This window comes from Trachurus trachurus (assembly GCF_905171665.1).
Source record: "Trachurus trachurus genome assembly, chromosome: 24".
NCBI lineage: Eukaryota > Metazoa > Chordata > Actinopteri > Carangiformes > Carangidae > Trachurus > Trachurus trachurus.
Window position 1 is genome coordinate 17,345,543 of NC_139910.1, and position 256,420 is coordinate 17,601,962.

General features: G+C 41.6%; 2 protein-coding genes and 2 long non-coding RNA genes across 5 annotated transcripts; 3 read left to right on the forward strand and 1 right to left on the reverse strand.

The window, feature by feature from the left end:
- Positions 1-32,459: 32,459 nt before the first annotated feature.
- On the reverse strand, positions 32,460-181,543 carry nbas (NBAS subunit of NRZ tethering complex). 2 transcript variants are annotated; one of them, XM_084000648.1, is made up of 53 exons: positions 181,333-181,543; positions 180,711-180,762; positions 180,126-180,162; positions 177,875-177,952; positions 177,139-177,186; positions 175,268-175,311; positions 171,263-171,396; positions 169,779-169,912; positions 166,248-166,346; positions 164,271-164,409; positions 164,110-164,175; positions 163,880-164,008; positions 163,370-163,433; positions 162,664-162,857; positions 160,607-160,882; positions 155,290-155,415; positions 154,800-154,951; positions 154,506-154,637; positions 148,778-148,856; positions 146,524-146,628; positions 145,873-146,009; positions 142,180-142,266; positions 140,769-140,922; positions 136,237-136,422; positions 134,401-134,574; positions 133,869-134,002; positions 130,674-130,736; positions 128,866-128,988; positions 128,661-128,763; positions 128,406-128,483; positions 128,111-128,265; positions 123,430-123,542; positions 121,151-121,264; positions 117,552-117,665; positions 115,751-115,908; positions 113,457-113,540; positions 111,686-111,862; positions 110,860-110,973; positions 109,554-109,677; positions 104,381-104,457; positions 103,096-103,233; positions 94,364-94,587; positions 94,019-94,129; positions 87,351-87,601; positions 82,632-82,972; positions 80,542-80,766; positions 76,938-77,140; positions 73,009-73,098; positions 71,683-71,866; positions 51,644-51,783; positions 46,851-46,998; positions 45,673-45,807; positions 32,460-33,590 (listed from the first exon to the last, which is right to left on the reverse strand). In XM_084000648.1, the coding sequence occupies exons 1-53, from the start codon at positions 181,423-181,425 to the stop codon at positions 33,315-33,317; spliced, it is 7,116 nt and encodes a 2,371-aa protein (XP_083856774.1). In that variant the 5' UTR covers positions 181,426-181,543; the 3' UTR covers positions 32,460-33,314. The 2 variants fall into 2 exon arrangements, with proteins under 2 accessions (XP_083856774.1, XP_083856773.1); XM_084000647.1 differs by having other exon boundaries at positions 163,880-164,011.
- Positions 181,544-181,739: 196 nt separating this feature from the next.
- ddx1 (DEAD (Asp-Glu-Ala-Asp) box helicase 1) lies at positions 181,740-189,834 on the forward strand. The gene is made up of 26 exons (XM_084000472.1): positions 181,740-181,781; positions 181,903-181,954; positions 182,098-182,161; positions 182,247-182,276; positions 182,410-182,506; positions 182,735-182,782; positions 182,923-183,006; positions 183,155-183,238; positions 183,327-183,403; positions 183,495-183,567; positions 183,675-183,751; positions 183,841-183,955; positions 184,185-184,323; positions 184,583-184,643; positions 184,816-184,914; positions 185,071-185,160; positions 185,540-185,728; positions 185,881-185,932; positions 186,104-186,250; positions 186,369-186,460; positions 186,548-186,620; positions 186,761-186,833; positions 187,168-187,210; positions 187,313-187,408; positions 187,699-187,819; positions 189,007-189,834. The coding sequence occupies exons 1-26, from the start codon at positions 181,766-181,768 to the stop codon at positions 189,135-189,137; spliced, it is 2,223 nt and encodes a 740-aa protein (XP_083856598.1). The 5' UTR covers positions 181,740-181,765; the 3' UTR covers positions 189,138-189,834.
- A 33,505-nt stretch (positions 189,835-223,339) lies between these two features.
- On the forward strand, positions 223,340-231,497 carry LOC311007213. Its single transcript, XR_014596408.1, has 4 exons — positions 223,340-223,414; positions 226,938-227,030; positions 227,543-227,655; positions 230,785-231,497. It is a non-coding gene; the product is annotated as an uncharacterized lncRNA (long non-coding RNA).
- Positions 231,498-238,919: 7,422 nt separating this feature from the next.
- On the forward strand, positions 238,920-249,186 carry LOC311007215. Its single transcript, XR_014596410.1, has 3 exons — positions 238,920-238,997; positions 242,800-242,912; positions 247,987-249,186. It is a non-coding gene; the product is annotated as an uncharacterized lncRNA (long non-coding RNA).
- Positions 249,187-256,420: the final 7,234 nt, after the last annotated feature.

Below are 256,420 nucleotides of genomic sequence, written 5' to 3' on the forward strand. Positions count from 1 at the left end.
TGACATGTGAATGTTTTGTATTTGATGCAGATCAGCATGGTGAGTAATTTTCAGTTGTTCACTGTCCTATAATGCTGTTGTGCCACTTGTAGCGTTCACAAAGGCTACCAGCAGCTTGTTTAGGCTGTTAGCCTGTCCCTGCTAACATAACAACAGCTCATAACATAAACTGAAAGTTGGTTACCATTGCTACAGATTCCAACGATGTGTGATTTTTTTTGCGTCTTAAAGTCTTTTGTTTTATGCCAGTGTAGCCGATGTCAATCTGGCCCTCTGCGTTGTGTTTTTCGGTACAGACTGCCCCAGGTGGGGTTTGAACCCTGGTCTCCTGCAGACATAACCAGACTCTATTTACAGCTAAGCAGATGCTACGAGGCTTGACACTACAAGTTTTGTCACCAGAAGAGAAGAGTACAACTTTTAAATGCCTAGAGTATATGGAGGAGAGAAGGAAAAACATATTACTGAAAGAAATGATGAAAGCTACAATACAGCAATCATGGGCTTTTGTAGACTCGTAGTCTGACTGAAAGAAGTGTCACGGGTAAAATTTAATTTAAATTAGGACTTGATCTTTGATTAGACTTTGACTGAGTCACGGATCATCACCCACCCTTTTCGATGACTTCATGTCCTTGATGACTTGATAATTCTAGGGATGGCAAAACAAACTATTCTGGCTTTAATTAAAAAATCAAGAAATAACTTCCCATACTTTGTGAGCAGCTATGCTAAAGAAGTTGGTCACCTGGCAGAGAAGGCGAAGGGTGAAGTCCATCACCTGCAGGTCTGTCATAATCACACCTAAATATTTAAATATTAAAGTCAGTGGTTCACAAGTTCAACCTCCTTGTTTGCTGCATTGCTGCTAAACACATAATTATTTAAATGATAGTCGAGATTGCTACCTTAATCTAACTGCGGCGTGTTTAAAAGTCACTGTTGATTACCAGAGGGAATGTTTTAGCAAACTTTTCTTCTTAGACTCATGTAAACAGTGATTCATCACTGATTATGAGAACTTCATGTTGACTCATATGCGTGACTGAAATTTGCACATTTTTTGAATATTTGCCCACCCGCTGTGCACTGACTCTATCTTCAACTAGTATTTAATTGAAATTTTAAAAAGTGGCATGTTATCATTTCAATTATGGCTAAATGATATGCAAAAAAAAAAAGCCTAGCACAATTGCAATATCAGTTACAATTTCGGTTAAAATGGTATCATGTTCACAGGGGGAAAAAAACTATAAGATGTGATTAAAATGTGAAAAATGCAGCCCCTGCAATTTTGATAATATTTTTGATTCATTTTTCAGTCCTATTTTGAAAACAAAGAAAGTTTTCAGGAGCATACGAAAAGTACAAAGGATTTACTGACCTGTTAAAAAACAAAGTGTTACAAACAAAGCCCATCTCTCACTCACAGCTTGGACTTGCCCTTGCAAAAAGCCAGAGAACAGGGAGATAAACTGAAACGGTGCCACCTGCAGATACGTCCGTTCAAAGGTTAAACGTTTGCAGCCTCAGCTACATTTGTAGCATCTGCCATGGCTCATCAGTATGGAGGGCACGCTGTTATTATGTTGCACTACATGGGGTCTCTGCTCTTTTAACTCTCCCTCTGTCTCCTCCTGTCTACATAGTGTCATTAGTGTTGATGGGGCGGCAGGAATTGACTCAGCAGGGGGAATATGATTTGACATTCCTGGTGGGAGAATTGGACAGAACTATATTTAACTGCTATAACCAGTTGACCTGCCCTTGACCACCATTGCTCTGATGAATTTGCCAAATGACCCCGTGTCAGAAAGATTGCTTGCACTGGACAACGCCTGTGTGGATAGCTGAAAAGTGTGTAGCCATATACTGGACTCTGTCAACCCACGTTGAGTAAATACAGGTTGAAAACAAATAGCAAAAGGATTGTTTGCAACCATCTGGCAGTGGCAGTTTTTTTTTATAGCACCAGACGCAACTCATATCGTCCTGACGGGATTCCAGCCAGCCAGCCAGCCCTTCAATGGTGTGTGGTGAAGCATAGATAAAACCTTATTCTAATGCCCAAGAAGGAGAGATGGAGAGAGAAAAAGAGGAGAGAAGAGGAGGAGAGGGAGTAAAATATTGATGAGAAATGTGAGGCACAAAAATAGAGCGGTTCTGCATCTCTAATGAAGGGCAAAGGACGCACACAGACAAAGCAGGGTATAACATTAAAGCAGACGAGTAAATCACACACACAATCATGGGCACATGCACCCGCACTTTGGCATTTTTGTGCAAAACCATGATTCAGCACAAAAAAATCCCATCCACTTCCCAGAAGAGCTTTTCAACAGTCTAAAATAGTAACTGGCTATCTTCCAAATCTTTGTACTGTAATATATTCTGTGTAGCTATCAAAAAAAAAGTACCCTCTTTCATTATCTACAACTGGAGGTCAACTCCATACACAAGTGACAATAGACAAGACGGGCAACAAAAGACACACATTCAGAGTTTATCAAGACCTCGGAGGTCTCTATAGAACCAAAAGAAACACAGTGGAACCAAAGAAAAACTGTGAACCATGTTACAGACATGGGAGAAAACACAAACACAAAAAGGCAGGCTACAGTAAGTAGCTGCGGTCAACTTGCGTTCGACACACATACAGTACTTATCCGTCAGCACTTGCTCATCTAACATCAACAGCTGCTCTGTGAGTTGCAGTTAATATAAGACCCAGCTGGCCTTTAAACTTACTTAAGTAAGAGTTTGAATTAAATTAAATTAATTAAATCAGATATCGAAAGAAAAAAGAAAATTGAAAAAAAGAAGAAGAAGAAAAAGTTTTATTAGTTTTCAATATTTCTCATCCCAGTGATGCCCACAGCAGCTCTCAACCTTCAGTTCTTTAAGAGTAATTAATTTGTTTTGCAAAGGAATTACACTAACAGCTGACAAGTGTACAACTGATTAGGGTTTCCCCTGGAGGTGCGGTGCAGAGATCACGCTAGCAGGCAATTACCAGTAAATTTAAACCCTCAGAGACATAATATCATCAGCAGAGAAAAAGTGCATGCCACTACCCTCCCCACCCTCCAACGTATACAATGTCTGGGTTTAAATGCAATACCTGAAACTAATTATTATTGTTTTGTGTGTTTTTTAATGCGTTGTTAACTTTACTTTCTTCCCTTTGGTATGCCCTTTGGTATGCTCTGGAATCAGAGATTTTTCATAATAAAAGAGGCTGGTAAAATAACTTTCAGTAAAAGTAGGCATTTCAGCTTAAATATTGAATTAACTGTGAAAAATTAAGTCAAGGAAATTGTTAAAGTTACACACAGTAATGATTCAACATGCAGCAGCTTATATTCATACACTTTGTGACCTGCGATGATCCACCTGTCTCTTCAGGAACAAAAACACACAAGCCCACACATAGCATTTTCCTGAATGAATGTCTGAGAAAGCAATAAGTCACAGAAAGTCACTAGAGCTCACACACTTTAACACACAGACGCACACGCACACACACACACACTGTGGAGTAAAATCCCCATTCAGCCCTGGCCAATTGCAGTTAATTGCTTCTGCGAATGACTGATTGGGTCTGATTTTTACCGCAGCAGGATCTTAGAGGAAGAAAGGATGAAGGAAGGGGAGAGAGATAAAAACAAAAACACCAGCCTGTCACAGAGGGGCAATAAACAGGTTGATTAACTCCTAACCATTGCCAGACTTTGCCCTAGTGTGTCTGTCTGTGTGTGTGTGTGTGTGTGTGTGTGTGTGTGTCAGTCTATCAAAGTGGACCATCTCGTTCTGGGACAAGGCTCAGATTCAGTCTGACTCTTTGGTTCTTTGATGGACCCAGCTTTGTGTTGTTTGAATTCTGCAGTCAGTCACTGAATTGGGGCTGAACACAAGAGAGATGCTCAGCAGGAAGCCGTGCTCAACCCACCACATTCACTTACTCATGCAAAACAGGTGGGGCCAGAAGTTTGGCAGCTACTCACATGGCTAGTTTCTGAACTACTGAGCTGTTTTCTTTGACGAATTTGGCACTAAACCTTTATTAGAATACATGGAAGAACTGAGTAGATTTTGGTGGTCAAAGGTCAAGGTTGTGGCCACCTCAGTTTTGGCTTTGTTTATCTCTGCCATGCCTTCTTCGAATTTGGTAGACGCAAGGAAAAACAGATTAGGATTTAGTGGCTAAAGGCCAACTTGATATCATACTTATGAACACCTTAAGAACTGAGGGTTATGGTTAGGGTAGGGATTAGGGTTATGGGGGTCTGTTCCCATTTGGCGAAATGTCAACTTTTTTGGTGATCAAATGGTCAGAGTCAGTGTGAGCCTTTACTGTAAAACTGTTTTTTTGCTGTAAGTAGAGATTTCTCATGGTAATTATGGCAAAATTTCACAGAAAGCATTAAAACTACCAATGTGTCTGGATAAACCAAGCTATGTTACCGTAGCATACAACAGGTGAGAAAGTGTCTTAGATTACTATCTCTCATCAAATGAGGCAACACTATGGTGACTGACCCTTTGGCCTACTGCAACATTTATATTTTCAGTATTAACCATTAAAATATTTAACTGTTAGGATTAGGGTAAGTCACAGGAAATGTCACACGTCTTTGTCTGTCATTCAAGAAAAATGCTTCTCTAAAACAAGGCAGTGGTCATTTGGTAATATTTTGACAGTGGCTCAGTTTGAAATACTGCAGGGAAAAAAGGACTCAAAGGAAGAGCAGCCGTGGAGAGCTGTTAGATAAAGGGCTGCAGGCGACAACTCCTCAAACAAGTAACCAACTCCTTTCACTGTGTCCTGCTGTTTGCAGACTTATCCCATGTGTGGCATAGGCTACAGTAAAATCGTATCGCAGCTGCTCTGATGGAGAATTATCACCTAATTTCTTCACTAAACCAACATAACAGTAGTTTGCTTTGCTGCAGTGTGTTACATTTTCTTTTAACAACAATAATAACTACATACTGTACAATGCCACTTTAAATTGCCATTCAGTCCAAGTTCTGCCTGAAATACTATCCTGATTTAAGTGTAAAAGAATAGGTAACACAGAGCTGGATATTACAGATACCATTTAAAACATACTATGTAAATAATAATCCATGAAATAGAAAAATCAACCCATGCGCCAATGTTTGCCCTTGACAACAAAATTGCTTTAGATACAAACATCTATCTGTGAGAAATTCTCACCGCTATTGTGTTGCCACTATGTTGTTGATCTCTGCATTGTAAAATTCTTCCAGGATCATTTACTGCAAGCATGACTTTTTTTTTCTTTTCTTTTTTCCAATTTCAACCTCTGACTGGCTTGTTGAACTCACTTGTGATAGATCCTGGAATGATAGGAAGACTGGTTACCTTAGCAACCTAGCACCTTTTGGTTCCTTTATATCACTGTGAGAAAATGTTGGAAACGGAGAGTGAACGAGCGGCAACGCAGATCAGCTGACAGGCGAGCAGACAGACAGTGAAAACAGGCAGGTATACAGACAGACAGACCGTGCACTTGTATCCCAATTAGTGTACAGAGAAGCTGTACACTAAGTCTCCTTGAAAACCATAAAAATGATGCAATATATCGTAAAACATAAAGAAAGAGAGAGAGAAAATATTTGGCCTGAAAAGAAAGAATTGAAGAACAGCACTTAGAGCGCAGAAGACATGAAAGCACAAATACCAGTAAATGTTAATACAGATAAATACATTGAAAGACACCACGAATCAGGTGAGCAAAGAATGAACACACACACACTCATAGAAATGTACAGATCCAAAAGAAAGCATAGACATAAGCAATGTTCACTGTTTTGCCAACAGTTTTGCAGAGCATCACACACATGCATGTAGATGATGAATGTGGAGTCTCTTGTATGGAGGTGACACTAGGAGAAATATCAATCTTATTCAGTAAGGCATCTATCAGTCTCTCTGTCTCTTCTTCACTCTGGGTTTTTTCAGTAAAGTTTACACTTAATAATCTCAAAACAATGTGAGCTTTAAATTCAGGAGGGGTTTCCTTTAATTTAAATATTCAATCTGTAATGATGCGTTCAAAACTTTAACAGACTCTTTGGGAGTTGTTTCTAACAAGCACTGTCAAACCTACAGTAATAATGATGTGCTGTTACTGTAATCCTTCTCTTTGCTTACTGTGCTGAATCATGAGAGCAGTGTTATGAGGAAACATTTTGAATTTGACAGCAAAGATGAAAAAGAAAACTGGCATACTAAGGACATATTGCTGACTTCTGTAAAATTTTACCATAACGTTAGCTTGTCAGGTTACAGTAGCTCCTCGCCCAGTGGGGGGGCAGTGGTGGTAAGTACTCAGGAGGGAGCCGGGGGCAGGGGGCAGGGGGCACAGTGACTGAAGTGGATGAGAGAAAATGGTTTCATCATGTCTTTAAACCACAATAACACAAAACATGTTTTGGCGTCATCAAGGTAACGTGATGTCACACAGTGCTTGGGACTGTGACAGAAGCTGTGTCTCAATTCAGGGACACTGTGGACTAAGGAAACGGCAAAACAAGGATCTTCTGGGAGTAACCCGAGGGACAAGTTTATTCTGTAGTTGTGATTAATTGTGATTGATTACAAGTTGTCATTTTTTTTCAAACTTCATCCAGTGAAAAAACCTCACAAGTGAGCAAAAACATGCAAATACAAAATATGGACTACAGCAGCAAAGAGTCAAGTCAAGTCAACTTATTTCGAAACGGGCAATTTGTGTTGCAGCATAAAAGACACAACAGACACCTGAACAATAAGCTCAAGAGCACAACAACTATTACAGGTCGAACATCAAAGCCACAATAAAAATCCATACAAAAGAAACACATTCTTGTGCTAGTCACATTGCAATGACAACAGTCCTGCAATCTTGATCACTAAAAAAACGACCAATGAATCAAATCTAAAATACTTCAACATAGGAACATAGATTGCCAACCAGTGACATTATCAACATTATCCACAGTGAAATGCAACACCTAGGAAAAGCCACAAATGCACAAACAAGTAAATAAAAGAGTGCAAGTGTGTGTATGTCTACCTCCTTTTCCCTGCATTAATGAGAGTGATGGCTGTGGGAGTGAATGAGTGTTTGTATCTGTTGGTCTTAAAGCAGAAGTAAGTGATATATTTGTGTTAATATAAGTCTTAAATAGTTATATCTTCCGACAGCAATCACTTACATAGAGTGTTTGGACCGAAACACGGGTCTGTCAGTCACTCTGCTCTGCTCTGAGCCGAGGAGAAAACATTTATCGTATCCTACAGTTTTTATCCAATGAGGAGAGAGAACGGCATGCAGGGCTGTGTGTGCAGCCAAGGGACGCCGTGAATGTGGTGACGTAGGGACGAGGACTGTTATGGTGCGTTCAAGGAAACTCGTAACTCGTGACCTGTGAAGTCATACCAGTTCGATCTGGTACGAGTTCACGGGTCGGAAGTTACGAGTGGCCGTTATAGTGACTTTCACAGGTAAAACAGGTCGGAAAAACACGAGTGGGTTGCCTGGAACGCTACAAAGTCGTAAGTTGTGACTTGAAGCTGTAATTTACGGTTTCAAAAGCCTGCCTGGAACGCAGCATTAGCCAAAACGACCGGATCGCTTACTTCTGCTTTAACTGAGGGGAGGAACTGAAACTCCTGATGAAGAGAGTGGTTTGCCACCACCTGACTACTACTATACAAAACAGACAGGTTACTCTGCTGGACACCAATGACTTTACTGCTGATGTTCACTATTTTTAACGGAGTATTTTTGTATTCAGTGTTCAAACGGCCAAAACAACACATGAAATGAATGTAGGATTTATAAAAGCGGAACAAGCAGAAGTTACTGATTCCAAAGCCCTTTAACCATATTAGGAGACGCCAACACAAACACATGTCTGTGTTTGGTCCAAAATAAAAGGAACAACTTTTTGTATTCTCTTCCCTATACCAACACAAACGGACTCTTCCTCTCTCTTCTACACACATGAGCACAAACATACATACAGTACACACACATTTACTGAATACCCAGTGGAAGAGTCCTGTCCAGCATGGCTCCCTATGCTGCTATAAATCAGACAGCTTTCACAGACTCACCGCCTGGCAAACAACTGATAGGAAAAGAAAAAGGAGCTGGGCCCAAAAGAGCAAAAGCAACATTAGATGGGGTCTAATGAAACAACAGATACAAGAGAAGAAGAAGAAGAAAGGAGGGAAAGGGCACCAATGGAGAGCTGATAACAGATAAGTGTGCAGGGCAGGACAATTTTAGAATTTGCATCCATTTCCCTCACGGCTCTCACAGTTCAGATTACCACGCTGTCTGTAGTTTTACACCAGAATATTACATGTGCTCATGTGAAGAAAATTATGCACTTGTACACTCCTTGTGAGTGTAATCATACTTTCTTTGCTTCCTCTTGATTGAAAAGGATGCTCAAGCCATAGTAATGAATATTGATCCCCTCCAGGAAATTCTCTTTTCAGTGGAGATTCAGTGCTTTGCTCAAGGACTCTTTAGTGGAGCCGGGTGTCTACCAGAACCCAGGTCCTTGGTTTGAAGGATGGTCTCCCTACTCATTACACCATACCCCCGCCCCGCTGCCTATATCATATCGTCACATTTCAGAGGGGTCACTCCTCTTTTGCCTCCGGCGATGACTGCGGTGCATGTTTTACAGACTGTGCTATCGTGATGGGAGTGCTGCATTCAGGCTCTGCAGGGGTGCTCCCCTTGAGCTGCCAGAGCTGGAGCTGCTCTGATTTGGCAGATTTGTATTAAATCAAGGTCTAACTACGAGGGCAGCTTTTAATTCTGTACAATAATGAATTCATTATATGTGGTTATTAATTTCAAAAAATCTAAACTGCAAGGCTGCAGTGCATTGAAATCCTTCCTAAATCTCCCTAAAGCTCCAACGCAGTACACTTGCCGGTATAACAGATCACATTTAGTCTCTCAGCTCTCCTGACATAGTGACTTCAAAGCCTTTCCTTGGAGGAGAGCTAACAGTATAATTAAATCTAGACAGACGATAGGAGAGCAAACGCCTGCTAAATGGCCATCTTATCTCCCCTGGCCTGACAAACTGTCAACCTTCTCCTCCATTTGTACATAATAGGATGGTGGAGGCAATGACAACACAATGATAGGTAACTGTGTGGAGGTGGATGTGGAAATTGTCAGAAGCGACAGTGAGGTGAGACAGATGGATGAAGTCCTGGTTTGTTTAAATCAGAACTTGAGAGACAGAGAACACGAAGGAACACTTTCTCTAAACACATTTCAAAACTCAGCCCACCTGGTTAACAGAGGACATCTTCACCAGAAAAAATAACCAGATTGATCAAAGATCTTGCAGCGAGACAGTATTAACATGTACTGTATCTTCACTCCAGAATCCAGCCTTTTTGGAGATTCCCTAAAAGCATGTATCAATTCAGTGTCGATTTTTTCATTTGGTACCTGTTCCGCAAACAACGGAGCAAAAATGTTTCTAAAACTGAAGCAGCAAAAGTGTTCACACATCAACCAATTTGGCTGTCTGTGTTTGCAGGAGCAAAGTGTCAAAATTCATCCTTCAGTGTTGTAACCAAACGAGACGACTGAGAGACACTGTATTGTGGGTAATGACTTAATGGACGAAACAATCCATCCTGTTAAAATCTCCCTTCAACACACACATCACCTTCAGAATCACGCATTGTAAGAGCCGATGTGTTAAACAGACTCTGACAGTGTTTTTTGTCAGTGTCAATAAGCGTGGTGTGAAATTACATAACACTTGACATTAACACTTTAGTAAAACTGAACTTTTAGAAAGCCACATTAGCTTTACGGGATAACAATCAAGATTTCTGAGCACCCAGTAATGTCAGAGGAAAACCAACACTTATTAACAGTGGGGAATTTAAGACACAGTGTGTATATATACCAGCAGTGTTAATTTAGCATTAAAGATTTACAGTAGCTGAGTGTGTGTGTGTGTGTACGTGCTGCTTTACAGCAAGTGGTCACCACTCGCTATAAAGCAGAATATGGTATTAACAATATGTGAATGTGCAGTAAAATCTCTCATACACACATAGAGCCCTGCGCAAAAACACACTCCTGCGCGCACGTTCTTGAGACCTTGGTTAATTATTCACATTGGTCAATAATGAGCTACAAATCAATTTTTAATTGTGTTTGTCTCCTGTATTAATCAGAGAATTGATTCCGAGCACGTCTCCGGTGCCTAGACCGGACTCGTTGAGGCAAAAGAGCTTCGGGGATGAGAAAAGATGGAGAGAGGAAGGAGGACAACAGCTGCTGCAGAGAAAAAGAGAAGGAGGAGAAGAAGGGGAATAATGCAGCACACTGAGACAAAACATGATGGTTTACTCGCTACCTGAAAAACCCAAGGGATTTTTTTTTTGGCAGGTGTGTATGCTGTCACCTCTGATTCTATCACATTGGCAGGTATGAGGAAGTACGTGTCTGTGTGTGTGCGTGTGTGCAACTGTATTTTGAGGGGTTGTCCTGCTCCATTTCAGTCAACACGCTGATAGAGTGATGAAAAAATGCTGACCTACCTACTGTACACACACACGCACGCACACACACTTCCTTCTCCAATCTTCTCTCCTTGTGGTCTTTCTAATTCTACCTCCACTCTTACACACATTTTTTTCATCTGCCATCAAAAGCCTACAAAAGAATCATTTATTCTTCTAACTCATCATATAATCTCTCCTACCATCAGAGAGATGAATTATGTGTGCCTGCCTCGCTCAGTGAGAGCTCATTTTGCCATTGCTGGCAGAACTGAAAGAAACAAACACACATAAAGCATGTAAAATTCAAAAGCAACGTATTAAACTTTAGCAAAACTTCACAGAGCCAAACCAAACCACCGGGGAGCCTGATTGGAAATGTCAAGCGGCTTTTAAGGCACAAAGACAAGCCATTAAAAGAGTTGGCGTGACATTGTGTTTTAATATTCCATCTAGCATGCACCTTTGGAAATGTCATCGCTGCATTTGAGCTTGGTGTGATGGAAAGGCACTTGCTTGATTACAGTCATCATCCTTTCAGCCAGCCAAGACTTGAGAATACATTTAGCGAAAATCCACTTAAAAACGTACACACACCCACACACAAACACATGCAGGGTTTTTAGATGTATACTGCTTAATCACATATTCACACATATCAGTGCAGTAACGGAAATGGAAACATGGCACCCGCTGAAAATATTACACACCTGTTGTTCTTGTTGTTGCTTTTGATTCGTCTGATTTCTCCCCATTTTCTCTCTCTCGCTCACACACACGTATGCTTGACAGTCCAAACAGCAGCCTTTGGTTTCAAAGATTAAAGGGACTTTCACTGGCTTTCAATCATGCAGACAAACCCATGTGGTGGGTTTCTCAATAGCAGAAAGGTAATACGGTCCCTCTGTGTACAGATTGTGCCACCTTTGCCATAAAGTGACAATAGAATTACAGTTTATTTGCATTTTGAACTCTTATGTTCCCCACTCAAGTGAAATTACTGCACAAAACATGAGACAATCTGGGTTGGTTTTATACTTAGTTACTATGCCGATGAGATGGGAGGAGTAAATTGACAGAAAGCTTTTACATTATTGTGTCCATCGCGGTGCTGTCTGTGTATGAAGTCAGACGTGGGATCAATCAGGCTGTAATCAGACAAATAATTGAATGCAGTCCTTTTTAGTGCTCACAGATAAGTGTGTCATCATTAGTCATTAGTGGGCTTTTTATTGACGAGTGCAGTTTTGGAAAGGGCCTCACCACAAGAACAATGTGTTTTGTTGAGGGGATGAATTAACAAGATCACAAACCGCCACAGATGTCGACTTAATTAGTCACCGAAGAGCTGCATTAATCTGGCTGAACTCAATTAGAGTTTTCAAACTTAATCAAAACCATATTTGCCTCTAAAACCATAACAAGTCAGAGTCCGACTTTATTTTTTATTTTTTTCCAGTAGTCCTATCTCTTTTCCTGAGACAGCACATTGTCATTTTTCACCGGGATTGAATTGGATTTGTGAAAATACTGTAGGTGGGAAAATTTTGTTTTGATCCCCTCATGTTTGAATCATCTCAGGTTAACACCTTTTGATTGGCTGTGACTCCCTGTGGAACGGAGGCCGTGGCCCCAAACCAATCAGGCGAGCAGGCTACGTTGGAGCCCATTGATTGACAGCCAGTGAAGATTAAGTTTGAGATGTGAACATGCATTGATTTGCAGTGGGGTGTGTTATAATGCCATGTGTTAACATGAGCGTGGGCAAACAGAGAGATCGTTGGTTATTAATCAGCAGCACCGCTGGCTGAGATAGACCACACATATTTATCTTTGCAGTTACAGGGTACATCAGGTTTCTAGTTCATTTACAGTATGTTATTGCTAAATAGAACAATTTTATTGGTATTTGTGATGTAGACAGTGATTCATAAAAGTAGATGCAATATATAGACAAGATAACACTGCAATAATTGGAATTAGTTTAAAAGCAAAAGAGGACATGATGATTAAGTAAAATGGTGCTTTTTTATATTTATATTAAAATGCTGTAGCCTATACTGCATTTTGTTTTCTCCTCAGTGTTGCAGCAGTGGACTGCATTTCAATAGCATACAGAACAATGTCACAGTTCAAGTCCATAAAAACATTCATTTTATTTATTCATGGATTGTGGTATCTAACAGATATTGACTAACTGTCCTCATTTGACTTCATTTGTCACTCCAGAGCTGGTGTTACTGTATTTTGCATTTGTATACGTTTTTTTATATCTGAGACTTGTAATACTTGTGCCTTCATACTCCAAGGTGTGTTTGTAATACAGGAAATGGACCAATCAGTGTCCTGTGAGAGAGGAACATCCAGCAGCTAGAGGTGTGTCTTTGGTTGTGACAGCAGGAGCCATACTGTTTATTAACTGTCCTGGCTGCTTCCACAGAGTTTAGCATAGATGCTACTATAACATCAGTGATACAAGAACTAGAGAGTCATTTTTCTTTAAAAGAAGAGCAGAGAAATCACTGAAGGTCTCTCATGGGTAAGACATTTTCTCTCTTTGGCTTCGGTCAGAGTTTGATTTAGTAGTGGTTGCCATGGTACTGTAGAGAAAATAAATGGAAATAATGCCGAATCTCTCTGGGTGATTGACAGATGCTAAGCATTTTTCTTTTAAATGCCTGATCTTCTTCCAGACAGTTTCTGACTAGGCCCTGGTGTGTCAGGTTAAGGCTTCTTTACACCTTGGTCAGAACATCCAGTGAAAACGTGTTAGTATCTTCAGGGCAAAAAGCGCACAGTGATTCGCTTGATGGACAGTCCAAACAGTAGCTGTTGGTCTCAAAGATTAAAGGGACTAGCACAGGCTTTCAACCAGAGACACTCAAGTGGTGTGTTTCCCAAAAGTAAAGAGGTACTATAACAGTACCTTTGTGTGCAGACTGTGCCTTTGGTGCTCATACAACCGCCTTTGCTCCATAAATTGACAATAAAATTACTGTTTACTTGCTTTTGGCATCTTATTTTTCCCAGTCAGTGAAGTTACTGCTCAAAACACGAGACGATCTGGGATGTTTTTCCATTTAGTTACTATGGCGATGAGATGGGATGAGTAAATTGACAGAAAGCTTTTACATTACTGTATCCATTGCGGTGCTGTTTGTGTATGAGGACAGGCATAGGCTCAATCAGGCTGTAATCAGACAATTAATCCTCATTGTCCTCAGTGATTGCAAACAGAGACAGAGTTAAGAACAAGAGACTTTCAGTTTAATGCATACACTGCAGGTAGGTGTGTCATCCATTAGTGAGCTTTTTATTGATTATTGGGGTATTGGAAAGGGCCTCGCCACTAGAATAATGTCTGTTGTTGCAGGGATGAATTAACAAGTACACAAACCGCCACAGATGTCGACTTAATTAGACACTGGAGAGCTGCATTAATCTGGCTGAACTCAATTAGAGTTTTCAAACTTAATCGACACCATATTTTCCTCTGAAACCAGAACAAGTCATTGTTTATCTTTATTTATTTTCCAATAGTCTTTTCTTTTTTCCTGAAATTGAATTTGATTTGTGAAAAAAGGTGGGATTTTTGTTTTTGTTTTGATCCCCTCATGTTTGAATTGTTTCAGGTCAACACCCTTTGATTGCTGTTGCACTCTAGGGTGTGTAATTACACTGTGACATCACTGCTGGGTGCACAAGTTACAGGTGCAATAGGGCGTACCTCTGACTACACCCAACCATTCAGCCCATCTGTGATGCTGCGTGTGGTTGGAGCTGTGACACAGGGAGGCAGTGACACATTGTTTCAAGTCTGGCGTTAAGTTGCTCTTTGAATTCACACTGTTTTATGTACCACAGTAGATCTCGCTTGGAAGGACAATCACTGTTTGAACTTCACCTCACATTTTAGAGAGGAGATGATCTGACATTTACTGTAGGGTCCATTACAGGATGTGTTTTCTTTTCATTTTGATCGTTAAAACAATCCATATCAATAGTGATTCTAAAGTTGACACCTGAATTTATGAGGCATGAGGACGTACATTTTTGGTGATAAATCTCTATAAATTATAGGTTCATTTTGAAACAGTACTCATTTTTGCACATGTACAGTATGTTGAAAGAGTAATTTGTTGCCATTAATCTTGTTTATAGTGGCTGTGAAAAGATAATGAAAAAAAGATGGTAAAAACAAAAAATCATTATTTTTGTTTTGTGTCAAAATTGTATTCTTAGGTGTAGCAAAAATTATTAGAATTCTTCAGTTTGATTCTGTGATATAAAGTGGGTATTTTCCAAAGTTGCAATCATCAAAATATGAAATTTGGGTAATTTTACTTTACAGGCCCCATTCCCCTGATGCTTTTCCAATAACTTCTTAAAACAGCTGGCTAATTATCTGTAAATTACAAGCATATTTGCAAGAAAGGCCAACACAGTTTGGTACTAATTACAAAGGAAATGGAGGAAGTGTTGTTTTCTGCATTATTAAGCACACATGTTACCAACTTTGGATGTGGTCTTTTAGATGGTATCCTGGGTTAGGGACAAAAAAAACTTCAGGTTGGAGAACTTGTTTCTGATGACATCACTCTGTTGACAGACTTCAGCAAGAAAGTTGTAAAGTTTTATCAAAACTAATGGAAACAATGGCCGATAGTATCAGGATAACGCTGTAGAAACAGTATAAAATCCAGTTTACATAATGCTGAGACAATGATATTGCAGCCTAACTGCAGTTCAGTCACGTTGAGTAGTAATCAGCACTATGACCCAACTAACAAGGAGACAATATTGTTTTGCTGCCTGATCTCTAAAGCTCATTGCACTGACAGATGGATATCTTTGGGTAATTAAGATGATAAAAACATCCACAGATATGCACAAAACACACGCGCACACACACACACACACATACAAAGAGAAAAAGCAGATTGACATAATGTGACAAAAGCGTGATTGAGACAGGCTGCTAAATATGGAAGAGAACAAAAAAAGTAAAGGAAGTTATCTTAGGTAACATGAGGTAACACGAAGTTACAGTATTGGATACACACAAACACACATACACAAGCACTAACGCCTTGTTTTTCCTCTTTTCCCATACTCAAACACATCTGTATCTACATTGACATTCGCATAGGGACGAATACACACTCATCACGTCCACACGCACATGCACACACACACACATACACGCATAACTTCTTTCTTTTCTTAATTAGCCTAAAGCCCTGATGTCTGGTTTCAGCTCTTCTTCTCAGTGTGGTGCCAACGCTTCTGTTAGTTAAGATTTCAGCTCAACATCCTCCACTGCTCTCATCTCTCCCTCACCCTCCCTCTCGCTCATTCTCTGTCTCATCTTTCTCTCTCTTTTTTTTTTTTTTGCACACGCACACACTCACACACTGCTGCTCATTCAGCAGTCGTTTCTCTCTCTTACACACACACACACACACACTCACATGCACACGCATCCCTCTCACTATGCCTGCATCTCCATTGCAGTTCTCGCCATATTCCTTTCTTAATTTATCACTTCTGCTCGTCTTGCTCTGGATCATCCTCCCACTCTGCATTTACCAGGACTGTTATCTCATCTCTGTTTTGTTTTGTTGTGTTGTGTTTTTCCCCTTACTCTTCTCCTTTCATTGCCCTCTTTACACTCCCTTCTTTTTTTTATCTGCCATTTCAAAGGAATTCAAAGGCTTCACTGCCTGCCATTGTGATTGTTGCCTCACTGGTTTTCAGTCCATCACTCCTTTCGTCCCCCCTCCTCCCCCCCTTACCCTTCCTCGCCTTGTGAAAGTGAGAGAATCACTCACTGGAGCAAGCTTGATGACATCTATCCATTGGCAGTGTGACATCCGTTCTCTGTGTGACGCATCAACGAACCCCCGGAGGACGTCACAGCCTCCGAAAAGAGCATCCAATAAGCAACGCCACCTTTTACCCCTGCAAACAGAAGGTCACACACACACACACACACACACACACACACACACACACACACACACACACACACACACACACACACACACACACACACACACACACACACACACACACACACACACACACACACACACATAACAACAACAAGACATGTCACTCTCTCTCTCTCTCCCTGTCTCTTCTCTCTCTATATATATGTATATGTATGTAAACGTGTATGTTTGTATGTACTATATGTATGTATGTATGTGTAAAAGTATGTGTATATGTATGTACATACTGTATAGCTGTATAGGTCCTGTATAGGTTATGTGTGTACATATATATGTCTATGTATTCTTTTGGACCAAATGCCTACCCCACACATGGAAGTGTGTGTGTGTGTGTGTGTGTGTGTGTGTGTGTGTGTGTGTGTGTGTGTGTGTGTGTGTGTGTGTGTGTGTGTGTGTGTGTGTGTGTGTGTGTGTGTGTCAGAGCGTTGCCATGGTTACGGCGATCCTTGCTGTTAATCACAAGGCCGGCAGGACATCTGCAGACCGAGTAGCAGGTAGCCTAGGTTGATGGGTGAGTGTTTGTGTGTGAGTTGGGGGTGTGAAGGGCGAGAGAGAGAGAGAGAGAGAGAGAGAGAGAGAGAGAGAGAGAGAGAGAGAGGCAAAAGGGATAAGTAGGAAGGAGGTGGGGGGAGAAAGAGAAAAAAAGATGTCAGTGAACGCAACCTGGTCCTCTGGAGTGCCCAATTCTCTCACTATTTTAACACTCTGATGTTGTTTACCCCGGCAGCAGCCCTTATCATCATCAAAGCCTGTAAGTGACACTCTCCAAACGAAACTGTTCAGCGACCCCCCCACCACCACCACCACCACCACTCCCCTACTCTTCCTCTTCCTCCTCCTCCACTATCACCATGGTAACTGATTGCCTCATTCTCCTCTGGCTTGACTACTTCAGAAATACAAACACCTGTTGTTCCTGTTCTCGCTGCTGTTGTGGGTTAGCGTTGAATTGTCTGTCATTTTGTTGGGCTGTTTAGAAAAGTTTTGCTCTACAGTTGTGGGTGTATATATTTGATGATCATAGAGTCCATAGAAACACAGATTATTTATTACCTTTATGGAAATTAACCCTTTAAAGACCCTTAAAATCAACTGATGGGTTTCAGATGGACATGAAATGAATAAATAAATGAGCAAATTTACTCTTATGGGAGGGACTCAGCTGGGGAAGGGTAATTTCTACCCATCAAATAGTTTAGAAACATATTTTATTAAAATATGATGACAATTTGGGGGTTTCTTGCACTGCGACCAATTCATTTACATCATCTTGATGAAGCACATTGGCTGAGTTAGTCACAAGCGCTTAACATTTTCCCTATTACAGGTACCTATGAGTTTGGGGGGAAAGTGTTTTATGCCTGACAGTATCAACATGTTCTAGTCCATACTGGTGACATGTGATGTCTACATTGACTGAAATGTTCAGACCCAAGGCTACTTGTTTTTATGACTGCATAATGTGATGTGGACTGGAATTATTCTTGTTGCCTTGTGCATATTATTACACACACACAGAGGCACACTCCCCTCAGATTTCTTTGCAAATGTTGGGATCTCCTCAATCAAGCACTGCTGAGCCAAACTGAGTTTATACTGTAAGAATTAACATTGGAGTGTCACAGTGGGAATGAAGAAAAAAAAATCACCATAAGATCCACTTAATAACTCCTCTGGAGCTTTTGACTGCATCACACACGCTTCCTCAGTTGTCATCATATGAAACAAATCTTCATTTGTGTCTTGTACGTTTCTCCACTTGCCAGTTTCAGTGTTGTGGCTGATCGATGTAGCCTTCATAAACAGCATAATAGGCCGGGAGCCAGGTCCACCCCTCAGGATGTTTTTTGCTACCTTTTTTTCACTATTATTTCTTGTTATCCCATACATTGGGCCATCACAAGTTGATAACCTCCACCCCCAGCAAGGGGCCGTTTGGCCCCAGGGGCCAAAAAACCCCCTTTTGGGGAAAAGCTTCTGGCGAAATGATGTAATGGCATATATTAGGGTACAGCAACTGCATACATGGTCAGATAACTCTGAAATTTTGCATGGTGTATCCTGACACATAGGGGAAACTATCAGAATAATATTCTGGGGCTTACTGCCTTTCTATTTTCAAATATCACCCTCAGTTTATCCCAAAAGACAAAAAAATGTGTTTCCGCCTGACAAATTGTCATCAAATGTGATCATTTTCAAGCATTTTATTATACATATCACTGCCTTAGATGGATATGAAAAACTTCCCACATTTGTAAGACTCAATTTAAGCCCAAGATGACCTTTCTATCTAGAAGATTACACCTGCTATGACCAAAGTCTTCCAGTGTCCTACCTCAAAATCAGAGAAAACGGAACTTTCAGCATTAGCATTCCAAATGGGATTAAGCATGATTTCTTGCACATAAACTGTATCTTAAACAAGATTGGAGACTTTAGTTATAGGCTACTACTATACTATCTTAAGTTAATTACATGAAAAGTGAATAATGTTACACCCCCAGGTGGACCAGGGTATCAGGGTACAATATAAAAATAAATGCTAACCGATTTACACACACCAACACACTTACCAACCAACACACTTGAACCAAACAACTAGTCTATGGGCCAGACCAGATTTTGGTACCACTCAGGGGGGCAAAATCTAGAAACATTTTTTGAAAAGGTACATGTCTATAGATTATATTTTGGTATGATAACCCATCCTAAGTGGCAGCTTTATGACAGTTATCAGCTCATAAAGTTATCAACCCCCTGCAATAAATAGGCCTCTAAACGCAGGGGGCATATCTTGTTTTGTGCTCATTTTCAGATCTTTACTCATGTTATGAGGGCATGTTTGGTAGCATTTTAAAGTGTATAATCCTAGCTTTCATTTAGACCTAGTTTTGAGCCTATCTAAAAAAAAATATAAAGGTCACATGGTCAAAGGTCAATCTATCTCAACAACTATTTTTCCACTATTTTCGCCTAAACTGTAGTCTTTTTTATAGCACTGTGAAATGTAGGAACAGCACTGACACAAATAACAAAAACTGAAATACTCACAGGACTGTAACAATTCAGGAAATGTATAATCTTCCCATAATTTCCTACTATAAGGGATGATTGTGGCCCTTAAAGTGGAACATGGGCCCAGGCGAGAATTGTCAATAACTGCTTATTCCTCTGTATTTCTCAAAGAGTTTTTATGTTTTCTATATATCTTTGCCCCAATTATCATCATAATCATGATTATAGTCCAGAGTTAAGGCAACTTCTTCATCCTCCTCCACCCTCTGATTTGTGCATGTTTGCATATTTCTGCATCTACTCCTCCCAATATTTTGCACGTTCTGGCAGAAACGCCCATATTTGCATATTCATTAAGGCAAACACGCTAAATGGATTGCACGTGCAATTTTGACCGTTTGAGTGATGCAATCCTCGGTGCACCCGATTAGTAGATCAGCTTCAGCATGTGTTTGCGCGTGTAATCAAGTTTGCACGCACAAACATGTTTTTATACACACAAACCTTTAGTAGATCCGACCCATAGTCAGAAGTTAGTGCTTATACAGTAGCTCTGTACACTGAACATAGGAGTGGTTAAGAGCTTTTCACAGTGATTGACCACAAGTCATTGACCATTGGGGGGGCACACAGGGTGGCCAATCAGATTTTAGGTCGGGCAGGTGCCCCTCCATGCCACCATGGCAGACCCGCCCCTGGGTGAGGCAGGGGAAGTCTGGAAGCCTACAGGTCTTTGTATGTGGTTGAAGGGTCTGACGACGCTGAGTCCAGGCCAAATTTACCCCCAGGGGACAGTAAAGTATATAGTATCTATCTTACTATCTATCAACCAGGAGTTGTTGAAGGTCAACCAGTGTGGTTGTGTTGGTTACTGTAGCATGTACAGCAACTCCCAAGCTGATCCCACAAGAGTTCAATGGGCTCTTTGCACAACTCCACTACTTCCTGAACTTAATGCTGCTCCTTCATTTCCTGTCTTACATTATTGGATTCATCCAGGTGTGTCTGACCATTGTGACTCCTCAGACACACCTGGATTAATCAGTTTGTCCAATAATGTAAGACAGGAAATGAAGGAGCAGCATTAAGTTCAGGAAGTAGTGGAGTTGTGCAAAGAGCCCATTGGGTTGAGGTCTGGACGCCAATCAGGTACCAGTCATACACCTGTGACTGACACACACATGGCATCACTTGGAGCTCAGTACAAGAGTGAATACCCACAGGAGGATATTGCAGGGGATTTTGGCGTTTTTGGGGGGCGCTACCCACTCATCCTGACATCCCAACTCTTCTTAAAGAATTAACCTCAACCTGCGTGCTTGATCCCATCCCAACTGTCTCTCCATCATCACTCCTCTCATCACTTCAGTTATCAACACCTCCCTCACCTCAGGCTTTGTCCCTCCTTCAATGAAGCTGTTGTCACCCCCATCCTGAAGAAACCTGGCCTCAGTCCCAACATCATGAACAATTTCAATTTCAAACCCATCTCAGCTAACAACCTATTTGAACCATTTCAATTTGGATTCCATAGACAACATACAGGCAGCTCTTAAATCACCAATGACATCCTCCTCGCCTCAGACTCCGACCACCTCACCATCCTCATCCTTCTCGACCTCACTGCAGCCTTCGACACCATCAGTCACTCCATCCTCCTCTCCAATCTTTCCTCCACCCTAAACATCACTGGAACTGCACTCTCTTGAATTCCTCCCCAGGTGTCCCAAGGTGTCCCCCAGAGTTCAGGGCTTGGTCCCCTCCTCTTCATCCTGTACTTGCTAACATCACCCATCGTCAAGGTCTCCAGTTTCACTGTTGCGCCAATGACATCCAGCTTTACATTTCTACAAAATCCATCACTACTACCAGCCACACCACTCTCATCTCCTGCCTCAATAATATTAAATCATGGATGCAACACAACTTTCTGAAACTTAACTATGACAAATCAGATATTCTTCATTGATCCCAAATCTCTCACTAAATCTACGGCCAACTTCACCCTTTCCATTGTCAACATCAAAACCTTCACTGGCTTCCTGTTTCTTAACGTACTGTATACAGTTTAAAATCCTTCTTCTCACATTGAAAGCACTCCATAACCTGACCTCCTCGACCCCCACTCTCCTAACAGTGATACTCTTTCGATGCCAACCTCCTGTACTACCCCCCATGACCAAGTGTAGCCAATGTCAATCTGGCCCTCTGCGTTGTGTTTCTCGGTACAGACTGCCCCAGGTGGGGTTCGCATCCTGGTCTCCTGCACGGCAGGCGACGATGCAAACCGTTTTACAGAGAGCTCAATGAGCACTTGGCAGTTGGGTCTGTGGGAGGAAGCCGGAGTACCCGGAGAGAACCCACGCATGCACGGGGAGAACATGCAAACTCCACACAGAAGGGCCGCAGCTGGCCGGCGGGTTCGAACCCAGAACCCTCTTGCTGTGAGGCGACAGTGCTAACCACTGCACTACCGTGCCGCTATATAACTCATTTATCAATTATTATTTAAAGAGCTAGGACACTCAAACCTACAAAGCTACATACTTTGGACTGATGATGATGATGATTAGGGTAAAGATGTAAAGAGAGTGCACGAAAATGTGCAAACTGCAAACATGCACAAATCAGAGGGTGGAGGAGGATGAAGAAGTTGCCTTAACTCTGGACTATAATCATGATTATGATGATAATTGGGGCAAAGATATATAGAAAACATAAAAACTCTTTGAGAAATACAGAGGAATAAGCAGTTATTGACAATTCTCGCCTGGGCCCATGTTCCACTTTAAGGGCCACAATCATCCCTTATAGTAGGAAATTATGGGAAGATTATACATTTCCTGAATTGTTACAGTCCTGTGAGTATTTCAGTTTTTGTTATTTGTGTCAGTGCTGTTCCTACATTTCACAGTGCTATAAAAAAGACTACAGTTTAGGCGAAAATAGTGGAAAAATAGTTGTTGAGATAGATTGACCTTTGACCATGTGACCTTTATATTTTTTTTTAGATAGGCTCAAAACTAGGTCTAAATGAAAGCTAGGATTATACACTTTAAAATGCTACCAAACATGCCCTCATAACATGAGTAAAGATCTGAAAATGAGCACAAAACAAGATATGCCCCCTGCGTTTAGAGGCCTATTTATTGCAGGGGGTTGATAACTTTATGAGCTGATAACTGTCATAAAGCTGCCACTTAGGATGGGTTATCATACCAAAATATAATCTATAGACATGTACCTTTTCAAAAAATGTTTCTAGATTTTGCCCCCGAGTGGTACCAAAATCTGGTCTGGCCCATAGACTAGTTGTTTGGTTCAAGTGTGTTGGTTGGTAAGTGTGTTGGTGTGTGTAAATCGGTTAGCATTTATTTTTATATTGTACCCTGATACCCTGGTCCACCTGGGGGTGTAACATTATTCACTTTTCATGTAATTAACTTAAGATAGTATAGTAGTAGCCTATAACTAAAGTCTCCAATCTTGTTTAAGATACAGTTTATGTGCAAGAAATCATGCTTAATCCCATTTGGAATGCTAATGCTGAAAGTTCCGTTTTCTCTGATTTTGAGGTAGGACACTGGAAGACTTTGGTCATAGCAGGTGTAATCTTCTAGATAGAAAGGTCATCTTGGGCTTAAATTGAGTCTTACAAATGTGGGAAGTTTTTCATATCCATCTAAGGCAGTGATATGTATAATAAAATGCTTGAAAATGATCACATTTGATGACAATTTGTCAGGCGGAAACACATTTTTTTGTCTTTTGGGATAAACTGAGGGTGATATTTGAAAATAGAAAGGCAGTAAGCCCCAGAATATTATTCTGATAGTTTCCCCTATGTGTCAGGATACACCATGCAAAATTTCAGAGTTATCTGACCATGTATGCAGTTGCTGTACCCTAATATATGCCATTACATCATTTCGCCAGAAGCTTTTCCCCAAAAGGGGGTTTTTTGGCCCCTGGGGCCAAACGGCCCCTTGCTGGGGGTGGAGGTTATCAACTTGTGATGGCCCAATGTATGGGATAACAAGAAATAATAGTGAAAAAAAGGTAGCAAAAAACATCCTGAGGGGTGGACCTGGCTCCCGGCCTATAAAGAATATCCAACTAACATGCTGAATATATCAGGGATGTCACCAGCACCAAGTCAATGCTGTTATTCTAAAAATGTGATGGTGGTTGTTATTCTACGGTAGTGTAGGTACCATAGATGTCAGAAACACTCTTCTGGGGGCTGACGAGGGCGGAATAATAACCCTACAAGCATCCTGGTCTGGCATCAAACCTGATGAGAGGAAGAGGGTATGCAGAGCAAACAATTACAACAACAACATAGAGAATGGCAGCGACAAGTTCAAATGCAGTGACAGTTCTGTCACAACCTGTAGAAAATAAAAAACATTGCCTTGGCAGGTGTACGGAGATACTTTGCATTTGTTGTGTTGTGTTCTGTTTATGCTTTAGTATCAAATTTGGTATTTATAATCACTGGATATCAATGGCATTGGTAGCAACGACCACATCTTGTATCATGACTTTCTGAGTATTTATAGATCAGTGACACTATGAGACCTCACAGACCCAAGATTCTCAAAGAGCAAATAGATGAAAAACACACAACCGTATACCGCCTTCTCTAAAGGTTTTTTGTAATCATCCTGCCTACACTCAGGTAGGAAGCAAAGGTCCTGTAAACTCCACCTTTCACTGCGTGCGTGGTGTGTGTTTAGATGCTGCGGGTTGGTGGTGTTAGGCTGAGTCGACATGTAGCCGAGCTCGAACATTGGAAGCAGAGAAGATAACAGTCTGTGTCAAAGCAGGTAATTTGCTACATTCAGCCGAGGAGATAGACATCAATGAATCTCTGATTGCAGGAGAAGAGATACTAAATGCCGCAGACACACACACACACACACACACACACACACACACACACACACACACACACACACACACACAGACACACAAATAAATACTCACATAGAGAAGTGAGACAATTGATATTCAGCACACATGTGGCTGTCGTGTACACGTACAAGCACAATACATGCACGCACACACAGGTAGCTGTATGCTCCCTGAACCACTCACCCACACACACACACACCCACACACGCACACACACACACACACACACACACACACACACACACACACACACACACACACACACACACACACACACACACACACACACACACACACACACACACACACACACACACACACACACACACACACACGCTGCTGATGAAACTTTTACTCCACTGAGTGTGAAGTATTACCCAGACTCTCACCATTGCTCCATTCCTCCCTAATTCCACACATTTCTCAGCAGGACTGAAATATATAATATACACTGCATTCACACTCCTTCAGCTTTTTTCCACTTTTACTTATGTTGCAGCCACATGATAAAAGTATTATCTCATCATTTCATACTCAATATCCCATAATGACCACCACACAATGACTGAATTTGAGATTTTCTTGTGCAAATTTGAAAATAATACAAACATTAAATTGACAGACCTTTTACTCAGTAGTCAGTTGGAGCACCTTGGGCACGACTTTTAGAGCTCACTCGACAATATAGATATACAACTACTCATATTGTTTTGGCAGCTCGGCTCAGTTCCTCTCTCCCTCTCTCTCTCTCTCTCTCTCCTTCCAGCTCCTGTGTTGCTTCTTGCCTCAGCTCTGTCCTCAGACGTGCACAAACAATCCTCCAGTCACTCTGGATCCCCGGTTTTGCACTCCATCCCACACTGCGCTGTCCCGGCTCACAAACCAGCCTTCCACCTCCTCTCCAGCTCTCCCTTTTTATTTGCTAAACAACCGAACAACCTGTCAGTTTGAGAAACATACGGCGGTTAGTAACAGCTTGGAGGATGTGAATATGCGTGTGCCCGTAAAAGAGGATGGGGTGTGGATCCCAGTGTGTGAAATAAAATCCATTACTGTAATTTTTCCAATCTTTGGTGTAATGAAACAAGTGTTGTGGAAACATTTGGTGGTGCGTATACATTTTTCTCAAGTGCACAGACTTTTTTCTGATGCCACAATCTCAAGCTCTTTTTATAAAGCAAAGTAAGGCAGCTTTCGTTTCTCTCATTATTCTAACAGTAGTATTCACAAAGGCAGCACAGAACTGCTTCTATAGATTCAATGTGCAAACATAGCATATTGATCTATTATTAAATGTTACAATCCATCAGACTTTTTACTAGCTTTGGGAGTTAAATTCATTGTGTCTCCAATGCAAATCAACTTGTTTCATCAATTTGTTGAATGACATGTCATTTTCCTTTTTAGCCGCGGCCTCATTCTGCCACGGTTCAACATACGAGAGGAGCTGCTGGCAAAATGTTTCACTTGTTTTCACACTACAGATGTCAAGTTTCCAGTGATTTAAACATTATCACTGAGACAGAGACCCTTTCAATGCAGGTCATTTGTTACAGAGAGACTGTTATTGGGTTCGGTGATAGAGATGGATGACACGTCTCCACTTCCTCCCACTGTACAAAAATGAAGCCAAAATATTGTGGAAATATGAACTGCCATCTTGCTCTGTTGGTGTCATTTGAAGTCAGTGACTGTGCAGTAGAGTAAAGCCACGGTATCGAAGTCCCGACCATATAACCAGTCACCACAGTCGTGAGTCAATCAAAGCTGTCAAACATACACTCCAGATTTAAAGCATTGAAATAACTAATCAAAAAACACTTGAACATACTTCAGTATGATACGATCTGCCTAAAATGACAGAGACAGACTGATTTCATGAATGTTGATGACTGACTGTGTAGCTGAGTGATGATATTTCCAGCACAGTCACTGGAGTAGGCTACTGAGATCCACTCTGGTCTCCCCAGCTGGAGTATATCCAACACACTGAGCCTCGCCTCCATGGCAAATAAACTACTTTCATTACATGCATCATTATTACTGGAGGAGGCAGAGGAGTAACTAAACATAAGACACAATGAGCAGACAGAGCAGGAGAGAGGGAGGTAGAGAGAGAAGTCCTCAGTAATGAAGCTTTGTAACAACCACTATGACCAATTCCACACATCAAACAGAGGGAGTTAGAAACATAAACCTCCATCTAATAAAAGGATGATACAGTACTGTATGTAGTGGAGTTGGAAGTAGTAAAGCTAAACCTTTCCGGTCCGAGGCTTTGGGAAGTGTGAGAGAAGAGATAGTAAGATAAATAGTCCATCTCTAATGATCTGATTAATTTTATAAGTACAGCTGAACTCACATGCGATCTTTGTCTTTGAAGACGTGTTTGCTAATTTTGAGAGACAACATTGCAGTTATAAAATTAGGATCTGACCATAGACGGTCGAGCTATGTACAAGGTTTCTAGTCTTGTTCAGTTTACTCCATGTCCCATCTGCTAGAGAAGGCATTTGTAATTTTATTGAATTCACCAAACCCTTTCTCACCAATAGTTGATAATAACCATCTTTAAGTAATCATTTAGCGATGGTCATTAGCAAACCCCACAAAAAAGGGACAAACACAATCTAAATCCAACAAATATGATTTGCAGGTAGTCAACAAAGGCTTCAACAAATCTCCAAGAAAATGCAAGCATTAGCTAACTAGCCCTCAACAACAAAAACAGAGGCAACAATGTCATACAGTATGCAACAGCAATTTTTCAACAACTATATTGGCAACACTTACATAAAAGCCAAAAGAGGATTCCCAACATATGAAAGTAAGTTTGACTGACTGCCAACTAATGCTAAGCTAAGCGAAAAGCCTCAGTCTTGGACTGGCAATCAGCTCATTAAAAGTGTGCAGAAACATAAGGAAAGGTGCTGAATGCTATGGCTGACGAGGTCAGGCAAAACTATGTTGTTGTTGTTAGTTTGGGTTTTCTGGTCTAAAAAGGGAAGCAAATCTAGCAGTTGTCTGTTCAACTGAAATCCTCCCATATGATGCATGTCCTGCAGCACTACCTTCCACCAACCCTCTATTAATCTTTCTTCTCTCTTTCTTAGCACTTTGTTTTTTGACCTTCAGTAATTTCCCATCTCTATTGCTGCTCTGCTGCAGATCTACAGTTTTCTCCTTCGAAAGCTGCCTCACTCCTGTCTGAAAGAAGGGCATGAAGGCTTCTGCATGTGTATTTCAGTGTATTACAAGGATAGAGGTTGGTAGACAGACAGTCATTCTGTAGAGGGTAAGGTTGCAGGTCAGACAGACAAGACAGGATGGATGAAAATTATAGAGGCAAAGGAAACAAACATGGCTTTGGAGAATGAATGATTTCCCAGGATTCAGTCTGTTGACAAGTTAAAAGGCATGTGAGGGATTTCCTGGAATGCAAACACTATTTTTTCTTTACTCCCCTTTCTCTCCTTTCATGTTTCCTTTCTCTTCCTCTCACACTGCAGACTCCACAGAGGACTCGTAGGCACAAGTTAAATGCCTTGTTTCAAAGAGATAACCTCCACTCAGCAGAGGAGAGAGTTTGCAAGATCCCGTCTCATTCAGTGCCCCCCTGGGGGGACACAAATTCTCTTTTCTCCTCAACCCCCCTCTCTCTCTCACCTTCTGGATGGATTGTGGCTCATACTGCCTGCACAGAGAGTTTTGTCTGACAGATAAAAAAAAAAAAGGATGCTGACACATGACAGGTTGCGACACTGTGTTTACCAAATACCAGCCGTAAGGGAGGTAGACCATAATATTTCCCACAGTTGCTTGCAGTCTGTCCGTGCACATGAGCACAAACAGAGTTGGAGACTGGATAAATTTCTACTAAATCACATGAAAAGAAAAGTAACACGTTCATTAAAAGACCATCTCAATATTTAAGACTATTAGAAAGTCAGCTGGTGTAAAGAAGACCTTGCCATTTCCATCATAAAGTGTAATTATGATTCCTCCTTCTGTAGCAACAGTGACAATCAATGGCAAGAGTAAAATGAAAAGTGTAAAAAAAAAAAAAAAAATGTAAAGATGTTAATATCTATCCACACAATCTGAGTGTGTGTGGTTCTTGTAAGGCAGTAGCCTACTCTATGTGAATGAGGGATAGGTTAGTAAAGAGGTCTGACTTGAATGCTCAATCAAGATGAAAGTCAATAAAAGTGAAATTATATGTCAGGTAATTATGAGAGGGTGGTGCAAGCTGAAAGGGAACTTGAAGGCTGAGATCTATGCCGACAGGAGCCCTTTTATCCTCAGCATGGCTTTGTCAGCATTGACTTTTTAGGAGTTCTTAAAAGTATGAATATTATGATAATGGAGTTTCTGCAGAAGAAAAATCACAAGAGAATAACTGAGAGAGGATGAGAAATATGTTAAAGGTCTTTGCTGATTAGACCTCACTATCATCAATAATCAGTAACATCATCATCATCAGTCATGTGAGTCGATAGAATCAAGAATCTCTGGTGGTCCCGAAAACCTTAAGACCATTGCTTCAGTGAAAATATCAATGCGTGACCTGGAGTGAAATTTCTCATGAGCCTGTTACCTTGAGCCCATCGGACGTCAATCTGTGATGAAATCTGGCAGTGCAGGGATGGAAGTGGGCCAGCTGGACACTGAAATGATAGAGAGAGCGAAGAGGAGAAGGCAAAAGAGCAAAGACAAAATCCATACCTCAAGATGACTAATGCCTGGCTAATAGACGTCATAGTGAAATGTTATCCGTATAAAATATGAAATATTGTTTTTCTTTTTTTTAACGGACAGCAGGAAACAAATTGGAACACACCACTGACATATAATCCCCTTGATTTGATTGCTGATATATAATAATGAACATGTTAGCAAACAGTTACCACACCCAGTAGATGCAAAGCAATCATTGGTTTGGAGTTGTGTATCATGGCCACATGCTGAATGCCAGCTACATGTAAATGTCCCTTCTCCTTTTAGCTCTGTCATGGCGCCCCTACTAGCTAATCTGAATGTAATTTATTATGAATATTGGGTGTTTCTGAAAAATGTAATAACTGACCGAGTTAATATGGTGCTGCAGCTAAATAGCTTACCCCATTTTTTTTTTTTTTGCTAGCTCTAACAGAAAAAATAAAAATAAAAACACTGACACAGTCAATTTAAAACCATAGATAGTATTAGCTTTAAAGAGCAGGGTGTTTGTGTTTGAAAGAAAGTGTCAAAACTTTTCACATTTAAGTGTTTACTTTGCTAAAAAAAATTTAATAAAAAAAAGAATAAAAAAAAAAAGATTAGATCTGCTGCTGAGAATTAGCATGCAGCGGCTGTGTGGATGGCCACTGAGAAGCTGCTTGGTATTGCAAGTGTGTGTGTGTTTTAAGCAAACAAGCACAAGAATGCTCCCTGGGGTTTATGGGGATCAACGCTGCTAATCAAGACAGGTCAAAACACCTCGCTAGTGAAAACACCGCAGTGCTAATCCACTTGGTCCTCGCCCTCCCTCGTCCCTCTGCTTTTTCCCCCTTCTTTTTTCTACATATTCTAATCTCTCTGTTTATCAATATGTGCACTTGAAGTTGTTTTAATGTTCTACCAGCCTCCCTCGTCTAGATTTCTGCATATTTTCTTTCTTCCAAGCTACGTTAATGGCTCTTCTCAGTGTCTTTGGATAATTCCTTGATGGCAAGTAGCTTTGGCTGAACATTAACCTTAAAGTTAGTTCAAACATAGTCTCAGATACCTGAGATTGCTGCAGAGCAGAAACCCAAACGGTGTGTGTGTGTGTGTGTGTGTGTGTGTGTGTGTGTGTGTGTGTGTGTGTGTGTGTGTGTGTGTGTGTGTGTGTGTGTGTGTGTGTGCCTAGTGGCGCTGATTTGATCAACCTAATGACTGCAGGATTTACCACTTGAGGACTGATTACAACAGGGTCTCATGTAATCGTGTTAGTTGAGCACAATGAGTTGATTTCATGCTGGCCAGGACAAAAAGTGGACTAATGCTGTAGCTCGAGGGTATGTGAACAAACCTGACTGATTGAATTCTTGCAGCAGGCTCAATAGAACTTGTCTCTGACACAAGGAAATGAACATAAGTGTACTTTCACGTCTGGAAATCGCACTCATCTTTTCAGCTATCAGTCTGACACTGGCTTAGAGCAGCATGAATGACAGAGCCATGAGTGTAGGCTGTGAAATAGACCCATTAATCTCTTCAGTATTATTTCACCTTATAGTATAATGTTGTTGGCACTTCCTTTTCACAGCCAGACCTGCAAAAAGCAGCCATCTGATAGCTTTGTGTCTAGCTGTATTTTCTTGTGACCTATCACTGACACGAGCATTGTCTCATTTCCCCCTATCCCCTCAACAGGTGGGGAGATTCATTACTCCCTTGTTTGATATATAGCTCCACCACCCACCCCCTACACCCATCCCTTATGAATGGGCTTGAAACACAGCAATATTGCTGTCAGGGTAAATACCTCAGAGCCACAGCCCCTTTATTCAATTTCTGGCCTGTCAGGGATACGAGCTACTCCACTCTGGCAGCTGTTTAAAATGTTGCCTGCCAAAGTGAATTACTGGTGAATATTTCACAATGTAGAAATAATATATATTCTTATTTTGGCTTGCCTAAATGTATTGCAAATGACAGAGGGTTAGGCAGGCAGATACCACTTGGGTGCTCAAACAAAACATAATAAATAGAAGATATTATTTTAGATTATATTTTGTCTTTGGGGGTGGCAGAAGAAGTCCCTTTGTTTAAAAAAAAAAAAATCCATGCAGAAACCATTATGTTTATTCCATAATTAAGGGATTAAGTGCAGCAGAAGAAAGTTAACAAGCAAATATGGAAACATGATCTGCTTATTACTGCCTGAACAGATTCAAATGGGCCTTGAAGCCATTGGTGCCACAATTCCATACGGTCGCCATCAAGTACAGTTACAGCTAGTCTTCAACAAGCTGCATCTGGATAATTAACTAAAGCACATTGCAGACGTGAACGCAGCACTGATAACTTGCACTTTGCAAACATTTTATCACAATCAGCTCATGCAGGCGCCAATAGAGCTAGGAGAGAAAATACAGTGTTTTCTCAGGGCCTGTCATGCAGTGATGGCACTTATTGGTTCCTCTTCCTCTCTAGTAACTAAATTGAATAAAAAATGTAAAAAATAAAAAAAATCTGCAAAGATTTTCTGAAAATCTCAGAAGGAAAAAGCTGATATTTTTCATGTTGCCTAATTAACATCCAAACTGTGTACTCTTGTGTACTGTTCATTAGAGTAATGTTCCTCTTTGATAGGACAGGTTTACTTTTTCTAATGCTTTGACAAATGAGATAAATTACACACATGGATTTCTTTTTTCAAATCATTCCTTTGACACTAATTTCTTAAAAACATGGTTGGGTCGGTAACAACAGAAAAAACAAATACCAAATACTTTTGGTGGCAGCAGATTTTGAGGTGAAAGCAGTTGGTTGTTGACCAGTGAAAACACTTTACTAAACTGATTTGAAATGATTGTGTAATAAAACAAAAAGTACATCGGGAGTGAGTAAAAATACACATCGGGCAGAGGGCTGTAATTATCTTGGAACAACGTGAAAATGCTGTAATTACAATGCAAATGTTTTGAGTGCATTCATTACGAGATGGGACTCGAATCTTTATAAAACCCATTCATTAAAAAAAAAAAAGTAAACTCTGTAAAATCCTCACCAGGTCAACGATAAATATACGTATATATAAATCTTACACAACAAACACTGAGACATCTTTTGAAAAGTTTGGATGGGCTTGAATGCTATCCACTCAGCAACACAATTATGAAGAAATAGATTCAATACAATAAAAAAGAGAACCTGAGTCATTCTCATGTCATTAGATTTGTCTTTATTTCAGCTCTGAGAGGTGGGAGAAAATGAAACCTGTACTTTAAAAAGTGAAACACACCACGCTGACAACATCATCGCTGCATGCGTGAGCACACACACATGCCTTTAGTTCTCATCATCATTAACTCTACATGATATCGCTGGGGTGTCGGCGCTCGTATAGAGAATTTGTGCATCTACACACACACACATGCCCACACACACAGGGCGCGGGGCAGCTGCGGGGATAATTTGTTTAGAAGGAATTAATTAGACATTATTAGGGGGAAAACAATGGAGCAGAGGCAGGGTGTTTAACGATGGGATGTCAAAGAGGCAAACCTGTCACGGAACAATAGGCTAATTTCCACCCACTGCTTCCCGGCTACTGCTCAATTACTTTATCACACAAAAGGATGGCGCGCGCTGCACACACACATATAAACACACAAAAATAAACGCAAAGCAGTCGGTGCGTTTTCTGATCTGAGCCCTCAGTCTGAACATGCATTCGTGAATGAGAGACAGCAGAGGTTCGTGGATCTATTAACGTGTGTGTGTCTGTGTGTGTTTCTAATGAAGCAGATGTTTCACTATTAAAAGGTACCCGCACTTATACCTTAAAGGGGGACACTGCAGCTGGTGCTGACGCGTCTTCAGTTGATGAACCGGAAACCCAATTACAGAACAAAATGCAGAGGTACAGCCGGAGATCGCTTCAGTTCTGCCTTCATGCTAGTTTCTTCAGATCTCAATCCAATCTAATTCTGCTGCTCTCTCAACACCTTCCCGCTCTCCTTCCCTAAAGCTCCTTTATCACCGTGGTCTGTGGCCGTCGTCCAACCTGCCTCCCCGCCTCCCTCTCCCCCTCATGCTCCCACCGCTCACAGCCACTTCTTGAGAACGGCCAAGGCAGAGTTGAAGGTGAACTGAGCCTGGTGGGCTCCGCGATGAGCCAGCAGCAGGGAGCCGGCCTCGGGCCTGTGGCCGGCCGCCAGCAGCTCGGCGGCGGCTTTCTCCACGTCCCAGCCCCGCTCCTGCTGGTGGGACAGCATGTGGGAGCTGAGCAGCGGGTAGACGGCCGAGGAGACGCAGCCCACCAGGAGCCGGGCGTCCAGGAGCAACGAGAGGAGCTCAGCATCGCAGGAAGAGGCCGTCTCCTGCAGCGGAAAGGGAAGAGAGAGAGAGAGAAAGTGTAAACACACGTGTGGCAGCAGAGTCAGGACAGAGAAACTGACTTTTGATCCGAGCTCATCCTGAAGCGACGAGCATGTGCCAAGAAAAACAGGCGCAACTTTGGCAAACGCGCGGCCGGTCTCTGCCTGGTAACCAGCACATCAGTCAGCAGCTCTAGTCTCCTCTAAACACAACAACAGTTACTGTAGCTCCCTCCTGCTGGGACACCACTTCCAGTCTGTGTAATTACAGTGTTACACGCTTGAAGAAACCCGATGAGGTCAGAGAGTTAGGTTAAAGATGTGTTGACCTGCTGGCCACTGTCCTTCCCACCGCCTTTGTCCTCTTTTTCTGCTGTTATTTTCAGCTTTGTTCACAAAACGATAAACACAGGTTCGCACAGCCGTAAACAAACCTTTACATAATATTTTTTATCCCACCCTCCGCCTCTTTACATCAATGAAGTTCATGCAAATTCAAACCGCTAAACGCCGGTGGGGCTGCGGTGAGTGGTTTACAGGCCACGGAGAAGCAAGGCTGAGTGCTGGGGTTGAAAGGCCGTCATTCTGCCTCTCTCGGTGACTCAGCCCAACATCCTCTGCTCACTCGCACCTGTTTGCTGTCTCTATTATTAAGCCTGCACTTACTCAACGATACACGTATTATGTATGTGTGTGTGTGTGTGTGTGTGTGTGTGTGTGTGTGTGTGTGTCCCTTTTGGGGTATTTCTGGAGCTGAGGCAGATCAATTATAAATGTGGAGCTCATGTCTTCTCTTCTGTAGTAGGGAGAAGGGAAAACAGAGCCAGATGAATTCCTATCCTTCACCTCTAAAATCTCTCATCTCTGCTTCGGCCTCGCTGCATTTTTCTCTGCTCCAAGGACAATCCATCCTTAAAAAAAACATAAAACCCTTTCCAAAGGATCACTCCACTCTGTGATGACGGATATTAGTGAATCTGAATATCTCACACAAGAGTTGAGAGACATTCAGATGTTGTCATTGACAATGACACTGTCCACATGTGGACTTATCGCATTTGGCAGATAAAATAACTGTGACTTATAACTAACGCAAACAGATCCGACAAAGACCATTCATCATTTTGTCTCAAGATCCATAGTTTCTGACAAAACGTTCTGGATGTGACTGCGTATTCACCCTTTAAATACGAGTTCATGGCAGCTCTGGTACAGGAAGAAAAGAGGACAGAGGGGTGACATATAAGACTTAAAGAGATACAGTATGCCATGCATGACTAATGATTTAATCTCTCTCTTACACTGAGAGACGGGAACCAGATGAGTCATGACAAGCCAGCGGAGGGAGGAGGAGGGGGGGGGGGGGTCGAGGAGACAGACAGAGAATTTCTCAATCCGGAGACAGACGTGGATGAGGAGGTCATCCAGTTATAATGAGAATTAAGGGAAAGACAGGCAAAGGAGACGAGAGGGCTTAGGGGTGTGGAAAATGTATGATGGGGAAAGACAGAGGGAGCGGGCCAGAGAGCGGAGAGAGAGACAAGCACTGAAAGCATCAGATACATACATTTTTAAATGCACCAAATGTTTCCAAGGACTGAATGCGCACCAGAACCAAGGAGAGGCACTTCAAAACAACTTAGCAGCTTCAGCTTCAAACTTTTGATTTTGGAGCCCCAACAGAGACCCCGAACAAATGTGCTGCATTGGAGCCACAGAGCTGCAGTGAACACTGACCTATTTTCAGGCTTAATGTCACACAGATGATATCAAACTTGACAGGTAAAAGAACAATTAATGTAGATTTCCCTGATATAATATAATAAAACAATGTATCTTTTGGCTATCACCCCTACCAGCTGTGATAACACTGCATGCAGCAGTCAGACAAAAAAGCAAGCTGTTAGATCTCTAGACCCGCTATAAACAAGCTAACAGTCAATGCAGATCATATTAAACCCATTTATCTGGACATTAAGTCAGTGCAGCTGTAATGTTGTGCAGGTACAAACAAAGTTGTAAAGCAATCATTTCACTGTTTACTTGAGTGTGGTGTTCCAAAAACTTTCAGATATTCCTGTGTTTTGTTTGAAATCAGCCCACTCAGCTGTTGTACTGATGTTCAGAGGTTGGTGTCAGACACCGTGGTGTTTTGAGTTGAATGCTAACATCAACACACTAACTTTCTCACAATGAAAAGTCTTGCTTGTGTTTAGTAGGCATAATGCTCTACAGTTGAACATGCTGGTTTAGTGTGTCAGCATGTGCTAATTAGCACTAAATACAAATAAAGCTGTAGTTTATGGGAATTCTGTACTTCTTCAGGTGTTAAAAAGTATTGGATAAATTAAATAAGTGAAAAGTCAATTCACTTTTTAATGCTAATTGATTCAACAGCTGCCGTTAAAAACAAACAACTAAAACTTGGTCCCCCACATGAGCTCAGTCCCAACTGCAGCAGCCCAGGAGTTAATCTGACTCACAGCCCTTTGCTGCCTGTCGTCCATCTCTCTCTCCCTTGATTACCTGTCTCTCTCTCACATTGCATCAAATAAAGGCCTAAAAAGCCTAAAAAAATAAAACAAAAATGAAAGACACAAATATATTTTCAAGGTTGTCCATCCAATAGATTGTTAAATGTTTAAGCTAGATTCACATTATGGACTAAGAGACTGACACTGGTCCCCCCAGAGCCTGATGCGACAGCTAGAATCCAACATGCATTAAATTAGCATTATACTTTGCCTTCGGAGGCTGTTAATGTAATCAAGGTTTATACAAATAATCATGTACGCATGCAAATAACTCACAATGTGCCTGTAATGAGAGTTCACACCTACACAATACACATTGCTCTTCGTGGCGCACACATGAACCCTATATAGCTCTACCAGGTGTCGTCCAAAAGTGAGACGCTGAACATATTTGTGACACTCTGACTGAGTTGTGTCGCTAACCACCAGGGAGGGGAAAAGCAGGTGCAACCGCCGAGGATGTTTCAGATATCACACCTGCAGGGCTGCAGAGGAGACGGGTTTAGAAAGTATCAACAAACACGCATAAATTATCACTTGCGGTGAGTTTGGGCAGCGTGAGATGCGTACCGATTTTTTTTACAGAGGACGAGAATCCAGGCTTCTCGCTGTGTTCCGGGTCCAATTTCAGGAGAGGATCACAACGCACGTATTGTAAACACACACACACACACGCACACAGGAACACACGCGCGCACCTCCCGGGCTATTACTGTTTGACGGTGTCAAGAGAGACAGCAGATTTGAGTCTGGAGTCAGTCAGATTGACAGTGGAGCTGTAAATAGATGTCAAGAGAGGCAGAGATGGAAGGATGGAGGGGAATCTCGATATCAGAGAGCAGCAGATAACTATATGTCCTTTTTACAGCATGAACAGCTCTGTCACATTTCGCAGTGCTGTTCATCCACCTTTAACACCTGCTTGGGGTATGCAGGCTACGATATAGAGCTGAGTGTAATAAAGTTGAGATGACAGATACCTATACATATACAGTACATATATTTTGAATCTAAAATCTTATCCTTCTTTTGTATTCTTAAAGGGATAGTTCACCCTAGAATGATATTTCGCTCATTATCTACTCACCCTCATGTTGACTAAGGGCTGGAAGAATTATCAGAGTCCACCGTCCCTTCTCTTAGTTACAGGGGGTCTCGGCCAAGGGGGCAGTTGTCGGTCTGAGGAGTGAAGCTCACTTCCGCGTTCAAAAAGCTGCAATCCCCTCGGCTGTCGCTGGGGGCTGGCTCCAGAAGGGAGCAACTCCAATTGAGCCCCATGTTAAAATAGCCGATTTTACAGCTTTAAAAAACATATTTACAGCCTGGTACATTTCATTTTTTTGGTCTCAACCGATAGTTTCTACCCCCGCACACACTCTGAGGGGGGTGAATTTTTTTTAAACTCTACCGTTTTACTATTATTAGGTTTAAAGTTCTGGCCAATCAGGGCGCAGAACCGTTGAGTGACAGGTCCGGCGACCACTGCTACGAGGCCAGTGGGCGGGTTCTCAGCCGGCCAACGGCCGCACCGCTCCAAATATGGCAAGTAGAATCCAACATGGCGCGGCTCAAACCCCCGTAGTAGCGGCACAAAACAGACTCCTCCAAACCAATGGGTGACGTCACGGACGCTACGTCCATTCTTTTTACAGTCTATGGTCTCGGCGTAGCAGTGAATTTCAATGCAACGGTTGCAAAGGGACACCGGAGCTCTTCGTAAAAAAACACACACAAAAAAACATCCAAATACCTCCATGATGCTCGTATGTAATGTCCGTCTTGTGCTGAAGCCCCAAATTGCGTAATTGTCCCGAAAAAAATTAAATAAGTCTATATTTTAAGCTTGTTTGTAGCGGAAGCTTCTCGTCTTCTTCTTCTTCTTCTCCTATTCCTGGTCCGTCCAAATATCGCGTGATTTGCGCCGGCGTCATTGCGGTTACTGCGAATCACGCGATATTTGGACGGACCAGGAATAGGAGAAGAAGAAGAAGACGAGAAGCTTCCGCTACAAACAAGCTTAAAATATAGACTTATTTAATTTTTTTCGGGACAATTACGCAATTTGGGGCTTCAGCACAAGACGGACATTACATACGAGCATCATGGAGGTATTTGGATGTTTTTTTGTGTGTGTTTTTTTACGAAGAGCTCCGGTGTCCCTTTGCAACCGTTGCATTGAAATTCACTGCTACGCCGAGACCCCCTGTAACTCAGAGAAGGGACGGTGGACTCTGATAATTCTTCCAGCCCTTAGTCAACATGAGGGTGAGTAGATAATGAGCGAAATATCATTCTAGGGTGAACTATCCCTTTAAGTGAAGTTAAAGACATTGATAAGGAATGTTCACTGCACTGCTGAGAGATGTAGTTACTCAAGGACAAAACTCATTCATCTAATAACTAATTTACACTTCTTAATATCGTCAAACTCCATGAAAGCACGGATGTTGGAGGTGATAATTCAATACTTTCTTTTATCAACTCGATATGATCTTATATCATTGTTCGGCCTATTTCTAATTACAAATTCTAATTATGGCTTGCTTAAAATCATTCAATTGAAAAAAACAATTCTGAATTTTGAAGGACATACACACACATTTCTTTTCAGAGTGTTAGACAAGAAGGTCAACACCACTTTCATATCCATTGTTTGCAAAATGCAAAACTAAATTGTAAAATCAATTGTTTGTAGTTTTACAGGAGCCAGGCTAGCAACTTAGCCCCCCCATTCAAGTCGTAATGCTAATCTACCTACACTAACAATTTATCTTCTAGTTATTTGAGACATTTACAGCTGAAGTGCTGTAAAAACTGCTAACTGTGGTCCAGGGTGAGCAATGACTGGCTGCCACAGAAAAGGAGATGGTCCTGTTATCTACTGCACTCGAACGCAGCCTGTACTCACTCAAGGCCGCGTTGCTTTTTGAGGCGTGTTGTGATTTTGTGTTTCCTAATGGGAGTCAATGACAGTTACCACTTTGATTTGTGGATCTGGAGTAATTGTAGTGTGCCGTTCAGGGACACTCCGGCGGTGTAAATCTTTTGCTACGACATCACTTTCTATCACGTAAAACGGCGGTTACGACTCGATCCTCCGACTTCTACTTCACAGTTAACCACAAAGCTGTGTTTCCATCCACACCGTCTTCTTCATCCACCTGTGAGTCCTCCCTCCTCCCCCGCTCCTCCTCTCCTCACTCTTGACTATTTTTGAATTTCCCTCAGCGGTCGGTCAGGCCTCGCCTTTACAAACAGTTCAGCACAAATAGCATTTGATTGAGGAGGGAATACATTCATCATGGCCTCCTTTCTCTCTCAAAGGTCCACGCAGCTGGGAGGCCTTGAAAACCTGTCCTGGGGTGTACGTATTTATATGCGCAGGGGTTTGTGTTTGTGTGTGGCAGGTTAAAAGTCTTCTCTAAAGGTTCAAGCAACACCTTGTCTGATGTCGGTGAAGTGAAAACAGGAGGCTTCTTCTGTGTAGGTGTGTGTGCGCGTGCAGCCGCCGTGCACTGCGAGTAAATGCACAAACACTCAGCGTGACAAGAGAACTGACACATCAAACTGAGACCAAAAGATGTCCACCCCCCTCTCGTACTTGTTATTGCCTCCCTTCTTTCTTGCCGTCTCGTCCTGTGAAAGACGGCCAAGGTTGTGTTTCCTGCGTTGTTTCCAGTGGCCTCTAAACGTCGCATGATTGGTCTGGTCAATTTTTCACACCCTTGTTTTCTATCCTTGCTCTGCACATCTCTCATTTCCTGTATATGTCTCTCTCCACCCTCCCCTCTCTCCTTGAGCTAAACCCGGCTGAGAGCTTAATTGGAATTACCGTGCACGTACAATGCCTAATACATAATGCATGGCCAAGCCTTCTTTTATCATTTAAATCATAAAGCTTCTTTGGAATGCCAGACAACACACAACTATCTCCATTCCTCCTTCTCTCATCCTTTTCTCTCCTCAGGCTCTTTTTCTCCCCATCTCTCCATCCTAACTGTCCCTAGGCTGGAGCGGTGCAACAAACTGTGTGCGCACACTCTCTCACACACACACGCACGCACGCACGCACGCACGCACGCACGCACGCACGCACGCACGCACGCACGCACGCACGCACGCACGCACGCACGCACGCACGCACACACACACACACACACACACACACACACACACACACACACACACACACACACACACACACACACACACACACACACACACACACACACACACACACACACACACACACACACACACACACACACACACACACACACACACACCAAACAGTCCTTGCTTACAGCGCGACGTGATTGAAAGTGACAGTAGAAGAGGCCGTGAAGCCAAAAAATAAAAATAAAAGTGGGCTGTGACGCACACAAGCAAACACAAGTACGCATCCACACAGTGAGCAAATCAGGGATCAACGCTCTTGAGTTGAAGGCAAACACGGCGAGATTAACAGGTCCAATATGGCACCAAAGCTGTAAACAAGCCCACTTAAACAAGCAATTAGACACATAATCACTCAATCAACACACACACACACACAACCCGCAAGCCTGTTGTCTTCACTCCAGCGGGCAGATAGACGAGGTGTTTGTGTTTCGTTGAGGCCTTGGAGTGGTTTTTAACCTAATTACACACACACACACACACACACATGGAGACATGCATGCAAATAAAAAAAAAGAAAAACAAGTGATAAATGCTAAAAGTGACAGGGAATATGAGAAAGGTGGAGCAGTTGATTAATGAACCAACTGATCCATAACACCAGTTATTGAATCATAGCTCAGCAAATGTAACAACACATTGTCTAGATAAGCTGCGGCTCTCCCTGCATGTCGGAGCAACAGCAAAGATGGGAACAGATATAGTAGAAGGTGTGTGGAGGAGGAGATGGTGTCTTTGTTTTTTGTTTTTTGTTTTTTTTTTACTTTTCCAGAGGACAGGAGCAAAAGAAAAAGCTATATTAGCATTGAAAGGACAGGGGCAGGCATATCCACTGCGTTGTATTTCCTCACTGTCTTTGATACTAGTCTGGATAATATTGGCAGCTCTGTTCTGAGCTTTATTGGATTTCTGGATATTTACACATTGGCAACTGTATCCAATATGATTATTAGTTAGTATTAGCCTTCATCCTAAAAGGCTTTTGTTGTCTACAGATACTAATACAATTACAAACTAGCTCTGCTCAGCAATACAAAAGCAATGCCGTGTCTTTATTGCCACGTCTGCTGCTGTGTGGATCATCAGTTGCTGAGGATGCTGACTTTTTGGCTGAGGTGTGCAGCTTTAGCCACAGTCTTAAATCATGCTTGTTGTGTATGTTACATACTGTACACACACACACGACTCTCATACAAGTAGTTGTCCTATGCACTTTTTGGTGTGGCTGAGTCACCTGGGGGCCCATGCAGTCCCATCTCTACAAATTGATGTTCGAAAATTGTTGAACAGTTAATGGTTTACCACTTAGCCATGTGTTGATACCCTGTAACTTCAGCTATAATTTCATTGTATTGTTTTTCTAATTTTACATTAAAGCCCCTGTGCAGACTTTTCATTTAGTGTTGATTTTGGCGGCCCCTGTGGACGAAAGCGGCGGAATGAAGACTGCATTTCCCACTGTCATGAAGACGTTTGTCTGGCCGGCGCGTGTAGATTTAATTTGGAAACGTCGGAAAGAAGACGGGATTTGCTTTTTTTTTCTTTTTTTTTAGCAGCGTAATGTATCTATTCGTATCGTTTCGTCAGTGGTCCGACCCGACCATGCCTTGCAGAGGTATAGAATTAGACTACTTAGAAATAGCGTATCTTCACACTGATGGGCTCATTTGCTGTTGTAGGTAACAGAGGCACATCAGCAGAAACCAGAGACTTTTGCGTTTCCAGTTAAAAGCTCCGTACAGGGGCTTTAATTATTATTAATAGTTACATATTATACAATAAATAGATGTTACTTGTTCAAATTTTGAAATGAGTCAGCTGAAATCTACCAGAAAGGGAGTTTTCCACCAGTTCGAGCTCATGTTAGAGGTTATTTAGCATTTACAGAGGCTGTTTATGCATGTGTGTTTGTGCTTGCATGCAGCAGGATCTATATATGCTGCACGGTGCACTGACAGCTCATTCATATTGGCAGGACAGCTCTTATCTGCCCCTTATCTCTGTCTCCCATTACTCAGGCTGGTGTTAACCCCTGGCTCCCTGCTCCACTGCTCCCCTCTGCTTCTTCGCAGCTCATACATCTTCACTAGGAGGAGCAGAGAGGAAAAAGAAGAAAAGATGGGAGCAGGTGACTTTGAGGAAAGACACTGCTTCAAGTTAAGAAGAAGTGGAAAAACCAGCACTGTATGTTCCCTGCATCATTAACATTAACCAAACTCTCCTACATTACCTGCTCCTTTTGTTTATCTTTCAACAGTGCTCCTACAGTACGTCTTTCTGCCTTTCCTCCCTCCTTCACTTCTCCAACGCCCACAGAGGCCTCCTTAAACCGAGCTGAGCGTACCCATTAACCTTTCACATCGAAAGAAGACGCAGTAAATGTGAAGAAAAATAAACATCTCACACACTACTTTATTTTTTCATTTACTTCACCGTCAACTAGTTTTCTGTAAAACAAGTTTAATTAAAAACTAATCTTCAAAATTAATCAGTTTTTTTTCCTAAATCATATAATCTCAGGGGCATCGATTCTATGTAAAAAAAAAATGTGTTGATTCTGAGTGAAATAATGTGAACACTGGTCTGTGATATCAGATACACAGCAAAGTGCCAGGGAACACACCGACCAGTGGGGCAGCGCTTGCAGATAAGACCTGTCATTCACTCAGATTGGCACGCTACTTTCATGTACTTAATCAAGAACGCCTGAGTTGATAAATTTCTGGTGCACTGTGGCCAAAATTAGCCTCAGGCCTGTTAACGTAGACATTCAAAGGCAGGTAAATGAAATGAGTGGCATTTTAAATCCTTCCCATAGTTTTCTGTGATGAATTAATTTCTTCCAGTATGTTGGAGTGAAACAAACTGTGACAAAAGAGGAAACCTCAATGAAACGCTTTAAGGTTTGAATAATAACAATAGTCAATTAACGGTTAAGCTTCCTCAGTACGTTGACTGAATTTCTCATCGACCAAGCTCAACTAAATCGGTCCTTCTGATCCTCCCTGGATAAGATCTATGGATCTGCTAATGGCGAGCTGCAGACAAGTGCAGGCTATTTGTAGATCTGATAAGAAGCCTCTGAGTGTCGTCCTCCTCTATCAGCATGAATTTGTTCGCAGTGGTGACAAATGTGTGAAACGCAAGGCTTAGGGCAGCAGCACTGTGACCTGCTTAATAATAATGGGCTAAATTACTAAATCATGTACATTTTTAATACATTTTATATACTGTATGTACGTAACTATATATACGTAACTAAGGAGGACCACTTGACAAGCCCTTAGGGTTTTTTTTTTGTTTCTCCAGCACATTTTCTATATCTATTGTATACATTGTATGTTTTTTGTTGTTGTTGTTGTTGTACTCTTTCCCTTACTCTCATCTTTCATGTGCTAATAAATAAATAGAAAAAAAAGAAATAAAACTCCCATGTGTTGCCTCAAAAATCACTGCACCACAAATGGAAGTAAATATATTTTTTATAAAGTAACTTGACATTTGACAACAACAACATATTTTTCCTGGTTACACAAACACAAACAAACCACTTGGTGCCAAAGAAATAGGCCTTTTGAAAACTGCTCACAGCGATGCATGTCAACTACCCAGAGTAACCCAGACACACTTGCCTTGAGAGCCAAATAGTGTTAGTGTAATTTTGTCAGTGTTGTGAACACCACACACTACAGTCCACTCACACGCATGTCATGATGTTGGGGTGGAGGATGAGATGCCAAACCCAGCGTGTGGATGCACTGATAAAACTCACCCACTGTCAGACCAAGTGGCAGGTACATTCATTCAGTCTCCGCAAACTGCTGAGCCAGCAATCCCCTCACCTCATATTACCTTACATATAAATGACTGTGATGAGTTGGGAGCAGTGTGATGTGTGCATGTTTTTTTTTTTTTTTTAAACTGGAGATAAAGACAGCGCTGCTACTGGATTGGTACTCCAGAGCTGAGTGACTGATGAGTAGGTAAAGAAATAGTTGAACCTCCGTGTTGTCAAAGCTCCTTGTACATATTCTTACGCAATCAGAAAAACTACTCAAAAACACATTAATAGCAAAATATGGCAGACATAAAACACACCTTGGCAAACAGACTCCCACACAGGCAAAAAAAAAAGAAACTCACACACTTGTGGGAATGCACACGCAGACAAATACACACCCGTATAGCAGCCACACGCGTACAGCTCCACACTGAGTCCAAGCCAACACATTATCAGATGTATTAGATGTAAGACGATTTCTCTCCAGCTCTTTTGATGTTATCTGCAGACGAATGCTGTTCTGTGTTGCTCTGAACACGTCCCTGCTCATTCAGCTCTTAGGTGGCAGAAGCAAGATTATTTCTCAAAGCAGTGTGACACACTACCTGTCGTACTCTATTCATATAACCCTTCTCTAACTCTCTAACTCGTTTATCTTTTCTGTCTCCCTCTGCCCTCCCTCCTCCTCTTGAGTCACAGGCTGTGCTCCCTGCTCTGTCCTCTCTACCTCAGTCATGGTCACTTCTACATTTTTATACATTTGCCCTGTCTTTGTGATTCCCCATCTCATCATTCCTCTCTTTCTCTCCCAACCCCCCTCCATTTGATTTTCTCTTCCCACATCTAAATCACATATATTTTCTCTCACTATCTTCAACAGCCAGCCTCCCCCCATACCAGTCCTGCTCTCTTTTCTCTGTGCGATAAAAGCAGCGTGCTGCTCAGGTGTACCAATATAGGACCTTTAATGTTTCATTTAATAGGATCTCTGTCACTGGTATATATATGTGTAATAGCGAGGCTTTCTCTTATCTGATCCAGGAACAAAGAGAGGGTCTGCTCGGCCTGAGAGGCCCACTTTGTGACAACTGCTTATCTGATCAGGAAAAGTGGAGAGGGGCCCACACAGCCTTGAAACGATTACTCTCCTATCTGATAGTGGTTTTTCCAAAAGTAGAGGACGGTTAGCAAGAGGGTGAACACTGGGTTATTTAAATGTTGTTTTGTAGCAGTAAAAGAGGATTAATATTTTTTTGCTCCTCTTGGCGGTCCTTCATTACTCTTCTTCTCTTTTGGCTTTTGGGCTGTTTATCAGACAAAAATGTCAAAACCTTTAAAATTCCAACACCTTAAATGTAGGATTTATTGCTCTTTGCTGTTCTTTATGTAGTTTTTTTTAATGAAAAGTGAAAACTTTTGGGTGTTTGTGTAGTTGGTTAAACAAGATAAAGTAGCTGAAGACATCACTTGTGGCTCTGGAAAGTTTTAAGACCCACTAAATTATTTTGAAAACTATGAATATATGAAGTGACAGTATGAATGACAACAAACTTCAGTGTCCATCTAAGCTGACGACTGTTATGACACTTACCGCCGTCATGCTGTTGATCTGATCAAGAGTCAGCTGCAGCAGCTCCTCGTCACCACTCTCCGCCATCAGTTTGAGCGCAGGTTGCTGGAGGTTCGGCTGGTTCTGGAGCAGCAGGGTGGTTATGTGTTTGATACACTGGAGAGGAGAAGAAAGAGTTGGAGGGAGGAGGAGGGGTAGATATGTGAATGTCCAGACGTATGTATGGATGAATGGATGAAAAATAGGAAATGTAACCAGAGGAGAGTGAAAAAAACAAGAGAGGGAACCAAACAGGGAGCAGTCGACAGCGGGATGAGAGTAGGCGAAGAACACCGAAGGTCAATTGATGTGCATATACTGTACACAGGCACATAATACTTTTAAAAAGACCAACACATAGACACACACACACACGGTCCCTTGGCTGACGCACAGTCCTGTTGCAGTCCCATCCAGTAATATATGGATATCACAATGCAATCTGACTCCCCCATGCTCTGGCGGTTTCATTCCAGCAGATTCAAATTAAAGCTGTTCAGAGGAGAGTAAAAGGCCTCCTTCTCCTCCTCCACCCCCCCTCACCCCCACCCTCCCTCCTCCCATACTAATATTAGACAGCCAGGCGGACACTAGCCTATTCACACTGAATAGCATTAGCGCTAAACTAATATCACAGTCAGCTGGCGCTAGACATACAGAATGGCATTAGGCTTACCACTTCCATGCTGCTCAGCAGGGCATGAATAGCATTAGTGGCCGTCAGATAGCAAAGAGCGGCTAGTGCCTATAGCACGTTACAAAAAGCACTGAGCTGATGCTAACATGTTGCTATGGGTTATGTGCTTAATAGCTTCAAGCTGCTGAATTATTGTACTGTAAGATGTGGGGCACAACGGTGGCACTGTGCTGAGGACAGACTAAAAGAGCAAACAAGCCAGGTGATGGTGAATCATCCTGATGGATCTATTATGCGTTGAAGCCAGATTTCACTTTAAAATGTGAATTTTTTTGCATCCTTATTGTATCGTAGTGATGGAGGAAGTGGTATTGGTCTGTTTAGGTAAACCTTTCACACATTCAGCCAAACATGTTGTGATCACATGCTAAGAAAACAAGGTGAACTAATTTGATCCACACCTTAGGTTAAGTAGCGTTTCATTAAAAAAACACACAAAAGAATATAATCTGATTGTGATTACCTGCACAGGAAGCTTGTGCTTTGTGTTATAGAGGCTCCTCACCATGGCAACTACCTGCTGACCCAGGTCTAATTTGACCTCTGGCCCCTGGCAGCGGGTCAGCATGGTCGAGGTCAGCACCACCCAGGGGTTACGCTCGGACTCTGCCCTGCAGATAGAGATGGAGACAGGCCTGTGAATATGAGATGTATGTATAGTCTTGTGCTGAAAACACAGGCTGAAGCACATGTGTACACATTTGAAATATTAGTCCTGTATACTGGAACATACTATACAGTGTTTAAAACAAACAATATCATATAAAATTTGAGAAATATTCTTACATTAACCATTCTGCAGTTTTGTAGTGGTAATCCTGCTTGACAGTGAGTGGGTTACAACAGCTGTATTGTATGGAAATGTGGATTATGAATAATAAAATCAGCCTCGTAAGAATAACGGCATCAACCTGCCTTCAAATCACAGGCGGGCGTGAAAGCAGACTGAATTATCAAGAGGTTTGCAGACGATCTAATGAATTCTGACGTTGACATGTAAGCGAGGAGGGAAGATGTTTGACCACAAAACTCCTGCAGCAGTTAATATTAAACACCTACATGCTGCATTTTCTCCCTCTCAGCGAGAACACCGGGGGAACAGCTGCCAGTAGTGAGAAGTGTCACTGTGTTTACACGCTTCTTCATGAGCTCCTCTAGACCGCTGCTAATGCCTCCTGAGCAACCGATTAACTCCCACCGAGGCCCGCAAATGCCAGAGTTGCTAAGGAAGTATGACCTTCATGGATCTTTATTAATACAATTTAAGCATCGGAGAAGAAAAATTAAATTAAAACATGGAAATCACAGAGGGAATTAAGATCTGTTAATTATATCTTGGTGGTTTTATTAGTTTTTTCATCAGCATGGCAAGCAGTCAGTACTAATTTAAAGCCACTATACTGTATATCCTGGCTAGCACAAATGTCAGTGGTTATGGAGGTTGCAGTTGTCAATGCAAAGCCAGAGTCTCATTGTATCTGTGCTACGCCTCAGGGAGAGAATCAAATCACATCTCTGAGCATTTGTGAGGTTCTACATATTCATATTATATATGGTGGAAAAATTATTTAACCCTAGTTAGGAAAATATCATCATTAATCCAACAGGAACAAGCAGTGAAACGCCACTGGAAAGGAGGGAACATGTGTTTTCCAGTGGTTCGAAAATAGGCGGCTACACGGCGGCACTGCTGGAAGTTATATATGTGATCTACATGACTAGCAGTGCATTAAATATTTAACAGACAGGGGAGGAAGGAGATGGGAGGTGAGAGGAGGAGTATGATTTGTTGCCACATGATGAAAGGGAGGTGATAACACGCTGAAGAATCCTTGTTTATATGATGAGAAGTAGAAATGTTCAAGTGGTTTGAAGCCTGGGGTCAGATTAGGCTGCTGAAGTGTGTCCTAAACTGGCACTTCAGAGGTAGCAGGCCCTGTGGTAAGATCCTGCCTGTCTATGTGCATCTGCAAGAAAACAACTAGAATCCTCGTATGAGCAATAGAGAGAATTTGCAAATGAGGAAGAGACAGACAGCAGGACTCCTGTGAGTGTCTGTCAGAAGAGAAGACAGTTCTTCATCCTGCTGCCAGAGGGGGGGGACGGGCGTGTGTCTCATCTGGACAAACTCCTTCACCTACAGACGACGTGACCGCAGCAGTAAACAGACACCACTTATTGTTCCTTTTTTGTTGTTGTTGTTTTTTTTCTTAAATCAAGGGGGGCAGAGAGTTACTGATGAATGCTACAACTACAGTATGAGTGTGCATTCTTCAAATCCATCATGGGGCGCAGTGTGTGAGTCACCGCCAGCCCCCTTTTTTTTTTCGTGCTTTGAATCATGACTCAGTTTATGCAGACAGACTGAAGGATCAGCTTTTGAGATGCAACACTCAATATAGCTCCAAAAAAAAAAGAAAAAGCCAGTTGTATTCTTAGTGGAACAAATCCTCAGTCTACAGACTAACACACAGTAAACACACACACACACACACACCCGCACAGTAAACACACACCAGGCCTAACCAGGATTAAGTGCTGAGTCAGACGAGTGGTAAAGGTTAACCATGTAAGATAGAACCCCCTCAAGTCTTCACCATCTTAAATGAGCCACTTGAAGGTTAAGTTATTCTGAGTTTTGTGTCCCAAATTACGAGAGCCGGATACAGCAGCCGCTGCATATAAAACGCACAGTTAACACAGATCAGGCTTCAATTTCAGGCTCCTATGATTCGAGGAGGCACATTACAGCGTAGTTAGTGTATGTATGCATTTCGCAGCAAATTACCTTGCGCAATTTAAATGAGGACAACTAAAGGGACAAGAAAAAAAAACGGAATCTGTAATCAGAGGCTGAGTGTGTACTCAACATTATGTCTGCATTTAAATCTGAAACACAGTTCACCAGCTCGGTCTGCAGTTAAAAGAGATGATCATAGTTGACTGACGCAGCAGCGGCGGCGGCGGCGGCGGTGGTGGTTCGACTACAGCTGCTACGCTCACAAAGTAAGCGGAGTGTCGGCGAAATCCAGGGGTGAACTTGAAGCAGCTGTGTTGTCCAAACTAATCCTATCTCCCCCGCCGCGCCTCAGCTGAATATGCACTGTGCCAGAAGAGACAATGACTCCACACAAGCCCGGAGACGACTCTACTTGACAAACACTATAAACAAAACACTTTTCTCCACTCTGTCTAGAAACACTTTTCCTTCCGTTCACTGATATACAACATTTACCCCTCATTTTCAAAAACTTTCAATTTTCTTGCTTTCGGTAATTTAGTTTTCACCTCCGCACTAAGCTGCTCTGTTGGATTAGTCGATACAATATCTGTCTGAAAATGGCTCAAACAGAGTGGGAGCGATGATTGTGCATCTAACAATGGCCTGTTTCCACAGCAGAAACTGTTCCAGGGGCACAGGAACCATTTCAGGAACTCAGGAGTCTTATTTTGTCTCACAGTTTTTTGGCCCAAAGTACCGTCACATTCCCCGGGTGGTGCTTTCTGATGGTCCAGGAACTGTCAGGGCAGTTTGTTCCCACTGAATGCGGCTAATTGATCAAACAAAGCTCCAGCAGGCAGCCACCTCGTGTTACTGCTTCATTCACACCGAGAACAGCACCGGGTGACTCTAATATCAATATGACAAAGGGTGGATATTTCTCAATGTTGTGTTGTCGGCTCCCTGGCAAAGTCAAAAAGTGGAAATGAATAAGAAAAAGCAGGTCCAAATGTGCTGAAAGCATTTGCTAATTGTTTCAGCGTGGTTACGCTTTAGAGCGGAAATGAATAACCATCAAATATTGGCACGTCTTTGCATCCACTCAAACATCAGTGTCTCTCTGCAGTAAATACAAGGAACAATTGGGTAACTTTCACTGTTGTGTCCTATTTGTGGATTTGAATGTTCACAGGTTGTCATACGTACAGTATGTGGTGGAAATGCAAATAGATGTGCAAACATTTGCCATCTACTTCAGTCCTCCTCATGTGGCCCCTCATTACCTGGAACTATTTGGTCCAAATGGGGCTCAAGGCTGCTCACAAGGTGCCAGCAGAAAGACAAGCATCTCAGATATATATACTTTTTTTTTTTTTTGCCTTGTCTTTCCTGGTTTGACATACTGTAGTCTACATCCTGGTCAATAATGCCTTGGCTAATAAAATTCCTGCTCCCAGCAAGTCTATGTCTGAGACATTTAAAGTATCAGCCACGTTGTGTTGGCCTTTAACCTGATGCATCAGCAATCAACATGTAATATGTAAATCTTCATGTTCATCAACAGTTGTTGTCAGAAACGGTAAAGTTAACTCACCTATAGCTTCGTGCATGTCCTTGTAAGTTTTTAACAACGACCAGAGAGGAGCAAAACTTTAAAATGCTGATCGAAACCATTTGAAACGCTGTCTGCTTTGATTGAGCTGGAAGGATAAACTCCAGACAGCATAACCCTCTATTGTCTCAGCGGTCCTTGGAGTATCGCTCACTTTTAATCGAGAACAATGGAGCGGGAGAAGAGCAATCACATCATTAGGCACTTATCGATAATACAGCCAACGCTGGCTGAGGCTCATAAGACGCCAGCTGGTGCAAAAAGCCCGGAGCCTGTAGCTTTGTGAGGACGCCTGTGTTCATTTCCAACTCTAAAAGTCTATGTGCAATACGTGCCGCCCCCCTGCCCCCCGAGTGATTAGAGCCACACTTGTGGAAGTAAGAACACATTGCACAGAAGTTGCCTATTAACACATTAATGTCCTCGATTTTAGTGATAAACAAGCCGCGGTACAAACCCTGTTGATAGTGTCTGTGGTCGACTGCTAAGCACCAAAACAACACACCCACCATCACTTTGTTTAAGTGCGGAATAAGAGGCTGCTTTGACTTCAACTAGTGAAGCAGCACTCACAGTTTTTAACTTTTAAAAGTGATATTCGTTGAACATGCTCAGGGTGGAGAGGTCATAACAGAGAGAAAACTGTGGTGAGATGAGCTGCCAAAAGATCTGCCTATAGAGAAATGAGCGTTTTTTTTTTATGTATGTTTGGAGTTGTGAATAATGTAGTTGCTAATTAATTGTTAACAGGGTGTTGTCAGCAACTTAACAATTCATAAGTAAGCAACAACAGCACTAGAGGTGCTCACAGGAATAGTTTGGGCATTTGGGGGGGATGCGCTTACGTAAGTCTCTGCATAGTGCATATGTTAAACCATAACTTTAAATAATCAAAGAACAGGGAGAAAAGTATTCATCTTACACTTCCTTGTTCAACATTGGTGGCCATGCTTGCAGGAGGAGCATGAGCAGCTGAAAGTCTTCCCACTTCTGAGCAGCTTCCAACAGCTCCAGGAAGAGAGCGTATCGTTTGTCCTCGTTCTCCACGTCTTCGATCTGGACCTGATGGAAAGGAAGCAGAGGAGTAATAATATGAGAACAGGAAGCAAAGAGCTGCTGTACACAATCAGGTGGATAACGAGTGTAAACTCTAAGTAAACTTCTGTTTTTTCAAAATCCTGCAACATGCGCAATGTCAATGGATGAAGATGATGATAAATGTCAGCAATCGTCCACTGAGACACCGTCCAATGAAACACGACAGAAACAGGCGAGCAGCTTTCATTGATTTTAAATGGAGCAAGCCCTCTACAAACTTGCAATGATTGTAGTCGAGCAGAGTGAGCAAGACTTTTCTTCCGAAGCAAGACCGGAATGAACTGTGCAGTCACACACAATCTAGACCAGTATCAAAGCCTTCAGACTTCAAACAGAGGAACTAACATTTAATGGCACGTTTCATTGTTAGCCTAAAAAAACGTCACCTTTGGCTAAACTTATTCCAGGCTATAATGAGGAAAAGAGAGACTGAGACGGAGAGAGTGTGAGAAAAAGAGAATGAAATGGAATGAGTGTGGGCTAATGTGGAAAAAATGAGAGGAGGAGGAGGAGGTGGAAGGAAAGTAATTAATTTTCTTCTCAAAGGTTGGCTTCTAGTGTGATTTAACAGTTCAGAGAGCGGCTGATTTCTGAGGGGAAAACTACAACCTGCCAAAGCATGGCTGCTGCAAAGACAGGCTCTGTCACGCTCACACGCACACATGTACGAGCAAGCGCGAACACGAGAGAGCTATAGACGCACAAAACGCAGTTCAAATTCATGGCTGGATTTCGATGTAACGTCTGGTGATATTTTATCAGCGTATAGGTCTACACACACACACACACACACACACCAAGAGTAAATACTTACATCTGCATTAAATCTTGATTTTCAATTGAATGAAGGAGAGTAATAAAGTGGGTTTAGTAGAGATTTCATCTGCACTGGTCCAGCTTCAAAGTACTCATACTTGGGCAAGCAAATAAAGCTCTCCAATTAACAACAATTTAATGAAATGTATTTTGAGGCCGTAAATACTTTTCCTTAGGGAGGATTAATTGTGGGCTCATAGAGCGTTTTGGTTGGTGTACCATCTACCATCATATTAAAAAAAATTGCAGTGTTCAAACGCTACAGACCACAACATTAATTCTCGTGCATCCCACGAACTCGACGACAAAATTATCATAAAACTTTCCCCCCGTCGCATAAATAAAATAGTTTCACTGTTACAAATGACTTGACAGCAGTAGTCAAAGCTGCAGAAACTCACAACTGCCAAAATTGTGTGGAGCTGGAGCTCACGAGGACCACACACACGCCCCACTGCATGTGCATGTTGCCTCGACATAACTGGATTACAAGGCCTTTGAACAAACATATACCCAGGGGATATTTGCTAAAAAGCCACGGTGGAAGGCCACAGGTGACTTGTTCCATGCCGTATAGGTTGTTGTGCAGGCAAACTAAGTGAATAAAGCCCCCTCTTTGCTAGCTCCATGGCAACTACTGGCAGCACACAAATATGTTTCAAGAGTAGGCTTTTTTTATTTTTTATTATAAGAATGCAAATTATGGCAAGAGGCTCTTATTTTGGTGGCCATGAAAACTGAGCTGGTCATGGAGTGATAGACCCATCCAATCGGTGATGCCTGAGGACATTTTGATGGTGGCATATATCTTTAAATGAATATAAATGTTCAGAAATGATCAACACTTGTTATTACACTGTTATTACTGTGTTACAACTTGTCCAATGTTTAGTAAGCACTCCTCGCATCAGCCGGTGTCTTTAATAAGCTTCAGTTACTTGCTGGTTCTGAGACATTAGTCTCAGTAAACCTCTAATTTATGCATAAAAGCAAAGGTTAAATCGGTGGCAGCACAGCAGATCCGTGCTTAGTGCTGTTGTGAAGCGCTGTACGACGGGGGATGGAGCAATAAATGAGCAAAGCTGAAGCTCAGGACCCTCTGGAAATGGAGGTCATTTGGGAAACAGAAATGGAATCTTAACTACCTGTAAAAAGCCCTCACTGCAATCTAAAGCTCTCAAATCCATCAGTGAATGTAAACTGCAACCCAAAGCCTGTTCATCATTGTTATGGCCTTACTGCATTATGAACGCTGAATACTGAACACCGTAGCTATTGAAGCCTTTTATAAGTTTTATGGCAACGTATATATCCATCTTCTTGGGGAATGGGAGGGTAGAAAAGCTCTTGGAATCCCCTGATAATATTCTGATTGCATGTTTTCAAGACAAAACACGATGCAAACTGCACACACATATCCACATACGTACCCTTTGTACATACAAATACACTTAATACAACTACAGTCTTTCTTTCTCACACACAACCACACACACACACTCATCAAAACTCACCTACAGTAGACCGCAGATTAAATGGCTGTTAATTACAATGTGGCTCTGAGGCTTTTATTTTCTTAACAAGGAAAGATGGTAATTAATTATGCCTCGTGATTAAAATCAACATTTCCTCTGTGGTGTTGTACAAAGAACAGGGGGCACGAGGGCACGAGGGCAGAGGGAGGAGGAGGGACGAAGCTGTCAGCCAATACTACAACGCTTAGCAGTGAAGTGCTGACAAATGAGATCGGCCTCTCTGTAAACCAGCCTACCTAAATATACTATATCCCATCTAACTGTCCACCTCTGTGTATATTAATATCCATTTCTCTACACTTTCTCTACTTTTTCATCTAATTCCCTTCCACATACTCTCAGCTTCTCTCTTCCCTCCACATCTGTCCACGCCAACATCAGTCAACGGGACAACAAGATAAATGCTAATAGCGGAGTATACTTGTGAACTGAGACTCTGTATTTTATGGCCCATCACCACTTCCCTGTATGGAGCTTTTAGATAATTAATCATTCTGCAAAACCTCCTCTCCAAATAGTGAATGTCTTTTCGTTGCTTGTTATCTAAAGTAGACACAGCAGGCCTGTCTATCGTCACATCTCTCAACATGCAACACAAAGTGGGACACATGTAGCTCCAGTGAGAGTGACTATCAGCATTTAAAGAGAATGGAGCGTTTTCTTTTATTTCCTTCGCGAAAAATGGGTGAGTTTGTATGTTTCCTGCTGTGTGGCGGGCGGCTGATCCCGGATGCTATTACTGTTCTCACCAATCAGTGTTACCTGAAATAGCACAATGTGTTGCCGACCCACACTGGTTAATCCTCGTGCTGAAAGCTTTTTTTTTCTCTTCAAAGGTTAAAAGTGAAAAACATAATGAGAGAAAAATACGTACAAATTAAACTGATAAACAAGTCTAAATGTTACGTTCTTTCTTAACATAGCCACACTAAGAGGACTAACTAGCTCTGTGCTCATTGTTCATTATTCCCCTGTCTGGTGTTGAGGCTGACTTGTTGCCTGTAGCATGCATCTTTAGCCTCAGTCTTCTTGCACAGCAGTGGCTGAAGTAAATGAAACATGACAACTAGAAGCTACCAGCAGCTGCATTGTCGCTCTCTCTCTCTGTAACACAGGGGAAAAAGTGAAACAGTCCGTGGATGTGGAAGTCTTGTGTGCACCTTGGTGGATGTGCGTAAAGTGTTACTGTAAAATGGATATTGCATTTTCCCATTTTCCCCCCAACTGCTGTGATCTTTTCATGAACCAGTAAGTATTTTCAACCTTGTTTCTTTTCAAAGGCAATATAGGCTTAGTAAGGTGTGCTCAACCGTACCGACAACAACCTTATCTTTGTTTAACTGGACACACACACACAGTACACACACACTCTTAACCAAGAATTTAAGATTCTTTAATTCTTTCCCTCACCTTGAACCAAACAGACTGAATAAATAGTCATAACATCTGAGGTTTCATAAAGCTGTAAGCAGAATCAGTCATGTGCACATTTCTATAGGGTGAAGAGTAATTACAGAGTGTGTTGTAGTTTGCCCCCCCAAAAAAGCTTGTGTAGTCAGGGTATCTCTCCGGTGATTAAAAACTGCAATGCAGTCTAACCCTGCAATCAGCATATGATAATAAAACAGGGGGAAAAGAGAGGAAGTGTGTGTGTGAGCAAGAGAGAGAGAGAGAAGAGAGAAAGACACCGAGAGAGATGGGAGCTGCTTTGTGCTAAATCGATATGCAGAGCAAAAACTGTCAGAAGGCACGTGGGTGACAGCACACACATGCATACGTGCGCTTGCGTGCATATGGGCGCACACACACACACACACACACAGTTCAACACAGGACAGAAATGAAGATGAAGTATAAAAAGACTGAAGAAGACAAGTCCAGATGATCTGTTTTCTTTTCATAAAACAAAACTGTACATGTGTGTGTGCGTGCACATGCAAGCGAAAGAGAGACTAGACAGATAAAAGTGGAGTCATCTATTCCTCCTGAGAGTTGCTGGCATGAGACTCCTTTTATTCCTTTATGGGAAACTCTCTCACACACACACACACACACACACACTCAATAAGGACCTTGCAAACTGACACGCAGGTGTGCACACGCAATCAAAAACAATCAGCTGAATGCCACTGACACAGAGCTTCAATAAACTCCTGTGAAATCATTTCCTCCATATGTCGCCATCTTTCCTAAAGGAATAAACTCCCTCACTAAATAAACATTCTCACATCCAAGTGCTCCAGTGTGGAACCGTTTCCAACACACAGGTGACACTTGAAGGTAATACTGTAGATAATTATAGACACAGGGGGGTGAATGAAGACTGGCCCTTCTATACTCTAAATCTTCAAGAGAAAACATTAAGGAGGTGCATCCAGTGATTTCGGCCCCCAGCCAGGCTTTGAGGTATTTTTATTTGCAGACAATAAGCATGTTTGTCAACAACAGCTAAGCACTAACGTGTGCATATTTACAGCCCACAGGGAGCTTGAGCCCTTTCTGATTGTTTTTATTCTATTTCATGTTATGTTTGATGATTAATAATTAAATGCACAGGAGACAAAGCTAAAATAGCTTGATGTAGGGCTGCGTGATAGGAACTGTATCTCTGTATTTATTTACATAAAAAGGAGAAATTTTAAATGAGATTGAGTAGTATATGTAATAGATCTTGACGTACTATAGGGTACATAACTTGACAATAAAAAAACAACCTGTCAAACCACAAAATTGGTACTGATCATAGCTGTCTCACAGGAACAGAAAGCATGCTTCCTAAAAAAAATAAAAATAAACAGCATTCCCTAAAACAATGTAAGGCCTTCAGAGAAACAGCAACAAACTGTAATTTTACCATCCTCTGTTTCCAATTCTCCAATGTAAAAAAAAAAACACAAACAGAAACATGTTTCATGGTCTGAAAACGCCCAAAAGGGTTTAGAAGAATAAAAGGTTAGCAGGAGATTGGAAAAAAAGAAAGAAATTATAGTGTTTTCTTCCATTATAAATATTTCACCAGAGATTTGATTGAAGGTCGACACCTGCCTGAAAGGCTACAGTGTAGGTTACAGAATGCAGCATAAATGTTCAAGGTCAAGCCCCCACGGAGCTGCTCTGAGTAATTACCACCCTGGCGGAAGGAGCTGACTGACATTTATTTCATTTTGTCAACATGCAGCTGTTTTCACCTCGTCTCTATAGAACACATAACACACAATGCAAAATGCAAATGCAATGCAAAATAGCCTTTGGCTAATTCTGGCATGTTTACATTTGTTTAAATGTTTTTATTAATGTGCAATGTCCCTGATCCTTAAACCTTTAAATAAAATAAAATAAACACCATTGGCTTTAAATGGGCTCTGTCCGTGGTGCTGAAAGGCTTCTCTGCCAGTAATTATCACTGAGGAATGCTCGGTGTACTCAGCTACATGGAGCGCAGTGGGTGTCATACTTTAAGCTTGATGAACTGATTTTTTTTATTGTTTGGCCCTTGTTGTTGCTGCCACAGCTAAAAGACCATTGATGCTTGTAGCAGTCAAACAAGCCTCATAGAAAGTAAGTAAAAGTGTTTTTTGAAGTCCAAATTGTTAGTTAGTCCGTGATAATGAACTGTGAGGTTTCAAATTACAATCCACTAGATCTATCCCTTTATAAGCCAAAATGTAAAACCTGTGAATTGATAATTATAGTATTTTGACAGAGCATTTTGTTTTTAACCTACAAAGCTTTTCTAGGCTTTAGAGAACTGTTCACAAGATGCTAAAGCTGCACTAAATCAAGCTTCCCTATTTTAGTTTATTTTATTCTGTTTAATTAAGCACTCTTTTTTTTCAAGAGTCTTTCTTATATACAGTATGTAGTTGTCCTATATAGCAGTCATTATTTTCTAAAAGCATAAAAGAACATATAGATATTATTTTATCATTAAGCTATTGTTTTTAATTGCTTCCCGTGATCAATTTAATTTTCAACCAACAGAACTAAGATAGTACACATGGGCTCTTTAATTATAGACTACATTTGTAATTTTGTGCGTTCTCAGATATATCATGGCTAATAGATTAGAAATACATATAAATATTATATGTGTATCAGCTGCCCTAGCCCTTTTTATCTAAGCACCAGTTTGGTCCGTGCCCCGAGGCACTTTACTGTAGCATCATACAATCAAGATATCTAATGAGAAAACTGGGATCAAAGTGTCAGTCACAGTGTGTAAATTAGTGGCCTGCTTAAAAAATCTCACCCCACTTGTAATGTGAACTCTCCCTTGGACATGCTTTCAGTGTCTGAGGTGGAGTTAAAGCAAATGAGGCGGATGGCATGAGAGAGAAGGGAAGCAGCAGTGGTTATGGGTTTCTTTTTTTGTGACACCTTTCATTAATCTCAAATAAGCCACATAACCTGTTTACAATAGAGGTCTATTGTTAAACTTTTCATCATGAACTGATATTTAACATTACTGATTTACAAACAGTTATTAATTGTGTTTACATTTCCCAGGATCTGATATAGCTTTCTCTACACGGTGATATTCTGCAGCACAAGAACAATAAGCATTTAAATAACGGCATGTTAATTTTATGTACATCAACAGGGGGAAGAAACTAAAGAGGAATTTGCAATAACTTTTGTAGACTGTTTTTTTGTTGTTGTTGTAAGGCTTAAAATGACTGCCTCAGTCTGCCTCAAATTGGACAATTTCACATGCAAATGAAACAATCTTCCAGATTAATTAGACTCAAAACATCTTTGAACCTGCAATAACAACCCCAAGCTTTTAGGGGAACTAATGATAACACAAATTTGTATTCATTATTTGTGTACTATCACAAGTTTGAACTTGGAGAGCTACTTCAAATGTTTCCATCAGGATTCAAATCATGTGCTGTTCGGAGACTAATTGTTGACAGTTTTGTGTTATTTCAACCAAATGCATGAGATGAGGTTGAGATATTAAACCTCAAGTGTGCAGTCATTTAACACAGCAACCTTGGAAGGTTGAAAGGTTTTCAAGGGGCAGTGGGAGTGCTAAAGGCACAGTGGCCATAATTAAAGTTTCCTTTTGACTGACACACTGAAATATTGAAAGTGCTGTGGGACTAACTGGTTACATCATGTCCAGGGTTATCCGCAGTTGTTGTTTATAAAGGATATGACCTACCCCCTTCGAATTATTGATTGCCCTTGCAAATATCAGAAGAAACAAACGGTTTTCTGACACAAAACCCTCAGTGACATAGACACTAACTATGTTAAGCAGCAAAGGCTTTGTATATATTGAATGCACTGCAGTTGTTTATACAGTCGTCTGGTGACTACATCGATTACAGTCAAGATGATAAGCTGTCAAAGACTATCAGACACTACTCAGAAGATTACACCGATTGATCAACCTGGCTTACAGAGCATATGTATGCTTGGCTGTAATTAATCAAAACAGAAAACCAGAGTTATTTCCAGTCTGGAAAATGTTGAAGACAAACTGCTCAATCACTCACAATCAGCAGGGGATGTCTGAGGAACAACTCGCAGCACTTGTAAGACATAACAATCAGTGCCGCTGGTCAAGCACTGAGTTCTGGTTTGTTTAAAGTTGAATAATTACCACTTGAACTTTTTAACTCTCATCAGAGGTTCAGGTCTGAACACGGTCACAGCTTTGACCTCTATGACTGCCTGAGAAAAAGCCTGTGGCAGATTTTGCCAATGGATTGCACAAAGGGAATACAATACAGTATAGTCCAGATAAAGGTTCACTACAGGCTGGGCAACCTAGCATAAACATATACAGTATGTGCACATGTTCCTGTATGTGCTATTTTACATAATCACATACAATACATACAATACACAATTCCACATGATTCTTTTTGCAAAACCATACCGTATTGTATTGTATTGAATATGTATTGTAAATTACTGTCAAGTATTGTCTGATGTTGTTGCTTTTATTACTTAGCCTGGATTGTCTTAGCGGAGGACCACAGTGGAAATAAGTCTTTTCTGTGTGATCCTCCTCAGTTTTTTTTTAGGTGGGACATGTTCCTGTTCTCCACCTGTGCTTTCAGAGTGTGTGGGAACTGTACGGGTTCTCTCTTTTCTACTGACAAATAAATCAAATCAAATCAAAATTGATTAATACAGAAAGCCTATAGCCTAATGCAATTTAAAGGGTAGAAAATGTACGGCGTATGACTGTACACAATTGATCACGGAGTCACTGAGCTTCATCTGGTCTTCGAGCTGGGTCAGGCCACAGCACTTCATCAACATCACATGCTACATTTGTCCTATTTACACTTCACGTAGTGTACTGGAAGTCTCCACCCCATTGGCAGTCGTGCTGCAATTCTACACAAAGTGAATGTGTAAAATATCTGTAATGTAACAAATGTTATGATCCAAACATTTTTATATACAGTAACTTTCATTGATAAAACACGACAGTAGAGTACAATCGACCTGTTGTCTTGTCTAAAATCTCCGGATTACTGTAGCATGGATACAGATAATCTACTGATGTTTGGTTGGACCCTTTGGCTTCCCTCATGATCTATGACAGTCGTCTGAATGTCATCAGAAATTATCACTCTCTGTCTTCTTGCATTCTGACGTGGTTAATATTGGTTTTCACATCATGAGAAACAAGTTTGATCAATTGTGAGTCGTCGTGTTTGACAATGGTAGCCATATATCCCACCTGGTCCAGAGCGGTACAGTACACTGATTAACCAACAGTCCCACATTGCCATCTATGGAGCCACTCGGCTAGCGTGGACAGACAGACAGACCTTTAGCCTTATATTGTACTACCAGATAATAGCTTCTTTTCTGCAAGCAATATAAGAAAAACCTTTTCAAATGCACAATTTCTCAGCTGGGAATATAATTTGGAAGTAAATTTAGATGAAGCCCATGGGAGTTTTCTATCAGGCCTCTGGTATTGATTGCTTTCAAAACAGCCCAGTAATGGAAGGGAATTGATATGAAACAGCCACGTAATGGAAAATGACACTCATGTTACCCCTTCTCTTGCTAGAGCACACCCGTCAATATTATAAAATGCACATGAATGCGCACACACGCACACATACTGTATCCTTGTCTTACTACATTCATAGGGACCTGTCATAGATATGAAACACTTTCCACCCCCCATTACGCTAACATTAATCACCAATACTGAATGCCTAACCCCAACACGTACTCTTATCTCACTCTAATCTGAATCCTACAATCACATCTTAACCACCAAACAGCCATTTAAACACAGCATTTTGGTCCGCACACAACTGTTGTACTCCACAACCACAGTGGGTTCCCATCTGGTCAGTGCAGCTGAAAATAACCTCAACAAAAGCCCCATTTACACACCTGTTACTTTATCACATCACACACATGCAGACCTCAAGAACATGTCTTCGTATCTGACAAGAGCTGACCCTGTGGCTGACTTGTTGACGTATGCGGTGAGCAAATCATCACCTCCGTGTGCAACATCATGGTAGACAGGTTAATGATCAGTGCTACTATCACTGTCTGGGCTGACAGCTCTCTCCCTCTCCCTCATCACATCTTATTACCTCTGCCAATCTTGACGGTGAACCCTGTCAATTTCACCTTTCTATCAAATGGGCAAGATAAATGGCAAAGGGATTTTTGTTTTTTAATATCATGGCATTAAAAATGCTCCCGAGTCAACTTCATCATTTAATGGTGTCAGTTTGCTAAATTAACGTGGCCATTATCCAGCTCCTTGGTCAGGTAATTATTTTCTGGAGGTTTTAAAATAAGGCCTGTCACGACTTATTGCAAATTACTCGAATCTTAAAATGTTGTGAATGTTTGTCCCACAAGGGAAATGTTGGAGAACTGGTTTTAAAGGTGGACACTTAACCCAGTATTCCTTCCTCCTGTCAACGTGGCAACCGGTTGTTGTGAATATTTCATTAGGGTCCATTAGGGATCTGAACTACACAAGACATTTTTGCTGCAGTTTAACTAGACTTTTTTTTCCTCCAAAACAACAGGCCTCGTTTATTTCACAAGGAATAAAAACACTGTGTTAGTCAATGTCACTTTTCATTTTTCATTTAAAGATAAAAGCTTATGAAATTAATGATTAAGATTGTGGTCTTACTGAAGTTTCAACAAAATGCATAGATATTGTGTTTTGTCTTTGGGTGGCAGCATAGCAGTTCACTTACTTTAATTAAAAACAATAAATTTAAAAATGTTAAATCAAGTTATTAATATTAAGAGAAAAGCAAAAAAAAAAAAATCACTGAGCTCCGACCAAATATTTACTCTTGAGAAACTGCGTCTACTCCAAAAGTATCTGTATCACAGCCAACACTGCACCAATCAAGTGAATGTGCTTGTTAGCCTTTCTCAGTTAACTCAAAGCAGTGCAGTTTCTTCCTGAATTTCTATGAGCTGTTAGTAAAACACTAGTGAACTTTCGCCCCCATCAACAAATCTGCCTGATAATCTTCTCTGTGACTTGGCAATTATCTCAGTCCTTGACCTGAAAGGCAGCGAGAGAGAGAGAGAGCGAGTGGGAAGGGAGGGAGAACACAGGATGTGGGCATGTCAGTGTATCGGACTGGGAGTACCGGCGGAGCTGTGGGATTCAGAGATCTCTGTATCTGGCCTTTACTGACTGCACTCTGAATGAGCTCATCAATATTCATTGACCTGCTCTGGCTAATGTCCCCAGCGACGGGCAGAATAAAGTTGCAGAGGTCGCACACTTCACAAGGGGAGAGAGAGAGAGAGAGGAACCAGGAATAGCGAGGGAGAGAATGAGCGATGCCTGGGAAGTGAGCGGGCATGATAAGAGAGTGCAGGTTTCAGACGAGAATGAGAGCAAAGAGAAGCAAACACCAAAAGGGCAAAGCCTCGGGGCTTGTAGGAGGTTAGGGAGTTTATTACGACTTGAAAGTGAAACACATAAAACATGCAGGGGAAACATAAGCACAGAGATAAAGACACACACCCCTGGAGAACAAACAAACACACACACACACACACCCTTGTGCATGCAAAGTATGACATGACAAGATGAGCGCGATGACAAACAAATACAGCTTCTCTACCCTCTCATTCCATTTGTTGTGCTTTTTCTCGCTTTCTCCCTGAAGTCTATGGTAGATACACGTTGTATAATATGACACCAGAGTATACATAATGGTACACGCCTCAAGAGAGGAAGCAGAGTTGGAGGGGGAGAGAAGATAAGAGATGCGGTGGTGGGGGGCTCCAAAGACAAAACACAGAAGGGGAGTGGTTTAGGAAAAAAAACAAAAAGAGCTGATCAAGGTTAGGAGGAAAGAACAAGCTCGTAGCTTGAAACCATCTTGACACACACCTGCTTGACATGAAGCCTCAGCGCCAGACATCCATATTAAGCACACACACAAGAGCAGCCTTTACAGTATATTTTAATATTAAAGCCATTTGTGCAGAGACTCGAACCTCGTCTTCATCATGCATGCATGCTAATATACAGGCTGATGAATATTCAACGTGTGAGAAAGGCCAAGGAGAAGGGAAGATACTGAACCACCTGCATTTGCAATTGCACACACACACACACACACACACACACACACACACACACACACACACACACACACACACACACACACACACACACACACACACACACACAAATCATGGGCTGACATGAGCTCACATAAAATAACAATGTGAATAAGTTAAACGTGTTAAATGTTAAATTTGAACTATGCACATTTTAAACATGAGCTCAGATGGAGGTGTGAGGTCATGTTTAAGCTTGGATGCACACACACACACACACACACACACACACACACACACACACACACACACACACACACACGCTCAGGCTGAATCATCTCAAGTTTGAATAAAGCCTTTACTTGGTGCCACCGAGCAGCAAAGAACTTGCCAAAAAAGATTAAGGTGGCTGAGCTCCCCCACCCCCACCCCCTCCTCCTCCTCCTCCTCCTCCTCCTCCTCCTCCTCCTCCTCCTCCTCCTCCTCCTCCTCCTCCTCCTCCTCCTCCTCCTCCTCCTCCTCCTCCTCCTCCTCCTCCTCCTCCTCCCCCTCCTCCTCCCATCTCTGGTTTTACCATCTTTCTCCCTACCTTCTGGCTCTGTGCTGCCCACTCCCATCACTTCAACTGCCCTCGAGCTCTTTTCTCCTTATTTCTTCTCTTGTCTGCCTCTTTCTCTTCATCCTCTCAATTGTTTATTTTTTCGTGCTGCCTACTGTCTGGTAGTTGTTGTTAGTTTTTTTTGGACTGAATCATTGGTGATCCCACGGAGCGAACAAAGTGTTGTGCCCTTCTCTCCCGCCTCTGAGTTAAAAACACAGGATAAATAAAGTTTTCACGAGGAGCCAAGTGGGACGGAGAAGAACTGACAAAACAAGTGGAGATATTGCAGGGGGCCTGGCCATCACAACTGTGACTCCTGACCTGTTGCATTGGGGTGCAGCCATTCAATTCCTCAACCCCATCACATGTATTATTTATCTAGTTGGAAAGAGACTCTGCTCTCTCTCTCTCTGTTCTTGTATCACTCTCTCCCTCCAGTCCAGGCTCATTCACTTTCATCAGACAAATCTTTCTCTGCTCCTCTGTACAGCTTCCTCTCCTCACCTGGCCTTCACCTCCGGAAAGCTCCCACTTTTTTTTTTTTAGTTACCACACAATCCCCAGCGTGATGAATCCTGAAGTTCTGGCTCCAGAACTTCTCTTTCCAACTTTTTTCCATTTGACAATGTCATAGTGTATGTGGGTATGTGTGTGTCTGGGAGCACCGCAGGGGCCTAATGGCGACACATTGTTCTGTCAAGCAACAACACTCCCACTTGTGTCTCTGTTTGTATTACTGTCATATCAAACAAATATTGTAGTAACAACAAAACAGTGTACCATCCATCTGCGCCGCTCTTTTTGTCTCCTTTCACAGACTTATATGTGTCAGAGCTGAGCGTCATCTTGGCACCACGGCTTTGCGCTCTTCAAATGACGGCCTTAATATTTAAAAACACATCAGAGTGGGATGTGTTACATTATAGCAAGAGGGAAAATGCACACAGTCAAAAACCTAAAGAAAATGTAGGCGTATTATAGGCTTATCTTCATAATAAGCAAATTAATGCAAACTTACAATTCAAATATTCACAGTTTTTAATGCTTTTGATATCCTCTGTAAGAACCTGTACACAACTACCAGCTGTGGACTAATCTGTCTGGGATTCTGTCTGTACATGTGTATGCGTGCATACACTCTCTAGTCTATTCCCTCATTACACTGTGTCCAGAAATGGTGGATAGTGAGAATCACTATCTTGACTCTCTACAGAAAGAGAAACAAAGGTGGAACGTGGAGAGAGAAACAAGACCAGCAACAAATGGAGACACTATGAAAGTATAAAAAAAGAACAGAAGCATTACAGGGTTTTCAAAGTATCACAATGACTATAAACAGGAAAGGAAGCGAGGAAGTGCTCTACCCTGGGCCTGTGCAACTCTGCATGGAACCAAATTCATCCGAAGCGGAGACGTGATCAGAAACAAGAATCATCAATAAGCGGAAGAAAGGGCAGCACCCTTTGGAAATAAATGGGATATTTTTGTCTGAAGTTAACTGAAAATCTACAACTTCGAAATCAAAACGCGACTCAACCATCAGGAGAGCTCAGGAGGAGGAGGAGGAAAAAAAGCACGAGACAAGGTGGAAATGAAAAGAAGATGAAGATATGCCTCAAGGAAACGCCAAATAAAGGCCTGGCTGGGGTTAACATGGTGGTGGTGGGGTGGGGCTATAGACTGGAAGCTGACAGAGAGCAACTTCAGTACACAGCCTGCTCTGCTCTGCTCTGCTCTGCTCTGCTCTGCTCTGCTCTGCTCGCCTCAGTTCATCCATATTAGATAGACGGTGCACTGCAAGGCCGAACAGCACAACACAAAAACAGTGTGTCACGGCAAATGATCCATGACATTGACAGGGGGAGAGGGACTTGTAGCATGAATCAGCGATCACTGCTGATGAGCTCGGATGATGACTTTTTGTGCACATGCACACGCACGTGCGGGGCAACCTTCCCCCTCCTCTATGCTCTGCAACATTTAGAGTGCACACAGGTGTGAAGACCTTGATGCAACGACCAGGCTCACCTTCCTTTAATGTGTGTGTGTTGAGGGCATTAACGTTAGTACTGCCGTGGGATTTAGCACGGTAATTATCACCTTCACACAATAACATCCAGTCTACGGCACAAGAGAGGTCATTACATTAACGAGCATCTATGTACATACACAGACACATGCAGTTTAAGCACATACACCCACACATGTTTGCTATCGGTTGTCACCTCTTTGCCTGTGAAATACCATAAAGAAATAACCCTAAGTATATTGTTATTAATGACATAAAGGCCAAACACACAGTTTACAAATGCAGACATGCGCACTGACAAAACAGATTGTCCAGTTTTGACAGTGGTGACATTTGGACGCCCTGCTGTTATGACTAATCATTCAGAATGAAGTCACAAAATCTATCCCTGACTTCACCTCTCACACCCTCTCGTCCTCTCATCCCCCGCTACCTAAATGTCAGCATTTCAATGGGCTCATTAATACCTCCCCTTTCTAGGGTGTCTATGTCTGTGTGTGTGTGTGCATGAGTGTGCTGGGATGCAGTAAGAGGGGACAAAGATGATGTATTGGAATGGCAAGTGGCCTATTGTTCCCTTTTTCTGTTTCAATATCATCTCTGAATCTTTCTCTCTCTTGATGTGTCTGATCCATCATTATCTCGCTCCTCTCTCTGATTTTCTCTCTCTGTGTTTCCTTCTGATCCATCATCACTGAGTGTGTGTGTGTGTGTGGATGTATGTGTGTGAAGCGGCGGGCTGTGAATCATGCAGTGGCCTTTCCACTGACACGGCCTGGCCTGACCCAGTCTGGACACCACCGGGCTAAACAGCATTCATCATTAACAGCATTCGTCTGCTCCTATCGCGGCGAGGCGAGCTGGAGCTGGAGCTGGTGAGTGTGTGCGACAGAGTAATGCATATACGTGTAAGTGGGGGAGGAGAAGACTTGGACAGCCATTGCGGAGAGACGTTTCAGATCCGAACACATCGGATCAGAGGGTTTCTTGACATATTGTCAAAGACGCGCACACGAGGCAATGAGGCAAGGATGGAGGTTTACACAGCGAGTGAATCAGATCTGTAGGAATATACAATGACGCCTGAAGCACACGCAACCTGGTTATCAGGAGACAGGAAAACAAGGAGAAAGCTGCAGCTGCTTCAACCTTTGAGGTACATGCGTTGTGATACGCACAGATACTGTACCTTAAATTCAAATCTGACAATGAATATGTGTTAGGGCTGGTGCGTGTTATTTTGTAATTAGAAAACATGTGAATGTCACTTTTATTCATTAATTTTAAACAAGGTAGTTTGACTTTATTTCTGTGGTCAGAAATCTAAGAGCCTCAATGGACACAGATTGCAGAGGAAATCTACATAATGGAAAAAATGACGCACCACCTAAGACTACAGTTCGAAAACAAATAGATAAGATGAACAATACCGAACAGCGACAAAGCACAAGACTTGATTGAGTAAAAGAAAATGGGAATATGGACAAATTGCTAAGACACTACCTCCCATGTGTTTTTATTTATTTTTGTGTTTACCTGTATAAACTTTGGTTTTACATCGGTATAAAGGAAAAATTCTCAATAAAAACTAAAGTGCCCCCCCAAAAAAAGAGATCTAAGAGCCTGCTGGCAGCTCATCAGATGAAGATGAAGAGCAGCGAGCAAGAACCTAACAAAAACAAATTTAGCGTACAGTGCAGGGTGCACGCTACACAAGCTGCAACCCATCAGATAAAGTTATAATAGCATTAGCAAGCTTTCAATTTATAAGGTAATTTGCTTGAACTTGAAAGGAATAGTTTGACATTCTGAGAGAAGCTCTTATCTGCTTTCTAGCTGAGCGTTAGACAAGAAGATTGATACCACTCTGGTCTCTCTGTGTGGTAAACTTAAAGGCGCTGCCAGCAGACAGTGAGCTCAGCCTGGCCGAGGGAAACACGTCACCTGGCTCTTCTTGATGATATCGGATTGATAAAGGAAACCGGCCAAAACAAATGAGATGTTAAAAAAAAAAGTGAATTAATGACCTTTAGAAAGTGGTAGTTGGAGAATTTCGGGTAAAGTCAGGCTAATTATGCCAAGATAAGCTAAACTAAGATAACACGCTTCATAATTAGTTATGAGAGTTATTTCCAAAAAGTGTTGAACTATCCTGAAAGTGTTCAGCGGTCACAGGTCAGAGGCAGTAAATGGCTCGATGTGACAGAGCACCACCGTGACATTATTGTTTGTAGCTGTGGTTTTCCCCAAAAGCAAGAGTGTATTTTCCGAGACCCAACTCCTTACTTTTAATCAGTCCCATTGTTGTAAAGTAAACAACATCCATATTTCTACATCAATCTTGAGCCTGACTTTAAGAGGAATTAAAGGAGACTGTTGAATACAGCATACGTCTGGCCTAATGTCTGTGATTTATCAATGTCTAGTGACCAAGCATATTATAAAGCTATTTTGATCCTGAATAATTACACGATTAAACAAAAGCTTGTGGATTCAACCCTGTTTCGTTTTCTCACACTCTATCAATAAACTCATTTTGTTTTATGTTCACTCGTGAAATCACTGTTTCCAAAATACTTATTTTTCCTGTCTTTTAATTTGCAAATAAATAAAACGGCTTCAATTAAATAAAGACTTTCGAGGTCTGGGAACTCTGTGAAGTAAGTTTTTACTTTCATCCTTTGATTCATCAGTAGCTTTTCAGTATTGTTGGTATTTGAGGAAAGAGAGCCGGGGTAGAGAGGTGAAGCTACACACTTTGCACACGGCAAGATAAAGGGAGGATGAAGAGACGAGGGATTCATCTTTAAGATCAAAGTGACATTTTCTTCAACCTTGTTGTTCGGTTACATCTGTTCTCTGCATCAAAATATACACACAGCGCATATACTGTATATATATAAATATGAAGTATTTCTGTGTATGTGTGTCTGTATATGCAGGAACTTTTGCGCAGCTCTGTGTGTGCGTGTGTCGCTGTGAGTGTGTGAGGGGGAATATAACTATTTTGCAGCTGCCTTTGATCACTAATCAGACGCCTTTGACAGAACAGCAAACAGACGGTGGCGGAAACAGAATCATGAGAGAAACTCCGGCTTAAACATACTACTGGTATCAGCATCGCTCTCAAAACCGTGGCTTGACAGCACGGTTGTCATGGAAATCACAGCAGGCAGTCTGTTTGTGTGAGTGTGCATAAGCAAAATGCGCCCTGCACAGGAGGGCTAAGTGTGCGGGTGAAGGATGGATATAGTTGTTTTGTGTGAATATGTGTGTGTGTGTCTGGGGCAACATGTGGGACACAGTAAGAAAGGACTTGTGCTGATTAGTTAAGGGAGCAAGGGGACGAAGGGGGAACAATACCAACTTCTTTCCTTCCCTCTTTGCCTCTCACTCTTGTGTCTGACTTTTTTCATTCACCACTTCCTCCTCCTCCTCCTCCTCCTCCTCCTCCTCCTCCTCCTCCTCCTCCTCCTCCTCCTCCTCCTCCTCCTCCTCCTCCTCCTCCTCCTCCTCCTCCTCCCCCTGTGTATCCGGCAATAAGCCAACATGATGAGGTCAGAGAGGGGCCGTGGTGAGTCTCTGGCGTGGCTTCAGGGAACCAACATGCAGCCATCAGTACCAGCTCTGTTTGCGGATGGTGTCAGCCGAGCCAACAATGATTACTGTACCACAGCCTTCAGCCGGGCAACAGCCAGTGGAAACAATGGAGTGTCGCTCCAATTAGGAGACAGAGTGTTATAAATCAAAGAGTGAACACATGTGAATGTGTTTGTGCGTAGCTTTGCGTTTATGTCGGTACAGATGTGGACATGAAAAATCTATGCAAACAATTTTTTTTTTTTTTTTAGACTAATCAAAGTTAAATGAGACATTTGGCTACAGAACCCCCTGTTCACACATTTAAAGGCCTCTCGGTTGCCTTAGGGAGAGACGAGAGAAAGTGGCACTTCATCTGAAATGAGTCTCGCTCTTACAGCAAGACTTCTCTTACAAGATTAATTAACTGATCCCTTGGGTGTACACTCCCTTGAAAGTGCATGTGTGTGTCCGCCTGTAGGTGTGTGTGTGTGTGTGTGCGTGCGTGTGTGTGTGTATCGTCAGAGCCTGCCAAATGTCGGGAGTGCACCCAATTAGTTAAAGAGTCCGGGCCCACACACCTGTCTACCTGCGCTGACAATGGCCCTGGGCTGTGCGCATACATTTACACATTAATTAACCAGCTCGAGTCATTAATTAGTCAGTCAGGAAGCTTAATGACTATCCACTCGATGGTGGGTTACACCAGAGAGGGAGGAGGGCTCAGGCAGATCCACACGAACAGATACACGCATGTGCAAACATTTAGGAAGTGTGTGTGACAGTCTTTCCACTAGTTAGACATGAGGAGGACAGGTCGTTACTGCCTGGACACTTACATTATCACTGGGACATAATGATGTCGTCTTTCTCTTTGTATTGGCCTGTTGCCATATTATAGTCTAGTCCTATGCCGGAGAGGCTTCTTACCCATGGCCTTCATTTCTCATGAGAAACAGGACCTACATACAGCATATCTATCTTCAAAATCTTTTCATTTTAGATGCACAAATGAAATTGTGAATCAGATTTTCCAAGAACACAGATTTGTTTACTTTCTCCTGGTTCTATAAATATACAACTATTTTTTGTGTAGCGGTCTGCCACGACTGTGGCAACAGAGAAAGAAATGTTTTTTATAAGATAACACAAAAAGGCAAGTGAATCGTACTCTGAGAAATAGTATTAACTTATTTCTTAAAAATGTGAATAGAGAACAGTCTACACTGTGAAACACCTGTTGGTAGTCGGCCATTTCTAATGAAAACCAATCATCATCTCAGCTCCTTTACATTTATATTTTAAACTGACATTAACTATCTTACTTATCCTCTCAGAACCACACTGACCTTTTTTTTTTTTTCTTTTTTTTTTTTACAGCCTAAGGCTTTTGTTGTTACATAATACGAATGTATCTCCACATTCGCATGTTTCCTAATGGGGTGAGTGAGTAATTGATCCACCTCTTCACGTCAACACTACCTCATTTCTACTCCATCCTCCCTCCCCTGAAGTCCTCTCTCCACTCATCAATTACTAGTAGCTGTTCAAAATTTTATGGCGCAGCATTTGATGTTATGACCTTGGAGCAAAGAAACTAAATATATATATATCTATATCTATATGTACCCAGACATCTGTAGCCTCCTCCAGATCAAGTACCAGTGTTTGGGAGCGCCTGGGATGAAAGTTGTTTCTCAAGTGGGGGCCCGATGAGTCATAGCTGCATGTGTGAGAGCATCTGTGCGTGTTACCTCTCTGTCTTTGAGAACAGCCTGAGTTCTGTAGAGCAGCAGCAGACGGACGTCGCTGTCTCGCAGGCTGAAGTTACTCTCCAGGATCTGCAGCACATCAATCCGAGGCCGCACGGGCAGCGACGAGTCTCCGCAGAACGGACGCAGCCACGCCAGGAGGTCGTCTGAAGTCACCGCGCTGTCGCTGGGGGAGGAGGGTTAAGAGGAGCGGCAGGTGACAGGTGGAGTGAGTGGGAGATAAGGAGACAGAGATGGAGAGACGAGGTGGAGAGGTTATTACAAAAGAAACCTGAAGGTCTCATCTAAATGAAGTTAGTTTCACTCATATTTTGTTGAAGCTGAAAAATTACACAAAGGATTTACCACCATAACAATTACAATGAAAAACTTCACAAAAAGACATCCTCCGTGTCTTTTTGTGTGTTCAAAATACAATGTACTGTAGACACAATTTGAGAAACACTAATCCAAACTTAATCAAAAGCAATTTAAACAAATTACGTTTTGTCTTTAACAGTGTTATTGTTCCAGCAAAACCCTCCAGACTACAACTGAGAAGCTTCGATCAATTTTCATGCAAAAAAAAAAAAAAAAAACATTCACTGCATCGTTGCAATTTATGATGTGAACCAGAATATTCTCTGTATCTGGGCAGCTGGTTGGACCAGATAAAAGATTCGAAGATGTCACCTTGAGCTTTAGAAAACCGCGATGGGCAGGCTTCGACCTTTTTACTGTATTCAGTGATGAATCGAGAAAGTAATCTACCGTAAATTATAATCAATGATGGCAACAATTTGTTGCAGCGCTAATTCAAACAGCAAAGAGAAGAAGCTTAGGTGGCGTCGCTTTGTGCATAACTACAGGAAAGGTAGATGATCAGAGGCCGCTCTTCTGTTACAGATCCATTGTTTTACTTTGATTTGTTTGGCTAATGATCACAAAGAGCAGGGACGGGTGCTGTGTCAAAATGTAGTCTTCTCAAAAAAGGGGAAAAGAGCCAGCAAACAGTTTGGCGCATATCTCTTTATTGATTCGACTATCAAGGAGACATTTTACTGATATTTGACATTCAGCAGGTCTCAATCTCCGGCCTTGAACGGAGCAGAAAAGAAGGAAAGTGTGAAGGAAGAAGCCTGTGTGATGATGACACATTCAGATGATTCACATGTGCTTGAGATCAAATTATCTGACTTATTCTGCTCCATGAGGACACTTTTGTTCAATGAAAACAATGAACACCGCCAAGAGAAAGTCTGTAAGTATAGTGAGAGTGTTTATCATTTTGTGAGTGTGTGTGTGTTTGTGTAGATATAGATAACCTACCCACTCTGGACGTTGTTGTGCACAGCGGTCACCATGGCCTCCAGGACCCTCAGGGGTTGTGAGTAATTTGTCAGGGCGTCTGGGTCCCCGCTGAAAAACAAACCACATCACAACAATCATCTTACATAATACGCTAATTAAGATAAGATTTTCAAATTACCACAATGTCGAGGGAACTGCGAGAAGAGAGAAATCAAAGGCTTCCTTCTCAGGGACAGTGTTTCGGAGTAAAAAAAAAAAAAGAAAAAGTTTTTGGCAGCAAGTGTCTGAGGCAAATACAGCTTTGTAAAAATTAATCATCATGAAGTTATTTAAAGTCCTGGAGACATAAAGCAACAGAAAAACATTTAAACCTGTCTCCAACATAATAAGCTCATGGGCTCTGTGAGCATGTCGGAGAAATTCACCAGAATAGATATATTATAATTTAATCATTTAGCGATGATGAAAAAAAAAAGGTTTAGAAAAGAAAAAAGCTTTCCAAATACAAAGCAGGAGAGAGAGTTTTAATGGCAGTTAATAGTAGGTGAGCATGTGATCTTTCTGCAGCGTCATTAGTATATTTCCTAGTGTGGCTGTGAGCTTCTGCTGCAGTGTGTGTGTGTGTGTTTGTGTGTGTATGTTGCAAGAGAAGGGCCATTTTTCACAAAGACAGAAAGGGGGAAAAGGGGTGATTTCCCTCGACTCAACTCCACTTTGCTCCTGGGCTTGTGCGCGTACACAATACAAGTAAACACACAAATTCGCGCCGAGCATCACATGTGCACACACGCACACACATACAGGGTACACATATGCATGCGCGCGACATACAAATGATGTAGCACGAGGCAGAAAAGACGACACAGCGTTTTCTTTATTGCGTTTTACCACTTACATTTTCTCTTCAAAGGCGCACAAACACAGAATAGTTATGACAGTTACAAAAGACGGCCATTAGTGCGAGGCTCAGGTATGCCTGCTGTACCAGACTGAAGGCTTAGAGAGAGAGAGACAAAAACAAGACCGGCTCATTCATACCTGCCAAACGCAGTGCTTCGAGAAAGCCCTGAAACAACGGACGCACACAAACAAGGGAGGCGCACACACACAGAGTCACACTTGAATGCTTGCATATGAATATGCAAGAAAACACTGAGTGACACGTTCCACAGAAAGAAAGAACTCCAGTGAATACACAAGGTACACGCACGCACACAAGCGCATCGGCACAGACCGAGTGTGTGCGTCGGTGTGGGAGCTGAGTGAGATCTGCAAGAGAACAGCTGTATCAGGCTGCATTAATTATAGGAAGATAATATATCAGAGACAGGGGACGAGTGTGTGCGCGCGCAGGGAAAGAGTGTCCGTGTTTGTGTGTTCATTAGGGAGAGCGGCCACATGCCTGCTTAACTACAAATGTGAGTGTCTATGTGAGCGAGTGCACGGGCGTTTTCTAGTATGTGTGTAGGTTTGTGTGTAAACCGGTGCCACCTACAGTATCTGCTCCCATGCACCATTGAGCATCCTTAAAGAAGCAGGAAATGAGGCAGGAATATAATCAAGGCAATTGGCACTCATTTGTCAAGCCAATCAGATGGCCCGATGATATCTGGCCCTTCTCTGTAAAAACCTTGCTCATGTGTCTGTTAGTATTAGCATAGGAGGGCATGAAGGACAAACACACTGCTGTGAAAAGAAGCCTCGCATTTAATCTCATGTATGTTTTTTTTTGTGTGTGGTAAAATTTGCATTTAGGTTATGTATGTTAAAGGAATGCGACTTGCTTCCCTTCGTAAAAAAAACAAAAAACAAGCGGCTCCTCACACGTCACACATGGGCGAATCATTTCTCCATTCCTTTTGAAAGCAGGGAGCAGGAAGACACCAATAAAATGCTGCGAGCCCAACTCCCACATGCAGCTGCTGTAGATTGAATTCAACACTTCAGGCATTTGTTTTGACACTGTTTTCCCCCACCAACACGCTGGGCCCAAAGTGGACCAATACACACACAGAATATTTCCAGATAACCAACACAGATCAGGTAGTAGGTGGTGTGTTTGGGTGCCCCTCAGTGTTTTAGAATATACATCCCTGAGCCTGAGCCGTTTGATGTGGATATAGATACTTCTCTTAATCTGACTTAAAAATACAGCCTCTACATACCTATGCATATAATCTGACAGGTATGGAAGAGGGGGGGGTGCAGATGATAATGTTGTTTGACAGGCTGCAAAGGAGATTAAAATAAGGGAAAAAGGCAATTTACATGTACTAACCTGACAACCTGGTTTTCTTACCTTTGATATGCTTGCCACAGTGGGTGGTATCACCGGTAGCACGCACTGCACAAACCTTTTCTTTTTTCTTTTTTTTTCTACCAGTGCCCTTTTATTAAATGATTTCTGAACAACTCAGGGCTTACATTGGGGCCTACCATTGTGCAACACCATCCATGATTTATAACCCAGTGAAAACAACTGTGATATCCACAAAAGTAAAGACTAGCAGCAGAGGCATGTGTAGAATATAAAGCAGGAGATGTCTGAGCCATCTTCACTGTATAAGCTGTTCAGGTGCTCGTTGCTCGTTGATTCATGTTATTCTTATCTATACTTTGCGTTTTTATGAACACTCAACGTTATTACTGTTATCTTTTCTTTATTACACCTCATCTATAAATAGTAGAAATACAATACATCATTCACCTCCCCGGATTTGCAATGACTGTTCAGCCTCTTAATTCTGCACATGTGTTTCATGTTTTAGTCATGATTTCATGTGTTTGTTCAGCAATCGGGGATGTGAAAACATCCAATTTCCACACAGTGCGAGGAAGGAGAAGGAGATGGCATCTTGGTTGTGGCTCTGTTATGAAATCCCACCACACAGCAGAGTGTGTCTTCTGCCGTGCTACTGACAGCGCTGTCAGATGGACACCAGTGCTAAGAGTATCGGAGCAGCCAACAGAAACGAGCTGCGGCGCCCTGCCTCACGCTGCCCTCTGTTTCCATCACCTGTCTCTACTTCCATCAAGGTTTTTTTTTGCAGGCTCGCAATGCACACAGGAGCACCAGTGTCCACTGTGAGCACGCTAAGGGAAATAAAACGTTGGGAGTTGACACACAAAATGCGAGTTGACTCAGGGAGCGCCTCGACTGAAGCAGCGACTTATTGATCTTTAGGAGATATTTCGGTAACCGGTAATTTACAGGCTGTTGATTACGTGATAGTGTCAAGAAATAGCCAAGAAATAACAATTGATTTTGCAGTAATGTCAAGAAATAGCCTAGAAAAAACGGTCAATTTCATATGTCATGTTTTATAAAGGCAAATGATTACACATGCTTGTCATGCTTTGAATTTTTTGGGAATAGCGAGATTTTTTGCAAAGTCCTTGCAATTGGCAGATACGTATATCTGGACTATTTCTATGCAATCAATTGTTATTTCTTGGCCATATTTCTCGACATTACTATGAAACTGACCATTATTTCTAGACAATTAATTGTTATTTCTTGGCTTTTTCTTGACATTATCATGTACTTAATGGCCTGTAAATTAAATTGTTACCGATATTTCTAGTTCTGTGTGTACTGATCAACTTGTTACCTAGTTAATTATTGAGCTTTGAAGGTGTTAGCAGGTTTATTTTTTGAGGAGTGGACAAATGCAAGGCTTGCTGTTTCCTCCTGCTTTCAGTAATTCTGCTAAGCTGAGCTAATTACCCCCCTGGCTCCATTTCCATAGTTAGGGCACAGACAAGAAACCAGAAGCAAACTTCTTACAGTAGCTAACTTGCATACAGTATTTTTCAGCAGAGAAGCTTCACTGTGTGTCACTGTGCATGCTCAGTGGAACCAAAGGGGAGTTAAGACTGTTCACCATCAGAAATGGTGATTTCTACTGTGTGCATGCTATAGACAGAGAGAAAGGTAGAGATCGTACCTGAGTGCTGCCACGACTCTCACAACGGCATCACGAAGCACAGTTTTGACAGACAGATCCAGGGGTTCGACAGCCACGCTCAGAAGCTTTCCGATGCTCTCCAGAGGATGCCCATCAGTTGCCATGGTTACAGCCAGCTCTTGTACTTTTGACCTCTCGGATCGTGACAAATCATAAAGTTGACTGTAACCCCGAAGTTGCTCCTGGAATTGAGAAACAAAACAAGAGTGATGGTGAGTGGTAGAGCCGACAGGAGGAAATACTGCATAGGGAAAAAAGACAGAAAGAAAGCGAACAGTATAGAGGTAGACTAATATAATTCAATTTATAATATACATGATGCATAGCCTTGGAAAACAAACTTTCAAACATTCTAAAAAACAAAAAGAGACACACCAATAATAATGTAGGAAGAAAATGGCATAGGACAAGATGTGGGAGGGGGAAAAGCAAAAGAAGACTGAAGAAAAAGGAAAAACAGAGTGAAAGAAGTGTGGTGTGGCAGAGGAAGTGCAAAGTTTAGTGAATGAAGTTCCTCTGCAGGTATTAACCCAGAGGGCAACACTGGCCTGAACCCGCTCACCCTCTCCACTGCCCTGCTCCCTCTTGCTTGTTTTTCTCTCTTCTAATAAAAAAGCGCTGAGAATCTCAACCTGGAAATGGCACTTGGTTGGTTGTGTGTGCCTGTGTGTGTGTTTTCAAATTATTTTCTGTTCAATTTGTCCTTTTATCTAATTGTTTTCTTTGCAAAATTGATTTTATTTCTCAACAGGCACAACTCTCACCTTTTCCCCCACGGAATCTAAACAGATACTGTTCAAAACTCTCATTTTAATCGCAGCTGCAAACAGTAATCTGAATGAGACTGCTGCTGGTCGTAGAGGCAACACAAGAATACGCTTGTTGACACTCGCAGAAAAGGAGTCTCACTCAAGAGTTCGACATCTAGGAATTTCATTTTTTCTTAAAAAAAAGAAAAAAAAGATTTGTTTTTGACTTTTCTGCTTTTTTATTATACTAACAGTAACAGAGGGGAAACTCGGTGGAGAGAGAGAAGCCACTCTAACCCAGGCCACTGCAGTATGGACTCTGCCTTAGCTCATAGATAGTACGTTTTCTACCAGGTGGGCGCCCAAGATCCAGGAATATCAAGACTGGGCAAGTCTGCAGTCAAGTGACAACTCAGGCGTGTGGCAGGTTTCCAAGGGATTGGCAAGGAGTAACGACAGATGTAGCTATATCATGAATTTCTTTTGGTGTCTCTGGATATTCAGGATGGTAAACTTTAAGAAATCAACCTGAAAACTCTCTAAAGAACAATCCCTTCACTCAGAGTATTCTGTGGTTGGTGCTGGGTGAGGACTCCTTTGGTTGATCCCCTGTACTGTATGATCTATGCGAGACGTTGATACGCTTGGCATTAAGTCGAGCACAGTCAGCAGTCACAGTCATCGGCATTGGACTCAGACAAGGCTGCCCCTTCTCACCTCTCCTGTTTGTAATATTTATACACAGGGTAGATCAGGGAAGGTTATTGATATTGATATTCATGTGAAATGTCATTCATTCCTAATATTTGTGATGCAAGCATCATACATTCATGAGGTGTGACACTCGTATTCATGTGCAGGATATCAAGGCCCAGCTGAAAGGTGCCTGGTGGGTAACATCTGAGCGGTATGACTGCTTTTTTTTTGTAGATGACGAAATTCTTCTGGCTTCACTGTGATCTCCAAAGTGCAGTAGTCAGCAGCTGAGTGTGAGTCAGTCTAGGTGTCAGGTGTGGGATCACAGCTGTCTCTTAAAATATGGAGCACATGGCCACTGTTATTCCCAAGTGATCAAAGGTGAGAGGCACCAGTTATGGCAATTCAAAGCAGCATGTGGCAGCATGAGGCTTTTCCAGTGTGCTAATTTGGGCGTTTAGTGGGGATGCCCCTTAGCTCATTCTTTTTCTCTGTTTGATGGGCATGAACAGTTAGGAGGAAACTCTAAGGCTGGCCCGGGACATGGAGCAGGGTTGGATCTCCCAGTAGGCCTTGGGGGGAGCACCTGGAAGAGCTGGAGGAAGTTGAAGGAAATTCATGGAGCTCTGTCAGAAGACTTGAATATTGTTGTATGGAAGGGCAGATGTTAATTGATGTGTTCATTTTAAACAGATATGCCCACCACTACTCTTTGTAGGGGTAGGGTATTGACACATTTTCATCTGCACAGTGTGTAATTTGCTGTCCTCATGGAAGGTCAAGGTGCCTGTGGTGGATTCTTCCACGGTCCACTTTTATTCCCCGCCGCTGGTCTCCTACATTGATAAATGAGCACAGTATGGCCAAACAGAGCCTACAAGGCTCCGTCTATCTATCTTTCTCTACCCATCTGCCCTTTCCTGGTTCTTATATCCTTTTTATCTATCTCCAAGGATACAATCGCATCCTGCGCCAGTGGAAGGGAAGTTACATTATAGAGGTTGTTGCAGCGTGTGTGTGTGAGTGTGAGTGCGCGCACGCCTGTGACTTTAGGCTACAGCTCTGCCTTGTAATTCTTATATCTTCCTCTCTATTAAGGAGGGTATGTGCTTTTAAACAGAGATAAAACAGGGGCCAAATATTATTAACTTGCACAGTGTGGGGTTCAGAAATGACCAGTTTTCATGGGTATGTCATGGTTGCATAGCAACACACGGCTCGCCAAACCATAGCGTCCCCGCTCTATCTCAGCGTTTATTTTGTGCAAATACACTCACACGCACACACATAGAGAAAGGTGACAGTAGGGTAAGTCAGTGTGACTTTGCTTAATGAGATACAGCATGGAGGATGTACTGTATATACAGCCATACGGCCGTGCTCATAGAAACCCATAGATTTACATTAATGTATCCTTGACTGGTCCCGGGGAGGCTGGGAAGAGCTTAGTCGAGCAGAACCAATCCAGAATACAACACATACACACACACACACACACACACAGAAACCCCCCAAAAAGTGCAGAACCTGTGTGTCAAACTAAAGGTGAACTCATGAACAGACGAGGAAACGATACGAGAGGGATCAAGGGTGTGAGTGTGGCAAGACTGTAAATCATTGGATGTTTGGTCAATTCATCATTAACAAGAACAAAGACACTAAAATTAACAATTGTCTCCAAGTGGATGATTAGCCATGCCTCAGGGCATTGCCTTATGTTACATCATAAAATAATTTGCTTTATCCAAAGTAAAAAAAAAAAGAAAAGAAAAAAGCACTTGTCCTTTTATAGTTATAAAGTTACTAGAATTTCTTTTTTCTTGACATTCATCAAGTCCAAACTAAGTTTGTTTCTGTAACTTTTATAAGGTGAGGGAGCACATGCAGTATTCATCCACTCTCACTATAGTATTTTTTTTTACCATGTTAATCCGGTTTCTATGAGTTTCTTACACAAAGCTGCCTGATTTGAAATGATCGCTCTTCACAGTGCTGCCTACGTTGACCTAGACCTTTACCAACATTTACATGAAGCAACAGGAAAATCTCTATGGAGCCTTTGTGTTTTCAGAACCACCCACAGAAACACGACTTCTTGCTCTTAAAAAGATTTTTTTTAAATAGCAGATGGGGTCTACCTTCTGGCTGTCTTTGAGTGACAGAATGAAGGCATGGCTCAGAGTGTCCAGGTGGGCTTGTGATTGCTGCAGGTGGGCTAGAGCCTCATCAAAAGTCATCCCTGCTGGGTCCATCCCTTCCTGCTCCCCGCTCCCGTCGCCTCCTCTCTTCCTGCTCTTCTCAGCCAGCTGGCGCAGGGCTTTGGTGGCTCGCTTTATCACCTCCGACCTCGACTGGATGCTCAGCTGGAGACGAAATGGGATGGAGACGGACAAAATGGAAAACACGGGGGGAGGAGGGGAGGAAGGAAAGCAAATTGGGGAGGGGATCAGGGTCAAATTGAACGAAGAGGGTGAGAGAGAGAGAAAAAAGAGGGAGAGAGAGGTGCACAGGTTATGCACATTAATTTCACACTTAACATGTCGAAGAGAGGCAGGTATAACCCCGTCTATCTGCACCAAAATACCATCAAGAACTATGTGTGCATGTGCGTGAGAAGTGTGTGTGTGTGTGTGTGAGAGAGAGAGAGAGAGAGATCATAGCTGCCAGCCCGGTGTAATTGATTCTATTCGGTGAGAGCAGGTTAACCATTCATCGGGAGAAGAGAGGGCCTTTGGCTGTAGGAGGTTTTACTCTCTTGCATGGAAGCACACAGGCACCGACAAGCCCCACACAAACACACACACACACACACACACACATTCACACCGAGAGGACACTTAAAAATCATCCAACTTCACACTTCCAGCTTCCTCATCCACACACTCAGACACATGCTACTCACACTACTGCATTTGCAAGATATCTTGACTCAGGCTGACTGACACTTTGCCAGGACAGGCTGATCACTCAAATAAAGTTTCCTGGAAAATTGGAAGAATTTCTTTAAAGGTTAAGTGTGTGGTATGCATTTTTTGTGTGAGGCTGTACAGTACTGTAAGTAGTCTCTTGTTTTGTATGTGAGGCGGTCTCTGGCCTATAGAATTAGATATAGGCATTTCACAGCCAACATCAGTCAAAGACTTGGGAAAAAGTGTGAAAAAAAAGGGTTGGAGGTGGAAGAAAGGAGGATGCCTCTACTAAAGAGGCTATCTGAGATCAATACTTCAGAGTGGGGAAAATGCCAACCTTCTGTTTCCCTTCAAAAATATGTCCAGTATGAGGTAAGATAAGTCCAGGCCATCCATCTGCCCCTTGGCCTTGTGGGAAAAGGATCAATCTATCCGTGGGTGTGAAAGGTCAGATGTATTCCCAACGCTCAGAGGGGGTCAAGGTTTTCCATTTGATGGTTCAAAATGATTGGGGAAAAAAAGGAGGGTGAGGGTTAAAGGGAACAGACAGAGGGACTCTTAGAGGTAATCTACATGTTAAAAAGCACAGTGGGAAAACAGTGCCTGTTGGGAATTGAAGTTTAATTGGCTCTGAAGTAGAGAGGGATCAATTAGCTCTCTTGGAGTTGCAGGGAAAGAGAAAGGGGCATAAGACAAAAACAGCAGAAAGGCAAGTATCTGGAGAGGTGGGGTGGCATGGCTCCAGTGAGAAGAAAGAAAAAAACACAAAAAAACAGAGGGCTACTACTGATAAGGTGCACTGAGGCACTTTAAGTCCTCTGCAGGACAGTTTTTCAGAGTGCTGTAATTATGTGGCTGACATTTCTTCTGCAATTTTATAATTTCTTTTATAAATCATGACTGGTATGTGCTTTAAGGCGACAGAGTGTGGATGTGAGCAGAATTATATATATATATGAAATTAGGAAAGTGGGTTTTTTGACAACCTAAAAATTTAGCCGGAGGCGTGAAAGACGACCAGCCGCACAATGAAAGGTATCGGGTTACGGATATGACACTTTGATGTAGTGATTGAAAATCCCCACAATCCTTCAATTCACACAGTATATCTCCTGTCTGGGAGGCAGCCTGGAAACAGCTACCTTCTGTGCTGCAATTACAGAGTGTCTGTCCGCCCAAACCCCACCAGTTGCTGTCTAATAGAAAATAGAGCCTCCTTAATGCTGTCCTGTGTGACACTATTGTCTGCCTGGAATACAGTAATTCATACAAGAGAATAGCTGGGATTAGAGCAAACAGTTTATCCGGTCTGGGTTTACATTTTGGGCTGCATCAGGTGAGAAGGTGACGTTATCCAGGAAGCCGACGGCGTCAACGGGGAGCAGTCGGTCCAGATATTTGGCACAGGTGTCGTAAGCATGCAGGTAGTCTTGGTCGGTCTGCGGGGGCCGTTTCAGCAACTGGGGGTCTCCTTTCCAAAACAGCTTTTGCAGCCAAATCGCATGGACGGCACTGGGGGACACCGTGGCCCCTCCACCACCGGGGACGGGCAGGCGATTGGCAAGTTTGGAGATGGACAGCACGTTCTGACTGGTCAGAACTGGCTGCAGAGTGGTCAGTGGATCCAAGGATTCATCCGTCAGCTTCCGGTAGTTTAAGCCTTTAAAGAGGGAGATGGACATTTGTTAAGCTTTACGTTAATACTGACATTTTTAGATAGTTTTTTTTAATTTACTTTTTATCCAAACGTTGTGCTAATAGTGGAAAATACATGAATGAAAATAACATGTGCAGTAAAAGGCTCCTTCATTGTCCTTGTGCACATGACCTTCTGCTGCACTTTGCCCCATTTGTTGTGGTTGTACAGTGTCAAACAATACACATATTCAGTCAATGTATTCAAGGGAAGAATATTCAAAAGCTCAGCAGGAGATTTACACAAGGTCAGCTTTTATGTTAAGCTTTATATATGGAATATATAACAATAAATAACACGTTTCAACACAATACGACAATTCAGAAATATCACACTGTACATACAGGCATTATGCACATCAATGAGTGTGAAAAGCCTTGAATTTAAACATGTAACCGTATAAATGAGTCCTATTTCATATACAGAATATATTGTATAATTGTTTTTATATGATATTTGAACTCTGAATTTCAATGACGTTGATCTTAAATGGGTCGGATGTTAAATATTGCATTGCATGACGGGAATGCACAAAGAGAAATGAATAACAGTCGACAGTTAAGGGTTGAAGTAAACAACGGTGAACACGTGTGACCCGGGTGCAGAAGTGGTGGCGACGGTCGGTGTCTGCATGCAAAGGGGTTTTACAGTTTGTCTGTGGATCTGTCCATGTGCATCTTATCTCCTACCACTTCAGTCCTGTGTGTGTTTGTGTGAGAAGAGAGGGGCTGGTGGCGTTGCTCTTGCTCTCCAGCTCTATTAGACAGACACATTACTGTGGCAACACCGCAGCCTGTCTGGGTTTTAAATATTAAACACCGGTCTGCCTGTGGGGAGGGCTCTGTCAACGCTGCTAGGAATCCCTCACACACACACACACACACACACACACACACACACACACACACACACACACACACACACACACACACGATACTTTCAGACAGGCCCAGACGGACACTTAAACTGCAGATAAGAGTTACATGCACTTACACATGTACTCCCTCTCTCCCTCTCTCCCTCTCTCCCTCTCTCCCTCTCTCCCTCTCTCCCTCTCTGTCTGTCTCTCCTCTGCCCCACCCACTCCTCTCTCTGTCTCCGTCTGCTCCACACCCAAGCGGCGTCTCATCCCCTTCACCAGGAGAGCCAACACAGACAGTCACCTGGTACTGTGTCTAATATCGTGACGAATATCGGACACGCACCACCTGTCTCCGAAAGCCTTTGTAAGTGTGTGTGTGTGTTGGATCAGATTTGTCTGTTCAGGACTGCAAATGAGTCACTTTGAGTGCGGTTGTCTCAAAGTTTGGACAGCGTTTGTAGAAAGTTGGCGGCCCGAGGGACACAGCAACATCCTGTGTGTGAGTTGCAGGAGTGTGAATGTGTGGGTTATGTTTCAACAGTTACATGAGTGTATGTGTATAAGTGTGTGTGTGAGAAAGAGAGAGAGAGTGTTAGTTTGTAAGTGTTAATGTCACAATGTCAGTGGACAGTACTGTATGTACCAGTACATGAGTATACTGTACATCGATTTGGTGAAGTGCATGTGTGTGTCAATGTTAAATAGCAAATGTCCAGTTGTAGTTTATCCCCACATGAGTCACAGCCATGCATGGGGCTGTGGCAAGTGAGACACTTAGCTTTTTAAAAGGCGGGTGAGTGAGTGGTGTTCCGGTCAAGTCTTTCCAAATGGTCAAGAGCAAAAGTGTCAGAAATGAGTTTTATAGTGTGTTTTTAATTCTAAATCACAACCGCATCATTAGAAAGAATATCTCCATTGCTAAAATAGTACCCAAGCTCCACTAGGCATTATTAACTAACAATATTAATAATATTATATGATGTCGTGTGAGAAAAAAACAAAACAAAACAACATCCACTGTGGTGTTTCACAGTGTGGAAGCTCAGAGTTCAATCAATCAGCCCCATTCTGCTGTTTGTTGTGACTTCTCCAGAAATGCTGTATTAAGTTACTGCTAATGCAAACAGAACATTTCCTCCTGCAGCAGCTTCACATTACAGACATTAAACTGGCAAAACACAGCTTGAATTTCCCTATTAAGTGGTCCCAGGCATTGAATATGCTTAGGCTTAGCAGTCACCACTCTTGTTAAAATAGCATATATTTTTTTTGTCATTTCATGCCAGTGGATCAGTTTGAACATTTTGCAGAGCCTAATGTAACGAGAAGGAGCAGCCCGGTGAGCTGCGGGCAACAAACTGCAAACCTCCCGTTTCTGAGCCAGGTAACCAACTCCTTTCTCTGTGTTCTGCTGTTTGCAGACTCATGCTGTGTGCAGCGTCAAATCAGATCAGAATGATGAGAAAAGCCAATTATTGCCTGACTTCTTTATTAAAACACTGCCTGCAGGATTTTGTGACTTTTAGTATTAAAGAGGAACTCAGCAGGATTTTTCCCCGTGGCTATGCAACATTTTTACCTTAATTAAAAACCTCCGGACTAATTGTGATAGTTAACTACATGACTTGTGACTTGTTACGAGTGGGAATGGAGGCTCTTTGCCTTCCACCTGGCGTCTCATGGCTGAAAACCGCCCCGGAGTCCCAGCTCTCGTCTCTGCACACCGCGATACAAACACACTGCGTAACCGGCAATCTTTTGATTATAATGGTTAGGACTACACAAATACACACGTTGTGACATCGTATATGATATATAACGGCGGGAAAAGTGACCGAACTTGCCACAAAACCACAAACCAAATCTTTGAGATTGGCAGCCAGAGACCATGTTTCCAGCCACCTCACCGAGACGAATTTAGCTTAATTACATGTGAAAAATCTACAAGTGAAAAATTCTGCCTACAACACTTCAGCCTGCAGCTTATGTGTGCCACCGTCTGATATCAAGGACCCACTGTTTTTTAAGAATTACTGAGGCATTACTGCCATAAGAGAAAATAAAAGGCTGAAATAATCAAGTAAGGGCCTTAGCAAACAGTTAGCTAATAAACAGAAGTGATGCGTGCTGGGTAACAGTGTGGGAGTGAAAATGAAATGCAGCGACAGTGGCACTTTAGATGTAAAGTCCATTTTTGTTATTTAATGTTAAATTGCACTCGAGTCTTGATGTAGATGACTCAGAGGTGTGTGTATATGATTTGTGTATGTGTGTGTACGGTGACATGTGTCACTGGTAAAAAGCTGTGGTGTTATCTGGAGCAGCAGGAATAAGCGAGGCGTGAAAACACAGCTGACACCCGGCTGAACTTTACTGAACTTCGCCGAGTAGTGACACCACCTTCACCCGTGCACAACAAAAAGTTTGAGCACTTTGGCCCGGAGCAGTGAACCGGTGACACGCCGCAACCTGGACACGGCGCCCTTGGAGAGGGTGCATCCACAGGAACGTGAGTGGAAACAGCATCCTACTGCGACGCTGTTTCTGTTCAGGGAGCATAGTGACAGAGGTGGACTGGTTTCCTTGTTGTTTAAAAGTAAAAGTGAATGGTCATGTCTGTTTTAATTCGGTTCACTTTCAATTTTGGACACTTTTACACGAGTGCTGGGAGGAGAAAGAAAAGGAGTGTTAAGATCAAAGGACAAGAAGCAGTAGAGATAAAAGATAATGTGTGTACATGTGTGTGTCATCGGGAGTATTTCATTTGTCACTTGTGGAGAAATCTAAGAATTTTTTCTGGCAGCAGAAATGTGACATGGATTTACGCATTCAGCTCTTGTATTTTTTTTTTTAAGACTTTACATGACAGTCTGTGACACAAAGGTTATCTACCAGCCAGAAGGAATGTCAAATTTGGTCCATGAGTCATCAATCATGTCAAGAGGGATTATATTCAAGTCCTCAACACTGGACCTGATTCCTTGACATTAAAGGCTTATGGCTGATTTCCCACTGACAACAGAGCTGCTTTAATCCTCCGTGTCCAAGGGCTCTTTTGCGTGTTACTTCTCAGAAACGGTGTTGTTTTGTCAATTCTGTGCCATTATGAATAGTATTACTCTAAATGATATGTTTCTACACAGTGTATTGTAGACCAAGACCTAATTAATTCCCTTTTTAAATGAAATGTCCTCTTGATTCATAAGTAAAGACAATTACACAGTCTTAAAGCAAGACTAAGTTATTAAATTGATCTGATTAAATGGTTGTAGTTTTCTTTATTACTGGATTCAGGCCTGACTGGATCAGATTTTAGAGGCAAACTTCACAGGTTCGTGAGGCTGCGTTTTGGTGATACTACTGTAACAGACATTATCTCTGCCTTTTGACCTTGCTGTAAACCACCTTCTACTTACGCAGCAGCTATGCCATCTGCATTACAATGACAGAGAAATAAAAATGAAACAGTGCTTATCTCACCACTGGCAACGGCTCGAAGCTTCTTGAGCAGTTTGACGTGGGAGTCTGGCTTGATAGCTGTGGTGACGTAAGGCTGGCAGCCTGCAGCGTCCAGCAGGGTGTAATAGTAGAGCAGGCGACCCAGGTCGGTCCCTTCCACAGTTGGCAGGACGTACTTGGTCATGTGGCAGTAAAAGGCCTGAGGGTCACACTTCAAAGTGTGAAACAGACCTAAGGAGTCACTCCGAGACTCAATATCCTTGGTGGAAAGACTGGAGGAGGAGAGAGGGAGGAAGGAGAAGGGAAAAAAACACGAGTCAATAAATTTAACTGTTGACAATTTCACATGAAAAGTAATACAAAAAGTTTTCATACCATAATAAATACATATCACAATTATCCAGCCTATCCTAAGTTCAAAGCTTTCAAAGTGTTTTTTTTTTTTTTTTTTTTACATTTGCTGTTGTAAACACCTGCTGTCTGAGATATGTCTTCTCCATAGAAAAAACCCATTGGATTACAGGATGTGAAACACTTTTAAGTTTCTGGCATCTGCAACAGCGACTTGTTTGATAAAAACATATGAAGATCTAAGTTGTTCACATGAGCAGCAATAGCCACCATGCCTGAAGAAGATAAGACAAAACAGCAAACACTGACAAAAAAAAAAAAAAAAACAAATTCCATCAACAGAAAAATCAAAGGAAGAAGACAACCAGCGCTGGAGACTGTTTGCTGCATAGCGATATCTGAACAGTGCTGTGGAAAAACAGCCTGGCAATCTGTGGACTTATCACTGAAGTTACACTACTTGGAAAAAAAACAAGGGAGTGTTTCATAGATTACTACTGAGAATACATTGAAGAACTTGGTCAGCTCTGATATAAAAAAAAGGGCCAAAACTGGGACAGAAAAGAGAGGAGAGAGAGAAAATGATAGAGAGGAAAGAAGGCATTGAAGATGAGGGTGAAATGCTGGGTTCCTAGAGTGGGGGGGGCAAAAAGACATGTGGATATCTACTCAGTGATTTGTTCCAAGTTGTGCACAACTAAAGCGCTCCTTTGCTTTCCAGAAAACATGCTTTGCCAGAAGTAGAAGTCAACAGCAGCAGGTGTCCTGGAGAATGAGAGGACGAGTAAAAAAAAAAAAAAGGAACAACCAAAAAAACTGGAGAGAGGGGAAAAAATAAATAAATAAGAAACTCTCAGAGAAGCATGAACAAAAGTTAGACAAGGAGAGATACAAAGAAGGAAAAGGCAAAGGGGAGGTAAAGCTACAGTAGTTGCTGGCAGTCACCGAGGTGCTTTGAGTAATCTGCGGCTCTCTGCAAGTGTGTTAATGTGAGTGCAAGTCTGTTTATCTGTCAGAACGGGACGACATCAAAGAGGACAACGTTTCCTCTGGGCTCTCCATCAGAGCTGCCTGGGAGGCTTTTCACTAATGAAAAAAATATAGCCAGCGACAGCGGCGCAGCAGCTCACAATAAGCTCAATAATGTAAATAACTCTAATCATCCACCCAACGGGGGCTCGAATAAGAGAGGAGTCAACTCCGAGTTAAGATTCTCACCATCACTTTCCCCTCACGTCTTTTTTTCCCAAATGCACAGACAAACAGGGATGCTGATCGATGTTTCTGATGTTTCACTTTTTTCTCACATCAGCTCCACAGTGATTCAAAAAGGCAACAGAACAACGGCGAATGGAAGCAACGGCTCGTCCAACTCGGACTGTTTGAGGGGGGTTATGAGTTTTCCTTGGCAAGTGCAAACAGGCGTGAACACAGACAGCTGTGAGCAGCGGTTTGTGCCCGGTTGTGCTGAGTGTGTCACTGTAGCTCTTCAAAGCCGGGCTGTCATCATCCTCTCAGTGTTTCGTCCCAAACCACTGACAAAAGGTGTTCATTGGCTCTCTTGGCTCAGGTTGTGAGCACCTCCTCTCTTCGTTTTCCACGGCTTTTTGTTCCAGCATCTCTGTCCCTGATAGTTTTATTACTACTCTACTGCACGCCTCTTTGGTTACCGCAGCTCGCCTGGTGGCACTTCCCTCTGTATGCAACACACACTTTGCAAACCCATCTCAGTTGTGTTCATGTGGCTGTAATATCAAGAGCTTCTCATTACAATCTTTTTCTTATTTGTTTCAAAAGCTTGAGCGGGGAAGCGATTTAATCCGGTTGAGTATTCCTCATTCTCCAAGCTGTTCCTCTCCTCTCTCCTTCCCCATCTAACATTACCACATTTTTGTTTGTTGTCTCCTATGCCACGTCTTAACAAAAGTAGGCTCAAAATATTCTTAAATTTGGAGGCATATTTAATTACCATGGTAATCAGACAGCCAGAATTAAACTCTAGGGGAGCTTTGGTGGAGCAGGGATGATTATTCAGCACATCATTGTTGTCTGGATTTATGCAAGCTGTAATTTCTTTTAATGATCTGAGCTGCTAATTTGTTTACAAATTATGGTCCAGCAGGGGGTTTTAAAAGTGCGTTTGTACTGTAGAGTTTAGTACAGGACCACTGCACATGGAAATTTTCTGCACAGCTGACTCACTATTTCACTGTGGAGAAAAACCCACACATTTGTTATTATACAGTCATTAAGGGAATCACATCCATACGCATAAGATAACATAAGATATGCAACTCTAGCCTTTTTTCCCCAATGTACAAAATCAAAACTTAATTTAGCTACAATTTTTAAACATATTTTAAACCTGAAATAACCGAGTTTTGGCCCTTTTGAGAACAAGGAAAGAAGCTGTAGAAATATGTGTGTGATTTTTTTTTATACCAGATACTGAACAACATTAGCATTCATGTCTATTTCACTCTTTTTTAGCTCGGTTTTTGGTCTCCACCACCAAATCCTGAGGAAAATATTTGGGCCATTTTCACTGAGTGTAGAAACAATGTTGTTGGGTAGGATGAACCATATTATTAAAGTAGGGGATAATTCATCCATAACAAGTTGCTACAAAGCTAATGAGTCCATGTTGCCAAAGATCATATCAGGGTTAATACTGAATAAGACGCTCTCTCATCACGTTGTACCATGGTCAGCTAGTGTGCATGTTAATAGGTTCTATTAGCATTTAACAGGAATACAGCTGAGGGTGGTGTGAATATCATTAGTTTTGCAGGTATTTTGACAGCTACTGTACCACACAAATTTACATATTGATGGCCTTTTTCAGCAACATGGTGGACAAACTGACTGCCTGCCTGACACTGCCATACCTAGAGCCCATCTGCTAGCTATATTTACATGTGTTCAATTTCAGACAAGAAATTGATGTTCACACGGAGCATACTAAATGTCACTTCCAAAAATACTGTCATACACAGTCCGGGTAGAAGCCGAGATGGTGAAGGGAGAAAGCAACACAGCCATTTATCACTACTAGTATGAGGAAGTTAGAGTGCACAAGGTAAATAAGGAGCTGATCTCATATAAGGACTGACTGCTCCGTTTGAAGTGACGAACGCCCATGCACCGTACCCGCATGTGACATGTCCTACTTAAAGAAGAATCTGTTTCCATTCAGTCAAAAAATACTGTTTTTATACAACTGAAAGCACCGCTCAGCTAAAGGTTATGTGGTGGTATTTGTCAGTCCGGGAGGTCCCGCTCTCTGTGGTTCTGCCCTATAACGCTAAGAAGCATGCTTACAGCTCTAGGCCATGGTCATGGTCATGCTCTTGCTGAGTTTCTACAGATAGTGTGTAGCACACCAACAATCCCTAAACAGCAGAACCAGCAGCACCAACTGTAGGTAAACACAGAACGCACTGTACCCAACCTTAACAACAGCAAGATACACATTCCCTGAGAGAGCTGCAAATGTGCTTCTTTTTTTTCTTTCTTTTTTTTAATTCCAGCCAGGGAAACTCATCAGCATGCGGAGCACACTCAAATAAACACACAGCACAGCAAGACACAAGGCTGCTGTAATATTTGAGATAATTAAATATTATATGTCTACAACAGTATAATGCAGAAAACAGCATGTGTTTTCACACAGGTGACAAGTAGCATGTCAACAATCTCGTACATGCGCCAAAACAGAGTCTCATTTATAGAAATAAAGGACAGTGAAAATCAACTCGCTAATAATTCATATTTATCTAAATGAAAAATAAAACAGATTACGCAACATGATTTAAATCAGCTGAGGTAAAACTGCAGTGACAGAGTGAGGAGGGGGAGCTTTGCTATGACAGGGATGACTGCAGTAATATTCTTATTTTATTACATATATAGCTCATACATTGCAGGTATTGATATAACTTGCACATTTTACCACAAGGTCCCTGAAAGATTTAAGTGGAAAGTGGAAGTACGATTCAAGTAAAATAGATTTTATAAAAGAAAACGAGAAATCAGTTTATTTGAGGTGCCTTCACAGTCAGTATTTGGATCCTGGCAATGAAAGAATAGTAGACAGAGGTTGTAATTAACTTGCAGTGTTACACATGATACGACCATACCATTTAGGCAGCTTTAAAGCCAAACAATTAGGACTTATATGGTACAAAACACTGCCAATGTTTAATATAATTTATACATAGTACATTGGTGCCAGATGAGGTCATCAAACCAAACTCAAAAGAGATGGCATGAAATTTAAAAGCATCTCCTCTGTCTCTGAGGATTGCTCATTATTATAGAAGCAAAACGCATCCTAAGATGAATCAGAGGGTGAAGGTGCTACATAGAACTGTTTATTTCTCATCATGGGCAAAAAATAATGATTTGTGGAAAACAGCAGTAGGCCTACAAGTGGTCAGCAGCTGCCCCAGGTTGGGACGGAAATGAGCTTGGAGCTGTATTGTTTGAAATGTCAAACCTCATGTTTTTGTGGATTATCTGTCAACTGATGTGGAACACATTATCTGTGTACGCCGCCTGAAGTAATCCAAGGTTTATCCATTCAACCAAAATAAATCAACAACACACGCAGCAAGACGAGTTGGTAACAGTGACGTTAGAAACAAGCTGTGTCAGATGGGGATGTTTTGGTAGACATTTTGCCTGTTTTGTGTCCAGCATATGTTCAGTTAGCAAAGCAAAAATTATTATTTTTGGAGGAGTTTGGAGCTGTTGAAACTGAATATCGATAAAATCGATCTGGACGGTTTGGTTGAGCGACCGGTGCAATATTTAGAAGCTTCGACAAGATGGACACAGGCAACAAGTGAAGTGTCAGGAGACTCCTCTGAGAGCACGTCAGCACCCTTCAGTTTGGGACAGGTCATATAAATGGTTGACTAGCCGTCATTAAACTGTCAATAGAAACTGGCTGAAATTCATGTCCCAGAGGTCTCCAGCGTAAATCTACAAAGACCTACATGCAGGGAGAGAACAGCTGACGACGGCGGTGTTTAGCAGTGCATTGATTCCTCCACAGCGTTTATTCTGTGTTAATAGGACTGTCTCGAGGACACTCTGGTCGTATCATCCATCTCTTCTTCCTCCATCCATCTGCTCCTCCTTCCCTACATACACTGAATCACGCTGAGGGTATTTCTCTACCTAATGACCTTTCTCTCCATCCTGTGTGTTTGTTATACTTAACTGTGGAAGCAAAGTGGCAATTTGTATTCATATGAGCCAGAACACGTTTATGCATTTCACCCTTTGACCATATTATTAGCATACTAACTTTTTTTCAAGAGCTACAGGGCACCAAAACTTAGGTATATATACAAGGCTAAACTTTTCCTGGGGACGAATAAAAGCCTAAATTTCATATAGCACCCATGCTTCTGTCTGTATGCTTTTTTCTTCCTGAGGTCTTCCCCATTTTGCTTTATGTATATCTATTTATAACAGTCCTCGCATGCATCCATGTGTTAAATCAATACGCATACTGCAGCAGCTTCTAGTCAAGATTATAGTATGAATATTCTTCACACATTTGTCATGATCTCGAGATTTTTAGTAGAAACTCTCTCTCTCTCTCTCACACACACACACACACACACACACACACAGACAGTGCGGTAGGGTTTTAAAAGGTATAGGTTGTAATTTATTGTTAAATGGAGTCCATAAACCATTTCCTTATATCAGAATACGACAGGAGGGATATTTATCACAGATCCACATGTGTGCACCAAACACACACACACACGCACGCACGCACGCACGCACGCACGCACACACACACACACCTCGACTCTGCTGAAAAGGCATTCTATTAAAACAAGGAAACGTGCAGAGCTAGTCAGATCCCCAGCTATGAAGTCAGAGAGCAAATAAATTATGGAAATAGACTCTGACACACTCACGTCCTCCCTCTCTCTCTAAAACAGAAACACACACTTATAGACACATGTACTCACAACATTAAAGTATATTTTTTCATATAGGTGAGGTTTTTTGTAACTCTTGTAACGCCACTTAAATCAACTTTTTTCTCTTTTTTTCCCAAAACAAGGGTCAAACTCTGGGGTACAAACAAAACAACAAACATGCCATATGTGTTTTATCACGTTTATCAAAACACAAAAAAATGTGGGATTTCAAATGCACATCCACAGCCTAAATGTTTCAAAAAGTGATGTGAACTGACAAACACAGATGAGTGAAATGAGATTTAAACAGCTGAGGAAGAGCTTGTGTAGTGGTGTTTGTGTTTGTGTATTTGGCTGTTTGTGGTTGTGTGTGTGTGTGTGTGTAGGTACCCGCTATCCGTGAAGAGGAACTCCAGGTGAGTCATGTAGACCTCCCACAGAGGAACACTGTAACGCTTAGCCAGAGACAGAGCGATTTTGTACACACTGTCATCCAGTGTCCTGAACACATACACACAAGCAGAGAGGAGGAAAATAATGATGAGATTTCACAGCACTGAAGTATAGAGGACACTCACTCCCACTCATATATAATGGTAACGATGCAAATAAAGCACACCCTACTAACTAGAGAACAAAATGTAGGAATTATAATATTCAACTGCAGAGTTGACTGATTCAGTTGAGGAAACATAGTATTGGCAGGATATTCCTCTAAATCCCTCCCCTGCTTACTCTGTCAGTCCGAGGATGGTCTCCTTCTTGTAGTCGGAGTCGGAGCTGAAGCGCTGGACATCCACACCGCGGCCCAGCCCCTGTAAGACCTGGGCCTGGGTGAAGTCTGTGAGGCGTTCGTTGTAAACATGCAGCTGGTTGATCAATTTCTGCAGCTCCTCTGGCCAGCCCGAGTACGCAGACACATGCTGCGTGACCAATCGAATCAACTCCTTCGGGTCGGCCTGTGAAGAAGAGAATAATTCTCACATTTCCACACAAACAGCTGCTGAATGTGTTATTTCATGCTGGTGGCTTTGCAGAGTAAAAGGATATTGGATGGATATTGTGCTAAAAGCAAAAATTTGGTAATCCTGAGAATTATTATCATGGCCACTCGTCTGAATAAAAGCAAATACAAAACTGGACAGGCAGATCCCAGCCCCTTCGCTGTAAGGAAATAAATACGTTGGCTACATAAAGGACCGGTGTGTGATCAGTGTGTAGGATTTAGTAAATATCCCTTTCCTCATCCTTAGTTTTCCGAAGATCAATGCGAATCTATAAGCCAATAATATGAAGCCGGTGTGTGAAGCCAGTGTTTCATTTGTCCAGTCTGGGCTACTGTAGGAACATACTGGTACAACAAGGTGGACTGTTGGGAAGATGCTCTGCTGCTTGTTGAGATATAATTCATTCTAAACAAGCTGATTTGATGAAAAATGAAACCCTTCCTCCTTATAATAACAATCACCAAATCTCTTTGGTGCTTTGAAAAGTGTTCAAATTAGATTTACATACTGTGTTTTTACTAAAGTAAAAATAAAAAGATAATTTTTTCCTTCAGGAATCTACACTCAATACTCTATAATGGCAAAATGAAAATAGAAGGTTATGCTACAACTGCCAACACCCTCTTTATATACAGTAATATACATGAAATCCAACCTTGAAAAAAAAAGGTCTCTTTACTGATTCACTCTTCTTTTCTTATCTTTTCACCACTAATTTGCTTTCAAACGCTGCCCTTACACATAGAGCAACCCTGGATACACCGCTAAGCCAGGTTTGACCAGAAGCAAACTGCCCTTAAGGCTTATCACTTAACTATGTCACACACAGAGCTTCAAACACCCTGCACTGCGTGGTATATAAAACTTCACAGGCCCTCCGCCGCTTCGCCGTGACAAACTAATGAGGCAATTTTCAAAAATGGCTGTAATTTTCAAAAAATCTGTGGAAAAAGGCAGGGGCGCACCAACTAGCCTGGCTTTCCTTCCATCAAAGTTTGCTTCCAGGAAGACACTGACAACTGCACCTGAGTTAAATCTAGGCTATTCAATATGCGCCCTTTTTTCCTACACGCTGAGAAAATATGGGTAATTGTACCTGGAACCATAATTGCTTCTTTGATTCAGGCCTATGGGGAATAAGACAGTGGATACGCATTTGTGAGAGTGTCACGCGCAGGGAACGGTAGGTAAATGTTGTATCTCTCTCATCACCTCTGTTCTAATTAAATGAGCTCCTGAATTTGGTTTTTGGCATCTTATATGCTGTCGCCCAGCAGAATGAGATGGTTTATTTGTTGATCTTATTTGCATAAGGTAATTATGGCTGCTGGAAATGTGTGAGCTCGAAAACAGAGGTGTGTGCGTCTGTCTCTTCCCGGTCTCAGCCTGGATGTGTGTGTGTGTGCATGTGTGCGTCGTTAGATGTGACCACAGCGGCAGTCACGGTGGCAGATTCATAGTTCAAAAAGCGGGGACGGAAAAGGAGAAGAAGTAGAGAGGAGAGAGTAATAAAAGTGTGGAAAGTATAGAAGTTGGGAGGAAGAAAGTGATGGAGAGGAGAGAAGGGGAAAAAAGGAGGATTGTATTTGATAATGCTGGCACCATTTTGGATGAGGAAGAATGGCACAAAAGGGAGAACACTGAGAGAGAGAGAAGAAAGTCTGTGTGAAGTGTGATGGACAGGCCCATGTTTGAAGAACTTTATTGAAATAAAGCTTTCATGATGAAATGCTGTTTGCGTTTTCTGTCTCACTCACTCTGTCATTCATCTGCAGTACTTTGTCCTTCTGGCTATCTGGATTATATCCTTCCTTAACGCTACTTACGCTGGTTTTTTCTTGCATCTTTCAAAAATAATTTAACCCCTTCCTCCATTACTCAGGGATCTCTTTTCTTTCCAATAAGTATTCATTGAAATCCCAGTTGTCAGCAAATGAAGCACAGACAACACGCATCCCTCTTTTTTTCTCTTCATCTTATCTAATTACTTGCTTATTTAAATTCAAGGCATCTGAAAAGACACTTCTAGTCTTTCTTCAAAAAGAGAATGCATAAACTGTATGTAAAGTATAATTGCATAAGGGAGTGTGTGATGTTATGCAGCTGGGAGGAAGCCAACTCTCTCAAACTCCCCCTTCAGCTATTCCACTGCTGCCACAGGCTCTTTTCTCCTTGCTCTCCTCCTTCCTGTGATGTCTCTTAAGAGGGAGCAGTGTAAAAATAAAAAAGGCAGCGTCTTGGTCTCAAATCAGTTCAGCCACACTTGTTCTCTCATTTTCGATCCTAATTTCCCATGTTATTATTATTCCAGTATCTGCGCCCATCAAAAATCGTTCTGCCTCTTTCCAAAGATGGCTGGTTAAACACGTGAAATAAATATTGTCATAGTAAGTCTCTGAGCCACTCAGTTTTATTGTTGTGATTAGCTAAATATCACACAGTGGTATTTTCCCTTCTGCCATCCATGGTGCCACCTGCAGAGGTGGCCGCTGTGTAAACCTCTCTTTGACTGCTAGTACCATGAAATTTAATATGTTGTATTAACATGTTATATACAATTTGTATCGGCAGATTTATTTTCTATCCAGTAATTGCCGTTATCGTCATAAAAACCTTTTTAAAATCCCCTGGGAACCGCGAGTGACTGTACAAAATTTAAAGGCAACACATGTGCAATAACTGCAAAGATAATTCAGTCTGAACCAAAGTGGACCAAAAGAGAGGCAACAAGCCAAACCTACTGTATGAGCCCTGATCTAATTCAAGGGCTGTATGATTGGTGTAATAAATTGTTTTAATTTATAAGAACTACTTCCAGTAATGGCTGAAGATGTTGTGTGATATCATTGCCTGCAAGTTATTAGATCATCAGTGCCACACACACATGCACAGTCCTGTTAAACCTCACCTGGTTTCTTGACAACATCCTCTGTGTTTGTGTGTTAAATGTCATATTGATGTTATGAAGAAACAGTCATGCCTTCGTTCTCTACAGACGGAAGATTGTAATGATCTTAATGAGCTGTGTTTATGTCCTGCATAACACTTAGTTATACAGTCAGTGGCCTCATTAGCACTAATTCAGCAAATGGTGTATACAGTATGTGCACATAATTAGAAAGAATGCACAGGGGAGAGGAACCGGGCACCATTTTTAAAGGAATAATCACCACCATAAACAGGCTCGGCTGCACTGTGGGTCATAACACACCATGAAGGGGACTGATCACAGGCGAGATACAAGCCTGCCAAGAAGACTGCAAAGCAACAAACAAGAGGAGCCGGGGCAGATTAGCACGTCAAACCAGTGCATCTAATCAAAGGCTCAGAGAGACTACTTGGTCTCAAACATTCCCAGTCTACTGCAACAGTGCATTTAGAGTGCATATTTGTCTAATAGGGGCCTTTCTGCTTCTGCTCGGCTCTGCAGGACTCCCATGGGTAAAATATAGACTGCTAATGATTGTGGTACGAGGGTGCAATTTGTACAAGTGTACAATTTGTACAAAAAAAAAGAGGAAAGAGAAGTCGTTGGACGTGTGGTGCTTTTTTTTTTTTCGATGATGGGAAAGTCATTCAGTCAGTCTGCCTCATTATTCCAGTCAATTCAACAACAGGGAGCTGGCTCATTGGTCCGGCGCTTTCAAGGTCAGCTCCTGCACACGGCAGCTTGAATCCTGTTGTGGCCATGAATTGAAAAGCATCTGTCGAAGATCGCAGGCAATGCAGAATGTCACTACTGTATCTGTAAGCAAAATGCTGTTTTATCAAGTCATCTTGTTGCTATTAGGAAAACTTTCTGTTAATAAAACTTCTATCTACTGAGCGATTTGGTAAACCTGAGTGATTTATGTTCCCAGTCTAGAAAACTAAAAGCTGCACCCACACTGTCAGAGGTAGAATAAAAAACGAAGATACATTATTAATAACAGTGGAAATATTTTTTTCCTATTCACTGACTCCATCTCAATGTATAAATTGCAGGTAAAGCACCTAAACAGTGATTTGTGATGCTTACTGTAATTATAAAGCTAAATGTTGTAATGAGATAATCAGAGAGCTAAGCAGTTTTCTGCATGATAAACTCTAAAGTCATGCTCTGTGTGTCCACACTACAATTGTGTATTCTATAAATATGTGTTTGTGCGTGTGTGTAGCAGAGATGTGAGTGATCAATACTCCACTGCAGGCAAAGATGAATGGTCGAGTGAAAAACCTCAATTTCTTTACTCAGCACATTGCAGCACAGTGGCTGCACATTCACAGCTACAATTATGCTAAGCACAAGCAATTTCACTCACTTGCACACATACACACACACAAACACACACACACACACACACACACACACGACCACAGGAAATACTCACACATTGACAAGAACAGGTAAACAGACCTCAACACTTACATAAACACGGGCTATTGTGCAATCTCGTGTAAACAGCACCAGTAAGAACAATTACGGTAAAGAGTGCTTCTATTTTGCAAACAAGCACTTTGGCTGCTATAATGAAAACTTCCAGTGCGCGAAAGTGGAAAGCCGCTCATTTTGCCTTGGGGAATAATGGAAACCCATCCTCCACGTCACCAAGCCCGATGCTGCTCCAACATGGCTCGGAGGTGTAATCGGATGGGGAAGCAGCATTAAAGATCTTGAGAGTCAATAGCGGGCGACAGAATCTTCAAGAGACGCACACGGAGCGGACACCGAGTTACTAGAGTTGAAAAAACTGTATTTTAACACTGGAACAGAAACAGCTTTATTGTTTCGTTGATATAAAGCCGCAGCTTAACACAGAGTGGTGACACCTTCAGACCGGCGAATATTATTACAATGTAATAATCTGGAAAACTGGAAATATTAGAGTGACTCTGGAACCACTAGTGTATTTGCCAACAGCCAGAGCAAACATACTTAAGGTGTCTTTAACAGTATTCAAGGGTATTAAGGGTAGGATAAAGCATATTTCCACTAGGCATTATGGGATATTATTATAATACTGTTCTCACAAAGGTAAACACTGGGATCTAGGGATCATCTTCTGTTGGCACAGTCTTTAAGGGGAATTATCCCTTTACAGTTCTTGTCAGGTGACATATGGCGGCTGTAAAATGACAGACATCATATCTTAAGGAATTAAAAGAAACTCAATCTGCAACAACAATACAGTATGTTGTGTGAAAAATGTTCAGGGTTCTCTCGTAATTGCCCGTTCACATTTAAACATTCACATTTATAGTGGAACTATGATAAATGTTAATGCATATGATAAGGTTTTGAAGTTAGCAGAACTGTCAAAAAGTGACAAGAAATCCTATGTGTAAGTGTATGAACTGTTGCGATAATTAACAGTATAACTGATGCAGTGTTAAATCCTACAAAATGTCAAAGGCTTAACTTCAGAAGTATGAGATGTGATGTCTCTGCGGGAGACATGTATGAATATGTATGTACAGTATGGTATGTGTGTTTCCAGTGACTCTTATTAAATGTATGTGATAGGTGTTTTACTTCTATACAACACGGTGTGAAAATGAAGATAATTTAATTAATTGTTTCCTTCATCACAAGTTTCAAAGTTTCTTCACTTCCAAAACTGCGACATGCTCGGTACAGCGAGGAAACCGTCTGATGACTGAGGCCTTAAAAACACATCAAACACCTCATGTAAACCCTCAGAGACGTCTCTTCCTATTTAGTACAACTGAATGACTTCAGTCGCTGAGTGTTTGGTGTCTTACTGCTTGGGTATGAAATTATGTGATAGTGACGAGAGAATTGAAGGAGCACGAGAGTTATTGAGACGCAGCGTTACTGGGAAACACTCGGAGACAGCTTGACACACAAACACACACACACACACACACACACACACACACACACACACACACACACACCACCCGCTGTCACATGAAAACCGATCTAACACTCTGTGCACATGAACATGTTACCCTGCAGCTACACTTTAAACAAAAACAAACAAAAGCACCCTCACAGACGAGGCAACGCATACATTTATAGAAAAAAAAACAATAAAAACACATGTTTAGGTGTATGACATGTTTTTTTTCTCCTGTCGGACTCATCTGCAATGCAAAGCGAGCGCACGCACAAAATTCAGATATCCTGTCATACGTATCTGAAATTAAATATCGCACGCTGTACAATGTGTGCCCTTAAAAGATAAGGGAACGCGAGGGAGCTAAAGAAAGCACAAGAGAAATGTATAAAGCATGCACAGTCAAGATAGTATTGTGGATGGAGAGAGGCCCCGAGATTCGACGAGAGGGAGACAGGCCTACGTGGGGGGAGGAAGACTAAACAGAGTGTAGAAGGAGGGGGAACGGTGCGCACAACGAGCAACAGAATGTGGACAGAAAGAGGTAAGACGGAGACACTTGAAAACACAACTGTCACGCCGACAAAGCAATTCTTTAAACTTAACTGACAGAAAAAAAACAAGGAAAAGAGGGCGGGCGGGGGGGGACAAAGTGGAGGAGAGGAGGAAAATCCAGGTTTGAAAGGTTTTCTTCCCCCCCTGCTTCCATCAGTGTTCGAGTTAAAGTTGCCACTAACTCATCATTAAGAGCTGAGTGAAGGCAAGACCTGGAACACAACGATAACAAGCACTCTCTCTGGTAGAACACGGCAAAAAGGAGAAGAACTCAAAGGAAATGACAGATAAAAAAAAGAAGAAATGAGCTAAAAATTACAGTACAACTACCAAAGAGTAGAGCGGAAGAGAGAGCTGTATATATTTTAAGTTAATGGACTTGGGCACTGATTACTGCCATTACGATGCAGTGTGTCAGCGTGTGGAGGACAAATGTGCGTGCGTGTGTGTGTAGTATATCTCCAGTGTGTGTTTTTGTGGACAGTCTTGACCTTGAATGTCAACTGGGACACACTTATCCACTTCCTCTGCTGACCTCTCTCCTGCTTCCGTTCTTTTATTTCAACAATTTACCTCCCCCTCCTTCCACCTGGACTAAAACCTGTGAGAGCCACAGTCCACTCAAGGAAAAGGTCAGAACCATTTCTTCTCTTTATTCTCCACCAATCACCCTCAGACACCCCTGTCGCTTCTCCTCTGCCGCCGCTGTTTTCCTCCTCTCACTTTTATATTCTCATCACTTGTTCTTCTCGGCCTATGTGTTGGCTTTTTTTTTTTCTAACTTCAACGTGCAAAAAAATCCCATCTTACATTAGCCGGGCATCGTTTCCAACAGATACATTTCATTTGCAACTGACACAGTCAAAACTTCATAATCCAAAGAGTCCAACAGCGTTTCCATTATGCAAAAATGTCTGCTTTAGTTGCTGCTATGATTAAGACATTGTTTAAACCTTAACACTAAAAGGATGAACATTCAGCGCACTGTGATCTTGTCAAAACATATGCACCCACCCTCCCATTTTCACTTCAACGCCATCCTTCAACCCCGTGACACACATTAACCAGGAGCAACACAGTATTTTGCTGTAGTGCTGATAGTCCCCCGCTGAAAAAAATCCTTTGCCTAAAGAGCTAAAACCTGAACCAAGCCTCTTAGGTTTCAAGAAACTTCTTCAAAAACCAATCTGCTCAAAACAGCTCAATGTTTTGGGTTGAAGCCACAGCTTTAAACTTTTGATTTTTTTTTTCCTATCTGTACGCCAAATGCCTGCTGTTTTCAGATATTGCTTGTTACTTTTAAGTCTTGTTTTTTTTGGGCATTTTGGGTCATCTATATGGATTTCTAGCTTTTAGACAATTTAAGATTTTTATCAACTGCCATTAATTTCAACTACTTCAGGTCAAAAACCAAGTTTATGACTGGGCCATCTATGGTGAATGTGCAACACTGAGGACAGAGGTGAAAACACTCTTTACCTTGCTTTGAATGAAAAGTAGCTAAAAGCCTGCTGGAAAACTCGCTAAATTGTTGTTAGATTATGTAACATGATAATCAGCATACTCCTGACCGCACTGTGTTGTATTTGCATTCAGACTAGTATCAGCCAGTTTTCAGCCCTTTTTTTTTTACTTCATTTTTATTTTTTGTCAGACAGAGCAGACTCTGCATGACTAAGAAACGGCTGTTTCACCTCTTTCCTCACTGAACACAGAGATGTGCAGCCTCTTGCTCACAACATAGTTTTTTTAAAATAGAAAGCAGCTAAAGTTTTTCTAAAAAAGTCGCTGGATTTTCCATCAGTTGCTTTTTTGAAACACTGAAAAGTCTGTAAATTTAGCAACAAAGGCATGAGCTGGCAACACTGACTTTAAACACCCCCAGCTTATTTAAACTTCCAACACTTAGCCATGCAGCATCTGGCTGACCAATGGTGTAACCTGATCAGTCAGCAACATTCAGGCTCATAAGCCGAGACCTGCTGCTGCTGCTGTAGTTCAGCCAAAATGGGTCAGCACAGTACCCAATGCCTTGATTCACACAAAGCTGCTATAGAGCGCTGACCTGGTACAGAGTGTGGTTCTTGTCCTTGAAGCAGGGTTTGAGATGGGAGTAGAGCTGGAGAGAATAGTAGTAGGCCGCCAGCTGGAGCGACAAGGCAGAGTGACACTGTTTCTCAAAGCATCTGTTGGCGTCCAACACCTGCATGTATGAATGGACAAACATGAGAAGAAAGTATAAGAGATGCATTTTAAATATTCATTTAAATATTGGCTGTAAGAGAAGGGGGGAAAAACATGACAAATGCATTGAATGGAAATGTTCTAGATTGCCACAAGTTTTTTATTGTGGTCTTGAATATACTGCTGTTGGATCAATATTCTAAGTGTTGAGTATCTAGTTCTTTTCTCTGCTTTCTAGTGTTATGATGATGCTACTTCCTCTAATTACTGTAAACACCTGTGATCAACTGTGGTGTACTGAAGTAATAAAAAGGAAGCCACAACAATTGAAAAATGTCGGTCCTGATGAAGGTCGATCCGACCGATCCGTTGACCCAATAAACAGAGCTTTGATGTGAGTGCGGGAGTAAGGCTTGGTTTTGCAGCAAATGCATTGAATGAACCTGTTTTCCTGCAACTCTAAACAGGCCACACATGAACCGACACTGAAGAATCTCGATTTTGGTGTTTAAGAAATCTGATTTAAGAAGAAGGTCGGTTCTCATGGTGCCGTGTCAACCCATGCAGTTCCCACGCAGTCAGTCAGTTTGTCAGTAACATCACTTTAATCCGATTGGAGCTAACAAGCTCTCCAGGAAATATCTCTGTAATATCCACTCCAGCAGTTTAGTGTTTTCGCCGGCGATGCGGCAAGTGTTAAGACTCATGAGGGATTTCACAACCTCCACTTGAACACAATCTATTGCAGTTCGCAATAGGGTTTCTGTCTGTCTTGTGTTTTCATTTTCCTCACTATTGGAGCATCAGACTCTTATTCTGACAGCTGGCACGGGAGACGCAACGTGACATGGCCCTGTTCGTGGAACGTGTGAATGTTGACTAAGGACTAAGGGGAAACATGTGGCTACTTGGAATATGACGTGTACCGTATGACGAGGAACATCCTTTTGGTGACCCTTCAGTCTGAAGTTGACTCTGACACATTGATGATAAACTGTCAACCACAATAGCTCATCTAGACGTGTCAGAAATCAATAGAGGATATGAAATCACTCAACCATTTGTCAGAATCTCAGATATATTGTTACTGAAATCAGAGTATGTGTCTAAAATAAAGCTCTCTTTGTGTGTTTGTGTCTGTGTGTTGTATGACTGTGTCCACCTACCTGAGGCAGGGCCAGTAAGTAGGACAGAGCCAGCATCATGTCCCTAGGAAATGCATCGTTGGCCAGCTGTAGCAAAACTGGAAAGGATGGAGACAGAGAGAGAAGAGGAAGAAAAGACTTAGACTACCTAAAGAACTGAGGATTAACAACCAACCCTCCCCCCTCGGACAAGTCTCATCCCACATTTGTTGAATACAGACGACAGCAGCTGTCAGAATACACCTCTCTGCGGACCATGCAAAAGAGAGGGAAGGTAAAAATAGAGAGAGGTGAGAAGAAAAGGGGTGGAAGACAAAGTCAAGAGGCATCATTAAAACCCCCCCTGAGTTCTGGGTTTCTGTCCATCCTCTCTCTGGGCTATTGTGTGCATGTCTGTGTGTGCGTGCGTTTGCATATGTTGTGTACAAAAGTGGGGTGGTTGTGCACAGGTGTGTGTGTCTTTGTGTGCGCATGTATACGTGTACCTGCAGGGGGTTTTTTGCACAGAGACCATTTATTATTCACAGAGTAAGTACATACCCACTTCTAATAAGTGCTCTCTAGATGAGTCCAAACTTCATTTAAGTGCACTTTAAAGTTGAATTTTCCGAATGCCAAATCAGCCTATGCATATGTATCAACAGCAGAAACAGGAAGAGGAGTTTGACTATAGAAATCAAGTGATCTGTGTTTCATTGGTAATGACTTGTCTGTTTGAACCAGTGATCTGAAAGAGCACATATTGCAGACTAAATATATATAAGTTTCTCACTAAAAAACATGGCTGTACCCCAAAACCATTATACATACTATCTGTATAGACTATATGTTACTTACACATCACAGATCATTTTTTCATTGGAAATAATGATTTAACATTGACTCAACTTAACTTACTTTTAACTTACTAGATCTTTGAAAAAGCCTATAATATTAAATAAATGACAAATAAATGACCTGGGAAATAAACTTTTTTCTATGTCTTCTACGACACTAATACTGTAAACTGTATCTGTTTTGGTTTAGAATCACTATGTGAACAAACCGTGATGCATGAAAACATCACATTGGGCTCTGGGAACTCTTCGTGAACATTTTTCCCTATTTGCTGACTTTTACGTGCCAAACAATCAACTGATTAATCACGAAAATAACTAGGAGGATTATTCATTAATGAGAAATAGTCATTACTCGCAGTACAGTTGCATCCCCATGACAAATGAAAACTGTGTAATATGGTGGAAAGCGCCAAAAAAAAAAGCTGTTTTTGCAGAATTGTGCAATTAATGAACTTAATCATCTTGTGCAAACGGGAAATTATGCAAAAAATGCGAAAACGTACATGAATCAAACTGCAACTTCGAAATGCGACTGCCAATTAAACCTCATAGAGAGACAGAACATGTTTTTTTTCCAAAAATGTTCTCATCACCACCGTCTACAATTACTTGTAATGTTCTACAGCTGTGAGAATCTCCGCTCTTCATAATTTGCATTGTGGGAAGATATTTATATTTTAAAATCAAGAATTGTCGAATACGCACACAAGCTGGTCTGATTTTGTCACTTTTCAAATGTGAACAAAATATTCTCAAATCCTGTTTAGAATTAGTGTGTCTTATGGAACTGGGACACAGTCCACGTTTTCTCAGTGCCTCTAAGGCTGATGGGATTTGGAGGCTGGAAAGAACTTTGGGCAAAAGAATGCAATTTTATCACAAACTGTGGGGCCTCAGGGGCACGACATTAAAACACAAGTGCACGTGGACACACAGACACACACACCATATGAAAATATATGAAACATAGATGGATGAAAACTATAAACACACACGCAGCCTTTGTTAATCACTCACTAACTCACTCAGTGTCTCTGAGAAAGCGGGAGGGAAAGAGCAGAGAGAAGCAGAGAGCAGACAGAATCACTTTGTAGTCTCAGACCCAAGGAGAACAAAAGCCTGTGCTGGTGATAAGAGCCTGAGACAAAATGGAACAGACAGAGAAAAGTAGAGCATGGACATCGGGAGAGAGACGGAGGCGTGGGGGAGGGAGGGAGGGAGGGGGGCAAAGGAAGAGACGTACAGTACAGTACAGTATATACACTGTAGAACAAAATGCACACTAATATGCATACAGTATGTGCACACAATGGGCCAGTATACCTGCCACGTACTTTTTGGACGTTCAGTGTGTGCGTGTGTTAACAGAGGTGGAGTGATGCACCACTTTAAAGAGCCATAACAGCTCTCTTAAACTGAGTGCCCACCCTCCTCCCTTTCTCATTTTTCCCTCCCCTCCTCTCTTACCTCCCGGGTTTCAATGAGCTACACCTCAGAATGAGCTGATTACACGCCTCTCTTAAGCTACTGATACCATCGGGACAGGAATTACCAGAGGGGTAAACACACACACACACACACACACAGAGAAGATAACCCTGACTTAAAAGCATACAATATTTCTACTTGTGTGTGTGTGTGTAAGAGAGAAAAACAGAGAGAGTGATAAAGAGACATCACGTGTCTACATACAAACATACATACACACTCACACTCCTGGTCCTGTGTCAGCTAAATCGGGCACATTGTTAGCGGGACGGTGAGACAGTGACTTATTACCATTTCAACTGTGCAAGCAGCGTGAAAAACAACTGATTATGGTCTGGTCAACGTGTGGCCAATGGCAGCACTGCGTACTGTGTGTGTAAATAGGTGTGTATGTGTTTCCTCACACCAAGTGCTCATGTCTGCACCTTACTCAGCTCAATCCCATTGAGTTACTTTCCCCCTGTGTCATCATTAATTACCTCCACCTTATCTGGGGCAGGTGGAAAATCAATGTATTTATTTTCTTAAAGGCCACCTCCTAGTCTGTTTTTGAGGACAGGCGGCGTGGCGGGCCGATACGGGGCTCATTAATCGAAGGTTGTTATCGGACGCGATGCCGTCCAGACAGGCTTTTCTCTTTCTTGACACGTCGCACTCCGCAGCAGCTCCGAAGGGAAGGTGACTTTTAAGAAGAGAGATGTTCAACTGAATGACAGTGGTGCGGAGGAAGACGGAGCGTGGGTTTGGTGGAACACATGGGTGCGTGAACGTATGTGTGAATGTATATCAACACATTAGCACTTCATGGGTAAAGTGTGTGCCTTGCATCCTTGAGTGTCCATGAATTAGTATTCGAACACACACACACACACACACACACATCTGTTTGCTCTGTATTTTTTGTAGTTGCATCGATCCTGGTGAAGCTGCTGTGATCCATCACGCAGCGTGGCCTTGATGTTTTGACTTGATGCTATCTCTCTGGTATGGCAGTGGTGACACATCATTATTTACTGTTGCTGTGGGATACGTGGAGATGCATTAATTAATCAGTATGAGGCTATTCTTCCCCCCCCGTGTTGTCCCCTAGTCCAGTACACGGGGTCTCCGTGGCTAGACGGATGAGGGGAGGAGAGGAGAGGGGTGAGGTGGGGGACACCGCAACTACAAGAAGATGAAGCACTGAGAAACAGCTCAGGTTGAATCATTCTCACTCACTGTCTCAAACACTCAACTTCACAGTTTGGACACCAAAGCAAAAGAAAAAAAACATGTTGGCAAATAACACAAAGGTTCAAATAAGCAAAAATCAGGAATGAAACTCAATGAGCTTCATTAGGAACAGCATACTAGTAATGGATAGGGCTTCCCAACTGCTCTCAAAACAGCCTCAGTTCTTTGTAGCATTGATGAAACACTGAGATCTGCTTCATGATGACATGATTACATCACATCATACAGGCCGGTGCATATTCTCATTTGTCCAGGTCATAGTATTTCAAAGGAGGTTAAATCGAAAGCAACTGGACTTAGTTGTTTGTCTAGGAAGACGTTTCACCTCTCATCCAAGAGGCTTCATCAGTTCATGTACGCAGCTGACCAGGCTGGGACTGGTCCAACTATCTGGTGTGGAGACTCACTATTTAACCTCTTGTGTGGGCGTTTCACAAGGGTGATGATGTCACTGGTTCCCTTTTTTGTGCTCCAAGTGCCAACGACAGTCGTTGGAGTGACAGTCGTTGGTGGGAAGTTGGTTTCGACTTCGTTAGTGCCCTATTGTGTTCTAACGACAGTCATTGGAGTCATCATACACAACCTTTCTGTGACCTTGTAGCTTCTGTGTCTGCAAAGCTCACTGGATGCTTTTTGCACCACAAAAGTAAAAACTCAATGCGTGAAAATCCCTGGAGAATACTCAAAGCAGCCGATCATGTGATGGTCAAAGTCACTGAGATTGTAATTTCTACCTTATTCTGATGTTCGATGTGAAAATTGTAATTTGTTCTGCTTACTATTGTGATTTATGTTATTGTGCACTCGGCCCCATTGAAAATGAGGGTCTCCCTCAATGGGTCCCACTCCCGAGTTATAAAGAATTTGAATTTGAATGTTATTTGAAGCTCCTGACTTATATCTGCATGATTTCTACATCAAACACCGACGGTACCTAATGATTGGTTGAGGTGTTCCTAACAAAGTGCTCAGTGAGTGTAGATTACAACAGCCTGGGGAATTATAGATTATGGATATTGAGGAGTTTATTTCCTCACATGATGAATATGGTTTTGTCCACTGACGATTCCTAAGGAGTTCATTTTAACAACATGATTAATCCACAGAAATATTCACAACAATGGGAAAGGCACTGTTGCTTTATGCAACTGTGATGTGAATGGAAATCAAGGAGAGAAAAAAAAAGAAAAAATGCGGAGCTGCAGATGGTGAACAATATGGTCTGTCTGTCGTGCAGGAGAAGTTCAGTTTTATTTCCATCACACCCCAGTCTCAGTCAAGACGGCTTCAGCAGCAACACGTAACACGCAGCTCAAATAGTTTTGAAAACAAGCTCGCTACAGTTTATAAGTGATTTTTTGACACGAGCCATGTGGGAAAAACGGCTCAAAGTGTGAGACAGCGACTCAAACTGAATATCAAGTAACCTGGCAGAAACTCTGCCCCATTCCTACATTTAGTGTTGTTAGAATAATGTGAGGTTTGAGTTGGGATTAGTCTGTCTGGAAATTGGGTTGTTTTAATGGAGAGGCTGCAGCATTTCAAACTACTTTCTTAATTTGTATAAGAATCCGTGTGTGTGTGTGTGTGTTTTTGTGTAAAACTGTGTCACACTGTAGGCTTGTTCTGCTTACCCTCTGTAGCAGGAAACAGGGTTTTTCCTTCAGTTTTGGCCTCAGCAAGTTTGCCCGTTCTCAGCAAAACCTCGGCAAAGTTTTCCTGCGGCACGTCTTTGTAGGCTAAATACACGTCTTGATTCTACAGGAACAAACGGAGAACAGAAAAGATGCATAAAACATAAAACATACACAGGAGGAATCTCCCACTCACCCCCACCCCACCGGCAGCAGGGAGAACAGATCAGAAATTGTGCAGGGAGATGTGATTAAGGTGAGCGAGGGTCTTAATTCCCGGGAAGTCGGACAGATGACAGATTGAGCAAACAAATGAACTGCTTAAAAAAAAAGCTTTTCAACACCAGGCCTTTTTATAATTCATTTATAGAGTTCCTGCACGCTGTGCGATTTCTCAAATGTCTGAGAGGTGAACAATGAAGTTGGTGCTTTTTCAGGCCTCGGAGCTACCGCCTGAACACCGGATGTCTCCTGTCTGTCTTCGCCGCTCTCGCTCCGTCTTGTTGCATTTGTCTCTCTTTCTCTCTCAATCAGCCTCTCCTCCCACCCGACTCCCTTCATCGAAACTGTTAAGGTAAAAACCAATCCCATTGATCAGCCGGCTCATAGACAGACGGACGTGGGGAGCCATTATTGGTGGATGGATGATGGAAGATGGATGAAGGCTGGAGATGGAGCAGAGGAAAGGATTTGGAGAGGCCTATTAAAATGTCATGAGAAGAGATGTATCGTCCTTCTCTGTTTCCCCTCGCGTCCACTCTTTTAGCTATCCACATGATTTGTGTCTCTGAGTAAAAAGCCCAGTCATAGCCCGGGGCGACCATTTTCTAGGCATAAAGGTCAAACTACTCCTTTTCTTACTTTTGTTCTTTTCTACCTCCATAACTCCTTCTGTCAACATTCTTTCTTTTAGTTTTTTTTTTATGGTCTCCCCCTTCATCGAATACATCCCGAACCTCCACTCTTGGTGGTTTATATCTTTCACCGTGTTCGCTATCATACTATCAGTCTTAAGTGAATCCTTCTTTTCCTGGAAAGCAAAGTTCCAAATTGCTTCTGGCATTAAAATCGCATGCTGAGATCAATATTCATTTGGTCTCTGCACTGTTTTTGGAGGAATTTATAAGTCATAGGAGAAGAAGAAAAAAAAATCGAATTAAATGCCTTAAGTCATAAAGCTACTCAGGCATTTTTGCAATAATTTAGGAAGGTGGCCTGAGGTAAAAAGGAGAATTAAGAACAACAGAAATGGAAGGAGGAAGGGAAAATAATGAGTCCTGAGCCACACTGGTCCTAAGCCACTCACCGGGTCCATGTAGGGATCCTCAATGAGTTCCCGATAAAAGGGGCTGCAGCCTTGACGCTCCAGGTTGGAGTTCTCACACGCCCCATCCTGACTGGTGGCTCCTGCTCCCTGACCCTGAGGAGCCATCAAAACATCATTAAATTTTCACAACATGCCCACAGCACTGTCATCTCTGTGTGTCCCACACCTCACATCCTCTGCGCTTTTTTCACTTTCCTTAGGAGCCCGTGACCACGAGTCTCGCCTCCCCCCTTTCCTCCCGCCGTCACCATCGCACACGGCTGCCAAGACCAGAGACGCCATCAATCTCCAGCCCGGCGACCGCTGAGCCAGTTCAGCCGCCAGCAACAGCCAGATATTGCAATATTCAATAGGCGGGCCAATTAATTATGCAAGAGATGAGCTCTTGATTGGTTGTTTTTGGATGAAGACTATGAAGTCTGTGAGCAACAGTGTGTGAGAAATTGAGGGGGGGGGGGCACGGGTCGGGCAGACATAGTGCTTCGGCATCTCTCACGCACACATAAGACTGTGCAGCCCATAGGCTACAGAGGGTAAAAACAGACATTAAAAAAATACATCAAAAGAAACTGCACTCTTATTGTCGGCTTCTTCATTGTGCCTTTTACAGTACACTACTGATTATGCATTCATAAGCACACATACAAGCACCACACCACACCACACACAAACCACACACATTTAAACCCACAAGCTCATTAGTTAGTTCACTCGTTAGTTACTTTATTGTCCCTGGTGTGGTAAATTGTCCTCAGCTTCACCGCCGATCACATAAATTAAAAACAAGACAAAAAAGTGTTCTTACATGCAGCGGCCGGAGGTAGTTGAGCGACTCTTTCCACCAGCGGTGGTCGCTAACCGCGCTCAGAACAGCCTTGGTGGTCAGTCCTGTGGTGGTCAGCACTTCCATGGTCTTAGCTGTAGTCCTGTGCAGCAGGTCCCCCGCTGTCCCCACAGGGGAGCCCACAGTGGGTGCACAGGCCTAGGGCCAAGCAGGTGGCGGCGATGACAGGATGGACAAAAATAGGACAGCCATGTTATTCTAATTTATCAGCCTGATGTCTCTGCAGTGGTACAGTAGCTGTTACAGAAGCCTTTATAACTGGAATTCATCATACAAATACTAAAGCAGCCTCTTAACACCTTCACTCTGCACATGGAAAAACATCATCAGAGGAGTTCTGAGCTGAGGACTCTCCAGGATGAGTGTGATAGATATGATGGTATGATGGTAAGTGTTTTTTTTTTTGCTTTTTTCTGTTTAGGTATAGAAATACTCCAATTAGTGCAGGGCTCTGTGCGTTGGTCATTTTGTGTATCATGCAGGTTAATTACAACATGCACCTTTGAAGCAGCACAATGCTCCCCCTGCCCTGCATTGAAGAGTAGAGTATTATGCAGGTAAAGCACTAATATTATGACAAGAAAAGTACACGCACCAATAATTTAACTGGTCAATGTCACATCTAGCGTTCATTTGGCTGGGGAATTTATCTCATCTTCTTCTTCTGTACTGATTATCCTCACTAGGGTCACACTGGAGCTGGAGCCTATATCTCAGCTGACTTAGAGCGAGAGGCGGGGTACGCCCTGGACAGGTCGCCGGTCAATCATAAGGCTAACATAAACACACAGACAACCCAGGGGTCCTCCTCCTGCTGAGAACCACTGCACCTCCGTGCCGCCCCGCTGGGGGATTTTAGACAAGGTTCATTCCCAAAAATCCAAGAGCGGGAGCAGAAATCTGAGACCAGAAGTGCTGTGAGCGCACAGGAGCAGACAGGGTGTGAGGAGAAAGTCTCGAACCAAAGCTCAGGACATTTCTGCGGCACCAGCGTATATCTGAATGCAGACAAACAGCTGTGACCAGGAGCAGAGATCGGGATGGGAATATTTTGAGAGAAAGGGCGAGGCTTTGAGAGGCATTACAGAATCTGAACATGAAATGAAAAAATAATGCCCTGAAAATGAAGGACAATGCTCTTGAATAAAGATAGGAAAGAAACTCCTTAGTCAGTGGGCTTGAGCCTTGAGCATCGTTTAGTGCCTTTCATCAATACTTTATCCGGCAGGGGATTGAGGGTCAGAGAATGAAAGGAACCCAAACACGCATGGACTCAAGATGTTTGTTAAAAACACACACACACACACATCTAGAGGGCTTAAATATACGGGTGAGGAGTAGGAACATCAATACAACAATAAAATGACAACAGACAGCTTCAAATGAGCACCCATCCGCACACAAAGGGGATGCAATGCAAGTCATGAAACATTAACACCCACTCAAGGCATCATAAAGCTGGCGGTGCTGAAGGGGAGGAGAAGGGGAGGCATAAATAAACCAAGGGAGCTGAGCAACCTTAACACTAGATTTACACCTCATCAAATATGGAGCAAAAGGAAAACACACGAACGCAACGAAAAAAGGACAGAGACACACCCACGCAGGGACAGAGGAGCAGACAGCTCAAACAAAAAGGGCAGGTGAACAGCATGCATATCAATATACAGATTTTTTTTTTTTTAAACGCACACATTTCCATGTTGAGATGTAACACAACACACTCACAAACCTTCACAGAGTCTGTCTCATCAGCCTCTCGTCCACTGTTTGTAATAACAGGCTCCATTTGATAGTTAACTGCCTGGTACAGCACCTGCAGGACAGACGGAGGGAGGGAGGAGGGAAACAAGAGATGAGATTTGTTATTTTCTTATACAACCTGTTGCTCCAGCCAAACAATCTGACTGCTTCGGGTGAAAGGAGGAAGTTTTCACCATGGTGTGTTTTGTTGTTTATTTATTTTTTGTCAGTATTGACTTCACTTGAGAATCTATACAGGTTAAAGCAGAAGTAAGCGATCCGGTCGTTTTGGCTAATGCTGCGTTCCAGGCAGGCTTTTGAAACCGTAAATTACAGCTTCAAGTCACGACTTACGACTTTGTAGCGTTCCAGGCAACCCACTCGTGTTTTTCCGACCTGTTTTACCTGTGAAAGTCACTATAACAGCCACTCGTAACTTCCGACCCGTGAACTCGTACCAGATCGAACTGGTACCACTTCACAGGTCGGAAAAACACGAGTTACGAGTTTCCTTGAACGCACCATAACAGTCCTCGTCCCTACGTCACCACATTCACGGCGTCCCTTGGCTGCACACACAGCCCTGCATGCCGTTCTCTCTCCTCATTGGATAAAAACTGTAGGATACGATAAAAGTTTTCTCCTCGACTCAGAGCAGAGCAGAGTGACTAAGAGACCCGTGTTTCGGTCCAAACACTCTATGTAAGTGATTGCTGTCGGAAGATATAACTATTTAAGACTTATATTAACACAAATATATCACTTACTTCTGCTTTAATTATGAGGTGTTAAGGATGGGCTTATATTTTATGTTGTTTGTTGTGTGTATTGCATTTGTGTTATGTTCTTTGGTATGACACCACCATGTTCATGTTTTTGTACATCTTAATAAAAGCAAAAGAAATACTCAGGATTTCTTCCCAAAGGCTGCACATGACTACTGCATGAGCAGCGAGTGGAGTTGCGTTACCTTGCCTGAATACTTTTTTTTTTTCTCTTTAGAAATCTGACAAAGTGGAACTCAACAGTTTCAATTTGGTGAAAAGGTTCACATTTTTCAAAGTTTTGTGGCACAATGTATTTTTCCTTCCTAAGTCCCATCATGTGAAACTTCATGTGACCCCTTGATACTCTGGTTAACAGTACTGTATGAGAAACAGTTGGTCTTTGTCAAGGATCCACTTTTACTGTAAGATAAAATACCTGATATCAGCCTCCCAGCGGAAAGTCAGGTTGATGTGATGTGTTTTCTCACCAGTATGAAACGTTATTATCCAGTTCCTTTAGTAAACAAATTAATTCCTTCCCCAGTCTGCCTTTTAACAACTCTTTTTTTATACTAGCTATGGAAAGTGCTCTCTCAGCCTCTGCTTCTCAGCCTGAGATGCTTGACCCCTGTTGTAATTTTAATGTAAACTGGACACAAAAATTGTTCAACATAATGACCATAAGTATACTACAGATTAATAGGAAATCCTTGTTGGACTGCAATTTCACTGCACTTTGAAGATGGTGTATTACTAGGGATGCACCAGCATCGGCTGAACATCGGTATCAGTCAAAGTTCGCCTCATTGACTGCCATCGGCCATCGGAAAATACTGATGGCAGTGGCAAATGTTGATGATTATCTGTTCGATGGCATACAGTATTGTGATGACTCCGAGAAGCATGTCATTTTTTCTCTTTTTTGGGGGGGGCGTGACTCCGCCAAGATGCCAGAGTTCATGTTCAATTTGTTAAAGTTAAAGGTAGGGCTGGAGATCCTGGAAAAACGGTTTGAGCAGGCCACACGTTAAAAGTCCTAGCCCCTTTACTCAGACTTCTCTCTGAAGCCACGCCTCCAAAGCTCACAGCTCTTTTTTTGGTAGGTAATGAAGATTTATTGGTTTCCTTTACACAAAAGAGGAATAAACAACAAAGAAAAAACATTGGTACCAGCATCAGCCATCAGCCAAACTGTTATTTTAAACATCGGCATCTGTATCGGCCCAGAGTTTCACTCATCAGTACATCCTTATGTACGTATTACTTTGCAAGATAAAATAATGTCCACAGTGATGGCTTTCCAGAGTTGAAAAATACTGTGTCAAGCTTATCATAAAGCTTGGTGTGCTCTGTGAGTTTGGGCATCAGATAACCTTCAAATTTATGGATCTACTGTTTTATTCAAAGTCTCACTGTCACGCAAAGCAAAATATATAAGGGAAAATATACAGAAGAATCAGTACTCCTCCATAAAAATCCATATTCATCAAACCTTAATGGTACACCAGAGGCTTACCTGTGTTTGCAGGTCACTGGAGGTAGCTAGGAGGGCATGGATGCTGTCTGGGGGACAGTGGGTGAGAGAGTAGGCTAAAAGCTCCTGCCGGGCCTTCAGATCTGCGTAGCCCTCACACTGACCGAGCAGACTGCACACCTCCCACGCTGGACTGTAACCTGGAGGAGGAACAGGTGGAGGTAAACAAGGACGGGAGGTAAAGTGAAGTGGAATCAGGCAGGAGAGGCCGGGAAAGATGATGGCGACGTGGCTTTAAAATAGAGCGAATAGGTCTGCAGTACTTAGATAACAGCAGTCACTATAAAATAATCCATGAAAACGATATAAGACATGAGGTCAAGTTGTCAAATCTGTAGAAACAAACTGCTCTCATCTCATCTCACACAAAGAAAATCCTTAAAATCTAGAAGAGCGAACATAGTTTTCAGTTCAGTCGTAGTCCTTCCATCTCTGTTATTCCACCCGGAATCTAATCAGTGAGAAGACGAAAGCCTATCAACACATCACAACACACAGAGTGGAGCACACCGCACTCGTACTGTACAAACTCGAAGAATTTAAAGACAGAAACGCAAAGGCAGTAAAGCTGAGATCTGACATATACAATAAAGCGTAACCTCCCGAGCCCTTGGGATATTAATTCGTATTTAAGTCTGCAACACGTTTCCCCTTGAAGAAAAATATCAGCCAGACACATCGTAATAACTGCGCTACATTTGTTCCAGCTTCATCACAGTCAAAAACCAACATGCTGCCCCGACTTCATTCTCACAAACAGATTCAATTATTCCCGGCGCGTTCTCAGACAGAGAACACCGGCGCTTATCTGATTACACCTTCCCTTTCTCCGAGACACCTTTTTTCTCTCATCTGCACTGTCTCCCGTTACTCAGTGCTGTGGGAGGACTCTGTGAAACTCTATTCACTTTAATTTTTCTGAGGCGCAACATGAAACGGGGTCAGAGAGAAAATATCATTATCTCAGTGACCACTTTAAATCCCTTTAGGAAAAGTCTGAGGAGAAGACGGAGTAGATTGGAATATTATTGCGATATCGTATACGCCCAATGATTGTTTCTTGTGCATGAACAGACACAAAATCACTCAACCTAGATTTTTGGGTGTAAGAGGCTCAGAGCTAGTAAAAAAAATCTCAAATGCCAGAAACCATAAGTAAAAACAACTTAAAGAAAGATCAAAGAACACAAACACACCAGACAAGGTCATGATACTGTAGCTAGTTCACTGAAAGAGCTATCCAAGGGCTGAAAAACAGCAACAGAGAGAGAGAGAGAGTGTGTAATGTTTTCAGAAACATACTTGTATGCCATTGACTCTGGTGGAGCTTGTTGTAAGGTAGGTAGGTAGATAGATAGATAGGTAGATAGATAGATAGATAGATAGATAGATAGATAGATAGATAGATAGATAGATAGATAGATAGATAGATAGATAGATAGATAGATAGATAGATAGATAGATAGATAGATAGATAGATAGATAGATAGATAGATAGATAGATAGATAGATAGATAGATAGATAGATAGATAGATAGATAGATAGATAGATAGATAGATAGATAGATAGATAGATAGATATAATGTGATGTGGTGTGATCAGTAAGTTTGGCAGATGGGGAAGCATTTCCCTTGTGTAAAGGTGATAATTGAGTATAAAGGAGGCAGGCAGGAGGGAAGGTCACATCAGCTTCTCTACAGGCTTCAATGCACCTTGTGGTTCCTCTGTCAACCACCTGGCTGCGTGTGCTGCGATCACAGGTTTCCCGTGTCATCTACCAACCTGCGGCCATGAGGTCCTGACAGTGGATGTACGAGGCCTTGAAGTCCAGACACTGCAGAGCTTGTTCGGCCAGCAGGGTCAGCACCCGGCCTTTCCTCGCGGCCTGGTCGTCTCCTGGACACGCAGAGATAGAGATATTCATTAAATCAGACGTCAGCCCTGGAGAGACGAAAACCACAGACATGAAAATGTTCTGTATTTTCAACATGTATTTTTGTAATCTTGAGAAATCTTTAATCTTGTCAACATGTCAAAGTTAACACAGCAAATCTCATAATCCTGCATATCACGTAAAAACATCTGCCTTAATAAACCTCTTATTAAATCTCCACCTGACTACATTCTTACACACACACAGAGGCACAGAGTTGGTACATAGGGACATCTAAATGTATTAGCAGCACCACAGACTAAGCCAGAGTCTACATATTAATCAATGTCTAGTATAAATAAGGTTATTGCCATGTCTGATCATCTCAAAGAGGGAGTATTAAAAAAAAAAGAAGCCCATCTTGCCGCCTCGCTAAACAGGAATACATTTCAGTTTGATATCTTAGTGTCGGTGGGATCGGTTGTGCTGTTAACATTCATGTGGCGACTCAGAACCACCTTTGATCTCAGTGGAAGCTCAGTAAACAAAAAGGAGAGGACAGGACGATCAAAAGAGGCCTGGGCAAAAACAGGACTTCTGAGAAAAAAAAATTGTGTACACTGAAGATCAAAGAACTGGCGGTCGAGGTGAAGAAATGCGATGCCACTGGACTGGCTGGACTGGCCCGAGTGTTTGTGTGTGCGTTGACTGAGCAACATATAGAAACAGGGTGTTTACAGCGAGGGGGAAAGAGGTGTTGGTCAAATATTTTCAGGGTGACTGGTGAAAGGATGTCTTCAAAAGCTTCAAGACCTCAATATAGTGGAGGTTTATTTGTGTTTTGTGTGTGTGTGTCAGCATGCCAATGCTCTTTTAGAGCGAATGCTTTTATCAAGACATCCCCCTGACCTTATTTCAGGCCGATCTAAATCAGATATCTTGGAAGTCCAATTGAAGCCTTTACCTGCCCTTGATGGACTAATCAAAGGAAGGGATGAAAAGGTGAGCAATGTCAGAGGAACAACAAATAGAAAAACACTCGAGTTCAGCTGCGATGAAATGATCTCCTGCGGTTCTTTACAGATAATCAGCATCCTCTCCAAGTCAGCACAATCTAATTCTCATTTGGAAGTATCATAATTATTGATTCATTCAGACAAAAACAAGTTTTTTCTCTCTTGCCCATTCCCCATAAGACTAAATGATTTACGGAGCATTTCTGTAGACCGAGGCAGGAACTAAACCCTTAGGGTTTTTAAACCAGTGAGCTGGTGATACCTGCATTAAATATTCACCACAGAGCCCCGGAGCTATGCGCCCTTCAAAAGCCTCCCCCCTGCATTTATTTATTTAAAAATTTGTTTATTCCTCTTCTCATCTTGCTCTGCTTCTCTTTTTTTCTCGAAACCACACAGTGAGAGCTGCCTGCTGACTGAATGTGAGCAGCACAGACACAGAAATGCCACGAGGCCGGTTAGCAGGTTTCCTTTCGCTGGTGACAGGCCTCTGAGAGTTTAGAGACAGAGGACAGAGGAGAGAGGAAAGCAACAGAGCAACAGACGGGCACAGAAGAGTCGTAGCTCATGTTCTTGAAGAAGAAAGACTAAACAAACTTGGAGACAGACTGACAGAAATGTTCGTGTCATTCTGGGGGATAAGAAGTAATAGGATGGCATCTTGGGTCTTTCCCTTAAGTTGTCAGCTTGAGTTAAAGTTGTGTTTGAAGGACGGGATTGGCAGTTGAAATGGTCCCAATATACAAAATACCGATATATACTTTTAAACTTCCAAAAGAATTTCATAAAGGGAATTTTAAAATCAGCCAAATGACATCTAACATTTTGTACCGTTGCTGGTCAGTGTGTTTCAGTGTTTACAGCTTGTTGTGATAGCGTTCTGCAGTTTGTAATCCAAGGGGGAGATACGAGAGATAAATAAAACAAATTAAAAGTAGGAAAATTACATTTGGAGTTATCACATGGAAACTGACGTGAACATTTTTCCTCATTCAAGAGATGGTAATAATCACAGTAACTCCTAATGAGAGAAGTGTTCAGCTCAAAGAGATGAAATCTGTTTACTAAACCCTAAACTCAGTGAGATTCGTCAGAGGCTGACTTGGCAAGGTTTGTGATGCTGCTTCAAGAGAAGATTTCTCTTTAAGTGTAAATGGTTTCAAAGTGCACTGAGAATTGATCCAAATATTTTGACTTCACCTTTTCACTGTGCATATGCTTCATAGTCAAATACCTGCCAGATCATGCAATAGATGTAAATTCAATTCTGCCCCTTGGTTCAGTTTCATCATCCTCATCATCACGAATCATCAATCTTAACTTCGCAGGTATACATACAGAGCCATCTGTACCCACCTGTTTTCAATGCTGCTGAGATTATATACCACAAGTAGAAATAAAACAAACAGTAGAAATACAAAATAGCTATTCCTATGAAATACAATTACATTTCACTTCTCAGTTGAGTTCCTCCTTAACAACCACAATCCTGCAAGAGGCTAATCGTCTTTTAAAAGTTTTTCTGTAAAACATGAAATTGATACTAGATTAGATGAGAAAAGATGAAAACATGATTTAAAGTTTGAAGTAACTTAACTTGTCATTACAAAAAGCTCAGTCTAAGAAACCATACCATAACAAGCCCCCTGCCAGCTTACAGTATACCACTTTTAAAAGATGTTTGAGGATCAATACTTTTATCTATGAGTTTTTAAAGCAACATCAAGAAGTGAACTTCAAAGAGGCCAAACACTGGCTGCCTTCTAGGTGCAACAATCCCAAGGACCCAAAGCATTTTTCTAAGATGGAAAAGGCTCCAGTTGAAGAAATCACAACATCTAGTCTGAAATTTAAATCTCTACCGGGATCTAAGGCTAAGTGTGGAGGCTGCAGCGGGGACAAGATTGACCACAGGATGAAACGGTCCAACAACAGAGCGGAAAGTTAACTTTGACAGAGTCACTATCTGAAAATCAGCTGCCAATCAGAATCAACATGAAATCCAACAATTCCCATCCCTGCGACTTAATGGCCTCACGCTGAACCTGTCGCTGACTGATAAAAACATGAAATCTGAGCACAGAAAAGGAGTTTAGATGAAATTTGCACAGCGCCTCATGGTAAGTGCGTGAGAGAGTGTGTTTGTGTGTGTATGTGTGTGAAAGAGAGAGAGAGAGTAAGTGCTTTAGTATGGATTTTTGCTTGCAAGCTGCAACACTGCTCATGAAGATGAATTTCCCTCTTGTGTGAGAACTGTCAGTGCGCTCATTGAAAGTACCCACGCATACTGGGGTACGTCTCTGTGCCGGGTGTAGGCGGTCCTTTCTCACTGAATCTCATGAGCTTTGTCATGAAGCTGCCACCAAGGAAGAAAGAAGTCTGCTTCATTGAATGTTCAAACACATTCTTAACATGATAAAATCGGGGAAAAAAAGGGGGAGGAAATGATGACGTGATGAGGTCAGTGGTGTCGATAAATGATCTTTAGGTACCTGCCACACGGAGAAGAGTGGCCAGACTCAGCAGAGTGGTGGACTGCCTGTAGGCTGTGGAGCACTCGGCGACGCACTCCTCTATGAGAGACAGCCGGTCTGATCGCAGTCGCACTGGGAGAGGGACAAAGAAGGAAGAGGAGGAGGAGGAGTGTCAGATATGTTTTGCAAATTGTTCTATTCAAGTTACAGATAAACATGATCTAAAGTGAAAACAAGTCAAGACCATGATAAAAGGTTTGTACACTACACAGCAAATACATTTTTGCATGGTAAACGTAAGTGATCAACATGTCAGTAAGTTGGAAACAATGTTAATGCTTCAGATACTTTAGTAAGTTATTTTACATGCAAAACCTCTGGTTGCATCTTCTCCACCGTGATGATTGAAATTACTTTGCATTTTCATGATTTCAGTTTGAGATGAAATTCAAATTAGATTAGACCTGTCCAAATTAGACTATGGACAATAATGATAGGTTCTTGGAAAAATAATAACAATATATCAAATTTGAATTATGGAAAATAACTGATAAATATGCATAAAAATGCAGATTATAATTTTCCTATCCACCTTACTTACTTTTATATTGGATACTTTGTCAGTCACACTTAAAGTCTGATTATTAGGTCGGGTTTATTGTAGGACTGTTACTGCATTAGTTTTAGCAAAATGCTATTAATAAACTGACTACTGAGTGTGTTGTATTAGACACAGTTCCATGATGTGTGACAACCAGTATTTGTTATTTGACATTAACTGTAGTGTATGAATTTAATTTGACAAACACCTAGGAGTGTACAGTATGTGTTCTTGCCAATTCACTGGTACTGATTGATTTTTTTTTTTTTTTTGTTGACAGGTTTAAAACTTTCATAATTTGAGTTCAAAAAATAAAAACTTTGAAAAATGAATTTCCATATTTTTCCAAGTCTGCACTGAGAACCTGAGAAAAGGCATGTTTAGTGTCTCTGCAGGCCTCCGTGCTCTCTCGGCACCATGCTGGGGATCTTTATGGCTTGGCATCACTTTGGGCGAGGCCTAGAGGGGATTCTGGGGCGGGTGGTGTCTAAGAAGCAGCGCCTCAGGCTGTCGAGGAGGGCTGCAGAAGACAGCCTAAGATGGATTACCTGTGATCAAATCCTTTCACTTCATACTTGCGTTCATCGGAGTGTGTGCAGGATGGGGCTTTTACTTCTCAGAAAAAAAAGGAAAATAATGTGTTTGTGTGCATGTGTGTGCGTGAGTACGTGGTGCCCTTGTACTGAGCACTAGAAATGGGCTTACACAATAATCGCTGATAAAAAAAAATAAAAACATTCCGCACAAAAATGTCACGATTATAAAATAACATTACCAGAAATGTCTCTCTTTCTATGTTTTATTTCCCACTTTCCTCCTAAACCTGCTCCTGTTCTCACTTTGTCTCGCAGGTAGGAATAAGTGGGCAGTGAAAAAATAATGCAAGTTGACAGGAGGGAGTGAGGGGAAAGACAAATGAGGCTAAGGGGGTAAAAAAAAAAAAAAGGAATGGGGGGAAAAACTAAGGAATAAGTGATGCAAGGAAAGAGAGAGAGGAGAGACAGCAGGCGGGGAGAGAGGTGGCAGAGTATGGCCCTCTCTGTCACAGTGGTTTTATGCTGGCGGCTCAGTTTGACGAGGGGAAAGAGGGGGGAGTGGGCAGTGGAGGCCTTGGGGGCAAACAACACGTCGGTTCAGAGTTGAGGCGGTGAGGGGCCGAGCCGGTTCATTTTAGCTCCACAGTTTCCTTTAACAAAGAGCCATGCCAGTAGGGTACGGATGTGAAGCCAGAGGAGAGAGAAAGAGAAAGAGCGCAACGGTGAATGCTGATTGGTCAGGTTTACAGATGGAGCAGAAATATATATATATTAAAAAAAAAGGAAGGACAAGTGTGTGTATGCAGGAGAGTGCACACATGCAGAGACCAAACACTTCAATCCTAATTAGGCCATCAGGCAGATGTTGTTTGCTCAACAGTTGATCCATAAATAATCATATATTTAGATATAGTGGCAAGAGGAAGTGACATATGGAGGGCTGGAGGAAGAGACAGCAGGGAGAGAGACGGGTTGGGTGAGGGAGGTGTGGGACGGCATCCTTATATTCTCTACATGTTTACAAGTTTAAATCATACATTTGAAACACCTGAATGAATGACACCTTGAACTGCACAGACGACCAATTCAGTAACTTAAAACACACACACGCTGACATTTTCTTCTTCCAAGACACAAACGCACACAGTTGTCGTCACTACCTTGCAGCGGGAGGATGCTGACACTGAAATCTTCCAGTTGGCTCAGAGCATTGATGAGGTCCAGTTCCTCCTGGATGGCCGGAGGGCAGTCTGTGATCAGCTGCAGACACGCCCTGGCAAAGACAACAATCGGTTAAAACAACACCTTATGACTCTTAACTTCTGCTTCCTGAGGGAGAGAACAAGGTACAACATAAAGTATGGGATGTCGGGCCATGACATCCCATACTTTATGTGCTGTACTGAATAAATCAACTGAAAGGGAGCAGAAGATTACCGATCAGCTGGACTATTCATCTAACAAATAAGATGACAGTGTGGAAACCAGGAGAGGATGTCTGAAGCCAAAGTCTGACATTTTGAGAAATTTGCTGCTCTGGTTTGTTATGGAGAGTTGACGGGAAGATTAATCAATAATCACATTAGTTAATAACATAAATCTGTTTTTTTTTTTTAACAGAAGAATAAACCATACCTAGTTATCTGAGATTAGTACAGTACAAAGTCTGGAAACAGGGGAAGCAGCAGGTCTGGCTCTGTCTGAAGGTAACAAAATCCACTTATCAGCACCTCTTAGGCTCACCAATTAATAATTTATATCTGCTATAAATATTTAATATATACAAAAACTATACGTTAAGTATTAATAAGAAGATAGGATAAATGGGTGCTGGCTATAGCTTCATACCAAATGGAACGATATAAGCGATATGTATTGATCTTCATCTTCAAACTGTAGGCTAGAAAGTAAAAAAAAAGGTGTATTTCCTAAAAAGTGCAACTATGGCCTTAATTATCAGGAAGCAAAGGTTAAGTTAAAGGCAATAAAATCATCTACTTTGTTCTACATCAGAGGAATCGGGTTTAAACATGAGCGCTGGCACTTAAAACAGGTCACTTACATTTAATCTGACAGTATTGCAGAATTTGTTTGCAAAGCAGGAACCACTGAACTGACTGCATGACAAACTGAGAAGGAAGGACTAAAAGAGTTTTTTTTTTTTTGTTGCTTATTTTGGTACCAAATTTCAAAGCTGTTGCAAAAAAGTGGTTATCAAGCCTGTGAAATTCGTAGAGTTTCAAGCCACATCATGATCAGAAACGCAGTGGCGCTACTCAAACCGATTTATGTACAAAGTCTAGACTAATTTGACAGATCCACAACAGGGGAGTTTCCTCTTGCAACCCAATCCACACTCATTACTCTTAATAGGATTATGTAGAACACCACTTAGCAAATGTAAGAGTATACTGTATGTGTGTCTCTTTAAAACGCAAGTATACACTCATTTTCTGTTTTTTTTTTCTTTAATCACACAATTAAACGGCAAAGTGAAATACAGCAAAGACAGAGCGACATTTTTAATAACATAAATCCCACATAAAGCAGCATCTTAAAGAGGAACTATAACGTCAGCTTCAGTAGTGGAGAGGACAGGAACTTGTCCTTGGGATGTGTACTCAAGGAAACGACACACACAGTTTCCTCTAACCCTCAGATGAGTGAACAAAGGCAGCTAATTGAGAAGAAGGGTCCTTATCCGCGTAATTTGAGTAATCTGGACCATACATCTTATAAACAGCACGGCTCCATATAGTTAACGTGTACACACACACACACACACACACTCTGCAAAACTCTCAGCTTCCCACTCTCTGAGCTTGGCTGGTGTTCTTGCCAGGAACAAGAGGTTCGTCCTGGCAAATGAGAGGAGAGGAAAGGCTGCGGATGGGCGAATGAGAGACGGAAAGAGGGCATGTTGATTATGTACTCATGCTGTGAAGTGTCTGCAGGCGTGTGTATGTGTGCATGCGTGTGTGTGTGTGTGTGTTTGTGCACGGAGAAAGCCTTAGAAAAGACAATGGTGAAAAAGTCTATTTCAGTTTCAAGAGTCACACAGTGATGAGCAGCAGTAGCCTATGTATTCTTTAATGACTACATAAACACACACAAGAGCAAGTTAATATTAGTGAAGCAGCTTCTATATCTGTAAACCAGTGCACCTTTGCTTTCTTTTCATTGATCTATCTCTTACTCAAGGTCTTGCAAGATGAGCTTTTTCAAACATCAGAGACAACCAGCAACAAACCACGTCATCCCTTTTGGACTCACTTCAGACTTTTTTTTAAAACATTTTTTTCTGATTAATTGTTACGAAATCTTGACATCTTTCGCTTCAGAGTCCCTATCTATCTATCTATCTATCTATCTATCTATCTATCTATCTATCTATCTATCTATCTATCTATCTATCTATCTATCTATCTATCTATCTATCTATCTATCTATCTACAGTATCTATCTATCTATACAACTTTTAATCTTCAGGCACTAAGTCAGACTGTGTTATCCTCTTATTATATAGATTGGTTGCAACATGACATATTCAAAAACATTTGAACTTTTGTACAAGTCAATTTACAGATTAACCTTTTGAATGAATCTAAGTGGGCGAGCGCTGAGCAACACTGAGTTTAATCACGTTTATGTCACTTTGGTACAGTGAATGACATTAAGCTCATATTTGATATTTAGTTTATATATTCACGTGATATTTGCACTGCATGAGCAGCTCTGCAAACATAAACTCTGACAGGAATACATAAGCCTGTTAAGAGCAGAATTGAAAGCAAACTGTTCAAAGTGAATGGAAATTTAAAGCACACAGATTCTCAGTCTATCAAGTGTCAATTTGTCAATTCTACTAAAACATTGTGAATGATGGATTTATTTATCTTGTTTGGCTCTGTAATGGCATGCATGTTGGAAAAAACTCCATGGGAACAACTCGAAGCCAGAGCACTACATCTTAAGACAAAATATCATACCCCCCATCCCAGCAATATGTAATTATTTTGGTGAAACAGGAAGAGAAAGAACATTAAAATTAAGATGTATATATCTGAAAAAGAACAACTATAATTTAATCTGTCAAATCTTGAACCTGCAACTGCCGACACAACACTGAGACCCAAATCAAGTTGCACACCCAGCAGAGTCACTTCAACATTACATTTATTTGTTGTGGCATCTGAGTCAAATTAGCTCTTTTTTGGTCTCCACCATCTCCTGAGGGAAATATCTGGCTCTTGAGCACCTACATGCTCCGCTATGTTCACCGGCCTGTCACTAACATCTTCTGTCAGCCATCTGGTACCTCACAGGTATTATACAGAGAGTCTATCTTTCTGTTTTTATTGAAAAAGACAGAGATGACGAGAGCGGTGAAAAAGAACCAAAACACAAAAGCTGTTGGCCGTAAAAACCAAAATAATGAGCTGAAACCAAAGAGTAGAACCAAAGAGAACCGCAGCCTGGGATAATAATTCTCTGTGGGGTTGTCGCTACATGCGGTCCTGTTCACACCACACACACTCATTTGATTCGCTGTGATTAGAAAAATACTGGTTAATATGAATTAAATAGCTGTTTTGCATTTTTGTTGGTAATAAAGATCCCCTTGATGAGATCATCTCTAGGGGCTATCCTTTGAAAATAAAGTCATAAAGTCATAAATACTTTTCCTCACTAAGGACCGAAAACTAAGCTAGATGTTTCTGTCTTTATTTTGTGTAATTTAACATTTCTCAGTCTGTGTGTGTGTGTGTGTGCTCTGTCTCTCCTTAGTTCACTGAAATCTCTTTACTACAGTAGTTGGAGGGGATCCCCGTGTTATTTTTGAAAGTCTCTTTGTCCTTGAGGAAACGCCTGCATGCCTGGCACCACTGACCACATCCATTCAGGACACGGGCAGGTGCGGTTTGTGTGTCTGTCCGAGCATGCGTGTGTCTTTGGTATTTAGCACAAAGGATAAAATGTGTGTCTGTGGAGCAGTTATTTTAAACTTAAAGGACACAGGCTGCCAGTCTGTACGGACTATTAATTTCAGAGCATCGGGGAACAGAAGCTACTTTCTGTCTCGTACCTCCAATTCACATGCCACACACACACACACACACACACACACACACACACACACACACACACACACACACACACACACACACACACACACACACACACACACACACACACACACACACACACACACACACACACACACACACACACACACACACACACACACACACACACACACACACACACACACACACACACAGACAGAGAGTTGTACAATGGATGATGTTGTCCGAGAGTGTGGAGGGGAGGGGGGGGATATGTATTTGTTGCTATAAATGAATGACGACCCAATTATTGTCCCACTTCCCCACTCGCAACAGACGGTAAGGTTAGACACCCACTGGCCCCCCTCTGAGACTCTGAAACCAGCCACACACACAAATAACTGGTGTAAACTTTGTTTAACATAATTTTGGAGAGCAAACATGAGCAGCCACCATCACTCTTTTTTTCCTCCCCCTGGCCAGCCACGTACTGTAAACATATAAACATAGTCATCCACCAACGAGCAAGATCACCATCTCAGACGGTGTACAAACACTTCTGCATGGCAGTGTTTGTACATGTCTGAATGGAAAATGCATCCAACCCATTCATTTGCTTCTAATCAGAATTTCGAACACTTATCTTAACTCTAATCTATACAAAAACCACATGTAAAGTCAGGCTCTAAACCTCAACTATTCCCTTAAAGAAGTGAGTTTCAAGTCACCCCTCAAAAGCATGGAGATCTTTCCTTTTAAAAAATCCTTTCCTCACCTGGCGAGGTCCATGCATGGGTCTGTCAGCGTTGTGGAGGAGTTGAAGTACTCTCTGGCAGCAGCCAACACTAATTCCACACTGTTGTCGTAGGCCACCTTCCGAGCGTAACCTTTACCCCTGAATGACAAGCTGACGGGAACATCCTGGTTGACCTGGAAACATTAATTCACAATCAAGACATCAATGAGACCGCAGCATTAGAATTCATTATGGGTGATTTAATATTTGGAGACCTCGGTGGGGAGTATCAGTGTAACCCTGGGGCAGAGCCGCGAAATAATATTCAATATACCTTGGAGCAGTGCATGAGCTGCCCTGCCAATCGCACGTTCTCCACACGACTTGAGCATAGCAAGGACTCAACGAAGACCTAATGCAATCAGAGGGGGCAGGAGGAGATGGGGTTAACCTTGTTTGATGCATGGTAGAAAGTCATTTTATTTAATTTAAACTTGAATGCAGGCTGAAGAGGTTGAAACATGCAGTTTAATGTGTAAACTGAGGGGGCATACAGGTGAATTAAAGGGCACAGTGGGATGTGCAGTACCTGGTGACAAGCCTCCTGTTTCAGACAGGTGTAAACGTTCTGCTGCATGTCAAGCAGATCCTGGAGAAGTCCTTTCCACACTGTCTCACTTACTGGAGGGTTTCTAGAACAAACACACATAGACACACGTGTAAATAATATACAAAATGTTAATGGGATCTTGAAGGATATTGTGTATGAAAGTGTATTTGTGTCTTTTTCGTACTTGCGCCCAGTGTGGCGGCACAGTTTGACCATCAGTTGGTGGGCTTCCTCTTCGCTGTTCTGGCTGTTCCTCACATATGAGATGGGTTTCTGTAGTCCATGCTTCTCCAGTACCTCCACCACACTTTGAAGTGTAAGCACATAAAAACAGACGTACATTTTTGAGTCACATGAATCAACGTGTTCTTTCAGCACACCGAGCAGACATGACGGTTGGCGGCAGAAGGCATCGGGAAATGCCAAAAGGAAAGAAACGTGGGGAAAGAGAACCTGAAAAAAAATGTAAAAAAAATCCAAGGGAGAGTAAGAAGGAGAAAGACAGAGAAGTGTGCGCTCTAAGCTGTTCATTATTTTGGCAGCAGGGAGTCATTTGCAAGCCACAGCGCAGATGGAGATAGTGTAGAGTAAGACTGAAGAGCAACATGATAAAATGCACCAATAAGACAGCACCTCTTCTTAAGAGTGTTTGTGTGCATCTAGGAGTGTGTCAACAATGGAAATCGTATATGACCAGGGGAGAGAGTGAGTGTGTGTTCATGCATGTGTGTGCGTGCATGTGTGTGATGGTATGGGATTAGCATGGCGCCCCCAGTCTCAACAGGGTCGTGCTGCTACAGATGTTCGCTCTTTGCCGCAACTCATTACCATAGTAAACAGGTGCCTGTGTGTTACGTCTACGTGTGGCTGTGTGTGTGTGTGTGTGTGTGTGTGTGTGAGCAATACAGACAGAGACAGACAACAAGCCCTGATATTTACAACCGTGTGTATTTGCTTGAGTGTGAATGCGTATGTGGGAGTGTCTGCATGTTCCCTGCACACATATTAATGTGCCAGAAAGTGGTAGTGGCAGCAGCTGAAAACAGCTTTTATTCTGGAGGCGCTCGGAGAGCAGACACTTCACATTTACTGCCTGATTCATCTGAGTGCAAGTGTGTGTGTGTGTGTGTGTGTGTGTGTGTGTGTGTGTGTGTGTGTGTGTGTGTGTGTGTGTATGTATGTGAGTGAGTCACAATGTTTCATATACATGAACACACTCTCCAGAGCTCCCCAGGGTGTGTTTGTGCATGGTTGTGTGTGCTTGTGTGTAAATATGCGTGGATATTTGTCTATAAAGGCCAACACTAAGCTCGAACGCAGCCTCTCTTATTGCTGCTTCTTCCTCCTCATCATCATCCATATTCCCATTGCCTTCAGGCTCCCGCCCTCCCCCCTTATTCCCTCTTCCTCTCTGTGTTCAGAAGTTCACCCTAAGGAGAGGGGTGGAGAAGAGAGAATGAGAAAGAGAGAGACAGAAGGAGAGAGAGAGAGAGAGAGAGAGACGTAGGTGATTTTGACCTGTAACAGAAGAATTGCCAGAGGTTGTTGGAATACCATGGGATAGATGGTGGTCCTTTGATATCGAACGTGAGTGTAGGCAAGTCTGTGTGTGTGTTTTCTATCAGGTCCATAATGGGGGAGGGAAGTGATAAGCACCACTACGAAGTGAACATTTCCCAAGCAATGCAGAGTTAATCAAGAAACTGAAGGGCTGCTTCAGCACTTTAAATTCTCTTAAAATGGGTACAACAGAAATGTACGGATGAAGAGCCAGACTGAATCTTTGTTCTGTGCAGCCAATAGCCCAGAACCCAAAGACATTCAATTATAACCATGAAACTGTAAGAGAAAAGAGGAGAAAAGCAACAAATCTGAGAATCTGAACCAGGCTCCTGTTTGGAAAATGATACTGTGATGATCGGTCGATGAAAGAAGACCGACGGGTGAGAGAGCGAAGAACTGCTCAAGGATGGTGCGAGTGTGTTGATGTACCTGAGATGCTTCTCAAGTTTGTCCACCTGATCATGGAGGGAGGCGGTGATGTCCGTCTCAGGCCTGCAAGATGACACACACACACACACACGGAAAAGCATTGGTTTCGTTAAGAACAAGTAGAATTCTTTTATCCATAAAGGAATGTGCACAGTGAGCAAGTGTCTGTGTGCTTATACAATACACTCTGTAGTATATGCATGGTGTGTGTGTGTGTGTGTGTGTGTGTGTGTGTGTGTGTGTGTGTGTGTGTGTGTGTGTGTGTGTGTGTGTGTGTGTGTGTGTGTGTGTGTGTGTGTGGTATCACTGTGAGGTTGTACTGATTCTGCACTAAAAATAAAACCCCATGATGCTTTGCCTTGAGGCAATAGATTCTGGGTCAGACTGGCCTGTCCCCCACTAGAGTACTGACCCGGATGAAACAACCTTCTTTGAGTGCACGGAAGTGTGTGTGCATGCATGTGTGTGTGTGTGTGTGAGAGAGAGCCCGGCCCGCATCTGTGCATGAGTGTGTTGGTCTGCTTTTACTGCTTTTTTTAAACCCCTTTTTCTTTCCTTTTTACTTTATAAAAAACACACAATCTTGAATTTTCAACCAATTTCTCAGCATCACTCTTCTTCTCTGACTGTCTCTGCTGCTGTACCTCCTCTCTTTCATCCCCTTTCTCTCTCTCTCTCTCTCTCTCTCTCTCTCTCTCTCTCTCTCTCTCTGTCGCCCTCACTCACTCTCTAATCCCCTGCCCATTTCTGCAGTTCCATACACACCCGGGGTGAACGCATGTTTCATTCTTCTGAGCAGATTTAGACCTAATTAAGCTGTCTCACAGAAAAAAGAAAAAAAAAAGAAATTCACAAAATTGGGTTGAAACTACTCCGTTGTCGTTTCTCTCCTCACTGGCAAATCTGTGATATTTTAGGCTGTGGTGGCAATTTTGGAGCTTAGTAACTCGGAGAAATCACTCCTGGGAGAAATGTGAAGTTGAACGCATTGCATATACTGTACAGCCTTGCAGCACTGCTAATCCAACCACTGCAGAAAGGAAGCCTGTCTGGGAAAGTGAAATGCTTAGTGCAATGCTTGGTATGAAATGCAGTGTGGTAGCCTACTGATTTATAAAGAAATATGTCTGAGTATTACTGTACTGTATATGCAGTCACATATTTTTAATAACCTGTCTTGAGCTGGCAATAAGCTCAAATGCTAAACTCCAGTATTAAATGGCAATTAGGAGAACACATCCTAATAGCACTGAAGATTTCAGTCTCTGTGCCGGTTTTGGTTCAGTGACCAGGGAAATGTAACACAATCTATTTGATAACTGACAAAACTCAGTTTATAAATGTTTTCAGTGAGATGATCTACACTTCTTCTCTTGAATAGAATCAGAACAATGAAAAAAAAATAAATTACAGCATATCCACCTCTGCTATTATGTCTGCTTTCTCTTCCCACACTGTCACCTAGAAGCTCTTTATCTTTCTAAACACTGAAATAATGTGAAGTAGCATATGATTGGTGTTGTGTATCTGCTCTTACTAAGTTTTCTGAAGCCCTGCAAGGCTCTTCCAGTGCAACTGCAGTATTTTTGTGGGGTGGGAAGTGGTTCTGGCATAAACTGTTGACAACAAACTCTCTACATTATTCAGAGTTTTTTTGTTTTTTTTCATACAGACAACTGCTGAAATTTTCAATAACTGTGAGAGCCACAAAAATTTTACTCGCCTTCATTGTATTGGAATGACAGCTAAATTATCTTGAAATACATTTCCTAACCATGATCAAATAAAACACAAAACTAGAAGCATAGCTAGGTACAAACAAGCGCCAACTAGCATAAAACAAGCACTTCATGTCAAGCTAGTTAACTACCCTAAAAAGTCATAGTAAGACACAAAGATTATTATTACATATCTGTAGCAACACTAATTACTGTACTTTCTCTTATGTTGAATTCATTGCTGCTAACAGTTGTGTAAACAGAGATGTATAATAACATTATCACCTTGCTAGCATTAGCTAGCATAGCAAGATAGCCGTAGTCACGACTCACAACCAACAGAATGATTAAAATAACACAGAAGTAAGTTGTTAGCGTTTAGGTGTCCTTAAAAAGGTTTAGTTTGGGTCAATAATATACTAACAGAGTTTTGTTCGCATTAACAGTAGCTCAATGCAGCAATTACACCATCCAACATTATGAAGGAGGAAAACTGAAAGAAAACTAAATGACTCTTTTAATTTGAAAGTGAAATAAATCTTTAGACGTACAAGTCTATATTATAAACGAGCAACACACCACTTGATAGCTCATTAGCGTTGAACCAGCATAGCAGGACGTTAGTCACATGCATTAGGCTTGTTCAGTTTGACCTCATACACCTTGGTTTATAGTGGCTCTAAGCACTATAAAATCTTGTTTGAGTGCAGTTATCCCCTGCTGTGAGTACGTCATGGAAATACATATTATCATAGCAAGGCACATCACAGCACAGGTACTGTAAAGCAAGCTATGTGAGCCAGCTGAAAAGGTCAAACGATAACTTGTTAAAAAGTTTGTTATTTTCATCGCAACCACTCCTTAAAGCAGTAATTCAATTGTCCAATTACGGTGCACACAGGATGACTAATCCTTCTAAGAACGTGATATTTTAGCTCATTTAAGCTACACCACCACTCTACAGGTCCCACTTTATCAAGACTTTTTTTCCTTTGTGCTCTTTCTTTTTTCCTGCAAGTGTTTTATTATCGCTCACCCTGCTTCAAATGCAGTGCATACCCACACAGCCTCATGAGAGACTTAAAGAACAGGACCTCTTGCCATATGAAATAAAATGTGTCACAGAGGAGAGAGGGGTAGCAGACTGCAGCATAAACTGAAGCTGGGCTAACTGATGGCTCCGTGGAGTCAGAATTAAGCGTGACAAAGAAAGAGAAGAAAAGGGAAAAGGAAAGGTGCAGAGGGAGGGAGGCAGGGAGAAACAGAGGTGATAGGTCCATTTATTGACATGTCCTAGGAGAGGGGTGGAAAAATAAAGCTGGAGGGAAAGGGAGGAGACGGGAGGGGTGGGACCAGTCTCTTCTTCTGGATGAGACAAAGGTGAGCTGCTTTATTGTTTTTACATAATTAGATGATATTTGACCATTTGAATGCGTGTGATCATGCGTGACGCCTGGTGTTTGTGTGCATGTCTGACCCGTAGCCCCTCTGCGGCAGACACTCCAGGATGTCATAACAGAGGCTGAGCTGGTCATCTCTCTCGCAGCTGTAGATGCACTCCAGGGCAACGGCCATCAGCTGGTCTGGATCCCCGACGATCTTCTGCTGGCACTGAGGAGGAGGACGAGGAGGAGGAGGAGGAGAGGAGAGGTCAGTGTGTGTGTATAAAGTCATGTCTAACCCTGCAGTCTTCATGTGCAAACACAAACACACAGTGAGTTCATGTTTCATTCACAGCATTCTCTTCCCTTTGAGCATCTGTGTGTGTGTGTGTATGTGTGTGTGCTGCATGTTTTCTAATAGCCAGCAGACCTGTCCTTGGCTGCGTCCTTATGCTGTCATAAATATAACATTTACAGCACAGGGCTGCGACACCGGCCCTGACATGGCACAAACAGCAGGAGACAGAGTGCGTGCTTTCATTTTTGCTGCCCCTCTGTTTATGGTCGGCCAAGTGTGACGGCCTCTACACTTGCGCACGCGTGTGCAGTGTGCGTTTGGACACTTACGTCAGGTTTGGAGTGCTGGAAGATGATGAGGGGCAGGCCGAGGTCTTGCTGGGCCAGGCTGACCAGGTACTCGCGGAGAAGAGACTTAGCGGCTCCCTCTTTCTGCCCCTCGCACCGATGCAGGAACGGCACCATCCACTGGAAGGCGTCTTTTACATAGCGCTCGTTGTTAGACTGGTGACAGAAAGACATTCATTTAGAAGAGCAGCTTATACATACATAAGTATTGTTTCTATTTTTCCCCAGCAGCCACTGCCTACCGTCTCTTGAGACATATTGGTAAAGTTATATCATATCTTTAATATTGACAAAATGAAACTCAAAAAGGTCAGGTTAACCTTGAGCACCGTTTTATTACCATACCTCTGTGTCTTTGTTGCGCATCATTCATTTTGTAAATTATCTTGTAATAGAAAGACTGAAAATTAAAAAAAAAAAAAAAACCTGATACTAATCTTGAATATTAAATACCATATTGGCCTCAATAAAAGTCTTTTCAGAGTCTTTCAGTAACATACTTTTGAAAACTTAGCATATACAGCAGCAGTGTAAGTATTGATTGAATGAGCAAACTAAATTGAAAACAATACTTGCAAACCGACGTCGGAGCAATTTAGAGATTGTTTTGTTTCAATGTTTTTTTCAGAACAATGTTAAGTACTTCAAATTACATTGACAGGAAATTATACCATGTAATTAAACCTGAACTTGAACCATAATAGCTCCAGTAAAAGTATGTGGGTTTTTCTCTTGCATCAGGCCTTGCACCTTCAGCTCTGACTATATAAGATAAGATCCGTAGGAAAAATGTGATTAAAAAAAATCTGAAGCTAAATGCTAACTCTCACACCCACACGCAAACATTTTACTTTGCTGTACTGTGCCTCTGATAAAGAAAGACATCAGACACAGGCAAAGAGGGAGATTTAATCTAGGCGAGTTTGGTAAACATTCGCAAACACACACACACTCACGCAGCACCCAAAGGGAGTACCAGTCAAACAGCATGTGTTAGTGCAGTCAACAACATTAGCTGGCTGCCTGCCTGTATGGCAGATCCTACTGGCAGTGGTCCTTGCAGGCTAAAGCTGGCAGTTATTAGAGACAATTTAGAGGACAGCTCATATTATGTACTCCAAGGGGACTTGTAACTGTACTACCTGCTGCAGACGGCCTTTCATAGCTCTCTTGCTGCCTTTGGATGGAAAGTTTGTGTTGTCAAATGTCAGCGATTTTAAGGGATGAAAATGATTTACTGCAGCGCTGCTGTTCAATATTTTAAACTGTACAACTTTTCTGCTTTGTTGCCCATTCAAGTGGCAGTTGGCAGACATTATGTTCATTTAAGCAATGAACGAGGATTAAAGGAGCCATTTGTAAGTTTTGCTAATACTACATAACCGACATTAGCTGCTGTGTTTCATCTAGTCTGGCAATTAAACGGCTATTGTTATCCCATAAGTAGCAATAGCAACACTTGCAATTAGCTCTTCAAAAGTAACCACATGGAACTTGAAGTGGAATATTTTGTCAGCAGAGATTATTAAAAAGAAATACAGATTAAATAAATGAAGAGATGAGAGAGAATACAGTTTAAATAAATGTCAAAGGGCAATATGCCAGTGACACATCAACATCATGAAGGAGGGTATGTAATATTAGTAACAAGATAACAGTGAGAACAGCAGCATGCAAACTATTTAATCACACTTCCTTGATTAACTTTATGATAAAAAAATATGCATATAACAAATGAATTTCACTTTAATTACTGATTCTGAAACATGTCATGGCAAAAAGGTTTGAAATGTGAAATGTGAAAATGATGTCACTTACATTTTTCATGAGCAGGCAGAGCTTGTCAATGTCACTTAACTGCTGCAGATCTTTAAGTGTCAGGCTCAGTTCACAGGATGTCTCATACACAAGAGTTTCCATGGTGACCAAGTCATCGCACAAAAGCTCCAGCCCTGGGATCTCCCGCTCCTTCCCAAGACGCACCAGTGACAGGGCACAGTCCACCTGACGGAGAGGAGAGAAATGTCAGTGAGTGATGACACCATGCTGAGCGGTTTCAGGCGATGACAACTACATTAGCGGCTCTGTGAGACTGCAAATGTGTATTGTAAACATACGTATATATATATATATAAGAAAGGCTGAGACAGAGAAGCCCACCCCAGGGGCTTCACAAAGCTCATGGATGTGCACATGCATTGCAAATGTACTGAATGCCATGAACATGTGTACAAATGTTCATGCCGATCCATCACAGTTTGTCATACATTTTTCAGTCTGGACCGAGATGAAAGCAGCCTCCTGCAACCAAGGTGAATGCTGCACGGTTTTAAAGAGGAACTATGCAAGATCTGCACCTTAATTAAACAGCTTTGGAGTCATTGTAATGATTAAATGACTTGTTACGGGAAGAATGAAGGCTCTCTGTCTTCCTCCTAGCGTCTCTTGGCTGGAAACCAACCTTGCGAGATCAGCACCTCCAACCCGGTGTCCCAGATCTCGTCTAGCGAGAAACATGGACTGCTTTACGACACTACAAACACAAACAGGCCCGGTAATCCGTGATCTCTTATTAACATTACCCACCTCGGGAGACATCGCTCCACGGATTGCCTTCTCGCCGTCTTCATTGAAAACAAATGCACGTGGGGGGAGGAGGAGGGTTAGCTGTGAGTTTTTTAGACTGTGAAAATATGCATTCTGAAACTGTAGGGGGAGCTCTGTAGAGGAAAAAATAACCATAACACCAAAAAAGTGACTGAACCTGCATAGTTCACCTTTAACACCAACCCATCCAAATCCTCTTTTTTGTGATTTGGTCTTTTAGGGAAGACAACTTGTAACTAATTAGGAAGGAATAAAATGACCATCAAATTCAACTCCTGACATCGTGCCATCCAAGGAAACTCCGGAGCAATGACAATTTCCTCTGTGGTTATAACTGCTGCTGTTCTTTGTAGTGTTGTATGTACTGTGCATGATGTACCTTTTGTTTCTCCTCCTCCATCCCATTTAACCAAGTCAAAGATACTCGGTCAGCAGGCAAAAGAAGAAACTGTTTATATGCGGCACATCACTGAAAAACTGCTGCTGAGATCTCTATGACATTAACAAAATAACAACACCCCTACTACTCCAAAACCAGGTAATACCCATCAGTCATTACTAATATCCAATCATTAGTCTTTAGACAATAAAAGAGGGAAGGGTTTGGGCTTCCCGCTACTCTAATCAATACATTTCCATCCAGAAGAGCAACTAATCGATATCCGACCACCTCTATGCTGGCAGAACGCCCAGCCAATCAATGCTCAGCCACCTGTGGATGCCAGCCAATCAATAGCAGATGCCACTAGGCCCTGTAGCGATGATTGCTTTCTCTTCACCTTTTAGAGAAGGAGAGCCCATTGACACAGCGGTTAGCGCTGCGTCTTGCTTGTACAGGCACACAAACAGAAGTTCGTCATCTTCAGCTTATCTTAAAGCATTGCTCGCCAAATAAATGCCTTAATTTGTGAAATGTACACACACACATGCGCACGGACAAGGAAAAACCCAACTCACCTTGAGTCAGAGCCTGAGCAATTCGATACAACAAGAGAGAGAAGTCTATTGATCTAATTGTGAGTAAAGATCCTCCCCTGTTCTCTCCTTTCCTCCCACCTCCTTTCTCCCCGCTCTCCAGAGATAGACTCCCCGGCTAACCGCAGACAATTCAGATGTTTAAATCTCACACTTTTTAATTACCAACTCATCTCCATGCCCTCCCCTCGTCAGCCCCTGCTCTATAACACAACTTGTGTCCTCTGCCTCCCTCTCGCCACCAGCTCAGAGGATTCAAGTCGTCTTCAGTTTCATTTTCCAGCTATTTGATCCTCTCTCCTGCCTGTCCTATCTTAGTCCTTTATTTTAAACGAAAGTTGTTGGTTTTTTTTACATTTTCTCTTTAACTAGGCTCTTTTTTTTTCTTTCTTGACCATCTTCTCTTTCTTCCCACCTTGTAATATAACCGTGCAACAGTCATCATGGTTGGCCTTCATTTGAACTCCCAGTCTGGCCTTTCGCCATAAGTGCGCCCGTTGCCCCTCTCTGTCTGCTTTTCCAGACAGCGCCAACCTCTTATTTTGTACCATTTTGTTGCCAGCAGTGTTTCAGATAACACTTACTTTTAATATCCTTCATTTCTATCCTTTCACCCCTCTCTCATATCTGATGGTTCTCTTTCCCACAGACAGCTCTTTCCATGAGATTGCTTTCTGTTTTTACCTCAACATCTGTTAGTGCTGTCATCCTCTCTTTATGTTTGTAATACACCGTAAGCTAACTAGGGTGGTAGCATTCCCCCAGCATTTGTCTTTCTTATTCCTTCTTTCGGTTGCATTTCTATTCTCTGCTTTCTATCTTTCTCTCTCTCTCTCTCTCTCTCTCTCTCTCTGAGTCATCTTGTCAATCTTCCCATTCAGCGCTTCGCTTCCTGCCGCTTAGTGACTGGCTCAGAACACTCATGCTTCCTCTTATGTGGCTCCTTTTAATCAAACCCCATTTTCCTCCATTAAAACACTCTTCCAAGCATAAACACGGCCAGATGAGGGACGGGAGGGGGGTGCAAACGAGAGAGAACAAATGAGATGAAAAAGTAAGGCAGGCAGGAAACAAGTGGAGGAAGAAAATGGCAACAGAGCTGTTCCAATGTCTCTCTCTCTCTCTCTCTGTCGCATCTCAGTGTGTGTGTGTGTGTGTGTGTGTGTGTGTGTGTGTGTGTGAAAGAGAGAGAGAGAGAGAGAGAGAGAGAGAGAGAGAGAGAGAGAGAGAGAGAGAGAGAGAGAGAGAGAGAGAGAGAGAGAGAGAGAGAGAGAGAGAGAGAGAGAAACAAGTGTGTGAAAAAGCAAGGAGACACAAGAGTTAGGGATGGTCCCAAGAGGCTCCTGGAGTAACGCGTCAGAGAGCAAAAGAAGATGAGGTCTAATTAAAAAGGAACAAGGGAAAGACTGAAAGAGAGAGCTGGTGTGATTCCTAGAGATTAACAAAGACTTCCTTTTTACACACACACACACACACACACACTCCAGAGTCTCCCCTCTTTCTCTTGAGTGGATGATGAAAGGCACGATTCCCCAGTTGTCTTCAAAAATGAGCAATGGACCCCCAAATCTCTTCTCCTCCATCCTCCTCGCGCCCAGCGAAAGGGATAAAATGGAGAAATGAAGGGGAAAGATATGAGTGCACCCCAGTTAGTCCTTTCACAAAGACAAAGAGAGCACAGTGACAACCTTGATCCATCACTGTGAAGGAGGTAAAGGGGGGGGGGGGGGGGGGGGCTAGAGCCACGGCGTGGATGGTGTGGGTGGAGAGAGTGGGCAGCTCCAGCGGTTACATCCCATTACTCCACTAAACAAGTCCCATCAAGTCATATTTTTCAGTTACAGCAACAGAACGCAAATGACAGAAGCTTTGGTTACTCTTCATTAGAAGTCCATATGGCAAATATGATAATGACTGTCACAGATAGGATCAAAGTGACCTTGACTGATGAAGGTTGGCAACATCTCTTCTGCAGTCTGAATCGCAGCCTGTCACATTTTTCTGCTCCAATCAAAGAGGAGAGAGCGAAGAAAAGAAGTGTGCAACGGCAATTATCCTCCCAATTGCCAGATGTCCATTACTTCCTCTCTGCTGCTGTCCTGCTGTAAGTTTCAATTAAGTACACAGATCCTGAGAGGAGCCTCAGCAGGGTGTGCAACGTTGCACCTTAAGAGAGAAATTTCTTCCAGTTGGTGCTGATTTTTTTTATTTTTTTTTATCATTAACAAGGGACAAATAAACTAACTGCAAGGTTAAAGCGAGGGCAACTAAAAAAAACCATAATTCTGTGCAGGTGGTAAATGTTGTTGAGAAACACTTCCCTTGTCGCCATGGCAGCCAGCTGTCTGAACAGAGCTTTCCTCAGTTTCAAGCCACAATTAGAAGATTCAAAGAGAAAGCTGGTGATACATTTGAAAAGAAGTTTGGAAGAAGTGTTATCAGATTGTGTTAGAGGGGAAAAAAAGTGTTTGTTTTGAACAGACAAATCCAAGGACAGAGAAAAAAAATTGTGGGGGGGGGGCAACAAAACCACATATTTTCATATATCCTCATTTAAGGTGTTACACTCAATTTTTCCAGCAATAAAGGCGACTGAGATGTTTGTGTGTAGAGGGTGAAAAAAAAAACACACCACACCGGGACCACCAATCACAGCAAGACGCAGAAATGAATATCGGATTGTTGATTTTGGGAAAGGTCGGAGGTGTAAAGTGGTGTAGTGTGTGGATGTTTGACCATCATTTGTCAGGACTTCGGGCTGTTCATACCTGTCTGGAGCAGGACTCGATATCCTGGGCTCTGCTCTGGTACCAGTCGGTCAGCAGCTCAATGGAGGGAGTGTCCGTGCGGAACCTGAGCAGCCCTGAGACCACCTCGTACAGAAAACTGTCGTCATCAAACAGGTTCTGGTCCAGCATCGCTCTGAGGAAGACATGGAGGAAGGGTGTTTTTTGATTGCATGAGTATTAGGAAGGCTGGAAATAAAAACACAAATCCTGTGAAAAGACCAAAATTGACAATGAATCACTCCTCCTTTTCCATCTGTGACTGGCATGCCTAATTCCTCGGTACCACAGAGCTCTTATTGTTGCCCAGAAACTTAAATTAAAAACACATCACTGAGTCACACTGTTGTTCTGGGTGACATGTCCCTTTTTAACAGTGTGAACACAGGCACTGCAATTTGCTTAGAGCCGATGCCACACACACACTGTCTTGCTGATGGAAATACTCTCAAGAGGGTCAAATCCACAGCTGAACATAGTCCCCAACAGATGCACTAATTAGTCTAGTCGGATTTAAGTTTAAAATGTACCATTCCCAGCTGTTTTAGGAAATAATTTTACATTCTTAAAAAAAGAAAAAGTAATACTTCCATGACCCATTTTAAAGATTTCTATCTTCAGTGGGCTGAAGGTCACAGAAAGGGTCACAAAGTATTAATAGTCAGACTAACACACTGTGTGCCTTTTCGTGGGATTTGCTGAGAACAACAAAAATACAAAGTACCACCAGCCTTATCCTTCCAGGGGAGTAGATAGGGGTTATAGAAAACAGGGGAAAGGAGAGGGGACAAAGGAAACTGAAACAGAAGAAAGAAAAACAGGGAAAAAAGAGGATAACACAGAGAAGCGGAGGATGAACAAAAGGAAGGTGTGGGTGACAAAACATGTCATTAACATAGTCTTAAACAGTCTTAAACATTGCTGGCATCAACATAACTCCACACAGTATCAAAATTTCACCCTGTAATTCCTGGCCAAGCATACCACAACTGCCAACTGATATAATGACTCTACACCAAAGAGAAAAAAAAGAAAAAGAGAGAATGCTAAATAAAATTGTAAATGAAACTGGCCTCCCAACAGAAGTAGGCAAATGGCATAAATTGGCAGCGAACAAGATCTGGTATTAGTTTGTTATGGTTCTGTTTAACATTTGGATAATAGGATGTCATGTTTTGTTTCACATAATGATGCCAGCAGAAGCATCTGTCCTGTATGGAGCATGAATTTTAACCATCCTACACTACGAGAGGCTTTATTACCATAAGCACAAAGAGAGTTTATCAGGATTTGTCCAAGTCCAAGTATTGTCCAAGCTTGAATTCTTACAATGCTTTGTGTGCCACGCCACAACAGAAGTGTGTTTGTGTCCAGAGTGATGTTAACGGTTTACCTGCAGTCCTCTGCCTCGCACCAGTCCATCTCTCTGTGTCTCTGCTCTTCCCACGGAATCAACACCAACTCACCTCTGTCATCCAGGCTGAGGAAACAAAGGAGAAAGAGACAAAGAATAAAGCAGAGAAAATGCAAATTAAGAGAAAGATACAGGGGAAGAGAAGAGCAGAGTGATTAGAGAAATATGCAAATATGAAAACACACACACACACACACACACACACATAACAGTGCAAAGACCAGGTGTCGAAAAATAAACCGCACCGCACCTTCCCAACCACCTGTAATGGCACCTGATAAATCAGCAGAGACATTTACTGTTGCAGGCTAAACATGGTCATAAACCACAGGAAAATTGTGGTGAGAGGCAGAAACATATGGGAAATGGAAACAACGGGGCATAATAAGGAACGAAACGAGTGGTGGAGGGAAAAACACACACAAAAAAACAACAAAAAGAAACAAAAAACAAAAGCACAACAATAAACAAGTCAAAGAACTTTGGAAAAGAGCTCCTTGTCGTTCTTCAGTTGTAAATAGCGAGGACTTTTATTTTCCAAACGCCAGGCTGGTGCTAAGCTTTACTTCTTCCTGGTCTCCTTGATTGTGACAGGTCTGAGCAAGATAAATAGGGAACACACAAGGAAAGGAACCAAAGTGAAGAATGACTCTGTAACCTCGTGTGTCAGTGCTGACAAGACTCAGACACTTAGACATGGACACGCGCACGCACACACACACACACACGCACTACCGTTACCAAAACACTGGAGTGAACAGAAACGGTTTTATCTCTTATTCTAGGATTAATGCATTTATTTTTGTTATCTATTTGTCTGTAGACAGAAAAATATGTACTGCGGTTGTAAAACTCAAGGAGATAGAGCGGGCTACAAATCATCTATAGCTTTGGTGCAGTTAAAGGCAGAGTGCACACGCGCTGCGGCGGCTTTTCAACATGGCCATAAATTCTATCCAATCACAAAATACATAAGAAGTGTCCAAGTAGCTGATGTGATTTATGTCAGGGGACAGAGGGATGGGGGAATTTTTACAAACAGGCCGACCCAAGTTCATCCAATAAGATAGGAAATTCAACTCTGGAATGACAGAGATCGAAAAGTCTTCGCTGCTTCCTCTAAAATGTCAGCACAAAGGGGAGGCATTTTCGTTCTCTTTTTTTTCCTGCCGTTCCCTAAGTCCTTGGTCCTCTTTCCTCATTAAAGACAGCCAGGTTAGAGGATGGAGAGCGTGAGCGCTCAGATATCGATGGAAGGGACGAATTATTCCACTCCCGCTCCTCTAATCTACTCCTCTGCCGGGGAGAGGCAGGGAAGCGGGGCGGCGGGAAAGTGGAGATGCAAAGCAAACTTGGACTTGGCATTTGAGCTTATTTTCATTTCCACTTGGCCGAGCCTCTCGGAGCTACAGGCGAAGTTTTCAACAAAACAATACTATTATGCATTCCTCCACGCATCTAGAGGTCCCCTCCAAGACCTGATCAATATTACAGGAGGATATTTTCCCCCCTTCCAGCGAAGCGAAGACTTTAGTATATAGGCGGGTGAGCTCCAAAACAGATGGCCTGAGCTGGCTCCGTCTGCTGCAGTGTAGGAGCAAGTGCTGTTGGAGCAGCAGTTGGTGCTCGCAGGCTGGGGAAAATAGGAAACTGCCCCACAGTGGCAAAGCCATGATGGATGCTCACTGCAGAGCCACAGCCACCTGACCTCCCTACAAACACAGACATGATGCTGATAAAAAAGGGGGGGGGAGCAGCGGTGGAGTGTGTGTGTGTGTGTGTTTATGTGTGAGAATCATAAAAACAATTATTTCTATATGGTATATGTTGTTGAGCTTGTGACTCCAGGGGACTTGGTTTTGTTTACATGTGTTTATTTGTAGAAATGTATATGTGGTATTTGAATACATTAAACGGTCATGTATGCGTAGGAACGGTGGAGGAAGGGGAGAAAAGACCAGAGGAAAAGAGAAGTGTGTCACCTCTACTGGTGAAACGCAAACGGTGAGGAATGATTTCTTCCTCACAAAAACATCCCTCCATCACACTCCTCCCCTCCTTTAGAGTTCTTTCATAACCAAAGTAGAAATGAACTATGCAGCAAAAGCTAGGACAAAAGCCACAGTTGTAATAGTTAGGGCTGGTAGTGTATCACTTCAAGATGTTTACATTTGATATGTAAATGTAAAAAAGTGGCAATTAAAGGGATAGTTCAACATTATTGCAAATTGGCCCATTGCCATAATCCCTATAGTTTTAGGCGTAGGTTTGTTACCTTTAATTGTCGGTGCAAGCTAGTTTTAGAACGGCGGAGCAGAGCTGCGAGCTGCTCAGAGCTACGCTACGGAGGCTAATGGGATTTCTTGGTTTCCCTCATCAAACTCATCAAAAACACAATCCAACAACTCCAAAACGCTCTCGTGGACAAGTTGTGACCTGCACATTCACCACGCAATGAGATACAGTAATAATGGAAGGTATATATAATAATATATAATATAATATATTGACGTAAATTCATGCAAAACCACTGATGCACGTTCCCCTTGGGGGCAGTTTTCCGGTAAGTAGTCTCTGTATTTGCCTTGAAAACAGCTCCGTCTCGTAACGTTCTGTTATTATCTCATATCGTGGTGAATGTGCAGGTCACAACTTGTCCACCAGAGCATTTTGGAGTTGTTGGATTGTGTATTTGATGAGTTTGATGAGGGAAATCAAGAAATCTCATTAGCCTCCGTAGCGTAGCTCTGAGGAGTTAAAAATAGTTTGCACCGACATTAAAGGTAACGAACCTACTCCTAAAACTATAGGGATTATGGCAATGGGCCAATTTGCCAAAATGTTGAACTATCCCTTTAAGTATCTTCCCTTTCATTTAATTGCTTTGTGTGCAAGTGAGTGAAAGCTGGAGCCCCAAGCTGTGGCTGTGTGTACTCTGTGTAATGTAAGAATATGCTGTGTGTGTGTTTGTGTGCGTGCGTGCGTGCGTGCGTGCGTGCGTGCGTGTGTGTCTTTCAAGGATACAGGAAGAAAACAACAGTTCTGCTGTGTGAAGGTGAGAACAAAGAAGAAGCAGAAGAAGAAGAAGAAGAAGTGAGAAAGACCTTTGATTGTACACTCCAAAAGAGATGTGATTCCAGTGTTGGCTGATTTTAATTTGCGATGTAGTGAAAAATGAGATTTGTGTATTCCAGATAGGTGTAAATGTTGAGTTTCAGACATCAGAGAGGATGCGTGTCCCTGTGGTAATGCTTGTGTTCTCACACCGCTGTTTCTATTTACACAGTGTGAATTGTTTTACACAGAGAATTCAGGTTTAACAGTTCGACTTCAAGTGTAATTTTTCGAACATTTTCGGAATGAATTTTCAAGTGCTCTTGAAGTGCTTTCATGTTTACTAACCCAACGGTATATTACTGTTTTCTGTCACCATATTTTAGTGTAAATTAAAATGTTGAGGACCGTTGAGAATAGAAAGTGGTGAAATTAGGAATTCAGAAAATATAAATACTCGCCCTGCTCACACAAGATGTGAGTCCAATTTTCTGGTCATGTTATTTCAACTCTCCACATATCAAACTTGCTTCGACTTGATATTGATGACTGCAGCTCGGCTGCATGATCCATGTCATGTTTCCTTCTCATTAAAACACGTTTCAAAATGATACTCACCAGGCCTCAGGCAGCAGGATGGTGTACTCGTGTGGAGAGGTGGTTTCTGGGAAATTGTGGAGGATAGCAAGCCGGTGCTGGAGGAGATCTGCTCCATGGTACGTGAAGAGAATGTCCAGAGCCTGCACGTTACTCTCCTGGAGACAAACAAATGTAGGGTGTAAGGTCCAATGAGAAAAAAACACTGATTATATAATGACATTACTAAAACTAATATCAGAAAGTTGATGGAAATCTAAATGTAATTATTTATACTAAAGTAACTTTCAATACGATATACTTAAAAGGAAACAGCTCAAAATCCCTCTTGTGAGACATATAGAGGAATACACTTCAGTAAAGGTTGACTTAAGAAAAGAAGCATCTTTCTGTATAACCCACTACAGTTCATCGCTGTCACAAACTACAGCCTCCAGAATTTAATCAACAGTCATCACATCTGTAAAACATTTAAAACTGAACATTACAACCATCATGAATGGAGGATATAATGCAGGACTGTATTGTATTGGACTGCAAGGCGTCCCTTTACAAACTACCAAATGAATGTATACGTCACATCAGTGCCATGGAGGTGCACATTGGTAAAACAAAAGGATGAGGTGAGATAGTTAGTGAGAGATTTTGGAGGAGGTGAGAGTCTGATGTTACCCTGGCATAGTTTCTTGCTGACAAAACAATATTTTGACTGCGGAACTTCTTGAAGAACTCAGCGTCGTATTTCTGCTCTGCTGCATGAGGGCCGCCAAGTATCTCCTAGAAAGTGTGAGTGAAAGAGAGAGAGAGGGAGGGAGGGGGAAACGGAGAGGGATGGGAGGGAAAGCGTAAGATGGAACACAACCATGGTTCATAAAAAAGAAAACTGTGACGCAGAGAGTCATCTTTCCAAAGAAGAATGGTGATGAGCGGATAGAAAGTCAAATTCGGAGGAAAAGAAACAACTGCAAAATGAGTGCGCTGTGGCAAAAATCAACAGAGATGCTATTTAACTTTCTGGCATATAACTGCTTTGTCCTTTTAGTTGGAAATATATGAGGAAGGTATGCAAGTGTGTGCATGTGTGTGCGTATAAGAGTGTGCATACGCATATGTCAGGAGGGAACATTTGTTGTCCTGGCCTTTGGCTTAGAAGGATTTATGTGTGTCTGTGTGCATTAAATCTCTGTAGCATCCTCCATGAGTGTGCGTCTTTGTATAGAGGTGTGTGTGTGTGTATGTGTGTGTGTGTGTGAGAGGCTGCGTGTGTGTCTGATGGATAGCCTTTGAATGGGCCGTATGCAGACTGAGCAGCCCAAGTCGGGATGATAAAAACCCTAATATCATATTCATAGACAGCCAGGGAAAATGGATTGGGGCAAAAGGAATCTGACAAGTGCTGCAGTTACCATGACAATGTCCGAATAAAGAGAGAGACGTCATTCTGTCTGAGTTGAATATCTAGCAGGGCAAAATCTCATCTCTCCTCTCTAGCATAGGAAAAAGTATGGTCCCATTCATCTGTGATTTACTGTGGATGAGAGGGGTGCGCATGTTAACACTATTCATCGTAAATCTGAAATTTGGAGTGTTAAGTAGTTGCCAGTCTCAAAGTTCAAGTTCACTTTAAGAAGGTATCTATCTGTGCTGCACTGGCGCCCATGCGCTGTCGGCCTATTAGTATAATAGTAAAACCACATTTTCTTATGTCAAAGCTGGGAAAGAATGTTCCCTCAGCGATCAGATTACCCAACCGCTCAATTCTCTCGCAATCTTCTTACTTAAAATGCCTCTCATGTGTGCATCAACTTTTCAGTTTCTTTCTACTTCCTAATGAGATTAATCAGGTTAAAGGAAAGTATGACTAAAAAACAGATGAGAAAGGCACTCTGTGCTTTGGTTGATGGGATATGAAAAGGAGAAAGCATGAAGTTGCCAACGGGTAAACACTGAGCAATAAAGACTGTTGAACAAAAACATGAAATCTGATCATGTAAACACATAATATAGTCCTTTAGTGACTATAATTTTGAGCATTAGTATCATTTTAATGGTTGTTGATAGAACTTCAGACACATTCTCCTTCCTATGAGGTTTAAATCTAATTTTCATAATGAGGCATCAGTCTGGAAAACATCCAAACAGACTGTGCTGGGCCCACCGGCTAGATGCTGAAACCATCAACACATGTATTTGAACATGAACTGCACTTTTTATTCATTTTTTTGTCTGTTTTGATGCTTATTTTCTGATCTTCATCTCAACACAGACAGACAGTAAGGATACAAAGGAAGTGCCGCATCATGAATTTGCAATGAGCACCACACTGGGTTCACACCTCTGACAGGTAGAAGGCTGATCCAATCAATTACTTCTGCTCTACACCCACTGAACACTGTGGAGCCATGATAAGTGAGGAGAAATTTTGTGGGCTGACTGCCCTGTGTGGGATCGACGTGAAGATAGATCTATCTATGTTTTTCAGCTGTGCTTTTCAGGCATCTATCTCATGCGGCGTACGGTGGAACAGACATATATGTTTTATATGTTTTTTTCAGCTCCATACAAATTCTGCACAACAGCTTGTGTTTCTCATGCTTTATGTGTGTAACTGTGAATCAAAGGGTTTTTTTTTTCTTCTGTCACACGACTGCAGTGAGTGTACTTTGGCTTAACAGCTCCAGTGTGTTTAATTTCCGGATTAATGGATTTATGCACCTATGGGTTGATTCAGATTTGGAAACTGAGACTGACTAAACTGAATCACTGTGGACAACTGGGTGCCTTTGGAAAAAAACAAACAAAGAACAGATAAATCAAAAATGAATATAATCTTCAGTTAAATTTGACAAATTTGATCTGTCTTCAAATTATGTAGTTTCCAGGGTTTCTTCAGTGTCCTTCAATAATAGTGAGAGATTGTTATTACCTCATATGTGGCCAGCCGGTCCAGGTAGGAAAGCAGTTTCAGTCGGCTCCGACACAGCTCCTTCTGCTCCAGAGTCAATCTGAGCATGCATGTGCAAACACACAAACAGACACACACGGATCAACTGTTTGCCTGCAAAAACACACTTCAACACAACACCACAACTAACACAGACCTCAAGAACTGAAAAGTCTTTGCTCTTATTTTCCCCAAGTCAAATTAAACTTTGGTTTGAGTCACTGACACACGCTCTAGCTTTGAATTAACTGTAAATTGTCCTTTACAGTACACCTGCTAACTACTATATACCACATGGTGCCCTCCAGACCTAATCAATTTCAAACTCCTTATGACCATAAGAACCCTTCAGTGGTTATGAATGGGATGCTAGTTGTCTGAGAGGTGAGTGATTGCCCAGGGAATCCATTTTCAAAGTCATTTAATCACGACCATAAATAAATTGAATGACCACAAACACCAAGGCACTGGGCTATATGGGATCTACCTACAATTCAGTCACTCAAAGTACACCCAAGGGAGAGGAACCACAAGGCTGAAAACTACTGCGAGTCGGCCATGTGCACCCCACCCGTTCACACATAAAACACTCTTCAACACACACACCGTCCGAGCCCAAAAACTTGGCCTGGATCAACCGCAGCGAGACCACAGGGGAGCTGACCCTTCCTCTGCTGTCTTAATCCCTAATCCCTCATTACAGAGTGCGCTATCAGGCCTTATCGGGGTTCCTCTACACAGGCTAACAGAGATTAACACTGGCTGAACACACTCTCTGGCACATCAAAGAGTGGCGGCTTAGCACTCACACTGGTGGTAATTATTGCTTTGCTCTGCCTCTTCAGAGCAAAGAAGGAAAAGTGAAGATGGAGGAAGGAGAGGACGTGGCAGGGGAGAGATGGAGCGGAGATGAGACGAGATGTTAGAGAAGTGTTTTTCCCTCTCGGGGGTTTGAATGATGGCTCAATCATAAACTTCTACGTAAACAAAATGGTCTCAGAGGAAGAAAGCGGCGGCGACAGGACATGTTCACTGAAGATTTGGTTGAGTGAAGTTCTGACAAACTTCTTAGTTTACTCTGAGACTGTTTCTTAGATGAAAAGTAAAATCAGTAAAAGTTGACGCCTATCTCTATAATGCATTAAAAACCATACTTATAATGAGTTATAATGCAGTTATTATAATACCTGACCTTATAAGTCATGATAAAATGCTTTATAGTGTGTTATGATTATTGTTATAAAGCGTTATGATCATTTATGAGTGTTTATAACTATAGTTACAAAGTGCTATAACTGCATTATAACTCATTATAAGTATGGTTTTAATGCGTTATAGAGATAGGCGTCAAGTAAAGTGTTACTGTAACTTTTTTTTTGCATTGTCATTATGTGACATTAGCATATGGGTCACAGTGGTGGTGGTGCTGCTAACGTGGCTGTTGCCTCATTATCACCATCCTAGAAATGCACACATTTTAAAAATATCCTATGGAACCAAACTAGTTAGATATCTAACAACAGGCACTGATTAAAAGTCCTAAACTTTTTTTTTTTTCCCCCTCAGAGGAGGTCATATTGTGGAAATGGCCTCAAACAGGTTAGAGGTGGTTGAATGTTCAATTCAGGTCCATGCCTCTTGCTTCTAAATTGCTAATCCTGCAGCTGAATTCCACCGAGGTACAGCATAAACAGCGTGGCTAGTACACTGTTACACATACAAATGGGCAACCCGGCTGTACACTAAAAGGGCAGCAGAGCGCCTGCACCTTTGTAAAGGTTTATATTGGTTCCCTGAATTGCCCTTACAATAAACAGTGGCTCAAGGGGAAAACGTGGCTAAGAAAGGGGCCAGAATGGACAAACACACTGCGCCACATCTAAATGGCGATTGAGGGGCTGTAAGGTTTAGGACGTAATGTGCACAATTTGAACTCTGCTTTAGACTGTTACACATCATCGCACATGCCGTTTAATGTAAAGAGACTGCAGCCTGATTGCTTCAAAACGTGTGTGCGCATCTGTGTGCATCTGTGTGCATGAAAGCTATCAGAACTGCAGGTTATTACAATCAGATGGAATTGCTCCTCCATCTCTGTACAAACACCCTGAATATGACTGTACCGGACAGAGATTGAAATGCATAAACAGGCCGACACTCTCGTATGTACACACACACACACACACACACACAAAGAAACAAACGCTCACACAGAAATGTAGTGCGTGATAAAAGCGATTATCACACAGTGTGAGGGACAAAATTGGACAACGGGCAAAAACACTTTGGCTCATGCCTTCACCTGCACATGGATGCCACAAAAAAAGCATGCAAAGTTGCCCCCCCACACACACACACACACACACACACAGACCAACGCTGGAGCAAATGAGAAAATGAGAATTCTGATTGAGGTCTGAATCAGATCAGATATGAACATAAACACCTTGCAGCGCACTGCACAACCATCCTCACACTCCTCCACCCCATCTTTCTTTCTTTTTTGTCTGGCTCTCTATCTCCCTCTCTCTCTCTCTCTCTCTCTCTCACACACACACACACACACACACACACACAACCCCTGCAGTATTGTCCGTCTTGTTGTTATATGCAGAGAGCTGGAGCAGCAGTTATAATGGCCCTTGGCGGGTTCTGAATTATACTTTATTGTGGACACACAGACTGAGGAGAAAGGGGCTAAAAGATAAAACTATCTGCATGCAGTCGAGAGGACAGTTTTAAAACATGCAAGACAAACAACGCTGGTCGGGTGTGTGACAGCTAGGAGTAAAAAAAAACCCAGCAATAACCAAGTGCTGAGGAAGTCTGTATTTTATGCGACATTAAATTTCGGGATAAGTGAATGCAGTGCAACACATTGCCTATAGGAGTGCAACTGGAAGTAACAAAAGAGGCTGGAGTATATTAACATCCATCAATTTATCTGGTCCTTAAAACTAAGAGGGAAATGAAAACCCCTTAGAGTGAAAGTTGATTTAGTGGGATTGACTCCAATTATTGGAAATGTGATTCTCTCCTGGAGAACTGTCCAGAAGTTACAAAGTCTTTGCTCCCTTTCTTTCTTTCTTTTTTTAACTGATGCGCGAGGAATAATCACACTTTATTTCACTATATTGACTGGGTGATAGAAAAAAGTCCTGGTTAAACGAGTCTTTCAACTCCATGCACACACTAAGCATTGACAACCTCAAAACATATGGAGGTACAAAAGATTCACTCAGTGTGACAGTCGGTGGTTAAATACAGTCCTTCTACACAAAAGAGAATCACACACACACACACACACACACACACACACAGACGTGGTCGGAGCAGCTGTGATCGATATCGAGCCATTTCTGTAATGGTGGTGTAGTTAAAAAGAAATTAAGAGAATTATTATCTGTCTTGGGCCTTGGCCACAGGCCTCAAGGCAACATGGTTAGATCCATTAGTGAGGGGCTTCACTGCACCTAACACACACACACGAACGCACACACACACCCCATATACAAACACATTTTGGGGACACGTGTTAACTCAAAGATACAGAAAGGAGAAAAATAGGTATATTTAAAGAACGGTCACCATTGAGGTTTATGTAAGGTCCTTTTCCTTTAATGTTTGTAAATTATCGATCTTTTTACTCCCTCTTATATCTTTTTCTTATCCTCCATCTTTACTTTATCTACCATGGACGGCAGGTCTGCAATGAACCTAAACAGTTTTATTAGACAATGAGCTAAACAGAGAGAAAATCAAACGGGCAAACAGGGGAAAAAGGAAAATCTAAACAGGGAACTGTGGGACCGATGTAACAAAGGATTTATATTACCTTGCCTCTGCTCTTCCTCATTCAAATGCAGACCGGAGGCTCACTTGTTAAGTAACTGATACGAGAAGAACAATAGAGACGGCACAATCCAGCTACTGGAGCTTGAAATACCTGTATGCACAATGCTGGCTTGTGTAAACACAGTATGGATCTGCATTTTTAATGTGCATCATTTATTTCACTAAATTCTTATTTTCTTGTGTTTATATTTGGACGTTTTAATGTGTGTGCGCTTAACGTGCATGAACTTAAGCTTGAGAGTGTGTCATGATACATGGGCATCATGTGTACTCGCAGCTTTGTGTGTGTATGAGAGGTGATTAGTGATCACTAAAGGGTTTTTCATTAGTCTTTCCCTGGGCACTCGACAACAAAGGCATAAATTACCTCCAGCAGATTACCCACTAATCTCTACCAACGCTTTCTCCCTCTCACTCTCCCTCATCCTCATTAATGTCCCTGCCTTTATGAGCCCCTCTCTGGTGTGTGACCTAATCAAACAATCAGTGTTAAATTTGGCAGCCTTCTCTCCCATTTCCTCCTGGTTCCCTTGCCTGCACCTTAAATACCTTCACCACAATCTCCCTTTTTCTTAATTCAGGCTTTGTTTACATTACAGTACACGAAAACCTGCCAACTCAGAAGGGTCAGCGTCTGGTACCACTTGGTGGGGTTTCCCCACTCACCCAACAACTACTTTAGAGACTAAATAGCTGGTGTTGGTGTATAGGGTTTCAGTTACTTCTCTTGAAAGTTGAGTGCTTTTATTTAATTTAACAATCAGCTGCCAGCAGTTTGATGTAAAGAAGAATTACACTGCAAAGGGCTTGTGTTTAAAATACAGGCAGAGCTGTAACAAGTAATCGATTAATCGCACAATAATAGATTATTAAATGAATCGTCAACTATTTTGATAATCGAATAATCTGTTTGGGTTTTTTAAAGAAAAAATGTCAAAATTCTCTGATTTCAGCTTCTTAAATGTGATTATTTCTGGTTTCTTTGTTCCTTTTTGACAATAAACTGAGTATCTCTTGGTTTGTGGACAAAACAAGACACTTTTTAGGACGTCATCCTGTCGTTTGGGAAACACACTTAAAGCAGAAGTAAGCGATCCGGTCGTTTTGGCTAATGCTGCGTTCCAGGCAGGCTTTTGAAACCGTAAATTACAGCTTCAAGTCACAACTTACGATTTTGTAGCGTTCCAGGCAACCCACTCGTGTTTTTCTGACCTGTTTTACCTGTGAAAGTCACTATAACGGCCACTCGTAACTTCCGACCCGTGAACTCGTACCAGATCGAACTGGTAAGACTTCACAGGTCGGAAAAACACGAGTTACGGGTTTCCTTGAACGCACCATAACAGTCCTCGTCCCTACGTCACCACATTCACGGCGTCCCTTGGCTGCACACACAGCCCTGCATGCCGTTCTCTCTCCTCATTGGATAAAAACTGTAGGATACGATAAATGTTTTCTCTTCGGCTCAGAGCAGAGCAGAGTGACTGAGAGACCCGTGTTTCGGTCCAAACACTCTATGTAAGTGATTGCTGTCGGAAGATATAACTATTTAAGACTTATATTAACACAAATATATCACTTACTTCTGCTTTAATCGATAATGAAAATAATAGTTAGTTGCAGCCCTAAATACAGGCTTTGGTAACTTGTACCAGCAATGCAGGTGTTTGCCAAAAGTCTGAAGGATGGTGTCTGTAACCACCAGTCAGTCCTTGTGATTTTGTTCAAATACAGCCGCTCTTCTTTGTACATTTTGAACATTGGCAGCTCTTCTGCCTGCTGTGACTTCCTGTCTTCATCTGTTGCCCGACTGAATAGCCGAGCTGAGTAACCGACCATCTGACTGGACATGTACCTGCTAAAGTCGACCTTGTCTAGCAGCTCTCGCCTCTTGGTGTTCTCCTTCTTGATGTCCAGCTCCTCATCGTCCGACAGCATGTCTTCGTAAGGCAGGTCGTCGAGGTCAACATCGCCTGGCATGATAAACCTGTGAGAGCGAGCAAAGGAATCACACCTAGTTAAAGAGCAAGTATGGATAAACATAACATGGCAGAATGAGCCTCGGGAGAAAGCTGACAAAACTAATTTTGCCATTTACAGACTACGTATGCGCGAGGTTTGCGTTGGTGTGCGCTCATGCATGCCTTACCTGCCCCCATCCTCTCTGTTTCCAATGGCGATGAGGGCTTCAAGGTCAGTTCCCTTCAGGCCGTACTGCAGCAGCTCCTTGGCCGCATCGACATTCTCCGGGACTCGCTCCACACACTCGTGCAGCACCCATGACCGCTTGCGGATCTTGCTCTGGGTTGGAATGTAGGGAATGGAAGGAGCAGGAATGAGTTCAGAAGAAATTATGGGATAAAATGAGATACAGAATTAGGAGGGGAGGGTGTGAAAATTTGCTACAAATTGGTAAAAATGATGCGTGAAATAGAGTAAGGGGGCTGTGCTGCACTTAAGCATGTGCTTCTCCCACTCACCCAAACACATTTACTGCATTTTCTTACTAGACATCTAATATACTGTGATAAACACCACAACTCTGATACCATTCTTCATCTCGCGCACTTCTTAACCATCCCTTATCCCCCTTCCCTCGTGTCCTCATACCTATCTCCCTTATTTCTTTCATATCTCACCAGATAATCTTGTATTGAGGCGATGCTGACAGTGCTCTTCCTCCACTGTCTCTGGTACACCAGGTCAGAGTCCAGATTATAGGCTTGGGCAAGAGACAGGGCTTCACCATATTCCTCATTGTCAATCTATGGGACAAACAAAGAAGCACATGTATGTATGTAGCAAATGTATACAATTAGAAAATACGAACATGTGAACATTTATTTTACGTGATGCATCCTAACATTTGTAAAATGAATAGAACAATACATTTGACAGGTAGTTTAGCCAGCACAGTTTGTTTTCTGATGTTAAAATGTAAGTTAAAGGTTCCAAAACAATTAATTCACTTAATATTCTGCTAGGTACTTTCTTCGCATTATTTAATATCCAATTATCAACCCTAGGGTATATTACTGATTCAGTCTTCACGCACTGTGTACCTTCACAGAATTAAATGAATAAAATACGTTAAATGCTTTCAACCCACATGGAATTTCAAGCAAATTTCTAAGCAAGAAAAAAAAAACAGGACAGGAGACAGGAGAAAAGTTCACTGCTCAATTTTCCATCACACAGACAAAGAAGCTAAGGTTTGAATGAGCCTGTGCAGAAGCTACAGCACTTTGGAAATCCTGAGTACGCTCAATGAATACTCAAAGGCTGAATAAAGAACAGCTCCAATGCGCAGATGATTTCAATCTGTGCAGCAATGTGACACAGTTTGAATTTGGTCTCTGACAGAGGGAACTAGATTCATGGCTTAAGAGGAATAACACATTTGAGGACATTTATAGAGAAAATCAAATGGACAGTCGGAGAAAACCTAAACTAAGAAAAATGTGCCAGACATTGGGATTTAAATCGCGAACTGCATGCTGCTTTGGAAAAAAAAAAGGACAAAGACCAAAAGTCTTCTGCTAGCTAACATGGTAATAATAGTATTAACATGTTGGTATTTTTGCAGGCAAGTCTATATCATTTTCAGTATCTTACATTAGCATGTTAGCATGCTAAAATTTGGTAATATATTAGTGAGACTGATAGAAATGTTATTTGTTTGTCAGGTAGGCAGGTAATTGATAAGGGGGATTACTTAGGTGGTGAAAATGTGCATATACATAACAAATGTGTTTGGTAATGAAGAGAAAATGTTAGCATGTAACACACTAAAATAACATTATGAGTGAGTGCGACGGGAGCGTGCCTATGTTCCCTCAGCCCTATGTTCCCACAGCCCTATGTTCCCTCAGCCCTATGTTCCCTCTGGACTCTCTCTACCTATCTGGACTCTGTCTATCTGGCCTGTCTAGCCTCTACCTGGTCTTTTTACTAAACTTAACCAACTCCTTTCTTCATTGCCTAAACCCAACCAATGGTGGGACCAAAGGGCTGTGGGAATAGGGCCTAATTTTCAGTGACAACAAAAGTTAGAAATGAGGGAACATAGGGCTGAGGGAACATAGGGCTGTGGGAACATAGGGATGACGCCAGTGCGACAAGTGTTTCACCAACCCTACTTTGGTATGTTAGCATTGTTGTTGTGCACATGTTATCATGCCAATCTGTTACCATTTGGATCAAAATGAAGCAAATTAAAATATATTTAACTACAGGGCTCTCATGTTTTGAACTTATAGCTTGGAGTGGGGACGTAGGTGTTGTCCCCATTTGGTCAGACAGAGGAAGTGATATTCCAGCTTCTAGAGTCCTACATTCACACTAGAACCGCCAATATCCAACTTAAAACTAACTTCACTGCGGATCTATTTTCTGCAAGTTCTTGTGAATGTAGGAAAACCTCTCAAAGTTTCTAAGCTGCTTCATTCCTGCTAGAAAACTTCTCAAAGACCCGACCGACCCGGTCCGATCCTGGTGTTGAAGCCTGGACCCGATGCAGCTGGACTGTCGGCTGATATTCCGAGTGGCTGATTGGTCGCTGATTCAAGCCAGCTATATGGATGGACTAAACGGAGCAATCTGCAATTCTCAGCGTGAGATATGTCATGTGTGAGCGTGTGAACTGATTGAAATGCGTGTGAGACTTGAGAGCCCTGCAACTAGTGTCATCAGCATATGGCTATAGGCTAGTCTTGCTACCCTTCCATATTATATATTTGGAAGTAGCTATTGTTTTTGTTGTTGCTGTTGCCAGTATTATCATCAACAATAAATTAGTCTGGCAGCACATATACTGTATGTCATATCTGTGTCTCACAAAATCATTTGATCCCGCAAAATCATGACACCTTCATGCAGGCCCACACAACGTGTATTAAAGTACATGTGTGCAAACCGCACCGGCTGAAACACACACCCGAGTATCCATCTCTTTCTGTGTGTAGGAGTACAAAGCAACACATTAGCCAGACTGTGGTTCCTCGAGGGCAATAAGAACCCCACACAGTGAAACCTCTCGTAGGAGGACATCAAAAACTGCTTCCATCTCTCTCTGGATCCAGCTAATAAAACTGTTAGCAGCCCTGCCAGTGCGCTCCTCATATATAGCCACAGGTTAGGGCATTGAACACATTATCAAAACCTTTAAACACGTGAAGAGGCTGACCAGAGGGCCTAACCCGGAATCGCTTGTTCTGGTCCGTTCACAGCCAATTGGACTGCAACCTTGACTGAGGTGGATCTTTGAGGAAAGATCAAGTTATTCTGTCAGTCTCTTTTACAGTGAGTGAGTGAGAGAGCGCTCATGTGTGGAGTGTAGAGAAGTCAAACTGTACAGATCTAACACAAGCAGCATGTAGGCACTGACACACAATAAACCGGAGGTACATATATGTGCAGACACCTTTCCTCCCCTTCACTCACACGCCCACATGTTGTATGTGTGGAGGGGGGGGGGGGACAACAAAGCTCACAGGAGAGCAGCAGCAGAAGCAGCTGGTGAAGTACTGCAGTCCCAAGTGTTACAAAGAGATAATAATGATATATTACTTTGTAACTCTCCACTGTTAGGATTGATGGTGATGACTAATGGCATCTAATGATGATGACAATGATGAAGAAGGCAGCAGATGATGGGTCATAAAAATGACTGATGAACCATGCTCAAACTTGGGACCGTCGAGAGCCGATACCACTCCTCTCGCTGTGCTTTATGATAGAGCATGTTGTTGTCTTTGCAGCAATTTGTAGTGAGTAGCAACAACAGCCATATTTCTAATGCAGCAATTAGCATTTCAGAAAACCCCCTGGGACTGAGAAATAGCCTTAAAGCAGACTGAGCATCTTGCTTGGTTTTCATTTCTCCTCAGCAGCACTCTGGAGCTGATCCAACACAACAATAGCACTTCACTGAACTGGCACAGGATTTATTTAGTCGGGAACCGGTTTTGCAGATCAGCCACGTTATAATTCAGTCAATGACCAAACATACTCATTCGACATCCTTCGGTTGCTGCTAAGTGGCAAGAAACAAATAAATAGTTATGGTTAACGCGATATCCTCTATTGAAGGCAATTGAGAACTGCTCTTAAAACTTGACTGCTGGCACTACAGTGACTCATGAATCAGTCGGATGTTATGTCAGCCCGAACAAAAGGCCCAGTGTAATTAGGCAGGAGGCATTTTTGAAAATACCAAATGGATAATATCAGTTTCTTTGGCAAAATAAATTTATGATACTGTGTAAGAAAGAGAAGTGCATGTCAGCAGTGGGATTGTTGTTTAGACTGCTGAGCTGAAAGAACATTCAAATGCAAACATGAAGGCATTCCAGCATGAACACAGTCGAAAGCTTTTGTCGCCTAAGCACATAAGCATTTCGTCGTGTATGCTGCAATGAATAAGTAAACGGCAACAAAAACATGATTCTTTATTTTCTCCACAAAAGTGGAGACACTGCCTCCCTCATACTGTTTTTTTTTTTTTTTTTACCACACTGACACTGCAACCTAACTTGTCAAAAAAAGTTCCTGTCCGCACAGGTTAGGAAATACTGTTATGAAATATGCATTCTGTGACAAGAGGCTTCTTCGCTGACTGGTCATGACAGCGTTGACCAGCTCAGGTAAGGGTGTGTGTCTGTCCATGTGGAGTTTTTTTTCCCCTGGCATTGCATTTGTCCAAACACTTCCTCAAAGCGCTGCACATGGGTTTTATTTCTATGACAACATCCATCCATTGACAATACCACTGTACCGCTTATTCATGCAGGGGTCATGTGGGGGCTGGAGCCAATCCCATCTGACATATAGAGAGAGACAAACAACACACACACACTCAGCTGACTGCGCATGTCGTTGAGATGTGGGAGGAAGCCGGAAAGAAAACCCCGGAGAAAACCCACACAGGCAACCACTGCTCCACCGTGAAACCCTCTATGACAATTTCTAGATCTAGACAACATATCTCCATCTCAAGTCAGAGTCTGACCGATGTGCTGTCACTACTGTGCTTTTGTCTGTCTGTGTGCTGTTTTTCTGTCAGACGAATTTTAAAGCCCCTGGCTGGTAGACAAAATAGCCAAAATATGCTTCTCCTCCATTTACTTGGAGATGAGGGTGTTGAGTCTAAACCCATCTGATTGGCCCCCTGGGCGAGAACTGCGGTGACGACATCAGCGGCTTTCGGAAAAGTTCAGAGATTTTCAACCAGAAGCACTTGGAGCGGTCGCACAAACACGGTGCAGTGAAGCATGCGGCTGCATACTGTAAGCTCTCTCAAAATTGAAAATGAACGAAAAAAAAGATACAGACATACAAGCTGAGGTTATTAAACATGGGCTTCTCATTATTCTCCCTTTATATCATCACTTTCAACATTTAAAGTGTCATGTAACAAGCTTGAGTTTAAAGGTATAGTTTGGCATATTGGCCCATTGCCATAATCCCTATAGTTTTAGGAGTAGGTTCGTTACCTTTAATTGTCGGTGCAAGCTATTTTTAGAAAAGAAATAGCATGCAAATTCATAAATTCATGCAAAACCACTAATGCCTGTTCCCGTCGGAGGCGGTTTTTTGGTCTCATAACATTTCGTTATTATCTCATAGCGTGGTGAATGTGCAGGTCACAACTTGTCCACGAGAGCATTTTGGAGTTGTTGGATTGTGTATTTGATGAGTTTGATGAGGGAAACCAAGAAATCCCATGAGTCTCCGTAGCGTAGCTCTGAGCAGCTCGCGGCTCTGCTCCGCCGTTCTAAAAAAAGCTTGCACCGACAATTAAAGGTAACAAACCTACTGCTAAGACTATAGAGATTATGGCAATGGGCCAATTTGCCAAAACTATCCCTTAAACACTTTTAGACATTTAGATTGATCATCAGCATGTGCATGTGCATGTGAACGTTAATATTAATACAAGCTGTGTCGGCCTCCTACCTTCCTCTGGTACAGTTCCTCTGGTGTTGTCGACCTAAGGCTGACCAGACGGTAGTTCTTGATCACAGTGCGGGGGCGCTTGCGTGGCGGGGCGAAGCGCTCCATCTCCGTCACGTAATACAGCCCCTGCTTGATGTAGCCGAAGTAGCGGGCTTTGGCTGACGACTCGTCGTCTGAGTCAGAGTCTCCTCCATCATCGCCCTCCTCATCCTCACCGGCCCCACCGCTCAGGTTGCTCTCCAGACGCCCACGCTTCTGGGCAAGCTTCACCTCACACTGTGACAAAAATAACAAAATCCGGCATTACAAATAGGATGGGGGCACACTCAGACAGCAAAAAATTAAGAGGAGGCTGGAAGCAGAAGAAATAAAGAAGCAAAATGAAGGTGCACAAGAGAATGGTGTAAAATTAAGAAAAAAAAATGTATACAACTGCTTTATATATAAATTTGAATGACAGTATACTGAAACATAGAAGAGATCCTCAAACCACAGCAAAAGACTCATGCCTTGTTCATCCAAACCATAGTGAGGGCTTCAAAACAGAAGAACCCATCTGGATGAAGTCAGACGTATGTTTTCACCCAGGACAACTTTGTGAGGCTGAGTATGGACACTTTATTTTCTAGTAGGAAGTAAAGAATAAAAAATGAAGCATGTAATGCAATGCAGCACAGTTTACATCTAACTCTGCTTTCGCTGGGTAAACACACTCCACACAATTTCACGCCCTCGTGCTAGATCAGCAGGCTATCCGAGCACAAAACAACAGCAAGGTCAAGTTGCTCGATAGAAAATCTAAATCCAAGCTGTCAAAGTAGTTTCTTCTGCTTGTGTTGTCCTCTTCTTTAGTCTTGTGATTGCCTCGGTTGGTGAAAAAATGATACGCCCATTTTTCATCTCCACTGCTGAAGCGAGTCCTTATATTTTGTTATCATTTTATTTATTTATGTGGGTTTTTTAGGGAAAACATGAAATGCTGGCCCCTCCAGCAGAGCGCTGCTCTCGGTTGGGGTTTTATGAAACATTTAGCACCTGTAAAACATTAAGCACCTTAATCAATGAGGAGGTGAGGTAGCCTCCATGGTGCTGCACTGACACACTACCCGGCTTATCCTACACACAAGGAGAAGGTTACGCTACTGCATATCTATGGAGGCGTACACACACAGCGCAGGGCTCATCTTCAAGATAATTTCTATACACACTTCGCTGGAGATACAGCTATGAGCACCCATCCCCCCCCCCAACCATGCTGAGGCAGGCTGATGAAACCTTTCCCCAAAAGTTGGCAGCTGGCTGGTAAAGAGACGTATCTCTTTTGCTCTCCCAATGCTTTCAGATAAAAAAAACACAAAGAGAAGCAAAGACTAAAATAAAAGAGAGGGGTGATGTGATATCAGGGTCTTTGTGGGAGGATAAAGAAGCAAGGAAACATATTTCATCATCACACTTTTCCACCATCGTTATTATTATTATTATTACATGCACATGCTCATGCTTTCATACGCTGACGTTAACAAGTGAAATGGCCTGCGTGAATAAAAACACAGCAATTGAGGTTGAGATCTCTGTTTGTCGGAATGCGTTGTCCTTCGGGGAGTTACATCAGCTCATAGTACGAGCAGTCTATCACAAATCGATGTACACATTTGCGCGCCGATTGATTTTCCTGTACAACTGACTCACTTTGCATCAGAAAGGGTGTCCTCGAATGCACTTTTCTCAGTCTTTAACAATATAAACAAAAGACTTTAAACCGCCATAACACACTTGTGACCTGTCCAATGTGTTCCCTTTTTATCTAACTGTGCTGCTGAGACGCAGATGCATCCGAGCCTGTGTGACCCTGAACTGAAGAGGCAGTTTAGAAAATGGATGAAAGGATAAAAAAAAAACAATTGTCCCCTATTCTATAATATGCCTCTAAAAGCCCCGAGGATTTATAATGTATGACTAGTGCTGTAAGATGCTTACACAAGCCTCGCATGCATTCCTACAAACTCCCTCTATCTGTTTACTTAACCACACATGCAGAGCGATGTCTTGACATTTACCTCCAGGCTGAGGAAGCCTCCGTCGTGCGCCGCCGTGACTCGGGGCGCGGGTTCGAACCACTCGCAGGATTTTCCCAGGAGGTTGCGGAGCGTCCTGACCGACGACACGGTGACGGAGCCGGAGCAGCGAGCCAGGATCAACACGTTGTCACTCCACCAGCTCACGTCCACCAGCGGGTAGTACTGCTCCTTATCTGGGACAGGTAACGAAGAGAAGAGACATGAGGGCAGTGACACAGATGCTTGATCAAAGCCAAAACCCCAAATCTTTGAATCTTCTTTTACCCATACTGACATTTTTTGAATTGGTTTCATTCTCTTCTTCAGAAATATATCTACACCTGTGGACAAATTTATCACTTGTCATGCATGAGATGGAGACTCATACATGGATTATTGCTTGTACAAGCTGTCACAGCTGTCATCACTATTGGCCCAAAACCATCAAAAAAGACTCTGCAGCTGCTCAAAACAGGCACACAGAGAGACTTATAAGCAATTCCGCAAACATAGAGATAGATACACACACACACAGGCGTAGATACCGAGTGAGGAAAAAGTTTGCTAGCCTTGGCAGATGGTTGCATGTCTAAATAACTGTATAATTCAGTGAATAAGACGTGTCAAAGATCACTAAATTGAATCCAGTGTGTACTGCTGTGTCAGCAACAAGGTCAGCTCTCTCTAACCCTTCAGGCCGAGCTACCTTTTATTTTCTTCCTTCTCTCCAGCGATGTCTTCCACTCCGGGTTGATCTCCTCAAATCCTGGCTGAAAGGAGGAACCAAGGAAAAGGATGGAGGAACCAAAGAAGAGGGGAGGGGAAGAACGAGAGAGGGAGAAGGGGTGGGTGGGGGTTGGAATTAATCTGCTAACCCTGTTTACACTTACAGTACATACACAGTAACACACACACACACACACACACACACTCTGGCAGCTCAGACCAGCAATGAAGCATAACATGTACGTACACATGCTACATAAATCAGCAAAATATTCTGCAAATATAACTTCTCCCTAAGCCACCTCACTTAATGTTTAATGTGAACATACACACACACACACACACTTGGGCCAGGGAGAGATTACATTAATACAGTCAGCCAAGCACCTAATGTACGAAATATTGGGACATAGATTTATTCTGCATAGGAAACGTCATGCAAGGACACACACGGCACAGTCGGCACACATTCACACAGTTGGAGGTGCACCTGTTGGTCTTGGCTCCATGTGGCCCTCTGTTTGAGCGAGGGGACGTCCCAGAGAGACAGACGACCTGAGAAGTGGATGACAGCCAGGAGGGTGCCGTCGGGGCTCAGGCTCATGCGAAACACCGCGTCCTCCTGGATGACACAAACGCAGGTCGTTTCATTAAGAAAACGCTCCCTTGGTCCCTCCAATTAAATAGTTAATTGCTAAAAGAAAGAAGAAGGGACTCTACCTTTTCATCTCCTTGTCTTGAAAAGAGCCTGAAGCTGGGGATCCTGAAGAAACCTCTCTTCTGATTCTAACAGGTGACACAGAGGATGATAGGAGTTGTGCGTTAGATACTGTGCGGGTACTTGTGTGTGAAAATGCGATTTAGTGCGGGGGTCTCCTCACTGGATTGACATCGTCCTCGTAGCTGGTGACCTGCTTGTAGTGCGGCGAGCCGGAGAGAGTCCTCCAGGCTGTGATGCCGCAGCAAGAGGCCTTGGACGTACTGTCATCCCCCGACTCACAGCCTCCGACCAGCAGCAATCTGAAAAACAACAAGCACACACACGCACGCACAGACGCACAAACACACTCACAATTAGTTACCATCTCTATGATCATGCCCCAGCAGATCAATTAGCACTACATAACAAGGAAAGGGAATTAAGATGGTGGTCACTGCGAGGTCATCTTTAATCTTGGGTTCAAGCTGAGCTATTGTGAGCGTCCACACAACACAAGTGCCATTTAGCAAAGTAGTGGATTAAAAAGTTATTTATCAGAGATAAAAGTCTGATTGGGAAATCAATTGCCAGACACAGTTAAGACACAAACAACATCACAATGACCACAGTGATCTGTAGGTTTGCCTTTGCAGTGAAACAGAGCAGATGCGACAGCGGCTGGGAACTTGAGGAGAGGGGGGGGGGGCAGTGCGCTCTCCAGCTCAACACTGCCCCCTGGTGCAGAGAGACTGCACATTCAGTAAGAGCCAAGAACTGAGGGTGAGTCTGTAATCTGATAAAAAAAAAAGAAGATAAAAATCTACCATAGTAGCTTGAGTCTGACATAGACGACCATGTCTGTACAATGTTATTCTGCAGGTTTTTTTCAGGCTGCATTAAAACAGATGATGTACTGGTGCACATCTGGACATTCATGCACTATATTAAGTGTGCCTGTAATTCTGATCATAAAAAGATTATAATGCCTAATCATCACACATCTGGAATTTTTATCTGAGCATTTGCAATCCCATCTTTGCATTTCATAACATGAAATATATCATATTTTCACTGATAGACAAATATTGTATATCGTATTTTCATGTGTAGATTAAGCTGCTGAACTTATTTTTTTTTACACGCAGCTGCTCAACTCGTATTTTTCTTACCTTTAGCCTGCTCTCTCTGTTGCTGACCCAGTTTTCAAACAGGGATCATTAAAGTTTCATCTCATCTATCAGTTGGCAAACATTTGACAGTCGCTGCCAAAATCCATTAAGCTGCCAAACCAAGCTTCACAAGCCAAACTAAATCTGGTCTGCGCAGACTAGGGTAGCGTGGTGAAAACAGTAAGGTCATGGGAGTGTGAGCCAGACATAATTAACCGAAACCTTTGACTGCTAAGTGGTGAAGAGGGCCAAGGACACTGTGGATGGCTATAGTCAATTCCTGCAGGTATTGCATTAAAGTGATTGCTTCATTTATTCCTGAGTAAGCCTTTTGGCCCCGTTTCATAATGTAACATTTTATGCCTATGCAGAAATGGCTGTATGAGAACTCTTTTTAGGATTTATCTGGTAGTGGTTTTATGGTATATGCTGTGTATTTCATCCACATACCCTGTCTGCGAAGCAACAAAATAAACAAAATAAAAGTTTAATTTGAAGCGAGTTGTAATGCAGTAAACTCAAACTCTGTGTTAGCACATGAATCAATATAATACATATTTACGAGCATATTGACGACATGTAATGTGTACTCATATTGCCCCTAGATGTCAAATGATGAAAGCGTCTGAAATCACTCAGCAACTTTCAAATCTTGATATTTAAGCCGTATATGGCGTCACGTTGCTTCATCGGCAATGGGTTTAAGGATAAAAATTGATTCAAATGATGCATAAGCATGTCTGAATACAAATGTATGAAAAACACTTTTGATGAAACAGTTTTCTAATAGAAGGAGGCTTAGACTGTGGCAACCACAAGAGGAAATATCTGAGGGTGTCAAGTGAATGCTACAAGCAGTAATTACACTGACATTGATAGATTAAAAGCTAAAGTTTGGGGAAAAGAAAATGCTCATTTTCAAAATATTCATTATTTTAAATATATTCTACAAGCACTCCAGGCTGATGCGGCGGTGATGTGGTACTTACCGGTGGCCTGGGTGGTAAATAGCCGACGTGATGCCATGGGAGTAGTGGGCAGAGAAACTGAAGCTGTGGTTCTCCTGAAAGTTCTGATTGGTTCCCACACTGAGAGAGAGAGAGGGAAAGAAATTTTGGACGACGAGTCACCTATAAATGAACCCTAGCACATAAACAACCAAAACATGAACACACTAGTATTGGAAATGTTAATGGTGCGACAAAGCTGTTTTGGGGCTAGATGACAGAGCAATTTCCATTCCAACGGCAATTAAAATGAGGCATGGCAAAATATATAATCTAATTTAAGTGGGCAATCTAAATTAAATTGGTACTAGAGGAGATGTCATGTAATTTGTTGTGTAATTTGTTGGATCTCTCATTGGGGAAATGTTTCCTTGCAAAGCAAACTGTATAGAGAGAAGGGGAGATTGGAGGTAAAGAAAAGGCGGATAGAAAAGAGAGCACAGAGGAAACGGCAAAGAGATTTGCAGGGTTTCCACCTTTTAGCTTCCTCTAAACGTTTCGGTGTAAATTCTACAATAAAGCAGTCGTACGTGCATCGACACACGCATACATGCTGGAGCAATGGCACAGTGAGAGAGAGAGAGATGACTTACTGTCAGGGCTCAGCTATAATTCTGAAATTCTAATTCAAAGTGTTTGAGCGACAACATTGGAAAGCAGTCATATGAAAAGGAAGACTGAAAAGCTCCATACTGAAAATGAACCTTTAAAAACAAGCCAGTAGTTTCAGAGTAAATCTGGTGCAAGTGTCTCACACATCTTAATTACCTCCTCCCACACACACATAAAAACCCTGATGGCTTCAAAGGCTGTAACGCCATTTATCAGCTGGTAATAGAAAAATAAATCAACACTTTCAACTCTTCTCTACAAAAATCATCATGCACATTTAAATTAAAGGGAGGCCAGTGTGGCTTGCAGGATGTCAACTGATGGGGATTGAACACCCATTCATAATCTCATCCCGTGTCTCCGGAGTGTCAGCACACCTGTGTGACTACAGCAAGCAATCACACAGAATGAAATGGGAAATCTCTGAAATAATGCCATATGATATAATGCTAAATTAAAAAGAAGGAAGCGGGGGCAGCCATGAGGAAAGCACCGGCATAGACTCTCGCGAGCACACGCAGGCAAAATCAAATGTCATTAATCGAATATTCAAAATGTGTGTTTGTGTGGGAGGTTGGAAGATTGGCAAGCGAGGGCATTGGTATTCAAAGAGAGGTGAACATTTTACATATGGACAAGAAAGCAGCATCTAATCCCACAAATGAGGTGCATGGTTCAGTAAAGGTTATACAGTGCATGAATTTAAATCAGAAAATAACAGGGTTGCTCAGGATGGCTCTGGGTGTCAAGGTGAGTGGCTCGATCTTAAACAGGTAAAAGCAATACAAAATTAGCAAAGCAAAAACATTTATAAAGAAAAAACTTTGGAACATTTGATATAGCTGAAGTGCTGAAGTATTCACTTTAGCCAGTAAGAGGTGTGTTCTTGAAGCCAAACATCACAAGTGCAAAAAGTGTTAAAATGTCTGTGTGTGTAGGAGATGTTGAATGATAGTTTAGGCTGACTCAGTTGCAGTTGAAGCATTGAAAAACTTGGATGTGTCTTTTGAAATAAACTGAAGTACAATCGGTGACGACATTTGAAAGTGTAATTTCAAGTTTATGCCCCCAGGGCAGTTGAATTGTCAGTGAGTGTTAAAGCTGTGAAAGTTGAACTGTGGACACGAAGAGATGAAAGCTGCAGAACTGTCAATGATTAAAACAGCTGAAGCACCAGATGTAGCGTCAGCTGGAGCGTAAGCAGAGGCAGCAGTTGAAATGTCAGTCAGCAGCATCTGAACGGTCACTTAGAGTGATAAACTGAGCTAGTAGCGACAGTTGAAGTGGGATTCCTGAAAGGGATCAGGACCAATGCAAACACATAAAGTGAGCGCTGACGTCGGCTGAAGTGAAAGCAGCTGGAGAAGACTCTGAGTTAACAATGAAAGTTGTGTGGGTTAGAGCTCGAAGAAGTTTTATTTTGTTATTGTTCCTTTGAAGTGTCAGGTGAGATGCGAGGAGTAAAAGAAGTTGAAATGCCAGAAAAGAGAAAAAGTTCAAAGCTGATGAACTGTTCAGTTGAAGAGAAAGAGATGAAAGCAGCCGGAATGTTAGTTGACACAAAAATGTGAGAGGAATTGAGTTGTCCCTGAAAGCAGTTGAAGACTAAGGATGAACACATGAGAGTTGACAAATTAAGTGTCAAAACCATTTCAAGTGTCAGTAAAAGAAGAAGCATTAAAGATAGTTCAAGCGTGAGAACTGTGTGCAGTTGAAATTCAAGCTGAAGTGTAAGATCTGAAAATAAGCACCGTGTAAAGAATGTGAAGTGGGCACATTTAAATCAGGAGATAATAGAACTGCTCAAAATCGCCCTGAAAAGATCTGAAGAAACTGACGCTGACTAATAAACAACCCCAGGCAAGAAAGAGTAACTCAACCCACCAAAATGATCCACATTAATGTAACAATCTTAAATTACAGTTGGAGCATCATCTAAGTTATAATTACGAACAAACACAATCTGTTTCCAACACCCCTAAAACGTTTTGTGTTTTGATGAAGCTGAGGGTGAATTGTTTGTTAGAAAACACACAGCGCTACATTTGCTGCCTCTGGGCCTGAACAGCTCGCCATGGCTGAGGAGGAAATATTTAGTTTTACTATTAGTTTATTAAGGTATTTTACAAATTGATGTCAGAGTGGCCGTTCACTTCCTGGAGCTGAGTAGAAGATGATACAGCAGGACTCTCATTCGGAGTTAAACTGGACGTGTGCATGCTCCACAACAGTAAAGGTGACACAAAGTGTAGCAGAGAAGCCGGCCCAAACCCGGCAAAGAAAATTTAAAGAAAGAAGCAGCGTCAGCACTGATTGAGTGTATTTCACACAGTCGTTTGTACAGGGTACAGCCTATTTTCAGCCTGAAACACGGCACCAGAGTTATTTATTTCCAGCTTTGTACTCATGACATAAAAGTCAACTGGACAGGGGTCTGTATTAACCCGCTGAAACGACACATATCGCCACCTATGTTGAGGAGGCGGACATTTGATTTGATTTGATTTTCCCTGTTGCATGTAAACTGGGACAAGGACAGAACTCCAACATACTGAATGACTCCACACATCAAAGTGAATCTACTGCAGAGGGTCCAAACTTCCTCTTGAACACTGAGCTGCTCTGGAAGAGCTGTTTGGGGATGACTAGTGATGAAGGAGGTTTGAGCGAGCGGATAAATCCAAGAGTTCATTTACCTTTTCCCATCAGGACTGGGGATATTTAATGCTTAATTTCAATTAAAACAGGCAGGATTAGAAGTGTTTGGGTGCTATTATCTTAAGAAGATTATGTTTGTCTATAATTACCTACGGATACCTATACTTATACTTAATTCCAGAGGGCTCACATACTTTTTTTTCTTGCTACTGTATTTTCTGTGTGAGGAGTTTTGTTTCTCACCTGACCAGATAGCTCTTGAGCCCGCCGCCGTATGTGATGACGAGCAGCTCAGCCGACCACTGTGCACTGGTCGTGTACTCCAAGAAGATCAGGCCGGCCACCGCGCAGCTGAAATCCCCGGGAAAACTCACCACCTGGATCAAGGGAAGAGACAAGAGAAAGAAGAGTCAGTGGCAGCGTGAGAGGACTGATGTAAACGGTGGGAGGAATCAAAAGACGGAGAAATGCGTGTAATCTCTTTGCGGCCTCAACCAAGTTTGTACAAAAGCAAACACGAAAATCACATCAAACCAGCAGTGTTTGTTAAAGAACATAAAATAGATAGATAAAGAACGAACCTGATGGGACAGGGAACAAAAAATAACTGGCAGAGAAAGCGAAAGAAAGACGGAAATCGAGAGAGATGGGAGAGGGAAGGAGGGATGAGGCAAATTTTTAATTTCTTTCATCCATGCACACTTTCTGTCAAATTGACTGTGTTATCATCTCCGGAAATAGCACCAGTGTGTGCACTTAACAGTGACAAACAAGAGAAACAGTGCAGCCGAGCAGGGGGTTGCTGGTGGAAGTGTGCAGGCACACCGTAGATGCATAACAAAGCAGAGGCGCACTGAAGGAATGAGGATCACAGACTTCAGAAGATGAGTGCAGCTGGGGAGAAGAACGAGTGTCTGCGCTCATAGTCTGTGACAGGACGGGTAGAGAAGTGGAAGGGGATGATGGATAGGATGGGAGGAATGATACTGTGTGGCACAGAGAGGGCATTAAAGCGAGGGGAGGGGGGCTACAGACAGACTGAGGAGAGCTACTGAGAGACCCAAAGATGAGATAGAAAAAGAGAAAGAGAAAGAAAGAAGGATCTGGGGATGATAGCAGGCATGTGAAAAAAAGAAAAGAGGAATGGGGCACCAAAAGCAAAGAGGGGGAGAAGTAAAAGTTACAGACAATGAATTAGAAAGCAGGCGTGAGAGAAAGAAAGAGCACAGAGGATGTCTGACAGGGAGACGTTCTCTTCAAAATGTGACAGGCAGTTAAAATGCCCAATAAATCTATGCTGCACTGGAACAGAAGAGCACGGCCCAACTTACAGAGGAAAGATTATGGATGTCTGAATTTTAATAAGTGTGTCACTGAAAAGCTGCCAATCAGCTGTAGCACAGCATCAAGTCTTGTACTCCCTGTCCAAACAGCCACATCAATAAAATCAGCCCATGCAGCGCTTTTTTGATGTCAAATGAAGGAGGGTTTACAATGAGTCAAATTAGACGCATCACACTGTAATTGAACAGATCCTCTGTGAAAATGTAGGAAGGAAGATAACATTGAAAGGAAGCCAAATGAATGCTGGGATTCAATATGCTACGCCTGATCTAATCACTTATAATTAGCATCAGTGCATGCACAACGACAAAAAAAAACAGAGGGGGCAGAGGTTGTTGATGACGTCAAGAAGGAGGAGGAGGAGGGACGGGGGCAACGGTTACCGGCGGGATGACAAACAGCTCGCTGCCCATGAGGTCGAAAAGGCGCACGGTGCCGGTGCTGTCGGCGTACGCCAGCAGGGCGCAGTCATGGCTCCACGCCACCCTTCGCCAGTGGGGGTTTGGATCCTTTGGCACTGTAACAGGAGAGGGAGGGGGAGGAAAAAAAGAAAAGAAGACTTCAAAGTTCACACATATAAAAGACAGGCGAGATAAGTGGAACGAAGAGCCAGGAGATTCGGGGGAGCTGAGGATTTCCTATTAAACCAGATGAGAAAACTCTCTGCGAATAATCCCTGGTGTTCTGTGGCGTGCCGATGATGAATACAGATGGGAGAAGAAGGATAAAGCTAATGCCATACATCAACACGGTGTGTCTAAGGACCTATCCAATTCATCTATGAAGGATAGCTACAGTAATACATCTCAATAATTGTCTCTCAAAGACATGCACGCACACACTGTCGCTCCCATAGACGGGAGGAGGAGGAGGAGGGGGGACTGAAAGAGAGGAAGAGAGGCAGAGGGGGGGGTTTGGGGGGATCATAAATCCCGCTTTTGTTGAAGTATAGGCCACTGTTTTACCGATCTGCTGGCTCAGCAGTGCTGTGAGTGTAACCATATCGCTGTGATAAAGCACATCTCTGCCTGCTGGCACTTTCTCAAGGCTTCGCTGTCATAGCTGCCTCTGATAGAAGGGCTGGGCCAGTCTGGCAGGTCTCTGATCCAGAGTCTGTTGTGAATACCTGATTATCTTATGACACATTAATAGTATGAGGGAGGCGGGATTGGACGCAATCTCTATGTGCAAGCTGAATGGAAGACTTCGGTATAGTTACAACTAGATACAACATTAGGCAGTAGGAGTTTTTTTGCATTTGGATATCAGTGTGTAACATATGCCACCACAGATGCCGTATATGCCCAGCAATGAAGTTATGAAAAAGAAGTTATGTTTTTGTTGATATCGCGTAACAGTCCTCTTGGCTTTTATTGTATTAAATTCCTTGGCCGAAGAACGCCGCAGCCAGCAACCCTTGGTGGGCAATACTGCAAACAAATGGAGGCGTCGGATATTGTATGACTAGAATTTTAAATGAAGAACAAAGGGACAGAAGTGGGAGGCGAGACAGACAGAGAGAGAGAGAGAGAGAAAACAATGAATCAGGCACCCGCTGAGAGAAATAATAGCTCCCCCCAAATTTTAAGGCTTAAGTATCAGGGAGCATCTGAGGAAGAGGGCAATTTAACACACCTTTGAGACTCTCAGCTGAGGAGGAGCAGACAAAAACATGGAGCCATTATGAGAGTCATAGGTACCAAGCGTTTCCTCTGCTCTGTTGTTGTTCTTTTGCTCCAGTCTTCCTCTATTTCACTCTTGCACAGCCTCCCTTGCTCTCCGGCTTCCTATTATGAATTGTATACAGTATGATGTTCTGTGGCTGAGAGAGCTCCATTTCCACATAGATGGCTTTTTTGGGTAGCTGGAAAATTGGATGCTACTGTCCTGTGTTTTTGTGTGTGTGTGTGTGTGTGTGTGTGTGTGTGTGTGTGTGTGTGTGTGTGTGTGTGTGTGTGTGTGTGTGTGTGTGTGTGTGTGTGTGTGTGTGTGTGTGTGTGTGTGTGTGTGTTTCTTTGCACTCCTAGCAATGGTAGGGGGCGGAAGTTGGGGGGAAATTACACCCAACGACCCAGTAGAAGCCTTCTATCTAAAGCCTCGCAGATGCATTTATCAGAGCTCAACACTTATGAATTATGTACGGGGGTGGGAGACGACTCCACTGCAACAGGAGCAGGGAGGGAGGGAGGGCGGGAGGAAGACAAAAAGACAAGAGAACGATACACAGGTGTGGATGCAGCAAATGTGTGCGTGCATGGGGATGAATACACACAAGGGCATGCATGGGAAAACGCTGTAAGACACACACACGCACGCTCCTCCATTAAAAGCAAATGCCATTAAAAGGCAGGATCACAGCAAAATCCATTAGGACAAATCTCCGTGAAATGAAATGAAGTAAAAGTAACATGAAAAAGAGAGATGAAATGGTATGAAAAACAGGAGGGAGGCTCAGGTTTACACAGGCCCAGGGGCTACCGTTACCCACACTATGAACCATTAGAGCAACGGCCCATAGTAACGGCTTAGCCAAAACAGAACAAAAACAGGGAGAGACAGAGACACAGAAAAGGGTGGGAACAACGATGAAAAATAAACGAGGAAAAAAAGAAAGAATAAAAGAAAGTGAAGACAGAAAATACTGATGAAAGTTTCATTCTGAGGTTTTTTTTTTACTGACTTTGCTTTTGTGATGTGTTTGTGTGCGCCAGTGTATGTTTAGAAAAGGTGAATGAAAAGTATTTTTTTCTTTTGTTGAAATTTGAAGCTTTCCAAGCAGATTTAGACTTTTTGTGATAATAGCTTCTTTCAAATGATTCCGACTTCCGTTTCTGATTCTTGAATCAATCCTGTTGGCTTCAAACTGTTAGTTTCAGCCTGAATACAGCGTCTTCCTGCTGGATCTACGGGGGGAGACTGCAGTGTGCTAGCAGATTTTGCTTTCTGCTGTAGTGTCTTCAATTCTACAACAGTGGCTTTAAAGTTGTATAGTTGTTGCAGACATTCAATCCTACATGTATCTACTGCTTGGACATATGGGGGCGCGCAGCCATCTGTAAACAACAGTGGCACAATATTGCTTTATGATGCCGTTGTAGGGATCATGTTAGCTAACGTTGAAAACGTCCTATAGACGCCATGCAACATTAGCATTAATTTGAAGTTATTTTTTGACAACCTGATGAGTATATTTCCAATATTCACTCTATTTTGAGCTCTTTTATGGTCTCAACCAACTCCACTATGTCTCCTAGCTAGTTGTGGTGTCAAAACAGTAAAGTTTGGATTTCCATAAAAAAAAAACAACAGTAAACTGAAAGGCACCTTGCCTATGAGATAATAACGGAACGTTAGGAGACAGAGTTGTTTTCAAGGCAAATGCAGAGACTGCTTGCCGAAAAAACTGCCCCCGACGGGAACGCGCATCAGCAGTTTTGCATTAATTTACCTCGAAAACAACTCTGTCTGGTAACGTTCTGTTATTATCTCATAGCGTGGTGAATGTGCAGGTCACAACTTGTCCAAGAGAGTGTTTTGGAGTTGATGGATTGTGTATTTGATGAGTTTGATGAGGGAAACCAAGAAATCCCATGAGCCTCTGTAGCGTAGCTCTGAGCAGCTCGCGGCTCTGCTCCGCCGTTCTAGAAATAGGAGCAGCTGACAGATGAATTTCCTTCGGGATTAATAAAGTATTTATCTACCTATCTATCTAAACCATCTGAACTTGACATGCCTGAAATAAACAAATTGATTGATTGATTGATTGATTGATTGATTGATTGATTGATTGATTGATTGATTGATTGATTGATTGATTGATTGATTGATTGATTGATTGATTGATTGATTGATTGATTGATTGATTGATTGATTGATTGAACTTGGAGAAAGTTTGGGCCTCTCCGTGTTTAGAGCAGCCAAAACAGCAGAGCATTTTAATAGCTAATCAAACAATCAAGGCAATTTATTTTTATCAGCCTGTGTGAGACTGTGTTTAATGAGTGGCAGCATACGGGATGAGGGTGATTATCTTTGTCGCGGTTCAGTCTCTCCCTCTCTCTCGCACGTTCCAATTAGCCACCGTGGTCGATATTTCAGTTTGAAACAAACTCGGGGTAGATGTATACAAACATAAACACACAGACAGACACCGTGTAAATTAAATCTACAGGTTAACAATCAAATGTAGGCTGAACACTTTGCGTTTCTTTCTATGCTGTCTGAGACTGAAGGGAAAACTCCACCTCTGCCTGACAGTCTATGAATCATTGCTCTGCCTGCACTACACAACAGCGGCCATCACATTTTTAAAGCAAATGGTGCTGTACGGGGGAATTTAGCTGTAAACGACAGTATGTGATTGATAGAACAAGTGGAGGGGGTCTTACCCTGGCACTTTCCAATGACTGAACCAAAGTCATCTCTCACAGACCTGTGGAGCACACACACACACACACATAGAGGCAAAAGAAGAAAGTGAAAAAGAGGTGTCATTACACTGCACGACAATTATACACACACCCGAGGGTGCCACTGCCACCACACACATACACACACACACGTAGCCTGATAGGACCTGGTACAAGGTGGGTTATAACAGCCACTGATAGCCTGCCAACTCAAGTAGCTCAATGGATAAAGCAGACAGTGAGTAGACAGTGTTTAGACAGACTCTTAACAAAGCGGTGGATAAGGCCTTGAGCTGACTTAACACCCACTCACACCAACTAATGCCATGAAGCGAGGCTGTAAAACTGTTTAAACAACAGCATTGTGGGAAAAAAAAGTACTCGAGAAAAACCTTCAATATCAAACACAGTGATGGAGGCATTAGCAGAGAGACTTGATTGCTCTCAATAACAATAGGTCAACCAAAAAACTATTCTGAGCTGAGCGAACATCGTTAAAATATTTGGATTTAAATGTTTAAAGACCCACTCCCGTGAAAATAGTGTTTTTTGAGCTTTTCACATGTTCCTGTGGCATTTTTCTTGTGTTAGAGCACATATCAGCAGAAAAGGAAGTGCAAAATTGCATTTCTGAGTTTTTCTGCCTTCAAACTGCTGTGAACCAATGGCAGACTCAAACTGGCAGTTTCAGGGAGACTGGAGCTGACGTGTCACAGCTCCAGGGGAGGGCACTAGTGCTACAAGCTCCCGCCCCGCTCTGCATCTGGCTCTGAGGTGAAAGGGTTAACAGCTCGGTGTAGCTGTCATGGTATAACACATATAGCTCACCTGGTAGAGCAGCTTGCACCGTGAGCAAGGACTATGCTCCAGTCTGGGATCGAATCCCAGTGTGGAGTTTTACGCTAAACGCGCTGAATCTGTAATTGTACAATGTCCAGCTGTCAGCAAGCGGGGGGTGGGGTGAGAGGAGGTGGCTGGGCGGGTGCAAATCAGCGCAGTCTCCGCCCACCCTCCAGAGGTGCATTGCTAATGTGCATGGCTAATGAGCTGCTTTTAAAATGACCAAAAAGGGTCACGGGAGTGGGACTTTAAATTCCAATTACATGCAGATATCAAAAGGAGAACAATGTTTTCATCCGAGGCTTTGTGTAGTCAAATTTGTCTTTTGTTTGCCGCCGGAGAGTAAGACTTCAGAAAGTGACATTCATTTCAGGTTTGGTTCTTTACAGAAAAAGGTTTTTGTTTTGTTTTTTTGTTTTTTAAAGGCATCACTATATCACTATTGAGATTGCTGGGTATAAATGGCTATTTTATCGTTAAAAAAATAAATAAATCTACAACACAATAAACTGAGGGAAAAAATGATCTGAATACTGTCTGCTGTATTTCTATACCAGGTTCATTGTTATTGATTTTCATTTCAATTTTGCTCCATTTAAAGCATCATATTGTGTCAACAGAGCACATTGCTGAGTGAGTAATTTTTTTCTCTGTGTAAGAAGGAAATTGGATTTGTGTCTGAAAATAATTACAACCACTCAAAATAACCACAAACATACTGCTGTATTCTATCTCTCTCTCCCCTCTCTACCACACATACACACGTGAATAAAAACATTTTAGGAACACTATAAAGAAACACTACTTTTATTCTCCCTGAGGTATTAAGGGTATGCTAACTGACTCAAATATTTTTTACTGTGACTGATTGCGTTGGGGGGAAAAAACTGCTGAGACTGCTGCACTTTGTAAGAGAGAAGTGATAAATCACCCCATTAATTAAAAGGCTCTCTATCACTCGCACACACAGATTGAGTGCCTCAAACAGCGGGATGGAGTTCAATAATTACCTAATCTCCACACACTGGTCCTGAACCACTGCCAAGAGTTTGCCATTACTGAGGAGAAAACAAGAGACTGGTCAGGAATGAACAAGAGAAACAGACAAATGAGAGGGAGCAGAAGATGAGAAGAGTAAATGGGGAAAGCAAACAAATGTCAATGTGAACAATATAAATCAAGCTGGAATAAAGGCCGTGTGATGGAGGAAGATAAACAGTTAGCATTAGCAATGTAGGCCTACAAAAGAATGTTTCTGCGTGTATAAGTTTGTGTCGCAATGCAGTTTGGATGGAAAAACAAAGTCTAGCACAAGAGCAGCAGTTGGATGTCTTAAAGAGAGGAGGAACTATAATAATTGGGAGCATTAAAAAGAGCAAAGATAGTTTCAGAGGGAATGAAATCAGAGAGAAAGGTGTACGGGTGGACAGAAACCAAATGGAAGGATCAAGAACATCAAACTAATGGGCATCTGCAGCGTCAATTGACCACGCTTAACACTGTATTACAGGGAGCTGAATCGATAGCCAATTAAAGAGCGCCTTTCTACTTGGTTTGTCTGTTGTAATGAGCACAATTAAATGATTGGTTGAGGGGGATACGCAAAAGGCAGGTGGGCGGGTGGGGGGGCAGGAGGGGGCAAGGCTTAGTGCATGTCAGCAACAAAGTAGCCCACATTCAGATATTGATCACAAAGAGAGAGCGCATGAGTGTGTGAGTGTGTTTGTGTTTGTGTGTGTGTTGCACCTTGCGAGCACCAGCTGCCAGTTGATTTGCTTGTTTGCCAGGTGGACAAGACCGAGAGGCAGAGACGAGCTGGAGGGGCTGAGAGTCACGGGACCAAGCAAACAAACAAACAAACAAAAAACAAAGAAATTCAAGACGTTAAAATGTTTCAAACCCAATAAAGAGAGGCTGTGTTCAGAATTTGGCAATGATGCTTAAAGTGCCTGACAGAGTTTCCCCTTAAAACACACTGTTGTGAATGACGTCATGCTTCTCAATGAATTTACCCATTGTGTCTGCAGTTTGATGACAACTGACCAGTTTGTAATTGTGAATGTAGAATAAAGTATTCATTAATATAACAGAGTGTCAAAATGAACTAGGTTGAATTTGATGTTCCCATTAAAAAATAATTGTCATTCTTTAGAATTTAATTGATTTACATGCAGTACCTACTTGAACTGAATGCAATAATTTACTTTTTCACACAAATGTCAAAAACATAGCTCTGAAGTAAATAAAAAATATACCGCATTCAATTCCAATGATATGTAATTGGGGGGCGGGGGGGAGTTGCTGTGAGTTTTTACAACAGTGAAAATATGCACTCAGAAACTGTAGGGGGAGCTCTGTAGAGGGAAAAAATAATCCAAAACAGTGGGAAAAAAACACACCATGCATAGTTCCCTATAAAAATTGTTAGACCTTCTCCTTACTCAGTCAGTTACAATCCACTCTAAACTTTAGGAGACCTGAAGAAGAAAATAAGTCCCCAGAATTGTATGAATTTGGGGATTTTTTCAATTAATTTCTTTTGCTTCAACTTTGGATTTTAATGCTCGATTGGTCTCAGTAATTCTTTTGAATATTATTATTTGCTATTTTAAGTGCTACTGTTGGTGATTTGGTAATCTAAAACATTAATTTCTTTGTTTTACTCCACTTTATATTATCGTGACAAGTAATTCTTAATTTTTTAGTTGAAATTACATTTTAAAACTTTAGTGTTTTTCCATTTCATTACAGTTTCAGTACAATACATTTTTTTAGCGCAGCTGGTCCCAGTGATTCTGTGCAATAGAAGGGAAAACAACAGTTGTTGGACACTAATACACTGCATTGTATTATTCTGGCAATTCTAATAAAATTGCCAGAGATTTCTCTTGTACCCCTCTACAGAAGAAAATGTCACAGCATGTGGGTGTAGGGACAGCCTGCCTACTCTCTTTGGCTCTTTCAAATAAAACTCCCCTTCCCTTTTTCATCCACCAAAAAAGAAATGGAGCTGAGAATGGCCAGAGGAGTTCTTAAATATTTAAGAAGGTTATTGATGGTACAAACAAACCACCCGCTGACAAGATAAGCAGGGACTGATGCTAGAGAGCTAGACAACACAGTTCACTACAGGCCACATCAAGCCATCTGTTAACACATTAAATCAGTTACTGCGCAATGCAACAAGGTCAGTATTTTCAAATGAATTCTTATTTTTAATAAAACATCTTAAGAAAGCTTCTTGAGTAAAAAATTGCTTCTGTGAAACTTTGGTGCAAGAACTTTTAGAAAGTAGAGATGGACTGAGTCGGTGAATGCTCCACTTTAGAAGCTAAAAAAATGTTTACACAACCTAACGCCCATGCCAAAATTTTTATATATTATTAATAATGGGGGAACAAACTAATGAAAGGGAGCCGTGTTGAACTTTAATGATAAATGTTTCAGTGCAATGGCGTCAGCACACTATTTTTTTATTTTCATATTCATATCATGCAGCTCAAATGCATTCAGCTTTGTTTACAACACTCAGTGTGAGAACTACTGGACAAACCCAATTAAGTGTAGTAATATTAACACTTGTGCAGCAGAATTTTGCCATAAATTGTGTTATGCTATAGAGTGAAGAGACAAACGTCTTATAAGACTGAATCCAAAAGCATTGTTTAATTGTCACATTTTGAACCATCAAACCAAATAATTTTCTGTACAGTTCTAAAGGTAAGATCATTTTTATATAACAGATGGTGTTAGACCTTGGTTGCATGGCACAAACTGCATTTACATTTGATCACTTAAATTAAATATAAACATGTTAACCATGTTTAAAAGATATAGTTGTGTTATTTTGATTGTGCGATTCAATCAAGAGTGGATATAGAAAATTCATATTAGCAATAAACAACCATCTAACACAGCTTCTTAAATCAGCAGGTAAGTTTGGAGAGACTGGCCTGTCAGCCTTAATTTGGATACGACATAATGATGATGAACTTACCTGTACCACAAATACTGCAGGATTAAGCGGAATGGCCCTGTAAGAAATTCATCACAGTGAGTGTGCAGAATTACAATACATGTGTGATAATGATTGGGTTTGATTAGAGATTCTCTTGTCACATTATTCATTAGAAAAAAAGGGACTGGGTTTAATACAGAGCTAACAGCTGGTGGGATCGGTCTCTTTACCCAGATGCAATCAAAAGTAGTCTACCACAGCAGTGCTTTTTAGGATTAACACTAGGACTACAGGTCATCGACAGATCTGGCAATTTCCACTGCAGAATTGAGAAGGGAAATCTGTGTATTTGATGATACAGCCACTCACTATCTTAACGTCCATGCTGACATAACTGTATTGCCTCTGACATATAACTTAACTGTGTAAAAATGGCAAAAGGCTGATCAAAAACGTTGCTTGAGTCTGAATCTGAAACTGCTTGCTTAACCCTACACTTAAATCTTGTCAAAGCAAACTGTTTACAAAAACCAAAGCCAAAATAAAACTTACTGCTGTTCACACAGTGTTTGGTAAAGTTCAGTGCCTTCTTATGCACGCAGCACGCGGGAAGGTAGAACTTACCTGTCACAGCTTTTGCAACAAGTGAGCTGTTGTGCTCCTTGTTGCCTCGCAACTACAAATGATAGAAAGTCACAGGTGAGCTCACCATTCATGCATTTTGTTCCCCCAGCAATCAAGTTGCAATCAGTTTCACTTCCTAACTATTTACAATGTATTTTCCAATCTAAGCAACTAAAGTGCAGTTTTTATTTGTATAGCACATTTCACAGATTAAATCAACGAAAAAGTACAAAAGTTTCAAACACACACGGATTATGAGAATAATGGATTCATTTAAAGTTGTGTGTGGGGACATGTAACGTTACAGGAGACAAGGCAGATACTCTGTATGCTAGCTAAGGGGGCTGAAATGTGAGTTATGTAAATAAACGTAGTATTAAGTGAAATACGTGCATGTCTACGAATAGTGGTGCAAAATGAAAGCTACACTCCGCTGCAGTGTGGTGTGAGAATTTAACTGTTTAGCAAACTAAAAGCAGCTATGTTTGTGCTACGTGGCTTTGCGTGGCTGAGCCCATACAACTAATGGCAGTTAACTTTCGGTGGTGAGTTTTACATATAAAATGTCCATTAAAAGGCCTGCACGGCGGGCTGAACATAGGTAAGTGGAAACTAGACTTACCTGAGTGTCCGTTTCTGGCGGCCATTCAGTGATAACGAGTAAGTCGTATAAAATATTTTCATCTTCGTCTTCAATCAGGTTTTGTTCAGCCATATTTACCTGAACCAGCTGTCAAAAGTCTACGGCGGTTGGCATGGGACAAAATAAATCAAGCCACCGCGTTTGGAAACTGTATAGAATCGCGCAGAAAAATATATATTACATTCTTTACCACACGTACCATAATATAATCATAACATATGAATGTGTGCAATACACATGACACTACAAATCGTGTTAGTGGTCACATTATTTTAAAGATTTGTTAACTATCCGGAACCAATGGTTATGATGTTGCCAGGTGGGACCGCTAAAAGAGTTACACCCGGCTGCGTCGAGCCGAAAACTGTGTGAACACGTTACATCCGGTTGGATTGTATTCGTAGCAGCAGCAATGGCAGCGTTTTCTGGTAAGAAATGTATCTCGATTTCATTTTATTGAAGTCGCATACGTATTTGACTTCAGTGCCAAACGATTTTTAAAAGCTATATGTGCGTACAGAACAATTAAATATGACTTTTGTTCCACAGAAATGGGGGTTATGCCTGAAATTGGGCAGGCTGTGGAGGAGTTGGACTGGCTGTAAGTGACTCGAGTGGACCGGCTGCTTGACATCGGTTCTGCCAAATCATCATAATGTGATCTGTGCCAATGAGTTTTTTTTTTTTTCCCTGTTAATCTAACCACTGACACTGATGTGTTGTATTTCAATCATTGGATTTCAGGCTACCCACTGACATCCAGGCTGAGTCCATACCTCTAATTCTTGGTGGAGGAGATGTACTTATGGTATGTCTAACTTCTGTGTTAATATTCTTATAAATTGCGTATACATTTGCAGACCATTCAATCTTATTTTCTTGTTTTTTTTTAGGCAGCAGAAACTGGTAGTGGTAAAACGGGTGTAAGTATTTGAGAGTCACACAGTTTAACAACACAACTTTACCTCTGCAGGTCACATTTAATTTAATTTTTGTAAAAAAGTACATCAGGTCAAGTACCATAAAACACTTAATTATAATGCTTGTCATCCTCAGGCCTTCAGTATTCCTGTGATCCAGATCGTGTATGAGACCCTGAAGGATCATCAGGAGGGCAAGAAGGGCAAAGCTTCCATCAAGACTGGTGGAGCCAGTGAGATAACCCTATTATTATTAGTGACTTAATTGTTTATAACAAGTTAAACATGTATTGTGTGTCTATATAAAATCTAAAATGTGTGGATGTTGTTACAATGTATCTGGTCTGACTTTGCTTGGCCCGAATCATAATTGATGATTAGTTATATGATATGAATGTATTTGTCTATGCCTGGCAGATGTTTGACCTGCTCCTACACTTATGTCTTTTTTTTCCCCCAAGTTTTCAACAATTGGCAGATGAATCCCTACGACCGCAGCACAGCCTTTGGTAAGAACAAATGAATCATGTGATGCCATAACACAACACTGGAGGGCAGTCTAACCTTTTTTTTTAAAAGTGCGGTTGTATATGTATTCAAGCTCTCCCTGACCTCTCCTCGTTGTCACTTTGTCATTTTACCTGTCCAGCAATTGGTCCAGATGGTCTGTGCTGTCAGAGCAGGGAGTTTAAAGAGTGGCATGGCTGCCGCTCTACAAAGGGCGTCACCAAAGGTCTGTAATGCACACAGATACTTTCACACACTGCTGGTGGAGATTTAAAACAAGATCATTTAGGATTAGATTCATCATAGTGAACCAGATATTTATTTATTAATATATTTCTTTGAAAAAGCCACTAGTCTTTCTCCATGTGTTTCAGGGAAGTACTACTATGAGGTGACATGCCATGATCAGGGCCTGTGTCGGATCGGATGGTCCACCATTCAGGCAGCACTGGACCTGGGTATGCTCTTCTACTCTTCACAATCTTTATTTTGCATTACATGTAATGGCTAAAATAAACTCTCAGTAATTCAATCCTTTAATTACAGGAACTGATAAGCATGGTTTCGGTTTTGGAGGAACCGGAAAGAAATCAAACAACAAGCAGTTTGACAGCTATGGAGAGGTGACAGAGAAATCATTGTATTGAGATTTGTAAACAAATATGAGGATAATTTGCACAGTGAGTAACTCTTTGTTTTCTTGCTTTTTTGCAGGAATTTACCATGCATGACACTATTGGATGCTACCTGGATTTGGACAATAGCCAGATTTCCTTCTCCAAAAATGGTGCTGTCTCAGTTGTTCTACTTTTCAGTAACATGAAATGTACATTATGTTAGACATCCGTGGTTGATGTCAAATAACAAAGTGCTTGTGTTTCTTTCTCATTCCAGGTAATGATCTCGGTGTGGCTTTTGATATCCCTCAAAATCTGAGGAATCAGGCTTTCTATGCCTCCTGTGTGCTGAAGGTAAGAGAATTATTTGAAATACTGGTAGAAAGAAACCACGTTGTGTCTGATGGACACCATACTTAACTGCTCCTTTAATTGTCTGGCAGAATGCAGAGCTGAAGTTCAACTTTGGAGGCGAAGACTTAAAAAACCCTCCAAAGACTGGATTTGTTGCCCTGAGTCAAGCGGCAGAGGGTCACACAGCGAAATCCTCTCAGACAGGTACATGATGAGTGAAACCTGATTTCAGGTGCAACAAACCAAATATACAGAAAGGAGAGTCAAACGTAGCCAGAGAATTTCATGTTCAGGACATATTCGAGAGATAATGCATGAATACCTTCCACGATAAAATAAGAATAAGCAAAGGTACAAATTGTGTATAAAGCAACAAAAAAAAAAAGATTAAAATGAAGTCACAATGGTTTTTGTCCTGTTTCTTTCTGCGCAGGCAGTGCCAAAGTCAGTCAGGTGAAGGCAGTATCCAATGCACCCAAAGCCCTGATCATTGAGCCATCCAAGGAATTAGCTGAGCAAACCTTCAACAATGTCAAACAATTCAAGAAATATGTGGACAACCCCAAACTCAGGTAGGTTATACTGAGCTGACATTTACACTATCTGGCACATATATTGAGAAAATGTGATTTTTACTATTTTATGATATGAAAATCAAACATGTGTTGCATCAATTCCTTTACAGTCCTCCACACTGCTGCACCTCTTCATTGTGTGTTACATTTACCTGCCTTTCCCACTGTGTTATTCCACCTTTCTACCAGTAGATGGAGCTAGTGCTCAAGTATAAATGTGGGCACCAGGGACTAACTGAACAATTTGTCACTGCAGGGAACTGCTGGTGATGGGTGGTGTGGCTGCCAAGGAGCAGCTTGCTGTTCTGGAACAAGGGGTATGTTATACGCACCATCTCCAATTACTCAGTTGATTCAAGGCACTGTTACCTGTGGAGTTCAAACTGTTTTTTTTTTTTAATTATTATTATTTTTGTCATTTTCTGCTCAATTTCCCTCTATTAATATTCTTTATCCTCTACATGCTAATTTTGCTCTCCGGTTCATCAGGTTGACATTGTAGTGGGAACACCTGGCAGACTGGACGACCTCATATCCACAGGAAAACTCAGTCTGTCCCAAGTTCGCTTTCTGGTCCTGGATGAGTGTGTATGTTCAGAAAACTCCTCTGCTCCCTCTTAAATCAGAGGCAGCAGTTGTCTACAGCCTAGCATGTTTAATAACTGTCTGTTCTTATGGTTAGATTGTACAGCATAGATGTCCCTGATGCCACTAACAACTCATTTGTATCCTGTGTGTCCTCAGGATGGCCTCCTGTCCGCAGGCTATACGGATTTTATCACCAGAATCTATAACCAAATCCCACAGGTCACCTCTGATGGCAAAAGACTGCAGGTAACACTTCACCTTGGTTAAGCTGCATGTGGGACAGTTGAACAAGTTACTTAGAGTAGTCATACTGCATCATACATACAGCTAAAAAAGCAATTTGCACATTGGACAAAATATGCTATCATAGTAAAGCAAATCACTTTTTTTTTTTTTTACCCCAAATCGGTACTATTTCAACTGTTAGAAAGTAAATATCACAGATCGTATATTTCAGCTTATAATAGCATTTCTGTGTTGGTATTATAAATCATAATAAACTACATCTAATAATAAATAATATATCTAAAACATTTTTTAGTAGTTCCTGATTTTTAGTAACTATTTGTGAGAAAATGCTGTTTACACATCTGAAGGTGATAAAGTATTTTACCTTGTCTGACAGGTGATTGTATGCTCAGCCACTCTGCATTCCTTTGATGTGAAGAAGTTGTCCGAGCGAATCATGCACTTTCCCACGTGGGTGGATCTGAAGGGGGAGGACTCTGTTCCAGAAACTGTCCACCATGTGGTGGTGCCTGTTAACCCTAAGAATGATCGTCTGTGGGAGCGCCTGGGGAAGAACCACATCCGGGTGAGTCCCACATGTTGGGCCAAGGATATTTAAAAAGCAGCACTCATTATCAATAGTGCTGAAGCGTTGTGTTCATGAATGTAGCTCTGGGTTCAGATTGATGTGTTGACACTGACAGGCCTTTTCTTTTTTGATCTGGTTTCTGGTGGTAGACTGATGAAGTCCATGCCAAAGATAACACCAGACCAGGAGGCAGTTCTGCAGGTGAAACCAGCTTATTTTTTAATATTTGATTTTATCTCCCTGTCATTACTCTTGAGACCAAGCCTTTGAACATTTTTAATAGATGAGATGTACCTCAAGGCATTTTTCTTACCTTCAGAGCTATGAATGAAGCATCAATGAAAAGAAAAGTGTGTGTGTGTTGCATTTTAGAAATGTGGTCAGAAGCCATCAAGGTGCTGAAGGGTGAATACACGGTGAGGGCTATCAAAGAACACAAGATGGACCAGGCCATAATCTTCTGTCGCACAAAGATCGACTGTGACAACATGGAGCAGTACTTCATTCAGCAGGGAGGAGGTAGGAGGCAACAGTGCCAATTAGATTGTTTGTTACTTCTCAGCCATCAAGATACAGGAGTTTTAAAAAATGGGAACAATTTCAGCGTCCTCACTCAGTGTTGGTTTCTTTCATTCAGGTCCAGACAGTAAAACCCACCAGTTATCTTGTGTTTGTCTCCACGGTGATCGTAAACCCAATGAGCGGAAGAATAACTTGGAGCGTTTCAAGGTAAAAGAACAAAAGCGTAATGATGATTGTGATGATCTGGCGAAGTCATATTATCCTCCTATTCTTAACATTTCCTTGTTTGTCCAGAGAAAAGAGGTGAGGCTCTTGATCTGCACAGATGTGGCTGCCAGAGGAATTGACATCCATGGAGTTCCTTACGGTAAGACGAACATATGAGATGTTCATACCTTTTCAAACGCTGATTATAAACAATGTTTATTACAGCAGAACTATGTGTTGTATGTATGTTACCCCCCTCCCTGCCACCAGTTCTCACAGCATTCATGTATTTTTCTCCAGTGATTAACGTCACCCTGCCAGATGAGAAGCAGAATTATGTCCATCGTATCGGCAGAGTTGGAAGAGCGGAGAGGTAAATTAACCGAAGGAGTTGGAATCGTTTACTTGACCTTTCCTAATTGTACAGTTTTGTTTTCATCATCATTTCAACCCTGAAATCTTCACATAAAGTAACTTGTCACGGGGCGTCGTATAGCTCAGTGGGTCACTGCAGCATCCTGAGTTCGGTTCCACCTGGCGGCCCTTTGCTGCATGTCATTCCCCCTCTCTCTGTCTCGCCATTTTCTGTCTCTCTCCAACTGTCCTGTTCATTAAAGATATAAAAGCACGAAAAATAACTTTTTTAACAATTCAGCCGACAGACAATGTTGACTTAATTAATCGTTTCTTTTGAATTCAACCTATAGAATGGGCCTGGCCATCTCCTTAGTTGCAATGGAAAAAGAGAAGGTAGGGTGGATGATAGAAATCCATTGAAGTATTTATTTAATTTAAGTGTGTGTTTTTGTTTGTTTTTTTGAAAATGTTTTAAACATGTTTTAATCTGTGCAGGTGTGGTATCATGTTTGCGCAAACCGTGGCAGAGGTTGCTACAACACCCGACTGAAGGAGGACGGCGGTTGCACCATCTGGTACAACGAGAAAGAGGTGAAAATGAACGCATTATGCAAACTCTTTAGACAAGTTAAGGTTGAAAGATGACACCGTCGCTTTTCAAGTGATTTGCGGCAGCAGATGCATGAGTCATCCTGGCAGAAATACCACCCTTGGCTTTGAAGGGGTGTCTCTGTGTATAATCTTATACTGTTACCGTGAAACCCCAGGTGGCATTAAAGTTTGTTTCTTTTTTATACCATTGAAAGCTCAAGCCCACACACACTTCTTCCCTCTCATAGTATGACGTGATTCCATTCTTCTGTTCGTGTCTCTGACCACAGCTTCTGTCAGACATCGAGGAGCATCTGAAGTGCACCATCACCCAGTGTGAGCCAGACATCAAAGTCCCTCTAGATGAGTTTGATGGGAAGGTCTCCTACGGCAAACGCCGGGCTATGGGAGGTATGTGCGACAGAGTGACAAAAGGTGGGGCCGGGATGACATGAAAGATGAAGGGGTTGATGAACTGATTATTTACGTAGACTGTAAACATAGTCCATGTGGTGTCACTCAGACTCAGAAGTGCCCATTTCAAAACTAATCTAATCGCATGAGAAGCCAAGACCTCGTGCATACAGGTTTGCGATACTCTCACCTGCGTGTAGGGCTGGATATCGCTACTGATTTACTGAATCCATTTGATTCCGATTCACAAGGTCCTGATTCGATTCAATGTCGATTCATTTAGAGTAATTTCAGTTTTAGTACCAATTTTGCATGGCTATTAAAGAGATTCACAGAACTAATGCTGCAAATTGTACAAGGATGGAAACTCTTTTACCTGGTGCATTATTTAAAATATTAACATTTGGGCTACATTAAAAGTTGACCCAAAAGCAGTTACATTATGCACATTTATTTAACATGAACCACTCCAGAAGTTTAACAGTGCAATTTTTCAGTACAGTTTCATGTTTAATTTCATATTCATACTGAATAATCTGACTAACTAACAGGAAATGGCAAACATAAAAAGATTGATCTAAGGATTTTATGAATCGATATCAGATCTTTAAAATGAAGATCGATATTAATCCGAAAATCGTTTTTTTTAAACCCAGCCCTACCTGCCTGTAACTCAAGAGCTGCACACCCTCAAATTCAAGCTGTGTACTGTTGTCATAGAGGGAACCACTATTTGTGTTGAACTTAAAGGTGTACAGAAATGGCCGTTTGTCCTGTTTGTCGCGCCGAGTTGTCACGAGCTGCAACACGAGTTTACCCGAGTAAGGAAAACGAATTTGATTGGTCGTTATCGAGCGGGCGGGATATTCAAAGCTTGGGGCGAGACCGAGCTCCGTGTGTGTGTGCGTGTCTCAGACGTTTGAATGACGGATGACGGATCCAATATCAGTGGCTGGTGAATCGTGTACAGGCTGACGTATAATCCGTGCGCCTGCATTATCCAATGCGAAAAAAAAAATACACACTTTCATCCTGGATTTACTCAAAAATAGAATTTTGCACAAAGTTTGGCCTACATCGTCTGAAAGATGAGTTATCACACTAATTTTATGATCCAGAGTGGGCTCAAATTCAGTTTTCTTTTCTGTACACCTTTAAACACCAAATCTGCTGCTTTTCCCCAGGTGGTAACTACAAGGGTCACGTGGATGTACTAGCACCAACAGTCCAGGAGCTGGCCGGCCTTGAGAGGGAAGCCCAGACGTCCTTCCTCCACCTTGGATACATGCCAAACCAGCTTTTCAGAGCCTTCTAAACACACCCCAACTAGCACAATGCTGTAGGCTGCTTATCCAGAATAAAGAAAATGGGACATTTTCCCATGTTGTAGCTACATGATTCTAAATCTTTGTACAAGCAGCAGTGTGAAATTATATTTCAAGTTTTGTTCCCACCAATATCTCATAATTAACATAACTGTGGAATTTTTTTGTATATTCAATGGTTTAAAGATGCCAACATTTCACTGGGTATGTCAAACTCCGGTATAGTCAGCAGCTTGAGAATAATCAGATCCCTCATTTAGAATTTGTTTGATTTTGTATATTGTTGATTAATACGGCTGCATGAAATGTTTCAGTTTACCCATAGTGTAATTGGCTAAAATGTCATGGTGATTAAATGGCATGGTGTTTTCTTTTCTGAAATAAATCGTAGCCTGCTCAGTTTGGATTTGCACCTTTCCTCTCTTTATTTACCACTCAAAAGTAGTACTTTTTTACAAAATTTCATGAGGTGATGGGGAAATGTTTACAAGAAAATTTGTTTCTTTTCACAATTTTATAGCTGTTGTTTACACTATTACAGTTATTTAATGTTTTTAGACATCCTCTTGTAACCAAGGCAATCTGTGGGACAACATACCTAATGCAATTACTACAAACACACCTTAAACTCTGAATTTAGCACATTATTCATTCATCATACATCAAGCAAGGGCACACTGCATGATGTAACTGAGTCTTGATAAAGTGAATTTGATTTTGTGTGTTATTCTTATTCGTTCTTCTCTGGAGGAGGGTCTAGTAGCGAGCGAGATATTAGTTTTTTTAGTGGTAACCATAGGTGGTAACCAGTGGGAATCATTAAAAGTTCGCTTTCTCATTGTACTTCCAGAGTCTCCGTAGCCCCTCCCCTCTCTGGTGTCCACTCCAGTCTTGTTCCCAATGGCTGAGGGTAAGTCGTGTAAATAAGTGTGGTTTCCTTTTGTAATTGTTTTGATTGTTAAATGGGCCTTTTGTGTTGAAATGCTGAATGTATAACGTTTATATGTTGATGCATTGCGACACTGAGCGGTGTTGTGCTGATTGGTCGTTTATATATAAGTTTTGTAGATGTTTGAGCTGTTTGGGCGCCATTCGCGTTACGGCTGCCTGGCTTGCCACGTGACCGCATTGGTGCTTTGATTTTCATGCATTTTTAGCTTCAACCCCATTGTATAAATATTATAACGTTACTAGTGTTTTTTGTGTGTGCAAGAGGTGCAGAAGTGCCGAGATACTAGGTGGCAACTTTTGCAATGGTTTTTGCACGTGTTTTCTGATTGTGTATGTAGGCCTTATTATCCACACGAAAACTGAGCTTTGGGGGAAAAGTCTCCGTAAACAGGGCATCGTTTCCAGAAATATCTGCATGCAAACTACTCTCAACGTTGTAGTACATACTCAGGCCTGTGTGGCGCTGTAACGCTGCCACACATAAACACCAAAACCAGAGAAGAAAGTTTCCCCCGCTCTTTAAAGTTTCTAAACATTTTATAAGCGGGTTAAATGTTGACTGGGAGCCGTGTCAGTGCAAATATGACGAACGGTGATGATTTAACGGGCGAGATTCAGCCGCAGTGTCCGAGGGACCGACAGTAGTCGGCCGTGTTGTCGTTATATTACGTTATGTCGGTCCAAGATCTCTGGTCCGCGCTCTGCAACCATGGGAACGCCCACTTACTTCCTGTAAGAGCCGTGGGGGGAGGGGGAGGTTCTTCCTATGGTTTCTCCCCGTCCGCTATAATGGGAAAGCGCTGCATTTTAAACCTTTGTCTATCACTTTCCCGCTGTCATGTCTTAGTTTGAATCACTTCTATCTGCTGACAAAGAGCTATATATCATATATTGTTGTCCCCCATGGCTCTTACCGAGTTGCCTCGCTTTGAGCTCTTTTTGAATAGGCTTTATTCACAGCTCCACTACTTCCTGGACTTTAACCAGCTCCTTTATTTCCTGCCTTACATTATTGGACAAACTGATTAATCCAGGTGTGTCTGACCATTGTTGTGAGGTCAGACGCACCTGGATTAATCAGTTTGTCCAATAATGTAAGGCAGGAAATAAAATAAAGGAGCTGATTTAAAGCAGATATCAGTGGAATGTTTTTGTTAATATACGTCCTAAATAGTCCTATTTTCCGTCAGCAATCACTTACATGAAGTATTTCAGCCTAAACACGAGTCTCTCCGTCACTCTGCTCTGCTGTAACCCGAGGAGAAAATTTTCCTTGTGGGATACAAGTGTTATCCAATGAGGAGAGAGAACGGCATGAAGGGCTGTGTGTGCAGCCAAGGGATGCGCGTGAATGTGGTGACGTAGCACGAGGACCAATTGATGCCTGACAAGGGCGGGGGCTGCTAACTCATGGTGCGTTCATGGAGCTGTGTGCCTGTTTTGAGCAGCTGCAGAGTCTTTTTTGATGGTTTTGGGCCAATAGTGATGAGTGGTGTGTGTGATGCATGATGCATGGCATGCATCTTTAATGGAAAAATTAGAAATGGAGTTGGTAAATTAATCAAATAAATAAAATAGTATGTTAAATAGAATCTATCTAATATGCCATACAGTGTTTCCCCTTTAAAGGAGCATTATCGCAAATACAGCAGTAATAGCATAAAATAAGCTGACATATGCAAAAGATGGGTCGGGGGGAGCCATAAGTAAATTTACAAAAAAAATCGCCAACAGTATAGTGTCCGTGGGGCAAATGCAGCATTTGTCTTTGTTATGATCCAAGCCGGCCCGGTGCTTGCTGCGTTAAAATGCACTCGGAACTCGCAAATCCGACCTCCGAACCGGACAAATATGCAACAGTAAGTAATGTAGCAGTGTTAGGGTGCTCACAGTCACTGAATCGCTGGTAGAACACTTTGTCTCCACGTCCCTGTGTCTTTCTTCAGCTGTCCTCTCAGCGTTATTAAGGAGGAGGACGTTTCAGTTGTTGTTGTCGTTGTTGTGGTTGTGCGCGACGTAGAGCTGCCGCTTCCACTAGCGAGTTTTCTTTTTCCCGCGATTGCACGTTCATTCGGCCTGGTGAGGGAGGAGGAGGGGGGAGGGAGAAGGAGGGGGGGCGGGGGGGACTAAACGAGGCTGCTCTCTCTCTCTGACAGCTGCCCACTTGTTTATATCTGATAAGCTCCGCCTGGCTCCATCTAGTGGCCGAATTTTGCGATAATACTCCTTTAAGGCACATCAGTAATTTAATGACTTTTCTACCTATAATGATAATTTCAGCCCGTCAACATCATAACAGGGGTGGTGGTGGGGATCTGATTGCTCCATTTCTGTCTGCACTTCAATTGACTGCTAAACAATCACAGTTTTCTCCATAATTGTCAATGTTAAACTCTGCTGTTGTTCATAATTTTGTGAGTGCAATGCAAATGCTGTTTGCATGTATTAATGTACATGTAAAATTGATCACACAGGTCTCCACCAGTACCATTAACAGATGGCTGTGATGAAGTGTGGCTCAGACATGTTGGAAAGGAGAGTTTTTGGCAAAACTCACTTTGTTTAACAAGGTATGTATCTTGAGTCTCCAATTTATTGGCTAATTTCCCTTTGAGAGTGGCCTTGCAAAATTTAAATTATGTGATCTTTGGCATTTTGAATGTAATGATGGGATTGAACCTTGGTTTAAATTGGTTTCATCCATATAACCTGGCTGAATAGACCTTTTCTCTAGCAGTCATTTTGACATAGTCGGACACATACAAGCCTAAGCAAAAACATTAATTAGGGTTCCGCTTTATTTAGATTTAAAGGAGCTTCCTATTGCTCAAGTGCCACTTTAGCCCATATAATAGAAGCAGTTATTCAGTTAGTTTTTTCATGCAGCATGCACTTCTAATGCCATTATTATAATATTCATTTGGCTGCTCTTAAATCCAGTGTCCATATTATTACTAAGATAAATGAAATAAATGTAACTTTGGCACATTACTTTTTTAGGAAATCATTATATGTAATCACCTGGAAAGAAGCTTATGTTATGTGAAATTTAGAGTGTGTTATTAACACATTTTCCCCTTCAATTACATACAGGAAAGTAAGTCACAGAAGATCGAGAAGATCACTGAGGATGGATGACGGGGACATCAGCGGTCTGCATGGCAAAAGAAAGATGGACATCAGCACAGTGTCAAGTACGGGAGCTCTACAATTGAAAGTGAGCAAAATAAGAGAGACTTGTTTAAAAATTAAACAGGAAAAAAGAGATCTTTCACCAATAAGAGAACCTGTCACCAAAAGATGTAAAACCGAACAAGATGAAGAAGAGGAGAAAAACACACTGTCTCATCTCACTGGTTTGTGTGCTAGTCAGACAGTGGCGAATGATCACAGCTACATGGGTCCTTTAAACCTAGACGAAACTACAGACTCGGAAAATTATGAAACTGGAGATAACCTACAAATTCCTGCAAGGTCTGACATCCACAGTGATTCAGCATCAAGCTGTCTAAGCAAACATGAACCTTTCTTCACTGCTAATTGTTTCCCAAGTTTTCAGAATGATGCGGAAGCGAAGACAGAGATTTCAAGAAATGCGGCAGACAAATGTCAGTTTGAGGAAGAGGAATTTGAAATGGAGAGCAACTTATGGAAGTTGCGTGTAAACCGTGTACAACAAATTCTCTCCTTAGTGGACAAAGAGCTCTGCACATTCCACAAATCAAAACAAATGCGCATACAGTTCAATGTTGGATCCGGCCAAAAGCAAAACTTCAGTGTTGCCTCGTTGCATAGTTCAGTTCTGCTTGAAATTGCAAAATTTGCTTTAGCAATGAATGCATCCCAGCAGGATTTCATCATGGAGATTCTTGAGTGCAATTTTGACCTTGGCCTGTTGAGCGAAGACCAAAGGAAGACGTTTGTCTGTGAAGTAATGAGTAAAGTAAGACAGCTTAAAAACGATGAAGATGCATTCACATGTTCAAGGGAGATTGCTGGTCCTGTGTCAGTCACTATGGTCAAACAGAGCACGGGCAGTGTCAACCCTGATGTCAGCAGCTTATCAAGGACAGAGTGTGATGTTGTTCCTGCCTGTTCCTCTGATCCACATGCTGAAACTAAAGAACAAAGAGTGGACCTTTATCCCTTCTGCAAGGACATTGGTCTGAAGCTCAATGCAATCTCCAGGCAAGAAAAGAAAAAACTTGACATCAACAAATTGACCAATGGAGCGATGATGGAAGTGACAAACTTTGCAGAAAAGCTGTGTGGAACATTTGATCAGATTTGTCTGGATATCCTCAGACACAACTTTGATCTTGATGAGAAAAATGGAGATTCTGACCTTGCTAAAACGATTCTCACTCTAATTCCTGTTCTGCGGGACCACAAAAATCTCTCAAAGATAACAGACTCAAAGAAAGTAAAGGAAACACTGGCAAATTTCTCCAGTCTTATAATCGATTGGCAGAATTACACAAATTTAGATACATGTAGTACTGGCACCCCCAAGGCTCCAGTAGTAGAGCAAAATGTAGGGAGTTCCATTTTGAACGAGAAAGAAAGTGGGCTAAAGTTATGGCCATGGAAACTGCGGGCTAACCAAATCCAGCAGACCCTCTCAGTGCCTCATTTAGAACACTGTCCACTTTATTCTTATTCCAGGTGTAAAAGATTAGGCATTGACTTCAGTGTTGGCTCTGGAGTAAAACAGAATCTTGATCCAGAATTACTGACCAATGGGACCATGGTTGAAATAAGCACTTTTGCTAAAGCACTGGGATCGGCCCAAAAAGAGTTTCTTACAGAGATACTTGAGTACAATTTTGATCTTACCTTTAGCAGTGAGATCTGCCGTGGTATCTTTGCTCAGCAGGTTCTGGAAAGGGTTCAGAAGTGTCATACTAACACTTGCAAACAGAGATTCCTGAACAAGCCCTTTAAATTGCCAGATTCAACAATCATGAATCTAACTACTTATCCAAAATATAAATTTTGCCCAAAATGTTATGAAGACAGAAAGCAGAAACATTTTCAGGATCAATCTGATCCTGGGAATATGATTCATTCTCACCCCCGTGCAATGGCTGGCACAGTCTCTGCAGAAGCAAGTTCCTCCTCAGCAACGGAGGAAACGATAATGAACAGTTACCCACTCTGCAAGAAAATAGGTTTAAGCCTGGTTGTGGACAAAGACAAACCAAAAAGTAAACTGGATGTTAGTGTGTTGACAGTGGCAGTTATGAGGGAAGTGTCTCATTTTACAAAAACATTATGTGGGAAGAAACTTAAGGTAATTAATGATGTCCTTGAACACAACTTTAATATTGGCATGCAAAGTCATGAAGCAGATCCTGCAGCGCTGTTTATAAGAGCAGTAGCAAAACGTTACCGTGGGCCCACATGGTTCAATGACAAGTTTGTTATTCAACCACATCCCCATAAAGATCAGAAAAATGTGAGTAAACGGAAAGAGCTAGGTGCTCCTCAGAGAACCGAATGGAAGGAGACAAGCGCAAAAAGACAACTGACACTGCAATCTAAAAAAGATGAGCGGAGAAGTGAGGATTTCTATCCCACTTACAGAAGGATCAGTCTGAACCAAGGCTTACAAAACCCAACAAGTGCTAACAATCATAGTGAATCAGAATCGAGCCGTCTCGGTGCACATGAACCTTTGCCAACCACCACTGATTGTTCCACAAGTATACAAGTTGTAAACTCAAAGGTGAACTTCTCACTTGGAAGACAGTGTAATGAAAAAGGACTGTGTGGAGATAAAAAGAAGACGGAGATTCCAAGAAATGTGCTGTACAAATATGACATGAAAGAAGAGGAAATGGAAATGGACAACAACATGTGGAAATTGCGTGTGAATCGTATTAAACAAATTCTTTCCTTCCAAGAAAAAGAGTACTGTGCATTTGCCTGGTCCAAGAGAACCGGTCTAGAATTTAATGTTGGGTTTGGCCCAAAGCAAAACTTCAGTGTTGACTCTCTGACTACTTCTGTTCCACTCGAAATTGCTAAATTTGCCTTAGCAATGAATTCATCCCAGGAAGATTTCATCATGGAGATCCTTGAGTACAACTTTGACTTTGGACAGTGGAGTGAACACCAGAGAAAAAGTTTTTCATCTGAACTCATGAACAGAGTGAGACGGCTTACGAATTCTGACAGTGAAGTCAAATATTCAAAAGAGATTTTTGAGCTTCCTTGTCTGGTGTCATCAGTTAACATGGCCAGTGTCAAACCTGGAGTCGGCAATTCATCAGAAACGGCCGAGTGTGATGCCTCTGCCTTGTGTTCTCCTGATTCACACACTGGAACTAAGGAGCACAGAGTGGACCCCCACCCCTTCTGCAAGGACATTGGTCTCAAGCTCAATGTAATCTCCAGTCAACCAAATGAAAAAATTAAGTTCTCTAAACTGACCAATGGAGCAATGACTGAAGTGACAAACTTTGCAGAAAAGTTGTGTGGAACATTTGATCAGATTTGTCTGGATATCCTCAGACACAACTTTGATTTTGATGAGCAAAATGGAGATTCTGACCGTGCTGAAGCTATTGTTGCACAAATTCCTCTCATACTGGAGCAAAGAAGTCTATCAAACGTAGCAAGCTTCAAGAAAATAAAACCAAAACAGGTAAAGAAATTCGCAAAGATAGTGACATATTGCCAGAACAACCCAAATTCGGATGCATGTAGTGCTGGCTCTTCACAGGCTCCAATCAATGAGCAAAAAGCAGTGAGTTCCACCGACACCAAACAAGACAATGACTTTGATTTATTGATGTGGAGAATGCGGGAAAATCGGATTCAGCAGATCCTCACAGTGCCTCATGGAGAACATTGCGTTTTTTATTCTTATTCTAGATGCAAGAAGTTGGGCATTGATTTTAATGTGGGATCAGGGATACAGCAAAAGCTTGATCCAAAATTACTGACCAATGGCATCGTGCTTGAAATCAATACTTTTGCTACAGCACTGCTTTCATCCTACAAGGAGTTCATCACAGAGATACTGGAATACAATTTGTGCCTGAATTTCAGCAATGAACACTGCCGAGATGCCTTTACACAGAAAATTGCAGAAAGACTTCATGCTTCTAATTTCAAACTTAGCAAACACAGATGCTTAAAAATGCCTTTTCAGCTTCCTGATACAAGATGTATAGAGGAAAACATTTACGTGAAAGTCAAGTACTGCCCAAAATGTTCTCAAGACAGAAACTCTGCCTCTACTGACACAGTCTCTAAAGCAAACAGCTCAGAACAGAAGTCAACAAAGGACCTGTCATCAGCTTTCCAAGCAACAGAGGAGGTAATAATGGACACTTACCGGTTCTGCAAGGAAGTAGGTCTAAGCCTATTGGTGGACAAAGACCAACCAAAAGATAAACTCAACCCCGATGTGTTGACACGTGGTATTATGAAGGAAATCGCTGCTTTTGCCAAAAAATTGTGTGGCACAAAAAATAAGCTGATTAATGACGTTATTGAACACAACTTTAACATTGGCACGCACAACCGATACAGGAATATTTCCCAGATGTTGAGCAAGATGTTGCCACTGTCTGGTGATGGGCCCACCTGGTTCAATGAACCTTTTGATTTTCAACCCTATTCTCAGAGAGAGTATAGCGATGTGAGGAAAATGAAAGCAGAGTCTGCCACACAGGAAAATGAAAGGAAGGAGACAACCAAAAAAAGAAAGCTAGCACTTCTAGCAAAGAAAGAGGAAGCCGCAATGTTGAAAAATAACTCTGATGCTGTAAAATCAAAGAGAATTGCACACGGTAGTGATGACTGTTATCCTGTTTGCACAGAGATAGGGCTGGACTTAGATGTGACATCAAAATCTGGAGACAAAGAAAAACTGGACTTAAACTTGTTGACTAGAACTGTAGTGATGGAGATCTATAAATTTTTATGTAAAAAAGCGAGAGTGTATTTCCCAAGCTCTTTGGCTGACATCCTTGACTATAACTTTGATCTAAGCTCGCAACATCACAGGTGGTGGGAATTTTCTATATCTACTGCAGCCAAAGTCAAAAACATGACCAAACACTACCGGAAATATATGCACAGAGCGAATGAGGTCTTCGAACTGCCATTTGTGTTTGAACAGAAAGAATCGAAAGCAGTGGTACAAGAGGAACAACATAAGAGAAGGCTAAAATCACCTGTGGAAAAATCAGTTGTAACAACAAATGAAGAACGTAGAGCTATTCAGCAACTGGGATACCACCCAGATGTCATTTCAGCCCACCCAATTGATATTAGAACAAATGAGGTACATTGCCACAATGAGAAGGACACAAATTCCCAAGTAGATCCTGCGACATTTATGCAAATGACTGGCAGTCCAGTAGGTGGGGGTGATGATGTTCCTCTCTGGGCAGACATTCAGATCAAAAAGGAGGAAGATGATTCAGAATATGGGACAACAAAACTAGAAACAGTCAGTGTGGAAATAGAGAAACCTGTCGCTTCTCTTGGATATAATTTGTTAATAATTTGTCCAACTTCTGAAAGCCACAGTGAAACAGGAACAAAGGATGCCCAGTCCTACAATGTGGCTAAACTACAAATATCTGAAGGATGCGTTATTCTAGCTGAGAGCAGTGTGAAAACAGAATCGAACACTGAAGATGTCATGTCAGAAAACCACATTAAAACAGAAACTGATGACGCCGAGTACTACAACTTGGTTGAACCACATGCATCTGCAGAATATGCTATTCTAGCTGAGAGCAGTGTGAAAAAGGAAATTAAAACTGAGGCTGTCAAGTATGAAATCCCAGATGAAGCAGCAGAATCCCAGGGATACTCCATAATAACAATATGTCAAGACACTGAAAGCACATTGATCAAGGAAGAGAAAGTGCACATCAAAGAGGAACAAGAATCTTAATATTTGAAAGAATGGTTCATAAAAAAGACAAGTTTGTTTTTTTTTGTTTTTTTTGTTTTCTCAATTTCTTTCAAGGAGAGTGGCTTTTGATTTGATTGAACGTTAAATGGTGGTTCTTGATATGTTTGTTAAACTCAGACTGTAGACTGCTACACTGGACTTCTTGGTATATATTATCTCATTGTAATCTAGCAGTTGGGGGGGTGGGGGCTTTTTTTGGTTTCCAATAAATTGTTTTTTATGCATTTTTACTGCTTTGTACAATGTTATTTTCAATGCTATGCTGATCGTTTTATTTTTTTATGAGACAGGAATATTTTCTTATAAAAAATTAGAGGACTGTCCTCTTAACTTGTGAGGGTCAAAATCACTGTCAACGAAATGAATGTGTCACTGCATTAAGTTTAATGTATTTGCCAACTAAGAGAGACACTAGAGGAAAATGATAAACGTTATCTAGATCTTGATAGACATTTGTATTATTATTTGTTGCTGTCTTAGTCGCCACCATTTTTATTTTAAGTTTCTCAAACATTTCTTTGCATTGTGTATTGTCTATATTTTGTATGCCTACCAATTAAACAGATCTCTCTTGAGAATGGCATCTTGTCTTAGTGAGATTATTTTTATGAAAAAAGCTAACATGAATGCTAAGGAATCTCTGTTTTTTTGTTTTCAGTGACGCAGGGGTAGATAAGGACAGACAATGTGAGCAATTACAACATCATATTTATAGGCTAAATGTTCTGAAAAGTCTCAGATGATAGTGGTATTTATCACCTACTTCACTGTCCAAGTACAGCACATACACAAACACAAATGCAAACAGACAAGGTTGACAGCTCCTACATGTCAGTGTTCATTTCGTAGTCTTATTTCTTATTATCCACTAATTTATCTTTTTTCCTCTTCAGTTAGAAGAACCTCCTAATTAAGGAGTAAAATGTGGGGAAAGTTATAGTAGTAGAAGAAACTTTTATTTTGAAGTCCCCACAATCTGGCATTCATCCTCTAGGACAGAGATCTTCAACAGGGGGGTCATGGAATTTTTGGTCAATGAGGCAGTGTTTTATATATTTTAGTTTCCACATTTATCAGGGTTCCCACTCTTCTTGAAATCATTTTCCAGGACATTTTCAGCTGATATGTAATAATAATAATGCTATACTAGTATATCATTATTATTATTACATATATGTATGTGCAGTCTATGGCTCTAAATAAATATTCTCTCTCTACATGCTTAGAAATTACATGATAACTTTTGATCAACAGAAAATTGCTAGTTTTCTCGCTAGGTTCTTATTTGGAAAAGTCAAAGAGAGCTCTGGTAGCTGATGTATAATGTGATAAATAATTTTCCAGGATAACTCCAAGCATTTCCAGGACATTTGATCCCCAGCCCCCCCCCCCCCCCCCCCCCCCCCCCCATTTTCCATATGTTTTCCATGACTGGAAAAATCAACCATTTTCCAGATTTTCAAGGACATGTGGGAATCCTATTTATGTTTCAAATAAAAACATCAATTTGAATAGCTTGTCTGCATGATTATCATATCATATTTTTTTTGAAAAACTTAGTAGTGAATGCACAATAACAAGGTATGTTTATACATGGCACTGGGCCCAGTTTAATATAATACACAATTTTATGTAGCCAGGGGTCCATCTCTCCATCAATTGGGGGTCCTAAATAAAATGTTGAAGACCCCTGCTCTAGATCTAGGTAGGATAATAATGCTTGTAAAGGAGTTTTTTTTTTAATCTCAAGCAATCTGCCTGGTAAAATAAAGGTAAAATAAATTTAGGAACTGAGTGGAGTAAAAAGGCTTGTTCAAAATAGGGGAAATGACGTACTGATCCAGAGAGCTTTATTTAGCTGAAACTAATTTTTTTAACTTTATTAACATTTATGTACAGAACAATACTGTTGTGCCAGGGGAAAAAAAAATATATATATATATATATATATAAATATACAAAGAGATAATGCTTACCATGTATATATAAAAAAATAAAATATCTCTATATATGTATATAAAAAAACATTGAATTAAAGAAGATCATATTAAATAAATAAATATTTATCCAAAATAAAATTGGTTTTAAATGCTTTTTGTGTTTCAAGTCCTTTGGTGTCGGTGCCATACTGAAAAATCTCTTTCAAAAAAACTACAAAGTTTGGTTTATTGTCAGTCCATTTTCTTTTGTGAATGTGAAATTTTCCTAAAAATAAAACAAGTTGTACAAAAAAAATAAATCATTATCCAATTGGTTATCATCAAAATAAAGAAAAATGTCCTTTTCATGTACATGTATTGGATGACCAGTTTTTCTTTCAAGAAAGTTTTGTACATTCAACCAAAAGATTTGAGAATATAAACAATGAAAAAATAAATGTACAATGGATTCATCAAACAAACCACAGAAATCACAGTATACTCACTCCCACGCCCACTCCAGTGCAGTAGGGGGCGTCATGCATCTGTTTGTAGCAGTAAAAAGAAGAAGATAGGCCTGCTTCCTGTTGTTTTTTGTGTGTCGTCTCCGGTCGTCTCCAGTCTATGGTCGTCTCTGACAGTGTCGAGCAAAACGAGAAGTGTTGAAACCACGCATGTGTTAACAAGGGAGACCAAGTACGTTGTTTTGTAAGTTTACCTCAGCCTCTCGTCTTATTTCAGTCATGGCGGAGAATGCATGGATATAGATATAAATATGCCATTCATGAACCTCTTTCTCAAGAAGCTACCCCAGAGTGTTCAGCTGCTAGACTTTACTCTGGATTGTAGAAAACTGTTTTTTGTTTTTATTTTACTTTGTGTTAATATTTATCTGTAAAAGGGTCAGCGACGATGCAAATAACGTGGGTGATCTAGAAATGTCCTTAAATTATTGAAAACACCGCGCTTATTTCCCGCCACCAGGAGGCTGCCCCTTTTATAGAGACCAGACTCAGAGTGCAGACCCGCCCCCATCGAAAAAACATGAATTGCCCCCCCCCCCCCCCCCCCCCAATAAAAAATACCGTAAATTATTCAAAATTGAACAAATGTATTTTCAGGTTCCACATTCTTCACATTTTAGATTCACATGATCTGAAAATAAATGATTGAAATGGTGGAACATATGTTTGACAAAATGTTTCTGACTCCACATTCCATCAGTGGTCTCCTCCACAAGGAAGATGGTGAGAAGAATTGGGGATCTGGAAAGGTCAGAGGGAGGCAAAATATAAGAACGTGAGTAGACATTACATGTCCGAGACCCTTAGAATTATAATTTACTAATATAACTGTAGTGATACGTGCTGTTGGCTGTTTAGGACAAATAAACAAGATAGGAGGCACAGTAAGAGAAGTGAAATTATTGGGGATTACTGTCGACAGTCAAATGTCCTGGAATAAACAAGTGGACCAGATAATGCAGAACATGGGCAAAGCAGAGGTATGGCTGTGATTAAACACTGTAGGAAATGCATACCTAATCAGTTAATTATTGATTTAACTTTAATATCCCCAAGGGGGCAATTCAGTGTACAACAGCAGTTGGCACAATAAACACACCAGATTCAACACATAAAGTAGTAATTAATAGATAGAAATACATTGTATATTACTACATAACGGTACAAGAAATAGAAATACCAGGATACATCATAAAAATTATTACCTACAAGTCATGTTTGTAAAAGAGACCATTAAACAAATAGTACAAGCACTAGTGCTGACACACTTGGATTACTGCTCTGCGATCTGGTTCCAATACATCAACGAGAAATATGACTAGACCTCAGGTGGCCCAGAACAAAGCGGCTCGCTTGGTTTTAATTGGTCATGACAAAAACACCAGAAATACTGCACAGAAGTTTATCTTTTTTTTTCAGACACACACAATCATTTCACGAGGCAGATGACAGAATGTCGGTTCTTGTTACCATAATGTAGAACAAACTTAAAACAGAAGACATTAAACTACAGGGCAATGGCGGCATGGAATAAATTACCACTTTTTTTGGTCTTGGATAATAACATTGTATGCTTTAAGAAGAAGCTAAAATTATTTTTGTTTACCCAGGAAGGATAAAACTGTATGGTTGAACTACTGCTCCTTGAGAACGCGATGTCATGAAGTTCATGAGTATGTAGAGGTGCCATAATGTTGGCTGTAGTGCCTTTCTTTGTTTTTGTATAGAACTGTCTTTTGAGCAAGTGTCTTTGTGTTCTTGTAGTCTAGAGTTGTTTGTGAGTGTCTGTTAGTGTATTTTGAATTGTGTTGTGAGATTGTTTCTTTATGTCTTGTGTTGAGATGTTTGTGTGTGTGTATGTAATGTATTTTAATGGTTGTGAATATGTATGTCAATGTATTAATGAAAGTGTGTATTGTATTATAATTTCAGTTGCTGTGTGATCAAGACCCCAGGGAAAGTAGCTGCTGGAAAGCCCAGCAGCTAATGAAAGTCTAATAAACTTAAACATAGGTAAGCACAATAAATGATTCCCTGTGCAGTACTTTTTGAATGATAGGGCGGGCCTCTACCAAGTTGTGATTTATGGTGGCATGTTAAGAGCTGCATACGGGCAAAAGAAAAAATCATTATCAACCCAGCGATCTCATGAAATGCTCTTGCAGTTTACTAAACATAGGCTAAGTGTTTGAGAAATAATTGCCAATTACTGCCGTGAATGAACTTTATAACCGTCAGCACTGATGGCATGTGGAGGCATGTGAAACGCCGGCCCGATCCCGACTGACAGGTCCCGGTGACAAAAAAAACGGGGCTCTGGTTTTTTGCAAACTCACCAATGTTTGTAAGCCTGCCTTTTCCAAGTCAGTTTCCTGTGATATGTCTTGTTCTTGTGATTGTGGTGCACTAGTGCCCCCTGAGGCTGGATGCATTACTGGCACTGATGGTTGAGTTGAGTGTCCCTGGACTGTTGTTCACACATCTATTTTATTGTCTGCTTAAAGTGAGGTATTTATCTATTGTCCATGTATGCAGTACTTATGCAGTAAGTTGAGATCAGCCAGCTGAGAGCACAGATGAGAGAACTGGCACTGGAGCCAATCAGTGTACTGCTGTGGACAGGGTTATCTCCAAAACAGTCTTTTAAGCCCCCTTGAAAAAGATCAGTTTGAATGCACGTTTTATTCAGAATGTTTTTACTCCTTTATCCTACAGCCATTTAATGTAGAACTACCTTTGTTTTTTACACATTGAACTACTGTATTCCTACACACAAGTGCACATATTCCTAATTCTGTCAGACTCAAATTAATAGCACACAAATGACCATCACAACTGAAATCTTGACTCATATCACAATCTCATTCTCTGACAAAATATTTTGCAACATATTTTATGGCTCGTTGGCTTGTTTGGAAAAGCACATACTGATGTCCATCGTCTCCCACACAGTGTATTAAAATTGGTCAGGAATAAGATTACTGCTGTATGAATTCTGTAGAAACAATATGTGGGGGAACTGACAAATATCAAAATTGTGTTTCATTCAGGGCTACGTTAAACCAGCACAATCCCATCACTGATTGGATGGATATCTAAGACGCCAGTACAAAATGTGGCCCTGAGATGTTGGAGCAAGTCACAGCTGAGATGATCAAGGTGAGTTGCAAATTCAACACAGTATATTTTCCAATATGCTCCAAGTCTTACTGTGCGTTCACACCAAAAGTGCCATGAACCTCTGTGGTCACTCTGGTCCCGTTCAGAGTTAGGAGTGAGCAGTGAGCTTCTGGTAAGAGGAAATACAGTGCCGGTACATGTTAATAGGGACACAGACTTCTCTTCCACACCTGCAAACTGGTCACCTTTTGGCTACAGTCACCTTTTTTATGTCAATCAGGGTAGTAGAAGTGGATGAATAGGGTTTTAGTTTTGTATGTTGTCACCTTTTTCACTACTCCAGGGTTTGTTCTATTCTTATTGATTCCGCTTATCGATCCGGACATCAGAACATGAATTGCTATATTTTGGAAAAAATTTTGTTGACACAACATATTCATTCAGTTTAGAATGTATTACTTGTGCTAAGATAAATCAAATACTGTACTCCCTGTTTAGAGAGATTACTCATATTGCTGTCCTTGCACACGATATATTTGTCACACTTGTGACAGTGTGCATGAAGTAGAGCCAGATATTTGACCGTGTGGGACAAACGTGCAAGAAAACATTTAATGCAGTACCGTTAAGGTTGGACTTTATATACTTTACATACTATACTGCTAAATTCTGTGGGAAAAATGACTCAGGTGCTCCCTCATTTTAGACCATACAGACTTTTTTAACCCCCATTTTTAAAAGAATCGGAATTGAGAATCGATAGGAATCGGAATCAAAACGTGGAATCGGAATCGCAATCGTTCAATGCGTTTACGTCACGTTGCCCTCGGCAACGCCCCGTTCGATCGGACTGAGTGGCAAAACAAACCTCCCTCAACGTGCTGGCGGATAGCGGTGGACTCATAAACTGGATAAAATATCATATATCAAAACAAATTGATGTCAAAAGGAATCGACAACCAGCTCCACACAACCGTTTGCTCCACTGACACTTCCTGTAACACGCAGTGTGACCGCGGCACCTGCAGAGTGACTGACAGGCTGGCTCACTGTTTGTGCAGAGGGACGAGATAACAGCTGTTACTGTCGTCCTGACAGTGACTCCCGACGCTTAAACACGAGCTGCTTTTATTCTGAAAAACTCTGACCAGTCAAACTGTAGGATGTGTTAGAGGACTAATTTATCTGTCTAAACATCATAACTATGACACCTGAAACGGTAAACACAGCTGATCGATTGAAAAAAATTACCGCTCCAGTTACTTTCCGTCATTAAGAACAGGTTCTTGAATGTAACTCGGTCAAAGTAAGACGTATCCTCAAGATTTTTAGCAGCTCTGTTAGGTCATGCATGCTTTACATCAGGGGTCGGCAACAGGCGGCCCGCGGGCCGAATGTGGCCCGCCGAACCTTCCAATGTGGCCCGCGACTGAGTTCTAATAGTTTACGTACTGTATTTCTCAGTCTCTGTGCCTACAGACGCCTGTAAGTCAATGCGCAGGGACACGTGTTTCTGTGTCCCAGCGCATTGTTGTGTGTGCCTGTGAGACGCTGCACTGGGATAAGGAAAAGCCCAGGTAACATGCACAAATGTTTGGGGAGCGGCTGGACTGCAGGGTTTTTCCTGTCTGTCTGTAAAGGTTATGGGTGATTTTGGCCTTGGTCCAACCGTGTGCTCAAACCCATTCAATGTAGACGTGCGTCAGGTGCGCTCCCAACTCAAAAGCCGTAGCGGCAATATTTGATGCAACGCGGTTGTTTTTCCGTGCAAGTCCGCGGCGCACAGTTGCGTGAGGTTGCACGGACCTGCTTCTCCCCCGGTGTTGTGTCCCGGTGCCTTCGGCCTGTGTCTCTCTTAAAGTTTCCCACTGAGCTCTGCCTCGTTTGAAAGGTGAATGAAGCCCGTGAAAGACGTCGCCTCTGAGATGTAGAATGTGTTATAGAAGAGAAACACATGTGTCAGGACCAATGACTTGAGAACGGACCTGCCCTGTGATGGTCAGCCTCCTTTCATATTTAGGCTGAAAATCACAGGGCATGTCTCAGGATACAAGCCAGCAGTGTAAAGCTCCAGCAGCATGATATGTAAATGATATGATGGGCTATGTCAAGATTTTTCATTTTATATCATACAAAACACCAAAGATGTGTATAAATAAAAATGATGTGCACAAGAGAAATAAAAATATAAAATATAAACAGCCAAATTATTAAGCAAAAAGGTGAATTTAATTACAATCTAGGCCGTCCGGCCCTCGGGGTGTCTGTTGAGAAAAATTCTGGCCCTTCGAAAAATATAATTGCCTACCCCTGCTTTACATGCTGGCAAAGCTAGACATGTCAGACTTGTTTGGGCTCGGAGAAAATCGCTTCGTTACTGCGTCGTTTTTAAACTTTGGCGGCTCTGCCACTCGTCTTTTTGCCACTCAGTGGATGTTCCACAGCGACTTCCGAGTACCGTGACGTCATGTGCATACCCTCTATACCCAACCCTAACTGTACCTATCACTCTATTATTTCTGATGTACAGGTAGCCTACATTAGAATATTGTGGGAGAGTTTATGAAGGCCTATGTCACTAATGGCACGTTTCCACTAGCGGGCTTCGGCTCGGCTCGGCGCGCTATTTGCGTGTTTCCACTAGCACGCAGTACCTGCAACCACTTTTGGTATCACCTCAGCCCTGGTTCCAAGCGAGCCGAAGCGTTACTAAAACGTGACGTCAGCCGACTGCCTTCCACTGATTGGCCGATGAGTGTCGTCACTGGAAGCGTCATAACCGCGCGACGACTGACAACAGAAATGTTCCTGCTGAAGCCTGTTATTACGTGACTTTATTAAGTTTTAATATTTTTTCATGCAAGAAAGTTCTGTTTAGATCCCCAATGTGCGGTTAGTTTATCCAAACGACGGCTGTTTAGAAGTTTGCCCCGATGTTTTTCGGAGAAGTGAAGCTCCAGGTCCGAGCAGTGACCGGTTCATCATAGAGGCAGCAGCCGGCTCCTGACGTGCTCCGCCGGCCAGCCTACGGTTGTCACCCGGGGAGAAAACGACCGCTAATTAACTTACCCGATGGCTTTTAGAGGTTTACCACCGGCTGGTTAAACTCTTTTTAGGGGATAAATGTTGGTCTCATTGATGAAATCTAACAATTGTGGCTGTAGCAGAAGTTTGTTTGTGGTTAGACAGAAGAGCAGCACTGCCTTGGGGTCTGTACGCACAGAAAACACCACATTTACATCAATAAATAAATGTTTTACAATGAACCAGGCCGATCTCAGAGCTGGCAAGACTCTCCGGTAAGGCATATTGAACGGTTAAATGCCGTTAACGGGACGAGAGCAGTCAAAACGGCGGTTTAAAGCTAGCTACAGCGAGGGTAGGTTCACTTCCTGTTTACAAAGTAAAAGCACCAATTATATCGCAATGGCTTTCCTTATGATAAAAGGCAACGGGTATTTTATTTTGTGAAAATAACCGGAAGTGCGTTGCTCACTACGGCTAGCTTTAATAACGCCGACTTCGTCGGAACAAAATTGTAAACAGCTGGTATTTTGTCAGATTTTCAACACGTTGGGGATCTAAACGACTACTTTCTCGCCTGAAAATGTTTCAAATGTTGCTAAAGTTATATATTTACAGAGTTTAAAGCGTTGCTCGGCGCCGTGTTATGACGACCCCGCCCACGTTGAGGAGGCACTAGTGATACTCAGTTGTAATGGAAACACAACCAAACCGAGCCGAGCCGTATCGAGCCGAGCCGTGCTAGTGGAAATGCGCCATAATTCAATTAAAAAAGTGAAACTAACACATTGTATATGTAATCATATGTAGGAAGGTTAACTTTTCATGTCTTTATTTATTCAGTTTATTTTAATAGTAATAATTATGGCTAACATTAAATGAAGACCATCCAGTCCTCCCATTAAGCTGGCCTGCTCTCCCTGCCACCCTTGCCTACCAGAAGCTTCCTTCTTCAGCTGTCGTTAACATTTCCATGTCTCCCACATTCTCTGTTATAAATTTTTTATATAATTTATTTATAAACTATTGCACGTCTGTCCGTCCTGGGTGAGGGATCCCTCCTCTGTTGCTCACCCTGAGGTTTCTCCAATTTTTCCCTGCTAAAAGGGTTTTCTCTGGAGTTTTTCCTCAGTGGATGTGAGGGTCTAAGGGCAGAGGATGTTGTTATGAAGCCATGTAAAGCCCTTTGAGACAAACTGTTTGTAAAAACGGGCTATACAAATACCCGGACAATTACTCTCTTTTTTGGTCCTGATCGTTTGCATCCCTGTTAAAAAGCTGTAAATTTAAATGTTTTGCTTATAATTGCCTCCTTACTGACCTCATATCACTTTATTAAAGAAAAACACATTATTTGGTAACTTTACCGTTTATTAACGGCCAAGCGCGACCTATGTGCCCGTGTCTGTGTGTGTAAGACACACAATTTTACAAATTCTCTCTGTCACTCTAAGCCAGGGGTCCCCAAACTTTTTTCGGTGGGGGGCCACATCAACTTTCCTTTCTAGATAGTACTGTGATTTTAAACACGAGGTGTCTCATGGGAAAAATGGGGTCCCCGGGACGCATGGATAGTGAGTTTACTGTGTCATTTGAGATTTTAATGCGTCAGGGATGCAGGACGCGTACCTAGTAGCAACATCACAACATTAATCATCAAATGCAAAATGCAATTTTAAAAAATAGGCCATGCTGAGAGGGATTGTTTGGGATTATTAAGTGGGCCACTCAAATTGTTTAGGCGGGCCAGACGTGGCCTTGGGCCGTTGTTTGGGGAGGGGACCCCTGCTCTAAACTATTCGATATTCTAATCAGATACATTGAGCATAACTGAAGGCTCAGATATAGTTTGTGTCATTAATACGTTTCCCCTCTACCTACATGCAGAAAAGACCAGCAGACCAAGATCACTGAAGATGGACAACGAGGACAGTCAACAGGAAAAAAATGAAGTTTGGTTCCCAACCCCACAGCTGCAGGAAGAGGACAAGCAACTTCTCGCCACTGGTACCAAAATCAGTCCTGAGTTTAAAAGTGAGCCATTTTCAGTTCAGAAAAATACCTTTGAAAAAGGATTAGTTCTGCCCAGAGTGGAAGTCCGACTGTTTGATTTCCGACTGAGCAAAATAAATCAGTCTGATCTAAAACATAAACAGGAAAAAAGATCTCTTTCAACAACAAGAGAATGTGGCATTAAACGGCACAGACCAGAAGATGCTGAACAGGAAGAGACAAATGCACTGTTTTATCCCTCCAATGTGTGTACCAGTCAAACAGGGGAGGATGATTGCAACTACATGTGTCCTTTAGACCCCAATAAAGCCACAGATTCAGAAAATGATGACGATAAAGATGACTTACAAAAGCCAACAACTTCTGACATCCACAGTGACCCAGAGTCAAGTTGTGTAGGTACACGTGAAACTTTCTTCACCCCCACTGATGTTTCCTCCTGTGTACCAACTGTAACAGTTAGAGATCAGTTAGATCAAAGAGGACTGTCTGGGGGTAAAGAGAAGAGAGAGGTTCCAATGCCATGTTTGTATGTGCCATTCAAATATGACATGGAGGAAGAGGAAATGGAAACAGAGAGCAACACGTGGAAGTTGCGCGCAAACCGTGTACAACAAATCCTTTTCTCATTGGACAAACAGTACGGCACATTCGAAAGAGCAAAACAATTAGGCCTAGAATACAATGTTGGATTTGGCCCAAAGCAAAACTTCAGTGTCGACTCTTTGACTACTTCTGTTCTGCTCGAAATTGCTAAATTTGCCTTGGCAATGAATTCATCTCAAGAAGGTTTCATAATGGGGATTCTAGAGTACAACTTTGACTTTGGCCAGTGCAGTAAAGACCAGAGGAAAAGTTTTGCATCTGAACTCATGAACAGAGTGAGAAAGCTGAAAAATTGTGAAGATGCAGTCAAATTTTCAAAAGAGGTTTTTGAACTTCCTGATTTTCTCTCATCAGCCAACATGGGCAATGAAAGCATGGGCAGTGTTACACCTGAATTCAATTGTATGTCTAGTGCAACAGAGTGTGATGTTGTTCCCACATGTTCTTCCGATCCACATGCTGAAACTAAAGAACACAGAGTGGACCTCTATCCCTTCTGCAAGGACATTGGTCTGAAGCTCAATGTAATCTCCAGTCAACCAAATGAAAGAATTAAGTTCACTAAATTGACCAATGGAGCAATGACTGAAGTGACAAACTTTGCAGAAAAGTTGTGTGGAACATTTGATCAGATTTGTCTGGATATCCTCAGACACAACTTTGATCTGGACTCTCAAAATGAAGATGCCGACCTTTGTAAAACTATCCTCACCCGCATTCCTATTATAGTGGAGCATCAAAACCTCTCAAATTTAAATGGTTTCAAGAAGTTAAAATACACAAGCCAAGATTTCTCATCACTGGTGATGGACTACAAGGAGTGCCCGAATTTAGATACATGTAGTACTGCGTCTTCCCAGACTCCAACAATTGACCAAAGTGTGGGAAGTTCCACTGACAATAATCATCAGAATGAACTCAATTTGTTGATGTGGAAATTGCGGAGTAATCAAACAAAACAGATCCTCTCAGTTCCTCATATGGAGCATTGTCCACTTTACTCTTACTCGAGATGCAAGAAAGCAGGCATTGATTTCAATGTGGGAAAAAACACTGGAATAAAACAAAATTTTGATCCATCCAAGTTTCTGACCAATGGCATTATGGTTGAAATAAATACTCTTGCTGCAGCACTGGTGTCATCCCAAAAAGAATTCATCACAGAGATATTGGAGTACAATTTCCATCTGAAGTTCAACAACGAGCTTTGCCGTAGTGTCTTTGCACTTGAAATTGAAAGGAGCTGTAGTACGTATTTAAAAACTAACAAAACCCAGTTTCTGAACATGCCTTTTGAGCTCCCTGACTCGAGAATTATGGATGAATCTACTCATCCAAAATATTGCCCCAAATGTTATCAAGACAGAAATTTCAAACTTTGTCAGGACAAATCTGACCTTGACCACCTTCAGCATCCTGGTCCACATTACATGGCTGATACTGTTTCTGTAGAAGCAAACTGCTTGGAACAAAAGCATGAAAAGGATCTGTCTGCTTCTTACCAAGCAGCTGAAGAAACAATAATGGACAGTTACCCTCTCTGCAAGAAAATAGGTCTAAGTCTGTGCGTGGACAGAGACCAACCAAAAGTCAAACTAGACACCTGTACTTTGACACAGGGGGTTATGAAGGAAATCATTAGTTTTGCCAAAAGATTGAGTGGAACAAAAAATAAACTAATGAATGATGTTCTTGAACACAACTTTAACTTTGGTATTTTTCAGCGCCAAAATTATAATGCTGCACATTGGTTCTATTCCATGGTGGGTCGACCAAACAAAGGGCCCACATGGTTCAATGATGTTTTTGTCCCCTTTCCACAACCATGCAGAGAATCTACAGATGTCGTTAGACAGTCAGAAAATCCAGTTTGGTTCCCAACACCACAGCTGCAGGAGAGCAAATTAACAACTCAGTTAGATCAAAGAGGACTGTCTGGGGGTAAAGAGAAGAGAGAGGTTCCAATGCCATGTTTGTATGTGCCATACAAATATGATATGGAGGAAGAGGAAATGGAAACAGAGAGCAACATGTGGAAGTTGCGTGCAAACCGAGTACAACAAATCCTTTTCTCACTTGATGAGTACTGCACATTCAAAAGATCAAGAAGATTAGGCCTGGAATACAATGTTGGATTTGGCCCAAAACAAAACTTGAGTGCTGACTTGTTGAATAAGTCAACACTGTATGAGATTGCTAAATTTGCCTTGGCAATGAATTCATCCCAGGAAGATTTCATCATGGAGATCCTTGAGTACAACTTTGACTTTGGACAGTGGAGTGAAGACCAGAGAAAAAGTTTTTCATCTGAACTCATGAACAGAATGAGACAATTTACGAATTCTGACAGTGAAGTAAAATACTCAAAAGAGGTTTTTGAGCTGCCTTGTCTGGTGTCATCAGTTAACATTGCCAGTGTCAAACCTGGAGTCGGCATTTCATCAAAAACGACCGAGTGCGATGCTTCTGCCTTGTGTTCTCCTGATTCCCACACTGGAACTAAGGATAACAGAGTGGACCCCCACCCCTTCTGCAAGGACATTGGTCTCAAGCTCAATGTAATCTCCAGTCAACCAAATGAAAGAATTAAGTTCACTAAACTGACCAATGGAGCCATGACTGAAGTGACAAACTTTGCAGAAAAGTTGTGTGGAACATTTGATCAGATTTGTCTGGATATCCTCAGACACAACTTTGATCTTGATCAGCCAAATGGAGATTTTGACCTTGCCAGAAGTATTCTTGCACAAATTCCTGCTTTACTGGAACACACCCGTCTAGCAGCTTTTCAAAAAAAATGGGACATGGTAGATGTCTTAGCCATGGCAATGGGTTGTTGGAAAAATCCAGATTTAGACTCACTAAATCTAACAGGCTCCATGGAAATAAAGCACACTACTAAAGATCTGCCGGCGATGAAGAAAGACTGCCAGAACAACTCAAAATTAGATACATGTAGTACTGACTTTTCCCAGGCTCCAATCACTTCACCAAATGTAGGGTGTTCCACTGACATTGAACAAGACAATGAGCCAAATTTATTGCTATGGACATTGCGGGAAACTCAAATTCCGCAAATCCTCTCAGTTCCTCATGTTGAACATTGTCCATTTTATGCTTATTCCAGATGCAAGAAGTTAGGTATTGATTTCAATGTGGCATCTGGGATGAAACAAAATTTGGATCCATCCAAATTTCTGACCAATGGGATCATGCTTGAAATCAACACTCTTGCTGAGGCACTCAAATCATCCCACAGGGAGTTCCTCACAGAAATACTTGAGTACAATTTTCATCTAAATTTTAACAATGAGGTCTGCCGCAGTGTCTTTGCTCAGCGTGTTTTCGACAAAGTCAGAGAACTTGGTCATAGAGAGAAAACGAGAACCCTGCTTGGTAATAGAGAGAAAGCAAGAAACCTGAACATGCCTTTTGAACTCCCTGACACAAAATCTATGGATCAATCCACTCATCCAAAAGGTATATATTGCCCCAAATGTTATCAAGACAGAAAATCTAAACTTGTTCAGGATACATCTGATCCTGTGAATGAACTTCGTCATCATCCACATTCCATGACTGACACAGTCTTTTCTGAAGGAAACAGCTTAGCACAGAAGTCTACAAAGGATCTGTCCACTGCTTTCCGGGCAGAAAAAAAAAAGATAATGAACAGTTTCCCACGTTGCAAGAAAATAGGTCTACGCCTGTGTGCACTCAAAGACAAACCAAAAAGTAAACTTGACCTGCATGTACTGACACAGGGGGTTATGAGGGAAGTGTTTCACTTTGCCAACAGATTGTGTGGAAAAAAAATTGAGCTCATGAGGGATGTTCTTCTACACAACTTTAATATTTGCATTCAGAGCCAAGATTTGAATCCTGTAGAACTGTTGCAGAGAATGGCACTTCTTCACAACGGCCCAACATGGTTCAATGACATTCTTGTTATTCAGCCATGTCCTAAGAGAGGTCCTAGAAATAAAAGGAAAGATGACTCTGCCATGCAGAAAAATGAAAGGAAGGAAACAACCCAAAAAAGAAAGCAGGCACTGCTAACAAAGAAAGAAGAACCTGCCATGTTGACTGATCTTAGTGGTGCTGTCAAAGTAAGGACGTGTCAGCTGCTCAGTGCAGAAAGGTTTCCACTCTGCTCAAATATCGGTCTGGACCTAGACGTGACATCAAAATCAGAAAAAAATGAGAAGCTTTTTTTAACACCACCGCTGCAGGAGGAGAGCAAACAACTTCTTGCCACTAGTACCAGAATCAGTCCTGAGTTTAAAAGTGAGCTGTTTTCCTTTCAGACAAATATCTTTGAAAAAGGATCAGCTCTATCCAGCGCGGAAGTCCCACTGTTTGAGTTAGAAGTAAACAGAAGAACTCGGTCTGGCCTAAAAAGGAAACTGGTAAAAAGATCTCTTCCAACAAGAAAATGTGTCACTAAATGGCACAGACCAGAAGAGGCTGAACAGGAAGAGACAGATGAACTGTCTCATACCTTCAATGTGTGTACCAGTCAACCAGTGGAAGATGATTGCAACTACATGTGTTCTTTAGACCCAGATGAAGCCATGGATTCGGAAAATGATGGCAATGGAGATGACTTACAAAAGCAGACAATGTCTGACATCCACAGTGACCCAGAATCAAGTTGTGTGGGCACACATGAAACGTTCTTCGCCACCACTGATGTTTCCTCCATGTTTCCAACATTAACAACTCAGTTAGATCAAAGAGGACTGTCTGGGGGTAAAGAGAAGACAGAGGTTCCAATGCCATGTTTGTATGTGCCATACAAATATGACATGGAGGAAGAAGAAATGGAAACAGAGAGCAACATGTGGAAGTTACGTACAAACCGTGTACAACAAATCCTTTTCTCACTTGACGAGTACTGCACATACAGAAGATCAAGAAGATTAGGCCTAGAATATAATATTGGATTTGACCCAAAGCAAAACTTGAGTGCTGACTTGTTGAATAAGTCAACACTGTATGAAATTGCTAAATTTGCCTTGGCAATGAATTCATCCCAGGAAGATTTCATCATGGAGATCCTTGAGTACAACTTTGACTTTGGACAGTGGAGTGAAGACCAGAGAAAAAGTTTTGCATCTGAACTCATGAACAGAGTGAGACGACTTACGAATTCTGACAGTGAAGTAAAATATTCAAAAGAGGTTTTTGAGCTTCCTTGTCTGGTGTCATCAGTTAACATGGCCAGTGTCAAACCTGGAGTCGGCATTTCATCAAAAACGACCGAGTGTGATGCTTCTGCCTTGTGTTCTCCTGATTCCCACACTGGAACTAAGGATAACAGAGTGGACCCCCACCCCTTCTGCAAGGACATTGGTCTCAAGCTCAATGTAATCTCCAGTCAACCAAATGAAAGAATTAAGTTCACTAAACTGACCAATGGAGCCATGACTGAAGTGACAAACTTTGCAGAAAAGTTGTGTGGAACATTTGATCAGATTTGTCTGGATATCCTCAGACACAACTTTGATCTTGATCAGCCAAATGGAGATTTTGACCTTGCCAGAAGTATTCTTGCACAAATTCCTGCTTTACTGGAACACACCCGTCTAGCAGCTTTTCAAAAAAAATGGGACATGGTAGATGTCTTAGCCATGGCAATGGGTTGTTGGAAAAATCCAGATTTAGACTCACTAAATCTAACAGGCTCCATGGAAATAAAGCACACTACTAAAGATCTGCCGGCGATGAAGAAAGACTGCCAGAACAACTCAAAATTAGATACATGTAGTACTGACTTTTCCCAGGCTCCAATCACTTCACCAAATGTAGGGTGTTCCACTGACATTGAACAAGACAATGAGCCAAATTTATTGCTATGGACATTGCGGGAAACTCAAATTCCGCAAATCCTCTCAGTTCCTCATGTTGAACATTGTCCATTTTATGCTTATTCCAGATGCAAGAAGTTAGGTATTGATTTCAATGTGGCATCTGGGATGAAACAAAATTTGGATCCATCCAAATTTCTGACCAATGGGATCATGCTTGAAATCAACACTCTTGCTGAGGCACTCAAATCATCCCACAGGGAGTTCCTCACAGAAATACTTGAGTACAATTTTCATCTAAATTTTAACAATGAGGTCTGCCGCAGTGTCTTTGCTCAGCGTGTTTTCGACAAAGTCAGAGAACTTGGTTATAGAGAGAAAACGAGAACCCTGCTTGGTAATAGAGAGAAAGCAAGAAACCTGAACATGCCTTTTGAACTCCCTGACACAAAATCTATGGATCAATCCACTCATCCAAAAGGTATATATTGCCCCAAATGTTATCAAGACAGAAAATCTAAACTTGTTCAGGATACATCTGATCCTGTGAATGAACTTCGTCATCATCCACATTCCATGACTGACACAGTCTTTTCTGAAGGAAACAGCTTAGCACAGAAGTCTACAAAGGATCTGTCCACTGCTTTCCAGGCAGAAAAAAAAAAGATAATGAACAGTTTCCCACGTTGCAAGAAAATAGGTCTACGCCTGTGTGCACTCAAAGACAAACCAAAAAGTAAACTTGACCTGCATGTACTGACACAGGGGGTTATGAAGGAAGTGTTTCACTTTGCCAACAGATTGTGTGGAAGAAAAATGGAGCTCATGAGGGATGTTCTTCTACACAACTTTAATATTTGCATTCAGAGCCAAGATTTGAATCCTGTAGAACTGTTGCGGAATATGGCACTTCTTCACAACGGCCCAACATGGTTCAATGACATTGTTCTTATTCAGACTAAGAGAGTTCCTAGAAATAAAAGGAAAGATGACTCTGCCGTGCAGAAAAATGAAAGGAAGGAAACAACCCAAAAAAGAAAGCAGGCACTGCTAACAAAGAAAGAAGAACCTGCCATGTTGACTGATCTTAGTGGTGCTGTCAAAGTAAGGACGTGTCAGCTGCTCAGTGCAGAAATGTTTCCACTCTGCTCAAAGATCGGTCTGGACCTAGACGTGACATCAAAATCAGAAAAAAATGAGAAGCTTTTTTTAACACCACCGCTGCAGGAGGAGAGCAAACAACTTCTTGCCACTAGTACCAGAATCAGTCCTGAGTTTAAAAGTGAGCTGTTTTCCTTTCAGACAAATATCTTTGAAAAAGGATCAGCTCTATCCAGCGTGGAAGTCCCACTGTTTGAGTTAGAAGTGAACAGAAGAACTCGGTCTGGCCTAAAAAGGAAACTGGAAAAAAGATCTCTTCCAACAAGAGAATGTGTCACTAAACGGCACAGACCAGAAGAGGCTGAACAGGAAGAGACAGATGAACTGTCTCATACCTTCAATGTGTGTACCAGTCAACCAGTGGAAGATGATTGCAACTACATGTGTCCGTTAGACTCAGATGAAGCCATGGATTCGGAAAATGATGGCAATGGAGATGACTTACAAAAGCCAACAATGTCTGACATCCACAGTGACCCAGAATCAAGTTGTGTGGGCACACATGAAACGTTCTTCGCCACCACTGACGATGTTTCCATGTTTCCAACATTAACAACTCAGTTAGATCAAAGAGGACTGTCTGGGGGTAAAGAGAAGACAGAGGTTCCAATGCCATGTTTGTATGTGCCATACAAATATGACATGGAGGAAGAAGAAATGGAAACAGAGAGCAACATGTGGAAGTTACGTACAAACCGTGTACAAAAAATCCTTTTCTCACTTGACGAGTACTGCACATTCATAAGATCGAGAAGATTAGGCCTGGAATACAATGTTGGATTTGGCCCAAAACAAAACTTGAGTGCTGACTTGTTGAATAAGTCAACACTGTATGACATTGCTAAATTTGCCTTGGCAATGAATTCATCCCAGGAAGATTTCATCATGGAGATCCTTGAGTACAACTTTGACTTTGGACAGTGGAGTGAAGACCAGAGAAAAAGTTTTTCATCTGAACTCATGAACAGAGTGAGACGACTTACAAATTCTGACAGTGAAGTAAAATATTCAAAAGAGGTTTTTGAGCTTCCTTCCAGTGTCAAACCTGGAGTCGGCATTTCATCAAAAACGACCGAGTGTGATGCTTCTGCCTTGTGTTCTCCTGATTCCCACACTGGAACTAAGGATAACAGAGTGGACCCCCACCCCTTCTGCAAGGACATTGGTCTCAAACTCAGTGTAATCTCCAGTCAACCAAATGAAAGAATTCAGTTCACTAAATTGACCAATGGAGCCATGACTGAAGTGACAAACTTTGCAGAAAAGTTGTGTGGAACATTTGATCAGATTTGTCTGGATATCCTCAGACACAACTTTGATCTTGATCAGCCAAATGGAGATTCTGACCTTGCTAAAATGATTCTCGCACAAATTCCTGCTTTACTGGAACACACCCGTCTAGCAGCTTTTCTAAAAAAAAAGGAAATTGTAGATGTCTCAGCCATGGCAATGAGTTGTTGGAAAAATCCAGATTTAGACGCACAAAATCAATTAAATTTAGCAGACTCCAAGGAAATGAAGCACCATATTAAAGATCTGCCGGTGATGAGGAAAGACTGCCAGAACAACTCAAATATAGATACATGTAGTACTGACTTTTCCCAGGCTCCAATCACTTCACCAAATGTAGGGTGTTCCACTGACATTGAACAAGACAATGAGCCAAATTTATTGCTATGGACATTGCGTGAAACTCAAATTCAGCAAATCCTCTCAGTTCCTCATGTCGAACATTGTCCATTTTATTCTTATTCCAGATGCAAGAAGTTAGGTATTGATTTCAATGTAGGATCTGGGATAAAACAAAATCTTGATCCATCCAAATTTCTGACCAATGGGATCATGGTTGAAATCAACACTCTTGCTGAGGCACTCAAATCATCCCACAGGGAGTTCATCACAGATATACTTGAGTACAATTTTCATCTAAATTTGAACAATGAGGTCTGCCGCAGTGTCTTTGCTCAGCGTGTTTTCGACAAAGTCAGAGCACTTGGTCATAGAGATAAAGTGAGAACCCTAAAAATGCCCTTTGAGCTTCCTGACACAAGATCTATAGATCAATCCACTCATCCAAAAGGTATATATTGCCCCAAATGTTACCAAGACAGAAATTCTAAACTTGTTCAGGATCCATCTGATCCTGTGAATGAACTTCATCATCGTCCACATTCCATGACTGACACAGTCTTTTCTGAAGGAAATAGCTCAGCACACAAGTCTACAAAGGATCTGTCCACTGCTTTCCAGGCAGAAGAAGAAAAGATAATGAACAGTTACCCATGCTGCAAGAAAATAGGTCTAAGCCTGTGTGCACTCAAAGACAAACCAAAAAGTAAACTTGACCTGCATGTATTGACACGGGAGGTTATGAGGGAAGTGTTTCACTTTGTCAAAAATTTGTGTGGAAAAAAAATGGAGCTCATGAGGGATGTTCTACTACACAACTTTAACATTTACATTCAGAGTCAAGATTTGAATCCTGTAGAACTGTTGCGGAATATGGCACTTCTTCACAACGGCCCAACATGGTTCAATGACATTGTTCTTATTCAGACTAAGAGAGTTCCTAGAAATAAAAGGAAAGATGACTCTGCCGTGCAGAAAAATGAAAGGAAGGAAACAACCCAAAAAAGAAAGCAGGCACTGCTAACAAAGAAAGAAGAACCTGCCATGTTGACTGATCTTAGTGGTGCCAGACATGCCTGTTTTGTTGATGTGCAGACTAATATGGAAGTTGAAGACAAGGCATATGACTCTGCTGTTCAGCAGTTGAGATCCCATTCACTTGTCAGCCATTCTAATGTTCTTGATGTCAACACATACAAGAGACTGTGGATGAATGAGGGCACAGCATCCTCGAAACATGCTGGCACAATAATGCAGGTGACCAGGAGTCCCGGGAGACGTGTTTGTGACAGTCCTCTCCAAGAAATCATACAGAAAAAAGAGGATGAAGATGATTCACATTACGGTGTTGTTAAACCAGAACCAGTCACATCACTAGAAGCAGAGATGACTGCTCAGCAACTGAAATGCTGTTCAGACGTCAGTAATGCCTGTCTTGTTGATGTGCAGACTAATACGGAAGTTTGGTTTCATGAGGAGGACATCAAGCCCCAAATATACCCTGAGACAATAAAACAGCAGACAGGGTGTCCAGTGATGATGAGTGGAGTTTGTGATGGTCCTCTCCAAGACGTACAGATCAAAGAGGATGAAGATGAATCATATCATGTTGCCGTTAAACCTGAACCAGTCTCTGTGGAAATAAGTGAACCTGTGGGATCCCTTGGTTATAGTTTGTTAGCCATGTGTCCACCATCTGAAAGCAACATAAAAACAGAATCAGAAACAGAGGAGGCCCAGTATTACAGTCTGGCCGGACCACAAGTATCTGAAGGATATGGTGTTGTAGCTGTATGTCCAAACACTGAGAGCAGTGTGAAAATCGAATCAGACGCTGACGATGTGAAGTTTGAAATCCCACTTGAATCTGTAGGATCCCAGACATTCTGCTTTATAACCGCACAGCAGGACACTGACAGTACTTAAATTAAAATGGAGAAAGAAAATGTGCCAGTTGTGTCCAACCGTTATGATGTTGTCTGTGTTCAAAAACAGAAGTTAGTAGACATTAAACAGGAATTATATCATTATGATTCACACGTGAGGTATCTTACAATGAACAGAATAGTGGTGTTAGCTGTATTTTTCTGAAAACTGTTCTGTCAGAGAATGTATCGTATTACCACAAAAATGTAAACTACAAAAATGTAAACAGATCTTTTCTTTCATTCTGTTGTATATTTTTTGCCTTTCTGATTTTGTTTCAAAAATAATTGTAATACACTGCACAAGATACTATGAAAATGAAAGTGTCTACTGTATTTTTTCTATACACATAAATATTTCCGAGTATCTCCATTTTTGTGTCTTCATCTTTATTTCTTTAAAAGAAATTAAATATTCAATATGAGCAATTAAAGGGAAAATATTTTGAGCTCTGTTTACACAATGGAATATATAACATGATATTTAGCTCTAAATATGAGTGGGAAATTATGTTGATCATGATTAACTGCTGTAATTTTGAAAACATTTTTATCTATGGCACAGAAATTAAAGGTTGAATATGGAGAATTCTTATTAAAAACTATATATATTTTTTTAATTATACATCCACGGGGCGTTTAGAGGGGTCCAGTCTAGATTACAAGTTTATTAGATTAGATAGACTTATCAACGGTGCGTAGAAAAGGTTCTAAATTCTGTTTTAGGAATTAAATTTAGAATGTGTGTAAGTACAAAAAAATCTGTATTTCTCAAACGTGCGGACACAGGTCGTACGCACACTAGTAAGTAATCAGTGATGATAAATCCCACCTGTTCCTAACTATCATGGTTAGGGTCATTTGCATTCAGAAACGCCTCCAATTGACCATATATGGTAGCAACAATCCCTTTAATAATGCGTGAATGGATTTTTTTTCCCCACACCAAAATCATGGCAAAGAGGGCGGAGAAGAGGAGTTTCTCTGATACCGAGATTGAGGTACTTGTAGGAGAAGTTGAATCAAACCAAAAAATACTGTTTGTAACACTAAATGCAGGTGTGACCAACAAAAGAAAAAAATGCTGCGTATGGAGAAAGTAACAACTGCTGTTAATTCTGTTGGGTCAGAGGAAAAATCACTGAGAAATAAAAAAAAAAGATGTCTTTTATATGAAGGTAGATTTGTGTCTTTATTCTTCAATCAAAAAATATATTTTCAATTAAAAAAAAACATTCATTTCAATAAAAAAAACCTTTTCAATCAAAGAAAAAAAAGTGTTGTTTTTTTTAATTGAAAATATATTTTTTGATTGAATAATAACGACTCAAATCTACCTGCATACTATAGCTTGTCACACCAATCATTCAAAATGTCTGCTAAATTACTAATTGAGATTTTTTTTAAATTAGGAAACAGGGAACATGTGTGAACTTTGAGATTGCTGAACACTGTGACTCCTCCACTGGGTTCTAGTTGTAGTTTTACTGTTCTACCACTAGCTTTTGTGTGTACGCATGGTCAGAGTTGTGCTTAAATTTACGCACGTTCCTAAGCACAAGTACAAGTTGATAAATTCCATACTTTGCGTGGGAATGTTCTTACGCACTCATTACGCACATTTGTGCGTACACACGGTTGATAAATGAGGGGTCCATTTAAAAAAGACAAACATGCATACACATTTAAAGGAGGCTGTCATACCAGTGTTTCCACATAGCTGACATGGTATCTCACATCACTGAGACCAGGATCAGACAACAGCATTAAGACAGAATTTTGTGTGTCATTCAGTCGACAGATTAATTTATACATCAGGTTCCGCAACAGAGCATGAAATGCATTTCCTAGCACTTGACAAAATAACTCACTTGCACTGCACCACCTTTATTTAGTATGTCTTTTAATGGCAAATAGTGAAAAGTTATTTACTCCACTGACAAAACACAATTGAATAATGAGCAGGTTAATAACAGTCAGATTCACAGAAGGTAGTCACGATCAAAATACATTACAATAATACACAATTTCACATTGAATATTATAATAATATAGCGATGTTAATGTGGCTCTATTCATATATTAAAACCAGATTGCTCTTGTGTATTTTATCCACCACAGTCATGATTTCAGAGGTTTGTGTGACAACCAGCGAATTCACCGGAAGGCCATGCCAAACATCTTAGAATAAAACCGTGAATAAAGTTAATCTAATTTTATTCGCTACAAATGTGTCATTGCCAAATGACTCGTTGAGTAGGCTACGTATAGCCTATTAATTTCCATCACTTCAGTTTTGGTTTATTGTGACTGACAGCAAGCACTAAGATAGTCAGATGATCATTATTCTGAATTTTAAGGTAAACAGATGCCCTTAGAATAAAAGGTGATACTGGAATGATGATGTTTTGAAGAAATTGTGAGCTGGAGTAAGAGGTGACGGAAACGTTATGGTTAGAATATGAAGAAACTTTTATTTTGAAGTCCCCGCGATCTGCCGTTTTTTTGCTTCCTGTGAACTCCGGGTGGTATCAAAGTCCTTCCTGCGGTGGTATTCAGAGTTTCCGTCGTGGATTGACGACAGGACTGTTTCAAAACCACGCGCGGTGCCAAGAAGGGAGACCAACCGACTGTACATTGTTTGGTAAGTCTACCTCCGTCTGTCTCGTCCTTTTTCTATCATTGCGGAGAATGAACCTCTCTAGGAAGTCGACCACAGCGATGGGTGGAGATGTTCAGTGTCTGGACCAGGTCTGGACCTCTGCGATTTATAGACCGAATCGCCTTGTTGTTTACACCTACTTCCGGGTAGAAAACCAGCACCTAATTTGAATGAGAACAGTAGTAACGAACGAGAGTTTAGCTATCATATTTTCACGCCCTATCACCGTTTAAATACATTTGAAATGATGTGTGGTATTTATTCAGTTTGAGGGAATCACCGTGTCGAGAAAGCATCAGTGGCTGCAGCAGGGACAGCTAACGGCTGTAGCTATGCTAACATCAGGACGCCAGCTGTTAAAACCCTCCCGTTTAGCTCAATCATGTTGTGGTGCCTTCATGTGCTATGGTAATTATGGTAAATACCAAAAGGCGACGTGAAAAGTGCACATGAACACCCTCTCATGTGGTATTTTCCACTGGGCAACTTTGATGCCTGAGCTGCCGAGATGAGAATAACCTTTGACCTTTTCAACATGGCGGCGAGCAATTAAAGCAGATATCAGCTTCACGGCCGTTTCGGCTAATGCTGCGTTCAAGGCAGGCTTTTGAAACCGTAAGTTACAGCTTCAAGTCACAACTACGACTTGGTAGCTTTCCAGGTAACCCGTAGCTCGTGTTTTTACCATCCTGTTGTCTGTGAAAGTTCCCTATAACGGCCACTCGTAACTTCCGACCCGTGAACTCGTACCAGATCGAACTGGTATGACTTCACAGGAAGGAAAAACACAAAGTACGAGTTTCTTTGAACGCACCATGAGTTAGCAGCCCCCGCCCTTGTCAGGCATCAATTGGTCCTCGTGCTACGTCACCACATTCACGCGCATCCCTTGGCTGCACACACAGCCCTTCATGCCGTTCTCTCTCCTCATTGGATAACACTTGTATCCCACAAGGAAAATTTTCTCCTCGGGTTACAGCAGAGCAGAGTGACGGAGAGACTCGTGTTTAGGCTGAAATACTTCATGTAAGTGATTGCTGACGGAAAATAGGACTATTTAGGACTTATATTAACAAAAACATTCCACTGATATCTGCTTTAACGCAAGATTCGTGAATGGTAAGCAAGGCAAGCCTTCACTTTATGTATGCGTGCCCGCTTTTAAAAAGCTAGCCACATAGCCAGTGCTAAATCTCCACGAATATTAATATTTACCGTTTGAGTTTTGATAATTCATCTTCTTGCTGATAGAGATGAACTAGGCAATCCAAGATTGTTTTACCCAAGTAACAAGTCTGAATCTGTGTGTCCACCATCTTTATTTTCTCTGTACAACATCAAAAGCACATGAACACAACGCACTGGTAAATACCAGATCACAAGTGGAAAATACCATCTGTACCGTAGCACATGAAGGCAGCATTTATCCGCTGGAGAAAATATTTTTTCATGGATCGTTTATTAAAGTTAAACAGGTAACCGTTAGCCCGGCTAATCTATGACAACCATGAATTTTACAAAAAACGTGCACACAGAAATAGTCATGTTTGTCCTCACTGGTTTAATAGACTTTACAAACACCAGATTAGTCTAAACGGCGATGTAGTGATGTGAAAAATGAGATATAGCGAAACTCGTCCGTCACCATTGTTCACATGCTGGTTTTCTACCCGGAAGTATAGTTGTTTATTTCGGACTCCGAGTCCATCAAGTAGTTTAACTGCTGGTGTTGTTTTGGTATGCAGCCGAGATGTTTTAAATTAAAGAAGTGAGTTGTGCGATGAACGCCTTTTAAAGTGCATGAAGAACTCACTACAGGTCAAGGCAGCCATAATACGCCTATGAAGTTAGCCCTCGTTGTTTGGCGGTGGCCTACCACACATTACGGGAAGAGCAAGAAAATACTGGTTTCAAACATAGACTGTGGTTTCAAAGTGAAAGCAAGCTTCAACGACCTCAGGGGGTCAACAAGAAACATAAAGTCAATCGCATTTCAGTTCAGTTTAATGTTGTAGCCTAATAGTCTGATGTTTACATTGTAATGTCCCTTTACTCATTTTCAAGTGGTAAAAAGCACTGGTTGAGGTCAAATCTTGTAAATTTTACTCTGAGTGCTGAGTGATATAAAGTCATTCTGGGGCAGAAAGAAGAGCAGTTAAAAGTCTGTATGCATTCATAATCATAACAAGATCTATGTGTTGGTGTTAGATATTGAATATTGTAATTATATATCCAAACATAAATACAGATTTTAGTGGCCATATCTGAATTATCCACATGAAAATTAGGTTATATACCTAAACAAGAATGTCCATGTGTATTTTTTAATATATATTATATATATTTTTTCTTTTTTTTATGCCTCTGGTTTTTGCTCACAGCCTGTGTGCGTTTTCCAAGTCAGTTTCCTATGATGTGTCTTGTTCTTGTTATTGTGGTGCACTAAACCATAATAGGCTCACTACTGCCCCCTGAGGCCGGAGGCATTGCTGGCACTGAAGGTTGAGAGTCTGGTGTCCATGGACACTTATTGCCCACTTAAAGCAAAACTAAAAAAATTTTTTGATGTGGGTTTGTGTGAGGTATTTATCTATTGTCCATGTATTACCTGCAGTAAGTTGAGATCAGCCAGCTGCCATCTGAGAGCACAGATGGGAGAACTGGCACTGGAGCCAGTCAGTGTACTGACAGGGTCATCTCCAAAACAGTCTTTTCAGGCTCACCCCACCCCATCTTTTTTCACACTTAATTCAGAATGTTTTCACTTCTTTATCCTACTGTTAAACAGCTATTTCATGTGGAAAGTTCATTTTTCACACATTGAACTACTGTATTCCTACACGCAAGTGCACCTATTCTTAATTCTGTCAGACTCAAATTCATTAAATACACCACTTAACAACCCAAACAGCGTAAATCGGCTCATTTGAGGCAGTAGGAGAGATATGAGCCCTTTTTAAGAAAATATTATTTCTCCTGAGGCAGAGATAAGATAGGACGTACTTTCACTGATCCCCCGTGGGGAAAATTCAATTTGACACAGCGGCACAAAGGGATGTAGTTGTGCTTAAGAAAGACATTTTCCATGAATACTTAAACATCAGGAAAAAGTAAATAATGAAATAAAAGGGGAATAACAATAAGACTTGTGTGTGTGTGTGTGTCTAAGTTGTGTGTTCATCTGTCTGGAGGCTGCTTAATTTTATAATATCCCAAAAGTTCAAAGACTATCAGCAGTGTATTGAAGCTGGTGTGATGCTAAAGACGGTCATTAGCTGGAATTAATTTTGTAACTAGCTACTTAGTGAACTTTATCTGACAGGCAATAAAAACATAGCAGTTTTTTTTATGGCTGCAAGGCCTCAATGTAATCAAAAGTGAAACTAAAAGGATCACTACAGTAATTTGTCTCCATTGGTGAAGTCTGGAGGTTTATAAACACGTCTAATTAAGTAAAGAGCAACATTTGTTTTATGTGTTTGTTTGGTTTTTTTTTTGTCGACAGCATTTCGTGTGCGCCAAGTGTGAGAAGCCTTTCCTCGGTCATCGCCATTACGAGAGGAAGGGGCTGGCGTACTGCGAGACTCACTACAACCAGGTAGGAACACACAGAGCCGAGGTATACAACGGTACCTGTTTTCAGTATTTTTTGTGTGTATGTGTGGTAATTTTAAAGGTCCAGTGTGTAATAATTGGCAAAATCTGAATTTACTAGCCATGAATATATTCAGCAGGGGGGAGTGCGAGCGAGTGAGCGCTGCACTCTAGAATCTGAACGCTAGATGTCACGGTTTTCCCCCATTTTACACACTGGACCTTTAAGTTATTTTGTCTGTAAAGAAAAAACATTGTCAAAACTTCTGTAATTTGAAATTGCACAAATGACCATCACAACTGAAATCTTGACTCATATCTTGATCCCATTATCTGACAAAATATTTAGCAACACATTTTATGGCTAATTGGCTTGTTTGGAAGCACACATTTAGTGTCCATCGTCTCCCACACAGTGTATGAAGGAATAAGATAACTGCTGTTCTCAGTCTTTTATGAATGCTGTGGAAACAATACATGGAAGAACTGACTGTATCAAATTGTGTTTTCATTCAGGGCTACGTTAAACCAGCACAATCACTGATTGGATGGATATCTAAGACGTCAGTACAAAATGTGGCCCTGAGATGTTGGAGCAAGTCACAGCTGAGCTGATCATGTTTTCCAAGGTGAGTTGCAAATCCAACAGTATCCATTACCCTCCAAGTCTTAAGCCTGGTTTATGCTTCCGCGTTGTGTAGACGGCGTACCTACGGCGTAGACCCGACGCCGTCGTTGACCATTCAAAGTTCTGCATCGAGGAACGCGTTGCTTCCGGTCACAGTAAACAATGGCAACTGAAAAACAAACGCTTTTATTGCAAATGTTGAAGCGCAGACGACGAAGAAGACGTTTGCGGAGGTGGTCTGTCCGGCCAGTCGAACGGGTGAATTACCACACTGACGTTCTGAGTGGACCAATCACAGTCCTTGCGGTTTGCGTCGACACAACGCATAGTCAGGATTTTCTGGAGGTGCACGTCAGGCTACGGCGTAGGGTCCGCGTAGGGGTCTGCGTCGACACTGTAGCTACGCCGTTGCCGCGACGAAGAAGCATAAACCAGGCTTTAGGAGTGAGCAGAGATAATCAGTTGACGTTTTAAGAATCATGAGACATAGGCCTAACTCCTAAAGGATCAGGTTTTGGGGGGTACACACTACAGGATTCTTCAAACCTTCGCAGATTAAGAGACCACACACTTAATGATGACAAAAGACAGATCGCACAAGATCTCTCTCTTCTGATCTTATAGTGTGTGGTGTGCACTACAGAGCGGTTCTTCAGCAGAGTATCAGGTTCTTCATCCTCAATATTCCATATCTCACGTGGTTAAACGTGACTTCAGTGTAAACAAACATGGTGGACCAAAGCCTATTACTGGCAGGAAAAAAATAAAAACGACAAAGGAAAAAGTCATGGAGACGGCGGGGAATATGGGTTGTATGCGTTACAGCGCAAGTCACAAGTATTACAGATGGTCTGATACCCGAGTCACCATGACAACAGTTAAAGCAGAAGTAAGCGGAATATTTGTGTATAAGTCTTAAATAGTTATATCTTCCGACGGCAATCACTTACATAGAGTGTTTGGTCCGAAACACGGGTCTGTCAGTCACTCTGCTCTGCTGTAAGCCGAGGAGAAAACTTTTATTTTATTTCCTTGTATCCTACAAGCTTTATCCAATGAGGAGAGAACGGCATGAAGGGCTGTGTGTGCAGACAAGGGATGCGCGTAAATGTGGTGACGTAGGGACGAGGACCAATAGATCCATGACGAGGGTGGGGGCTGCTAACTCCATCGGCTGACAAGAAGTCAGAAAAACAACCGGATCGCTTGCTTCTGCTTTAAATAAAAGTCAGTCAGCTGATTCAGCTCGTGTCTTGATTGGTTGTTGGTCCGGTACACGTGACATTACACACTGTGCGTGCTCGGAACACCTCGCACACTACAGGATTTCTAGTCACAAATATTAAACATGTTAATTATTTCCGATCTCTCCTTCTGACTCCATCATCAGATAATCAGGCCTTTGTTGGCTTTGATCGTAACAGGGACACGGGGATAAAAATTAACCTGTAATGTGTACCCCCTTTAGGTATGACTAGGTATAACTAGCTTTTAACTCATTGAGTGCCAGCCCTTTTATAAAATGGTCAGTGCCATGTGCCAGCGTTTCGGGGCATTTTGAGTAATATTTTAAGACCAAGAGAATATTTTGTATTATGACTCTGAAAACACAAAATAGCTCAAAGGAAAGAGGAGACTCTCTATTTAACTAGGGAAAAACCATTTGTTTGTACCTTGTTCCATTCTTAATTTATCTTAAGTTGAATAGAGCCTGGTTGCACCAAAAAGACCACTTTTTTTCTAGAAAGCTGAGAAAAATGCATTTTTGTGAAAGAGAGTCTCTCAAGACAAACAGTGATTTATCCGTTTTAATTTTGGCTTCAGAAACATGTAAGACATCTGAAAATTTCATTTCACATGTTTTTTCATTGTACAAAAAAAAAAAAAAAACTAAAATACAACAAGTAGGAGTCCTACTATGCAGAGTGATGCCTGCTCTCCTACTCCTCCTGCAGTTGCTGCCCCCTCACCCTCTCCTCTCCTCCCCTCTCCCCTCACCCCCTCTCTGCCCCTCCCCTCTCCTACTTCTCCTCCTGCTGCTTCCCCTCGTCTCTGAAGGAGGGAGGGAGACGTCATGGCGTCTTCAGCCTCTCTGCTGGACGCGGCCGCGGCAGCGACGCACCGCGCTGATCTCTCGGTTCGTCGTCACGACGTCGGTTTACAGCAACTGGTGAAACTGACTCCGCGATCCGCTTTCGCTTCGGCATTTCGGTGCTGATCATCTAGATCAGTTTACCTTTCCTGCCTCCTCCGATCACTTCATGCTGGAGCTATGCTAATAGCATCCGTGGCTAAGCTTTCCTCCAGCTCCACGTTACACTTGTTCCAGGCTCTGCCCGTCGTTTTCCTCTAGAAATAGAAACTTTTCCCAACTTTTTTATCTCTGTACCGATCGCACTCGTCTTCTCCTTCCTCTTCACTTCTTGCTCTGATCTACAGTCTTCTTCGTTCTACACATCCCAGGAGCCCCAAAATTACTCACAGTGTGCGCAACAGCGTCCCCATTTACCAGCCGCAGAAAACTGCATTTGACGTATATATACGTCAATGGCACTCAAGCGTTGGATTTTGATTGACGTATATATACGTCAATGGCACTCAATGAGTTAATGTGTGCAATTTTAGTGACCAAGAGAGGAAGGGAGCTAGAAATCTCAGCACCTGTGAGGAAAGCCATATTTTCTGATTTTTCACAATTTTTATTTGTATGATCCAGTTTCCATTCTTGAAATACTGACATTGAACTTTGTATTTATACCTTTTCACAATAAGCACACACAGGTGTACACATTATTCCATCAACTTTGTTTTTAAGTTTAAAATAGCTCAAACTTTGCAAAGTAGTGGAGGTATATCCAGGTCCTGCTCTACACACAATAGTTATAAATAAGCCCTTCAAGGCCCAACACAATGATTGATGTCATGTTTTTTGTTGTTGCTGTTTTTTAGTAGTCCAAATATCCAAGTGCACTAACAATAAGACACATAATTATAGAAATCATCTCTATTACTCTGAACTATGTGGCATTGCAGTCAGATGAATGGGATGCTAACATATTTACATTTAGCATAACTTATGTCTCAGATATAATATGTATCATATATACATTTCCCCTCTATCTACATACAGAAAAGGCCAGCAGATCCAGAAGATCACTGAGGATGGACAACAAGGACAGTCAAAAAAATGAAGTTTGGTTCCCAACGCCACAGCTGCAGGAAGAGGACCAGCAACTTCTCGCCACTGGTACCAGAATCTGTCCTGAGTCTAAAAGTGAGCCATTTTCCTTCCAGAAAAATACCTTTGAAAAAGGATTAGCTCTATCCAGTGTGGAAGTCCCACTGTTTGAGTTAGAAGTGAACAGAAGAAATCGGTCTGATCTAAAAAGGACACAGGAAGAAAGCTTTCTTTCAACAAGAGAATGTGTCACTAAACGGCACAGACCAGAAGAGGCTGAACAGGAAGAAGCAAATGCTCTGTCTCATCCCTCCAATGTGTGTACCAGTCAAACAGTGGAGGATGATTTCAACTACATGTGTCCTTTAGACTCAGATGAACCCACAGATTCAGAAAATTATGACAATAGAGATGACTTCAAAAATCCAACAATTTCTGACATCCGCAGTGACCCAGAATCAAGTTGTGTGGGCACACATGAAATTGCTGGGGATAAAGAGAAGAGAGGGGTTCCAATGCCATGTTTGTATGTGCCATACAAATATGACATGGAGGAAGAAGAAATGGAAATGCAGAACAACATGTGGAAGTTACGTTCAAACCGTGTACAACAAATCCTTTTCTCACTCGAAGGGTACGGCAAAAACATATCAAAAAGAATAGGCCTATATAATGTTGGATTTGGCCCAAAACAAAACTTCAGTATTCAAGCTTTGAGTAATTCCATGTTGCTTGAAATTGCTAAATTTGCCGTGGCAATGAATTCATCCCAGGAAGATTTCATCGTGGAAATTCTTGAGTACAACTATGACTTTGGCCATTGGAGTGAAGACCAGAGGAAAAGTTTTGCATCTGAACTCATGAACAGAGTGAGAAGGCTGAAAAATTGTGAAGATGCAGTCAAACTTTCAAAAGAGGCTTTTGAACTTCCTGATTTTGTGTCATCAGTCAACATGGCCAATCAAAGCATGAGCAGTGTCAACCCTGAATTCAGCAGCATGTCTAGTGCAACAGAGTGTGATGTTGCTCCCACATGTTCTTCTGATCCACATGCTGAAACTAAAGAACACAGAGTGGACCTCTATCCCTTCTGCAAGGACATTGGTCTCAAGCTCAATATAATCTCCAGGCAAGAAAATAAAAAACTTGACATCAATAAATTGACCAATGGAGCCATGACTGAAGTGACAAACTTTGCAGAAAAGCTGTGTGGAACATTTGATCAGATTTGTCTTGATATCCTCAGACACAACTTTGATCTTGATCAACCAAATGGAGATTCTGACCTTGCTAAAATGATTCTCGCACAAATTCCTGTTTTACTGGAACAAAGACGTATAGTAACCGTTATATCAGGCTCCAAGAAAAAGAAAAAGCACACAATAACAGATTTCTTAGCCATGGCGGCAATGGATTGTCCCAAAAACCCAAATTTAGATGAACACAATCACAAAAATCTGACGAGCTCCAAGGAGATAAAGCACACAGTTGAAGATCTGCCATCGATGAAGAAAGAGTGCCAGAACAGCTCAAACTTAGATACATGTAGTACTGGCTTTTCCCAGGCTCCAATCAATTCCCCAAATGTAGGAAGTTCCGCTGACACTAAAAAAGACAATGAGACAAATTTATTGCTGTGGACATTGCGCCAAACTCAGATTCGGCAAATTCTCACAATTCCTCATGGCGAACATTGTCCATTTTACTCTTTTTCGAGATGCAAGAAATTAGGCATTGATTTCAATGTAGGATCTGGAATAAAACAATTTTTTGATCCAACTAAATTTTTAACCAATGGGATCATGCTTGAAATGACTGTTCTTGGTGCAGCACTGGTTTCAGCCCAAAAAGAGTTCATCACAGAGATACTAGAGTACAACTTTGATCTGAATTTGAACAGTGAGGTCATTCGCAGTGCCTTTGCTCAGAACATTATTCACAAAACTGGATTAAATGCTTTCAAATCTGAAACGAGCCTCGTGAACAAGCCTGTTCAGCTCCTTGACCCAAGCTCTGTAGATCAATCTACATATCCAAAAAGTAAATATTGCCCCAAATGTTATCAAGACAGAAAATCTAAACTTGTTCAGGATCCATCTGATCATCCACATTCCATGACTGACACAGTCTTGGCTGAAGCAAACAGCTCAGCACAGAAGCCTACAAAGGATATGTCCTTTGCTTTCCAGGCAGCAGAAGAAAAGATAATGAACAGTTACCCACACTGCAAGAAAATAGGTCTAAGCCTGTGTGTGAACAAAGACAAACCAAAAAGTAAACTTGACCCGCATGTATTGACACGGGGGGTGATGAGGGAAATAGCTTTTTTTGCCAAAAGATTGTGTGGAATGAAATATAAAGTAATGAATGATGTTCTTGAACACAACTTTAATTTTGGCATTTTTCAGCGCCAAAATTTGAATCATGGATTCCTGTTCCATCAAGTGGTGCGCCTAAGAAACAGCAGAGGGCCCACGTGGTTCAATGATATTTTTGACATGTTTTCGTGGCCATACGTAAACTCTACAGATGTCGTTAAACAGCCAGAAATATGTACTGCAGAGCAAAATGAAAAGAAGGGAACAACCAAAACTAAAAAGACGGCGCTGCCTGCAAAGAATGCAGAAAGATCTGAGAAAGATCTGCTGTTGATGAAGAAAGATTGTCAGAACAACCCAAATTTAGATAAATGTAGTACTGGCTTTTCCCAGGCTCCAATCAAATCCCAAACTGTAGGGCGTTCTGCTCACATTGAACAAGGCAATGAGCTAAATTTATTGCTGTGCACAAGAAATATGACAAAACGGAGGGAGGACTCTGCCATTCAGAAAAATGAAAGGAAGGAAATTACCAAAAAAAGAAAGCTTGCACTGCTAACAAAGAAGGAAGGAGCTGCAATGTTAAGAGAATACACAGGAGCTGTGAAAGCAAAGAAATGTGTGAAAGCAAAGAAATGTAAGCAGAGTAGTGGATACTACCATCCCATTTCCAAAGGAAAGGCCGATGAAAGAGTACTGTTTGGAACTGCAAAGAAGACAGAGATCCGGGAAAATGTTTCATACAAATTTGACATGGAGGAAGAAGAAATGGAAACAGAGAGCAATATGTGGAAGTTACGTACAAACCGTGTGCAACAGATCCCTTTCTCACTTTACGAGTACTGCACATTCATAAGATCGAGAAAATTAGGCCTAGAATATAATATTGGATTTGGCCCAAAACAAAACTTGAGTGCTAACCTGTTGAATAAGTCAACACTGTATGAAATTGCTAAATTTGCCTTGGCAATGAATTCATCCCAGGAAGATTTCATCATGGAGATCCTTGAGTACAACTTTGACTTTGGACATTGCAGTAAAGACCAGAGAAAAAGTTTTGCATCTGAGCTCATGGACAGAGTGAGAAAGCTCAAAAATTATGAAGATCCAGTCAAGCTTTCAAAAGAGGCTTTTGAACTTCCTGATTTTGTGTCATCAGTCAACATGGCCAATCAAAGCATGGGCATTGTCGACCCTGAATTCAGCTGTACGTCTAGTGCAACAGAGTGTGATGTTGCTCCCACATGTTCTTCTGATCCACATGATGAAACTAAAGAACACAGAGTGGACCTCTATCCCTTCTGCAAGGACATTGGTCTGAAGCTCAATGTAATCTCCAGTCAAGAAATTAAAAAACTTGACATCAATAAATTGACCAATGGAGCAATGACTGAAGTGACAAACTTTGCAGAAAAGTTGTGTGGAACATTTGATCACATTTGTCAGGATATCCTCAGACACAACTTTGATCTTGATCAACCAAACAAAGATTTTGACCTAGCCAGAAGTATTCTTGCACAAATTCCTGTTTTCCTGGAACACACCCGTCTAGCAGCTTTTCTTAAAAGAAAGGTAAGGGTAGATGTCTTAGCCATGGCAATGAGTTGTTGGAAAAATCCAGATTTAGACGCACAAAATCAATTAACAGGCTCCAAGGAAATAAAGCACACTACTAAAGATCTGCCAGCGATGAAGAAAGACTGCCAGAACAACTCAAATTTAGATACATGTAGTACTGACTTTTCCCAGGCTCCAATCACTTCACCAAATGTAGGGTGTTCCACTGACATTGAACAAGACAATGAGGCAAATTTATTGCTATGGACATTGCGGGAAACTCAAATTCAGCAAATCCTTTCAGTTCCTCATGTTGAACATTGTCCATTTTATTCTTATTCCAGATGCAGGAAGTTGGGTATTGATTTCAATGTGGCATCTGGGATAAAACAACATTTTGATCCATCCAAATTTCTGACTAATGGGATCTTGCTTGAAATCATCACTCTTGTTGACACACTTACTTCATCCCACAGGGAGTTCCTCACAGAAATACTCGAGTACAATTTTCATCTAGATTTGAAAAATGAGGTCTGCCGCAGTGTCTTTGCTCAGCATGTTTTCGAAAAAGCCAGATATGTTGCTCAATGCTCCAAAATAAAAAGTCACCTGAACATGCCTTTTGAACTCCCTGACACAAGATCTATGGATCAATCCAGTCATCCAAAAGGTATATATTGCCCCAAATGTTATCAAGACAGAAATTCTAAACGTGTTCAGGATCCATCTGATCCTGTGAATGAACTTGGTCATCATCCACATTCCATGACTGACACAGTCTTTGCTGAAGGAAACAGCTCAGCACACAAGTCTACAAAGGATCTGTCCACTGCTTTCCAGGCAGAAGAAGAAAAGATAATGAACAGTTACCCACACTGCAAGAAAATAGGTCTAAGCCTGTGTGCACTCAAAGACAAATCAAAAAGTAAACTTGACCTGCATGTATTGACATGGGGGGTTATGAGGGAAGTGTTTCACTTTGCCAAAAAATTGTGTGGACATAGAATTCAGCTCATGAGGGATGTTCTTGAGCACAACTTTAACATTTACATTCAGAGTCGAGATTTGAATCCTTTGGCACTGTTGCACAGAATGGCACTTCTTCCCAACGGCCCAACACGGTTCAATGACATTGTTCTTATTCAGACTAAGAAATTTCCTAGAGATGAAATGAAAGATGACTCTGCCGTGCAGAAAAATGAAAGGAAGGAAACAACCAAAGAAAGAAAGCTGGCACTGCTAACAAAGAAGGAAAAAGCCACCACATTGACTGATCTGAGTGGTGCTGTCAAAGTAAGGAGACCTAAACTGACTATTGAAGACAAGTTTCCACTCTGCTCAAAGATAGGTCTGGACCTTGAAATGACATCAAAATCAGAAAAAAAGGAGAAACTTGATTTAAAGCTATTGACCACAGCTGTAGCAATGGAGATCTATAAATTTTTGATGAGGAAACCAAGACACTATTATCCAGACACTCTGTATGACATCCTTGACTATAACTTTGATATAAGCTCACAGAATTACAGACGCTGGGAATTTTCTATTGCTGCGTTATCTGAAATCAAAGTCGTAGCCAAAACCTACAAGAGGAATTTGCACCTAGCAAATGAGGTCTTCAAACTACCATTTGTGTTTGAGAAGAAAGCGTCAAATGGATCAATACAAAAGAGAAAAAATTCCGAAGTATGTGTGGAAGAAGCAGAAAAGACAAAAAATAAAGAGGGCAAAGCTGCTCAGAAACTGAAACATCGTTCAGATGCCAGACATGCTGGTTTTGTTCATGCTGCTGTTCAGCAGATGAGATCCCATTCAACTGTCAGCCATGTCAATGTTCTTGTTGTCAACACGTGCAAGGAACTGTGGATGTATGAGGGCACAGCATCCCCGAAACATCCTGGGACAGTAATGCAGGTGACCGAGAGTCCAGGGAGACGTGTTTGTGACGGTCCTCTCCAAGAAATCATACAGATAAAAGTGGGTGAAGATGATTCACATTACGGTGTTGTTAAACCAGAACCAGTCACATCGCGAGAAGCAGAGATGTCTGCTCAGCAACTGAAATGTTTTTCAGATGTCAGGAATGCCTGTCTTGTTGATGTGCAGAGTAATGCAGAAGTTTGGTTTCATCAGGAGGACATCAAGCCCCAAATATACCCTGAGACAATAAAACAGCAGACAGGGAGTCCAGTGATGATGAGTGGAGTTTGTGATGGTCCTCTCCAAGACGTACAGATCAAAGAGGATGAAGATGAATCATTTCATGTTGCTGTTAAACCTGAACCAGTCTCTGTGGAAATAAGTGAACCTGTTGGATCCCTTGGTTATAATTTGTTAGCCATGTGTCCACCATCTGAAAGCAACATAAAAACAGAAATAAAAACAGAATCAGGAACAGAGGAGGCCCAGTATCTGGCCGGACCACAAGTATCTGAAGGATATGGTGTTCTAGCTGTATGTCCAAACACTGAGAGCAGTGTGAAAACAGAATCAGACGCTGACGATGTGAAGTTTGAAATCCCACTTAAATCTGTAGGATCCCAGGCATTCTGCTTTATAACCGCACAGCAGGACACTGACAGTACTTAAATTAAAATGGAGAAAGAAAACGTGCCAGTTGTGTCCAACCGTTATGATGATGTCTGTGTTCAAAAACAGAAGGAGGTAGACATTAAATAGGAACGAGATAGACATTAAATAGGAATGATATCATTATGATTCACATGTGAGGTATCTTACAATGAACAGAATAGTGGCGTTTGCTGTATTTTTCTGAAAACTGTCCTGTCATCGTATTACTACAAAAATGTAAACAGATTTTTTCTTTCATTTTGTTGTATATTTTTTGCCTTTCTGATTTTGTTTTGAAAATAATTTGATTACACTGCACAAGATACTATGGAAATTAAAGTGTCTACTGTATTTTCTATACACATAAATATTTTTGAGTATCTCAATTTTTGTGTCTTCATCTTTATTACTTTTAAAAAATTAAATATTCAGTTTGAGCAATTAAAGGGAAAATATTTTGAGCTCTGTTTACACAATGGAATATATAACTTGATATTTAGCTCTAAATTTGAGTGGGAAATTATGTTGATCATGATTCACTGATGTAATTTTGAAAACATTGTTATCTATGGCACAGAAATTAAAGGTTCAATATGGATAATTCTTATTTAAAACTATATTTAAAAAAAATTATACATCCACGGGGCATTTAGAGGGGTGCAGATTACAAGTTTATTAGATCAGATAGGCTTTATTATTAGACTCCATGTCCATACAAATACATACAAATTTGTCATGTCATACCAGTGTTTCCACATAGCTGACTGGTATCTCACAGCACTGAGACCAGGATCAGACAACATCATTAAGACATAATTGTGTGTCTCATTCAGTCGACAGATTATACATCAATTTCCACATGACATTTTACTGCATGCATTTACTGGCACTTGACAAAACAACTCACTCCACTGCACCACCTTTATTTAGTAGCCTATGTCTTTTGGATTTTATTGCAAATAGTGAAAAGTTATTTACTCCACTGACAAAACACAATTGAGTAATGAGCAGGGTAACAGTCAGATTCACAGAAGGTAGTCACGATCAAAATACATTACAATAATACACAATTTCACATTGAATATTATAATAATATAGCGATGTTAATGTGGCTCTTTTCATATATTAATTAAATAAATTAAATTAGATTGCTCTTGTGTATTTTTTCCACCACACTCATCACCATGATTTCAGAGCTGTGTGGCAACCAGAGAATTCACCTGAAGGCCATGCCAAACATCTTACAATAAAACCTTGAATAAAGTAAATCTAATTTTATTCGCTACAAATGTGTCATTGCTAATGCCAAATGACTTTTTGAGTACGTATAGCCTATTCATTTCCATCACTTCAGTTTTGGTTAGCAGTTATTGTGACTGACAGCAAGCACTAAGATAGTCAGATGATCATTATTCTGAATTTTAAGGTAAACATTGATGCCCTTATAATAAAAGGTGATACTGGAATTATGATGTTTTTTATAGCTGTAGGTAAAAATGTAACCAAAAGAAACAGTGAGCTGGAGTAAGAGGTGACGGACACGTTATGGTTATAATATGAAGAAACTTTTATTTTGGAGTCCCCGCGATCTGCCATTTCTTTACTTCCTGTGAACTCCGGGTTGTATTCAGAGGTTTCCGTCGTGGGTTGACGACAAGACTTTGTTTCAAAACCACGCGTGGTGCCAACAAGGGAGACTAATCGACTGTACATTGTTTGGTAAGTCTACCTCCGTCTGTCTCGTCCTTTTTTTTCTATCATGGCGGAGAATGAACCTCTCTAGGAAGTCGACAAGCAGCGACACAGCGATGGGTGCAGATGTTCAGTGGCTGGACCGGGGACTCTGCGAATTTACAGTTTAACTGCTGGTGTTGTTTTGGTATCTATGCTGCCGAGATTTTTTAAATTAAAGTGAGTTGAGTGGTCGAGGTCGAGTACTATCAGTCTGTTTTACTGATGGAGCAAAGAGAAATGTGAAAATTCGGAGGGTTTTTATTCTGAAATGCTACATCAGATTGACCCTATGGATTGATTTTTTAGCTGAGTACTATCAGTCTGAAGCAACTTTACTGCAACTTTTCCATGTCCACGATGTAGACATCACAAAGTCAGCAAAATCATGTAAGGGAGAAATTGTGAGGAATTGGGAAAAGTGAACACTTCACTCACAATTAGCCAAATTGAGTTTTAGTGGGGTATGATTTAGTTGTTATTTTTCTGTCTTTATACCATGATTTGAATTTGAAAACAAATTAAATGTTATACATCCACCTCCAGTCATTCTACCGCCTTCATTTTTGTGACGAGCCCTAATACATGTGCATGTGTGTACGTGTGTTTCTCTCTCTCTGTGCTTTTTTTTGTTTTCTTGTGAAGCCACCAATCTTGTTTTTTTATGCCTCTGTTTTTGCTCACAGCCTGTGTGCGTTTTCCAAGTCAGTTTCCTGTGATGTGTCTTATTGTGGTGCACTAAACCATAATAGGCTCACTACCAAAGACGGTCTACTGCCCCCTGCGGCCGGAGGCATTGCTGGCACTGATGGTTGAGAGTCTGCAATCTGATTGGTCAATAAGACATTTAGAACGTGCTTTTTTTTTTTTTTGTTTATATTATACGCCAGGGGGAATTTATAAGTTTACAACAAAATGTTCAAGTTTTCACATATATTGATAGTCTTAATCGCTTTCTGGTTGTTTGAAAATTTGATGGAGGTTATGTATTGCTTGAGCTCACTGTTAAAAGCAGTAAAGGAAGGTTTTTTTTTAATGAACTTACATTTGTGAATATGAAATTTTGCCATTAAAATAATAAGGTTGATAATAAAAGTTATGTTAGCTTTTTCCTTGTTTTTTTTTCAGGCCAGGGAGCCCAAACAGAACATTCCTCCAAAACAAAATAAAATCACCATCAACATTGATAGCAACAAAATTACATTTTACATTTAGAACGTGCTCAAATCAGCATTATACAACAGTTAGTTCCGACCGGTCCCAACCGAGCAATTTGATTGGACAACGAGACGTTCCATAGTGCTGATATACAGTATAACAGCACTGGGACTTTTCACAGACATAATCACTCCGCTGTTCAGCTGGACAGGAGCTAAGTCAGAGCCAGGCTCCCCATACAGGAGCTGCCCCATCTCTCTGCTGCTGCTGCTGCTGCTGCTGCTGCTGCTGCTGCTGTTAACTTACAGTTATAAACGGACCTGAACATTAAAACCTGGACCTAGGCTGACCTGGTCCGTCTAATTGGAGATAAATCTCTACTAAACCCGGCTGGAAAAAAAATCGCCGCGGGGGCAACTACGTTTTGACGGTGATGTGTTTTGATATTAGCATTAGCTGTTGTTAGCCACGTAGCTCAGCTACTTAGCTTCAGCAGTGTTTATATTGATTACATAGATGATAAACAAATGTAATACGGTATCGATAACGTCTCTGTGTCTTCACGCTGGTCCTGTTGCTGCGGTGCTGATCAGACACGGGCTCAGAACCAGAACCAGCACTGGAAGCAGCTCGGTGGAGAAGCTTGTAGCTCGTAGCAAGCTAGTATGAAATGTTTATGTGTTGCCTGGCAACAGCCTTGTCTCCCTTCCAGTTGCGGAACTATTTCTGTTGGCGGAGCCAAATAAATGATTAAATAAACAAACAAATCATAATCTCTTGTAGTTTATTACTGTTCTAAAAATGCGCTCGTAGCACTGTTGTATAAAAGCAATATCACACTCGAGGTCGTGCTGTTGTACTGTATATCAGCACGGTGTGATTATCTGCGGCACTCGGCCTGCGGCCTCGTGCCTACGACCGAATCACAGCCGTGCTGATATACAGTACAACAGCACTCCCTCTCGTGTGATATTGCTTAATTACAGCACGGCTGACTCATCACTGAAAATATTACTTCGCCATGTCATGTTGTTTACACATCTCCATGGCAACATGGATTTTTCCCCCTTTTATTTTCAGAAACGTCATTTATTACTCGTGAAAATATATCACAAACTACATTGACCTCCTGTAGGTTGTTCCTGACAGCTGCCAAAGTCACATTTATAGAACAATTATTTTATTTTATTTTTTGTTATTGTAAACTTCCCCGTTACAGCCGAGAGGATTGTCTCCCTCCCATGTGTGTAACGTTACAAAGTCGGAGAGACACGAGTTGTGATCGCGGTGAATATGTTTTTTTAAAATATGGCCTGGAGCTGAATATTTCATTGGATAAAACGGAGGTGATTACCTGTATGTTTCTCTCTCTCCCTCTCTCTCGCTTGCGCCTTTTGGGCTTTTAAATAGTCTGGAGTAATCGTTTGGCTTTCTCTATCAGCTGTGTCGGCGACACGGCGCTATAACTTCATTTACATGCAGAGTTTGCGGTTGTAGAAGCTACATCTGTGAAATGAAAAAAACGGCATCTTTGTTATAAACTTGGGCGAGTTTGTGCAGTGTTGATTTAGTTCGGGAAAGTCCGAGACCGCGTTAAAACATGAACGTCAGCTCAGAGTTCACTCATCTGGGACTAGAAAATCATTTCTGTTGCTAGGTCGTTACTAAGGTTCGGACTATTTGCTGTAGAGGTGAACTAGGTTCCATTACACATAGGAGTCTACTGACGTGACTGATTGTGTTTCAGTTATTAGTCAAACCCCAGAGCGATAGATATAACACCCCAATTATTTCCATGGAAACGGGAAGCACACTCGCAAAAAACTTTAAATTTTGTGAGCAAAACGTCCATCAACATGAATATTTATTTAATTATACGCTTTATTTTGTTGGTAATTGTTGTATAATCGCAATATTACCCGAGAGGGTGTGCTTAAACGTAATTTGAGCACTTCGGTGATGCTTGCGGACCTCGGCGCTTACCGTCGTGCTCAAATGACGTTAAAGCACACCCTCTCGGGTAATATTGCTTAATTAATGCCCATTTAATTAAAGCAAAACTAAAAAAAATGTTTGATGTGGGTTTGTGTGAGGTATTTATCTATTGTCCATGTATTACCTGCAGTAAGTTGAGATCAGCCAGCTGCCATCTGAGAGCCCAGATGGGAGAACTGGCACTGGAGCCAGTCAGTGTACTTCTGTGGACAGGGTCATCTCCAAAACAGTCTTTTCAGTCTCACCCCACCCCATCTTTTTTCACGCTTAATTCAGAATGTTTTCACTTCTTTATCCTACTGTTAAACAGCTATTTCATGTGGAACTACATTTTTCACTCTTTGAACTACTGTATTCCTACACGCAAGTGCACCTATTCTTAATTCTGCCAGACTCGAATTAATAGCACAAATGACCATCACAACTGAAATCTTGACTCATATCGCGATCCCATTATCTGACAAAATAGCAACATATTTTATGGCTAATTGGCTTGTTTGGAAGCACACATTTAGTGTCCATCGTCTCCCACACAGTGTATGAAGGAATAAGATAACTGCTGTTCTCAGTCTTTTATGAATGCTGTGGAAACAATACATGGAATAATTGACAAATATTAAAATTGTGTTTCATTCAGGGCTACGTTAAACCAGCAGAATCACTGATTGGATGGATATCTAAGACGTCAGTACAAAATGTGGCCCTGAGATGTTGGAGCAAGTCACAGCTGAGCTGATCATGTTTTCCAAGGTGAGTTGCAAATCCAACATCATGAGACATAACTCCTAAAGGATCAGGTTATGGGGGGTACACACTACAGGGTTCTTCAAACCTTCACACTTAAAGCAGAAGTGAGTGATCCGGTCGTTTTCGCTAATGCTGCGTTCCAGGCAGGCTTTTGAAATCGTAAATTACAGCTTCAAGTCACAACTTACGACTTTGTAGCGTTCCAGGCAACCCACTCGTGTTTTTCCGACCTGTTTTACCGGTGAAAGTCACTATAACGGCCACTCGTAACTTCCGACCGGTGAACTCGTACCAGATCGAACTGGTACCACTTCACGGTCGGAAAAATACGAGTTTCCTTGAACGCACCATAACAGTCCTCGTCGCTACGTCACCACATTCACGGCGTCCCTTGGCTGCACACACAGCCCTGCATGCCGTTCTCTCTCCTCATTGGATAAAAACTGTAGGATACGATAAATGTTTTCTCTTCGGCTCAGAGCAGAGCAGAGGGACTGAGAGACCCGTGTTTCAGTCCAAACACTCTATGTAAGTGATTGCTGTCAGAAGATATAACTATTTAAGACTTATATTAACACAAATATATCACTCACTTCTGCTTTAATGATGACAAAAGACAGATCGCACAAGATCTCTCTCTTCTGATCTTATAGTGTGTGGTGTGCACTACAGAGCGGTTCTTCAGCAGAGTATCAGGTTCTTCATCCTCAATATTCCATATCTCACGTGGTCAAACGTGACTTCGGTGTAAACAAACATGGTGGACCAAAGCCTATTACTGGCAGGAAAAAAAAAAAATTGGCCCGATTAACCTGTAGTTTGTACCCCGCTTTAGGTCTGACGAGGTATATCTTGCTTTTAATGTGTGCAATTACAGTGGCCAAGAGAGGAAGGTATGGAGCTAAAACACTGCCATCAAGCAAAACTGAAAGAAAAAATGTTGAAAGCTTGAAACCCCGTGTTTGAAAGTGTACAAAAGATTTGTATGTGTAAATAGTGTTTTGAAAGGCTGAAATAAGATTTCAAATCTCTGAAAACATTATTTTGTATTTAAATTTTCACATCAAATCTCTGCAGCGTTTCTTTGTTTTTTTCTTTCACTTTTTTACAACTACAGCATTTCAACAGTTTCAACAACACACTTTCAGAGTTCAAAATTTGGCACTATTCTCCCAGTATAATTTTGTTATCCAGTTTTGAAACCTTGTAATTGGAGATATGAAAACTGATTTAGAAAAAAGTGTTGACATGTTCAGGGATGCAAACAGCGCGCCGAAAAGCGAAACTCACTTTTTTCATGGCCAATTAGGTGACTTGTGTGAATCGTTCAGATCCGAAGAGTTTTTGTTTTTGGGAGGGGGGGGGGGGGGGTCTCAGCGTCTCAGCGTCTCAGCTGGGGTCAGTAAAAATGTTTTTCTAACAGGCTGACAGTGACAATCACGTGAAACTGAGGCGAACTCATTCATGGTTGTCTCTGATTATACTGATAACAGCCTACCTCCAATGTTGACGCGCGACATGCACGCTCATTAAAGCGGCGCGTATCCGCGTGCAGTCGGTGTGACGGCGACGCAGTTTCCCCCCCCCCCGTGCATGTCCGTGGAGCTGTGCGCCGCGGACATGCACAGTTCCCTACGTTGCTGTGTCAGGCAGGTGTTTCCACGGAGCTCTGCCCCGTTTCAGAGGTGAAGGAAACCCTAAGACGTTGCCTCCGCGATGTAGAATGTGTTCAATTAAAGTGAAACTAACACATTATATAGGCCTATATGTCCATTACACACTGAATGAAATATCCCATGTCTTTATTTATTCAGTTTATTTTAATAGTAATAATTATGACTAACATTCAGTGAAGACCTAAAAATCAGTATCTCCAAAATTGAAATATTGCAAAGGATTTTTTTTTTTAAAGCATTTTTAATATAGAAATGTTGGCCTTCTGAAAACTATGTCCATCTATCCACCTTTTTCCGAACGTCAAAAACTTAAGCCTGTTTTGCCGGTTTTGCTCTTCCGGTGGAATTTTATGTTTACGTTTCCATGGTTTCGGTAGTCGCGGTAAATGCATGGATTTCTTTTTTTTTTTTTTTTTTTTTTCAATGAAAATCTGTAAAACGCATGGATCATCAAACCAGCTTTTAACAATGAATATCACACAAATTGACATCCGTGTTAAAAGCCAGCGTTAAGGGGCCGTGTCCACCGGACGCGCTTTCAGCTCTGACAGCGCTCTCAGCGCTGCTTTCCCAGCGCTTAGCGCTCTCTCTCTCCCTCGTCAGAACGCTGCTGTTGCTAGGTTACAAAACGAGTCCTCTGACACTTCCGTGTTCCTGCCTTGTTTAATGTAAACACTACAACGAGTGTCAGAAAGTCACAACAGCATTAGCAGCAGCTTTTGACATGGACCCTGAGGTCGGCCTACCTTCAACACAAGTGATGGTCATGATATAAACCGAGCCACGTCTCCGGTTGTGTTGCTGTCGGTAACGTAAGTCCCGCCCCTTCTTGATTCTGATTGGTCAGTGCGGGGAAAAGTGACATTGACGAGCGTAGCGCTGTTCTAAAAGTTGAACAGATTTCAACTCGAAGCGCTCTGAGCGTCGCGACAAAAAGAAGCAAGCGCCCCGGGCGTTTTACCGCCGAGGGCGCTGAGCGCTGTGAGCGCCCAACTCAATAGGGTTTGAATGTAAAATAGACGCCCAGAGCGCTGAAAACGCGTCTGGTGGACACAGCCACTAATAGATCCATGCGTTTACCGCAACTATGACAACGACTGAAAACCATGGAAACGTAAACGTAAAATTCCAACAAACCGGCAAACCGGAATTCCTCTCTTTTTTGGTCCTGACCTGTTTGCATCCCTGCATGTTGAAACCTGAGTTTTGAAAGGGTGAATCTCTGATTTGAAAATTTAGAAGGAGTAAATAGTGTTTTGAAAGGCTGAAATAAAAATTCAAATCTCTGAAAACATTATTTTGTATTTGAAAATTCATTCCAAATCTTTGTCTTTTTCTTTTACTTCTGTACAACTATGTGAAAAAGTTTTGAAACTCTGACAGAAGGCGGGGTTTAGTAACAACCTTCTCAGCCTATTGGTTGCTGAATAAGCTGACATATCATCCTGTCGATCGGCCACACGAGACTGACAGACTGCTCCACCAATGCAGTGACAGAGCAGAAACGCGCTCACTCACATCCCCCGCTGTCGCGAAGCCAGATCATTGATTGCTGCCGTAGTACAGTGGGTAGAGCGGTTGCCTGATCTGGGATCGAATGTAGGAAGGGGTGCACATTGACAGTTTTTTGTCTTGTATATCAGCCCACTGTACATTATTAGCTGGCCGGGGACACACCGGAGAAGCCCCCCTTTGTAGCGGTAGGTAGCGGGCTTCCGCACCCGTTACACAGTGCGGGCTTGGGTCACTCAGCTCGCTCTGCCGTCTTTTTTTTTTTTTTTGTCACCAATGTAACGTATGGTAACTAAATACTTAGGAAATAAAGGAGTAGTAGCCTAATTTAAAACAGGAGAGCACTGTGTGGGTGAGAGGCTGAAACAGTCTGCCTCGGCTGCTCACCGCCTACCGCTACAGAGGGGGGCCTCTCCATGGGGGACACGGACACATTATTAGCCGGCCGGGGACACACCGGTGGGCTGATATACAAGACAAAAAACTGTCAATGTGCGACCCTTCCTGGATTCGATCCCAGCTCACCTGCGTGGCAGCAGGCAACTGCTCTACCCACTGTACTACGGCAACAATCAATATCTGGATTCACGACAGCGGGGGACGTGAGCGAGCGCGTTTCTGCTCTGTCACTGCATTGGTGGAGCAGTCTGTCAGTCTTGTGTGGCCGATCGACAGGACGATATGTCATTGGACTATAAGCTTATTCAGCAACCAATAGGCTGAGAAGGTTGTTACTAAATCCCGCCTTCTGTCTTCAGAGTTTCAAAACTTTTTCACAGAGTTTCAAAACTTAGTTTCAGTGAGAACACTACCAAATTTGAAACTCTGAAAGTGTGTTGTTGAAACACTGTAAAAACAGTGCTGTAGTTGTACAGAAGTAAAAGAAAAAGACAAAGATTTGGAATTAATTTTCAAATACAAAATAATGTTTTCAGAGATTTTTATTTTTATTTCAGCCTTTCAAAACACTATTTACTCCTTCAAAATGTTCAAATCAGTGATTCACCCTTTCAAAACTCAGGTTTCAACATGTCAACACTTTTTTCTAAATATATTCACACCAGTTTTCAGATCTCCATTTACAAGGTTTCAAAACTGGATAACAAAATTATACTGGGAGAATAGTGCCAAATTTTGAACTCTGAAAGTGTGTTGTTGAAACACTGTAAAAACATTGCTGTAGTTGTAAAGAAGTGAAAGGGAAAAAAACAAAGAAACGCTGCAGAGATTTGAAATGAAAATTCAAATACAAAATAATGTTTTCAGAGATTTGAAATCTTATTTCAGCCTTTCAAAACACTATTTACACATACAAATCTTTTGTACGCTTTCAAACACGGGGTTTCAAGCTTTCAACATTTTTTCTTTCAGTTTTGCTTGATGGCAGTGTTTTAGCTCCATAGCAAGGGAGCTAGAAATCTCAGCACCTGTGAGGAAAGCCATATTTTCTGATTTTTCACAATTTTTATTTGTATGATCCAGTTTCCATTCTTGAAATAGTAACATTGAGCTTTGTATTTATACCTTTTCACAATAAGCACATACAGGTGCACACATTTTCCCATCAACTTTGTTTTTAAATAACTCAAACTTTGCAAAGTAGTGGAGGTATGGTCCTGCTCTACACACAATAGTTATAAATAAGCCCTTCAAGGCCCAACACAATGATTGATGTCATGTTTTTTGTTGTTGCTGTTTTTTAGTAGTCCAAATATCCAAGTACACTAACAATAAGACACATAATTATAGAAATCCTCTCTATTACTCTGAGCTATGTGGCATTACAGTCAGATGAATGGGATGCTAACATATTTACATTGAGCATAACTTATGTCTCAGATATAATATGTATCATATAGGCTATACATTTCCCCTCTACCTACATACAGAAAAGGCCAGCAGATCCAGAAGATCACTGAGGATGGACAACAAGGACAGTCAAAAAAATGAAGTTTGGTTCCCAACGCCACAGCTGCAGGAAGAGGAGCAGCAACTTCTCACCACTGGTACCAGAATCAGTCCTGAGTCTAAAAGTGAGCCATTTTCCTTCCAGAAAAATACCTTTGAAAAAGGATTAGCTCTATCCAGCGTGGAAGTCCCACTGTTTGAAGAACAGACAGACAGAAGAAATCGGTCTGATCTAAAAAGGAAACAGGAAAAAAGCTTTCTTTCAACAAGAGAATGTGTCACTAAACGGCACAGACCAGAAGAGGCTGAACAGGAAGAAGCAAATGCTCTGTCTCATCCCTCCAATGTGTCTACCAGTCAAACAGTGGAGGATGATTTCAACTACATGTGTCCTTTAGACTCAGATGAACCCACAGATTCAGAAAATGATGACAATAGTGATGACTTCAAAAATCCAACAATTTCTGACATCCACAGTGACCCAGAATCAAGTTGTGTGGGCACACATGAAATTGCTGGGAGTAAAGAGAAGAGAGAGGTTTCAAGGCCATGTTTGTATGTGCCATACAAATTTGACATGGAGGAAGAAGAAATGGAAACGGAGAACAACATGTGGAAGTTACGTTCAAACCGTGTACAACAAATCCTTTTCTCACTCGACAGGTACGGCACATTCAACATATCAAGAAGATTAGGCCTATATAATGTTGGATTTGGCCCAAAGCAAAACTTCAGTATTCACTCTTTGGGTAATTCCATGTTGCTTGAAATTGCTAAATTTGCTGTGGCAATGAATTCATCCCAGGAAGAGTTCATCATGGAAATTCTTGAGTACAACTTTGACTTTGGCCATTGGAGTGAAGACCAGAGGAAAAGTTTTGCATCTGAGCTCATGAACAGGGTAAGAAAGCTCAAAAATTGTGAAGATGCAGTCAAACTTTCAAAAGAGGCTTTTGAACTTCCTGCTCTTGTTTTGTCAGTCACCATGGCCAATCAGAGCATGGGCAGTGTCAACCCTGAATACAGCTGTACGTCTAGTGCAACAGAGTGTGATGTTGCTCCCACATGTTCTTCTGATCCACATGCTGAAACTAAAGAACACAGAGTGGACCTCTATCCCTTCTGCAAGGACATTGGTCTCAAGCTCAATATAATCTCCAGTCAAGAAAATAAAAAACTTGACATCAACAAATTGACCAATGGAGCAATGACTGAAGTGACAAACTTTGCAGAAAAGCTTTGTGGAACATTTGATCAGATTTGTCTGGATATCCTCAGACATAACTTTGATCTTGATCAACCAAATGGAGATTCTGACCTTGCTAAAATGATTCTCGCACAAATTCCTGTTATACTGGAACAAAGACGTATAGTAACCTTTATATCAGCCTCCAAGAAAAAGCACACAATAAGAGATTTCTTAGCCATGGCGGCAATGGATTGTCCCAAAAACCCAAATTTAGATGAACACAATCACAAAAATCTGACGGGCTCCAAGGAGATAAAGCACACAGTTGAAGATCTGCCAGCAATGAAGAAAGACTGCCAGAACAACTCAAACTTAGATACATGTAGTACTGGCTTTTCCCAGGCTCCAATCAATTCCCCAAATGTAGGAAGTTCCGCTGACACTAAAATAGACAATGAGACAGATTTATTGCTGTGGACATTGCGCCAAACTCAGATTCAGCAAATCCTCACAATTCCTCATGGCGAACATTGTCCATTTTACTCTTTTTCGAGATGCAAGAAATTAGGCATTGATTTCAATGTGGGATCTGGAATAAAACAAAATTTAGATCCAACTAAATTTTTAACCAATGGGATCATGCTTGAAATGACTGTTCTTGGTGCAGCACTGGATTCAGCCCAAAAAGAGTTCATCACAGAAATACTAGAGTACAACTTTGATCTGAATTTGAACAGTGAGGTCATTCGCAGAGCCTTTGCTCATCACATTCTTCACAAAACTGGATTATATGCTTTAAAATCTATAAAGAGGAACCTCGTGAACAAGCCTGTTCAGCTCCCTGACCCAAGCTCTACAGATCAATCCACATATCCAAAAGGTAAATATTGCCCCAAATGTTATCAAGACAGAAAATCTAAACTTGTTCAGGATCCATCTGATCATCCACATTCCATGACTGACACAGTCTTGGCTGAAGCAAACAGCTCAGCACAGAAGCCTACAAAGGATCTGTCCACTGCTTTCCAGGCAGCAGAAGAAAAGATAATGAACAGTAACCCACTCTGCAAAAAAATAGGTCTAAGCCTGTGTGTGAACAAAGACAAACCAAAAAGTAAACTTGACCCGCATGTATTGACACGGGGGGTGATGAGGGAAATAGCTTTTTTTGCCAAAAGATTGTGTGGAACGAAATCTAAAGTAATGAATGATATTCTTGAACACAACTTTAACTTTGGCATTTTTCAGCGCCAAAATTTGAATCATGGATTCCTGTTCCATCAAGTGGTGCGCCTAAAAAACAACAGAGGGCCCATGTGGCTCAATGATATTTTTGACATGTTTTCGTGGCCATACGTAAACTCTACAGATGTCGTTAAACAGTCAGAAATATGTACTGCAGAGCAAAATGAAAAGAAGGGAACAACCAAAACTAAAAAGCTGGCGCTGCCTACAAAGAATGCAGAAAGATCTGAGAAAGATCTGCTGTTGATGAAGAAAGATTGTCAGAACAACCCAAATTTAGATAAATGTAGTACTGGCTTTTCCCAGGCTCCAATCAAATCCCAAACTGTAGGGCGTTCTGCTCACATTGTCACATCTTTTGTCCACAGCAATAAATCTAGCTCATTGCCTTGTTCAAAATGGAGGGAGGACTCTGCCATTCAGAAAAATGAAAGAAAGGAAATGACCAAAAAAAGAAAGCTGGCACTGTTAACAAAGATGGAAGAGGCTGCGATGTTAAGAGAATATACAGGAGCTGTGAAAGCAAAGAAATGTAAGCAGAGTAGTGGAGACTACTATCCCATTTCCAAAGGAATGGGTTTGGACCTAGACTTAGAAAATCCAACAAGTACTGGTACAGGTAATCATCAGTCTTTCATCCCCACCATTGATGGTTCCTTCAGTTTACCATGTGTGAAGTTAAATGTGGACCCATCATTTGTAACTCAGTCCAATGAAGGAGTACTGTTTGGAACTGCAGAGAAGACAGAGATTCGGGAAAATGTTTCATACAAATTTGACATGGAGGAAGAAGAAATGGAAACAGAGAACAACATGTGGAAGTTACGTACAAACCGTGTACAACAAATCCCTTTCTCACTTTACGAGTACTGCACATTCATAAGATCGAGAAAATTAGGCCTAGAATATAATGTTGGATTTGGCCCAAAACAAAACTTGAGTGCTAACCTGTTGAATAAGTCAACACTGTTTGAAATTGCTAAATTTGCCATGGCAATGAATTTATCCCAGGAAGATTTCATCATGGAGATCCTTGAGTACAACTTTGACTTTGGACATTGCAGTAAAGACCAGAGAAAAAGTTTTGCATCTGAGCTCATGAACAGAGTGAGAAGGCTCAAAAAATGTGAGGATCCAGTCAAGCTTTCAAAAGAGGCTTTTGAACTTCCTGATTTTGTGTCGTCAATCAACATGGCCAATCAAAGCATGGGCAGTGTCAACCCTGAATTCAGCTGTACGTCTAGTGCAACAGAGTGTGATGTTGTTCCCACATGTACCTCTTATGAAACTAAAGAACACAGAGTGGACCTCTATCCCTTCTGCAAGGACATTGGTCTGAAGCTCAATGTAATCTCCAGTCAAGAAATGAAAAAACTTGACATCAATAAATTGACCAATGGAGCAATGACTGAAGTGACAAACTTTGCAGAAAAGTTGTGTGGAACATTTGATCAGATTTGTCAGGATATCCTCAGACACAACTTTGATCTTGATCAACCAAACAAAGATTTTGACCTTGCCAGAACTATTGTTACACAAATTCCTGTTTTACTGGAACACACCCATCTCACAGCTTTTCTTAAAAGAAAGGTAATGGTAGATGTCTTAGCCATGGCAATGGGTTGTTGGAAAAATCCAGATTTAGACGCACAAAATCTATTAAATCTAACAGGCTCCAAGGAAATAAAGCACACGATTAAAGATCTGCTGGCGATGAAGAAAGACTGCCAGAACAACTCAAATTTAGATACATGTAGTACTGACTTTTCCCAGGCTCCAATCACTTCACCAAATGTAGGGTGTTCCACTGACATTGAACAAGACAATGAGGCAAATTTATTGCTATGGACATTGCGGAAAACTCAAATTCGGCAAATCCTCTCGGTTCCTCATGACGAACATTGTCCATTTTATTCTTATTCCAGATGCAAGAAGTTAGGTATTGATTTCAATGTAGGATCTGGAGTAAAACAAAATTTTGATCCATCCAAATTTCTGACTAATGGGATCATGCTTGAAATCAACACTCTTGCTGAGGCACTTAAATCATCCCACAAGGAGTTCATCACAGAAATACTCGAGTACAATTTTCATCTAGATTTGAAAAATGAGGTCTGCCGCAGTGTTTTTGCTATCCATATGTTTGACAAAGCCAAAAGAGTTGGTCAATGCTCCAAACTAAAAAGTTACCTGAACATGCCTTTTGAACTCCCTGACACAAGATCTATGGATCAATCCAGTCATCCAAAAGGTAAATATTGCCCCAAATGTTATCAAGACAGAAATTCAAAATGTGTTCAGGATCCATCTGATCCTGTGAATGAACTTGGTCATCATCCACATTCCATGACTGACACAGTCTTTGCTGAAGGAAACAGCTCAGCACAGAAGTCTACAAAGGATCTGTCCACTGCTTTCCAGGCAGAAGAAGAAAAGATAATGAACAGTTACCCACACTGCAAGAAAATAGGTCTAAGCCTGTGTGCACTCAAAGACAAACCAAAAAGTAAACTTGACCTGCATGTATTGACACGGGGGGTTATGAAGGAAGTGTTTTACTTTGCCAAAAAATTGTGTGCAGACAAAATTCAGCTCATGGGGGATGTTCTTGAACACAACTTTAACATTTACATTCAGAGTCTAGGTTTAAATCCTTTAGAACTGTTGCACAGAATGGCACTTCTTCACAACGGCCCAACATGGTTCAATGACATTGTTCTTATTCAGTCTAAGAGAGTTCCTAGAAATAAAATGAAAGATGACTCTGCCGTGCAGAAAAATGAAAGGAAGGAAACAACCAAAAAAAGAAAGCTGGCACTGCTAACAAAGAAGGAAAAAGCCGCCATGTTGACTGATCTGAGTGGTGCTGTCAAAGTAAGGACATGTCAGCTGGTCAGTGCAGAAGCGTTTCCACTCTGCTCAAAGATAGGTCTGGACCTAGACGTGACATCAAAATCAGAAAAAAAGGAGAAACTTGATTTAAAGGTATTGACCAAAGCTGTAGCAATGGAGATCTATAAATTTTTGATAAGGAAAACAAGTCACTATTACCCAAGCACTCTGTATGACATCCTTGACTATAACTTTGATATAAGCTCACAGAATTACAGACGCTGGGAATTTTCTATTGCTGCGTTATCTGAAATCAAAATCGTAGCCAAAACCTACCAGAGGAATTTGCACATAGCAAATGAGGTCTTCAAACTACCATTTGTGTTTGAGCAGAAAGCGTCAAATGGACCAATACAAGAGAGAAAAAATTCCAAAGTATGTGTGGAAGAAGCAGAAAAGACAAAAAATAAAGAGGGCAAAGCTGCTCAGAAACTGAAACATCGTTCAGATGCCAGACATGCTGGTTTTGTTCATGCTGCTGTTCAGCAGATGAGATCCCATTCACCTGTCAGCCATGACGATGTTCTTGATGTCAACACGTGCAAGGAACTGTGGATGTATGAGGGCACAGCATCCCCGAAACATCCTGGGACAATAATGCAGATGACCGAGAGTCCAGGGAGACATGGTTGTGACGGTCCTCTCCAAGAAATCATACAGATAAAAGTGGGTGAAGATGATTCACATTACGGTGTTGTTAAACCAGAACCAGTCACATCACGAGAAGCAGAGATGACTGCTCAACAACTGAAATGCTGTTCAGATGTCAGGAATGCCTGTCTTGTTGATGTGCAGAGTAATGCAGAAGTTTGGTTTCATCAGGAGGACATCAAGCCCCAAATATACCCTGAGACAATAAAACAGCAGACAGGGAGTCCAGTGAGTGGAGTTTGTGATGGTCCTCTCCAAGATGTACAGATCAAAGAGGATGAAGATGAATCATATCATGTTGCTGTTAAACCTGAACCAGTCTCTGTGGAAATAAGTGAACCTGTGGGATCCCTTGGTTATAATTTGTTAGCCATGTGTCCACCATCTGAAAGCAACATAAAAACAGAAATAAAAACAGAATCAGGTACAGAGGAGGCCCAGTATCTGGCCGGACCACAAGTATCTGGAGGATATGGTGTTCTAGCTGTATGTCCAAACACTGAGAGCAGTGTGAAAACAGAATCAGACGCTGACGGTGTGAAGTTTGAAATCCCACTTGAATCTGTAGGATCCCAGGCATTCTGCTTTATAACCGCACAGCAGGACACTGACAGTACTTAAATTAAAATGGAGAAAGAAAACGTGCCAGTTGTGTCCAACCGTTATGATGATGTCTGTGTTCAAAAACAGAAGGAGGTAGACATTAAATAGGAATGATATCATTATGATTTACACGTGAGGTATCTTACAATGAACAGAATAGTGGTGTTAGCTGTATTTTTTTGAAAACTGTTCTGTCATCGTATTACTACAAAAATGTAAACAGATTTTTTCTTTCATTTTGTTGTATATTTTTTGCCTTTCTGATTTTGTTTCGAAAATAATTTTATTACACTGCACAAGATACTATGAAAATTAAAGTGTCTGCTGTATTTTCTATACACATAAATATTTTTGAGTATCTCCATTTTTGTGTCTTAATCTTTATTACTTTTAAAAAATTAAATATTCAGTTTGAGCAATTAAAGGGAAAATATTTTGAGCTCTGTTTACACAATGGAATATATAACATGATATTTAGCTCTAAATATGAGTGGGAAATTATGTTGATCATGATTCACTGTTGTAATTTTGAAAACATTGTTATCTATGGCACAGAAATTAAAGGTTCAATATGGATATAGTCTACTTGCCAACAATGAGTACCCGGAAATGTTGAGTACCCCAAAGTTTTATGTTAGAAATAGATAGTATGGGTCCCCAGTATTCAGAAACTGCCGGATGCTAACTAATATATATTGGCCAATTAGCATAATTGACACAATTAGCATAAATTAGCATAATTGCATATATGGGCAATATTTCAACAAAATTGACTTGGCTGATCTGGGCAATATTGGAGTGGTTTTAGGGGTTATTGATGATGCTGAATCCATTTCTGACATTTTCAAAATTCAAAATGGCTGTCTAAACCGATGACCAGATTTTGAAATCCATCCATCCACTGGCGGTTAAAATCTGGTCACTTCCGGTTTAGACAGCCATTTTGAATTTTGAAAATGTCAGAAATGGATTCAGCGTCATCAATAACCCCTAAAACCACTCCAATATTGCCCAGATCAGCCAAGTCAATTTTGTTGAAATATTGCCCATATAGGCAAATATGCTAATTTATGCTAATTATGCCTGTTATGCTAATTGCCCAATATATATAAGTTAGCATCCAGCAGTTTCTGAATACTGGGGACCCATACTATATATTTCTAACATAAAACTTTGGGGTACTCAACATTTCTGGGTTCACAATGGGGCCCTATGGGCTGGCAAGTAGACTAATAATTCTTATTTAAAACTATATTTAAAAAAAATTATACATCCACGGGGCATTTAGAGGGGTGCAGATTACAAGTTTATTAGATTAGATAGGCTTTATTATTAGACTCCATGTCCATATAAAAAAGACAAATACATACAAATTTGTCATGTCATACCAGTGTTTCCACATAGCTGACTGGTATCTCACAGCACTGAGACCAGGATCAGACAACATCATTAAGACAGAATTGTGTGTCTCATTCAGTCGACAGATTATACATCAATTTCCACATGACATTTTACTGCATGCATTTACTGGCACTTGACAAAACAACTCACTCCACTGCACCACCTTTATTTAGTAGCCTATGTCTTTTGGATTTTATTGCAAATAGTGAAAAGTTATTTACTCCACTGACAAAACACAATTGAGTAATGAGCAGGGTAACAGTCAGATTCACAGAAGGTAGTCACGATCAAAATACATTACAATAATACACAATTTCACATTGAATATTATAATAATATAGCGATGTTAATGTGGCTCTTTTCATATAATAAAACTAGATTGCGTTTTTTTTCCCACCACACTCATCACCATGATTTCAGAGGTGTGTGACAAC

Bases quoted from the DNA above. Each gene is read 5' to 3' on its own strand.
- nbas (XM_084000647.1), bottom strand. From the start codon at position 181,425: ATGGCTGAACAAAACCTGATTGAAGACGAAGATGAAAATATTTTATAC. The intron at 146,010-146,523 runs GTAACATCAGAC...GTTTGTCTCCAG, and splicing joins CAGCAAGAAACTATGCCAGG to GAGAGTAACGTGCAGGCTCT. The intron at 128,989-130,673 runs GTACATCAACAC...TACACTTCAAAG, and splicing joins AAACTTGAGAAGCATCTCAG to TGTGGTGGAGGTACTGGAGA.
- ddx1 (XM_084000472.1), top strand. The intron at 183,956-184,184 runs GTACATGATGAG...CTTTCTGCGCAG, and splicing joins AGCGAAATCCTCTCAGACAG to GCAGTGCCAAAGTCAGTCAG. The intron at 184,324-184,582 runs GTAGGTTATACT...TTGTCACTGCAG, and splicing joins GTGGACAACCCCAAACTCAG to GGAACTGCTGGTGATGGGTG.